The 278,063-nt window shown below is 44.1% G+C and overlaps 1 protein-coding gene across 3 annotated transcripts; it reads right to left on the bottom strand.

Moving 5' to 3' along the window:
• Positions 1-53,196: 53,196 nt before the first annotated feature.
• On the bottom strand, positions 53,197-192,655 carry LOC147452836 (Methyltransferase MT-A70 family protein). 3 transcript variants are annotated; one of them, XM_086518433.1, is made up of 10 exons: positions 192,294-192,655; positions 146,843-147,089; positions 100,519-100,658; positions 100,331-100,364; positions 96,456-96,531; positions 96,209-96,386; positions 54,246-54,356; positions 53,893-53,974; positions 53,675-53,803; positions 53,197-53,465 (listed from the first exon to the last, which is right to left on the bottom strand). In XM_086518433.1, the coding sequence occupies exons 1-10, from the start codon at positions 192,567-192,569 to the stop codon at positions 53,455-53,457; spliced, it is 1,284 nt and encodes a 427-aa protein (XP_086374559.1). In that variant the 5' UTR covers positions 192,570-192,655; the 3' UTR covers positions 53,197-53,454. The 3 variants fall into 3 exon arrangements, with proteins under 3 accessions (XP_086374559.1, XP_086374560.1, XP_086374558.1); XM_086518434.1 differs by adding an exon at positions 192,013-192,168 and having other exon boundaries at positions 53,197-53,803; positions 192,294-192,430; XM_086518432.1 differs by having other exon boundaries at positions 53,197-53,803.
• Positions 192,656-278,063: the final 85,408 nt, after the last annotated feature.

Here is a 278,063-nt window from a genome sequence, read left to right as displayed (position 1 = left end):
TGGACCCCTTTAGAGGCCAACCGATAGGCTTTAGGCACCTTATGAGGGCAACATGGAGAGGAGCTTGACATGTGTCCTTGTTGCCTCTTTAGACTAGGCTTGCCTTGAGTGAGGTTGTGTGTGTTCTCTCTCAGGCTCGTACAAGTAGGGCTCACCCCCCCATATGTAGGGATCCTTGTTGACTTTTGGAACACCTTAAGCCCCTCAAGCACTTTAGTCATCAAGCACGACAAGAACCTTAGTCAGCAAGCACGTCAAGCACCTCAATCTTGGGCCAGGTTCCCACCTCAAGTACAACCCTAGCTTGCCTAAGGTCCTAGGTCTAAGATTTTTTAACACTAACCTTTGGAGGTCTTTAATGAAGCTAACCCTAAGGTCTTTAAGCTCCATTAGCTAGCATTGCTCTTTCACATACCATCTCTCTTTTGGACCCATTGACTTTGGCCCCGTGTTGAGATAGATCCATAAGCACATGTCTATATGTTAACTCTTGTCCCGTTTATTCTTCCACATTAAATGATCAATTTAATATGAGAAAATCATTTGGGTTAGTTAGATATTAGATTTTATGACACTGCCTCTCTCTTGAAATCATAATCGATTGCTTGCTAAACCTTTCGACTATTGTCTATATTCATGTATTCCCATGGATAGAATTGGGCAATCCAAAGATAAAATCCATGGATATACTTTCCCATGGCGAGTTACGATTGGCAATGACTGGAGTAATCTAGGTTGTTTCCCTTTATCATACTTTGTCTTTTGGCGTATCACACATTTGGATATATACTCTTGTATGTCCACTTTCATGGTAGGCCAATAGAAGTATGTTTCTACTCCTCAAAGAGTAGGCTGAATCCCTTGATGCCCCGCATAGGGAGGAGCATGGGATTCATACATGACTTTCTCACGAAGGGAGTGAGTAACACATAGCTTGTTGCCATGGAGAAGATAACCATCCTGCAAGGTGAATGGTTCATCTTTCTTCCCTAAGGCAAGGGCTGACATTATGTCTTTAAAAAATCAAGGTCAATAGCGTACTCATTTATCATGGAAGACAGATCATTGTGAGTTGTTATAGACACCTCATTTACCCTCAATCGTTGTGATAGTGCATCGGCCACTTGATTATGCTTACCAGTAATGTGAACAATATGAAAATTAAATTGCGAAAGAAAATTTGCCCACCTCAGTTGTTTGTCGGAGAGCTTGGTTTGCGTCATGAAGTACTTGAGACTTTGGTGGTCCCTTTGCAAAATATAAAAAGTCCCCAATAAATAGTGCTTCCATGTGTCTAGGACATGTAGAACAACTAAAAGCTCTTTTTCATATATGCCCAAGACCCTTTCATCGGTATTGAGCCTTTGGCTTTCATATGCTATGGCATGCCCTTCTTGAAGCAAGACTGCTCCAAGGCAATCACCACAAGCATCACATTAGACTTCAAATGGCTTTGAGAGATTCGGAAGCATAAGCACTGGTTGAGAGGTAAGCTTCTCTTTGCGCTTGTCAAAAGCATTTTGCTCTTTATCAGTCCATGAGTAAACGTTCTTCTTTGTTAAGTCATACTATCCTGCTATTTGAGAGAATTTTTTATATGAAGCATCTATAGTATGCACACATACCATATAAAGCTTCATAGCTCATGTAGATTCCTTGGATTAGGCCAGGTTTTTATTACCTCCAGCTTCTTAAGCATGGAGCTTGATTTACCTCTTGTAATTTTTTGTGTTTAAAACGCACATTTGTAAGGCCTCAGTTATGAGGAGAAGCCATCGTGCGTGGAGAAAAATCACTCACCGAAAACCAAAATTTTCACGGCCATCGAAATATTCCTTTTTCATCGGAATATTATGGTCGGACAGTGGCCGAAAAGTGGTCGTAAAACCGTCAATTGGTTGGCCGGTAGTCAGTGGGCGGTGGGCAAAAGTCTTTGGTGATGGCCGAATTGAATGACCAGTGGCCAATTTCAAATCGAACTTGTCTACTCAAGGGTAGCCACACATAGGCGCATGGGAGAACTCAACTCGCACTTGTCTACACAAGGGCGGCTACACACGGCTGCCTCTTATGAGAGAGAGCAACTCTTTTGGCCTTTAAAAGGAGGCCTTTTGTACACACATTTTGGAGTGTGAAGTTGATGCAGCAAGGTGGGTGTGAGGTGGTGAGAGTGAAGCAAGGTAGGAGCTCTATTAAGGATATAATCCCTTTGTAACCTACTTCTTGTTTTGAAGTACTAAAGCCATTGAGTGGCTGCTTTTCATGGATGTAGCCCACATTGGGTGATCCACATATATTGTGTGTGCTCTCTCTCTCTCTCTCTCTCTCTCTCTCTCTCTCTCTCTCTCTCTCTCTCTCTCTACACTCTATAATCTCTCGTGTGTAAACATTTGTCTCTCTCCATTAAGTAAGCTACTCAAGCTACGTCCTACTTCCTAACACAGCTTTGATGGATCCATACGGATACCATCTCGAGAGACAATATGACCTAGGTATTGAATCTCTTAAGGAAAAATTCACTCTTTTTTTTATTAATTAAAAGTTTGTTCTCCCTCAAAGCTTGAAAAACTACCTAGAGATGTTACTTGTCCTCCTCCAAGGACTTGGAGTAGATGATGATACATCGAAGAATACTACGGTGAACTTGCGGTGGGGTCGAAGAATTTTCTTCATTAAACAGTTGAATGTGGCTAGAACATTTGTCAAACCAAAAGGCATGACTAGATATTCATAGAGACCAAATGTTGTATGAAACGCGGTCTTTACGATATCTTCGTTCACTATCCTTATTTGATGATAGCCACTTTTAAGGTCAATCCTACTGAAGTAGATAGAGCCTTGTAGCTTATCAAACAGACCTTCTACCTGTGGTACGGGAAATTTGTTTTTGATAGTGATATGATTTAGTGCTCAATAGTCCACACATATGCGGTATTTACCATCTTTCTTTTGCACTAAAAGGATTGGAGAACAAAAGGGAGAGAAATTAGGCCTCACCATCCCTTTGTCTACTAATTCTTGTACTTGTCTCATAATCTCCTCTTGTTGAGCTTGAGAAACTCTATAACGAGGTTTATTAGGCGGTGAGCTCTCGGGTAGAAGCTCTATCATATGGTCATTATCCCCTTGTCTTGGAGGTAACTCCATAGGGATGTTATCAATAAACACATCTTGGAATCTATCTAGAAAATTAGACAAGTCTAATTCTTCTTGCTACCACTTTGTTTTGTTAAAACATTAGTATCATTTAGAGACTCTTTGACAAAAATCATGTACAAGGAAACTTAGTTTTTTATTGATTTGTCAAAACATGAGTATTTACAAGGAGTATGATACGACCAAGCTCATTAGCATCTATGTACATGTTCTTTTCCCTATACTTGAAATACAACCTTCTTTCAGGGAACTTAACATTAACAGCCATACGATCAAACCATGGTGGCCCTAGGATGACATCTTCATGTTTGAGAGGAGAGATGAAGAAATATTCTTTGTCAACATAGCCTTGGACATGAAACCTCAATTTCCCAATCAAGGGAGTAACTGCGGCTTCTTGACCCTTGAAGGCTCCATCGGCTACAACAACATCTCACATATCATGAGCTTGAATGCCTAACTAGGTGGCCAACTCCATTGATATGAAATTGTGAGTAGAGCCAGGGTCAAACAGGATGAAGGCATCATGCTCCATTACCTTTCCCCAAGCATAGGAGAGAGGTGATCCTTTGCAATGAGCATCCTCTTTTGGAGCTTCGATCGTGGAAGATCTAGGAGTCTCATTGCGGGCATTTCTTTTGGGGCAAGAATGATAGCCATGTCCTTGCTCCCCACACTTAAAGCATTTGTGGTCCTTACAAAAAGCTTTTAGCTCTTTAGGAGAGAGTTTATTTTTACCTTTGTAAACTCCCTTCTCCTTGGATTGATTGTTGTTGTTGTTATTGTTGGAATTGCCTTGGGAAGAGTTTTGGGCATTGTTCTTCCCCTTTGCTCATTTCGATCTTTGTTTTCCATGGGCTTGGCGTTCCTTTTAGCCCCTTGTTGGAAATTGATGCGCGAAGCAACCATAGTGTGGTGGATTACTTTGATGATAGTAGCAGGCTGTTGCGAATTGACATACTCAGCCATTTCTTTAGGTAATCCCGCACAGAATTGTTGCTTTTGCTCGGTGAAGTCTATTTTTTGAAAGATAGTAGCCTTGAGATGTAAATTCCAAAAATTGTCAACATAATATGGATAGACTCGTTGGAGAGAAACTTCAACTGCGCCATTCGGTAAGCACTTTGTCCTTTGCATCGCTTGAAAGGAATTGCTTCATGACGGAAACTTGTAGACTTTTCCATGTCTTTGGGGCTTCACCGCTGCCACCAAGGCTAGCCCACCATTCACGAGCAAATTTCTGGAAGTGCATAGCTACATGGCGTAGCTTGGAGGACTTCGTGAAGCCCTCATCTCCAAAGGCCACATCAAATTGCTGGATGAAGGTCAATACTTTGTCAGTAGCACCAAAGGTGCCATCATAGGTGAGAAAAGATATATTCTTTCCTCCCTCTTTGAACTTCTTAAGCTTTTGGGACCTTCTCCAAGCAGGGTAGGATTTTCAATGTCCTCTCCTCTTGTATTCTCTAGGAGAATAACCACTGCTTTTGTCGGGACAGTTGAGGACCGGATTTATGTGGATCCGGTCCCCCCTCCAATAGGCATTTGTATTATGATTTCTCCCATTAAGAGAGACTTGTTACAATACAATATTTGTGTTCCTTGTGACCTAGGTGATGCAATGAAGATGGAAAGCTTCATGCATCACAAACATAACATAAACTTGAAGAAAGCTTTAACTATCCCAAGCCTCAATCCCAAGACCTCAAACACCTTTGAAGGTGGAGAGAGCTAGCAGGGAATGAGGGTAGGGAAGAGGAAGAAGAAACATTTCGTAGGAGAAAGAATTAGTTCCTCACTTATCATAACTCTTGTTGCTAGCATACATAATAGCATAGTAATGAAGAAGAAGGAGATGGCAAGCTTAAGCATTGAAGTATGGCTCTTGGTTGGATTTGCACTCCATATCCAAGAGTGTTGGTGTAGGCTCTCAACCTCTACTTGCTTGGAGAAGGAGAGGGAGCTCTTGCACTTTGCATAGCACACATTGAGAGTGTTTGTGGTGTGTGTGGGTGAGTATACCCCCTAAGAAAACCCCTAGCTTGCTTGGGTCGACCCCCCCTTGTAGCTCATGCTTGAAGCTCATTGGACCCCTCCAGGCCTAGCCAATCACAAGCAGGAGGCCTTACAAGCAGCAAGGGTAGCCTTGAGACAAGTGTCCCCCTTTCCCCTTTGAGAGAGAGGGCTAGATAAATGTCAAATCAATTAATTAAATCTCCTAAATTATTATTGGACCCCTTGGGTGGCCAACCAATAGGCTTCAGGCACCCCATGAGGGCAACATGAGGAGGAACTTGACAAGTGTCCCTTTTGCTTTCTTTGTACCATGCATGCCTTGTGTGAGTGTGTGGATGTTCTCTTTCATCCCCCCTCATGTAGGGCTCGCCCCCTCCTTGTAGGGATTGAATCTTTGACTTTTTGACACCTCAAGCCCCTCATGCATAGGCCCAGTTCCCACCACAAGCTTGGCTCATAAGCACTTTAAGCTTGGGTTGGGTTCTCACCTCAAGTGCAACCCTAGCATCTCAAGCACCTCAAGCATCTCAATAATTAAGCATCTCAATAATTAAGCACCTCAAGCATCGCAAGCACCTCAATCACCTTAGTCATCAAGCATGACAAGTAGGACAAGCACCTCGAGCTGGGTCGGGTTCCCGTGCCTCAAGCTCTTACCTAAGGTCAAAGGCCTTTTACACACATTATTGGAGGTCTTCAATGAAGCTAACCCTAAGGTCTTATGCTCCATTTGTTAGCCTTGCTCTTTGATAGAACATCTCTCATTTGGGCCCCTTTACCATTGGCCCCGTGTTGAGATAGATTTATAAGCACACGTCTATATCTTAACACTTGTTCCCGTTTATTCTCCCACATTAAGTGATCAATTTAATATGAGAAAATCATTTGGGTTGGTTAGATATTAGATATTAGATTTTATGACATCTTGTTGAACTTGCTAGTATCTCAATAATGGTTAAGCCAAAGGCATGTCCCGAGAGACTCCATTATTAAGACTATAGTTCTCAAAGGTCTACCTCAAACTAAGTCCTTTTCAACCAAGATGATAGATCCCTATCCCACTTATCCAATTGCAATGAACAGGTCCAACCTTTTGAGTGCATGTGTGCGCGGTGTAGTGCGTGCGAGGAAGGGGAGAAGCAAGAGACCTGTGGGTGGAGCAACCTCTGGAAGTAACTCGAGTGAGTGAGGTGCTCCTTAAATAGAAAGAATAAGGAAGTTTGTATACACAGCGGGCACGCGGGCGGTGGGACACCGTACGTGCGACCCCGGGCAAAGCCGTAGGGCCTTTACCCCAACAATCTCCCACTTAATGGCGATGCACCGATAAGTGAGACCTACTAGCTAAACTACTAGTATGTACAAGAAACTAGGTGAGAGACTCTCTCAACCTATGCCCACTGGCTTGCTCTAGCAATCTACAAGCAGTTGTATTGGCTCTGGTGATAGGCTATTATATGTACCCACGCTAGAGCCTGCATGTAAATCTTGCAGACAACTCTATATGGTCTGCAAAGCTTCACAAAGCATCATGCTAGTGTCAGTCACCGTACGACTGACTATCCCTGCTACAAATACTCCCACTGCAGCTGCTAGATCGGGCCTCGATACTAACAAGTCAAACATGAGACGCCCGAACGCAGATGAAATCTGCACAAACCTGACTGTACTCACCTCTCCTGTGCTATTTGCAATCATTGCATCATCAGAACTACCCATCGCGTATGGATGTGTCAACACCGACACTAGGGAAGCTACATCCCTCTCACCCATAGGCAAAACTGTGCGTCCTGGCACCAATTTTTCGGTCTTTAACATGAGCATGTCAAAAAACTCCATTTCTCTCAGCTTTGTCTGTGTCTCTAGGGAGCAGATATGCTCTACCTCTGCCTGCACAAAGTCTGACAACACCTATTGTGTCTCACTAGAGCACTACCGCTCTATCTCTCACTACAAGAGGTTCTTCATATTAGCGATGCTAACAGTGCGACGCTCAAATGTTACAATCCACAGCGTCGCTATAAGTGTCCTTATATTATTTGTTGCATAACGACTCTCATAGCGACGTCGACATGGGTAAAAAATAAACCGAGAGCGTCAAAAACTCAGATCTCATATCTGAGTTTCGACGCTCTAGCGAAACAGGTAAACCCGCGTCTCTCCCTCTCTCTCTCTCTTCCCCCTCCCCCCCCCCCCCCCCCCCGCCCCCAACACACACACACACACACACGAGGAGAGGAAGGAGAGCCAGGTATGCTCCTTCCCTCTCCTCCCTCTCATGTTCCCTTTCCCTCTTTCTCTGTCTCCCTCTCAATCTCTCTCTCTCTCTCTCTCTCTCTCTCTCTCTCTCTCTCTCTCACACACACACACACACACACACACATTGTGTCTTTGAGAGAGAGAGAGAGAGAGAGAGAGAGAGAGAGAGAGAGAGAGAAAGTAGAGAAAATATTAAATGAAATGTTATATTAAGATTTAGGATTAGGTTAGATTTAAAATTACATTTAAGATAGGTTAAATTAAGATCTAAGATTAAGTTAGATTACATTTAACTTATATTTAAATTTATGTTAAATTTAAAATTAGGTTAGACTTAAGATTATGTTAAGATTTAAATTAGACTTAAGATTATGTTAGATTACATTTAAGTTAGATTACATTTATGTTTAGGTTAGATTTAAGATTAGATTAAATTAGATTTAGATCTATGTTAGATTTAAGATTAGGGCAAGATTTAAGGTTAGCTAGGTTAGATTTAAGATTAGATTAGATTTAGATTTAGGTTAGATTTTAGGGCATGTCAATGAAGGGGGAGTTCCAACTAAGCTCAAGGCTTTGCCCAAAGAGCAAACACTAGGTACACAACAATATGTATATTCCCATTGGAATTTAACACCTATTAACTCACCCACTAACCATGTTCAATTAGCTCAGAATCACCATATGTTCAATTAGATTTAGTTTTTATAGTAAAGTCTACCTTCGAGATTACGGAAAAAAAATAGAGTGAGGCCAATGGCGATCCCTCTTGATCTCTTCCTCTCTACGGATGCGACCTTAAGTTAGAAAGCTTTCAACAGCATGATACTCAGATTGGAGGCCAACATGTAATGTGCTAAGCAATTCCTCGAACAAGGATCTGCTCGAAGAGGTGTTAAGATGCTGTGAATTGCTATACTAAAGAAGAGGCAAAGGGGTTTTGTCCACTACATGCAACGTCATGTAGACGTGGGTGTGTAGATTTCTCGTACCTACAAATATAGGCATTGACCAATAAAGACGAGATTATAACCTGGTGGTTCTGATCTCCGTGCACCTCTAGACCGAGGTGTGCGGAGATCTAACATGACTAGAGAATGTGAGGTAGTTTACGGTGTGATAAAAGAGAGAGAGAGAGAGAGAGAGAGATAAAAGATGGAGGATGCCAATAAAAGATTAAATTTATGTTCAGGTTATAAGGTTTTTACATTCATTATGAGTAGTGATGACCATGTGGGGCCGTCCAACTGAAACACCTATCTCTCAACAAGGCTCTTATGTCCTCGTAATCAATGTAAACATGTTGTGCGACGGACAAGACGCGTTTCTTTGCAGCACGTTCATGAATTTGGCAAGTTTGATCCATCTATTATAGATCGAATTGTTGCCAATTATAACTCGTTCGACTTTGACGCAACACCAACATGTAGCAATCTTGCAACCCAATAGACGTATTTGTAAGCGCTTTGGTCAAGTAGCATACGTGAGGCCACAAGATGTAGCCTCTGACACCTTGGAGGATGATCATGTAGACCACATTCCCAACGAGGCTATGTTTGAGCCCGAGATCGATGAAATGATCGAAACGATCATGGATTCAAAATGGCTTATCTATGATGATATGAAAAGTGAAGCCGATACGCCATTGTATGATGGAGCACGTGTGTCTAGATTGAAGGCGCTCCTGGTTCTTCTCAACATGCAGACAAAGTTTGGATGGAGTGACACTAGTGTCACAATGCTTTTCAGGTGATCTATTACAATGTATTTACTTCAATAAAAAACTCTAGATGTATAATGATCTGATAGGTTACTTACACAAGTGTACCCCATTTTTTTTGCTGTGTAGATTGCTCAAAGAGCACATACTGCCAGCTGATAATGTGATGCCAGATTCCAGAGAGGAAGCAAGAAAGATCTTCCAAAAGTTGGGGATGGATTACAATTGGATTCACGCTTGTCCTAACGATTGCATTCTTTTTAGAGGGGAATACATAGACATGGAGAAGTGTCCGAAATGTGATTCCGAGAGATATCGAGTAGATCTCCACGGACAAAAAATTCCACAAAAGGTTTTGCAACATTTTCCTCTGCTTTCTCGCATCAAGCATTTCTTCAAATGTAAGTCCATGGCCACCCTAACATCATGGCACGAGAAGAATAGATCTTCAAATGGTGTGCTACGGATTCCTGGAAACATATAGACGACACATGGCTGGATTTTGCCAGGGAAGCTCGAAATTTGCACATAGGACTGGCTATGGATTGCATAAATCCATTTGGTCAGAGGTCAACATCTTACAGTGTATGGCCTATTGTCATCATCAACTACAACATTCCCCTGTGGTTGACTACCAAGAAGGCACACCTGTTTCTAAGTTTGATTATGCCAGGGCGGTATAAAGTGAAGAATATCGATGTGTATCTTTGTCCACTATTGGAAGAGCTACAACAATTGTGGATTGGCATAGAAGTGGTCGATATGAGCCGACACACAAGTTGACGGAATGCTTTGATCAAAGGCATTCTAATGTGGACCATACATGACTATCTCGGACTAACAGAATGCTCAGGTGATTTATACTCAAACTCAAATACTATAAATCTTGGTTTTTCTTAAGCTTATCTATTGTCATGTGTCAAACAAGCGGATATAGAGCATGTGTCACAAGTGGACCTAGACTTAATGCACGTCGGGCCACCTCACTGAAGAAGCAAATCTACGAAGGTCATCAAGTGCATCTTCCAGAGAATCATGAGTTACACGATGGTTTTTTGGGAAGAGAGCCACCGAGGATGTCTCCACAAGCATGGTTAGAGCAGAAGGAGATGTGTGATGACGGTTTTTCCCCAGGGATGAAGAGACTCTCTCTATGGTACGAGTTACCATATTGGCCCAGACTCATGATCAATCACTTGATCGATCCAATGCACATATTCAAGAATGTGGATAATCTGCTGTGGGACCATCTAATCGGCAAGAAAGATACTTTGGGAGCTAGAGTTGACCTTAGAAATGTGGATCGTATGCAGCAATATTGGCCACAGACAGCGCCGATGGATCGATAAAACTCCCTAAAGTGCCATGGATTTTTACAGGAGCCCAAGAACGCAAAGTAAAAGAGACCATTCGATCTGTGCAGACCCCCAATGGCGTAATGCACTCGCTCCGAACGTGTTTCACTAAAGAAGGAAAGCTTACTGGTTTGAAGTCACACGACTGGCATAAAATATATCAGGTATGTTTGAAGTGGAATATATCATAGTGGGAATTGTGTAACAAATTCGTGTGTGGACTTTAATATCATTGCTAGACGTGTTTTGCAATTTATTTTATTGATGGCCATTGAGGGATGTTTGTCTCCTGACTTCCATACCACAATCTACAAACTTGCGAAGTTGGTGCAATGGATCTCACAAAAGGAGATCCATGTAGACTCCATACCTTTCACCAAACTAAACGCTGTGGAGGTTGTGTGCATGTTTAAGAAACACTTTCCTACTACCATGCTAACCATTCAAGTGCATCTTCTTGTTCACATAGTTGATGAGGTGGAAATAGCTGGCACAATACATTCCAGATGGATGTTCTTTTTAGAACGTTTCATGAAAACGCTCAAGGGATATGTGCGTCAAAAGGCACGTCCGAAGGGTAGCATGGCAGAAGGTTGGCTGGTATTAGAGTCCCTAGTTTACATTGGAGAGTGGCTAGACGGATTTGATAAAGCCCGAGACACGCTGTGGCGAACCATAGATGATGAGCGCATATCTAAGATATTGTCATGTGCAATCTCGGTGTTGAGAAGAAGATGATGGAAGATCTAGAGGCTAAAATCAATCGATTTTGCATGCTTCACAATCTAGTGATGCAAAAGTGGATTTCACAATACAAAGATGCAAAGCAAGAGCGATAAAGGGCATGAATTGAGTGGAGACGAGGAAGACGACCACCGATGCATTATCCGATGGGTCTAGAGAGCCTACCAAAATTCATGAGCTTAAGATGGTTGCACAACCAATTGAAAAGCGCACAACAGTGCGGTGAAGAAGTGACTGAGGAGGAGTGGGAGTACTCTCGAGGTTAAGCGACCAAAGTAAGTTTGCAATGTATGACTCGCGGCTTTCTAGATGTTTGAACGATTGTTGGTTGTAGTATAAGGCATACACATTAGCATGGTGTAAAGGCCGAAGGAGTCCTCAAAGGGCAGGTAGATCTTGCTCTGCTAACGAAGAAGCAGGAAGCGTGCATCGCTACTTGCTAAGGTTTAATTTGAAGCCGGCTTGAACTCCTCATCGCCACTGTTTGGCCTTAAACGGCAAGGAACTACTCAGTCCCGCTTCTGAGCTGTCGCGGTCAGATCGGCTAGCCCTTGTCACTACAATGTCGCCGACTTTGTAAGGAACTTTCTTCGTACGCGGAATTTTTGCCGCCTGAAGGCATGCAGTCCACCAAAGGCGTGCCCAATTTTACCTGCCATAGTATAGATTATAACTTGTCCATATTTTCTTCTCCATTCAATATTAATATTAAATGTTCATGTGTTTAATGCAGGTATGGATGATGATCAGTTTCTTTCTTCTTTGTCACCCCAGCAGAGGAGGTGATACAAGGAGCGTCATCACTCTAGAGCACCATCACGTCGTTCCACTCCTTCAACGTCTCCCTCTATTTCGAAGCATTCAACGCGCTCCGAGACTCTGTGTCGACAAGACAATATTCACACTCTTCTAGGCATCGATGCTCTAGTGGTGGCGATGGCGGTTGCTATGGGGATGCCGCCACTGATGCCTCGACACTGCCTCGTGTTTGATAAGGCTCCTAGTTTCCCCTTCTTTGCCCGCCCCCACACCAGCCACGACATTGCCATCTACACCAGGTTTTGCGCGACTATCGGCCGTTCCTGGCTACACACCACTAGCTACTCCTCCAGGAGTCACCCCAGTCGACACTCCTTGCTTGCTTGGCCTAGACTCCAGTGGAGACACCTCTTGTCCGTATCCATCGAGACGCCACTAGAGACACCACTCGAGACCCCTACCAAAACACCCACGTTCAGGCGTCACATGCTCGAGGACTTACCGTACTCGATCGACATCAGCGGCGGCATCATCTTGGATGACGAAGGCAATAAGGTGATCTTGCGCATGCGCGGCCTTTGCTCTCAGGTGTTTCGACACTACACACTAAACACCTAGAGTGCAATGCCAAATGAATTAAAAGACAAAGTCATCAGCATGCTGCATGACAAGTTTCCCGTGTCAAGTCGGGATGAGTGCTTCAATGAAGACCTGATGAAGGTTTGAATGCACGAATACTACAAGCACAAGCGTTCTGAAGTACAAAAAGCAATAAAGCATGGGTGGAATAGACCGGATTGGCTGGCCAAAGAAGATTGGAGGAATTCGAAGCGAGCAATGCACGAGATTCCTGACAAGTGGAAGCAACAAAAGGAGGCAGCCAAAGCGCGGGTAGAGGCAGGGAGCTCACACCACTTGGGGAGCGGTGGGTAGGCATCATTTGAGATCTATTTTGTAAGTGTTTTTGCATTTCACTTTGGGTTTGGTAGATACATCTATTTGTACTTTTAAACTCTAACATAATGTATTCTTTGTATGTTTCAAATAGTGGTCGATGAGACAGGATGTGACCCCACACCGTACGAGTGCGAGTACGCGGGCAGAAAGGGCTTAAACGCTCTGATGGACATTCTCAGTTCTCGCGGCGGCATGGTTAGTATTTCACTTTACTCTTTTACATTTGTTGTATTGTAATGATAAGCTAATAAAATAGATTGTTTTGTAATTATATGTTTATACTTACAGAAAGTCTTATTGTTTTTTTCTGCAGAATCCGACAGATACGCTGCTTGGACGCGATGAGATGTTTGATTAGACGACGTCAATCTAGCTGTAGCCAGATAGCACTAGTTTTCTTTTGTCATAGCATGTATAATGAGATGACGTGTGTACGTCTTTTTGTAACTATTGAAAAACGATGTATTTTCTCAATATGACAATTGTGTTGTAACTATTACATTTGCAAAGCTTAACAATCAAGTGATTTTGCCTATGATGTGTATAATTTTGTCATTGATTTACTTTTGTTAATTCTCTTTTGTCCAATTACTTTTGTCAATTTTGTATCTTTATTTTGCAAACAATACTATGCATGATGGAGTTAATGGTTATATTGTCTTCTGGGTGACTACTTTGGATCTATACCTTGCACTTTCTTTCAAAGGTGAATCTGTGCTTATCTTGGATTCATTTAGGTATACTTTATTCTTGAAACATTCAATATGGTTGATGGTTGAATACCCTGCCACCCAATTTTTTTTTACTATCGGGTGTCACTATAAGCGTCTCTATATACGGTTTTGCAACATCGCTAGAAGTGTTGTTAGAGAAGGACTGCAATCATCGCTATATGCATCGCTATTTAGCGAGGCATATAGCGACGCCTATAGTGACACCTATAGCGATGATTATAGCAACGTTTCTGTAGCGATGCTTTTAGCGATGGTGGTAGCGACGCCGGGGAGTAAAAAAACCCAATGTATTTCCGTTGCTAAAAGCGTCACAAGTGCACATAAACTCTTTTAGTGTCTGCCTCTACAGAATCTATTGGCATGACCTGCATAGCTAAATGCTCTGTCTCCTGAGCATGATGGAGATCATTGGAGAAAGAGACACGTCTCATCTCTCGCTCAAAGCATGCCAGCAACAAAATCGAGACTACGTCGTATTGAACCTCAGACACATGCATAGGATATACGAGACCGTTGCGGCCTCCTCTGACAATCACTAGTGAACCGCAATGCATCTGGAAAGACTGCTCTCTAAGAAATATCTGACAACCAAAGTTTGCTAACTTTCTCACTAAGATCAAGCTTTGTCTCAGCTGAGGAACATAGCACACATGCCATAGCGTATATGATGCACCATCGGGCAAAGATAAACAAACATCTCCTTCACCTGCAATGTCAAACACCGAACCATCAGCCAAGTGTAGACATCCAAAAACTCCCACTAGAGAAGGTGCTAAACTAGTCACGATACGGTGTGACATGGAAGACTGCATCCTCTAGCAACCAACGTGGAGGTGTCACTGCTCAAAGACATGTAATAAGGAAGAACGCTAAAGACAAATGTGACATCACCATCATTGGCATACAAAGCCACTGCTCTAGCATGTGTCAAAGCCGTCTCTGCATCACGCATACATCTTTGTTGCTGTCTTATACGTCTGAAACAATGACGCCTAATGTGCCTTGTGTTATCACAATGCCAACATCGTACATATCGGCAAGAATGAGACCGCCGTCTATCACTGTCACACATATCTGTTGCCATAAGTGAATGCCAAAATGGCAACAAAAGTGGGAGGTAACTCGACCACTACACACTACTCAAAAGCATGATCAATCGCATCAAAACTGACACTCACATATGCATAAAATTAACTCCACAATCTACAAAATTTGTAAGCATAAACTGGGACAAACTACGCAAACGAGCGTAAAGCGCATAACCATATATGCAAGTAGAGAAAATTAGCTCAAAACACATCCCACAAGAGAAACTGCCTGCAAAAATATGCAAAAACCCGTGAAACGTGTGACTGGAAAAGTTTGTAGCCACAGAAGCCTACGTAATCCTCACTCTTGCGAGAGTGGGTACAAGAATATCAAATCATGTCCAAACTGACAAAAACTGTCAAAATTTGTCAAAGTGAGAGTAAACACTCGTCAAAGTGGGAATATATCGATGACTATACCATCAGAGAGCAAACTACAAATACACATAAACCATGGCAAGAATCTGGGAAAAATTTCCCTGAAAATTGAGCAAAAACTCAAAAAATATCACCAAATACGCAAAAAGATAGGCACTCGGTGTCTCAGAAGCAAGATCCATAAATGGAATACATAGCAACTGCCAAAACCCTGGCAAAATAGCTCACTCCTGATCGAGTGGCTCTATGGATGTATACCTACCCAAAAACACCTGTAAACCTACGAACCTGATACTTGTGAGCTATACCAAGCTCAAACTGTATCTGCAAAATGCGTACATAACATGAAACTACACAAAATCGTGCAAAAAAAGCCCCACACAATCAAACAATGCGCATAAAACCGCGTCCGAATGTGTAAAGATCCGAAAGTCACATCTCAAAGCATCACTTCCATACACAAAACAATGTGAAGTCTCTCTCAAATAGCACCACATTGTGCCATACATAGCCAAAGATGCAAATTGCATTACTCTCTACAATAATGTAGGAATCAAACTGCGTTTGATATGTCGAGATTTTTGACAGGCTGCTGCTGCAGGAAAATTCAATGCTCAAAATTTCAAAATTCTGATATGATCAGCACGTTAGGAACATGACAAAACCCCAAGGTAGATTCCTGGATCGCATACATCCGAGTCTGAGTGTGAGAAATATGCCAAAAACATCCGTTTTCGACCCAAAAACACATCATAAACTTGATGTTGTTGTACCTACTGTAATTTTGACATAATTTCACAAAATGGACATCAGCATCGCGTCCAAAATGTGCCAAAACCCAAACCTAGACTCCTGAATTAAAATTATCCAACTCTGTGTGGCGAAGATATGCAAAGAAACAATGTTTGGGAGCCAAAAACAGAAAAAATGAGCTGCAACAGTTTTTGTTCATGCTCTTTGTTTGCAAAATTCAGCAATGGCTTGCTAGACAAGCTCTATAAAAGCTGAATATACATGCATGAGGTGAGATTTGATGTTGTCGAGCTGTATCCACCTCCGCCGAGCTCTGTCGCATCCTTCTCGTCGGAAAGCAATTGCACATGCGTCGCCAAAGCTCTGATACCACTTGTTGTGAGTGCGCATGTGCGCGGATGTGTGCGTGTGTGCACGATGCGGTGCATACGAGGAAGGGGAGAAGCAGGAGACCGTGTGGGTGGAGCAACCTCTGGGAGTAACTCAAGTGAGTGAGTTGCTCCTTATATTATGTATAGAAAGAATAAAGAAGTGTTTATACACAATGGGCGGGCGACCGACACCCGATGTCTGGCCCCGTACAAAGCCGTATAACCTTTACCCCAACAAACCTTTCATGGACAACTTAAGAACCTCTCTTCTTAAGCAAGAAAAGAGAAACCAATAGCTCTGATACCAATGTAATATAAATGGCCTATGAACATTGAGAATAGCGGAATTAAGAGAACTGTAGTGAGAATTTTTTTGAAACTACTTTGAGAAGATAGAGGTTGAACTTAATTAGCGGTAACAACATAATCATTATACTTAATTAACTTGGCATGAATGATACTTTGCAAGAGAGAGAATTAGAGAAATTTACAACAGTTGAGGACCCGATTTGTATGGAGCCGGTCCTGCCTCCAAAAGGCTTTTGTAGTATAATTTCTCCCATAAAGAGAGACTTGATACAATACAAGCTTTGTGTTCCTTAAGACCTTGATGGTGCAATGAAGATAGAGAGCTTCATGCACGACAATTATGCCCGTAAAACTTAGCTAAATGAAAGCATTAACTTGTCCCCGATCTCAGTCCCAAGACCTCAAGCACCTTCGAAGGTGGAGAGAGCTAGCAGGGAATGAGGGCAGGGAAGAGGAAGAAGAAACATTCTTACGAGAAAGAAATAGTTTCTCACTTATCATCACTCTTCTTGCTTAGCATAGCATAATAGCATAGTAATGAAGATAGAGAAGATGGCAAGCTTTAGCATTGGAGCATGGCTCTTGGTTGGATTTGCATTCCATAGCCAAGAGTGTTGGTGAAGGCTCTCAACAAGCTTGGAGAAGGAGATGAAGCTCTTACACTTGGCACTTCACACAATGAGAGTGTGTGTGTGTGTGAGAAAGAGAGAGAGTACCCCCCAAGATAACCCCCAAGTTGCATGGTCGACCCCCTCTTTTTGGCCTTGTGTGAAGCTCATTGGCTCTCTCAAGCCTAGCCAATCACAAGCCTGGGTCATAACTAGCAATTGGGGTAGTCTTTGGACAAGTGTCCTCATTTCCCCTTTGAGAGAGATGGCTTGATAAATGCTTAAACAATTAATTTAATTAGCTAAAAGCTTATTGGACCCCTTTAGAGTCCAACCAATAGGGTATAGGCACCTTATGAGGGCAACATGGAGAGGAGCTTGACATGTGTCCTTGTTGCCTCTTTAAACTAGGCTTGCCTTGGGTGAGGGTGTGTGTGTTCTCTCTCATTCTCCTATAAGTAGGGCTCGTCCCTCCATATGTAGGGATCCTTCTTGACTTTTGGAACACCTTAAGCCCCTCAAGCACCTTAGTCATCAAGCACGACAAGAACCTCAAGCACCTCAGTCAACAAGCACGACAAGCACCTCATAGACCTTGGTCAGCAAGCACGACAAGCACCTCAAGCTTGGGCCGGGTTCCCACCTCAAGTACAATTGTAGCTTGCCTAAGGTCCTAGGTCTAAGGACTTTTAACACTAACCTTTGGAGATCTTTAATGAAGCTAACCCTAAAGTTTTTAAGCTCCATTAGCTAGCATTGCTCTTTGATAGACCATCTTTCATTTGAAACCATTGACTTTGGCCCCGTGTTGAGTTAGATCCATAAGCACATGTATATATTCTAACTCGTGTTCCGGTTTATTCTCCCACATTAAATGATCAGTTTAATATGAGAAAATCATTTGGGTTAAGTAGATATTAGATTTTATGATATTGCCTCTCTCTTGAAATCATAGTTGTCCTCGACTACGAGGTAGAAGAGATAAAACCTTAGTCATTAGTCCAAAAATGAGATGGTCTACCAAAGAGAAATGAGCAGATAATGGAGCTTAAAATACCTTAAGTTTAGCTTCATCAAATATCTCCAAAGGTTAGTGGTAAAAGTCCCTAAACCTAGGACCTTTAGGTACTTTAGACCTTAGGCAAGCTAGGACTGTGCTTGAGGTGTTCAAGTGAAAGATGAGCCCTAAAGGTAGGGGCATGAAAGAGAACCCTCTCACACACACATACACTCAAGGCAAACCCAAGACTCAAGAGGCATTAAGGTCTTTCTCTTAAAAGGGAAAAAGGAGAATATTTGTCGAAATGCTTTAATTAAGTAATTAAGGTCTTTCTCTCAAAAGAGGAACGGAAAAAAATTATCCAAATGCTACACCCCTTGCTTGTTAGGACTAGAGCCATTCATTGGCTATGCCAAAAGCTTGAGCCAATAGGCTTGTAGCAAGAGTAAAGTAGAAAAATCAAATACTCTCTCTCTCATATACTCCACAAGCCACACACACACTCCCTCATTGTGTGTTGTTCACACAACTCATCTCCTTCTCCAAGCTTGAGAAGTAGAGAGCCTACACCAACACCTCTTGGCTATGGAATGCAAATCCAACCAGGAGTCATGCTTCAAAGCAATGCCGTCCATCTTCTTCGTCTTCATTACTATGCTATGCTATGCTCTATGAGTAATGATATGAGAAACTACTTTCTTGTATGCTACTTCTTCTTCTTCTTCCCTTCCCTACTCCCTGCTATCTCTCTCCACCTTTGAAGGTGTTTGAGGTCTTGGGATTGAGGGCGGGGACAAGTTAATGTTTTTGCAAGGTAGTTACGGGCATAACTTTGGTGCATGAAGTTTACCATCTTCATTGCATTAACAATGTCTCAAGGAACACAAAGAATGTATTGTACCAAGTCTCTCTTCATGGGAGAATCTATAATACAAAAGCCTTTTGGAGGGGGACCGGATCCAAGTAAATCCGGTCCTCAAAAGTTGTCAATTTCTCTAACTTTCTCTCTCTTTTACAAGTATTGTTCATGCCAAGCTAATTAGGCATAATGTTCATTTTTCTACCTTTAATCAAGTGCTCTACTTATGCTATTTAAGAATTCTCTTAAGGAAATGCTCACTATTGTTACTTTAATTTTGGTTCAATCAATGTATTAGCCATATTTCGTTACAAGTATGAATTGAGCTTGTTTGTTGAACTTGGCAACTATACTCCATATTCTCGTATTTGCATGGATAAACTTGGGCAATCCAAAGATATAATCCATGGATATGCTCTCCCATGGTGAGTTAGGATTGGCAATGGTTGGAGTAATCCATGTTGCTTCCCTTGATCATATTTTGTCTTGTGGCATATCGCACACTTTGAAATATAGTCTTGTATGCTTATTTTCATGGTAGGCTAATAGAAGTATGTTTCTACTCCTTGTAGAGTAGATTGAATCCCTCTATGCCTTGCATAAGGAGGAGCATGAGATTCATACATTACTTTCTCACGAAGTGAGTGAGTGACACATAGCCTATTGCCACAGAGAAGATAACCATCTTGCAAGGCAAATGGTTCTTCTTTCTTCCCTAACACAAGGGCAAAAATTACATCTTTAAAATCTGGATCAGTACATACTCATCTATCATAGTAGATAGATCATTGTGAGTTGCTATTGTCACAACATTTATCTTTGGCCATAGTGGAAGTGCATCGGCCACTTGGTTGTGCTTGCTTGCAATGTGACCAATTTAAAAATTGAATTGCAAAAGAAAATTTTCCCACCTCATTTGTTTATCAAAAAGCTTGGTTTGGGACATGAAGTATTTGAGGCTTTGATGATCCGTATGCAGAATAAATGGAGCTCCCACGAGATAATGTTTTCATGTTTCTAGGGCATGTAGAACAGCTAATGGTCCAAGACAATTACCACATATATCGCGTTGGACCTCAAAGGGCTTTGTAAGATTTGGTAAAATAAGCATAGGTTGAGAGAGAAGCTTTTGTTTAATCATCTCAAAAGCTTCTTGCTCCTTTCCAACTTATGCATAAAGCTTTGTAGCTCATGCAAATTCCTTGGTTTAGGCCATTCTTTAACTACTTCCACCTTTGTGAGATCTATACAGATACCAAAATGAGAAGTAGTTAAAGAATGAAAGATTATTATCTCTCAAAGCTTGGAAATTACCTGGAGGTATTTATTGTGATCCTCAAGAGATCTGGAGTAGATGATTATATCATCAAAAAATACCCCTGTAAAGTTGCTATATGGGGAGGTGAACTTCCCAATAAGACTCTATAAGGAGGCTTATTGGGAGCTAAACTTCCTGGTTGAAGCTCTATGGCATGGTCGTCATCCCCTTGTTTTGGAGGTAACTCTCTAGGGATGTCATCAATAAAAAAATCTTGGAATTGGTTTAAAAAATTAATTAACTCTAAATCTTATTTATTTCCATGATTGTTGTTTGGTAAAACAATAGTGTCATTCATAGACTCTCTAACAAAAATCATGTACACGAAAACGGAACTTTTCATTGACTAGTCAAAAGCTTGTGTAAGTACAAGGGGTATGGTGTTAGCTACCTCACTCGCATCTATATACATATCTCTTTCTCTATACTTAAAAGTAAATTTTTCTCTTAGGAAACTTCGTAGTGGCAGCCATGCGATTAAACCATGGTACCCCTAGAATTACATCTTCATGTTTGAGAGGAGAGACAAAGAAGTCTTCTTTGTCCATATAACTTTGGACATGGAGTCTCAATTTCCCAATCAAGGGAGTAACCTAGGCTCCTTGGATACTCTGTTCTTATTGATTCTCTTTGTGGACTATCCAATGAGATCAAAGGTTGTTCTAGGGAGTTTTTAATTCTTCATGTTAGCTATCCAATGGGATTCAGGCTTTCTTGTGGGTAACATAGCTAGTTACCTGATATGTGTCCTATATGCCTTAAGTGAAGGAGTCGAGTTCTAATGTTTGTGAGCATTCTCTCTCTCATCTTCGCACAAGAAGGGCTTGCCCCATGCAAGTGGGGGGTGCAACTTGGCCAGTTGGGGGTCCATAGCAACTTTAGAGAACAAACTGAATGGTCTAAAATACCTAGCTTTGGCAAAAGACTTTCTCATTAATCCTAGGCCCAATGGATTCTACCGATTGTCTCCTACAATGATCAACATATGTAGAGCAAGAGGACTCAAAATTACATGTTCAGCTGTGATAAATTCCTATGCTACAAAGAATCTAATGTCTTATGGCACTTGAATAATGATGAAAAAGCCACCAATCAAAGAGCTAGAAGAAACACTGTACACAAGTTCTAAAACACAAATTCCTACATTTTTGATGTGGCAAAAGCTGTACTCAAGTTGAGTACTAGGGAGTTAAAGGACAATTTCTACATAATCGACTTTTGTCACATCAAAGAGAGTGTGGTCCTGACAAGGAGCTGGATGGACATCTTCTTTCAACAACAACTAGAAGCATCATCATCAATAACAATAGTAGTCCCGAAGCATGCAAAAAAGAAACAACCAACCATAGTAGAAAAAGGTAAGGCTAACGCAAACACTGAAGCAGATCAACCTCGCAAGTCAACTCTACCTTCAATGAATCTCCATTAAACTCCCTACATAGCCTCTACATCAAAAGCCAAACCATCGACAATGCATTGAAAACCTAAGCAAAAAGTTTATTAATCAAAGTTTCTATCACAACAAAGCCTCCAAAAAAAGCCAAAAAGAATGAACCAAGTATTCGTATCCAAAGAGCACATCAAAGTCAAAGATCCAGTTTGGATACACCAATCACAAGTTCAACCTCAACAACCAAAGATAATAGGGTGGGTAGTATGAAATGAGTCAATCACTGCTCAAGTGGGCCAAAAAACCTAAGGTAATAGCTTAAACCTACTCACCTCAAAAGAATGTTCTACAAAGAGAAAGCTGAGCTATCCACGAAAGACAAACACCTCAATCAGGAGAAAGAACAACCACAAAAGGCAAAAGAAAAGACCTTCAAAGAAACAAGCAATGTGACAAATATGGCTATCAAAGTCTAACTTCTACCAAGCTACCCAACAAAGACATGTGAAGCAAAAGATGATTCTAGTCAAGCTACTCAAAGCACAAGGATTTTATGAAGGTAACTCTCAAATATGGTTACCAAAAGTAGTAGCTCATCAACCTGGAACAACTAACACCAGTCTTGTAGCACAAGGCTCTATCCAAAGGCAAGCAATCACAACCAAAAGCCAATCACAACCGAGGGTGATACAACCTCCAGATGCATACCTCATCTTTTACTACAAAAGCAAGGCTTTTAAAATGGTAATAGTCATATATAGATACCAAATCCTAGTGAGCAAAAGGGGCAAATTCAAAAGCTTGGCTTTTACAATGGTAATAGTCAAATATAGATACCAAAGCATAATGAGAAAAAGGGGCAAATGCAAAAGGCAGTCACACACAGACCACAAACAGGGTGGGTTCCAAAATTGCTATTGGAAACTCAATCACAGAGAACCCACAAACATCTTCAATCGATTCTCATGGGAGATAAAGCAAAGGCTCCATCAATACCTACTACAACCATAAAGCTCGCCTCAACATATGACAAACAAATCAAGAGGAGGAGAAGTATGCCAATCTACTAGACAGAATGGTAACATCCAAACAATGACAAAGGCCTAAATCTCAAGAACCTATGGAATTGGGTTTCTGGCCTTGAATAAGTACATCCAAGTCACTATTAAAAATACATGTCATGAGAGTCAGAGTCGGGCAGTTAAGCCAATAAACGAGTGAGGCGTTAGTTTGAAAGCTTTGAGTAAAATTCTTTGTGGTTTAACAGTCTTAGGTATTATAGGTGCTGCTCAAGCTGGAAGAGTTGAGCATATTTACATTGTGTCGCTCATGCTGGTATAGGTGAGCATAAAAGTCAAAGTCTATGTATTTTAATTCTGATGAAGTGAAGAAGGAAATCCAAAAGATACTTATATTTTGAGCATAGTGAGATATGAGTGGAGAAGCTTCTACATTGAAAACCCTTCTTGAAAACGTAGAAGCTATTGCAACAGCCTTTGATGTCACATGTGCTACATTTGTTCCTTGAAGCACCCATCAATTTTTCTAGGTTACAGACCAGTGGCTAGTGACCGGTTTGGCCAAGCGTCCGCCCATTTCTATTATTCTTTTATTGTAATGAGAACAAGGAGTGTGAGATCATCGTCTCACTAAGCTCCACCAAGACTGTGTCTCCTTGTCCTTCCCCCTTCTCTCCTTCCCTCTCTTGCATCCTACACTCTCCAAATCCTCATTCCACAAGTGGTATCAGAGCCACGGACATCTTGACCCCGAGCCCAGGCTACCCGCATGTGCAGCATGCCCAAGGCGAGATGAAATCTTGAGGAGCTTAGAAGCTCTAGACGAGGTCGAGCAGGTCGAGTGTGACAAGTTGCAAAGATTGGAAGCTTTTGAGCTTGAAGCTACATGGCAAAATCGGGAAATTGAGTAGGTGAAGATTTTCTGAGTTCAAGAGAAGGTTCGATAACCTTCAAGAAAGGAGATCTTTGAAACAAAGTCTTAGTGTTGAAAATTTGCAACGCTGAAAGCAATGCTAAGCATTGCGCAACGGAACTTTGTAGAGTAACGATTTCCAATTTTCTAACGATTGAGAACCTTAGCAGGTTTCGTTACAATAGCAATTCAATTTTCCAAAGCTAAGGCTCTCAATCAGATAGAGCAAAAAGGAAATTAAAATAACTCGTTGGCCTTCTTTGTACATAGCGCTACAAGATGTGGCTACACTGAGAGAGAGAGAGAGAGAGAGAGAGAGAGAGAGAGAGAGAGAGAGAGAGAGAGAGAGAGAGAGAGAGAGAGAGAGAGAGAGAGAGAGAGAGAGAGAGAGAGAGAGAGAGAGAGAGAGAGAGGTTGTGTGTGTGTGTGTGTGTGTGTGTGTGGGCATCTTCGGCATTGAGCCTACTTCCTCTCGGCTTTTCGACATCGAGTCTATTTGCTCTTGGTTTTCGACATCGACACCACTCTCGAGCATCGAGAGAGAGCAGAGATTCTAAATTTTCTTTGACATCAACTTTGGACTCTCCGATTTTGACACACACAAGGTGTGTGCACTTCTCGGCATCGGCATCATATCGAATCTCTGTTCTCAGCATTGGCATCGCTTTCAGTATCAGTTCTTCTTGACATATTTGACACCACCTTTTTTGCGGATGATCATTTCTCACGGACAACATGGATTGCACGGGTGAGAAGAGTGACACCCAACATTGGCATCGGGTGCAACGTTTATCATTCAAGGCATAGATTTGGCTTTGACTCGTTTGGAGGCTACTCAACTAGCACATTTTCGTATGGCGGTAGAAAATGGCATCAACATTCCCAGTCTACACTGACATGCATGTTACAGGGGGGGTTTCGAGTCCACATACACCATTTTCTCCACGTTTTCAGACGCTTACAAGCAATTTTGATAGTCATTTTGGCGATCGTTTCTCTGCGGATGACCATGCATTGATAGATGCATGCTTGTTTTAGCATGCATAGTGCTATTGATCTTTTTTGAGAGCAGATATCCCTGCAGGGATCCTTTTTATTGCACGCAATGGTTCTTGGTGCTTGATCACGCATGATCACTCATGTACATTGAGTTGCGGTTATTATTGGCTTTGTACGTCTTTTGTGGTGCCGTTGTCAAGAGTTTTTTGGAGCAAGGGATTACGCATATGTACATACCCATGCATGGTGCATCGAATAAAGGATTGCCCATTTTCCAAAGCCAGGTGGTTACGTGGGGCCCACATGTGTACATGTAGGACATCATGTACATAATGCATCGATTTTCACTATCACCAGTACTAGTGTGCTTTTTCTATAATAATGAGGAGTTAGTAGCGCGTAAAACTTCTCGAGGAAGCTATCCGTGGGCCGACGACATGAGGTAAGCAGGCGCGTCAGATGGCATCTAGTGGCGTCAGGAGGTTGAATGGGGTCAATACTTGCACGTGGATAAGTACGGACACGACGGGGGTGTTTTCTTGTGCTAATTATGCAAAAAGGTCATCATGAGGACCATATTTTGGGGCCACTTCACGTGGTGGAGGAATGCATTATTGAAAAAGTTGAGTGCCAGGTGTGCGGATAGATGCAACAGGGTGACAACTATGCACTGCGAGGTCAGTTTTTGGCCTGTTCGGGGTCCGTTTGAGGTCAACTAAAAGGCCAAGGGTGCCCAAGTAATAAAGCTAAGTGTGGGAACTGAAAAAAATGAGAGAAGACCAGAAAAAACGTGGAGAGAAGAGGAGGAACAACCGCAACTGTGTTTTTGCTCATTTTGGAGCCTGTTTTGGCCGTAAACTGCTCATCCGAGGTTGGATTTGAGCACTTTGACATTATAGACAGGGGTTTTGGGCCGTTCCGGACGTGATGGCGTTGTCCATTTTGCCAAATTACTCACTGTTTTTTTGCTATTTTGGCTATGTAAGTTTCTCCTATGAGCGAAGCTTCTGCTCCAGTTTGTGATTGTATCTGGCATATTTTACCCATATTGTGTGAGCTATTTGCACCATTGGTGTTGGCCCAAGCTCTATTGTATCTAAACATAAAAAATTATCCTCTTTTGAGCTGAGTTTTTGGGTGTGTGTGTGTGTGTCTCTCTCTCTCTCTCTCTCTCTCTCTGTGGAGTGGGTAAACGGATAGTCTCTCTCCTCTCGCTCCATCTCTGTGTTCCCTGTCTCCGCCAGGTGGGTTGTGTAATCCGAGTGGTGTCCAATAGTGTGTGTGTGTATCTTCCCAAGAGTGTGTGTCGGGTTGTTATAGAGGCGTTCTGTGTGTTTTCCTCCCGCTCACATTCTTTTGGTGCCCCCACTGAGGATCTTCTTCGAGTACCTTCTGCTTCGAGCTTGAAGCTTCGAGATTCGGGATTACAGGTTGCAGACTACAGGTACAGGTAGCTGGAGTACAGTGATATACTAGTAGTGGTGTCACTTGCAGTTGTTGTGGGTATGCATCATTTGGCGCCTGTTTGAGCGCATTGTCTGTTGGATTATACGTTACTTGTGGAAACTGCCATTGTACGCCTTTGTGGAGCCATACTTGGTTTTATTTGGAAGTCCCAGCCATTTCTTAGACTTGGTCTGGAAGATAGTCATTTCTGAGACTTGACTATACGAGATTTGCATAAGCCTTTGTGTGAGGGTCGATAGCGTGAGGTTTTATTGAGCTGGGGGATTCTCAAATGTGGAGATCCTTTCAGTGATACAGGTAGCTGGAGCACCCTTTTCGTGACCTCGCCATAGGCTATGTACTAGTGATTCCTATTTGATGCTCGGGTTCTATTGTTGACAGTTTATGCATACATATACAATCTATATTTTGGGTTCTCACTGCTCTACTTTTGGGGAAACTCTGTCAAAAAGTTTCCAAGTTATGATGGCTGGTCTTTTGGTCTTTTAAGCCATTTATACTGTTATGCTACTGAAATTCTGGCAAAATGAGAGGATAAGTCAGGTGTGCCTTCTTGGGAGCTACATGGTTGGCTTTAATGGATGATCAAAATGGCCCTCAATTCACTCCTTTTCATTTAACTCAGAGAATCCAGATAAATGTTCATGTGTCCAAGAAGAATTTTTTTCAGCAGCGCATAGTCTTTATGTTCGGGCCAAGAAGATTAAGAGAGATACTGGAATGTCCTTTGCCTGTTGTCATTCCGATGATCAACTATGAGAACTCATTTGATGTGCATGTGTTTGTCCTTATCTAAAACTGAGCTCCATTGAAGTTTCTAGGGATTGGGGTCAGTACAAAGTTTGGGTTCTTGCACGTGTGTTCGAAGGGGTTCTCAAAGCATCGTAACTTGGGTAGCCATGGCTTTCTCTTATCCGAAGTTTCATGGAAGAAGTGATGAAGATGTGGAAGACTTTTTGGAAAAGATGGAGGTTGCTTGCATTAACAACCAAATTCATGACCCGGCGCAGATGTTACGCCTTCTCCAAATTTTTTTGAAGAGTGATGCACGAGTTTGGTCCAAAGCATTTAAAGAGGAGCTGTGTGCGGCAGATCCACATATAAGGTTGAGTTGGGACAATCTACGGCATGGGTTGGAGAGTGGAGCTAAAGAAGCTTAGGACATATGAAGATGCACTAGAGGTAGCAAGGAACAAAGAGTGAAAGCTAAGAAAAATGAGCCAGTTAGGAGTAGAGTCTTTGTCCATGAGGTCTAAATTTTAGCCTATGGATTCTTTGCCAGGTCGTATGCCAGGGGTTCATCATGAACCAGTGGTTCCTGTTACTCCTCAGGTTATGCCAGCAGTGGTCACTACAGCAGTGCAAGATGATGGGCTAAGGCAAGACATGAGGCAAGTGGTAGATTTAATGAAGAATCTCAGCCTAAACATGCTAGGTCAAGTGGGAAATAATCGAGGTCGAGGGAGGTTTGCAAATCAGCCAGGAGGTGAAGAAAGACCTAGGAATGGTGTTGGACAAAGCAATGGTAGGTTCTGGAGGCAGACGCCCACATGTTATAATTGCGGAGAGTTGGGTCACATCAACCCGCAATGTGATAAGACATCAAGGATGGGGGGAGACATGTATCCATTGCCAAGACAGGTGCTAACTAGGTCAAATGATTATGGCATCGAAATTAAGGGAGAGGAAGGAACCAGTGGATTAACCCATGAGGAAAAGGGAAAGACAAAAGTGATAAGTGTAGTCACCTTGGAGAAGGCATCAAAGCTAGAGGATACATTAGTGATGCCTATTGGAAAGAGGACCACAGAGGACAAGGAAGGAAGAAGTGCCCCAGGTCCTAGTAAGAAGAAGGGAAAGAGCCATGAAGGCGAAGATGTCAAGGCCAAGAGGAAAAGGAGGGCTCATCGCAAGTTTCATGTTTCAGATTTTCCATTAGGGGATGGGCAATTAAGCTATGACTTGAAGGAGGATCTGACAAGTAGGAGGGCATATGTTACTTTTGGGCAGCTCATAGAGATGGTGCCTAAACTAAAGCGACAGTGGAAGAGGATGGTAATGGCGAGAGAGCCAAAGAGAGGTTCAGTAAAGGTGTTGGCAATGGACGAGTTACCAGACATTTGCCCAATAGTAGATGTGTGGCACAAAAGAAAAAATTTTGGGACAAGGTTATGTGGATGGTGGAGCCCAAATATGTGTCATAACACATTCATGTGTTGAGAAGATGGGTCTCACAGTGACTGGGGGTGTCAGGCTTTCGGATCAGATTGGCAAACCATCAGAAATGTGTTGTAAAGAGCTTAGAAGTGGAGGCGTATGATGCAAAGGCGGTGGTTGATTTTCATGTGATGCCAGCGGGGCTGGGAGCATATCCTATTATGCTGGGAAGACCATGGTTACGTGCAGTGGGAGTTGTTCAAGATTGGAGAGGTGGTACGATTAGCCTCTATGGAAAGACAGGTGCCAAGAAGCTTTATAATATGGACACAAGGAAATGATTGGAAGAGCTTTATGAAGATGAGGATGAGTCTAGTGATGAAGACTATTCCACAGTGAGATTGATGAAGACAGTGATAATACTACCAACAGTGATGAGGATGTTGGTGTTGCATTTCTTTTGATGGACAAAGAAACCCATGAGTCTGGTTTAGTTGCATTTGCAAATGATATAGAGGATGAAAGTGAAGGGCCTTATGAAGTGATTGAAGGGCTGATGCAAACCAAGGTTGAATTGTCAAAGAAGTAGGAATTGATGACACAAATGATCATTGGAGACCTCTCAGCTATGGAGAAGGAGATATATTTGCACATGCAGGTCTATGTCAAAGTAATTGATGGTTTTCTGGATGCAAAGTTGATATATGGCATCTCTACAGGTTTTCCTTGGGAACCAGGTGGAAGCTTGATTAAGCTTTTGATGCAGGGAATGCAAAGTGTTTTTGTGTGGGATCCAAGTGGAATGAATATCTCTTTTTGCTGCTGCTGCTGAGCATGAATGCTCTAGCAGGCTAGGAGATGGGCAAATTATGTCAGGAGTTTTTTGGAGCAAGGGATTGCGCATATGTACATACCCATGCATGGTGCATCGAATAAAGGATTGCCCATTTTCCAAAGCCAGGTGGTTACGTGCGGCTCACATGTGTACAGGTAGGACATCATGTACATAGTGCATCGATTTTCACTATCACCAGTACCAGTGTGCTTTTTCTATAATAATGAGGAGTTAGTAGCGCGTAAAACTTCTCGAGGAAGCTATCCGTGGGCCGACGACATGAGGTAAGCAGGCGCGTCAGATGGCATCTAGTGGCATCAGGAGGTTGAATGGGGTCAATACTTGCACGTGGATAAGTACGGACATGACGGGGGTGTTTTCTTGTGCTAATTATGCAAAAAGGTCATCATGAGGACCATCTTTTGGGGCCACTTCACGTGGTGGTGGAATGCATTATTGGAAAAAGTTGAGTGCCAGGTGTGCGGATAGATGCAACAGGGTGACAACTATGCACTACGAGGTTAGTTTTTGGCCTGTTCGGGGTCCATTTGAGGTCAACTGAAAGGTCAAAGGTGCCCAAGTAATAAAGCTAAGTGTGGGAACTGAAAAAACTGAGAGAAGACCAAAAAAAACGTGGAGAGAAGAGGAGGAACAGCCGCAACTGTGTTTTTGCTCATTTTGGAGCCTGTTTTGGCCGTAAACTACTCATCCGAGGTCGGATTTGAGCACTTTGACATTGTAGACTGGGGTTTTGGGCCGTTCCGGACGTGATGGCGTTGTCCATTTTGCCAAATTACTCACTGTTTTTTTTGCTGTTTTGGCTGTGTAAGTTTCTCCTATGAGCGAAGCTTCTGCTCCAGTTTGTGATTGTATCTGGCATATTTTACCCATATTGTGTGAGCTATTTGCCCCATTGGTGTTGGCCCAAGCTCTATTGTATCTAAACATAAAAAATTCTCCTCTTTTGAGCTGAGTTTTTGGGTGTGTGTGTGTGTCTCTCTCTCCGTGTGGAGTGGGTAAACGAATAGTCTCTCTCCTCTCGCTCCATCGGTGTGTTCCCTGACTCGGCCAGGTTGGTTGTGTAAGGCGAGTGGTGCCCCATAGTGTGTGTGTGTATCTTCCCAAGAGTGTGTGTCGGGTTGTTATAGAGGCGTTCTGTGTGTTTCCATCCCGCTCACACCGTTATGGTTTGACATTTTGGCAGTTTTTCCGGGTCGTTTTTGAGACTCGGATTGGAAGAGCCCTTTCTGAGACTGTGGCTAGTCGTTTTGAGTCCACTTTAGCCTTCGAAGGGTCATTGCATGAGGTTTTCTTTGAGCTAGGGTATTCTCGAAAGTTGAGATGCCTTTGGTGATACAGGTTGCCGGAGTTTCTCTCTTACAGTACCCTTGCCATAGGATATGTATCTGGTTGAAATTTTTTGCTTATGATGCCAAGTTGGCGATTAGACGGCAATTGGTATTAAGCAGTCTATGCCCAATGGTTGTTTTGAGCACTTTATGTGCTTACCATTGTCCTGTCGGGTTTGAGAGTTTTCTCCCCGTATAGAGGAGACTCTGCTAGATTTTTTCCTCAAGTCCATTTAATGCGTTCTTGGCACCCTTGATTGTTCTTAGACAGTGACTCTACTACATTTGATTTGAGTTTTGCCTCATGTTATAGAGGAAACTTCGCTGAAATTATCCTAGGACATTCGCCATAAGTTTTTTGGCCACATTCTCTTGAGTCATGGCTATGAATAGTGCTTCCAAAAGAGAAGAGTACTACATCAAAAAGTTTGATGGCACAAACTTTGCTATTTGGCAGCATCATATGCAAGATGTTTTGATCATTAAAGGCTTGCTAGCACCCTTGCATGAAATAAGAGAGAATGCATACACTGATGATCAATGGGAAGACTTGAATGAGTGTGCCATGGCGACCATGCGCCTGCACCTTGGTGAATCCATTTACTTTACCATAATGGATAAGACCAACGTCAAAGATTTGTTGGATGCTCTATGTGCAGCATGGGATGGCAACAATGCCTCAAACAAGGTTTTCTTGATGAAGAAACTTATATGCATGAATATGAAAGAAGGCACCAATGTTAGTCCTCACTTGAACAACATATTTTCACAGATTACTTCAAAACTCTCAATTTTGATGATGAAATAAAGGCCATTTTCTTGCTATGTTCTCTACCATCGTCATGGGATACCTTCAACACAGCTATAAGCAATTTTGCACCTAATGGCAAGCTAGTTTTCAGCGATGTTGCTAGCACGTTGCTCACTGAGGAGATTCGAAGCCTCAGAGCGGTTTGCACATTGCATAGAAATTATGGGCATAGGGTGAAGATACGGTCATGCTTTACATTTGTACATTTGTACATAATAGCCCTACATTCTTTAGCCACTTGGGCCACGTTGGCCTTCAAGTGGGAGATTGTTTGGTTACAGGCCAGTGGCCGGTTTGGCTGGGCACCCTCACATTTCTATTATTCTTTGGTTATAATGAGAATAAGGAGTGTGAGATCATCGTCTCACTAAGCTCTACCAAGACCGTGTCTCCTTCTCCTTCCCCCTTCTCTCCTACCCTCTCTTGCATCCTGCATTCTTGTGATCCTTACCCCACAAATTTCATCTTTACACTGCCTGCTTTTGTTTGAAAAATTCCTCGTATGCGTACAGAGTTGGGCACTCTTCCTTTGTTACTCCCAAGCACTCACCTTGCGTGAACATGTACTTAAAGTCCAACTGTTCAACTCCAATAAGAGAGTATACCAAAGATACTTTTTTCCATTGGGTTTTTTCCCTTTGGTCATCAAGTTTTAGAACTTAATCTAGTAATCATAACTATCCTCTTGTACATAGTCCTTTTACATCAGGTATTAGCAATAAGGGCATTGCTACCCACATCAATCGTCAAAGAATTTGAGCTACAACTACATGCTGTTTCAACTATGCTTGTCAAGACCAACTCTTATCTTCAAGGACAACAACTAAGCTCCATTACTCAAGGGCAAGTCAAAGAATGGCATACAAAAACAACTGACAAGCAATGACAAATTCAACAAGAGAGCTATAAACAACAATCATAAAGAGTTCATACAATGCTTCAAGTTGGTGCAATATTTCAGAGGACTCACATTGCAATGGAACTCAAGGGCAAGATCCATCATAAAGTCAACTATCCAAAGGGGCTCAATTCCCAAAAAGACAAGCAACACCAATAACTATCTTCATTGCCAAAAGAGGGAATGAAAAGGAGAATGCACAAAAAATGCAAAATTGCCTCAACAATAGAAACCCAACTCATGGATCAACCATAAGACAAAAAATATAAATCACTCAAGGAAGGGGGGAGCACATGGTCATTTCAAGGGTGGCACAAGCTAGGAAGGGGGGAGTGTTTGGTCAGTTCAGCATACGGGTGTCCACCTAGCCGGACACCACATTTTTAATATATTTGTACTCTATTATTTTTTCGAGCTAGTGTAGCTATACTATGTGAAAATCCGGATTCCGAAGAAGTAGATTTATTCTGTGAGTTATAACTCTTTCATGATAGTTGTAAAAGCCCATCTGAGCCTGGATACTAGCCATTTAGAAAGCCCTAGGTATGAAAGATAATAACCTTAGTATGAAAGGGAGGCTTATCTATTGGAGAACGAAGAAACTTTGTGTACATACGCTCAAGCGGCTCTAACTTGTAATCAACTTTTCTAATGATTGGGTAATCCGATTTTGATTCCAAAACTTGTATTGTGTTCCTCTTCTTTTGCTCTTTCATTCAAGTGTAAGCGTTTTAAGTTTTGTTGTGGTTTGTGACTTTGCATCAGTTTTGAGTGCTTAAACCATTGCTATTTGACACTTTGACCATAGGGGAGTGCTATTAGACCTTAGGGTGACTTGTTTGGGCTGTTCTGTTGCAGTTTCTATGATTTGATACATGATAGATTGCGATTTTGATACCTTGTTAGTTTGTGTGGCTATCCAAGTCCGTTAAGTCATCAAAATGGCTGATGATCAAGAGGGATGAGAAAGGACATAGGTAGATTTTTTGATTTGGGAGTGGTGGTTAGCTTGTTGAGTTGTATGTGTTTGCTTGTTAGGCTCACTTCTTGAGGGCTGACAACCTCAAAGAGTCTCTATGCACCATCCGAGTCACTTCCCTGAGTATTGACATGATTATTTTAGTGTCAGGAAGCTATGCTATAGACGTCCATCGCGACGACACGCTAACAACCTTCAATCAAGATAATTAAATGGCAATTATTTTTGCTCTTTTATAGACTTCTTTCCTTTGGTCTCAAGTATTTTACCGAACTAATTCTATAAGAACTTTAATCAATTTCTGTTCTCTTTTATTTACCTCATATTTTAGTGGCCAATTTAAAATGGAAAATACTATTAGAAGGTTAGAAATTAATTATTATGATAGGAAGTGGCTTGAAACCAAAACTCTTCTTGCTAGGGCCATTGCATTCCACTCCATCATTGGAGCTTTTGATGAAATAGATTGGTAATCTAGTTCCACCATTGTGTGAGCGAAATAGTAAATATATTGGTGACCTAGTTCCACTCCATCTCTGGAACTTTTGCTGAAATAGATTGGTAACCTAGTTCCATCATTCCATGAGTGAAACATTAAAGCCCATAGGGATGCCCAACAATATGAAGATCTATCTGTCCTTGATGAGTTTACATCCTTGGTCAAATCAACCTAATTTATTTTGGTTTATAACAAAGCTTGAGGCCACACAAAAATGCTATGAGACATGTCAAGAACTCTTTGATAGAGTCTGAAATACTCTGAAAAGCTCTCAAGGAGGGTGTTGGTATTGTTTGTAGGGAGAGAAGGAAGAAGGGTTTATGATTTCCAAGCATTTTGACACCTTTGATGGTGTCTTTCGAAAGAGTCGCGTATTGATTGAAGTGAGATTTAATAATGAGCCGGGTATTGATTGAAGTGAGATCTAATAATGGCAAGATGATCATTTGTTGCATATAGATTCTCTGCTTAAAAGCAGTAAGAGCATAACCCCAGACACTATAAAGAGGCGAATCCTCTTGGAGGGCCTTTTAAAAAAGGACCTGTCAAGAAGAGGATTTGGGCCCCATACCCTTAAATACACACTAATTGGGAAATAAAAGCCATAATATACCCCCTAAATTTTGTGTATAATCCGCTTGAATGTAGTGTCAAACTCCCAATGTGTTGACTCACTCACCCCCGACAATCCATGAAGTGGCCCATCATGTGCTTGGAGGGTGGTCAAAGCAACCTCCACACTATGGGTGAATTGTTGATGCAAGAACTCCATTTGTTCTAGGAACCGTGCTCTAAGAAGGATTTTACATTTTTCATTTTCACTGTAGATCTTGAGGGATGTTGGAAAAGTTTCCAATGTAGTTTATCATGGGCTAGTTCGTTCGCAATGCGAAAGCACGTATCTAAAGTGCACATGCATATCCCATGGTTATCCCGTTGGTTCTCTTGGGAGAAATCAATAGAAAGCGTGCTCACAGGTTGCTACAAGTAACTGCTACTGGGAAAAATAAGTTCTCATGCAAATTGAGCAAGTATTAAAATCACCAGGCTTGCTAGGCATAGTAGGAATTTCTTGTTGACATGCAATTTTCCAAGCTCTTTTTCATATGCTTTGTGTAATGCGATCAGCTTATATAATTTGCCATATATAACGTTAACTCAAGGGTATAAACACAAAAAATGACAAGCAATTTCAAGATTGTAGCATGTCAAATGACATGAGATTTTTTTTAAAGCACTTGTTTTGATAGGCCCTTGACAAAAAAAAAAAGGTGTCAATTTTAGGCCTTGATCTAAGTCTAGACCAGTTTAAGAGCTCTACATCTCTAAGCTTTTTTTTGAATAAAAAATGTAAGCACAAAAAATTGAATTAGAAAAGCATTCCTAAGCGTTAAAGCCCTATGCTCAAGATCCCACTTTAAAAATCCTACATCCTTAGGCTCTAGGGCCTCCTTTACAAATTTAAAACTCTAGATCTTTAAGCTGTAAATCTTACTTTAAAAGCTCTAAAGTTCTAAGCCTAAAACTCTAATGCTTCGGGGCGACGCTCCCCTTACCTGTGGGTCCATGTAACCTTTTCACTTTCTTTAATTGAAAGTTTAACCTTTAAAAACAGAACTCTAGGTTTTCATTGGAGACCTTACTTCAAAAGTTCTACATCCTTAAGTTCTAGATTTAGCTTTAAAATCTCTAAAAATAAAAATAACTAATCTCTACATATTAAAGTTTGAATTAACAAAAATAACCATCTTATAAATGACAACTTTAGTATATCACCTCAAGTTTAAAACGAGTGAAAGAACTTCTCAAAACGAAAATAAAAAATCTCTAGAGATTAAGGTTTGAACGAACGAAAATAACCATCTTAAAAATGACAACTAGTTTATCACCTCAAAATTCAAATGAGTGAAAGAACTTCTCAAAATGAAAAGGTGACTCTTGGAATTTGTGGAGCCACACATTATGCTAAGTCTTTATCATTTAACCTCTAAGGCTTTCAACGTTTCCTCCTGCTTTAAACGACAGTCCAAAATCTTTTCCTTGGTAAATAAACATTCACTTCATATTTCAAAATTCAAGAAATGTCCATCATTAGATTTACACATTCTTCATTTAAATGAGTGTGCGCTATCTTATTTCATCCAAATCAACATTTTAGCATATCAAAAAATGCTTGAAAATACAACTCGATTTTTTTTCTATTTTAGTCAACAAAAAGAAAACCTTTGTCCTTTGAGAAGGTCAAAAACTCCAAGTTGCTGGTTGAAGTTGTGAAACCACCCGTTCACATGACGGGTGTGCTCTACAGTCCTGTGCGCTAGCCGTTAGTCCAACAACGTCCTTGCGAGCTCTCATGAGTCATGGATGATGTCATGGGAAGAGAGAGATTCAGAAGGCGTGTACCCAATTGAAGGCGCCAATGCCTTCTTATTAGAGCCTTCTCGCATCATTAGCTCTTATTATTTCTATTTCTCTACAATTCCTCATCGCTATTACTCCCGCTCTTTCTTCCTCCCTCATCAACCTTGACGCGTAGACCACCCCCAAGCATCAAATGTAAAGCAGAAGAAAAGGAAAAGAAAGAAGCTCAATGCTTATGCCCTTAATCCGAAGGAGATTCTTGCCCAACGACTACACCAGGTATCTTCTTGCCCCGTGCTTAGAATGGTGGATGTCAGAGGGACTCAACTTTCGTCGTGAACTTGGAGTGATTTGTTTTGTTTTGGGTTCACGGTTCTTTACAGATTCTTCATCAACTTGCACATATGTAGATTGAGTGGTCATTGCCATTTCTCCTGCGTGAGCCAAGTTCGTCCCCTTTTTGTTCGGCTTCACTCGTAGTGCAAAAGACGGATGATTCATGGCACAATTTTAAATAAGAATACCATCAAGAACAGGTTCTCGAGGTTCTCCACACGAGGATAGATGACATTGTGGATCGGCTTGAGAGAGCGTCATTGTTTAGCAGGAGAGATTTCAAGAGTGGCTACCATCAGATATGCATTAGGCTAGAAAATGTCTGTAAAATTGCTTTCTGGACAACATTTGGTCTCTATGAGTTTCTTGTCATGCCGTTCGGTCTTACAAATGCTCTTGCCACGTTTTGTAGAATGATGGATATAATATTTAGACCACATAGAAACTTTGTGGGTACATTCTTTGATGACATGGTTGTCTTTTCAAAGTTTGAAGAGGAGCATAGGGATCATTTGACCGCAGTTTTCCATGAGCTACGCAAGAATAAGATACTCATTCATGTTCTTGGGTATTTCAAAGGATGGGGTACGCATGGATCATGCTAAAGTGGAGGGAATCACGTCATGGCTGGATTTGAAGTCCTGCTCTATGTACATACGCCTAGGTTTTTACTACAAGAGCTTCATTCACAACTTTGCTGAGATTGTTTTACCACTTCATGTCTTTCAAAGAAAGGGAGTTACTTTCAAGTGGATAGTTAAAGAAATTGTAGCTTTCAAGGGCTTGAAAGAACTGATGAGTATGGAAGTGTATGTGCACCTAAATGGAATGTGGGCCATGTGGCACTGACAACTTTATAAGAGTTAGGAAATTGGAACAAATGGGGAAAATGCTTGCCTAGTCAACATTTGCAAGCAGGGGGCGAGCTGAGGGGGCACCCCGCCCAAAAGAGAGAGGGCACTGATTTTGTCATTGTGTGAGTGGATTTTCAAGTTTGAAGCTTTAATTTCAAAACTGGGCTTTAATTCCAGTTTGGGCACTCATATATATGGGGCCAGGGGGGCACACATTTCATAGATCAGAGACATTGTATTTGTTGGGGTTAAGGCCTATGTGCCTTGACTGGTCACCCAGGTCATGGGCACCCGCCCACTGTTACCCTATACTTATAGTGAGTATACTGTATAGGGAGAGCTGCCACTCTTTGAGTCTCCCCACCCATATCTGTGTGTCGTGTGTCTCCTTCTCTCTCTCACTCTCCATCTGTGGTGCTCCCCGATCCCCTTCAATTGGTATCAGAGCGACAGGTGTGAGAGCGTAGATGGACGGCTTCGCGATGAACTCGTCGGCTATGGCGGCGAGGTCACAGATGTGAGCAAAGAATAGAGGAGACTTGTGGACAGCCATACAGAGGCTTCCAGGAGAGCTCTCAGGAGCTTCTTAGTGCTCACAAATCAGTCCATAGGTCCTCTACAGATCAGCCCACTGTGTACAACATCTTCCCTCTTCTCGGCAAGCTTTGCAACTGCTACATCGACAGGTTGGAGCTTGGAGCTTCCATAGACATGGAAGCATTGTGAGATTGATGCATTCAGCTCACGTATCGAGGTGGGAAGTGAGTTTGAGCCTTTCTATGAGCTCAAAGAAGCACAAAAGAAAGTCGTTCAGTTTTTGGCAGTTTGACAGCAGTCTACTGTTTTGCTCATAACTTGAGCTAAAAAGCTCCAATTCCAAAACTTTTTGGTTCAAAACGGAGCTGGCTTCAAGCTCTACGACTTTGTAGAAGGAACTATTTTCTCATTCGGAGTGCAGGTGGGTCTGAAATTACAAACATAGAGACTTATTTTCAGGACATTTTTGGGCTCTGTTGTTTTCTTTGCTGCAGACAGCTTACCCATGCACACTGCAGGTAGTAGGCATATATGAGGTGTTACAAGATCGGGTTTGACTCCCAAGTATAGGTTGAGTCAAGTACTCCCACAGGTGTTGCCAGTTGCAGTTGAGTGGTTCTTCTGCATTGTTGTGGCTTGCATACATGGTCTTTGAGCGAATAATGCTCTATGTATGCTTATGTGGTGAGCAGTAGGTCTTGTGAGCAAGTGCGGAGGTTGGTTGTGGATGATATGTATGGTCATCTGTGGTACTCTTTGTGAGCATTTGTTGGACACAGGTTTGCAGAGCTTATGCATGTATGTTGAGTGTAGTTTGATGCGCATTGATTGCTCATTGTATTGAGCTTGCTGGACAATGGTTATTTTGTGTTGATAGCCATTGTGCGTCGAAACTCTGATGAAATTTTCCTAGGAGTTTTATGCGCATCATTTATGTGATCTAGGTAGAGATTGCGGGTTGCACTCAGCATTTGCGTGCGATGTTCTCTGCAGGTGGGAGATTTGTGCGTGTGTATGCATCGATACCGCACAGTGTGGGCTTGGTGATTAGCTCACAGATTGCAGTGTGATACTAGAGCATGCGAGGCTTGTATTGACATTGAGGGAGCTCTATTTTGGAGTGTGTCTCACAGGTTTTACATTGTGTTTCTGGCCATATTTGTAGACAGTTTCCAGGTGTTGTTGGTGAGGTGTTTTTGATTTCTAGTTTGCTACATTGTGCTCAAGGCAGAGACAGGTGATCGCTCAGATTATGATCTCTCCGAAATGTGCATGTTTGATGGGTCAGACTTTGCAGCATGGAGAGAGTGTATGCTTGATGCATTGACACAGCGAGGGTTGCATCGACCATTGAGTGGTGATGCAGGTAGACCTTCAAACATGTCTGACGATCAGTGGCAGGAGCTAGAGAAGATGGCACTATCTTCACTCTCTTTGCACCTTGCGGAATCTGTATATGCTCTTGTTATGTATGAGACTACTTCGAGAGCACTTTGGTGCAGATTACATGATATGTATGATAGATCTGAGTCATCACGGACTCGTGTGAGACATGTACATTCACGAGCACGCCGATAGGTGACATGTTGGTATTGTGGTCATTTTGTACACGTTAGACGGCGCTTTTTTTGTCGTATGTGACATCGTAGGAGACATGGCAGTCTCAGAGATGTATGTAGTGATGCCATGGACTCAGTTGCTTTGACAGTTGAGGCAGATGTAGTGTCGGAGTATATTAGTGACAAGGATGTCACTTTTACCTCGAGCTATGCACGAGATGCTATACATGTGGATAGTGCACTCCCTTCGCAGTGGTTGCTAGACGCAGATGCTATGTTTCATGTCACGTCGCATCGTGAATGGTTTTGTAGCTATTCTAGCGGGATGCTTGGTAGTGTACGTTTGATCGATGGATCGGTACATGCGATAGCAGGTGTAGGAGATGTGAGACTGTCATTACCAAGTGGTGCATCTTACTTGTTACGACATGTGCGCTATGTACCAGATTTGACAGCGAGTTTGATCTTGATTGGTCAGCTTAGAGATTGTGGATGTCAGATTTCGCTTCGAGAGCGAGATTTTGTGATGCATTTGGGTTCACTAGTGATTGCGAGAGGCGCCAGGAGTGGTACAGGTTACCCATTGCATGTGGATCACGGGAGAGACGGTGTTGTCTCTGTGATCATGCAGCCAGGTAGAGAGCGAGAGAGCAGGCGAGTCTCTTTTGCTTGTGGGTTGCAGGATGCCTTGCATGGAGTGCAGAGCAATGACCTTGTTGTGCAGGTTGCGTCTACGGATGCATAGGTAGAGCGGGACAGCTCTAGTGAGTCACAACAAGATGAGTCATCAGAGGTGATGACAGAGATGACTCACATGGATGCTGAGATGTCGGCTATTGTGGAGTAATTTCTTGATATGCTTATGCCAGAGCTTGATGCAGATTCAGGACAGATGGATACTCTTGGTACACATGTGATATGTGGTGGGCACCAGGAGTCACTCCAGAGCTCGGAGTCAAAGTGCCATGGTCTCTATGATAGGGGACAGGATTGCCATGAGTTGAGTTCTGAGTTGGAGGTGGTAGAGGTTTCCAGGGTTGCATCAACATTCGGTGTCCTCATGTACGAGATGCTAATCTCGAGGCTCGACATAGCAGCTGCAGTGGGAGCATTTGCAGCAGGGTTGATTAGTTGTTCGATGACTGATCTCGGCATAGAGCATAGGGGAGGTTTGCAGGTATTGGACCGATACTTGCAGGAGTGCATGAGATCTTGTAGACTCTTTGCAGAGCTTGGAGCTAGCTCTGTGTGGCTTCCGCAGAGGGATGTTTGTCTATCAGTAGAGCTGGATGCACTAGCTCATCGAGCGTCAGTGGGCATAGGTTGAGAGAATATCTCACCTTCTATTAGTTGTACACTAGTAGATCTTGCTTAAAGGTACATTGGCATTTAAGTGGGAGGTCTTTGGGGTTAAGGCCTATGTGCCTTGACCAGTCACCCAGGTCATGGGCGCCCGCCCACTGTTACCCTATACTTATAGTGAGTATACTGTATAGGGGGAGCTGCCACTCTTTGAGTCTCCCCACCCATATCTGTGTGTCGTGTGTCTCCTTCTCTCTCACTCTCTCCGTCTGTGGTGCTCCCCGATCCCCTTCAGTATTGAGGGTCTCTTGCTCTGGTAGTCATGGGAGACAAAGAGATGGGAAAAATTGTGTATGAACATTTTATGCTGTAAGTTTGGTGTGTCATTAGAGTTACTTTCTGCCAGGGGACCGGGATTTAAAGGTAAAATGTTTGAGTTTTTGTGTAAGAAGCTCAATATAGAGCACAAATATAGCACCCCTTATTATCCGCAGTGTAATGGCCTCAATGAAAGATCTAATGGAGAAATGGTGAAAATCTTGAGTGATGAAGATGAATCAAACTCATGGAACGACTTGGGATTCAAAATTGCCTTGCGCCTTATAAGCTTATAGAACTGTTATTAAAACAAGCACGGGATTCTCTACATATCACTTGGTTTATGGCAAGGAGACTTTGTTGCCCATTGAGGTGGAGAATCTCGGACTTAAATGGTTGTCACTTGAAGATAAGGAGCAATGAGAAACTTGACAACAAACACTATTGAGTCTACAATGTTTGTAGTTAGATAGAGTTTTGGCCTTAGATTATTATAAAGAGATGTCTAAGAAAGCTCAAATAAACATTGATGAATGCATGAAGGATAAGGGAATTGAGAAAGGCGATCTTGTTCTGCGATATAACAGTAAGCTGGACAATACCTTTCAGAAAAAGTTTCAAATCAAATTGGGAGGGTCCCTTTAGTGTGGTGAACAAGTATGACAATGGAACTTATCAGTTGGATGATTTGGATGGTACAGAGCATAAGTATCGTATTGATGGCTACACGCTAAAGAAGTATTTGGCACGTTTGATGACAATCGTTACTGATGAGATGCTTTCAATGGAAGAAGAGATGTGGAAATATCTAAGAATGTGAGTGAGATTTGTGGGGATGAGCTACAACAAATCGTTTATCCCAAAAATCCTTGCTTGTCATGAATGATCAAGCAGACTAGGGGGGGTTGGAAAGCTATGTCTGGCATTTTTTTGGATGGGCATAAAGTCAATAAATGGTGCTGGAAAGCTTGCCAATTGGCCTCTTGTACATACGTTTGCATAGTGCTTTGGATTTTGGAAGTGACTTTGTGAAAACTAATGTACAAAGGGTTGATTTTTTTGGGCTTGTTTTCTGGAGTTTTTGAGTGGATAAACCTCTAAAAGATGGTTTCTTATGAGTGTTTTCAGTCATGCTTTGTAGCTCATTCATCGGGTTTATGCATCATAAGTTATGTGCGTTTTAGGTTGGTGGTCTTTATTGGAAGGTGGTTGCAGATGCATGTGGTCACTGATGATTGGGCCAACGTGATGGACATTACTTGTAAATAATGAGGTTGAAGGGTTTTCGAAGTAGCCGAGGTTGCGGGCTTCGATCTTTGCTTTATGGCGTCGCATTTGGTGGCCGGAGTGGTAAGATACGCCTTTGGGAAGTTGCACTTGACTAGAAACTTGAGCAGGAAACTAGGTTTTGTATGAGGGAGTTGGGGAGAATGTTGGAGGATGGTGCCATGTGGCAGCTTGTATTATCCCATAGATGGGGGTGTGGAGAAGAGGAGCAGGATATAAGAGGCAAAGAGGAGATCCTTTGTGTTTGATTCAAGGGATAGAGAGGCTCTCAACCTCATGGCTCATGGGCTCCTTGGAGGGGGGTGCATTTTCCTGTTCACACCTACATGGCCACATGCGTGGGTGGTTGGATTTGAGCCTAGACAGTTCATTTTTGAAGGTTTACTTGGCCTCAAAGGCACCGACCACCTCCAACCCCTTTCCCAAATAAAATTCCCAAGTGTACCAATCATATGTGAAGCCCCAAAAGGCTCTTGATGGCTGAGGAGAGAGAAAGGGATAAACTACCAATTAAAAAAATAATTCGATGATTTTACCCCACCATTATGTCCAAAACACCTGAAATCCTAAAAACGACTATCTATATGCCTCATTCTGACACTCGGAGAGGGAGAAAAAAGTTGTTTTCGACTCCGAAAACTGCTTGAACCAGTCCATGGTCATGAATTACTCTGAAGTTTTTCGTTCATGTAACTGGGATCACTTTGATTATTTCTACAATGAAAGAATCTATAGTGACTCAGGAGAGTCTGGTAATTTGCAAGGGCGTGGACTGGTTCGGGCTGGTTTTGGGATCAAAAACAACTTTTTTCTCCCTGTTCGCGTACCAAAACCCAAAACCCCCCAAAAAACAATCCATGTTGGCTCCGCAAACTGGTTTGGAGGGCTTTTTACAAGGAGGTTTGACTATGACATAGCTAACATCTAGGTTATCCTCTTGGCATCACAAAAACCAAGAGTGGATATGCAATTTGTAGCTCAAGTGCTAGCCAACTCTTTCTACAAAGTAATTTTCTAAGTGTTTGCATTGACATTGTTTTATGTTTTCATATTTCTGATTTGTGACAGACAAGATCCTTGAGGAAAGTGTAAATTGGTGGTCAAATCAGTTTTGTCACATAGACAAGACCCTTGAGAAAAGGTGATCAAACTAGCGCTATCACATAGACAAGACATGTAAGCAATTTGCAAGGAGAGATCTCTTCATCCTGTCTACATCACCAAAGTGCGATTTAGATAGAAAACAGGTGCAAAAAGCATCGAATTTAGGTACCATTGGCTATAGAAAGGCAGATTTCTATTTACCTTTGATTTGACCAGGTTTTGTTGACCCAAAAGTGACCAAATTTAATTAGGAGCTATATCATAGCCCTAGGAAACAAGGTATGTCTGTGCAGTGGGCCTATCAATTAGGGAAAGGATTATCAAATAGGGAAAGGATGAAGTCTAGGAGGGCCACTAATCTTGACACCTAAAGGAATCCAGAATTTGTACTTAAGATGTTAGTGTGATCCTTCCCGACATGTATATTGTTCAATTCAAAACTCAAATGACATCAAATGTAAAAATATAAAACCATATCATGAGATATATCTATGGAAAAGTCTTGATGTGTAGATCCTACATCTATCTTCTCCTTCAAATTTTGAGCATGCATGTAGAAATTATGGTCGTCCAAAAAATGAAAAAGTTAAACCTCATCTTTTTTGCAAGAAAAGTACACCAAGTATCTCCTCTTACACATTCAACATTTTTGTACACATGGCACATAGCTATTTGCCACTCCCTTGAGCACCCTCACTAGACCTTGCCAAGAGAAGTGGCCCCCCTACACCCCATCCTTCCCCTATCCTTTAGGTATAACCTTACCCATGTGCTCGCCTAGACCCTCGGAGGTTGTCTACCAAAAAGAAAACCATGATTTAACTTCTTGAATAGGGTAAAAATGATACAAGACCATAATTAAGCATAGAAGAAAATTCTCACAATTGTTGTAGATGATTTAGATCAATTTGGTTGTGAAATGAGTGCAAGGATAGTTACATTAGCTGAATTCCATTATAGGCTAATTGTCTGTGAATTTTGGTTCAACTTGGATTTTGCTTGCCAATTCATTTGACTTGTAGAAGGTGGTCATAATCTGAGCAACTATATTGGTTGTACATATAGTGTATATAGCCATACTACAACCTACTTGGTCAACAAGAGCAATCTTGAGCAGGTTCCACACGATGCAAGGTATTGGATTTGGGCTATAAGTCCAATTTTTATCGTTCATGTGTTTCTCTCATGCTCATAAATTTTGATATTAAGTTAGAAGCATTTATTTGGTTAGGAAGAGTGCCACCGAATCAATTTAGTAGAGTGTCGTCTACACAGAGTGTAAATTAGGTAGACCTAGTCTTTAGCCCCTACTCTAGAGGATGATTCCTCATAAACACTCATACATCTGTTCTTTCTTCATGACCTCCAAGAAGCAAACATTGCAGAACATCGAGTGAAAACAATTTTGCAGGATCATCCACCAAGGGCCCAAGGTAGGTTATGTACAACCAACTGATTGGATTAAGGGCCCAAGCTAGGTTATGTACAACATACTGATTGGATTTGTACGATTATCTGTACAGTATATATTGAACCTTCAATATAGAATCATTTTTTTGACCAGCATGTTTTTCTTAGTAAGCCCCAGCCTTTTATTCTGCCTTGTAACTGCTATACTATTTTTTCTCTTTATCTTGTAAACCTTACACATCTGCATTTTCAAATGTCTAGATTTAGTCTTAAATCACATTTTCTCCTCAAAGTTATTTAACTTGTGAGTGCCACGATATGGCAAATTGCTAATGTAAATTATGAATGATGTTAGATGATTGAGTTAGATGTGTTGGTCCTGAGCATCTTCAAAGTTCTACAGGATATGGTAATTCTCACATGTGTGCATCGAGTGGTAGTGAGTAGACTACTAGATACCGCCAATAACTAGTCTCTAAGTTTGAAAGTCTCCAAATGATTATATGAGTAGATACGTCACTCCGGACAAGTGTGGTAAACACACTTTGATGTTTCTATAATATTTGTTCTAAAAGTCCTAAGATGTTCTCTATAACTTACACTTACATATTTTTATGTAACGTAAGACTCTTATCATACCAAACAATACATACGGATTGGTATTGTACACATCATATGGTTCCACCTTGCAAGGGTCCCAAAGTAAACCTTCAATACAAACTCATTCTCTTCACTAGAAGTGAAGAAATCACCATGACTCAGTTGCTAGAAAGAAGCAACCACGTGAAAGAGCAAAGTGTGAACATGTTCAAGTATCTCACCTTTTGTAGGAAAGAAACTAGTTGGTTTAGTAGTAGGCCACATTCCATTTCCCACCTATATACTATAATCTAGTTAATCCTTCATGGACCTTACCCAAGTGAAATAAATGAGAAGTATAAATGCAAAAATCAAGATGAGTACCTTTATGGATTTGCAAAAGAAAGGTTGAAAGACATAGGTTACAAAACATTAAAAGGTCACAAGTGCATTTGTGAAGGAAAAAGTCAACATCCTATAAGCAAAACATCCACATGGTGTTATGAAATCAATCTTGCATTGATCCCCTTCTTTAATTTTTATCTAAAATACCATGAGTAGCCATCACATATTATGTTGCACTCATACCTACCACCTCATATAGAATTTCCTCTTTGAAAGGGAGGAGAAAGTGGTCCCTTTAAGTGGCTACTTTGAGAGGCATGTAGTCTATATAAACTCATCACTTATCATTCTTGTTGGGCGTTACTACTACTCCTTCATTTCACTTGCATTGCATGTACCTTGTCCACTTTGGCCTTACCTTTGTCCTTAACCTTCTCCTTGTACATTCTCCTATCTTAGGATTACCTTTGTTATCCAAGTTGATGACCCGTATTGCTTGGTGTTTAGCAAGCTCTACTGAAAAAGGAGGGATACAAACTTGAGGTGTTAATCTCAAATTTGTAGTGGCACTGCTTCCTAAGCTGGTGTAGGCAATGGTGGTCTCAAATGTGTAGTGGTGTGCTTCCTAAGATGGTGTAGGCAATGGTGGTCTCAAATTTGTAGTGGTGGTGTTTCCTTAGCTAGTGTAAGCAATGGTGATGGGAGCCTTGCCCTTGGTGGCAACAACTAGTTTTGCCTAGGTCCTGTGTTAAATCCTTGCCTCCTTGGTAGTGGAAGAAACTAAATACCATGACCATATTCTCCATAGCTGTAGCAAAAGTATGATCAATCTTGTTTCCTCTAGGCTCTTCTTGGTGCGGTTGATGCAAAATTTTGTTGGATGGTGTACTAAGGGATGATCAAATTGGCTAGTGATTTGATTAAGCAATTCTTGCTAATTTTTTGATGTCTATTATGGTTGATTCTTTGGCTTGTAAGTGCAAATTCTTATCTTTAATAAAGGAGGTTACTTCAATTGCCACCATGTATAACCTTCCCTTCTTCCTAAGGCATGGCCATAAACCACAACCACAACTTGATCTCTTCTAAAAATATGGTAATCCTTTTTGTCTCTGAATGAGGCAACCCATTGCCCCCATAAATCCTCAAACTTCAACTTATACAACGAGTACTCCAACAAGCTACCCTACTTCAGCTCCATCAACATGTGCAAAAGCTTCTTTGATGTGGTGCTCTCTCCAAAACGCCTCTCAAATCATGCTCTCAAATGGTCCCACCTATCCTTGGTTTCTTGTGGCAAAGCATCATACCATGAGCTTGGTTCTACCTTCATCAAAAGTGGGAAAATCGTCTTTATGGTACATATTGCTCGTGTGCGAATGGATAATTTCTAGCCATCTTCATACTTGAGTGCTACATCTTGTCCTTCATAGGTTGCTTGGTGGCATGATGCATGCACCCCTTCCCACTCTTCACAATTAGGAAAAAAACAACATAGGAGTGGTCTTCCATTCTACATGCGACTCTAGTCGGTCCTTTGAGCCCACTTGAGTTTCTCAAAGCAATGGTGATATAAGGTTATGTGGATTTGGCCTATGTTTTATGCTTCTTGGTGTGCATTCCAACTTGTTTGCATGGAGCCTAGTTGATAGGAATTCATGTGACTATCATGTGTAGTCCTAGGTGTATATGAGGATGGATGAGTCACATTTGGATCCTATTTCAACTCCCACTCTTCTAGACTCAACCCACAATTCTTGGGGCTGATATGGGTGTGCGTTTGGACTCACATGCACTTGTGCTACACCTTCATACAAATTGCACTAGCCCCATTTAAAGGTGCAACCATGCGTGCACACGTGTGTGTGTGTGTGTGTAGCTTTGCTTAGAAAAGCCTAAAATCTCCCTTTTAAGACTCCTTCGCAACAAAAAGCTACACGTGCGCATGTAGCTTTTCTTAGAAAAGCCTAAAATCTTCTTTTTTAGATTCCTTCACAACACAAAGCCATGAGGGCATCTTAGGCAGACCTTGCATTCTTTTCTTGCATGCATATCGTTGTTGGAAATAGGCTTGTAGAGAAACACACTAGCTTGGAGCAGACGAAGGAAGCTCAAGGCACACAACAGAGAGTATATTACTTAGTGTACAATGGAAAGATAAGATAGCACTAGAGTGATGGGTGTATATACAATGCATGGGAAAAAAACCTCCTAGTGAGGGGAAAAATTCCTCGGCGGTCCTAAGTGTGTTCACACACATCACTACCACATGTATATGGTAACAAATCCCCCCTTGGAGTGATGCGGTGAACGAGACCTGGCACATAGAGTATAGGGAAGTGCCATGCCTTGTGAGGACATGATTAGTCCACAAAGGGGAGTAAGCCCAAAGCTTTGCAAAAAGCTTCGACTTTCTCACGAGACAATGCCTTTGTGAAAAGATCTGCAAGGCTGTCCTATGTTGGCACTTAAGCAAAGCTAATCTCTCCTACTGAGAGCCTCTCTCTGGCATAGTGGTAATTCACCTCAATATGCTTTGTGCGATCATGGAAAACTGGGTTCCTCGCAATTGCCAATGCGTTCTTACTATCAGTGTAGATAGTGTTGGCAGTGTCCTGTCCAACACCCAAATCAGCCGTAAGGCGTCTCAACCATACACACTCAACCGTAGCTATGAAGACTGCCCTGTACTCGCCTCACAACTAGAAGTGGCCACAATAGGTTGCTTCTTTCTCAACCATGATATGCATGAAGTGTCGAGCATGAAACAAAAACCACTCGTGGACACGAGTATCAAAACAACCAGCCTAATCTGAGTTCAAAAAATCATGTAAATCTAGCGGCAAGGATCCTTCCTTGGGATAAAGATGTAAAGTGTCACTCAAGTAGCAAAACATCCGCTTGACTACTTGCCAATGCTTAGACCTTGGGCTATGCATAAATCTGATGACCTGCGAGACTGCCAACTGAACATTCAACCTCGTGTTGCATACATAAATGAGTCACCCAACAACAGTTTGGTAAAGAGTGACATCGGTAGGATCACCTGCATCATGAAGACTCAATTTTGAACCTGTTTCTATGGGAGTGGTAATAGGTTTGCTATCCTCAAGTCCAAACTTACATAACAATGTTTGTATGTAACTTGTCTGACACAAGGCAATACCACCATTACACTGCTTAAACTGTATACCCAAGTAATGATGCAACAACCCCAAATCTTTCATCTTGAAAGTAGCACTCAAATCAGCCTTAAATTCAGCAATATGTCTCTCATTTGGTCCAGTGATCAACAAATCATCTACATAGAGAACGAAAATGAGAAGTACATCACCCTCACACTTTACATACAATGTGCTTTCTGTTGGACTCTTACAAAAGCCTTGTTTGACCAAATGAGTATCAGATTTCTCATACTAAGCACGGGGAGATTGCTTCAATCCATACAGATCTTTCTTACATTTGTACACTTTATCCTCTTGTACTTTCTTGATAAACCGCAAGGCTGCGTTACATAAACTTCCTCAAATATGTCACCATTAAAGAAAGCAACAACAATGTCTGATTGATGTACATGCCAACCAAATGAGCTGGCAATGCACATAGAAAACGCACAGTAGTCATACAACAAGTGGGAGCAAAAGTTTCTTTATAATCTATGTCTTTTTGTTGTGCATAATCCTTTGCAACAAGTCAAGCCTTATAGAGATCAATCTTCCTCATGTATAATCTTCGACTCCAATTCTTTACGCAGCAATGCAATTTTTGCCTCATTGCGACTTGCATAAATACTAGCAAGAATATTCCAAGCCTGTTTTGCAGATTCTGTTGAATGAATGTGAGAAGTAATAGTGCGCTTCACAGACAATGCAATCAATGCACGAGTCTGCGCATCTCTTACATCCCAATGAGCTTGCTTAGCCGTAGGCAAAACAACTCTAACAACAACAATCCTCCCACCAAAACTTGTAGCATCCTCAACATCGCATGTATCCACAGAACCAGGACGTACATCAATGCCCTTTGACACAAGGACATGTTCATCATGTAAGCCTACATAGGGTAATTGTCCCCATCCAATCTGTCCTTAGCAGCAAACATCTTAAACACATCTGTGTTGTTATTAGCCATGGCGAATGCCTGCACCTGTTGTTATTAGCCATGGTGAATGCCTGCACACCTGGCGAATGCCTCCATAGAAGACTGTAGGGACATGTTATGTGGAAAATGACACTGATAAAAATTTTGCACAAAATGACGAAATTGCTTGTGTAGCACGGCCTGTAGTGGAAATGGAGCTGAAATGAGCTCGAATAAAAAATTTGAGCAGACTAAGCTCTTTGAGCGATCCCGAAGTATCTCGACCTATTGACACTCACCAAAGCTCACTGAAATCAGAGAAAGTGCCCTGGCGTGTGCTGGCGATGAAGCCCGGGAGGACGTAACCTGCTCTGATACCAATTGTTGGAAATAGGGTTGTAAGGAAACACACACAACTTGGAGAGACGAAGGAAGCTCAAGGCACACAATAGAGTATATATTACTTAGTGTGCAATGGAAAGATAAGATAGCCCTAGAATGATGGACGTATATACAATGAGAGGGGAAAAAACCTCCTAGTGAGGAAAAAAATGCCCCGACGGTCCTAAGTGTGTTCACACACATCACTACCACATGTATATGGTAACAATGGTTATGGCCTCAAGCCCTACCTCTCATTTTGGTGGATCCAGGTGAACCTAACTTTCTTGATCAATTTGAGCTTATTGACAAAGTTGGGTCCATTGGGACTAGCTCACATTGCGAAAGGTGTCAACGTATTTTTTTGACCGGTTGGTCACAACAACAAGTGAGATTTTGCTAGTTCTTGTGGTGGATCTACATAGACTATGTCCCGCAAAGGCCAAAATTGGCCTTGGTGCTATGATTTCCTTGTGCAAGGGGAGGTCCCCACAACTGTTGTGGTGTCATCCACCTTAAGAGGTTCATTCTGGTTGTGAGCACTAGTGCTATATTCACTAAGGGGAATGTAGAGGGGGGGGGGGGGGGGGGGGGGGGGGGGGGGGGGGGGGGGAGAGAGAGAGAGAGAGTGGTGAGAGAAGGAGGGTTGTGTGGTGAGCGTGAGTGAGACAGAGTGTGGGAAGGAGGGGGTGGGTGTGTACTGTATGTGTGTCCCACAACCCCTACTACTTACCTAGGGATATTTTTATGATACTCCACAATTTTTTTCTTCATAGGTTAACCTCTCATTTTTGCCTACGAGTGTGTGGAACCCGTGACGATTGAATTTCTCAATGTCCTTCTCCCTGATAATTCTTATTGTAGTGGTGTTAACAACCTATGGATTTTGATTTTCCAATAGGTGCCAATATCTAGACTCCTTACACTTGGATTACGATCAAGTTATCTCCGTAGAGATTGACCACATACACATTCATGAGTGAAACTAGTTCTTTTCTTTGTTGTTGCACAAATTGAGAGAGAGAGAGAGAGAGAGAGAGATGATTTTTTCCTTTTTTATTTTTGCTTGAAACCTTTTTGGTTGTGGTTGAAATCTTTGGAGCTTTGAATGACTTTGGAAATATTCTTTGGTGCCCTTGCGTGGAAGCTTGTGGATGTTGTACTTCACTACCTCAAATTGTGAGTGCCCTTAGCCCAAGAAATGATCTATCTCTGCCATGTGAGAAAAATCCCATAAGGAGCCCTGGAGTTGGCTCTAAAAAGTGACGATGGGAAACTCCCCTAAGATAAAATAAGCTCTCGGACACCCTGCTTGCCGAAACAACCTGCCCAATCAGACCCGAAAACCAAATCAACTCTTATGAAATTTAAGGTCACGTTCGATCTCCTTGCCAAAAACCACCCGTGAGTGAGCAACCCCCATGGACACAAAGCTGGATAGAGTTGAAAGCTCAAATTGAGCCTGCCCATGAGCCCTCAAAATAAGAAGGGGCTACCAACAAGCCATATTTAGGGTCAAACTTCCCTAGCTGAGAGGCCGACGAACTTTGTGTTAAAAAGTAAAGACTTGATGGATTCTATCGAAGGTGCTATAGTGATCCAAAAATAAGTGTTTAAGGGCTTGATCAAGATGGCTTGATAAGCTCTTTCCACACACATGAATTATGCAAGACTATGGTGAACTTGAAGGGGTTAGTCAACACAGAAAAAATAGGGAAAGGTTGCTTAAGTACCACAAGTTGAAGTGCTTAATTGCCAAACCACTAATCCTCACTTCCAATACCACTTCTTGAGCTTTGGAAAAACTTATCAAGACATCAATTAGAGCATGTGTAATGGAGTAATGTGGGACTTTATTATGCAAATGGAAATGCTTATACGCACAAAGTAGGCAACCTAGTCTTCTCTAATCAAGGCTACACTAATGTGCTTGGTCTGGTCATGCGTTTGGAAGTCAGGAGCTTGCACTTCCTGGTGGCAACAACGACAACTTGAGCATGCCCCCCCCCCCCCCCCCCCCCCCCCCCCCCCCCCCCCCCCCCCCCCCCCCCCCCCCCCGTCTTAACCTTTGGCTTTGATGGGGTTGCTGATTTGGGTCCTCGGTATTATCTCACTTCGATGCTGGTTGGCAAATTTGTGGTGGGGTGCTCGACATTCTCTGATGGTTCAATAGTTCTAGGTATTTGTTTCACTTTGTATCATGTGCATTATGGAGCAAGGCGGCAATTTGCCCATGGTGGTATCTCACATGGTGCACCCTTATATGTATGGAATGTTATTAATCACTTTATATTGTGGGCTTCCTTGTAAAAAGGTCACACGTATGGACTGCTATGTGTGTAGCTATCTTTTCTATGTTGTTTGATGGACACATGGCTCGTTATGATTATGGGGTTGATGTATCTTTTATTTATGATATAATATAATTTCACTCTCTTTTTGGGTGAGTATGGCCTTTTAACATCATACTTTAAAGTTTCAATTCATGTCTATGTAAGAATGTAAAAGAATTTTTGTACTAATCTTTGATTAGGTTGTTAATGTCATTAGACTCAAAAACCAACTTCTTTTGGTTGACAATTGTCTCTTGACTATAACATCTCTCTTGCACCTTGGAGCCCCCTTGCAACGTGACATAAAGAGAGGGATTGGAGGGAGGAGTGGAGGCCAAGAAAAAGAAAGAGAGAGATCTTGGAAGATCCCTTTGTACTGTTAGTATTTGGGTCCAAAAGGCATGCTTAAAGGCGAAAAGGAAAAGTTTAAACTTGGTTTGATTGTGGGAAAGTGAGTATTTCATTAGTTAAGAGTTTGTTGGATTGGAAAAGTGAATACTTTAAAAGTGAGGACTTTCTTTGCGATAGGCCTTGGATACATGGACTCGGAGCACTCCTATACTTGGGGAGGCCATTTAAAATATATGTACCTAAAATATATACCTCCTATACTTGGGGAGGCCACCTAAAATATATGTACCTATCCGATGAATTCAACAGAAAATCCATTTTAATGCCAAAAAATGTCACGCTCTTATTTACAGAAGGTATCATTTCAAAACTTCAAAAAAATTTACAGATTGAAGAGGAAAAGGGTGTATTATATTTCTGGAGAATTTACAGACGAGAGATTTTCCTAATACCCCCTTAAGATTTACATATAGTGCGCGCCGCACGGCTGAGCAGCACAACTATCTGAAAGACTGAAGATTTTATGTTTGCCTTGAGTTGGAACCTTTACCATCAACACATTCAGCAATAGGCATCTAGATTTGTACGTCCATGATTACTTTTGGGCTGGTTGATAGCTATTCCTTTTCTGTTGGTCATACACAAACTAAGAATAAATGTTTAACATTGTCAGCCTGCACATAGATAGATGTACATGTGCACATCAAAAGCCATGAACATTTCTTCCGTAAATAACAAGAATTCCATGATGGGGAGATAATCTGCCCAATCTGTTTGATTTCATTATGATATCAACCTGCATTGAATATGTGTTTTACCATCATCTTTTCTTCTTACCAAAGTAATGCATCTGTTGAAATCGTAGGGGCTCGTTGCCCCAGGACGTCCAACCAGGATGAATATCTCTGGCGAAAAGCTCTAGGCCTCGGACAGAGTCCTGCCCAGGCACATATGCCGACAGTAGCGCTACAGATCACAGAGCAAAAGGTTAGCCTGAACAGATGCAAATGCACAAGCTAATGAAAGAGACCAAATAAAGAGAGAGCAGTTATTACAATCTAATGGTGGCTTTCTTGAATGATCACCAGGAATGCTGATAAGAACTTGCTTATCCGGAGGAAATTTCAAAACAGGAATCTGCCCAATCAGTGAAGGATCAGAAAGACATAAGGCCTACCATGTAGACATTAGCGCAAAAAAGCCAGTATAAAGACTAATAAAACTAAAAAGTACATAGTACATAAGACTTAAGAGTGGATGGTCTCAAGAGAAGCTATTTGCAGCTACATACAAATACACGACAAAATGACACTTTGAGGTTCACTCCGACAATTCTACAAAAAGCAAGTTTCTGAAAAAACTAATTCTGAACAAAAATTCAAAGCACTTATATCTGAAGCACTAGTACCTGTGAGTCAGACTTGTTGCCTTGAGGACGCATGTATCCAAGGAGGAGGCATTCGTAAGGTTTATGATGTGGAGTATCTAATTCCCCAATCATACATCCATCAGCATTGATCTGAACATAGCAAGTTAATCTCCATATTAATGCAAAAGCTTAAGATCGTGGTGTGACTAAGAAAACAAGAATGCACTCTTTGTCGCATCTGAAAACAAGCAAAACCTGAGATTTTGTGCACGCATCTTTACAATATGCGTGTGTGTGAGAGAGAGAGAGGAAGTGCACTGCAGCTTCTGCGTGCTGCCCACCTCTGCGCACCCTCTCTGCCCTGGTTCAGTTTTCGCCTCCATCCTGTGTGTGTGTGTGTGCAAGCAACAGGGTTTGTGTACAGCCAGCCTCTATGTGTGTGTGTGTGTGTGCGTGTGTGAGCTTCACATGGATTCAACTGAGCAGTGTATATACAAGCGCCGGAAAGCCATGGAAAGTTCGGATATGGATGCTTTAAGCCTTATCAAAGAATGTTTACATGAGGACTTCGAGGATGCACGTCAAGCCTAGGAAGGATCCGCTCCCGTCATGGAAGTGCGCATTCCTACATAGGAGCTTATGGATCCTGTTGCTCAATATGCACTTAACGCGGTGATTCTTTTTCCCCCGGGTAGAATGCCTACGGCTCAGGATGTAGGCCTATGGGTTGATTTCCTACTCGAACGGCAAGCAATCCGAGGGGTTTACTTTGGCACGCGAGGCTTCTATGAAGTCTTGTTGGCCGACATGGATGCTCGGGATGCTTTGCTTGAAATGTCTCCTCTTTTCTTCAATACGTAGATGACTCATGTACTGCCCTGGGCTGTCACCAAGGACTATCAGAGCCTCATTTGTCACAAGTGTCCCGTCTGGGTTGAGGTGGTCGACTTTCCTCGCACTTGGCGCCACTTTCTTCCCTTGTTGGCTCCCCAGTTGGGCAAAGTCATTTGCCCTCCTAAGCTGGATGCAAACACAAATCGTTTTTGTATTCTGTGGGACACGGATATCCCCACACCCGCAGGTATTTCGATCGATTATGGGGATGCAGTGGTTGGAAAGCGTCCATTTAAACTTAAATGGGGCAGATTTGCAAATTCTTGCTTCCGTTGTGGCAAATTTGGTTAGGGTGCAGTCCGAATGTCCGGAACCAAACCTCCTTCATCTACCCTACCCCTCAACCTCACTCACCTCCGAAATCTTCTACTGAGGTTCAAACCAAAGGTGCTTCAACCACCTCCTCGATAGTTGGGGTGAATGAAGGCAAAGGGAAACAATTATAATTGTCTGCACTTTCTGCTTCTCCAAATATTAAAGACAAAGGAAAAGAACACGTTTCAACTTCTCAAACTTGGATAGTGCCCAAGAAGCCCGCTAAAGCCCGTATTCTGGCATCTTCCGTATTTATGTGTCCCCTTTGAAGAACGTTGCTCAGAAAAAACTCCCTTGTAATGACAACACTTCTTTGGCTGAAGCTTGGGACAAGGTTGTTCGCTCTTACAAGGAAGTTGTTACAGGAGAAGCCTCTTCATCGCCAGGTGCCTTTATTTTCAATCATCCTGGTCCAAGTCTTGACCCACCTCCTTAGGTACTACAGCTCGGGAGGATGTGTCGATGGGCACTGGCACTTGAGTTTTCCCCCTTTTCCTCTTTCCTCACCCATTGTATATACCATATAGAATGCATAGTTCTTTGAATTGCATCTCCTATAGTGTGCGTGGGTTATGCAATCACGACAAGTGCCGGCTTACCTGGCACTATGTACATACATGTAAAGTGGACATTGTGGTTCTTCAAGAGCATAACCAACATCAATTTGCAGGACAGACTTCTTACTTTGCGGGCTACTGGATAGCTTATGCAAGATCAACTAGCTATTTTGGAGTGCTTATACTTGTTCGACATGAACTCTTCCCGACCTTGGTCTTCAATAACCCGACTGGGAGATGGATGGTCATCCAATGTATTGTTAATGGGGAAGTTTTCGAATTTGGAGGATTATATGTATACACATCTTCTGTAGATAGGGCACCGTTGCAGAGTGCTATCTCCTCTTATTGTTGGCGTTCCAATGCATTTCTCTGTGGGGATTTTAATAATGCACCAAACCTTATAGATAATACTACTGGGCATTCTCACATGCTTCATATGGAATGGCAATCATGGGATCAGTTTATGTTGACATGTAATGGGCTTGATTTGTGGCCCTTTTTGCATGCGGCTGATCCAGGATTCACTTTTCAACATAATGCTCAATCTATGTATCGCGCTTGGTTGGATGACTGGTATCTTTTTCACATGCAACAGTATGATGACTTTGTATGTGAGATGAGGATTGATTATGCTATGTGTCTCTCGGATCATTTTCCTGCATGATTGAAACTTCATTTTGGCTCTTTTGATGTCAACGACAGCCTACCCACGAAGAGACTTTTGCATGTCAATAATGCTTATCTCAAGCATGAGCTTTTTCACGCTATGATTGTGGATATCATCCCGCCTTTGATCTCTCACATATATGTAGATATGGACATAGCCTGGTTTCGCTCTGTTATGCGTGTTCAATGTGTTATCTAGGATTATGGCAAGGATTATTTGTCACAATTAAGGGAACAGGTTAATTAGGCAAAGGATACTTGTAGCAGATTAATGCACTTGGCTAATCATTCTTCTCTTACTGACACTCAAATGACTGAGTTGCTTTTTGCTCGCACTATGATACGGCACAATGATGAGCGGAAACTGGCCAAATGGCAGACTCGAGCTCGTCAACAGGCTTTTGCAGATAAAGGATGTGCTTCTAAACAATTCTTCCTGCATTTGCATCACTCTAGGCAGTCTCAAGCTATACAGAGAGTTAAATTACCATCAAGGGAGTGGACCTCCACTTTACGGGAGCTAGCACTAGCCCTACACTCTCATTATGGCAAGATTTTTGAGGCCCCTTCTCCTCCCACGAGAGAAGCTCGCCCTCCCATTCTTTCGATGTAGCAGGCTCAAGACTTGGAAGTTGTTTTCACTGAGTCGGAATTGTATGCCGGCTTGCTTGATTTGGGCCGGTGGAGAGCTCCTCGTTGGGATGATCTCTCTATGGATTTTTTCTTGTCTTTCTGGGATTATTTGAAGTTGCTTCTGTTGTTCATGATGAATACAGCTTGGGAACAACAAGAATTGCCCTCCTCTTGCAAAGAAGGTTTGCTCAAGTTGATACCTAAGCATGCATTGTGTGAAGAATTCTCTCATTGGCAGCATATTACACTCATGCCTGTGGTATATAAATTAATGGCAAAAATGCTTGTTAACCGACTCAAGTGCTTTCTGCATACAGGCATGCATCAATCTCAATACAACTTTATTCCACGACGTCAAATTACTGATAACCTTGCGAATGTCATCATTGGTGTGGAATATGAAAAATATACTCGACAGGATGTCTTGGTTATGCAGGTTGACATTAAAAGGGCATTTGATACTGTTCTTTGGGATTACATTGCGAATACCATGCAACACTTGGGATTTGGGCCTAGGCTATTCTGTGTCGTGCTTTTCTTGTATGCACACAACACTTCTGCAGGCTTGTTGGATGGATCCCTCACAGAATCTTGGCCTTTTGGGCCGGTCGGTAAGGCAGGGATGCCCTCTTAGTGCTTTGCTTTATGTGATCGCTCTGCTTTATTTGGCAAGAAATTCAAAGGATGCTTGCTGATCACTCACCCATTCCTCCTTTGGATGTGGACTCCTGCTTCTCCGATTGGAATCTAGCTACTATCAGATTGGATTGCGTTTCAGTTGGCAATGTCTATGCCATCCTTCAGTCTAATGCCATCCTTGTGGTGGCAACACACATCGTCTCGCATTTGGTAGAGTCATCTACCTTTGAAGGAACCTATTCTCTTGTGGCGCTGCTTGATGGGAGCGGGAGCTCTACCTGTTGGCAGTGTGTTACATACATGCATGGCATATTGCGCCTTCCCGCTGCCTAAGATATCTTGAAGCTGAGGAGATCGTGCAACGCTTATTGTGGAGTTGTCGCCACTCCAGAGCCTTCATTCGGTAAGTGTCGACTGCTCTTTGGCTGCATTTTCCTTTCGGCACTTTTCACGGATGCTTTTGGCTTTTTGGGGTGCTCCAGTCATTGCAATCTCAATTTGCGGTGTTCTTTACCTGGGTCAAATTTTGGACTTTGTGGGCCATCTGGCACCATAGGAATTCCTTAAAGTTCCAAGGCACTTATGTTGACCCCTTTCCCTATTTCAAATTATCTCTTGGTCTAGCGCTGCATTTCGCTCATGATGCTAAAGACATCACTCTTGATACCTACAAGATTTACTTTGACTTTTTCTAGCCTTCGGAGCCTCATAGTGCTCCGCTTTTTGTATCCCTTTCTTTCTGTGGGTTTTCCTTGCTTTGAGGTTTCCCACCTGTAAATTCTATCAAACTAGATTTACAAAAAAAAAAGTGGTTGTGTGTGTGTGTGTGTGTGTGTGTGTGTGAGAGAGAGAGAGAGAGAGAGAGAGAGAGAGAGAGAGAGAGAGAGAGAGAGAGAGAGAGAGAGAGAGAGTCTTTGTTGTTTCTAGGTTTGTCCTTTTGCATAGCCAGTGTGGATGGCAGTTTGTTGTTTGCTGATTCGAGTAAGCAATTGCATGGCTTTTGCAATGTCTGGGGTCACACACCTTTTTCTAGGGCTTGCCCATAGATCCGGTCTTCCTACTTACTCACTTGGGTTAAATGTAATCAAAAGTCAATCACATTGATTAGCAACAAGCACCACTCAAAACACTAATTACATTCCTTTTAACAAAAACAATCAAGCTTTATGGTAAGGCTTCTAAGTGTGAATTTTTTAAGAAAGAGCTTTTGTATTTGGGTCATATCATTACTCGCGATGGAATTCGAGTTGACCCTGAAAAGTCGGATAAAGTGTGAAATTGGCCCATTCTGAAGAATGTGCGCCAAGTAAAGTTCTTTCTAGTCTTTACAGGATTCTTTCGCAAATTTATCAAGGATTACTCCAAAGTTGCTGTCCCGCTTACGCAACTTTTAAAAGGAGGGGCGAAAGGACCGAAGACGTTGGGTCCTCCCCGTAAAGGTAATCCCCCTATTGTCTGGAATGAGCGTGTCGACGAGAGCTTTTGGACACTAAAGCACTTGGTGACTACTATGCCAATATTGCATATTGTGGATCCCAGCAAGCCAATTGTAGTTGAAACGGATGCAAGTGATTATGCAATTGATGTAGTGTTGTATCAGGATGGATGTCCTGTTGTGTTTGAAAGTAAGAAACTTTCTGATGGAGAGATGCCTTATCCAACGTATGAAAAAGAGCTTTACGCTGTAGTCCACGCTTTAAGGAAGAGGCGGCACTATTTGTATGGCTCTACCTTTGTTGCATGGACAGACCATCACTCTTTGTGCTATGTCTGTGATCAGAGTAATCTTAGAGGCCGAAAGGCCAAATGGGTTGAGCTTATGCAAGAGTTTGACTTTGAGATCCGTTACAGGAAAGGATCCAGCAATCGAGTTATTGACACACTCAGCTAGATTCCTGAAGTTAATGCCTTGTCAACGGCTCAAATCTCCACGGATTTCTATCTCTCTCCAAGAACTATGTCGTTTTGATAGCTATTTTGGCAAGATATGGAGCAAGGTCAAAGCGGGGCATGACTCATATACAGGCTTGGGTGGTCCAAAGATCCAAGTGAGTTGTGCTGAAGAGACGAGACAACGACAATATTCCATTAGAGGTGGACTATTGTTTAGAAATAGAAAGGTCTTTGTTCGAATGCCACGATGTTCCTAGCGCTAGGCACCCAAGCATCAAGAGAACTTTGGCATTGGTCAAGCGATACTTCTATTGGCCAAGGATGCGCTCTTACATAGAAAGCTATATGAAGAGATGCACTTAGTGTCAGGTCAATAAGGCAGAGCGCCTTAGGAAAGCTGGCCTGATACATCCTTTAGAAACTCCAGATGCCAAGTGGCAGAGTATTTCTATGGATTTTGTTGTTGATTTTCCAGATACTAGTCGTGGAAATTGATTGCCATTTGGGTTGTGGTCGAAAGACTCACAAAAATGGCGAAATTTATACCAACGAAGTCGACAATAAAAAGCTATGAGTTGGCGGTTTTATTTGTCGATCAGGAACAAAGCTGAGCATGTCGTCCTCCGATCATCCCGAGTCCGATGGACAAACTGAGAGGATGAATCAAACATTAGAGGACATGTTGAGAGCCTATTTCTCTCACATATAGTCTGATTGGGAAAGGTATCTTCCACAATTAGAGTTTGCCTACAATAGTAGCAAGCATTCTGCTACTAGATTTAGCCCATTCATGCTGATGTATGGATTTGAGCCTAAATCCCCTATTGCTATTGGCTTAGAGAAAGTCAAAGACCGCTAGGCTCGAGATTTTTTGTATGATATGCAAGAGATGCTTGAATTGGCTAAGGATAGTATAAGGACGGCTCGTGACCGAGTTACTACTTATGCTAATCAAAAGAGATCTCCAAGGACTCTAGAGGTGGGACAATGGGTTTATCTCTAGATACCCAAAGATTCCAAAACTATGTGAACTGGAAAGCATTATAAGCTTTCAACTAGATTTTGTGGTCCATTCTTGATCACAAAGAAAATTCGCCAAGTTGCCTAAAAACTTGCTCTTCCTTCGGATGTTAGTGTAGATCCAGTGTTTCATGTCAACTGCCTTAAAGAAAAGCTAGGGAAAGCTGGCGTTGTTGTGCCTATCGAGGAAAATGTATGGCAAGATATGCAAACTGAGTATATTTCTCGAGAACCAAAGTCTATTCTAGATCATTGTACCATCATTCCCGCCAACAAGCTTATGATCAGTACTTGATTAAATGTAAGGGTCAATCTCAAAAGTTTGCTTCTTGGGAATCGGTCAGAGCTTTGAAAGCTCCGTATCCCCACTTCATTGATGAGGACATCAATGGTTCTTAAGGGGGGAGTATGTTATGTCCCACTCATAGGAGAGGGGATCTGGTCTAAGACACCATCGAGATGGGCGTCCAGAGTCCACGAGGACGTAGTGTGGACCCGGCCAATGTGGCCGGCTACTATTATAAAGGGAGGCCAAGGTCTCATTTATAGTTATCGACTCCCACTCGCAGAGTGCCAGTGGTGTGCCCGTGAGGTTAGGAGTGCGCGAGGTCACCTCGAGGAGGTGAGAACGGGTGGTATGGGACACTCGGTCTTACAGGTGCACGCCTACGTCCTCAGACACTGCCCCCAACACGAGGTGCTACCGGATGGTGACTATGGTCAGGTAAATTCATCCAATGCATGTCTATAGGCAGTCCATATAGCCTAGAGATCCTCTCTGAGTGTTCGTTTCACAGTCCAATGATATAGTATTCACATTGGTCCTCTAAGAGTATTACTTGAAAAGAGACACCTAAAGGTAGATGTCGAGGAGCTTCCAGTTGTATTCTTCCATATTTTGCATGGCAAGTGTCATCAAATATCTAATATCTAACCAACCCAAATGATTTTCTCATATTAACCTGATCATTTAATATGGGATTATAAACGGGAACAAGGGTTAGAATATAGACATGTGCTTACGGATCTATCTCAACACGGGGCCAATGGTAAAGGGGCCCAAATGAGAGATGGTCTGCCAAAGAGCAAGGTTAACTAATGAAGCTTAAAAGACCTTAGGGTTAGCTTCATTAAAGACCTCCAATGGTTAGTGTTAAAAGTCATTTTGACCTTAAGCAAGCTAGGGTTGTGCTTGAGGTGAGAACCTTAGGCAAGCTAGGGCTGTGCTTGAGGTGGGAACCCGATCTAAACTTAGGCAAGCTAGGGCTGTGCTTGAGGTGGGAACCCGACCTAAACTTAGGCAAGCTAGGGCTGTGCTTGAGGTGGGAACTCCACCTAAGGTGCTTGTCATGCTTGATGACTAAGGTACTTGAGGTACTTGTCACATTTAATGAGGAAGTTGCTTGAGAAGCTTCCTATGCATGGGGGGTAAGATGCTTGAGTCAAAAAGAGAACCTACTCACTTAATGAGGAAGTTGCTTGAGAAACTTCCTATGCATAAAAATCTCAAAGTTAGGGGAATTCTAAAAGAGCACATGGGACACATGTCAGACTCTCACTAAGCTTAACCACATGGGTGCTTGAATGCTATTGGTTGGGCTAAAGAGGGGTCCAATGAGCTTTTACTTCCACCTAACAAATATCTAGATATTTTCAAGCTCTCTCTCTCTAAGGGGTAAGGAGGACACTTGTCAAAAGACTACCCATATGTTTGACTGCATGCTGGATGTGATTGGCTAAGGGGAGAGGGATCCAATGAGCTTGTAGCAAGTAGAATTTTCGCTCAAAGCAAGAAAGGGGGGTGCTAGGGGGATATACACCATCACACACACTCATTGGGGACACCATTCTCACTTGGTGAAAGTTGAGGAACACCACCTCCTTCTCCAAGCTTGTGAGAGTGAAAGCCTACACCAACACTCTTGGCTATGGAATGCAAATCCAACCAAGAGTCATGCTTCAATGCTTAAGCTTGCCATCTTCTCCATCTCCATTACTATGCTATTATGTATGCTAGCAAGAAGATTAATGATAAGTGAGAAACTTCTTCTTTCTCCTATGGAATGTTTCTTCTTCCTCTTCCCTATCCTCATTCCCCGTTAGCTCTCTCCACCTTCGAAGGTGTTTGAGGCCTTGGGACTGAGGCTTGGGATAGTTAATGCTTTCTTCAAGTTTATGTTATGTTATGTTTGTGATGCATGAAGCTTTCCATCTTCATTGCATCACAAAGGTCACAAGGAACACAAAGATTGTATTGTACCAAGTCTCTCTTGATGGGAGAAACTATAATACAAATGCCTATTGGAGGGGAGACCGGCTCCATATGAATCCGGTCCTCAACTATTGTCATGTTCTCTCTCTTGCAAAAGTATTGTTCATGCCAAGTTAACTAAGTACCATGTTTATGTTGCTACCATCAATTAAGTTCACCCGCTATGCTCACAAAGTAATCTCTTAAAAGTGCTTCACCTACTTTCCTAATTCCGCTACTCTCAAAGTTCATAGGCCGTTTCCATTACAACAAGCATTTTCACGTTACCCCACTTTGCTAGAAGCTGCACTTAAAAGAAGGATGCCGTGTAACTTTGGGCAAAAATTGGAGTGTGCCGCTTGGTAGCTATAGAACTCCACCACTGCATAGCACTCTCTTTGAGAAAAGAGGTGGCTCAAGAGATCTTTGATTCTTTAGTGTAGTTCCCCAAGACATAGATATTATCAAACTGTTGCAAGAATTGTAAAGCCTTCTTTCCATCTTGTTCTCCTGCAAAAGGGAAATTTTTTTCTGTAGAATCTGGAGAAGCGCCATGTTGCTCTGTTTGCTCTTGAATGGACCCGTATGCTTTCAGAAAAGCAGATGCATGAAGCTCTGATGCCACTGAAACGGGAGGGCACCACGTGCCAATTGAAAGAACACACTGGAATAGACTTTAAGCACTTCAAACAACTGAACAAAAAGAGAGAGAATCAAGACGAGACACGGAGTGGCGGAGATCCATTGTCAAATGGCATTGGCTCCAAACCCTGGCGCCCCTATTAGTATTTCTTACTTCAACAAGGTACAAGCTTTGGGAACTCTGCCCTACCTCTCCACACGATAGAATACCAGAGAGAGGGCCCACACAACATATTTAAAGGCCCTTGGCCTATCTGAAAGAAACTACTATGAAAAGCAACACAACAAAATGCATCTCGTCCATAATCTAGCACCCAAAGGGCTATCTGTACAATGCTCCCACATCAGCATGAAATTACGTGATTGGCGAGCAGGTCCGTACTATGCTGCCACCTCATCCTCCTCTACGAAAATTGGCTTGCTGGGGTTCGATTTTTAATCCTAACTCTCTTTGGGTTTAAGGCCCCTCGGCCATCTTCAATAAGTTGGGTAAGTCTTCTCAAGGTTGCATTCCAAACTCGTATTTATCATTCTTCCCATACCGTACGATAAATATATTAGTACTTAACGTACGCGTTGCTTCTTATACGCACTCATCAATACACATGCATGTATGCATGCATATTTACATGTATGCACATGCCTAAGTAGATATGGTCAATTTTTCACGCATTTTTCGTATTGGCATTGATTACCTATACTGTACAACATTTTTTATTGTTTTTTCGTACCGTATTTATCGTACCTATCCACCTTGAGTCTTCTTCTTCTTCTTCTTCTTCTTCTTTTTCTGTTAGGGTTGAGGCTCTTTGGCTAGGTTCTGCAGATTGGCCAGCGTTAGGATCAAGGGGTCCTAACCTCCTTCATCTTTAGTGGTTAACAAGTCAGCGATTTGTGACACTCTACGATGCTCTATAGCTTCGAAGTAGACCTTGTCTACAATGTGAAATCCTTGTATCCTCGAGCGTCGTGAGGCCAAGCTGGATGGCTCGATAAAGAAGGATGCCGAAATGTGGGTATGACTGGGTAACCTATGGTGTGTGTGTGTGTGTGGTGGGGGGGGGGGGGAGAGAGTGTCACAAAGTGATGACGTGGCTACCGAGAGCAAAAACCCTAATTTCTGCCAGAAACCCTAAAACCTGCAAACCCTAATTTATGCCAAAACCCCTAATCTGCAGAAACCCTAAATGTGGCTGAAACCCTAAATTTGGCGGCAGAAATGCCACGTGGCAATAGTACGGATTACCAGGTTTTGCGGCGAATATTGTGCTGATTTTTCAGCTTTTAGCGACGGCAGTTTGCTGCTTTTTTCTCTATGCATTGAGCATGAGAGAGAGAAAGAGAGAGAGAGAAATTCCATTGCTTTATTTTAATGAAAGCCCTAAAGAGGGTTTGAGAGAGAGAAACAGAGTCTGCGTTATTTTTGAAGCTTTTGGGGCTCTGCTTTTGGGCATCCCTTGTGAATTTTAAATAAGCGGTGAGGGCTCACTTTGCAGAGCATCTGGACGCAGAGTCTGAGAGTGAAACCCTTACCGCTCTCTTGTACTTTGACATTGATTAATACATAAAGAAATACCGAAAGGGGCGCCAGTCTTTGGGGCCAATATCTCTAGGCAAAGAACTCCGCCGGACCAGTGCAAATCTATTGTGATTTGTGAATTGTTTTGAAGTGGTTATTTGGTGTTGTCATGATTGATTCTTGACTTGGAGTGTCCAAGTCTGTTACAGTGGTATCAAAGCACGGCCGATTTCTCTTCTACGGGAAATCCGATCCCCAATTTTTTTCCCGTAGCACCTATTGAAACCGGCCTGTTCAATCCAAAAAGGGCGGTAGACTTTACTTTAAACCTTGATTTAGCTTTCACCCATTATTAGTCGTCTATTTTACCTGTACTTTCAAGACACAACAAAGGGGAGAGGGATACAGGCTGCTAGATTGCACCTGTATGAGTAGACAGACACCAGATTGGCCCCTAACTTAGGCGCCCCTTTCGGTATTTCTTTATTGTTCAAAAGAGGGAATAAACGCTGTGGTTCCTACAAGCTGCCCCGCACAAACTCGGCTGAATTTCCACTGTTCCAGCCCGATTTCGGCAACATAACTGTACTAGAACCCTTCACGGTCAGTATTCCCACGCATTGACTGACTTTCCCGACGCATACGGGCGCTTTGCAAAACCTGGCGAGAATCTGCAGCACGCTGAATTCTCTGTTTTCAGCCCTGAAAATGCGCCAGATCGCCTGTACAGCGGTCCCCTTGCGTCCCCGAACCTCCTGGGAGTATTAGGGTCCGTTTAGGGCCAAAACCCTAAACCTGCAAAAATACACAGCAGGCTGTAATTCGCTGTTTCGGACTCCGTTTCGTGTGCCGGTCGCATCCCTAGCAAGTCCTCGAGCTCCCGCACCTGTAGGGCTACTTGCCCTTTGAATCGGACGAGATTTCTGGCGTGAAACCTCTCCGGATTCACCTGTACCTGCGAGAGGGATTAGCCGCTAGCTAATCGAGTACCTGTGCAAGAGGCTCTTGCCTCGGCAATCGCGCATGAACCCACACAACTGTACATTGGTCAAATGAAGAGCCCACTAGAGGGGCATAACATACTGCCAAAGGGGAGAGAGAGGGCAGTGCGTAGCGTGCAGGGCATCACTCCTGGCACCGCACTGTGCATAAGAGGGAAAGCAAGCACTCCATAGCTCTTAACCTGTGACAAAAGCTGCAAATGAGCCTCTCCCAGCTTAAAATTCAGCGCCACTTCTTGTTGCATGAGGCAAGTGCACCAGAAGGTGCCACTTGGCACATTTATAAGCATTTTCCCGTTTCGGGGTTGCCGCCTAAAAATATCCCAACCGGTTGCCCAGTTGACTTCACGGCAGAGTAAGAAAATGTTCCCTTTGTCATTCCGGAGGTAATGACGCCAACACATTTTCAGGTCCCAAAATAGCAGTTCCCTAAATTTTAGGAGATGCTGCCATTGTATCTTTCTAGGTCATCCGACCCTCTTTGTACACTGCGGCCACATCCAGAACTGAAATGTAGCCTCTGTAGCAAAGGATTCCACTTTGGCTAGTCAATGACCCCACTTGGCTAACCATAGTCCTTGTCCAACCTTAGTGCTCTCTTGCCCTCAGGCCTGGACTCCCTCTGGCCAGTTCCACACTAGCTATGCAATGCAGGGCAGTTAGATTTCCCGAGGGGTGTTTCCAAAAAGTGAAAGTAAATAGATAATAAGAAAGAAATCAACAAAAAGGATAGATAGTAGTCACACGCTGGTGACATACCCCCCTCTTGAAATCTCAAACGTCCTCGTTTGCATCTATGTCGTACAAGCTCCTAGTCAACATTGATGTATTCAACACCTGTCGACACATGTACGACACATACATGCTCATTGTCAACCCTGGTGTATTCAACACCTCGTCGACTCATGTATTGCCTGCGTGTGAACCCTGTCCCAATGACATAGTGGTAGCTTCGCACTCTGCCATTGCTTTGAGTCACTAACTTTCCAATGACAAAATGGTAGCTGCACATTTTGCCACTGTCTTATAGTACACGTTGGATCCTGTAACACTCTCGAGCATACCCAAACCGACAGTTTAAGAATGCAGTTACACATGTACTCTTCAATAGAAGCAATCACTGTATCCTTGACAAACTGACAAGAAATACTCACTTCTATAGCACTAACCAAACTTTTGGACATTCCATAAGAGCAATTGCCAAACTGACAATCTGTACAGCTCTAACATTCATGTAACAGGTATTTGATTTGAGCTCACTTTAAATACCATGTACATCATTTGTTTCAGAAGCCATTGTCACACTGACAATCCATGAAGCTTTGAAACTCAAGGGGTCAAGGTAGGTTGCAAATCGAAGGCTTCCAGGTAAAGTGATAACACAGTTGGTGACTCTGCAAGTTCACCTTCTTCCATCCACTTAGCATCCATTGGTGGATAGTTTCTGAACTTTACCAAGTAACGCCTAGCAACCTTGCCTTTCACTTTCCTTTCTTTGTGTGCCAAAATCTGTTCAGGGACCAAGATCTCGTCAAGTTCCTCGACTTCCGGCTGATCTTCAGCTGGCATATCTTCTGGCACATCACCCACATAGGGTCTCAGAAGACTCACATGAAACGCATTGTGAATCTTCCAACTGTCAGGCAATTTCAGCCTATATGCAACATCACTGATTATGTCGCATACTTGAAAAGGCCCATAGTAACGCATGCTGAGCTTTGGAAACAGTCTTTCCTTGCCCTTCATCTTCTTTAACCTTGCCTTTTCAAAGCGTAAAAGCACCCAATCACCAAGTGAATATACTACTTCACGACGGTGACGATCAGCTGCTTTCTTTTGCTTTGCCTGAGTCCTTTCTAAGGCCACTTTGACCTTCTTGTACATTTCATCCATGTCCTGAACATACTTATCTGCTTCAAATATCTTGTCCTTTGTATGCAGTATGGGAGGAACTTTCTTGCCACCTTCAACTATCTCGAAAGGTGCCTTGCCAGTTGATGAATGCACTGTATTATTGTATGCATACTCCACCAATGGCAAATACTGCTCCCACTTTCCTTTATGCTCTGACACATAGCACTTCAGCAGATCTAGGATAGTAGAATTTGCCTCTTCTGACTGCCCATCTGTTTGAGGATGAAATGACGAAGAGAATTTGAGCGTGGTGCCCATATTCTCAAACAAACCTCTCCAGAACAAACTTGTCATGCGTGGATCACGGTCGCTAACAATCGACTGTGGCATGCCATGATACTTGAAAATATTGTTCATAAACAAGCGTGCCATCTGATCTGGCTTTATCTTCTTCCTGATAGGAATAAAATGAGCCTGTTTGCTGAATCTGCAAATAATGGTCCAAATACCATCATTTCCTGTCTGCGTTCTCGGAAGATCAAAGATAAAATCCATAGCAATACTTTCCCATGGTTTATCTGGAATAGGTAGTGGTTGCAATAACCCTGGTGCCTTTTGCCTGTCAAACTTGACCTTTTGGCATATTAGGCATTCTCGCACAAAGGCATCCACATCTCTTCTCAATGTAGGCCAATAGAAGAATGTCTCAACCGCTTTAACTGTAGCATCGATACCACGATGCCCTGCATACGGTGGGACATGACTCTCTTCCATAACTTTGCGTCGCAATGGCTTTGTGACACACAATCTTCCATGCATCATCATGAACCCATCTTTGAGAAGATAGTGTTCATGACGTTGTCCATCCATTAGTTGCTCGAAGACCCTTGCAAAATCTTCATCATTTGCATACTGTTCTCTCATATCATCAAGTTCATGATGATAAGGAATTGACACAACTGAAATTTGTGGCTTCCTTGACAAGGCATCAGCCACAACGTTCTTCTTGCCTTCCACATGCACAATCTGAAAATGGAACATGGACAAGATATTTGCCCATCGCATATGCTTCTCAGATAACTTTGTCTGTGTCAAGAAGTATCGCAAGGTCTGATGATCCGTTTGGACAACGAAATCTGCACCTAGCAGGTAGTGTTTCCAACTTAAGAGCGCATGAATCACAGCCAGTAATTCTTTCTCATAGACCTGCATGGTCATCTCTGGCCCTTGCAAAATTCTGCTCTCATAGGCTACTACCCTGCCATCTTGCATTAGCACAGCACCAATGCTACTACCGCAGGCGTCGCACTGGATCACAAATGACTTCCTAAGATCTGGCAACACAATGACTGGATCTGAAGTCATCTTTTCCTTTAAGAGATTAAAAGCTGAAATCTCTTTTTGTGTCCATCTAAAGGTGACTGCCTTCTTTTGAAGAGCATGTAAAGGTGAAGCAATCTGAGCAAAATTTCGGATAAACCTTCTGTAATAGGAGCATAGTCCCAAAAAGCTTCGGACATCATGCACCGTCTTCAAATTTGGCCATGACTTGATCGCTTCGACTTTTGCAGGATCCATTCTGACACCATCCTTTGAGACAATGTGTCCCAGAAAATGAATCTCTTCCAGAAAAAACTCACTTTTCTTTGCATTGATGAGCAACCTATGACTGCGTAGCTCTTTGAACACAATGGCCAAGTGATGCCTATGCTCCTCTTCATTCTTTGAATAGACTATCATGTCATCAAAGAACGTACCAACAAACTGCTGGTGTGGACGGAAAATTCTGTCCATCATCCTATTGAACGTAGCAGGAGCATTTGTGAGACCAAAGGGCATCACTAAAAATTCGTAAAGGCCAAACGTTGTTCTAAAAGCAGTCTTGTACACATCCTCTGATCTAATGCGGATCTGATGGTACCCACTCTTTAGATCTATCCTGCTAAACATAGCTGCTCCTTCTAATTTGTCCATAATATCATCAATTCTAGGTATAGGGAACCTATTCTTGATGGTATTCTTGTTCAGTGCACGGTAGTCGATGCACATACGCCATGAGCCATCTTTTTTTTGCACCAACAACACTGGAGAACAAAATGGAGATGAACTGGGCTGAATCAGCCCCTTTTCTAACAACTCCTGTACTTGGCCCATTATCTCTTTCTGCTGAGCCGCACTAACCCTGTACGGAGGCTTATTTGGTGGGCTACTGCCTGGCACCAAATCTATCGCATGGTCCTCGGGTCTCTCTGGCGGTAATTGAGATGGTAATGAATCGGAGAAACAGTCACTATACTGTTGTAAAAACATTGACCTTTCTTTATCTAGCACAAATAAATTTGATTCATCACAATCTGACACTTCACGTGCAAAAACCAAGTACGCAGAAAGATGCTTTTTCATTACAGAAGTAATAGCAGAAGCTGATACAGTAGGAATAGACTCCCCTTTAAGCTTTACATCCAGAATGTGAGTCTTTCCCCTGCTCTGTACAGTGATCTTTTTGTTGTAGGCATCCATGATTCCCTGTACACGAAACAACCAAGGAATACCTAACAACACATCACATCCGTCCAGTGGCATGATGTAAAATTCTTCAGCATCTACATAGGACTGGATATGTAGACGCAACTTTCCGATGATGGGTGTCACAGCCTCTGTATGGCCAGGACATGCCAAACCTGCCTCTGCTGTATACCCCATCTCTTCAGGTCTGATTCCCAACTTTGAAGCCAATTCTGGGGAAATGAAGTTGGCTTTGGCACCTGGATCAAAGAAGATAAGCACTGTTTGATCCCTAACCTTTCCCCATGCTCTGCAAAGCTCACTTGCATCTGAATTTGGCTTGTCGCCCACCATATCTGGCACTAGACCAGCCATGGGCTTCTTTCCCTTCCTGTCCTCCTTGTCTTCAGAATCAGCTGGCCTTTTCTTTGTAGGACAGTTGTAAGCAATGTGGCCAGGCTGCTCACATATAAAGCATTTGTTCTCTGTCCTCAGGACCTTCTTTTGCTCTTCTGACTTGCGAGGAAAACGTCTTTTCCATTTCTTTGCTGGTCCTTTTTCTGATTCAGCCGTAGCTTTGTCTTTCCCTGCGTTGGCTGACTCCTGAGTCCCTTTAGGAGCCTCATTGGGAACGTGCTTCTTGGCTGAATTTTTCTTGCCTGATCTTGCCTTGACGCCAGTGTTAAATTCACAATCTTCTCCCTTGAGCAAACCATTGCCAGTGTTTGCTACCTCGATGAGCTGCGTCAAAGTAGTGACTTTTGTCTTCGTACAGTACTTTCTCAATCCTTTAGGTAGGCCACAACAGTATTTTTCAATCTGTTCTGTCAATGGCACAAACCTATAGGAAGTTACTGGAAGTAGAGCTTTCCGAAACTTCCGATTGTAATCATCCAGATTTCTGCAAGTGGCAGCATTAAGCTGGTGCCATTCTGTCATGACATCTGCTTCGAAATCATCAGATAACCATGCTGCTGCAAAAATCTGCTTGAAGTAAATCCATGTGGACGGAGCTTGCCCTTGAAGCAATAAAGTTGTCCACCATTGTCCCGCATTCCCTGTCAAGAAAGTGGCTGCCTTGCGGACCTTTGAAGCCTCTGTAAAGTTTCCCCCTGCATAGGCCTTGTCAAACTGCTGGAGGAATGAAAGAGCCTTCTTCCTGTCATCAAACCCTGTAAAGGTCGTGAATGACACTCCTTTGCCACCTTCTTTGTACGGAGTTGGCCTCTCCAGCGGCGTTAAATTGTCATATGGAAGTGACTGAAACATGGGAACACTAATAGGGTTCATCTGTGTTCCTTGGCCGCTATTAACTTGACCTGGAAATGCCATATTTGGCTGCTGATTTGTAATTCCAGCCATACCAAAATTTGCTTGTGGCATCCCAAATTGTCCCTGTGTGCTCTGAAACCCTGGTTGCATACCCATGACACTGTACATGGGGTTAGGCATCATCGTTTGAGCACCCCCAAACACTGTTCCTGGCGTATAAAACTGATTTCCAGGTGCATGATCAGCCATGCTCTGGAATACCGATCCACCTCCAAAATAGCCAGGGTGTACTGAAGGTGGTGGGAAGACCTGTTGCATAGCCTGTAAGTTGCTTCCCTGCCCATTAGAACCAGCTATAGGCTGTTGAAAGGTGGCGGGCTGAATTGGTACAGCTTGAAAAACTGACATCTCAGCCACCTGTTCTTGCACTTTAGGCATACGTTGTGGAGACTGCATGTTCTCCGTCAAGTGTACAGGTGTTTCCATTGACTGTGCGGTATGAATCACCTGTGTTCGAGCCCTAACAGGCTTTTGAATATGATCCAGTGACCCAACTTGCTGAGACGGAACAGGAGGTTGCAGAAAGGCTAAAAACCTTGGGTTCTACATTACTTGTGTGAACATAGCCACAGTAGTAGCCAACTGGGTCCTGAATATATCGTCATCTGTCTGTGGTGGTCTTGACGACTCACCCACTTCATGTGTCTGTTGACCCTGTGAAGAGGAAACCTCTTCAGTCACATCATCTGGTCTGTCAGCCATAATTGCAATTCCCTGTGTCTTCAAGCCCAAAACTGACCAAGGCTCACTTCTATGGGAAAAAGTGATTTAATCCCGTCGATGGAACCATGAAACCGGCCTGTTCGATCCAAAAAGGGCGGTAGACTTTACTTTAAACCTTGATTTAGCTTTCACCCATTATTAGTCGTCTATTTTACCTGTACTTTCAAGACACAACAAAGGGGAGAGGGATACAGGCTGCTAGATTGCACCTGTATGAGTAGACAGACACCAGATTGGCCCCTAACTTAGGCGCCCCTTTCGGTATTTCTTTATTGTTCAAAAGAGGGAATAAACGCTGTGGTTCCTACAAGCTGCCCCGCACAAACTCGGCTGAATTTCCACTGTTCCAGCCCGATTTCGGCAGCATAACTGTACTAGAACCCTTCACGGTCAGTATTCCCACGCATTGACTGACTTTCCCGACGCATACGGGCGCTTTGCAAAACCTGGCGAGAATCTGCAGCACGCTGAATTCTCTGTTTTCAGCCCTGAAAATGCGCCAGATCGCCTGTACAGCGGTCCCCTTGCGTCCCCGAACCTCCTGGGGGTATTAGGGTCCGTTTAGGGCCAAAACCCTAAACCTGCAAAAATACACAGCAGGCTGTAATTTACTGTTTCGGGCTCCGTTTCGCGTGCCGGTCGCATCCGTAGCAAGTCCTCGAGCTCCCGCACCTGTAGGGCTACTTGCCCTTTGAATCGGACGAGATTTCTGGCGTGAAACCTCTCCGAATTCACCTGTACCTGCGGGGGGATTAGCCGCTAGCTAATCCAGTACCTGTGCAAGAGGCTCTTGCCTCGGCAATCGCGCATGAACCCACACAACTGTACATTGGTCAAATGAAGAGCCCACTAGAGGGGCATAACATACTGCCAAAGGGGAGAGAGAGGGCAGTGCGTAGCGTGCAGGGCATCACTCCTGGCACCGCACTGTGCATAAGAGGGAAAGCAAGCACTCCATAGCTCTTAACCTGTGACAAAAGCTGCAAATGAGCCTCTCCCAGCTTAAAATTCAACGCCACTTCTTGTTGCATGAGGCAAGTGCACCAGAAGGTGCCACTTGGCACATTTATAAGCATTTTCCCGTTTCGGGGTTGCCGCCTAAAAATATCCCAACCGGTTGCCCAGTTGACTTCACGGCAGAGTAAGAAAATGTTCCCTTTGTCATTCCGGAGGTAATGACGCCAACACATTTTCAGGTCCCAAAATAGCAGTTCCCTAAATTTTAGGAGATGCTGCCATTGTATCTTTCTAGGTCATCCGACCCTCTTTGTACACTGCGGCCACATCCAGAACTGAAATGTAGCCTCTGTAGCAAAGGATTCCACTTTGGCTAGTCAATGACCCCACTTGGCTAACCATAGTCCTTGTCCAACCTTAGTGCTCTCTTGCCCTCAGGCCTGGACTCCCTCTGGACAGTTCCACACTAGCTATGCAATGCAGGGCAGTTAGATTTCCCGAGGGGTGTTTCCAAAAAGTGAAAGTAAATAGATAATAAGAAAGAAATCAACAAAAAGGATAGATAGTAGTCACACGCTGGTGACACCTATGGTTTCACGCAAGGATCAGTCGACTCCCTCTGCATCTAGAGATGCGGGTAGGGATCACAACGAAGATTCTGGCAGAGAGTATAGCCCGCCTCGGCCTATTTAGGTGGAGCAACGAGAGATGAAGCGTCATCAATTGATCGGTGATGCAACAAAGATGATGCTCAGTTTTGCGAAGGATCCGAAATTGGCAAAATTTATGAGCGAGACTTCTTTTCAGGAAGTGCATGCGCAGGCAGAAAACCACTACACCACCCCCGAAACCCGCTCTCAAGAAACCTTCTGATCACAAGCAATATTCAGAGAAGGAACTAGAAGAGGTGGTTGATGCACGGATTGCACAGCTTTTTGACGTGCAAAAGAAAGCCAAAAAGCATGGCAAAAAGCAGAAGAAAGGCACCGACTTCCCGGGTTATTTGGGTTGTCAGTCGACATTTGACAAAGCAAAGAAACAGAAGAAGCGTGTTCACTTTGAAGGAGTACCCAGTTCTTCTTCTTCTTCTTCTTCCGACAGTTCTTCTAGCTCTTAGATTCGAGCGAAGAAGATAGTAAAGGCAAAAAGCGAAGCAAGAAACAACGCTTCGGAAAGGGCAAGAAAAAGGCAAAGAAGCCTAAATCTCGCCCAGTGACTAACAGTTCTACAGAGGACTCGTCTATAGACAGTTCAGACTCCGATGACGGAAACTTTTATGCGAACAAGAAGAATTTTTATAAAGCCAACCAGTATGACTTTCTGGAAGATAAAAGCAAGAAAGTCCGAGAGTTTTAAAGAAAGTGGACAGTTGCTCAAATTTGACACTTTTTCAGGATACTCAAATGCTTCGAAGGCTTTGTCTTTTATACAACAGTTTGACATCGCTTTCACGGGAGGATGCTACTCAAAGCACTCCAAGATTCGAAGAGCTGCCTCTTACTTTAAGGGGAATGCTTGAAGTTGGTGGTCCACGCTTCTTTTAAACAAGACTGCGCCAGTTAAATGGCTGAAATTTAAGAAGCTTTTTATTTCTTCTTGGTTGACGCAAGAGTATGAATGCAATATACGAGCTGCTTGGAACCACCATCTTCTGATGACCAAGAGAGATACAATAAATGCTTGACATATCTCCGTGAAGTGCCCTAAAAAGGCACAGAAAGAACAGAATGATAAGGACGACGACAGGCCCGAGAGTTCGAGAGCAGTTGAGGAACGTGGATGAAAAGGCAAGATGAAAACAGGACTGGTTCCAGATTGTGTGGGTACCGATCCCAATACCATGGACGAGAGTACAGAACTTTGCTGAGCTTGGGGCAAAGTGAAAGATCAAGGGGCCCTGATCTTCTTTGATGAGGGAGCCAAGGCCAACTTCATTTCACCAGAATTGGCGGCGCGGCTCGAGATCACTCCTGGTCGGATGGGACCACTTGCAGAGGCAGTTCTAGCGGCACCCGACAGGGACGTAGCCATTACACCTGTCATTGGCAAACTTCGGTTGCATTGTCAGGGGTATTTGGGGCATGAGGACTTTTTCATAATGCCTTTGGAGTGTTGTGATGTTCTCTTAGGGATTCCCTGGTACCACAAGAACAACGCTGTGGTCGATTATCGGGCGAGGAAAGCAACATTGACTACAGAGAAGGGCAGAACAATTGTACTTGATATTAAACTGAAGGGCGAGTCTGTCCCTATTGTATCGGCTTCGGCCTGAAATCCAATCTGTTTGTTTAATCGATCTTTATGAAAGAATTGAGCGATAATGATAGGACAAATATGTCTAAACTTGATCAAGAACGCCAAGATTTTCTCCACTCTCACGCAGATTGCTCCTCAGAGGGCCTACCAGGCGAGTTACCACCTGCTCATCCTGAAGATCATACCATTGATCTGATACCTGGAAGCACGCCACTGAACCGGCCACCGAACCGGCCACCTTACCCTGTGAGCCGAGCACAAAATGAAGACATTATGAACCAAGTGAAAGACCTCTTGGAAAAGGGTCTTGTCTAGCCTAGTACTTCACCGTATTGCTCTCCAGTGTTGATGGTTTTGAAGAAAGACGGATCTTGGAGAATATGCATCGATTATAGAGCTCTCAACAAAATCACCATCAAGAACAGATTTCCGATTCCTAGGATCGATAATATACTCGAGAGGTTACATGGATCCTCGTGCTTTAGCAGGATTGACTTGAAAAGTGGATATCATCAGATCAGGATCGCGCCGGGAGACGTCTACAAGACAGCTTTTCGGACGACTTTTAGGTTATTTAAGTTTTTGGTGATGCCTTTTGGCTTAACCAATGCTCCTGCGACATTTAACCGGATGATGGACATGATTTTTCGAGAGTACAGGCTATTTGTTGGCACTTTCTTTGACGACATCATTGTTTTCTCCAAGAATGAGGCAGAACACAGAGATCATCAGCTTCAGGTCTTTTAGGCATTACGAGATTACAAGTTAGTGATTAATGCAAAGAAAAGTGAATTTTTCCTACCAGAGATACACATTTTGGGACACATTGTCTCAGCAGCAAGAGTGCAAATGGATCCGGCCAAGATAGAGACTATCAGTGATTGGCCCGATTTGAAGAATGTCCATGAAGTTAGAAGCCTCTCGGGACTGTGTTCGTACTACAGGTGGTTCATTCGAAAGTTTGCAGAGGTTGCTTCCCCTTTGCATATCTTGACATAGAAAGGAGTCCCTTTCTCGTGGGGATCCACAGAGGTGACTGCCTTTCAGACATTGAAAGAAAAATTGACTACGGGACCAGTCTTGACTTTGCCGATAAATCATGGTCTAAGATCTGAATGAATGTTGAATGTCATCTGATGTCCTGTGATGTCGTGTGATGTGACTGTCGATTGGTACATGTGCTAGATGTGTGTTCCTAGTACGTCAGTGTCTGCTAAGACGGTTTATGGCCTCTGTCTGTTTTGCAGGCATAATCGAGGGCGATTACAATGCTTTCAAGAGGGGGGTATGTCACAAAGTGATGACGTGGCTACCGAGAGCAGAAACCCTAAAACCTGCAAACCCTAATTTATGACAAAAACCCTAACTTGCAAAAACCCTAATTTCTGGAAACCCTAACCCTAACTGCTGGCTGAAACCCTAAATGTGGCTCAAACCCTAAATTTGGCGGCAGAAATGCCATGTGGCAACAGTACGGATTTTCGGGTTTTGCGGTGGATATTGCGCTTTTTCTCTACTCGTTGAGCATGAGAGAGAGAGAAATTCCATTGCTTTATATGAAAGCCCCTAAAGAGGGTTTGAGAGAGAGAAACAGAGTCTGCTTTATTTTTGAAGCTTTTGGGGCTCTGCTTTTGGGCATCCCTTGTAAATTTTAAATAAGCGGTGAGGGCTCACTCTGCAGAGCATCTGGACGCAAAGTCTGAGAGTGAAACCCTAACCGCTCTCTTGTACTTTGACATTGATTAATACACAAAGAAATACCGGAAGGGGCGCCAGTCTTTGGGGCCAATATCTCTAGGCACGGAACTCCGCCGGGCCAGTGCAAATCTATTGTGATCTGTGAATTGTTTTCAAGTGGTTATTTGGTGCTGTCATGATTGATTCTTGACTTGGAGTGTCCAAGTCTATTACACACACACACACACACACACACACACACAGATGAAATGAAATGATATATTAACGTCTACAAAAGGCCAAAATGACCTATGAGACCAAACTGATTACAATGGTGAGTCTAGTACCAAGTCTGGGTACAAACAAAGAAAGCTACAAACTAGAAATTGAGATAGGAGTGCTACCGACTCCTATGGGTGGCTGGTAAGCTGAGCAATGGTATAATGCCACAAAGGTACAAAATGGGGATAAGTGTCACCATGATACAATATAGCAGTAGCATGAAGTCTATCCTGATCGTCACTCTGGTGTCGTGCTAGAATCTTGTGGATCCTCTGCCGCAATCTCCGTCAGTGCTACGTGGCTCCCCTCCGCAGTCGTGGTCGTCTCGATCTCCCCAACTCTATAGCTTGGTCAATGAGAGTACCACTGGTGTGTGTATGGGTGGGAACCGAGCTCTGTGGTGGTGGTGGCCCCTCTGCCTTTGTGGTACTCGGATTGAAGAAATCTGAGATGCGTCTCTGGGACTGTCTCTGTCTATGCCCTCTCAATAGAGAGTCTCTATGTCTCTGTATCTCAAGTAGAAATAACCGAGACATCTCTGATCCTAATATCTCATGACTCTATCTAACGAGTCAAAACCATCTCCGAATAAACAGTGAAAGTCCCGTATCTCGTAGTAGACTGTGCAGTGACATATGTAGTGAAACTCTGTCTCTAGCTCTGCATGGCATAACTAACATATCCTATTGTCTGCTGGTATGCCTCTGAATCTACCTGTCTCAATCCCAAGCTGGCACATCGTAACCCATGAGACAGATGTGTGTCCATGTAGCTGGGCCGTGTGACAAATCCGTTTGTCGTGAGTTGGAGAAGATGCTCTCTATAGAAATCCCTCTTCGTACCCAACTCCCGTGATAGCTCTATCCATGTCCTCCTGGTATCAAGCTGGATAAGATCCTGCCGAATGAGTCTAGTAATCTCCATCCGTGTAAGAGCCAAAGATGTTGCATCAAGAGAATACTGGAAAGGGGCAGCCTATCCATGCTGAAACCATGCCTTTGAAACCATGAGCTCATCTGTGCATACCAACATGATGTATCTCCCTGTAATGCGAGCTGCGTGGACGACTCAAGAGCAAGCCTAGCATATCTATCCCCGGTGGTGTCCCATAAGCTGTGTACAAATGATACTGATCTGGTAAGTGCCTCAATCTCCGCTTGTATGATGTCATGTGGAACTGAGGCCTTGGCTCTAACAGCCTAGAAATCATAGATACCAAGGGCCTCTCCATATTACTCCATCCAGCACTGTCAACAGATGGTCCCCAAACTTGAACCCCGTAGTGCATAACTGAAGCGACCAAAGTGTCGAAGAGCCAGAGCTTTGTTCGAGGTTCCTGAAACTGAATCTGCGAACAAATCCTCTCTAAACCGCCTAGGGCTGCATAGGCATGAGTCAATCTAGTGTCTGCTGCCACTCTTAAGTGTGAATCTCAGTCCACTAAAGACCACCCCAAGATATGTGTATGCATCAGTGTACTCCATACTGTCCAGACCATATGTGAATGTAGGTGCTGATCTCCTGACCCACTGTGACGTGGTATTAAATACCATGATCTTGGTTTTACCAAGGTTGACAGACAATCCACTATCCCTTGCAAACTATGCAATGCGTCCAAATGTCTCTGCATACCCTCTGGTGAGTCTGATATCAACACTATATCGTCAGCATACAATAAAAGAGGGATCCATGTCCTTGCAAGCTGAGCACCTCTATCTCCTCCTTTGTCAATATAATCAGAGACCTCATCAATATATATATCTATATATATATATATATATATATATATATATATATAGAGAGAGAGAGAGAGAGAGAGAGAGAGAGAGATGAAATGAAATGAAATGATATTAACGTCTTCGAAAGGCCAAAGTGGCCCATGAGACCAAACATGACAACCCTATCAGATGCGATACAATCATCTGAGAAAAGTATAAAAGGAAACATCCTAGATCCTAAAACAATCCCAACACGAAAGGTAATGAGGCTGGTAGGCAAGTAGGATACAATGTCAATGAGGAGAACACACTCATAAAGGGGGGGGAGAGGGGGGGGGGGATGATTAGTCATTCCATGAACTATCGCATAGGCCGCTACATCATAGCATCAATCTCCCCCATGGTGAAAAGTCCGGGAGGTTTCACCCGATCTCAAGCAATGATAACCTGTATCCTCATGTGTGCATTGCCTATGCATAAATCTCCAAGGCCTCGGACCTCTCAAACAACGAAGTTGGACTGCTCCATCAAGCCATATACATTGTTGAGGGGGTATATGGTACTGCCGCTCAACACAATCCTGAGTGGTGCCGATGAAGAAATCCCTAAGCTCTCTTTCGGCTGGCGCTTTGTGTGTTGACTTTCTGATCATCAAGAGTCTCTCTCTAAGTTGGCGTATCTATAAGAAGAGCCCCAAGCATCTTTGGTTAGTGTAATCCATGATCCAAGAAAGTGGTCCAAACCCCTCTTTAAAGAGAGGGTAAAATCATCCTCGGATATCAGTGCAATAACATATGCAATGCTCCTCTGTCCACGCTCTTACTAACGTAATTAACATATCCACTTCTCTTTAAGTGTACCTCTGTATCTTCCATCTGAATCTTTAGCTGATGTGATGAGGTGCGTAGCTCCCCAATGGTACTTGCTCAACCATGTGAGAGATGGGTATCCATGTATCTCGTTCGCACGATGAATCCATCCTCCGTAGTATGCAGAAAGTGGTCTCGACAGAAAGTTGGTCTTTGTCCCCAACTCCTTCAAAGGTGAAAGCCATGCCATCTTTGTATCCAATCGAGTAAGATCTTGCCACTTGGTAATCTCTAAGTGGCTCAAAGTGAGAGATGGTGCGTCTAGAGAGTATGAAAGGGGGATAGCTTGTCCATACTCGGTGCAGCCCCTAGTTCAGCCCTAATGATCCCATGTGACACTGATGCCTTGCACTTGATCATCCTAGGGCCTCGTTGTAGATGTAACCTGGGTGTCAAACAACCACAAATTAGTGTGAAATTGTACCTGGGAAGACATCCTCTAAAGACCTCCCAATGCTGCATAGCCTCTTTTGCGTCTTGCATTGGCTGCTCGTTTCATGGAGAGGATGGGTCCACTAAAAACCACTCCTAAATAAGTATAAGAGCAGATACTCTATCTCCTCATGCCCATATAGAAGCATTGAGCTGATGCTTCCACCCATTGAGTTGTAATATTGAACACCATGACCTTGGTTTTACCAACTATCATGTGCATATTCATGTAGTACATCAAGATGTCTTTGAAGCCCTTCAGGTGAGTTTGCAAAAAGCACAATATCATCTGCATACAATAGAAAGGGTATCCAAGTGCATGAGAGAGGTGCTTTGCAATGGTGGCTGCTCCTGTATCTGTCCAGTGTCTGTTGTGAAGAAATCAGTAATCTGTCTCTGGGATTGTCTCTCTCCAGATCTCCTCAGTAAACTATCTCTGCGTCTATGTAACTCAAGTAGATACAGTCCAAGACATCTCTGGTCCTGATAGCTCATCACTCTAGCGAAGGGTCTGAAGCCTTCTCTGAATAGCCAGTGGAAGCGGCCCGTACCTCGTAATACACTACACATTGACAAAAATAATGCCTCTCCGTCTCTGGCTCTGTATGGCATAGGTGGCATATCATGTTAGTTGCTGGTATCCCTCTGAATCTACCAGTTTCAATCTCAAGCTGGTGTGAAGATGTCTGTATCTGGCCAATGGCACACCGTAACCCATGAGATAGATGTGTATCCACATAGCTGGGTCGAATCACAAACCCATCCCTTGTGAGTTGGAGAAGATGCTCTCTATAGAAATCCATCTACGTGCCCAATTCCTGTGTCGGCTCTATCCATGTCCTCCTGGTGTCCAACTCGGTCAGGTCCTGGCAAATGAGTCTAGTAATCTCCGCCTGTGTAAGAGAGAACGATAGTGCATCAAGGGACTGGAAGGGAGGCAAGCTGTCCATGCTGAAGCCATGTATCTGAAACCATGATTACATTTGTGCATACCAGCATGATGTGTCCCTTTGTCAAGCTAATTGTATGGAGGACTCAAGGGCCAATCTGGCATATCTGTCTCTGGTAGTATCCCATAGGCTGTGTATAAACAAGATTGATCTGGTAAGTGCCTCTATCTCCATAGGGGGGCTGCTAACTCCGCTCTAATGATCTCGTGTGGCATGGAGACCTTGGCTCTAATCATTCGAGAGATCATAGATATCAAGGACTCTCCATACCTCTCCACCCATCATGACCCACAGAGGGTCCCCAAACCTGAACCTCATAGAGCATAGCTGAAGCTACCAAGGTATCAAAGAGCTAGAGCTTTGTTCGGGGTTCCTGGAACTGAACCTGCAAACACATCCTCTCCAATCCTCCCCAGGCAGCATATGCTCTGGTCAATCTAGTCTTTGCTGCTTTGTTCAAAGAAAACTTTGCCCCGCTGAAGACTACCCCAAGATAAGTGTATGCATCTGCGTACTCCACAATCTCCTGACCATAAGTGAATGTAGGTGCTAATCTCCTAATCCACTACGGTGTGGTGTTAAACACCACAACCTTGGTTTTACCAAGGTTTACAGACAATCCACTATCCTCCGCAAAGCTATGTATGCATCCAATTGTCGCTGCATACCATCCGGTGAGTCAAAGATCATCACAATATCATCAGCATATAACAACAATGAAATCCATGTCCCTGCTAGCTGGGCACCTCTGTCACCCTCTCTATCAATGTCATCAGAAACCTCATCTATATACATACCAAATAGAGTAGGAGATAGTGAACAACCTAATAGTGGAGTGAACTAAATCAGATATCCCCTCTGGAGTGCATACATGTCCCACCACTGATCTGTATAGAACCAGGATCCCCCAAATAAGCTCAATGGGCACTCCCATCTCCTATAGTCTGCGCATCAATGTGGCTCTGGGCACCATGTCAAATGCTTTGCGGAAATCCACAAAGCTACAATAAATCCGTCTCCCATGTGCCCTACCCTCCTCAATGAGCGTCAGAATATGGTCAAGAGTGAAGAAGCCTCTCCTAAAACCGGCCTGTCCCACTGCCCGTATGCCCTCACTCTCGGCCCATTTGCTCATTGCTGCTCAAGGATAAAAGAATACAACCGTGCCAATGTTGTCCAATCATAATAGTACGGTCGTTTCCTGGCTCCGTAGGATCACTTGCCTTGAAGATAGGCACAATAGTAGACAGTCTCCAAGTCTCAGGTAGACCCTCACTGTCACGAGGACGTGGCAATTGCTAACCTTAGTTGTTGGTTTCTTCCAATGATTTTTGTTTTATTTTTGAGACCCTCTTTTTTAAGTTGCAAATGGTCGGACATTGTATGGCCAATGTGAACGGTAGTTTCACCCGCAGACGGGAAGTTGGTCGGCACTGGAATTCGTACAGTAAGAGGATGTCTAGGCTCAGAGCAAGATCATACAGGTCCCCCCCGTCGCACTTAGCAAGTTGGTGGATACTAGGAAGTGAACTCAATAAAGGCATAAAGTCAAGGTGGGATCACCAACAGAAAGTATCCGACAGTTGGGCCATATTGCACTTTTGGATGCGGTCCCAATGAGTATAGATGGTCAGAAGACCAGCGGGAGCCCGACGGAAGCATCTCCTAAAAATTAGGGAACTGCTATTTTGGGCCGTGAAATGTGTTCGCGTCATTACCTTCGGTATGACCAAGGGAACATTTTAGTACTCTGGTGCAAAGTCAACTGATGCACAAGTTAAGAGATTTTTAAGCAGGAAGCCCAATGCGGGGAAATTGTATGTATGAGTGCCAAGTGGCACTTTGTGGTCAATTTACCAAGTCTGGGAGAACAGAACCCGTAACTGACTTTTGAGAGCAGTTTTGGAGGCTGTTAACTTGGATTTTCAGCCATTTCTCTCCATTTTTGAGCTTCCCATGACTTTGCTTAGGTCCAAGGAGCTCATTTTCAGCATTGGAAGGCATCAGATGCGTGTTTACAGAGCTGTTTTGCTGCGTTTTCAGTGATACGCAGGTTTTGGCAGCCATGGAAATCTTCCCCTTTTTGCATCTATTTGTTCATAGATGCATTACAGGTCAAGGGCAGCAGAGGGGGCGCTCGATTTATGCTGGGAGGATGCTTCATTGAGAACCTGTCACAGGTTAAGAGCTATGGAGTGCTTTCTTTCCCTCTCATGTACAGTGTGGTGCTAGGAGTGATGCCCTGCACACTACACACTGCTCTCTCTCTCCCCTACGTGCAGTCATGTGATGCCCCACAAGAGGGCTACTCATTTGACTGATGTAGAGTTGTGTGGGTTCATGCTTTTGTGCTGAGGCAAGAGCCTCCTTGAGCAGGAACACGGGTAGCTAACTGCTGCTCCAAAGCAGGCACTGGTGAGGGTCATAACCTCACCGTACAGGTGCAAAATCAGCGCTGTGTATGCGTTGTAAATTCACTGTTTTTCAGCCATACGGACGCCAGGATCATTGGGAATCGTGCCCCACTGGCAAAGGACAGTTAGGGGACTGTTTGGGACTGAAAACAGGGCAAAAACCAGTAAATACAGCATGCTGAATTTACTGTTTTTGGACAGGAATCAGAGGGTATACGACAGTGCAAGCGAGTTCCAGCAGGGGAATTGGTTTCGCGCAAGTTTTGGGGCTGTTATGCTGCCGAAATTTGGCCAAATCAAATGGTATCTAGCTGGATACACGTGAAGGATTCCCAGGACCTTACCTTGTAATTTACCCTCCTAAAGAATAAAGAAATACCGAAAGGGGCGCCAATTTTGGGGCCTACAGGTTGTCGGCGTCTGCTCGGAGCATTCTAGCTTCCGAGCCGTGTGTGTGATTAAGTGTTAATTCCCATTACAGGTTCTCTTTGCAAAGTGCTCTGTGTGTGTGTATAAAGTAAAGAATTTCGGGTGAAAGCCAACGCCTACCGCCCTACGGGCCGGTTTCATGGTTCCATTGCCGGGATATCAATCACTTTTTCCTCAAAGAGTGAGCCTGGATTGTTCAGGGTAAAGACACAGTGCAGGAATACGGGATTACACTATGGCCGACAAAGGGAATGGAATTATGGAAGAGGGTTCCTCTTTACAAGACAGACAAGAAATTCCGCATGTTCGCCCTGCCAAAAAGTGGTCAAATTAGGGCTGATTTTCTGCTGCGTTTTAAGGTTTGCAAGTATGAGCCAAGATGAGATAGGGAGAGGTCTCACGGTGGTAGATTGGCCACTAGATCTCCTGCGGGAGTGATGTGGGTCTGCCAGGTGACATGCTGCTTGCCAATTCTCTGAGGCGATTGCTTGGATTATTTGACGCATTGGTAAATCATCTTGAAATTTGAGCTTGCTTGGTCGTGGGTGGTACGTCAGGTTGTGGAATTATGTTCGTTTGTAGAGGCAAGAGCCTTTTGCAACACGTAAAAGTTAAGGGACAGGTTGCAAGATGCTATGGTGAAGTTCAAGAACTATCCACCTGTGGATGCAAAGTGGATGAAAGAGCATGAACTGTCAGTCACCAAATGTATTGTAGCTTTACCTTGAGGCCTTTGGGTTATAGCCTACGTATGCCCCAACCCAATGTCTTCAAAGGAGGGGTAATGATAGAGCTAGCACATCAAATGTACTCATGGATTCAGTGCAACAGCAGTGTACAGTTTGACAAAAGTATGAAGGTCTCATTAAGTCATTTGTACATATGTTTTGACAGTCTTTCTTGCGGATACATGCGATGATAAAAGAGTGCTAACAACACAAGATCATCAGTGGCATGTATTTATGGTATGCAATCGAGGACGTTTGCGATTTCAAGAGGGGGGTATGTCACGAGGACGTGGCAATTGCTAACCTTAGTTGTTGGTTTCTTCCAATGATTTTTGTTTTATTTTTGAGACCCTCTTTTTTAAGTTGCAAATGGTCGGACATCGTATGGCCAATGTGAACGGTAGTTTCACCCGCAGACGGGAAGTTGGTCGGCACTGGAATTCGTACAGTAAGAGGATGTCTAGGCTCAGAGCAAGATCATACAGGTCCCCCCCGTCGCACTTAGCAAGTTGGTGGATACTAGGAAGTGAACTCAATAAAGGCATAAAGTCAAGGTGGGATCACCAACAGAAAGTATCCGACAGTTGGGCCATATTGCACTTTTGGATGCGGTCCCAATGAGGATAGATGGTCAGAAGACCAGCGAGAGCCCGACGGAAGCATCTCCTAAAAATTAGGGAACTGCTATTTTGGGCCGTGAAATGTGTTCGCGTCATTACCTTCGGTATGACCAAGGGAACATTTTAGTACTCTGGTGCAAAGTCAACTGATGCACAAGTTAAGAGATTTTTAAGCAGGAAGCCCAATGCGGGGAAATTGTATGTATGAGTGCCAAGTGGCACTTTGTGGTCAATTTACCAAGTCTGGGAGAAGAGAACCCGTAACTGACTTTTGAGAGCAGTTTTGGAGGCTGTTAACTTGGATTTTCAGCCATTTCTCTCCATTTTTGAGCTTCCCATGCCTTTGCTTAGGTCCAAGGAGCTCATTTTCAGCATTGGAAGGCATCAGATGCGTGTTTACAGAGCTGTTTTGCTGCGTTTTCAGCGATACGCAGGTTTTGGCAGCCATGGAAATCTTCCCCTTTTTGCATCTATTTGTTCATAGATGCATTACAGGTCAAGGGCAGCAGAGGGGGCGCTCGATTTATGCTGGGAGGATGCTTCATTGAGAACCTGTCACAGGTTAAGAGCTATGGAGTGCTTTCTTTCCCTCTCATGTACAGTGTGGTGCTAGGAGTGATGCCCTGCACACTACACACTGCTCTCTCTCTCCCCTACGTGCAGTTATGTGATGCCCCACAAGAGGGCTACTCATTTGACTGATGTACAGTTGTGTGGGTTCATGCTTTTGTGCTGAGGCAAGAGCCTCCTTGAGCAGGAACAGGGGTAGCTAACTGCTGCTCCAAAGCAGGCACTGGTGAGGGTCATAACCTCACCGTACAGGTGCAAAATCAGCGCTGTGTATGCGCTGTAAATTCACTGTTTTTCAGCCATACGGACGCTAGGATCATTGGGAATCGTGCCCCACTGGCAAAGGACAATTAGGGGACTGTTTGGGGCTGAAAACAGGGCAAAAACCAGTAAATACAGCGTGCTGAATTTACTGTTTTTGGACAAGTCAGAGGGTATACGACAGTGCAAGCGAGTTCCAGCAAGGGAATTGGTTTCGCGCAAGTTTTGGGGCTGTTATGCTGCCGAAATTTGGCCAAATCAAATGGTATCTAGCTGGATACACGTGAAGGATTCCCAGGACCTTACCTTGTAATTTACCCTCCTAAAGAATAAAGAAATACCGAAAGGGGCGCCAATTTTGGGGCCTACAGGTTGTCGGCGTCTGGTCGGAGCATTCTAGCTTCCGAGCCGTGTGTGTGATTAAGTGTTAATTCCCATTACAGGTTCTCTTTGCAAAGTGCTCTGTGTGTGTGTATAAAGTAAAGAATTTCGGGTGAAAGCCAACGCCTACCGCCCTACGGGCCGGTTTCATGGTTCCATTGCCGGGATATCAATCACTTTTTCCTCAAAGAGTGAGCCTGGATTGTTCAGGGTAAAGACACAGTGCAGGAATACGGGATTACACTATGGCCGACAAAGGGAATGGAATTATGGAAGAGGGTTCCTCTTTACAAGACAGACAAGAAATTCCGCATGTTCGCCCTGCCAAAAAGTGGTCAAATTAGGGCTGATTTTCTGCTGCGTTTTAGGGTTTGCAAGTATGAACCAAGATGAGATAGGGAGAGGTCTCACGGTGGTAGATTGGCCACTAGATCTCCTGCGGGAGTGATGTGGGTCTGCCAGGTGACATGCTGCTTGCCAATTCTCTGAGGCGATTGCTTGGATTATTTGACGCATTGGTAAATCATCTTGAAATTTGAGCTTGCTTGGTCGTGGGTGGTACGTCAGGTTGTGGAATTATGTTCGTTTGTAGAGGCAAGAGCCTTTTGCAACACGTAAAAGTTAAGGGACAGGTTGCAAGATGCTATGGTGAAGTTCAAGAACTATCCACCTGTGGATGCAAAGTGGATGAAAGAGCATGAACTGTCAGTCACCAAATGTATTGCAGCTTTACCTTGAGGCCTTTGGGTTATAGCCTACGTATGCCCCAACCCAATGTCTTCAAAGGAGGGATAATGATAGAGCTAGCACATCAAATGTACTCATGGATTCAGTGCAACAGCAGTGTACAGTTTGACAAAAGTATGAAGGTCTCATTAAGTCATTTGTACATATGTTTTGACAGTCTTTCTTGCGGATACATGCGATGATAAAAGAGTGCTAACAACACAAGATCATCAGTGGCATGTATTTATGGTATGCAATCGAGGACGTTTGCGATTTCAAGAGGGGGGTATGTCACGAGGACGTGGCAATTGCTAACCTTAGTTGTTGGTTTCTTCCAATGATTTTTGTTTTATTTTTGAGACCCTCTTTTTTAAGTTGCAAATGGTCGGACATCGTATGGCCAATGTGAACGGTAGTTTCACCCGCAGACGGGAAGTTGGTCGGCACTGGAATTCGTACAGTAAGAGGATGTCTAGGCTCAGAGCAAGATCATACAGGTCCCCCCCGTCGCACTTAGCAAGTTGGTGGATACTAGGAAGTGAACTCAATAAAGGCATAAAGTCAAGGTGGGATCACCAACAGAAAGTATCCGACAGTTGGGCCATATTGCACTTTTGGATGCGGTCCCAATGAGGATAGATGGTCAGAAGACCAGCGAGAGCCCGACGGAAGCATCTCCTAAAAATTAGGGAACTGCTATTTTGGGCCGTGAAATGTGTTCGCGTCATTACCTTCGGTATGACCAAGGGAACATTTTAGTACTCTGGTGCAAAGTCAACTGATGCACAAGTTAAGAGATTTTTAAGCAGGAAGCCCAATGCGGGGAAATTGTATGTATGAGTGCCAAGTGGCACTTTGTGGTCAATTTACCAAGTCTGGGAGAAGAGAACCCGTAACTGACTTTTGAGAGCAGTTTTGGAGGCTGTTAACTTGGATTTTCAGCCATTTCTCTCCATTTTTGAGCTTCCCATGCCTTTGCTTAGGTCCAAGGAGCTCATTTTCAGCATTGGAAGGCATCAGATGCGTGTTTACAGAGCTGTTTTGCTGCGTTTTCAGCGATACGCAGGTTTTGGCAGCCATGGAAATCTTCCCCTTTTTGCATCTATTTGTTCATAGATGCATTACAGGTCAAGGGCAGCAGAGGGGGCGCTCGATTTATGCTGGGAGGATGCTTCATTGAGAACCTGTCACAGGTTAAGAGCTATGGAGTGCTTTCTTTCCCTCTCATGTACAGTGTGGTGCTAGGAGTGATGCCCTGCACACTACACACTGCTCTCTCTCTCCCCTACGTGCAGTTATGTGATGCCCCACAAGAGGGCTACTCATTTGACTGATGTACAATTGTGTGGGTTCATGCTTTTGTGCTGAGGCAAGAGCCTCCTTGAGCAGGAACACGGGTAGCTAACTGCTGCTCCAAAGCAGGCACTGGTGAGGGTCATAACCTCACCGTACAGGTGCAAAATCAGCGCTGTGTATGCGCTGTAAATTCACTGTTTTTCAGCCATACGGACGCCAGGATCATTGGGAATCGTGCCCCACTGGCAAAGGACAGTTAGGGGACTGTTTGGGGCCGAAAACAGGGCAAAAACCAGTAAATACAGCGTGCTGAATTTACTGTTTTTGGACAGGAATCAGAGGGTATACGACAGTGCAAGCGAGTTCCAGCAAGGGAATTGGTTTCGCGCAAGTTTTGGGGCTGTTATGCTGCCGAAATTTGGCCAAATCAAATGGTATCTAGCTGGATACACGTGAAGGATTCCCAGGACCTTACCTTGTAATTTACCCTCCTAAAGAATAAAGAAATACCGAAAGGGGCGCCAATTTTGGGGCCTACAGGTTGTCGGCGTCTGCTCGGAGCATTCTAGCTTCCGAGCCGTGTGTGTGATTAAGTGTTAATTCCCATTACAGGTTCTCTTTGCAAAGTGCTCTGTGTGTGTGTATAAAGTAAAGAATTTCGGGTGAAAGCCAACGCCTACCGCCCTATGGGCCGGTTTCATGGTTCCATTGCCGGGATATCAATCACTTTTTCCTCAAAGAGTGAGCCTGGATTGTTCAGGGTAAAGACACAGTGCAGGAATACGGGATTACACTATGGCCGACAAAGGGAATGGAATTATGGAAGAGGGTTCCTCTTTACAATACAGACAAGAAATTCCGCATGTTCGCCCTGCCAAAAAGTGGTCAAATTAGGGCTGATTTTCTGCTGCGTTTTAAGGTTTGCAAGTATGAACCAAGATGAGATAGGGAGAGGTCTCACGGTGGTAGATTGGCCACTAGATCTCCTGCGGGAGTGATGTGGGTCTGCCAGGTGACATGCTGCTTGCCAATTCTCTGAGGCGATTGCTTGGATTCTATGACGCATTGGTAAATCATCTTGAAATTTGAGCTTGCTTGGTCGTGGGTGGTATGTCAGGTTGTGGAATTATGTTCGTTTGCAGAGGCAAGAGCCTTTTGCAACACGTAAAAGTTAAGGGACAGGTTGCAAGATGCTATGGTGAAGTTCAAGAACTATCCACCTGTGGATGCAAAGTGGATGAAAGAGCATGAACTGTCAGTCACCAAATGTATTGCAGCTTTACCTTGAGGCCTTTGGGTTATAGCCTACGTATGCCCCAACCCAATGTCTTTAAAGGAGGGGTAATGATAGAGCTAGCACATCAAATGTACTCATGGATTCAGTGCAACAGCAGTGTACAGTTTGACAAAAGTATGAAGGTCTCATTAAGTCATTTGTACATATGTTTTGACAGTCTTTCTTGCGGATACATGCGATGATAAAAGAGTGCTAACAACACAAGATCATCAGTGGCATGTATTTATGGTATGCAATCGAGGACGTTTGCGATTTCAAGAGGGGGGTATGTCACGAGGACGTGGCAATTGCTAACCTTAGTTGTTGGTTTCTTCCAATGATTTTTGTTTTATTTTTGAGACCCTCTTTTTTAAGTTGCAAATGGTCGGACATTGTATGGCCAATGTGAACGGTAGTTTCACCCGCAGACGGGAAGTTGGTCGGCACTGGAATTCGTACAGAAAGAGGATGTCTAGGCTCAGAGCAAGATCATACAGGTCCCCCCCGTCGCACTTAGCAAGTTGGTGGATACTAGGAAGTGAACTCAATAAAGGCATAAAGTCAAGGTGGGATCACCAACAGAAAGTATCCGACAGTTGGGCCATATTGCACTTTTGGATGCGGTCCCAATGAGGATAGATGATCAGAAGACCAGCGGGAGCCCGACGGAAGCATCTCCTAAAAATTAGGGAACTGCTATTTTGGGCCGTGAAATGTGTTCGCGTCATTACCTTCGGTATGACCAAGGGAACATTTTAGTACTCTGGTGCAAAGTCAACTGATGCACAAGTTAAGAGATTTTTAAGCAGGAAGCCCAATGCGGGCAAATTGTATGTATGAGTGCCAAGTGGCACTTTGTGGTCAATTTACCAAGTCTGGGAGAACAGAACCCGTAACTGACTTTTGAGAGCAGTTTTGGAGGCTGTTAACTTGGATTTTCAGCCATTTCTCTCCATTTTTGAGCTTCCCATGACTTTGCCTAGGTCCAAGGAGCTCATTTTCAGCATTGGAAGGCATCAGATGCGTGTTTGCAGGGCTGTTTTGCTGCGTTTTCAGCGATACGCAGGTTTTGGCAGCCATGGAAATCTTCCCCTTTTTGCATCTATTTGTTCATAGATGCATTACAGGTCAAGGGCAGCAGAGGGGGCGCTCGATTTATGCTGGGAGGATGCTTCATTGAGAACCTGTCACAGGTTAAGAGCTATGGAGTGCTTTCTTTCCCTCTCATGTACAGTGTGGTGCTAGGAGTGATGCCCTGCACACTACACACTGCTCTCTCTCTCCCCTACGTGCAGTTATGTGATGCCCCACAAGAGGGCTACTCATTTGACTGATGTACAGTTGTGTGGGTTCATGCTTTTGTGCTGAGGCAAGAGCCTCCTTGAGCAGGAACAGGGGTAGCTAACTGCTGCTCCAAAGCAGGCACTGGTGAGGGTCAACCTCACCGTACAGGTGCAAAATCAGCGCTGTGTATGCGCTGTAAATTCACTGTTTTTCAGCCATACGGACGCCAGGATCATTGGGAATCGTGCCCCACTGGCAAAGGACAGTTAGGGGACTGTTTGGGGCTGAAAACAGGGCAAAAACCAGTAAATACAGCGTGCTGAATTTACTGTTTTTGGACAGGAATCAGAGGGTATACGATAGTGCAAGCGAGTTCCAGCAGGGGAATTGGTTTCGCGCAAGTTTTGGGGCTGTTATGCTGCCGAAATTTGGCCAAATCAAATGGTATCTAGCTGGATACACGTGAAGGATTCCCAGGACCTTACCTTGTAATTTACCCTCCTAAAGAATAAAGAAATACCGAAAGGGGCGCCAATTTTGGGGCCTACAGGTTGTCGGCGTCTGCTCGGAGCATTCTAGCTTCCGAGCCGTGTGTGTGATTAAGTGTTAATTCCCATTACAGGTTCTCTTTGCAAAGTGCTCTGTGTGTGTGTATAAAGTAAAGAATTTCGGGTGAAAGCCAACGCCTACCGCCCTACGGGCCGGTTTCACTCACACATGACACGATTGAATAGAACTGCAAGAACCTCTGCCAACATATCTCTAGCATGTATAAAGTGCTTTGCTACTAGACCATCATGATCATATGCCCTCCTGGTTCTCATCCTGTGAATGGCTATCTTTACCATGTTAGTGGTAAAGAAGGTACTCGTAGATAGGCATGGCTCAAGAGGATCTGGAAGGGGTGTCTGGCCAAGGACTATATATAAGGGACCGTATATAAGGATGTTGCATATTGACCCCACACATCAGGAGAAGTAATCATTGGGGGAGGGAGTGCTCATGAAAAAAACGACATGCCTCTCTTGAGTCTACTCAAGGACAACCGGTATAAATCTCATTCCATTTCAGCAAGGAATGCTCACTTCTTCCGTTGCACAAGGCGCCTAAAGGCTATCCGGGATTGTAGTTGATTGATGACCCCTGGGAGAAGATCCCTCTAAAGCTGTCTCTCGTCTCTCTACACTCCTCGTCATACCAACTATTTTGAGGCATGGTCCCAAAACGGCGTCTCTGATTAGGCTGAGTGTGTGGGTAAGCCTCTGATGCTGCACCATGCAATGTCTCCTCCACTGAAAGTCGTGGCCTGGCAGCTGTACATAGACGACTATAGATCTCCTCTGTATAAACACAGTCAGTCTCTAGTGTAAATGTATAGCGGGTAGGTGTCCTGCCTCCTTGACACCTGGGTTGTATTGTACTGAAAGGACATGGAAAGTGTCGAGAGAGCATGATCCACTGCTACACCCATTGGTCTTGGTCCTACTGTGAAATCTTGAATGCAGGGGATGAAGCTCAGATGCGCCATAACATAGTCCACTGTGCTGGCTCCATGCCTGTGTGGAAAGCATGTGAAACCCGCCGCTCTAGGAAAACGTTGTAGGCCATCAAGTATCGCAAGACGATATGTAGTCCCCATCTCCGTGAGATGTCTCCCATACTCTGTTTGCTCTCTATCTTGCGAATGTCTATCAAGCCCCATTCAAGAACTCCTCCTCCTTAAAGGAGGAGGAGGAGGGGAAACGTAGTATGAGTGCTCTATGCTTTGAGGACTCTCCCGGGCCTTCACTCCTCTTGCTCATCCTCCATGCCTTTGTGTGTAAAGGCTTCTCCATTCCCATCATGGACATGAGGCTTGAGACCTCTTTTTTAACATTGTTGACATCCTTGAGGCCGGTGACCCTGACATGTAAGGCACATAGCCGCCTTCTTTGCTCTTCTTCGAGGGTCATGTTAATGATGGAAGGTGTAGAAGAAGCCTCTTTACCTTTCCCTCTCTTGGAGACCTCGATTCATTTCTCGGCCGCCTCCACTTTCTTTTGTGTCTTGGTGATGACCTTGACCCAAGATGATTTCTTTTCCTCCTCCTCCTTGATGACCCGCACTTGTTCTTTGATTGTGTTCAGCTCCTCCATCATGGAAGGCTCAAATTCCCCTTCTTCAAGTCCCCCACTTTTGGCTTCAAGAAGCTCACCTTGTAGAATTGGGATGATGGAATCTTGGATGACCACTTTCTCCTCGAGCGAAGCAATCCTCCTACACATGCTCCTCTCCTTCCTCCACTCGTCCACTTGTTTCTCCATTCTCTCATTTCCTTCTCTATTGCCGACATCCTCTTCCTTGTCCGCATGATAAAAGAGGCTTTGTGGGTGGCCGGCGAGGGATGCATCTTCTTACACGTGGGGGAAGTCGTTGGCACTTCTCCGATGCTTCCCATGAGAGAGAGAGAGAGAGAGAGAGAGAGAGAGAGAGAGAGAGAGAGAGAGAGAGAGAGAGAGAGAGAGAGAGAGAGAGAGATGAAATGTTATATTAACGTCTTCAAAAGGCCAAAATGACCTATGAGACCAGAAAGTTACAATGCGGTGCATATGATACAAGGTCAGATTAACAAAATAAATTAAACTAGGATAACAAAATATAAATATAAATACTGCGGGATCCTAAACTAAGCAGTACAATGTGAAGACAATATGGGAGGGGAGTAGAGATCCATCTTCATCTGCACTCTGGACGACGAAAGAGTATGGCTTGAATCTTTTTCCATAGCCTCCTTCGAAATTGTGTAGCTCCTCTCCTCCCTCGGGGTCGTCTAGATCTCCCTAGCTCCAAAGCTCGGTCTATGAGAATGCCAATATTGCGGGTAGACCTCTCCATCGTCGCTGGTTGCTCCTCTGTCTGTTCTTCTGGGTGTATAGTATCTAGTGTAAATAAATCTGTGATCTCTCTCTGGGGATGTCTCTCTTCACCTCTCCTCAGTAAATTTTCTCTATGCTTGTGTAACTCAAGTAGATAAAGCTCAAGACATCTTTGATCCTCATAACTCATGACCCTAGATAGAGGCCCAAAACCTTCTCTGAATAGACAGTGAAAACGACCTCGTATCTCATAGTACACTGTGCAATGACATATGTAATGTACTTCTGTCTCTTGCTCTAGATGGCATAAGCGGCATATTCTCTTATTTGCTGGTGTCCCTCTGAATCTGCCAGTCTCAATCTCGAGCTGATGTGAGGACGTGCGTATCTGGCCAATGGCACAACGCAAACCATGCGAAAGATGCGTGTCCATATAGCTAGGTCGAATTACAAACCCATCCCCCGTGAGGTGGAGAAGATGCTCTCTATAGAAAGCCATCTTTGTGCCCAACTCTCTATAGAGAGAGAGAGAGAGAGAGAGAGAGAGAGAGAGAGAGAGAGAGAGAGAGAGAGAGAGAGAGAGAGAGAGAGAGAGAGAGAGAGAGAGAGAGAAATGAAATGTTATATTGACGTCTTCAAAAGGCCAAAGTGACCTATGAGACCAGAAAGTTACAATGTGGTGGATCTGATACAAAGTCAGAGTAACAAGATCACAAAATGACAGAATGACAGAGAGAGAGAGAGAGAAGGGGGGAAACAAGTATGGGTTCCCAAACAAGCGGGGGCTTTACATTTTGTGATACAAGCTGTAATCTATTCTCTTGCTTTTTCCAGCCAAACAGCCCCTAAGCAAGCAGTCCCTTAGCTCAAATCTTTACCCTACGTAATGCAAAACAATAGATTCAGCTTGCGTAATATTTTGAGAGTCTCGTGTGACCGGTTCCTTGCTGCGCCAACTACATGAAGGTCTAATGACTTGCTGCACGCACCCTAAGTGATGCACTGTCTCATCGTGAACCCCTCTGCGACCTGATGTCTGCCCAATCATGCAGCCCAATGCGTATACGCGGCCCACTGTATGGGGGTGAGGGAGCGCGAGGGGAGTGGCTGCACATATACACCAGCAGAAAATGAGGGGGACTGCCTATATATTGCCAAGATGCAAGTCGGCCAGCCATCATGAAAGCCCCACAACCTCAAAATATAAATGCAAGAAAATATCATAATAAAAGGGCACCCAAGAAACTTGGACACTGGACTAAGACAAGTCCGGCCAGCCAATGTGACCCGGCCAAGACCAGATGCAACCTAGGTGCCATGCAAGTGGGTGGCCAGCTTGGGTGCACACTAGCCATACAAGTATGCCCTAACCCTAGATGAAGCAAGAGTGGTGTAATAAGTTGTCCTAGTATTAAAAAAAATTCATGACCAGTCTTCTTCACGTGATATAGTTGTTTTGACATCATATTTGAATACACCTTCTAAATGTATTAAGAAATTCTGATTGTATACCATTCATGGTCCATTAATCATTTCTATCACGGTGATTTTCAAAAATCTTCAGCACTGCTTACTTTCAACCAAAACCAAGTTGCTTGTATGTCGACATCCCATGCTGGGAAAAGTACATCCTCCACAAAAGCACGCAATTTCTCACGATTTGTCACCCACAACCCTATGAGCGCTCCTTGAGGATGAGCTAACTCCTTCAAAGGAAGAAAGAGAAGGTGTTTGTTTGGAACAGTGGAATATCTGATACAATTTAAAATTAGCAAAACAATTGTAATTCACAACAGAAAGAGCAAAGGTAAGAATATTTACACAGCATGTCTATGTGCACTCCTGTTCTCCCAAGGAGGATCAATTATGATAAGATTGTATCCATTTCCAGTGTAACCTGTAGTCATACATCAGGAATTAGCATAGATGAAATTTGACAAACACTACCTTTCCATGGGTTTGTCCAGCTCATCACAAATATTGCAATAGATATAAGGGTCTAGAGGATTCAGATAGGTGGAGGTAAAATTTGGCCCATGCTCAAGAGATGGAATGGCCTTTCATGACATAAGCCTGAATAGTTCAGAGAAGGTTTCACTTTTCATTTTGATTTTATGTGGAAATAATGCATGCAAGGAAACCCACACGTTGATGCGCTCAGACTCGTTGAGAGTATTATATTGCCATCAAGGCGTCTATGCAACCTTGATGTGAAAGAACCTTCTCTTAGTGGGAAGGACCTAAACTGAACGATGTATTGGCAGAGGCCTTCTATAGCATAAGTTCTCCGTGGTCTTTTCACTTTTCACTTCAATCTTATGCGGAAATAGTACTTGTTGGTAGCCCACACACGATAAGAGATTAGACATGTTGAGAGCTTTAAACTGCCATCAAGGCGTCAAGGCAAAACTTAACCTTTTCTGCTTCAGAGGGACCTTGTGATAAAGGCAAAGTCTAGACTAGTCGTTATTTCTTCCAAATGGCAGCAATTGATAAAGATGTCTCAACCAGTTTGCCTAGTCCAAGCCACCTTCAATATGCAACAATACATGATTTTCTTCAGGTCTCATGGTCAATGTTGGACAACCTTAGTGGGCTATGTAAGGAAACATACAGATGAAAGCATGCTTCCAGAGTATAAAAAGGCTTTTCTTTGCAGAAACTTTAAAGATCTACGCATAAAGTTATCCACTGATCCAGACAAATTCTTAAAATACGTTGCACGATTGGCAGATTACATTACATGAATACCAAGTGACTATCTGCAGTGTCACAAGAAACATCCAGCGCCACCAAAACAATGCTGGCCACAGCTACCTCTTCACCATATCAATGGGGGAACGTGCCATACAACGCGTACGCCACGGACGATCGGTGGACCCCACAGGCTGCAGAGTGAGCATCTTTATTTATGCAACCGAATTCTAGCCCCCTTGATTGCACATCTGTTTAACAGGGCACTAGCAGCGGGCCTTTAAGAGGAGTGGACTGCTCACCATAGTATCGATCCATATGCAGCTGATACACTAGCCCCCTTGACTGCACATTTATGTGTAGCATAATAGGCAATTGGCCCATAATAGGACTATACTTCCACACCATTGTGTCAACCCTTCAGATGCAGAGAACTACACCGCCATCACGATGGTCATACACTCGCCAACCATATGGGGCAGTACTCAACACTGACCTCAGTACAAATGCAGAGAGCGAGGGCCTATGCACCCGGTAAGGCTTGTCTTGAGTAAACTTTACATTACGTTGCTTGATTGAAGAGGTGAAGGTGCGGAAGAAGAGTATAAACCGCTTTTCTGTGGATTTCTGCAAAGTTTGAATAGGCGAAGGTGCACAAGAGTAAACTAAACTACTGCTTTAAGGAATAGTACCACGAGTGAGTCTTCCAGCAACTTCAATCTGGCATCTATGCCCTTTCCGAGGAGATGATTGGGTTACCACGCCCCGTTGCAAAATTGTCAAACCCAATTGCTAGCACCATAGGTGTCAACTCCCCCAACATTTTTTTGATGAGGGTGCAAAGTGCGTCCTACATAGTGGTAGAGAGGCAGTGGATCTATGCTGTCCATTTGTTATAATATGGCTAAGGACCTTATTTTTAAATAAGGACACTGGACATTTTTATAAGAAGTAAGTACGAAACCCGAGTTTCATTAAAACTCACTTATAGAGACTGCAAAAACTCTCAGATACTCATTTTTTGAGTTCCCTGCTTCTCTCCCAAGCCTCCTCTCTCCTGTTTGTTCGTGCTCACATGCTCCCGCCGTCACCTTCTACCTCCGGACACTCATGCCGACACGTAAGCCTTCTCAAAGTTCAACTTTTCGTGAAGGGAAAGTGCAAAAAAGGCCTGTTTTTGCGTGGAAATTTCAGTTTTCCACCAAGTTTCGTCATGGATTCCTCCAGCTCAAGTGCGCAAAGTGAAGGCGCGCTTGTTAACACTCAGATTCCGTTCACACATGCTCTATATACATGGATTACAAGTACTTTCCACATCCTCGATCAATACATATCCGCTTTGGAAAATGTAAATGTTTAGACGAACATTCGTTTGTGCACTCTCCAAGGAGCCGTGCAAGGATTTAATGCCCGTGTGGCTGCTCTCAAAAAGACCGCTCAATCGACTACTGTGCGTGTTTCTGAGAATGACACCCATCTTCAGCAATTGCGAACGCAGATTGCTGCTCTTGGGCATTCATAAGGCGGTCCCACTACGACAATTCCGTACCTCGCCTGTCTTGTTTCCCGTACATCCTCTCTCTACCCATCTACTCAACTGTTGCTCAAGGATGGACGCGTACAATCGTGCCAATGTGTGTCTAATCAGGATAGTGCGGTAGTTCCCAGGCTCCATAGGGTCCCCCAACTTGAAGATAGGTACGATAGTAGACAAATTCCAAGTATCAGGTGGGCCCTCGCACATGGCACAATTGAACATCACTGCTCTGCTACAGCTGACCAAAACGTCTCATAGCGACCACGCAAAATCTGACCACACCGTCTAATGCAGCTCTCACACAGATGCTCCTATAGCATAAGAATATCAATCTCACAGACGGTTGCTCTCAAAGAGAAGGCAAAACAAAATATCGCTGCTGTCGTACGCTCCCACCCTCACCATTGCTAGCGCTGCCCCCTCTCCTCCTTGCATCCCCTCTGCCCACGCGCGTTGCTGCTGCTGCTGACTGCTCTGCGCACAGCTGCCCTCGGCGTGCAGCCTGCCCGCCTCAGCCCCGCGTCCCCCCTCAGCCTCAGCCCGTGCCTGTCCGCCTCAGCCTTGCGGTCCCTCTCTCCCCCAACGAGACAAGACACTCACAGCAGGCTGAAATACAGTCTACCTGCGAGCTGAGAACGTGACGCGAAGGGAGGATAAGGCTGGGAAAAAGGGGCGGGGGAGAGAGGGAGCACAAGGCTGAGGTGGGCGGGTGCGGGGCTGAGGCTAAGGCGGGCGGGCTGCGCACAGAGCAGGCAGCAGCAACAGCAGCGCACGCGTGGGCAGAGGGGATGCGAGGAGGAGAGGGGGCAGCGATAGCGATGGCAAGGGTGGGAGCGTACGGCAGCAGCGAGCTCTGCTCTTAACTGGACGAGCTCCCAGTTAGTCATTATGAGCTCTCATTGATGATCTGCTATGCGAAACTTGTTGTGTTACTGATTGCGCTGATTGCTTGTTGCATGGCCACCAAGCTGTGCATGACAATTCCACTTGTAGGCTCTAATTATGAACTTCTGATGTGCAAATCCTCTTGATTTTTTTGCAGTTCTTACATACAGGCATGAGCTAGAGAGAGAGAGAGAGAGAGAGAGAGAGAGAGAGAGAGAGAGAGAAATAAAATGAAATGAAATGTTTTATTAACGTCTTCAAAAGGCCAAAATGACCTACAAGACCAATCTGTTACAAAATGGTGAATCTAATATCATGTCTGGGTACAAAAGAACTAGAACAAAGATACTACTACTAGAATCCATCCTCATCTACACTCTGGATGTCAAGAGAGTGAGAGAGAGGAAAAGGCCATACTTGAGAATGTCTGTCAAATATCTGCCAGATCAGACTGCCCATGAAATTCCACAACTATATTAACAAACCTTGTGCAAATTCACCCTTCAGAATGAGCGAGAGAGAGAGAGAGAGAGAGAGAGAGAGAGAGAGAGAGAGAGAGAGAGAGAGAGAGAGGCCATACTTGAGAGTGTTTGTCGAATATCCGCCAGATCAGACTGCCCATGAAATTCCACAACTATATTAATAAATCTTGTGCAAATTCAGCCTTCAGAACACAAATTGTATAGAAAGGCCTTTTTCACGAAATAAAATATGTTCCATTTCAAGGAATGGTATGAGCAACCATCATGCACAACAAGGAACTCTCACCATCAGGAAACGGCTTTTCTTAGGTAAAATGGTCGTGATACCAGCACACGATCCAAGTAGTTCTTTGTCCGTATTGTTTTCGATCATATGCCTGAATAAAGGAAACTTTATAAGTGGTTCAGCGCTTTCTTGTGTTGAACCTGCAACAGACACATATGCCTAGATGAATTGAGGAAACAGATACAAAGGAAAGTGCAAGTTATAAATTCATAGGCATCCACAATTAGTGTACTGACTGCATATTACGACATCCTCACTGGAGTTGTCTGTGCCAAAAAGTGGGTTTCAAACTAGGTATCACTCTGTGCTCTCTTGATAGGAGGCTAGCTATGGTGGATGAAGCCGGGGGGGGGGGGGGTTCATGGCAAGTATGGCGAGCAGAAAGTGCAGAACGAGATGGAGAGAGGAAGAAAGACTCGACACAGCAAAAGCACAAAGAACACGCTATTTTTTTATTGATATTGTGTAAAAACAAACCTTACAATATAAAGCAGAACTTGCCATGCAAACTAAAAAGTTGCATTTGCATGCTATAAGCGGGGTTCCCGCGGGCTAGACACCTAACATTAGATATTCCCACAATTGGGCTTGTATACCCAACAACCCCCCCCTCAAGTCCAAACTACTAACTATGGACTTGATACAGACCATGGCAAAGTCCAATCACCTGAAACCATGAGCAGAAGACCCCCCCTTGACAATAACATAGGTGTGTGTGTGCACTTTCCTCAAACAACTATCAGTGTGAGACATACCGGAACTCGACCAAACAACAAAAGGGTGGTCTTACCACTTGTATTTGTGGCAATGCCTATAATCCTGTACAAAATTTTGACTACATGAGAATAACTAACAACAGATAATGTATAAGGAGGCTTTTTGATTGGAAAGTATATGACAAAACAAGACTATAACACGGAACTAGTAAAATAAGTTGTGAAAACTTGTACTGCAATCTCGAAGCAGATCTGGATGTTCAGCATTTGTTGATGTGCCTCTTGGTTCTTGAAGCAAATCTTCTTTGAAAAGAGTCGGCAATTGCCGTAGTGATAGAGCTTGTTGTGCATGCATTTGAATCTTGTCCATGCCGGATCGGTTGAACTTGTCGACTTTTGATGCCATACACATTGTGGATTTTAAACTTTGAGCAAAGAATTACCGATATGCTGCAAATTTGGAATTCACAGTTTCCTGTAAGCTTTTGTAACGCTCCCCTTGTGCTATTACTGATTATCGAGCACCATGTATTGAAACGAGGGTGTAAGGCTCTTGAAACGGTGTGACAGTGTGAATGGGCTCTAAATTAAAGCCAAGGGCTCAAATGAGGTGGACAATTGATTTTAATCAATGTGAAAATGAAATAACACCTCTGTAGCGAAATCGAGCAGAGTACAATGAACAGGGCTGATGGCGCTTTGCTTCACAGCGGGCTGTAGAGGCCGAACAAGAAGCCGATGTAGTGTCGAAATATAGTCAGCATGCCAGGGCGAATCTTTTGTTGCTGGTTACGGTCGCAACCATGCAGGTTGATGAGCCGGCTTCCCCCTCCGCAGGTAGCGCTTCCCGCGCGCTAGGTTGAGCCGAGGCCAGATGCCAAGCTTTGATACCAATTGATAGGAGGCTAGCTATGGTGGATAAAGCCAGTGGGGGTTCATGGCGAGTATGGTGAGCAAAAAGTGCAGAACGAGATGGAGAGAGGGAGAAAGACTCGAATCTTTTGTTGCTGGTTACGGTCGCAACCATGCAGGTCGATGAGCCGGCTTCCCCCTCTACAGGCAGCGGTTCCCACGCGCTAGGTTGAGCCGAGGCCAGATGCCAAGCTCTGATACCAGTCAATAGGAGATGGGCTATGGGGGTGAAGCCTTTGGAGTGCCATGGCTAGGAGAATTGGTGCAGAACGAGATGGAGAGAGGGAGAAAGACTCGACACAGCAGAAGCACAAAGAACACGCTATTCTTCTCGATTGATATTGTGTAAAAACAAACCTTACAATATAAAGCAATACTTGCCATGCAAACTAAAAAGATAACTGAAGTTGCATTTGCATGCTATAAGCGGGGTTCCCGTGGGCTAGACACCGGACATTAGATATTCCCACAATTGGGCTTGTATATCCAACATCTCTCACACATGCAACCAGCCCCCCACCCCAGACACATGCAGGCATGCACATGCGTTGCAAGTGGTGCTTATAGATCCAAGTGCATGGAGCAACCATCATTTCTGCTCCCACATATAACCCACTCCCCCTCCCACGTGTTGTGTGCAAGTCCAAGTATCAATATATGCTCTCTAACACCAAATAGAGATTGTACAGCTAGATATAAATATACACTCCACACATACAATACTCTCCCTCCACACACACAAATACACGTGCGCGCGAGTTCGCATGGAAATAGACTTCAGTAAGTTAAAATTCTTTGGAAAAAAATGGAAATTGATCCTTTTTATATTAATCTTTGAGCAAAGTACAACTCCCTTGGGGTCCTCTGCTCTTAGGCTCTGCGTCCAGATGGCCTGAAGAGTGAGCCCTCTTGGGTTCATTATAAAGGTTACAAGGGATGCCCAAAAGCAGAGCCCCAAAATCTCAAACTCAAAATCAATTTTCCCAAAAGCAATTCTCTTAAAAATCTTTTATCCAAAAGCTGCCAGCTAAATCAGCGAACACAATTTACGGAATTCCGTACGGACTGCCACGTCAGCAACGTGATTTGCAGCACAAATTCTGGGGGTCCGTACATTCTGCTACGTCAACCTGTTGGCGTGTTTTACAAAGCCTACTGCCACGTCAACAATGTGTTTGACGGGGGCCTGTTGCCTCGTCACCAGTTTGTGACACTTGGTGAGGGTTAAGTGAAAGCGTTCGGATCGTTTATTTGCCAGGAGAGCCTCGGGAAAGCATTGGGTGCTTGTACAGGACAATTTAGAGAGATTTCCCACGAGGAATCTCGTCTAATTTAAGGGGCAAGTGACTCTACAGGTGCGAGAGCTCGAGCGCTATTTGCAGAAGTGATCGGCACGCGAATCGGAGCGCAAAACAGAGAATTCAGCGTGCTGTAATTTCTCGACAGGTTTTGTAAAGTGCGTGGAAAGTCACCGTGTACTTGGGATTTTGTCCGTGGAGACTTCTACTGTGGTTATGTTGCCGAAATCGGGTTAGAGTAGGGCAATTTAAGCCCGATAAAAGTGGCACAGCTTGTAGGAGTTTACAAGTTTTTCTCAAGTTTAATAAGAATAAAGAAATACCGAAAGGAGCGCCATCTTTGGGGCCAGCAGGCTGTCGTTGTCTGCTTGGAAGCTCTCTAGCTGCCAAGCTATGTTTTCGTTTGAAGTGTTAAGTTCCAGTCACAAGCTTATTCGTGAAGTTCCTTTGTGGCATAAAGTTTTAAGTAAAAATCGAGTGAAAGCTAAAGTCTACCGCCCTACAGCACTTGCTATGCTTTGCATACAATTTTTCTCGCCTCAAAACACGCAAGACGAGACGAAGGTGTTACACATGCACCTCGAGTGTTTTGCTGTAAATTTAAATATCGATGAGGAACACCACAACCCGCTTCCCCAAATACCAATGAAAGAGATCATTCATCTAGTGTTGGAAAGTGGCAGGAGCGTTGCTTAACCCAAAGGGTAAAACCAAAACCTGGTAATGTCCATACCGTGTACGAAACGCGGTTTTCAGGACATCATGCGGATGTATCCGTATCTGATGGTGCCCTGAACGTAGATCGATCTTGGTGAAGTAACGAGCACCCGAGAGTCGATCCATAAGGTCATCCATGCGAGGTACCAGATATTTATTCTTGATGGTGACCTTATTGAGACCTTTGTAATCTACATAGAAGCCCATTCCTCCGTCCTTTTTAGCTAGAAGAACCGGAGCGCCCCACCGAGACTTACTAGGTTCAATAAAACCTTTGGCAAGATAGGCTTGAAGCTACCTAGGTATCTCGCCTTCGTCTTTCGGGCTGAGCTTATAAGGTTGTAGAGAGACGTGATGGCTACCGAGCAAAAGCTCAATCTTATGATCGAGATCACGCCCACGAGATAGTGGAAGCCCATCAAGTAAATCCGGCAGAAATACATCCGCAAATTCAACCAAAACAGAATCCAAATAACGCTTAAAAGTTACATCATGATCAGACAAAGACTCAAGAACTTCCAATGCAGTAACATCACTTTTAAAAAAAAGAGAATAACATTGAGACGGGAAATTAACAATAGAATCTTTAACCCAACAAACTGCACGTTGCACACTGGAATCATGAGACAACGCATTGAATTCATTAGCTGAAAGCAGACTTACATCATAATCGACGGTCAGGGAAGAAGAGATCCCTCGACCACATGGTACACACCATCAAGTTCAAAGAAAATTGTATGGATGCATAGTCTAGACAAAGATGATGTCTTATCGTAAAACCATGGCATGCCTAAAATAACATCTACATGCTCAAGGCCCATGGTGCAGAAGTCCAAGACTTTGTGGTAACGTTGGATTCGGAGGTCGAGTTGCGGCACAACCTCAGTCCATTGATCCCTCTGACATTTCACATAATGGACCACATACGGATGGTCTGCGGGCAACGTATTGAGGTTAAGTGCTTGTACCACACGAGAAGAAATAAAATTATGAGTGGAGCCGTTGTCAAATAAGACCGTCACCGCATGGCCATTGATCTCTCCTTTAACGCGGAGAAGATCGTGCGGTCCAAATACAGCCTTATTAACGTGACAATCCGGGCAGCTATGTGCATTAACGTGAAAAATCTCTAAATCCGTAAAAGACAAAGTACTTGGATTATCAACGACGTTTACCAAAGGAGTCACTGGTGCGGAGGTAGACGGCTTCCTCTTTTGCTTTGGACACGCCTTGTCGCCGCTTCCGCGGCGACAAGGCGTCACTGGTGCGGAGGTAGACGGCTTCCTCTTTTTCTTTGGACACGCCTTGTCGCCGCGGAAGTGGCCGGTCTGGTGGTAGTCGAAACAACAGTTCTTCTTTTGATCCTCCATCCGAGCTGCCTTGGATTTGCCATCATGCTTCTTCTGCGGAAGGTCCGACGACTCACTCGCAGCTGCAGAAGCATTTCAACGCTTGTTCTTTGACGTGGAGGGACCACGGCGAGGAGTCTCCCCATACGTCGAGCCCCCTCCAGAAGCCGCCAAGGTATTGTCATGTTTCTTGGCAAACTTGTAGATGTCCTCTAGCGAAGTGATAGGATTCCGCAATACCTCGTTCTGGTAAGCCGACGGTAATCCAAACAAATAAAGCATCAACAGTATAACCTGCGGATTCTCCAAGGCTTTCGTTTTGTGGACAAAATTGTTGAATTTTTGTGAGTAAGCGTCCATGGTTTTCTTACCCATTTCCAACTTGAACAGCTTCTTGAAGCACTCGACCTTATCAACTTGCACAAAGCGAGCACGAAAGACCGTCTAGAAGTCTGCCCAAGTCGTTGACTTAGGTCATAACCCACCACGCATATGCCTTGCCCTAGAGCATGATTTGTATTTGACTAATGCATTGGGCATCAGTGAAATGATACAAATCAAAGTAGGCCGTCCATTTCGCCAATCATGAGTTGATGGTGGTCTCCTCACATTCCTTCTTTTCCCCTTTGAAGGGGTCAAGATAGAACTAAAGACGCAAAGTGCTCATGGCCATGGGTGAAAACGGGACCGGCATGGCACGTAACTCCCCAAGTTGCCTTTGCATCTCCGCTAGCTGTTGCTGTAGTATAGCGACGAGAGATGCCTTGGAGGCAGAAGACGGGGGAGAAGGACCCTTAGGACGAAGCCTGTACATGTGTGTGGAATCGGGAGGAGAAAGAAGCACCTCCTCCATGGGTTGATGCGTGCTAGCAGCGCCATTCTCATGCAGAGAAGCGTCGTGTGACGCCATGACGCTTGGATGTGCGAGTAAATGCGGGAATATGTAGCAGGAGTTTGCTTAGGAAAGACGTCCCAATAATTTAGTATAAGTGATAGTAGATAAAAGAGATAGATAAGAAGAGCGAGAGAAAGAGATTGCTTTCACGCACGAGATGGGGTGGCGACAGTGGTGGTGATGGAAGTGGCCTGCCTGCACGCACTGGCGTGGTTTATATAGAGGGAGAGAGTGGGTTAGCTGTCCTAGGGTTTAACCCGGAGTGTTTAGATTTGACCTGGCCAACCTTTCTTTTTGTTTCTAAAAGAAATATGGGTGGCTCGTTACTAATAATGTTGGGCGCTTGTTCCCCAACATCAAATAGGCACCTGCAATTATGTCCAGCCAGTGTGAACATGGCCTTTTGGTTATGAGATCCTATAAATAGGACTTGAGTCTCATTTAAGAGACATCTTGTGGTGTCTCTCAAATGAGACTCAAGTCCTATTTACAGGACTTCATAACCAAAGGACATATTCACACTTGGCAGACATAATTGCAGGCACCCATCCTGATGTCTGGGGACGTAACACCTCTTGCCTCTTTCTTGTTTCTCTTCTCTATTGAGGTGATTTTCGACTTCACAGGAGGTTGATTTGTGAATTGCAGTTGCCTATTAGAGGAGAGCTCTTGGATGCTGAGTTTGCAAACGACTCGAGCATGTATTTGAAGGGCCGGGAGGCCAACTTGCACAAATGTGAGCAGGCTCTTGAGGTGTTCTGTTGTATGGGAGCTTTGGTCAACTGGAGAAAGACTATGTCTATTTGGGTTGGGAGTGCTCCCACGCTTGTTTGGTCACCTAGTGAGAGTTTTAGGTGGATCCCCCCAGGGACACCCATACGATATTTTGGGTTGTCAGATTGGTTTGGACTTGACTTGAGAGCAGCAGATAACTCCTCTCCATTAGGAGGAAGCTGCTTCATTGGAGCTCAGCACAGCTCTCTCTTGCTGGGCAGGGTTGTAGAGGCCAACCAGGTGCTCTTGGCTACTATGTGGTACATTATGTCTTGATGGATTTTTTCGAGCTCTTGCATTAGCTAGCTGGAGAGGTTGATCAAGAACTTTTTGTGGCAGGGCGTGATACACAATCGGCTCCGGCCAAAGTCTCCTGGGGGGTCATTACTTTACTTTGCACTCAGGGCAGGTTGGGGTTCATCAAGCCCTGGAAGGAGTTGTTGCTACATCGAATTAGTATCTGAGTCCCTCACACGGGCGGCCCATGGAGCCCTTCCATTAGGTGAATTTCACAGAGATGCGCAGAGTAGGCCTGAGCAGGATTTGGGAGGACCGATTTGCAGCGAGGCTACTTAGCGCCTCGGAGTAGCTGCGGAGTGGCATTGAGCAGCATCAGCCCACATGCACTGGAGAGCGCTTGAGACAGCAACTTGTTTTGGAACCATACAGTCTGCACCCAGCGAGACCACATGGTTGGTAGTAGATCTCATGTTTCTTGGGGTCCCATGGCAAAGGGGCCAGCCTGCTCTCTTTAGGATTGGCTACAATTAAAAGACTTTCTGAGGAGATCCAGAGCATCCAGCTTCGGGGCATGAGGGGGGCACAGAGCATGTGTCAAGATATTGCAAAGGCTATACCAGCGGAATGGCTCACCAGCCGACAGCTCCCCGTTGGATGGGGGCCTTCACACGCCTAGAGGTCCTCATTGCAACTAAGGCCTACTCAGACACACGCTCTTGCAAGTTCTTTGAGATTCAGGGAGAGGGTCGTCTTCACAACGTCGTTGTTGAGGCACCACAGGTGACTGAGTACTGCTTTCAGAGGATTCGAGTGGTGGGCATCAGCGAGAGGACTTGTGTCATAGACCCCAACCCGACCGACCTGGAGTCAAGACACTTGCGGCTATGGGCTTGGGAGAGCCACCCTTTGCTACGGCTGCAGTGGGACCCAGGGGAGTGGTTTTGGCAAGACCCCTTTGCTTCCGCCGATCCCTCGAGGACCCCCTTTTTCCAATACATAGCTCATGTGGGCCGACAAATAGTGACAGCACAAAGAGAGGCTCGTCCTACGGCAGCGACTCACTGGCAGGAGGAGGGGCATTTCTCTTTCAATGTCTGAAAGGCAGTCACCTCTGTGGGTCCCCACGAGAAAGGGACTCCTTTCTGTGTCAAGTATGCAAAGGGGAAGCAACCTCTGCAAACTTTCAAATGAACCGCCTCTAGTACGAACACAATCCCAAGAAGCTTCTAACTTCATAGACATTCTTCAAATCGGGCCAATCACGGATAGTCTCTATCTTGGCCGGATCCATCTGCACTCCTGCTGCTGACACAATGTGTCCCAAAAAGTGCATCTCTGGTAGGAAAAATTCACTTTTTTTCGCATTAATCACTAACTTGTGATCTCGTAATGCCTGAAAGACTTGAAGCAGATGATCTTTATGTACCCCCTCATACTTGGAGAAAACAATGATATCGTCAAAGAAAGTGCCAACAAATAGCCTATACTCTCGAAAAATCCTGTCCATCATCCGGTTAAATGTCGCAGGAGCATTGGTTAGGCCAAAAGGCATCACCAAAAACTCAAATAACCTCGTCCGAAAGGCTGTCTTGTAGACATCTTCCGGCACGATTTGGATATGATGATATCCACTTTTCAAGTCGATCCTGCTAAAGCACGAGGATCCCTAAAGTTGGTCAAGTATATCATCGATTCTAGGAATCAGAAGAGGAAAAAGGCACACTGGCTCGCTGCTGCTGTTTCTCCCTGCTCGCCATCGCCTGAGGCCCCCATCCCCCCCCTTCTTGCGCACGCTGCTCTCTCCCCGCCAGCTCGACACTGCCTCCCCTCCCTCGCGCCATCACTCTCTCCCCCCCTACTACTGGTTCGCACGCTACTTGGCCTGCCCTGCCCGCTGTCTGTTGTCAACAGAAGCGCGCAGGTCTTGTCCAGCCCGCCTCGCCCCTGCCCATCAGCCTTGCCTCAACCCGCCAGTCCCACCTCGCTCAACCCGCCAGCCCCGCCTCGCAAACCCGCGCCACCGCCCGACATCCCCGCCACGCAATCCCGCTCTATCCGCGTCGCCTCTATCCCCTCCTCCCCTGTTTTCTGCTTGGTTGAGGTCGTCATTTCCTTTGACGCACTCGCGCGCAGAAGACCACCGTTCGTCAACATTTCTTCGCCCTCTCTTCACAACAGCAGACATAGATGGAGGCTCAAGCTCCACCGAGTTGCGTGATCTTCTCCAGGCTTGCCTTCGTGCAGAGGAAAGCAGGGTGATCTTCTCCAGGCTTGCCTTATCCCAGATCGAGTTCGAGACCCCCGAGATGGCGTCCAAGGTCATCGCCATGAGTCCATTGACCATCCGAGCAGCTCGAGCCCACTTTCGACAGTGGAGACATGGTTTTGACCCTGCTTGAGATGTTCTGGTAGAGGAGGCAGACATCCTCATCTCTGCCTGCTTTCCTAGTTTGCGGAGGGAGTACCTACCACTTTTATCCAGGATAGGCTAGGCGATTGAGACTGTCCTGGAGACACCTCGCACGGCAGCCTCAGTAGCTGCCAAGGCGGTCGGCATTTCCTCAGTTCGCGTTTTGGTTAGGGACACTCACACTCTCCTGAAGGTCATCCTCCTGCCTCGGGTGAGTGGGGGTTGGTTTAGACAGAGCGTGGAATATTCGGGCCTCCTGATCAGTGCTTCAATTGTCGACAGATGGGCCATCTTACGAAGGCCTGTCCACGGAGGAGGCCTCGACCTACACCACAGACTCAGCCCCAACCTGCAAGGGCTGGCCAGCAGCCCACAGGCAGAGACACAGAGCACACATGCAAAGCCACCCTCCGAGCCTGGGGCTCCAGCGGAGGAGGGATGGCAGCAGGTTCGTGGTCGACGATGGTAGGGGCCACAACGAGAGACTAGTGCTCAGAGTGGTCCTCAAGCGCCTGCCCAGCAGCAGTAGGATCCCAAGGGGAACCGTTTCGGTCCTCTTGAGCAGGATGAGGTCCCTGCTCCATCCCCCACCTCAGCTTCATCCTCGATAGCCCCTCCTCCCCCCGAGATCCCCCCTCCCCATCATCCTCCCCCCCCCTCTCCCCCTCGCCCTATACCTTTGCTGCTCCCCCCCCCCCCCCCCCCCCGCCCCTCTGCTCCCCCTGCTCCTCCACACCCCCCCCCCCCCCCCCCCCCCCCCCCCCCTCCCTCCCGCTCTAGTTCCAGAGTCGACCCAGGGGGCAAGGCCATCCTCGGCTGCTAGGAGATCTCTTGGCAGCGCCTTTGCCACGAGTCGCTTGGCGAGAGAGGGACAGCCTTTCTTGCGACCCCCTTTACAGGTACAGACGTCTCCCTTTGCAGCAGTCCCTCGTGGTCTGACGAGCTTCGACATTCGACACCGATGGGACTTCTTTGACTACGACTTTACACGGTTTCTCGGCGACTCCTCAGCAAACCATGAGGCAGCCTGCTTCAGGGTTCATGTTCTGTTCCTTGCAGCTAGGGGGATAGAGGCCTTGGACTCGGCGGTTGGCTACTCTTTTCCCCTTTGCGGCAGGGACCAGACTGAGTGGACTCTCGACTCAGTGTTGAAGTGGTTGCATACACAGGTCCTAGAGTTCTCTCACCACATGGGAGACCTAAGAGTTACAGACATGCTTCAGACTTTGTGGCCATTGGCCAAGTTTGCAGTGACCCCTCCAGATAAAGCAGGATGTAGACACATTGTGGTTCACTTCTTTGCTGATACGCAGTGCTTGCCATGCTATGTACACATTCATGAGGACTCCTGGACAGAGGAGGTTGCTTTACGTACAGCTCGATTTACTTGGGCTTGGGCCAAGCACTCGATGCAGTCACGTCTATCTAGAGGACGCTGGGATGCGGATTACTCCCCATCCAAGCCAGCCTCGAAGATAGCACATTTAGCTGTTGCGGCAGCATCTGTTCTCTCTCGCTCCCCATGAGGATCGTCTCATGGAACGTGCAGGGACTTGGTGGGCCCCAGTTTCAGCGTCAGAGGGGCTGGCTGCGTCAAGAGCTTTAGCGTTTCCCTGTGGGAGGAGAGATTGATCTCCTTATGCTACAGGGGCATCATCTGTGTGAGAGCCGCATTAGACGTTGTGGTCAGCTCTTGCGTGGACGATATGATACTTTTTGGTCACCTGCTTTTGGACATGGAGGCAATGTCTGACTATTGCGGATTCTTTGCAGCAGGCCATTGTGGACAGAGGGATTATTGTGCCAGGGCAGGGCTCAGTGGATCACTATGCAGGTTCAAGGTTGCCTTGTGGGCTTCCTGAACATATATGCGTCCAATGTGGCGAGTGCACCAGCAGAGTTTTGGTCACAGATTGTTGAGTCTCTGACGCAGGGAGAGCAATGGGGCATAGGGGGTGACTTCAACATGTTGGAGGATGTCACCAGTGTGTGACTACTATCTATCCTTTTTGTTGATTTCTTTCTTATTATCTATTTACTTTCACTTTTTGGAAACACCCCTCGGGAAATCTAACTGCCCTACATTGAGAAGGGATGTGGATGCCTTTGTGCGAGAATGCCTAATATGCCAAAAGGTCAAGTTTGACAGGCAAAAGGCACCAGGGTTATTGCAACCACTACCTATTCCAGATAAACCATGGGAAAGTATTGCTATGGATTTTATCTTTGATCTTCCGAGAACGCAGACAGGAAATGATGGTATTTGGACCATTATTTGCAGATTTAGCAAACAGGCTCATTTTATTCCTGTCAGGAAGAAGATAAAGCCAGATCAGATGGCACGCTTGTTTATGAGCAATATTTTCAAGTATCATGGCATGCCACAGTCGATTATTAGCGACCGTGATCCACGCATGACTAGTTTGTTCTGGAGAGGCTTGTTTGAGAATATGGGCACCACGCTCAAATTCTCTTCTTCATTTCATCCTCAAACAGATGGGCAGTCAGAAGAGGCAAATTCTACTGTCCTAGATCTGCTGAAGTGCTATGTGTCAGAGCATAAAGGAAAGTGGGAGCAGTATTTGCCATTGGTGGAGTATGCATACAATAATACAGTGCATTCATCAACTGGCAAGGCACCTTTTGAGATAGTTGAAGGTGGCAAGAAAGTTCCTCCCATACTGCATACAAAGGACAAGATATTTGAAGCAGATAAGTATGTTCAGGACATGGATGAAATGTACAAGAAGGTCAAAGTGGCCTTAGAAAGGACTCAGGCAAAGCAAAAGAAAGCAGCTGATCGTCACCGTCGTGAAGTGGTATATTCACTTGGTGATTGGGTGCTTTTACGCTTTGAAAAGGCAAGGTTAAAGAAGATGAAGGGCAAGGAAAGACTGTTTCCAAAGCTCAGCATGCGTTACTATGGGCCTTTTCAAGTGTGCGACATAATCAGTGATGTTGCATATAGGCTGAAATTGCCTGACAGTTGGAAGATTCACAATGCGTTTCATGTGAGTCTTCTCAGACCCTATGTGGGTGATGTGCCAGAAGATATGCCAGCTGAAGATCAACTGGAAGTCGAGGAACTTGACGAGATCTTGGTCCCTGAACAGATTTTGGCACACAAAGAAAGAAAAGTGAAAGGCAAGGTTGCTAGGCGTTACTTGGTAAAGTTCAGAAACTATCCACCAATGGATGCTAAGTGGATGGAAGAAGGTGAACTTGCAGAGTCACCAACTGTGTTATCACTTTACCTGGAAGCTTTCGATTTGCAACCTACCTTGACCCCTTGAGTTTCAAAGCTACATGGATTGTCAGTGTGACAATGGCTTCTGAGACAAATGATGTACATGGTATTTAAAGTGAGCTCAAATCAAATACCTGTTACATGAATGTTAGAGCTGTACAGATTGTTAGTTTGGCAATTGCTCTTATGGAATGTCCAAAAGTTTGGTTAGTGCTATAGAAGTGAGTATTTCTTGTCAGTTTGTCAAGGATACAGTGATTGCTTCTATTGAAGAGTACATGTGTAACTGCATTCTTAAACTGTCGGTTTGGGTATGCTCGAAAGTGTTACGGGATCCAACGTGTACTATAAGACAGTGGCAAAATGTGCAGCTACCATTTTGTCATTGGCAAGTTAGTGACTCAAAGCAATGGCAGAGTGTGAAGCTACCACTATGTCATTGGGACAGGGTTCACACGCAGGCAATACATGAGTCGACGAGGTGTTGAATACACCAGGGTTGACAATGAGCATGTATGTGTCGTACATGTGTCGACAGGTGTTGAATACATCAATGTTGACTAGGAGCTTGTACGACATAGATGCAAACGAGGACGTTTGAGCTTTCAAGAGGGGGGTATGTCACCAGTGTGTGACTACTATCTATCCTTTTTGTTGATTTCTTTCTTATTATCTATTTACTTTCACTTTTTGGAAACACCCCTCGGGAAATCTAACTGCCCTGCATTGCATAGCTAGTGTGGAACTGTCCAGAGGGAGTCCGGGCCTAAGGGCAAGAGAGCACTAAGGTTGGACAAGGACTATGGTTAGCCAAGTGGGGTCATTGACTAGCCAAAGTGGAATCCTTTGCTACAGAGGCTACATTTCAGTTCTGGATGTGGCCGCAGTGTACAAAGAGGGTCGGATGACCTAGAAAGATACAATGGCAGCATCTCCTAAAATTTAGGGAACTGCTATTTTGGGACCTGAAAATGTCTTCGCGTCATTACGTGCAGTTTGACATGGGGATCATTTTGTTACTCTGTGGCCAAGTCAACAGAGGCTGCAGGTGAGATATTTTTAGACCCGAGGGTCTAAAGCGGGAAAATGCACAAATGAGTGACACTTGGCACTTTGAGGCCAGTTTACTACTTATAGAGAAGGCAAAAACGTGATTTATAGTTGGGAAGCTCATTTTGCAAGTCTCTGTCACAGGTTAAGAGCTATGGAGTGCTTGCTTTCCCTCTTATGCACAGTGCGGTGCCAGGAGTGATGCCCTGCACGCTACGCACTGCCCTCTCTCTCCCCTTTGGCAGTATGTTATGCCCCTCTAGTGGGCTCTTCATTTGACCAATGTACAGTTGTGTGGGTTCATGCGCGACTGCCGAGGCAAGAGCCTCTTGCACAGGTACTGGATTAGCTAGCGGCTAATCCCCCCGCAGGTACAGGTGAATTCGGAGAGGTTTCACGCCAGAAATCTCGTCCGATTCAAAGGGCAAGTAGCCCTACAGGTGCGGGAGCTCGAGGACTTGCTAGGGATGCGACCGGCACGCGAAACGGAGCCCGAAACAGTGAATTACAGCCTGCTGTTTATTTTTGCAGGTTTAGGGTTTTGGCCCTAAACGGACCCTAATACCCCCAGGAGGTTCGGGGACGCAAGGGGACCGCTGTACAGGCGATCTGGCGCATTTTCAGGGCTGAAAACAGAGAATTCAGCGTGCTGCAGATTCTCGTCAGGTTTTGCAAAGTGCCCGTATGCGTCGGGAAAGTCAGTCAATGCGTGGGAATACTGACCGTGAAGGGTTCTAGTACAGTTATGCTGCCGAAATCGGGCTGGAACAGTGGAAATTCAGCCGAGTTTGTGCGGGGCAGCTTGTAGGAACCACAGCGTTTATTCCCTCTTTTGAACAATAAAGAAATACCGAAAGGGGCGCCTAAGTTAGGGGCCAATCTGGTGTCTGTCTACTCATACAGGTGCAATCTAGCAGCCTGTATCCCTCTCCCCTTTGTTGTGTCTTGAAAGTACAGGTAAAATAGACGACTAATAATGGGTGAAAGCTAAATCAAGGTTTAAAGTAAAGTCTACCGCCCTTTTTGGATTGAACAGGCCGGTTTCAGAGGACCCTTCTGACAGGATTGGTGGTAGCCATGCTATTGTGCATAGAGTTGAGCTGGCAACTTGGGAGAGGTTTTGTATGACTCTGAGGGTCTCGGATGTGTGGCACCACTCTAGTTTTGTGAGGCCCCCAGACAGCCTGGCCTTCTCTCGTTCGGAAAGCAAAGTGGGAGGAGTGAATCTATCGTGGATAGATCACTTCTACACTAGTGACCATTTCAGTGACGGGTGGGACAGTTGCCATTCTGGCAAGGACTTCCTTCTCGGACCATGCACCAGTGATCCTTACAGTGGCAGACAGGCAGAGAAGGGGGAGCACGATGCTTCGCATCCCTGAGAGGGTCTTGCTGGACTCTGCACTCAGAGAGCGAGTAGAGGCTCTTTGGACGGAGAGCTTGGACATGCAGGATTCTCCTGCTGACAGAGTGGCCTCAGGACTAGATCAGATTAGTCGTTTCTTTCTCCAGGAGTCTTTGGCTCGCCTGGCTACAGCGAGAGAGGAGGAGCAGCGTCTCAGACGGGGCATTGCTTCCTTGCAAAGGGATGCAAGAGCAGCATCCAGACAGTCCTTGGTTGGAGGAGCAATTACAGCAGGCTCGCCAGGAGCTTGTTAGCACAGAGGAGCGGCGTCATGAGTTTTCTTTCCATCGACAGGCATCTCAGTGGACACAGGTGGGTGACAGAGTGACTGGTGCTTTCTTCGAGGCAGTGAGACCTCGGCATACGCATGCCAAGGTCAGTTAGTTGAGGAGGCCCGGCGGGTCAGTTGCTTCTGAGCCAAAGGACATGCGTGCAGTTGCTACTGACTTTTACCGCGAGTTACTAACTGCAGAACCCCAGTCAGAGCGTCAAGGAGCAGGTGTGGGCACAGATGCCTTGCCTTGTGATTGAGGAGATGCATCAGAGGCTTGAGCTGCCACTTCAGCTTGAGGAGTTGCACACGGCTCTTAGTGCACTCAGCCGCGGTAGCTGTCCAGGTGAGGATGCCTTGACTCTCAGTTTTTTCTTGGAGTACTACGACTTTCTTGGCCCAGATCTTTGTAGTGCTTTCCAGTACATCTTGCACACAGAGATGCCTAACAGCACAAGTGAGGGTCTGATCTACTTCATTCCCAAGGAGGGTGGCTCCTTGGATGAGATTCGACAGTGGCACCCCATCACCATCCTCAACTTAGCCTACAAAATTCTTGACACGGCTCTGAGTTTGAGGATCCAGCCACTTCTAGAGAGCCTTATACATGGGACTCAGACAGGGAGCGTAGTATCCTTGACAACATCTTTACTTTTTGGGAGGCTTCTGTCCTAGCGCGGCTCTGTGGTAAGGATCTGGTGATTCTTCTTCTCGATTTTGAGAAGGCCGACGAAAGAGTTGACTGGGACTTTCTGGAGGGCACTCTACGCAGGATGGGCTTTTCAGATGCTTGGATCAGAGGGGTGTTAGCTTTGTACAAACGGGCACACAGTCAAGTACTTGTGTCAGGAGGTAGAGATGATCGTTTCTTGCTCACACGTTCGGTCAGACAGGGCTGCCCTCTTGCCCGCTTCCTCTTTCTGTTCTATGCTAAGGCGATGAGCAGGTTTTTGGTGTCGCAGCAGGTTGGCCTAGCACTCCCTATTCGGGGAGATGAGCTACTGGACGCTGAGTTTGCTGACGACTCAACCTTGTACTTGGATGGCCAGGAGACCAACCTTCACAGGTGTGAATAGGCTCTTGAGACCTTCTGTTGTGCATCTGGCGCACTGATCAACTAGAGAAAGACACTGGCTTTCTCGGTTGGTAGTGCTCCTGTGCCGGATTGGATGCCAGGTGAGGGTTTCAGGTGGATTCCCCCAGGGACTGCAGTTCGGTACTTGGGCTGTCAGGTTGGTTTGGACTTGTCTTTCGAGCAGCAGATTGCTTCCCTCCTCCTGTCTATCAGGAAGAACTTGTTACATTGGAGCTCCGCACGACTTTCTTTGGCTGGCAAAGTTGTAGTGGCCAACCAGGTGCTGTTGGCTACTATGTGGTACATCACTTCTTGCTGGATCTTCTCGAGTTCTTGTATCATCCAGGTAGAGCGGCTGATCAGGAATTTCCTTTGGTCAGGGCGCGACACTCTAACAACCCGGGCCAAAGTGGCTTGGCAGGTCATCACTCTTCCTTATTCACAGGGAGGGCTTGGGATCATAGACCCAGCACAGCAGAGCAGAGCCCTTCTTGGGAAGTTCATCGTCCGAGGTCTTCCTTCCAAGTGATGAGCCCTAGAAGGAGTTCTTGTTACAGCGGCTTCGTGCTAGAGTGCCTCAGGAAGGAGGCCCCTGGCAACCTTCAACCAGATGGATCTTCACAGAGATGCGTAGAGTTGGTCTGAGCAGGAGACTGGAGGATCGTTTCGCTCTGGGGTTGCTTCGATCTTGGGAGCGCTTGCGGCGAGGCCTGAAGCAGTGTCAGCCTACTTGCACGGAGGAGCGCCTACGACAGCCCCTTGTTTGGAACCCCATGGTTAGCACTCAGAGAGGTCACTTGGTTGGTAGTCGGCCTTATGCTTCCTAGGGTTCCTTGGCAGCGGGTCCAGAAGGCTCTTTAGGTGACTGGTTACAGTTTTCAGGCTTGTCAAAGGAGCTACGGGGCCTTCAGCTACAGGGCATGAGAGGGGTGCAGAGCATGTGCCAGGACATCTCAGAGGCAGTACCAGCTGAGTGGCTCACGCCTCTCGAGTCAACAGCGCCCAGATGGATGGGAGCCTTCACACGACTGGAGATTCTCATCTCTATTCGGGCTTGCTCAGAGACTGTTCCCTCCCTGTTTTTTGAGCTACAGGGTGAGGGACGCTTACAACGAGTTGCAATAGAGGCCCCGCAGGTGGCAGAGTGTTGTTTTCAAAGGATCCGAGTGGTGGGCATCTATGGGAGGACTTGTTGTGTTATCGATCTTGACCCAGCTGCTCTTGAGACTGGACATTGGAGACTATGGGCTTCGGAGTGCTGTCCACTGGCACGAGTACAGTGGGACACTGAAGAGTGTCTTTGGAGGGACCCCTTCTCTTCTGCACACCACCCAGGTGTCCCTTTCTTCAGTACATTGTTCGACTGGGACATCACATACTGGCAGCACAGAGGCTCGCCCTGCTGCAACACATCATTGGCAGGAGGAGGGTCTCACAACTGAGTTCCTGGCAGCTTTTTGGGAGAGGTTGTGGGACTCCAGACTGCCGAGGCGAGTCACTTTGTTTCAGTGGTTGGTCGCACACAGAGCTACAGCAGTTGCGAGCTTGCTTGTGCATAGTGGTCTCTCGCCCGCATGCACAACTTGTGGCCATCTTGTGGAGAGTCAGCGTCACTGTCTTTGGGACTGTCCCTTGGCACAACAGGTGTGGCTTCGTGTCCTTTGGCTGATGCCTGCTCTTTCCACGGCTCGGCAATACACTTGGGGGGCAGCTGCTTGGTCCACTCTCACGGGCCCGGCACTCCAGTCTGAGCTATCACCCACCAACAGGATGATAGTGATGCAGGGGGGGCGACCTACACTCCAGCCTGCCCACAGAGCTTACTTCACAGGAGTGGTGCAGTGAGAGAGAGGTGTGTTGGGAGCTCATCAATGGCCTGACACTCTGGTTCATCTGGTGGGCCCGTTGCTTCCGCATCTTTGAGGCTCGCCCTATACCACCAACAGAGATTGTTCGGGACCTTTGGCTTGAGCTGGTCCATACTCTCAGAGGACAGTTCGAGAGACTCCAGGGCAGTTCCGACCGCATGCGGGAGCGCAGAGAGGCTGTGCAGAGAGGCTTTCCTTCGACTTTGGCGTCCTGGGCCATTTTTCACCATGGTCCAGGGTGTGCTCAGATGGCACTACCGTCCACCTGTGTGGCTCTTTCCTCCTCCCATCCCCTGATCTAGCCTCATTGTACATATGTTGTTTTTTCATTGGGAGAGTCTCCCCATCATGATTGTTGTAGTCCTCTGTTGTAGAGGAGGTTGTAGCCCTATGGGCAATCTCATTAACTAATAGAAGGATCTTTTTCTCGGAAAAAAAAAAGGCACACTAGTGGATTGTACTACCATTTCGGCACACCATGAACCATGGTGAAGGAGGTCCGCGTGCCAAAGTCGCAAGAAGGCCTCGCGGCGCTCCGTCATGCGGTCGGAGCTGTCCTGAAGTCTCTCAAACTCGCCGGAAGAGTCTCCCCACATGCTGATGTAGCCCTCTCTAGTAGGAGCAGATTGTAGCCCTTTGGGCAATTTTTTAACTAATGGAAGGATCTGTTCTTGGGGGGGGGGGGGGGGGGGCTCATAGCATAGACTAGTTGTTGTTGATGAACATATGGAGCCACTAATGGTGCAAACAATTGAGATGAGGCTGAGGCCTGAGATGTGGAATCTCACTATAGAAAGCCCTTTGAGCCTGTAGCCTGTGAAGCACTACCTTGACGACGCCAGCCTCCGAGCCAACACCCGGAATCCCTGCTGCCACAATGTCCACTAGGAGTGGCATAGAAGCAAATGTCCACGTACTAGCAATAACTAATATACTTCCGAGAATAGCTTCATAGAAGACTTGCTTCGCACTTTCAACTAGCTCTATTGAATTAACACTGGTAACGGCAACAGAGGAGGGTAACTGAAGCGCTACAATATCCTTGAGTTTCTCCCTAAGTGCCCTATTCTCAATTTTTAGATCTGTTAGTTGGCTCCTCAATCTACAATAGTGTCAAACTGCCTAACTAGCTGGATTTCCTTGTTGTGGATTCGTTGATGAGACTCAATCAAGTCCCTCTACATCCCATCATAAGTGGCGTGATGCATTTGCTGAGAGCCCTCCATAGTAGTCAATGCTTTTGCAATAGTGGAGATGTCACAAACTGATGACATGGTAGTTCAGGCAATTGATGGCGTGGCAGTACAAACAGGCCCGGAAAATCTGCTGACGTGGACAACCGTACAGGAATTCCGTGAAATGCGCTGGCTGTGCCATGTACGGATTCTCAACGAGCTCTACGCATTGATACGAACAGATCTTATATAAAACAACTGGGAAATTAGGGGTTTTTTCTAGGAAATTCAGTATGTGTGGAATTAATGTTTTTGGAAGCTCTTGTTATTTATGTGTAGATAACTAATAGGAGCGAGGAACATGCATATAAAAGCGTTTGGAAGCATGGAGCTAGACCTCGACTCTTTTGCAACGAGGTGAACCATTTGCTTGAAATTTTGTCTATTTTGCATAACAAATTGAGGATGACATGGCAAGGAATTTGCATCTAAAAGAAATTGGGAGCGACGACAACTCAGGAATGACTCCGTCGATTCAAGATAAGAATCATGAAGTTTGTTTGAAATTTGAATGAATGATGATGTTGAATGATTCTAGTACATCTAGATTCTCATATGAATGAGATGATTGGATACTGTGGTGAGCGCATCAAGAGTTCCTGTGAGATAAGTTGACAACACAGTGATAAGGTGACCAGACTGAATGATTGAAACACTCTGTTCAATATGAACCTAGGAATTCCCAAAAATGATTGCTCACACATGTGATTGTGTTTGAGTGTAGGATTGAAAGATGAAATAATTGACGAAATGACTGCAGCATTTCGGTCTTGAGAAATCTATGGACATGATCGCAATAAGGAATAGTTAATTCAACATTAGTGAGGTCCGTGTGGATCTAGATGTGATTGCTAAATACGTTGCCAGGAATCATGGTCCTAGATCAAAATAAATTCTATATGATATGATCTGAATGTGATGTGACTGTTGTCTTTGTACAAGTGCTGGATTTGTGTCATCTAGTGCGTCGATACTTAGAGTCAGTATCTACTGAACTGGTTTATGGCTTATGTCTGATTTTGCAGGCGTAATCGAGGGCGATCACAATTCTTTCAAGAGGGGGGTCTGTCACAAACTGATGATGTGGCAGTATGGATTGCTGATGGCGTGGCAGTACAAACAGGCCCGAAAAACCCGCTAACATGTGACATGGACAACTGTACAGAAATTCCGTGAAATGCACTGGTTGTGCCACGTGGCACGCTGTACGGATTTCTGCGATTTGCGCTGAATGCTTTTTACGATAGTTTTTGGACCATATGCTTCTAAGATTGATTGCTTTTGAACTAATTGCTTTTGGGGCTCTTCTTTTGGGGCATCCCTTGTAAGAATAAGTAGAACCCTTGAGGCCTTTACTTTGCAGAGCATCTGGACGCAGAGTCTAAGAGCAGAGGTCCCGCGGGAGTTGTAACTCTGCTCAAGCATTAATATAAAAAGAAATACCGAAGCGGGTGCCACATTTTGGGGCCAGCACCTTTGGGCACGGAACTACGTCAGGCCGTGTTAACTCTCTATTTAACTGTGACTAAGTTTGTGAAGTATTTTAAGTGATTCTTTGCTTTGTCGTGCCAGATTAACGACTTGGGGTGTCCAAGTCCGTAACAGGCGAGCGCAAATTTCAATATTGAGTACATGTTGAGACCACGTAATGTAATCATAGGGTTCCCCTCTCCTGAGTTCCTGGACTACGGAGGACTGTGCATGTGCAAATGGAGTGGTGAAGTATGTTGAAGTGTCAGAGCGTGGATTTGTGGGAAGAAATGCAAGGAAAGTGGGTGAGATGGATGGTGTGGAGGAAGAGGTCAGTGACAAAGTCAGATGGAGTGGTGAAGTATGTTAAAGTGTCAGAGCTGGGATTTGTGGGGAAGAAATGCAATGGAAAGTGGGTGAGATGGATGGTGTGGAGGAAAAGGTCAGTATTTTAAGTGATTCTCTTCTTTGTTGTGCCAGATTAACGACTTGGGGTGTCCAAGTCCGTAATAGGAGAGCGCAAATTTCAATATTGAGGACATGTTGAGACCATGTAATGTAATCATAGGGTTCCCCTCTCTTGAGTTCCTGGACTGCGGAGGATTGTGCATGTGCACATGGAATGGTGAAGTATGTGTCAGAGCTGGGATTTGCGGGGAAGAAATGCAATGGAAAGTGGGTGAGATGGATGGTGTGGAGGAAGAGGTTAGTGACAAAGGTCACTGACCTCTTTCTCCACACCAATCTACGTTTAGTGTCAAACTGTCTAACTAACTAAATTTCCTTGTCATAGATTCACTGATGACACTGAATCAAGTCCCCCTCTACATCCCATCATAAGTGGCGCCATGCATTTGTTGACAAACCTCCATAGTAGTCAATGCTTTTGCAATAGTGGAGAGCAGAATATGAGTGGATGCAATGGAAAGTGGATGGGATGGATGGTGAAACGAACACGCTGAGTGGATCTCCCACCTACACGGACCGCCTACAAACACGCGTCGGACAAACCACCCGACCATAGCCATCATCCAATAGCTCCCCCGTGTTGGGCTAGCGTTCGAGAACGTAGGCATGCACCTCTAAGACCGAGCATCCCACACCACCTGGCCTCACCTCCTCGAGGTGACCTCGTGCACTCCTGTCCTCACGGGCTAACCACTGGCACTCTGCCAGTGGGGGTCGATAACTACAAATGAGGCCTTGGCCTCCCTTTATAATAATGGTCGGGTTCACATTACATCCGCTAGACACTGGATGCCCATCTCGACGGCGTATAGGCTAGATCTCCTCCTGTAAGTGGGACATAACAGATGGTGTGGAGGAAGAGGTCAATGACAAAGGTGGGAGTGCAAGTGCTCAAAGTCGCTTTGGAAGTGGCGGAAGTTCGAGGTGAAGTGATGTGGACACGACTCTCAAAGAAGGGTAAAGTAGCCAAGTCTGCTAGGTTGTCTTTTAGTACTTGGGTTGTCTTACTCGCCTCTATGCGTTTAGTATGGGAGCTTGGACCAATTGTCCCCTAGAACTGTATTGAGGCATTATCATCCTTTCAAGCATTCCCTTGTGATTGCAATATGTCCACAATCCACTGCAAGATGGGCACTACAAAGCAATTAAATGTTCCAGCTTTAGCTTTCCGTTGTGTACGAAACTGCTTTGCTCAATCTTGATTAGACTTATATAAAAGCTGGTGAAAAGGGTGGGATATGCAATAACACCTGTAGAAAAACGCATCATAGATGGTTGGTGCAGTAGGGATGATTGTCACAAATTGCTGACGTGGCACTAACTGAAGATCAACCAACTTATAGAGACGGTCGAGGGGCCTAGAACATTAAACTGAAGACTAATTGGGTTAGAATTAAAATCCTCGCCTTGACCAACTCGTAGGACCTGGCCGAGGGGCCTAAACTTTAAAATGAGCAGGACAAAGAAGACATAAAAATTGTGTAAATTATGACATCTTTGTCCTAAAAATTGCATTATATGATGATGTGGTAGCTCAAAACTCAGACTAGCCCAAAGGGAGCCAAATTTTGGACTCCGTGCTTTTGGAAGTTGTAGCTTTTCACAATAGTTTCTTTGAAAGGCCAAGGGCCTTTAAATATGTAAAGAGGATACTCTCTCTAGCATTCCACCTTGCAGGAAACAAAGATGTCCCAGAGCGGCAAATATCCCCGTAGGAACGTCCGAAAGTTTCACGCGAGCTCGCCGCTGCTCACGCCCCCCCCCCCCCCCCCCCCCCCCCCCCCCCCCCCCCCCCCCCCCCCCCCCCCCCCCCCCCCCCCCCCCCCCCCCCCCCCCCCCCCCCCCCCCCCCCCCCCCCCCCCCCCCCCCCCCCCCCCCCCCCCCCCCCCCCCCCCCCTCCTGCACGCGCCTCCTCACATTGCTCCTCTCCTTCGCGCTGCCCGCTGCCTGCCGCCATTGTCCAGCCCTCCAGCGCGCTGCTGTGCTGGTACAGCCAGCCCCCGCCCCCCATTTGCCGCCGATACAACCACGCCCTGGCCTCACCCTCTAATTCCCCCCCCCCCCCCCCCCCCCCCCCCCCCCCCCCCCCCAACCCCTTTTTCCATCCCTTTTTCGCCTTCTACGTGCCTGTAGGCTGTTTTTTCAGCTTGCTGGCATTCGCCTCGACACCAACGACCCTATCCTTTCAGCAGCAGACACAGAATGGCGGCCTTTGCTCCACCTTAGAGGGACTCCACAGAAACCCCCTCGCCCGACACCCCGAAGCCGACCCTTCGACTTGCTCTTTTGCTAGAAGAGCAAGCAAGCTTGATGGCCGAAGTGGAGCGCTTGCAAGCCACTTCGGTTATCTGTAAAATCATTGGCACTCGGCCCAGTCGGGGTGAAGTTCGGGATTTACTGCTGCACACCCGTCTTCTCTCCAATGTGGGCAAGATCACAGATGTCCAGATCCTCGGGAGAGGGTACTACCAGGTCGAGTTCGAGTCTGCAGATATGGCGACCAAAGTGATTTCGATGAGCCCACTCGGCATCAGAGCAGCTTGAGCTTACTTCCGACGTTGGCATCACAGTTTCGACCCTACTACAGATGTGCTCGAGGAGGAGACAGACTTGCCAATTTCGGTTTCCTTTCCATCCCCTCCTACCCAGGATTGGTTCCATGTTCGGACAGTTTTGGAGTCTCCACGCACGGCAGCTTCAGTTGTGGCCAAGGCCGCAGGTCTACCTATTGTGCGGGTTCTTGTTCGTGACACTCTCTCCCTCCCCAAGGTGGTACTGTTGCCTAGGGTGAGTGGGGGATGGATTAGACAAAGTGTGGAGTATTTGGGTCTCCCGAACCAGTGTTTCATTTGCAGACAGATGGGCCATATGGCAAAGGCCTGTTCTCGCAAGAGGTCTGCCTGTTCTCGCAAGAGACCTCGGCCCACAGCGCATGCGCAGCCGCCCAAGGCTGAGCATGCCGAGCAGCCGGGTTCACAGGATACACAGGCTGGTACTTCGACAGAGACCAGTGACCAGCCAGTTGATGGTTGGCAGCAGGTGCCTAGCCGCCGCCGTCAGGGGAGAGCTCACCCCACTGCTCTTCCTGGTGGCCGACCTGTTGCAGCTCAGCAGCACTGGGTTCCACTGGGAACCATTTCGACCCTTCCGCAGGACCTGCCTGAGTAGGCCCCGTCCACTTTTGTTCCTCCACCACCACCGCTCCTCCTCCCTCAGCCGCCGCTGCCGCCATGCCTCCCCCACCTCCACCTTCGCCCCCCGCCCCTCCCCTCTCCTCGATGGGGCCCACAGCCTCGTCTCCGGACCCCTCCGCCACTCCTCAGACATAGGGTACTGGCCACGCTTCTGCCGCAAGGCGTTCTCTTGGTAGTGCTTTCGCTACGGGCCGTGTGGCTCGTGAGGGACAGCCCCACTTGAGGCCGTCTTTTTTGGTGCTCACTTCTCCCTTTGCAGCGATCCCCAGAAGTCTGACCAACTTCGACATTCGCAGACGTTGGGATTTCTTCGATTACAACTTTACTCGGTTTCTGGGTGATTCCTCTTCCGACTTGGAGGAGGCCAGCTTTTGAGTCCACGTCCTCTTTCTTGCAGCTAGAGGCAGTAAGGCCCTGGACACAACGGTGGGTTTCTCCTTTCCGTTGTGTGATAGGGATACCACGGAGTGGACCTAGCACACAGTCCTTGACTGGCTCCAGACACAAGCTATTGAGTTCTCACATCACACAAGGGACTTAACAGTGACAGATCTGGTGCAGACACTTTGGCCTCTTGCCAACTTCAGCGTGACACCTCTAGATGCAGCGGGTTGCAGGCACATTGTGGTGCACTTGTTTGCTGACACTCAGTGCCCTCCGTGTTATGTTTTTGTGCATGAGGATTCTTGGACAGAGGATGTAGCCCTTCCGGCTGCACGCTCGGCTTGGGCCTCTGCGGGACAGTCACTTCTTGCGCGCTTGTCTAGAGGTCGTTCGGATGCGAATTACTCTCCATCCAAACCGGCCTCAAAGATAGCGAGGTTGGCTGCTGTTGCAGCATCTGTTTTCTCCCACTGACTCCATGAGGATCATCTCATGGAATGTGCAAGGATTAGGAGGGCCCCAATTTCAGCGACAGAGGGGTCGGCTGCGTCAAGAGCTGCAGAGATGCCTTGTGGGTGGTGAGATTGACATTCTTATGCTGCAGGAGCATCATCTTTGTGAGAGCCGCATTTGGCGTTGTGGTCAGATTTTGCGTGGTCGCTATGAGACTTTTTGGTCAGCTGCTTTTAGACCTGGAGGCATCCAGGGTGGGGTATGTATGACTATTGCGAAGTCTCTTCAGCAGGCCATTGTGGGCAGAGGGATTATTGTACCAGGCAGGGCTCAGTGGATCACTATGCAGGTTCAGGGTTGCCTTGTGGGCTTCCTGAACATATATGCGCCCAATGTGGCGAGTTGTAAGGTGCAACGGAATGAATGTTTGCGCTTTGCTCAAGATGAGTGCTCCGAACTGTGCTTTTGTTCTTATGGAAGGTAGAGCCTTCCGTTCTTAATGAGAGAATGCTATGATCACAAACAAAGTGAATGGACACTGTGCGTGCAAGTGTATGAGACTAAGAGATAGAGAGACAAGAGAGATACCGACACCGGAGACGTTGTAAAACCCTCCTCCGAAGGCCCCACTCTCATTGGCGAGAGTGGTCTACTTATGATTGCACAAACTGGTACAAACTGAGTGCATGTGCTGATGCAAGTCTAGGCTATGTCGGTGATGACAACGGGGACGACGAGACCGACCTAAGGGCTGAAATCTGCAATCTTTTGTCTGCTGTCCAAAATCGCTATGGGCTGAAATCTGCTACAATCCAAAAACGTTGTTTTTGGGGGCTGTTTCTGTGGGTCTTTGTCGCTGAAAATCTGCAAGTTTAGGGCTGAAAACTGAGGTTTCTTAAGGCTGAAAACTGATGGTCTTTCCGACTGAATTTGCTACTCTTTGAGGGGCTGAATAGCTATGGGCTGAAATCTGTTACAATCGCTATGGGCTGAAATCTGCTACAATCCAAAAACGCTGTTTTTGGGGGCTGTTTCTGTGGGTCTTTGTCGCTGAAAATCTGCAAGTTTAGGGCTGAAAACTGATGGTCTTTCCGACTGAATCTGCTACTCTTTGAGGGGCTGAATAGGCAAATGCTTCATTGCTGAAAACGCTGCCTAAATCTGTCAAAGGCTGAAATCTGCAAACGCTAGGAATGTCCAAAACGCTAGGGCTGCAGACTTCAGAAAACGCTAGGATCTGGGCTTCTTCAAAAACGCTAGGGGATGGAGTCTGTGGCGATGATGTCCTGATGCAAAAACGCCAGACTGATGCAATGGATGGTGAAGGTGCTTGATGAAGAAAACGCTAGAGGGATGAGACTTGCTTGGAGGGAAAGTCCACCAAGTTCTGGTTGAGAAGTTGCCTGCTAAGCTTGGCTCATGTTGCCTCTTCTGCCAATTAGTGCTAGTCTAGGTTTGCTTATATACAAACTTACTCAATTTGCCTTACCTACTTTCCAACAAAAGTCACTTAAAAATGATAAGTCAAAAATGTCAAAAATAGGTAAAATTGGCTAAATGCACTGCAAAATTCCCCTGAAGGATTCTGATGGGAATGCTTATGGTCATGCTGTGTGCAACCAAAGGATATGCATCTACACTAAGTGACTGGGCATGCACGGTCTACGAATAGACTCACAAAAGTGCCAGATCACTTCTAATCTAGACTGACTGGACTGACTGAACCCTTGTCGTGCTGTAGCTTGTCCACGGACACATAGGGTTGGATGTGTCACGTGACACGAGTACGCGAGCAGAGTTTTGGTCACAGATTGTTGAGTCTCTATTGCAAGCAAAGCAGTGGTGCATTGGGGGTGACTTCAACATGTTGGAGGACCCTTCTGCCAGGATTGGTGGTAGCCACGCTACTGTGTAGGGAGTTAAGCTGGCAGTTTGGGAGAGGTTTTGTATGACTCTGAGGGTTTCGGATGTGTGGCAACACTCTAGCTTTGTGAGGCCCCCAGACAGCCTGGCCTTCTCTCGTTCGGACCGCAGAGTGGGAGAAGTGAATCTATCGCAGACAGATCGCTTCTACACTAGTGACTTTTTCAGTGACTCCCATGGGACAGTTGGCATCCTGGCAGGAACTTCCTTCTCGGACCATGCACCGGTTATCCTCGCAGTGACAGATAGGTAGAGGCGGGGGAGCACGATGCTACGCATCCCTAAGAGGGTCTTGCTGGACTCTGCATTCAAAGAGCGAGTAGAGGCTCTTTGGATAGAGAGCTTGGACATGCACGATTCTCCTGCTGACAGAGTGGCCTCAGGACTAGCTCAGCTTAGTCGTTTCTTTCTCCAGGAGTTCTTGACTCGCCTGACTGCAGCGAGAGAGGAGGAGCAGCGTCTCATACGGGGCGTTGTGTCACCAGCGTGTGACTACTATCTATCCTTTTTGTTGATTTCTTTCTTATTATCTATTTACTTTCACTTTTTGGAAACACCCCTCGGGAAATCTAACTGCCCTGCATTGCATAGCTAGTGTGGAACTGTCCAGAGGGAGTCCAGGCCTGAGGGCAAGAGAGCACTAAGGTTGGACAAGGACTATGGTTAGCCAAGTGGGGTCATTGACTAGCCAAAGTGGAATCCTTTGCTACAGAGGCTACATTTCAGTTCTGGATGTGGCCGCAGTGTACAAAGAGGGTCGGATGACCTAGAAAGATACAATGGCAGCATCTCCTAAAATTTAGGGAACTGCTATTTTGGGACCTGAAAATGTGTTGGCGTCATTACCTCCGGAATGACAAAGGGAACATTTTCTTACTCTGCCGTGAAGTCAACTGGGCAACCGGTTGGGATATTTTTAGGCGGCAACCCCGAAACGGGAAAATGCTTGTAAATGTGCCAAGTGGCACATTCTGGTGCACTTGCCTCATGCAACAAGAAGTGGCGCTGAATTTGAAGAGGGAAGAGCCTCATTTTCAGTTTTGTCACAGGTTAAGAGCTATGGAGTGCTTGCTTTCCCCTCCTATGTACAGTGCGGTGCCAGGAGTGATGCCCTGCACGCTACGCACTGCCCTCTCTCTCCCCTTTGGCAGTATGTTATGCCCCTCTAGTGGGCTCTTCATTTGACCAATGTACAGTTGTGTGCGTTCATGCGCGATTACCGAGGCAAGAGCCTCTTGCACAGGTACTCGATTAGCTAGCGGCTAATCCCCCCGCAGGTACAGGTGAATTCGGAGAGGTTTCACGCCAGAAATCTCGTCCGATTCAAAGGGCAAGTAGCCCTACAGGTGCGGGAGCTCGAGGACTTGCTACGGATGCGACCGGCACGCGAAACGGAGCCCGAAACAGTAAATTACAGCCTGCTGTGTATTTTTGCAGGTTTAGGGTTTTGGCCCTAAACGGACCCTAATACCCCCAGGAGGTTCGGGGACGCAAGGGGACCGCTGTACAGGTGATCTGGCGCATTTTCAGGGCTGAAAACAGAGAATTCAGCGTGCTGCAGATTCTCGCCAGGTTTTGCAAAGTGCCCGTATGCGTCGGGAAAGTCATTCAATGCGTGGGAATACTGACTGTGAAGGGTTCTAGTACAGTTATGCTGCCGAAATCGGGCTGGAACAGTGGAAATTCAGCCGAGTTTGTGCGGGGCAGCTTGTAGGGAACCACAGCGTTTATTCCCTCTTTTGAACAATAAAGAAATACCGAAAGGGGCGCCTAAGTTAGGGGCCAATCTGTCTACTCATACAAGTGCAATCTAGTAGCCTGTATCCCTCTCCCCTTTGTTGTGTCTTGAAAGTACAGGTATAATAGACGACTAATAATGGGTGAAAGCTAAATCAAGGTTTAAAGTAAAGTCTACCGCCCTTTTTGGATTGAACAGGCCGGTTTCATGGTTCCATCGACGGGATTAAATCACTTTTTCCCATAGAAGTGAGCCTTGGTCAGATTGGGCTTGAAGACACAGGGGATTATAGACCAGACACAGGGAATTGTAATTATGGCTGACAGACCAGATGATGTGACTGAAGAGGTTTCCTCTTCACAGGGGCAACAGACACATGAAGTGGGTGAGTCCTCAAGACCACCACAGACAGATGACGATATATTCAGGACCCAGTTGGCTACTGCTGTGGCTATGTTTACACAAGTAATGCAGAACCCAAGGTTTTTAGCCTTTCTGCAACCTCCTGTTCCGTCTCAGCAAGTTGGGTCACTGGATCATATTCAAAAGCCTGTTAAGGCTCGAGCACAGGTGATTCATACCGCACAGTCAATGGAAACACCTGTATACTTGACGGAGAACATGCAGTCTCCACAACCTATGCCTAAGGTGCAAGAACAGGTGGCTGAGATGCCAATATTTCAAGCTGTACCAGTTCAGCCCGCCACCTTTCAGCAGCCTATAGCTGGTTCTAATGTACAGGGAAGCAACCTACAGGCTATGCAACAGGTCTTCCCACCACCTTCAGTGCACCCTGGCTATTTTGGAGGTGGATCGGTATTCCAGAGCATGGCTGGTCATGCACCTGGAAATCAGTTTTACACGTAAGGAACAGTGTTCGGGGGTGCTCAAACAATGATGCCTAACCCCATGTATGGTGTCACAGGCATGCTACCAGGGTTTCAAAACACTCAGGGCCAATTTGGGATGCCACATGCAAATTTTGGTATGGCTGGAATTACAAATCAACAGCCAAATATGGTATTTCCAGGTCAAGTTAATAGCGGCCAAGGAACACAGATGAACCCTAATAGTGTTCCCATGTTTCAGTCACTTCCATATGACAATTTAACGCCGCTGGAGAGGCCAACTCCGTACAAAGAAGGTGGCAAAGTTGTGTCTTTCACGACCTTTACAGGGTTTGATGATAGGAAGAAGGCTCTCTCATTCCTCCAGCAGTTTGACAAGGCCTATGCAGGGGGAAACTTTACAAAGGCTTCAAAGGTCCGCAAGGCAGCCACTTTCTTGACAGGGAATGCGGGACAATGGTGGACAACTTTATTGCTTCAAGGGCAAGCTCCGTCCACATGGATTTACTTCAAGCAGATTTTTGCAGCAGCATGGTTATCTGATGACTTTGAAGCAGATGTCATGACAGAATGGCACCAGCTAAATGCTGCCACTTGCAGAAATCTGGATGATTATAATCGGAAGTTTTGGAAAGCTCTACTTCCAGCAACTTCCTATAGGTTTGTGCCATTGACAGAACAGATTGAAAAATACTATTGTGGCCTACCCAAAGGATTGAGAAAATACTGCACGAAGACAAAAGTCACTACTTTGACGCAGCTCATCGAGGTAGCAAACATTGGCAATGGTTTGCTCAAGGGAGAAGATTGTGAATTTAACATTGGCGTCAAGGCAGGATCAGGCAAGAAAAATTCAGCCAAGAAGCACGTTCCCAATGAGGCTCCTAAAGGGACTCAGGAGTCAGCCAACGCAGGGAAAGACAAAGCTACGGCTGAATCAGAAAAAGGACCAGCAAAGAAATGGAAAAGACGTTTTCCTCGCAAGTCAGAAGAGCAAAAGAAGGTCCTCAGGACAGAGAACAAATGCTTTATATGTGAGCAGCCTGGCCACATTGCTTACAACTGTCCTACAAAGAAAAGGCCAGCTGATTTTGAAGACAAGGAGGACAGGAAGGGAAAGAAGCCCATGGCTGGTCTAGTGCCAGATATGGTGGGCGACAAGCCAAATTCAGATGCAAGTGAGCTTTGCAGAGCATGGGGAAAGGTCAGGGATCAAACAGTGCTTATCTTCTTTGATCCAGGTGCCAAAGCCAACTTCATTTCCCCAGAATTGGCTTCAAAGTTGGGAATCAGACCTGAAGAGATGGGGTATACAGCAGACGCAGGTTTGGCATGTCCTGGCCATACAGAGGCTGTGACACCCATCATCGGAAAGTTGCGTCTACATATCCAGTCCTATGTAGATGCTGAAGAATTTTACATCATGCCACTGGACGGATGTGATGTGTTGTTAGGTATTCCTTGGTTGTTTCGTGTACAGGGAATCATGGATGCCTACAACAAAAAGATCACTGTACAGAGCAGGGGAAAGACTCACATTCTGGATGTAAAGCTTAAAGGGGAGTCTATTCCTACTGTATCAGCTTCTGCTATTACTTCTGTAATGAAAAAGCATCTTTCTGCGTACTTGGTTTTTGCACGTGAAGTGTCAGATTGTGATGAATCAAATTTATCTGTGCTAGATAAAGAAAGGTCAATGTTTTTACAACAGTATAGTGACTGTTTTTCCGATTCATTATCGTCTCAATTACCACCAGAGAGACCCGAGGACCATGCGATAGATTTGGTGCCAGGCAGTAGCCCACCAAATAAGCCTCCGTACAGGGTTAGTGCGGCTCAGCAGAAAGAGATAATGGGCCAAGTACAGGAGCTGTTAGAAAAGGGGCTGATTCAGCCCAGTTCATCTCCATTCTGTTCTCCAGTGTTGTTGGTGCAGAAAAAGGATGGCTCATGGCGTATGTGCATCGACTACCGTGCACTGAACAAGAATACCATCAAGAATAGGTTCCCTATACCTAGAATTGATGATATTATGGACAAATTAGAAGGAGCAGCTATGTTTAGCACGATAGATCTAAAGAGTGGGTACCATCATATCCGCATTAGATCAGAGGATGTGCACAAGACTGCTTTTAGAACGATGTTTGGCCTTTACGAATTTTTAGTGATGCCCTTTGGTCTCACAAATGCTCCTGCTACGTTCAATAGGATGATGGACAGAATTTTCCGTCCACACCAGCAGTTTGTTGGTACATTCTTTGATGACATGATAGTCTACTCAAAGAATGAAGAGGAGCATAGGCATCACTTGGCCATTGTGTTCAAAGAGCTACGCAGTCATAGGTTGCTCATCAATGCAAAGAAAAGTGAGTTTTTTTTGGAAGAGATTCACTTTCTGGGACACATTGTCTCAAAGGATGGTGTCAGAATGGATCCTGCGAAAGTTGAAGCGATCAAGTCATGGCCAAATTTGAAGACGGTGCATGATGTCCGAAGCTTCTTGGGACTATGCTCCTATTATAGAAGGTTTATCCGAAATTTCGCTGAGATTGCTTCACCTTTACACGCTCTTCAAAAGAAGGCAGTCACCTTTAGATGGACACAGAAAGAGATTTCAGCTTTTAATCTCTTAAAGGAAAAGATGACTTCAGATCCAGTCATTGTGTTGCCAGATCTTAGGAAGTCATTTGTGGTCCAGTGTGATGCCTGCGGTAGTAGCATTGGTGCAGTGCTAATGCAAGATGGCAGGGTAGTAGCCTATGAGAGCAGAATTTTGCAAGGGCCAGAGATGACCATGCAGGTCTATGAGAAAGAGTTACTGGCTGTGATTCATGCGCTCTTAAGTTGGAAACACTACCTGCTAGGTGCAGACTTTGTTGTCCAAACGGACCATCAGACCTTGCGATACTTCTTGACACAGACAAAGTTATCTGAGAAGCATATGCGATGGGCAAATATCTTGTCCATGTTCCATTTTCAGATTGTGCATGTGGAAGGCAAGAAGAACGTTGTGGCTGATGCCTTGTCAAGGAAGCCACAAATTTCAGCTGTGTCAATTCCTTATCATCATGAACTTGATGATATGAGAGAACAGTATGCAAATGATGAAGATTTTGCAAGGGTCTTCGAGCAACTAATGGATGGACAACGTCATGAACACTATCTTCTTAAAGACGGGTTCATGATGATGCATGGCAGATTGTGTGTCACAAAGCCATTGCGACGCAAAGTTATGGAAGAGAGTCATGTCCCACCGTATGCAGGGCATCGTGGTATTGATGCTACAGTTAAAGCGGTTGAGACATTCTTCTATTGGCCTACATGGAGAAGGGATGTGGACGCCTTTGTGCTAGAATGCCTAATATGCCAAAAGGTCAAGTTTGCCAGGCAAAAGGCACCAGGCCTATTGCAACCACTACCTATTCCAGATAAACCATGGGAAAGTATTGCTATGGATTTTATCTTTGATCTTCCGAGAACGCAGACAGGAAACGATGGTATTTGGACCATTATTTGCAGATTCAACAAACAGGCTCATTTTATTCCTGTCAGGAAGAAGATAAAGCCAGATCAGATGGCACGCTTGTTCATGAGCAATATTTTCAAGTATCATGGCATGCCACAGTCGATTGTTAGCGACCGTGATCCACGCATGACAAGTTTGTTCTGGAGAGGCTTGTTTGAGAATATGGGCACCACGCTCAAATTCTCTTCGTCATTTCATCCTCAAACAGATGGGCAGTCAGAAGAGGCAAATTCTACTGTCCTAGATCTGCTGAAGTGCTATGTGTCAGAGCATAAAGGAAAGTGGGAGCAGTATTTGCCATTGGTGGAGTATGCATACAATAATACAGTGCATTCATCAACTGGCAAGGCACCCTTTGAGATAGTTGAAGGTGGCAAGAAAGTTCCTCCCATACTGCATACAAAGGACAAGATATTTGAAGCAGATAAGTATGTTCAGGACATGGATGAAATGTACAAGAAGGTCAAAGTGGCCTTAGAAAGGACTCAGGCAAAGCAAAAGAAAGCAGTTGATCGTCACCGTCGTGAAGTGGTATATTCACTTGGTGATTGGGTGCTTTTACGCTTTGAAAAGGCAAGGTTAAAGAAGATGAAGGGCAAGGAAAGACTGTTTCCAAAGCTCAGCATGCGTTACTATGGGCCTTTTCAAGTGTGCGACATAATCAGTGATGTTGCATATAGGCTGAAATTGCCTGACAGTTGGAAGATTCACAATGCGTTTCATGTGAGTCTTCTCAGACCCTATGTGGGTGATGTGCCAGAAGATATGCCAGCTGAAGATCAGCTGGAAGTCGAGGAACTTGACGAGATCTTGGTCCCTGAACAGATTTTGGCACACAAAGAAAGAAAAGTGAAAGGCAAGGTTGCTAGGCGTTACTTGGTAAAGTTCAGAAACTATCCACCAATGGATGCTAAGTGGATGGAAGAAGGTGAACTTGCAGAGTCACCAACTGTGTTATCACTTTACCTGGAAGCTTTCGATTTGCAACCTACCTTGACCCCTTGAGTTTCAAAGCTACATGGATTGTCAGTGTGACAATGGCTTCTGAGACAAATGATGTACATGGTATTTAAAGTGAGCTCAAATCAAATACCTGTTACATGAATGTTAGAGCTGTACAGATTGTTAGTTTGGCAATTGCTCTTATGGAATGTCCAAAAGTTTGGTTAGTGCTATAGAAGTGAGTATTTCTTGTCAGTTTGTCAAGGATACAGTGATTGCTTCTATTGAAGAGTACATGTGTAACTGCATTCTTAAACTGTCGGTTTGGGTATGCTCGAGAGTGTTACAGGATCCAACGTGTACTATAAGACAGTGGCAAAATGTGCAGCTACCATTTTGTCATTGGAAAGTTAGTGACTCAAAGCAATGGCAGAGTGCGCAGCTACCACTATGTCATTGGGACAAGGTTCACACGCAGCCAATACATGAGTCGACGAGGTGTTGAATACACCAAGGTTGACAATGAGCATGTATGTGTCGTATATGTGTCGACAAGTGTTGAATACATCAGTGTTGACAATAAGCATGTACGACATAGATGCAAACGAGGACGTTTGAGATTTCAAGAGGGGGGTATGTCACCAGCGTGTGACTACTATCTATCCTTTTTGTTGATTTCTTTCTTATTATCTATTTACTTTCACTTTTTGGAAACACCCCTCGGGAAATCTAACTACCCTGCATTGCATAGCTAGTGTGGAACTGTCCAGAGGGAGGCCAGGCCTGAGGGCAAGAGAGCACTAAGGTTGGACAAGGACTATGGTTAGCCAAGTGGGGTCATTGACTAGCCAAAGTGGAATCCTTTGCTACAGAGGCTACATTTCAGTTCTGGATGTGGCCGCAGTGTACAAAGAGGGTCGGATGACCTAGAAAGATACAATGGCAGCATCTCCTAAAATTTAGGGAACTGCTATTTTGGGACCTGAAAATGTGTTGGCGTCATTACCTCCGGAATGACAAAGGGAACATTTTCTTACTCTGCCGTGAAGTCAACTGGGCAACCGGTTGGGATATTTTTAGGCGGCAACCCCGAAACGGAAAAATGCTTGTAAATGTGCCAAGTGGCACATTCTGGTGCACTTGCCTCATGCAACAAGAAGTGGCGCTGAATTTGAAGAGGGAAGAGCCTCATTTTCAGTTTTGTCACAGGTTAAGAGCTATGGAGTGCTTGCTTTCCCTCCTATGTACAGTGCGGTGCCAGGAGTGATGCCCTGCACGCTACGCACTGCCCTCTCTCTCCCCTTTGGCAGTATGTTATGCCCCTCTAGTGGGCTCTTCATTTGACCAATGTACAGTTGTGTGGGTTCATGCGCGATTGCCGAGGCAAGAGCCTCTTGCACAGGTACTCGATTAGCTAGCGGCTAATCCCCCCGCAGGTACAGGTGAATTCGGAGAGGTTTCACGCCAGAAATCTCGTCCGATTCAAAGGGCAAGTAGCCCTACAGGTGCGGGAGCTCGAGGACTTGCTACGGATGCGACCGGCACGCGAAACGGAGCCCAAAACAGTAAATTACAGCCTGCTGTGTATTTTTGCAGGTTTAGGGTTTTGGCCCTAAACGGACCCTAATACCCCCAGGAGGTTTGGGGACGCAAGGGGACCGCTGTACAGGTGATCTGGCGCATTTTCAGGGCTGAAAACAGAGAATTCAGCGTGCTGCAGATTCTCGCCAGGTTTTGCAAAGTGCCCGTATGCGTCGGGAAAGTCATTCAATGCGTGGGAATACTGACTGTGAAGGGTTCTAGTACAATTATGCTGCCGAAATCGGGCTGGAACAGTGGAAATTCAGCCGAGTTTGTGCGGGGCAGCTTGTAGGGAACCACAGCGTTTATTCCCTCTTTTGAACAATAAAGAAATACCGAAAGGGGCGCCTAAGTTAGGGGCCAATCTGTCTACTCATACAGGTGCAATCTAGCAGCCTGTATCCCTCTCCCCTTTGTTGTGTCTTGAAAGTACAGGTATAATAGACGACTAATAATGGGTGAAAGCTAAATCAAGGTTTAAAGTAAAGTCTACCGCCCTTTTTGGATTGAACAGGCCGGTTTCACGTTGCTTCCTTACAGAGGATGCAGGAGCAACATCCAGACAGTCCTTGGTTGGAGGAGCAGTTACAGCAAGCTCGCTAGGAGCTTGTTAGCACAGAGGAGCGGCGCCATGACTTTGCTTTTCACCGACAGGCATCTCAGTGGACGTAGGTGGGTGACAGAGTGACTGGTGCTTTCTTCGAGGCAGTGGGACCTCGGCATACGCATGCGAAGGTCAGTCAGTTGAGGAGGCCCAACGGATCAGTTGCTTTTGAGCTAGAGGACATGCGTGCAATTGCTATTGACTTTTACCGTGAGTTACTATCTGCAGAGCCTCAGTCAAAGAGTCAGGATGCATGCAAGGAGCAGGTGTGGACACAGATGCCTTGCCTTGTGACTAAGCAGATGCGCCAAAGACTTGAGCTTCCACTTCAGCTTGAGGAGTTGCACACGGCTCTTAGTGCACTCCCCCGTGGTAGCTGTCCAGGTGAGGATGGCTTGACTCCGAGCTTTTTCTTGGAGTACTAGGCCTTGCTTGGCCCTGATCTCTGTAGTGCTTTCCAGTACATCTTAAGATTCGACAGTGGCGCCCCATCACCATCCTCAACTCAGCCTACAAAATTCTTGCCAAGGCTCTGAGTTTGAGGATCCAGCCACTTCTAAAGAGCCTTATACATGGGACCAAGACTGGTTTTGTCAAGGAGCGTAGTATCCTTGACAACATCTTTACTTTTTGGGAGGCTTCTGTCCTAGCGAGGCTCCGTGGTGAGGATCTGGTGATTCTTCTTCTCGATTTTGAGAAGGCCTACGACAGAGTTGACTGGGACTTTTTGGAGGGCACTCTACACGGGATGGGCTTCTTAGATGCTTGGATCAGAGGGGTGTTAGCTTTGTACAGACAAGCACACAATCAGGTACTTTTGTCAGGAGGTAGAGGCGATCGTTTCATGCTCACAGGTACGATCAGACAGGGCTGCCCTCTTTCCCCCTTCCTCTTTCTGTTCTATGCTCAAGCGATGAGAAGGTTTTTGGTGTCGCAGCAGGTTGGTTTGCGGGGCTTAGCACTTCCTATTCGGGGAGATGTGTTACTGGACGCTGAGTTTGCTGACGACTCAGCCTTGTACTTGGATGGCCAGGAGGCCAACCTTCACAGGTGTGAGCAGGCTCTTGAGACCTTCTGTTGTGCATCTGGCTCACTGATCAACTGGAGAAAGACACTAGCTTTCTCGGTTGGTAATGCTCCTGTGCCCGATTGGATGCCAGGTGAGAGTTTCAGGTGGATTCCCCTAGGGACTGCAATTCGGTACTTGGGCTATCAGGTTGGTTTGGACTTCTCTCCTAAGCAGCAGATTGCTCCCCTCCTCCTGTCTATCAGGAGGAAGTTGTTACACTGGAGCTCAACACGACTTTCTTTGGCTGGTAGAGTAGGAGTGGCCAACCTGGTGTTGTTGGCGACTATGTGGTACATCACTTCTTGCTGGATCTTCTCGAGTTCTTGTATCAGCCAGGTAGAGAGGCTGATCAAGAACTTCCTTTGGTCAGGACGTGACACTCAAATAGCCCGAGCCAAAGTGACTTGGCAGGTCATCACTCTTCCTTGTTCACAAGGAGGGCTTGGGATCATTGACCCAGCACAGCAGAGCAAAGCCCTTCTTGGGAAGTTCATAGTCAGAGGACTTCTTCCAGGTGAGGAGCCCTAGAAGAAGTTCTTGCTACAACGGCTTCGTGCTAGAGTGCCTCAGGCTGGAGGCCCCTGACGACCTTCGACCAGATGGATCTTCACAGAGATGCGCAGAGTTGGTTTGAGCAGGAGATTGGAGGACCGCTTCGCTGTGAGTTTGCTTCGATCTTGGGAGCACTTGCGGCGAGGCCTAGAGCAGCGACAGCCTACTTGCACGGAGGAGCACCTATGACAGCCCCTTGTTTGGAACCCCATGGTTAGCACTCAGAGAGGCCACTTGGTTTGTAGTCGGCCTCATGTTTCCTAGGATCCCATGGCAACGGGTCCAGCACGCTCTTTATGTGACTGGTTTTCAGGCTTGTCAGAGGAGTTGAAGGGTTTCCAGCTACAGGGCATGAGAGGGGTGCAGAGCATGTGCCAAGACATCTCAAAGGCAGTTCCAACTGAGTGGCTCACACCTCTCGAGCCAGTAGCACCCAGGCGGATGGGAGCCTTCACACAAATAGAGGTTCTCATCTCAATTCGGGCCTGCTCAGAGACTGTTCCCTCCCTTTTTTTCGAGTTATAGGGTGAGGGACGCTTACAGAGAGTTGCAGTAGAGGCCCTGCAGGTGGCAGAGTGCTGTTTTCAGAGGATCCGAGTGGTGGGCATCTGTGGGAGGACTTGTGTCATTGATCCTGACCCAGCAGCTCTTGAGACTGGACACTGGAGACTGTGGGCTTGGGAGTGCTGTCCACTGGCACGAGTACAGTGGAATCCTGGAGAGTGGCTGTGGAGGGACTCTTTAGGTGTCCCGTTCTTTCAGTACACTGTTCGACTGGGACGTCACATAGTAGCAGCACAGAGAGAGGGCTCGCCCCGCTGCAGCACCTCATTGGCAGGAGAAGGGTCTCACAGTTGAGTTCTTGGCAGCCTTTTGGGAGAGGTTGTGGGACTCCAGATAGCCGAGGCGAGTCACCTTGTTCCAGTGGTTAGTCGCACACAGAGCTACAGCAATTGGGAGCTGGCTAGTGCATAGTGGTCTCTCGGCCGCATGTGCAGTTTGTGACCATCTTATGGAGAGTCAACGTCACTGTCTTTGGGACTGTCCTTTGGCACAGCAGGTGTGGCTTCGTTTCTTTAGCTGATGCCTGCTCTTTCCACAGCTCAACAGTACACTTGGGGAGCAGCTGCTTGGTCCACCCTCACGGGCCCGGCACTTCAGTTTGAGCTATCTTCCACCAACAGGATGATAGTGATGCAGGGGGGGCGACCTACAATCTAGCCTGCCACAGAGCTTACTCCACAGGAGTGGTGCAGTGAGAGAGAGGAGTGTTGGGAGCTCATCAGTGGCCTGACACTCTGGTTCATCTAGCGGGTCCGTTGCTTCCGCATCTTTGAGGCTCGCCTTGTGCCACCAACAAAGACTGTTCGCAATCTTTGCCTAGAGCTGATCCACACTCTCAGAGGACAGCTCGAGAGACTACAGGGCAGCTCCGACCGCATGCGGGAGCGCAAAGAGGCTTTCCTTCGACTCTGGCGTCCTGGGCCTTTCTACACCATGGTCCAGGGTGTACTCAGATGGCACTACCGACCACCTGTGTGGCTTTTCCCTCCTCCCATCTCTTGATTTAGCCTCTTTGTACAGTTGATGTTTTTTCATTGGGAGAGTCTCCCCATCATGCTTGTTTTAGCCCTCTCTCGCAGAGGTGGTTGTAGCACTATGGGCAGTTTCATTAACTAATAGAAGGATCTTTTTCTCGGAAAAAAAAAAAAAGATGTCCCAGAGCTTGTAACTTCTTGGAGCAATATAAAGAAACACCGGAAGGGTTGTCAAGGTTTGGGGCCATCGTAGTCTAGGAGTGGAACTCCGCCACTCCGTGTCTCTTGTGTGGATTCTCTTTCTGTCTCTCTTTCTGTTCAATTGCTTTCAAGTGCTAAAAGTTTGTTCCAATCTGTTCTTTTCAGTTGGCACGTGGTGCCTTCTCGTTACTATGACCATGTGCGTTATTGCAGCCTTCAATAAAAAGTAATACTGCATAACAAAGTCAACTTTTGTATGGTGATGAAAAGTCGGATGGGATGGTGCCAACAACTCTTAGCAAGCACTCATTGTAACATTTGGCGTAAATTTGAAAAAGTTTACTGCCTGCAAGAGGTGTCGGAAAACTTTGCATTCCCATCACTTAGCGGGAAGTGAGCATGAGAGCACCCATTTTCGACCAAGACTTGCTTAAAGAGACCCGCTTGTGCCACATTGTGCAACCCTAGAATTTCTAACAGCTACGATGTGGTGAACACATCTTTCAGAGGTGGTTTGGGCAACTCTAAATGAAAGATCACTCTAATGTGAAAGTTTCTGTCTGTGTTGTTTTCTCCCCCGATTGTGTGGGCTCCTCCTATGAAAAGGAGTGAGCAACTTCCGAATAAATGGTAGAACTTGGGGCATATTTTGAGGGAATGGTGTCTTCACCACTATGAGAATGCTCATGGGAGTCCTCTGTGTTCGCAAAGAGCTCGAGCTCTCCTTGCTTAGTGTTTTGCATAAGAACCATGATCGAGTCTCTGTCTCAAATGACTTTCACAAGACTATGAAAGGCAAACCAAAATTCTGTGAGAACTCACACCATGGAATTGTAGTCTATGTTAGAGAAATTATGCCGCATACGCATACATATCAGATGACTTGCAAATACACACATCCATGATCAACCTCAACACACCTCGAAATTGCTAGAGCAATTAGGCCGCATACACAAACATATCAAATGACCTGCAAATGCATAAATACATAGTCAAAACAGCACTCAATGTAAGTCATCATGCATGTTTTACTATGTGTCTGTGTGCGCGCGCGCGTGCCTAAGGTAGATTCCATCCGTTCCATACACTTGTATCCATCTATATCTCTCTTTCCAAGAAGGTCAGAGGATATACTCCTTCATGCTTTTCAAGCATGTCAATAGCCATTCATACTTCCCCACTTAGGGATAGAAGTATGTCAAATCAATCATGATTCCGTAAACACAAGAACATGTCTAGTTATGTAATCTTTCAATCGGAAAGACAACATATGTAATCTCTTTGATTCATATACAAAAACTTATGACAAAGACATTGATCTAGCAAGAGCCTCCCCTACAATCAGTGGTGCACTCATCTCAGCTTTGATAATCTCATGTGACACTGAGGCTTTCACCCAGATCAACCTGGAGATCATGGATTAAAGTGCTCTCCATGGATCTCCATCCATCATATGTGCACCCTAATCTACTATAATGATCCAGGCTAGGTCCCCATATCTGCTCTCCATAAACATGGTAGAGGTGACCAAAGTGTCAAATAGCCACTAATGCTCTATATCCCCTCGTCAATCTCGCCTCTGCATCACCTCTCATAGAGAAAGTAGGTCCATTAAATACAGCACCAAGATATGTATAAGAGTTCACATACTCCACTATCTCCTGTCAATATGTAAAAATAGGTGTTGATCTCCTGACCTATTGCGTTGTAGTATTGAATACCATCACCTTGATTTTTCCAAGGTTGATGGAGAGCCCACTATCATGTGCATAAGCATTTAACGCATCTAGATGTCTCTACATACCGTTTGGAAAGTTTGAAATAAGCATAATATTATCGGCATAAAGCAATAGAGGTATCTATGTACCTGACAATTGTGCCCCTCTATCCCCTACAATCTCAATATAGTCAGAAATCTCATCAATATACAATCCAAACAAAGTCGGAGAAAGTGGGCATCCCTACTTCACCCCAATCTATTGTCCGTACTCTCCCTATAATTGTCTCATACAGTGCCATGATACCCTATACAAGCTCTTGTGGGACTCCCAAGTCATGATGTCTCTGTATCAACCTAGCTCTCAGAACTCTGTTAAAGGTTTTGCGGAAATCCACAAAGCTACAATAAATCCTCCTCCCATGTGCTCTGCCCTCCTCAACGATCGCCCTAAGCGTGAAGATATGATCAAGTGTAGAGAATCCCTTCCTGAATCCAGCCTGCCTTGAAGCTCATACACCCTCTCTCTCTCTCTGCCCATCTGCTCAACTCATGCTCAGGTATAGATACATATAGCTTGGCCAATGAGTGGCAAATCATGATAGTGCGTGATCTCAAGACTTGAGTAGAGGTACAATTGTAGATGTACTCCAAGTCTCAAGAAACCCCTCACACATGGCCCTGTTGAGCATGAAGGCCAACAAAACTCAGAAAGAGAGAGAGAAATGAAATGAATATTAACGTCTTCAAAAGGCCAAAGTGACCTATGAACCAGAAAGTTACAATGTGGTGGATCTGATACAAAGTCAGAGTCAGAGTAACAAGATGACAACAATGACAAAAATGAAATGACAAATGTCACAATAAAATACTATGGAATCCTAAACTACTAGGTGTGAGCTAAGCAGCTAGCTGGTATAGCTAGATCACAAGAGATCCAACATCGGTCGCTGGCGGATCTCATCAATCTCCTCCATGGTCAGTAGTCTGACCGGGCGTCGTGCATGTCGAGCCAAAGTGATCTGAATCCTCTAATGCAGCCTCCGCCGATACAGTGTAGTCCTCCGCAGTCGTGGGCGTCTGGATCTTCCCAGCTCAGTCACTCGGTCGATCAGTGTGCCTCTGGTGTGAGACGACGAGCTCTGCTGTGGTAGTAACTCCTCCGAGTGTCCAGTGGCAGCTCTAAAGAAATATGTGATCTGTCTCTGGGACTGGCTAGCCTCTCCTCTCATCAGGTGTCTGCGTAGCTCGAGCAAAAACAAACCCAAGCATCTCTGATCCTCGTACTGCATGACTCTAGAGAATGGTCCAAAGCCCTCTCTGAACAAGCAATGGAAGCGGTCTCGTATCTCGTAGTAGACGGGGCAGTGGCATGTGTAGTGCAACTCTGTCTCAAGCTCGATGTCACACAGGGGGCATGTCCTAGCCTCTACTGGTACTCCGGTGTATCTCCCAGTCTCGATCCGCAGCTGGTGTGAAGATGTACGTATCTAGCCGCGATAGCACATCGTATCCCATGAGACAAGTGGGTGTCCATGTATCTGGGCCTCGTCACAAAACCATCAACCGTAAGCTGGAGGAGATGCTCTATGTAGAAAGCCCCAGCTCCTGTGCTGGTTGTATCCATGTCCTCTCGGTGTCTAGCTGAGTCAAGTCCTGGCGAATGAGCCCAGTAGTGGGGGGGCAGCTAGCTCTGCTCGAACAATAGCACGTGGTACTGAGGCCTTGGCTCTAATGAGCCGCGAGATCATAGAGACCAGAGGCTTCTCCCATCCATCACTGCGGCCTGTCCTCCCATGATGATCTAATGAAGGTCCCCAAATCTCAGCTCCATAAAGCAATGCACAAGCCACCAGAGTGTCAAAGAGCCAGAGCCAGAGAGAGAGAGAGAGAGAGAGAGAGAGAGAGAGAGAGAGAGAGAGAGAGAGAGAGAGAGAGAGAGAGAGCTTTTTAACGCCTATCTGAGGCCGAAGCCGGCCTATGAGACAAATCAAGTATACATGTGTGTATGTCCTCCATCTATCAGAAAAGACAAAATAGTTCAAACTCGTACAGAATAAAAGACAAGGACTTCTGGTGGACGATGGAATCTATGGGGATGGGTGGAGAGAGAGAGAGAGAGAGAGAGAGAGAGAGAGAGAGAGAGAGAGAGAGAGAGAGAGAGAGGACGCACCAATAAGGTCCCAACCAACCCTCTCAAGCCCTCCCCCCCCCCCCCCCCCAAAGCCCCCCCAAAACACCGTTACCAAGGTGGTATTTGCTTTAGATTGGCTAAAGGAAATGTACACAGATGCAATACCTTAATGCAAGACTCTACTCGACTTGATGGGTTGAAAATGAGGCCGCTACTGGAGCCGTTGATGGGCAGAACACTGCGAGGGTATTGGATGGAGCAAGAGGAGAGTATGTGATAGCTGTAGAATCTCTCCAAGCAATAAGCTATCTAGCCGTCCAGTCAAAGTTGGGATTGGGGGTGGAACATGAATTGCGATCCACCTTCCCCCACCTCAAAATCCCTAGCCAGTGATGCATTTGACTGGCAATTGGACCAACACATTCCTCTAGTAAACTCTATAAGCTGGTCTTGCTAGATGCCCAACTAAGTGTAATAACATATGTCAAAATATGAGCACAAACCATTTATGCAAAGAGGGTTCCAAAACTTGAAAACCTTAATCTAATGGACTCGACCAAACATGTAGTTCCTGCAAAACGGCTGACCATTTAGGCTCTAGACACTGCAATGTACAAGGTTGGCCTTGGGAGTGCAGCATGTCCACATGGCACACAAAGCCATGTGCACATGACACATCATTAATAGTACACATACAATCGGTTGTCCAAGCCACTTTGCAGACATCCGGTTGCATTTGCGTGTAGCTTACACTACAATCTATTTCGATGGGCAAGAGGCAACTCCCATAGCAGCAAATTGCTTCCCTCCTCCTCTGCCCCCCCCCTCTTGTGGAGTATTCAAAGCTTGTACATTCGAGCTCAACTCGCCCTCGCTTGTACCTAGCGAGGCATATTATGGTTGCCGAAGATGTGTTCTTCCATAGACCAGATCTAGTGGACCATCAAGAACATCATATCATCCGATAGAGATGGACAATCCAAACACGCCAAAGATTCCGGGTCGATCATCACTGCACATGGAGGTCTTGAGCTCATTGTTCGTGGACTCCTCCCAAGTGCTGAGTTGTGGAAAGAGCTGCTTCTCGGCAGGATTTAGGCTAGAGTTCCCCTAACAGGCGGCCCATCACACCCAAAGAGTCGCTAGATCTTCATAAAGCTGCATTGAGTCAGTTTGAGTCAAAATGGAAGGCCAGATTTGCAATGAATTTGCTCACTGCCTGGAAGATATTGTGCTCATGCCTAAGTTAGAATCAACTTGCTTGCATGGAGAAGCATCTACAACAGTATCTTATATGGAATCCCTTGCTAGGCATAGATCATGGATATATGATGACAAGTAGCTTCGGGTCCCATGGCAACTGGCCGAGCTCAAATCTTTGGAGAATGGGTGCAATTTGGCAGCATGCCTAAAGAAGATGCAAACAAACAGATTGAGCTTCAAATAGGTGAGACGACGTCAGCAGTGCCCGGTGCCTGATTTCCCGCTAGCAGCTTGGACATAGGAGAGAGACCCCAAATGGGAGCTGATCAGTAGCCTCAGCCTGTGATTTGTATGGCAGGCTGGTTGCTACACAGTTTTTGAGGGCACACTAGAGCCTCCAAGGGTTATAGTGTGCGCCTTCTAGTAAGATTTGATACATAAGACAAATAACACAGTCTTATACAGTTGTGGCAACCAGAACCTTTCTTTATGGTGGGTCAAGGTATTCAGTGCCATTAGCGGCTACCTATGTAGTTCTTCCCCCATCCATTATGTGATTTGGCTGTTGTGGATTTATTTTCAGTCTCCATTTTCCTCTTGTATAATCCTCTTGCCAAAGGAGGTGTGGCCCATTAGGCAGTTTCAAAAAACTAATAGAAGGTTCTTTTTCACGAAAAACAAGAGGCACTTACACACCCATTACAAAGGATACTGGTGGGTCCAGTACTTTCTTGTGGCACCATCTTGATTGGTTATAAGACAAGGTGGGGGTGGGGTGGAGAGGGTAGATATTGGTACCGCCACCTGTGTCTGTAGCTGCCTTGCATGAATTTCACATGCTTTGCCATGTCATCGGAGATTCCGAACATAACAAAATGGTGTATCGATGTATGTCTGGATACAGATTTGTATGGATACAGATTCGTTCTCGTGTGTGTGTGTGTGTGTGTGTGTGTGTGTGTGTGTGTGTGTGTTTTAACACATCGATGTGTATTGATGTGGGCATGATTGTGCAGGTAGACACACACGCACAGGTGCATGCATATATATACGTGTATTTCAACAACACACACACACACAGAAAGTTTTTTATTTTTATTATCTATCTATTTTGATATACGAGTGCTTAATAAAGGATTCCTAGCTGCTACAAATATGGATGGAAACCAGTAGCTTAACATAAATGGACACAGTCTAGCAACTAATCTTGCATGAAAACATTTTGTAAAAATACAAGTCTCGTCAATATTTGATAAAAGTATAATTAGTCTTTCAAATACCCAGTGCCTACTATGAAAATTAATAAAAAAGACTCACCATTACAGTCTTCATTAGTTGCATTCACCATTGAGAGTGTCATGCTGTACAAAGAAGCTTGCCATACAGTGCCCAATTCGACAAAATCTATCATTTCACTGACAGTATCCTGCTTGCATTCTGAGTAAGAGAAATGTTGATTTTCTTTACACTCATAAAGATGTTTTTCAAGGCTCTTTAAAAAAGAGGAAACTTCAGGCAAAGCCATAAATGCTGTATGAGCATCCAATATGAATTTTCGTACATCCTGTCAAAGCAAATATTAAGTAAGTTCATTAACAAAACCAACATGAAATTCAACATGTATTCTACAAAAGAACATGCTTTGAAGACATAAGAAAATTAATCAACTACAAAATTGAAAATTATATCATCTTAGTTTCATGCATTATGTGATTTTAGTCATCATGAAACTGATGGAGCAAGCAAGCTAAAGATCAACATTATCAAGTAGTCTAGACTCAAGAAACCATAGGAAGAGCTTACATACGTGTGTTTTAATAATTCAAGGCTCCTTATACTAGATTGCTACCAGATAAAGATCCTGCTCAAAAAGGAGTTGGATTTGTTTTTAAAAGAGGGGATAAGACCGATTTTTTAATGTTGCATACAAAAGGTGTCAATCACTTGGTAAGGTAGCGCAAACAAATTTAAAACATTACGCCGCTTTTAACACGCAACGATGAACTTGTGGGAATGTCTTTGAACAATCTATTGCAGCTGGAGAGCTAGCCATACAATACAATGTGAATGGCTCTCCTTTGTACTAACATTAGAATACCTTTTCTAGCGCTGAAACCTCAGAAAAGTGTCCCCCCAACAATGTCACGTGCACATTGGCTTTGAGTGCCATGTGGACATTTTCTAAACGTATTTCCAAAACCAAATTGTGTCGGGGTTTTGTATGAACACTTTTGTGAGCATGTTCTCCTTAAGGACCCTCCATGTCCAGACAAGTCCATTGAATTAATCTTAGTCAATAGGTAACCCTCCTTGCATGAAAGCTTTGTGTGTTCGTGCCAAGGAGAAAGGACACCATCTTTGAACTGCTCCCATCATCCCAAAAGTTACAACTTGTTGTCGGGTCAGGAATACCCATCATCGTCCTTGTTAGAGTTTAACAACTTTTTGAATGCGATTGGCTGGTCCCAGTATCCTCCATGAACAGGTAGGTGCCTGGAGGTAGGAAGCATTGTTTTGTGATTGAGCCCAACCGGAGTGAGGTAGATATTTCTCATTGTTGTGTCACGTGAAACCTTGTTTAGCCCAAGGAGTGGCACTGTGTGTCTATCTAGCCCGCTTGAGGCTCATATATTTTTCCTAGTCTTGAAGTATGTCCTCCCGTGCCTGCAGAGGAGGGGGGGGGGGGGGGGGGGGGGGGGGGGGGGGGGGGGGGGGGGCGGTTGCACAGCTCCTTGCTTGGCAGTTGGAGAGGGGGTAGCCTCATCAACATTTTTGTGCAATCCATAGCTGCATTTTCCAGGTAGCGCATTGAGGTCAGGTGGGCGACCCTATCATTCATGCACATCCTATACAGCGACATTTCATCCCATACCTCCTTCAGGGCAGCCTTGACACAGGCAGCACCATCAGTGAGAGTTACCCGCTGGTGTGAGCTTCTCGCATGGTGTGCAATCTATACCAGATGGAGTACATTAGGCCTCTCAAGGGTAGCTATGCCTTGTGGTTGATACCATTCTATTTCAGAATCTGCCTTGACGTGAGGAGGAGGTGCAGTTCCATGATATTCCCACTGCATATCAGCTGGTTGCCCATGGTGTGCGGCTTGTGCCCTTGTTAGAGGTCATGTCAATAGTATGCAGGAGGCAATTGTTGTTGTATTCTATCGAGGGACCAGTCTTCGTACTGGGCACGTGCACGTTTACCTATGTTGGGAGGCCCTATAATAGGACTTGTATATGAGTCTTTTTTATTAGCATGATCATGCCTTTCCCAGCTCTCTCTCACAGACTACAGGACATGGGTGTGCCTACAGAGCTGATATGGGGTATTCTGGCTCTATACAGGACAGTGACGGGCTGGGTACGCACCATTGAGGGAATGTCTGACATGGTCCACTCCACTATTGGAGTAAAGCAGGGATGCCCCTATCCCCGACTCTTTTTGGGATGTATGTGGATGAGTTTTCAGACTATGTAGAGAGGCAGGGGGACAGGGGGGCTCAACTAGCAGGGACATGGATTCCGCTGTTACTATATGCTAATGATATTGTGCTGATTTCAGACTCCTCAGAGGGGATGCAGCGTCATTTGGATGCTCTGCATACATTTGCTCGTGATAGTGGATTGTCGGTCAATCTGGGGAAAACCAAGGTTATGGTGTTCAACACCACACCACAGTGGGTCAGGAGGTCGGCACCCACATTTATGTATGGCCAGGAGACTGTGGAGTACACAGATGCATATACCTATCTTGGGGTAGTATTCAGTGGACCGGTGTTTTCACTAAGGAGAGCATCAAAGACTAGACTGACGAGAGCATATGCAGCTCTGGGAGGACTGGAGAGGATGTGTTTGCAGGTTCAGTTTCAGGAACCGAGAACAAAGCTTTGGCTTTTTGACACTCTAGTGACTCCAGCTATGCTCTATGGAGTTCAGGTATGGACCCTCAGTAGACCACCATGGGAGATCTGGCAACACAGATGGATGGAGATGTGTGGAGAGGCCTCTGGTCTCCATGATCGCTCGGATGATTCGGGCTAAGGCCTCAGTACCACATGAGATTATCCGAGCCGAGCTAGCCGCCCCCCCCCCCCCCCCCCCCCCCTCGTGGTGGAGGCACTGACGAGATCAGCTTCCTTTATGCACGGTCTATGGGATCTCCCCAGAGACAGATACGCTTGGCTTGCCCTGGAGTCATCTCGACAACTAGCTCTACAAGGCGATACAACATGTTGGTATGGACAGATGACATCATGGTTTCAGTCGCATGGTCTCAACATGGATAGATTACCTCTGCTTCAATACTCCTTGGATGCACCGTCCTTGTCTCTCACACGGACAAAGATAACCAGGCTCATACGTCAGGATCTGATTCAGCTAAATACCAGGAGCACATGGATACAGCCGACACAGGAGTTGGGCACGAAGATGGCCTTCTACAGAGCACCTTCTCCAGCACGGAGGACGGCTTTGTGACTAGGCCAGCATACATGGAGACACACTTATCCCATGGGATAAGATCCGCTATTGGACAGATATGCACATCCTCACATCAGCTCCAGATCGAGACTGGCCGATTTCGAGGAGTGCCGGCAAGAGCCAGGATATGTCACCTATGTAACTTAGAGCCAGAGACAGAGCTGCACTACACATGTCACTGCCCGGCATACTATGAGATACGCGGCCGCTTTCACTGCCTGTTCAGAGAAGGGTTCGAACCTTTTTCTAGAGTCATGAGATACAAGGATCAAAAATGTCTCGCGCAGACTTAGGGAGAGCTTGCTGAGGACATCAAGGGAAAGACAATCCCAGAGACGAATCACAGAGTTCTTTACACCAGACAGAGGAGAGCCAACGGAGCAGTGATTACAGCAGATCTCAGAGCCTACTCATACTAGAGGTACACTGCTTGACAGAGCCACTGAACTTGGCAGATCCATACGTCCACGACCTCGGGGGGTCTCCCACTACCAATGAAGGTTGCAACAGAAGATACAGATCACTCTAGCTCGACATGCAAGATGCCCAACCAGAGTTCTAACCATGGAGGAGGTCGATGAGATCCAACAGCGACCGATGAGAGATTTCATCTGAACCCACAAACCCCCCCTTATTTCCTTTCTCCTTAGTGTTTTATTGTTAGTGGTAGTGTTAGCTCTTTGTAACTTGGTAACTTTGTAATTTCCGTACTCAGACATGGTATCAGATTCACCAATTGTAACTTTTTGGTCTCATAGGTCATTTTGGCCTTTTGAAGACCAAAATGCAAGACGCCCAACCAGAGTTCTGACCATGGCGGAGGTCGATGAGATCCGACAGCGACCGATGAGTGATTTCATCTGAACCCACAACCCCCCCCCCCCCCCCCCCCCCCCCCCCCCCTTATTTCCTTTCTCCTTAGTGTTTTAGTGTTAGTGGTAGTGTTAGCTCTTTGTAACTTGGTAACTTTGTAACTTTGGCCATTTTAGCATCTCTCTCTCTCTCTATGAAACCGGCCCGTGGGGCAATAGGCTTTGGCTTTCACCCGAAATTCTTTACTTTAGACACACACAGAGTACTTTGCAAAGGTAACCTGTAACGGAGATTAACACCTAAGTACACACACGGCTCGGGAGCTAGAATGCCCAAGTAGACGCCGACAACCTATAGGCCCTGAAATTTGCGCCCCTTTCGGTATTTCTTTATTCTTTAACAGAGGGAATAAAACCTGTGATCTCCTACAAGCTGCCCCACACAATCTAGGCTAAGAAACACCTGTTCTGGCCCGATTTCGGCAGCATAACTGTGCTAGGACGCTTCACAGTCAGTATCCCCATGCAATAAGGGACTTTCTCGACGCATACGGACACTTTGCAAAACCTGGCGAGAATCTGCAGCACGCTGAATTCTCTGTTTTCTGCCCCGAAAATGCGCCAGTTCACCTCTACAGTGGTTCCCTCACGTCCCCGAACCTCCTGGGGGTATTAGGGTCCGTTTAGGGCCGAAACCCTAAACCTGCAAAAATACACAGCAGGCTGTAATTCCCTGTTTTGGGCTCCGTTTCGCGTGCCGGTCGCATCTGTAACAAGACCTTCAGCTCCCGCACCTATAGGGCTACTTGCCCTTTGAATCGGACGAGATTTCTAACATGAAACCTCTCCGAATTCACCTGTACCTGCGGGGGATTAGCCGCTAGCTAGTCCAGTACCTGTGCAAGAGGCTCTTGCCTCGGCAATCGCGCATGAACCGACATAACTGTACATTGGTCAAATGAAAAGCCCACTAGTGGGGCATAACATACTGCTCGTAGGGGAGAGAGAGAGAGAGCAGTGCGTAGCGTGCAGGGCATCACTCCTGGCACCGCACTCTACTTAAGGGGGAAAGGAAGCACTCCATAGCTCTTAACCTGTGGATAGAGAGCAAATGAGGCCTCCTCCGAGCTTAAATTTCAGCGCCCTTTTTTCTGCATGAGGCAAGTCCATAAATTTTGCCACTTGGCGCATTTACAAGCATTTCCCCATTTCGGGTCTGCCGCTTAAAAATCTCCCGACTGGTTGCTCAATTGACTTCGCGCCAGAGTTGTAAACTGTTCCCCTAGTCATACAGGAGGTAATCACGCGAACACATTTCACGGCCCAAAATAGCAGTTCCCTAAATTTTAGGAAATGATTCCATTGGGCTCTCACTGGTCATCTGACCATCTATCCTCATTGGGACCGCATCCAAAAGTGCAATGTGGCCCAACTGCCTGATACTTTCTGTTGGTAGTCACACCTTGACTTTAGGCCCTTATTGAGTTCACTTCCTAGTATCCACCAACTTGCTAAGTGCGACGGGGGGACCTATATGATCTTGCTCTGAGCCTAGACATCCTCTTACCTACGAATTCCAATGCCGACCACTACCCGGCTGCGGGTGAAACTACCGTTCACATTGGTCATACAATGTCCGACCGTTTGCTACTTCAAGAAGAGGGTCTCAAAAATAAAACAAAACCCCTTGGAAAGAAACCAACAACTAAAGTTAGCACTTGTCACGTCCTCGTGACATAGTTAACAGTTGCCACGTCCCCGTGACATACCCCCCTCTTGAAATCACAAACGTCCTCGATTGCATACCATAAATACACGCCACTGATGATCTTGTGCTATTAACACTCTTTTATCATCGCATGTATCAGCAAGAAAGGTCGTAACACATAGATACAAATGACTTAATGAGGCCTTCATACTTTGTCATTTCCATCTATTACACTGAATTCATATGTACATTTGATGTACTAGCTCTATCATTACCCCTCCTTTGCACACGTTGGGTGGGGCATAAGTAGGTTGTAACCCAAAGGCTTCAAGGTAAAGCTGCAATACATTTGGTGACTCTAACAGTTCATGCTCTTCCATCCACTTTGCATCCATAGGCGGATAGTTCTTGAACTTCACCAAATAGCGTCTTGCAACTTGTCCTTTAACTTTTATGTCCTTATGTGCCAAAACTTGTTCAGGTACCAGGATCTCATCAAGTTCCTCAACTTCTGGCTGATCCTCATCTGGCATATCTTTTGGCACATCACCCACGAAGGATCTTAGAAGACTCACGTGAAACGCATTATGAATCTTCCACGCATCAAGCAATTTCAGCCTGTAAGCCACATCATTGATCTTGTCAAGCACTTGAAAAGGCCCATAGTAACGCATGCTGAGCTTAGGAAACAACCGTTCCTTGCCCTTCATCTTCTTTAACCTTGCCTTTTCGAACCTTAACAGAACCCAATCACTAGGTGATAACAGCAATTTACGACGGTGACGATCATAAGCCTTTTTCTGCTTTGTCTGGGTCTTCTTATACATCTCATCCATGTTCTCAACATATCGATCTGCCTCAAAGATCTTGTCTTTTGTATGCAGTATGGGAGGAACCTTTTTGCCGCCTTCAACAATCTCAAAAGATGCTTTGCTAGTAGACGAATGCACCGTATTATTGTACGCATACTCAAGCATAGGCAAATATTGTTCCCTCTTGCCCTTATTATCTGATACATAGCATTTCAGCAGATCTAAGACAATAAATATTGTTCCCTCTTGCCCTTATTATCTGATACATAGCATTTCAGCAGATCTAAGACAATAGAATTAGCCTCTTCTGACTGTCCATTAGTTTGTGGATGAAATGAAGACGAGAACTTGAGCGTAGTGTCCATGTTCTCAAACAATCCTCTCCAGAACAAACTGGTCATGCAAGGATCACGATCACTAATAATCGATTGTGACATACCATGGTACTTAAACACATTGTACATGAACAAGCGTGCCATCTGATCAGATTTTATCTTCTTCTTGACAGGGATAAAATGGGTCTCCTTGCTGAACCTGCAGATAATGGTCCATATACCATCATTCCCTATTGGAGTCCTTGGAAGATCAAAGATAAAGTCGATAGCAATGCTTTCCCATGGCTTATCCGGAATCGGCAGTGGTTGTAACAACCCTAGTGCCTTTTGTTTGTCAAACTTGACCTTTTGGCAAACTATGCATGCTCGCACAAAGACATCCACATCTCTCGTCAAGGTAGGCCAATAGAAGAATGTCTCTACCGCTTTAACTATTACATCAATGCCACGATGCCCTGCGTACGGCGGGACATGACTCTCTTCCATGACCTTATGTCGCAGTGGCCTAGTGACACAAAGTCTGCATGCATCATCATAAAACCATCTTTGAGGAGGTAGTGCTCGTGATGTTGCCCCTCTTGTAACTGTTCAAAGATCCTTGCAAAATCTTCATCAGCAGTATACTGTTCCTTCATGTCATCTAGCTCATGATGATAAGGAATTGACACAGCTGAAATTTGTGGCTTTCTTGATAACGCATCAGCCACAACATTCTTCTTGCCTTCCACATGCATAATCTGGAAGTGGAACATGGAAAGAATGTTTGCCCATCGCATATGCTTTTCGGATAACTTTGACTGTGTCAAGAAGTATCGCAAGGTCTGATGATCTGTTTGGACAACAAAATCAGCACCTAAGAGGTAGTGCTTTCAGCTAGAAAGCGCATGAATCACGGCCAAGAGCTCTTTCTCATAGACTTGCATAGTATTGGGTTAAAGGCCTAAATAACCCCTTTTTGTACATTTTTATACTTTGTCCAGGTTCATATTGAACCTGGACACATTTTTTAAAGGTCACTTATAATAAAAGTGGAAAAACCCAAAACTCACTTATTGAGTTTTCCCCAAAAACGTGAGCTCTCTCTCTCTTCGTTCTGCTAGCGCTTCCCTTCTGCAGCACAGTGCCTCCACTTCAAGCCTCAAGGCCTGCACATCTTCGCGTGCTCTATCACTTGCACACACCGCCACGCGCTCATCAACTGGTATCACAACCCAATTAGGGTTTGCTCCCAAACCTGCAAGCGCTGATTTTCAGCCAAGGAGGTCAACTTTCAAGCAAGATTTTGCAATTTCATCGCCAAAGGACTCGTCCCCGGACACTAGAGAGCTCCCGGCAAGTCAAATTGACCTAAAACAGGCTGAAATTAGGTCAAAACCAGCAGATTACACGTTATGACAGCAAAATACAGGTTTTGCAAATGATGTATTAAGGTGTGGGAACACTTTTGCTAAGTCCCCGCTACCCGAAAACACTGAAATTGCCGAAAAACAGGTGCTAAAACAGGTGTTTTCAACAAATTTCAGATTTACGTAGGTTTTTGCAAGTGTTTTTATGATGCGACTACATTGGGGGAAGTGCAAATTGAAGCAATCTACGCACATTTGACAAAGTTTGGCTATTTATGACCATTTGTGGCTCAATTTCATACAATTTGATGCTACAAATTGGGGCTTTTGCTCTTACATGCTTCTAAAGGCTGTGCATTAGCCTTATGTATGTTCTGTGAGGTTAAAAACAACTAAAATTGTTGTTTTTTTGCACAAATTCTCTCGCTGAAATTTCCTGCGCATAAATTTCAGAAATTGTTTTTTGTGCCCAAATCGACCTATTTTGCCCAGATTGCTCTTGTGACCATTTAGAGCCGCAGTGCACACCTCTGTGAGGCTATACTCCAGTTTTCGTGCATTTTGCCCAAAAATTCAACGTATTAGCCCTCTTATTCGTGCAACTATGGCCTCATCTTCTTCGGATGTGAAGAATCTCTTCGAGATTAGGAGGTTTGATGGAACAGGCTTCGACCTTTGGAAAGACAGGATTCAAGGAATCCTATTTCTTAAGGATTGTGAAGGGGCACTTGAACAGGTAAAGCCACAGAATATGACGAACGAAGCATGGGTTAGCCTGAACAGGAAGGCTGTTACATACATTAAAATGGCCATGACTGATGAGACAGTCATTGATGTGAAAGGTCTCACAAGTGCTTTTGATGTGTGGGAGAAGTTGAAGGGAATGTATGAGAATACAACGCCTGTCAATCAAGTGCATTTGATGCGAAAACTTGTTGGCATGCAATTAGATGAGTCCAAGAGCGTTGCAGAGCACTTGTCGTTGTTCGCAGGTACTTTGTCGCAGTTACAGGATTCAGGCTTGCCCCCTTTTGATGATAAGCTAAAAGCTATCTTCTTGCTTATGACCTTACCTGAGTCATGGAAAACATTGGTGGTTTCATTGTCCAATAACCCCAATTTGACCTTTGATGGTGTTAGGGGTTCTATCTTGAATGAGGAAATCACGAGGAAAGCAAGTGGAGAGGGAGGCAGCTCTGCCAGCAAGGTTAGAGACAGGACAGAAAAGAAGAATGCCTATGCACAAAGAAGTAAGAGTAAGAGTAAGAGTAAGGAAAGGGGAAATGGCAGCAAAGGCAAGGGTGATGTGACCTGCTATCAGTGTGGCAAGAAAGGTCACAAGAAACCCGATTGCAGGTACTACAAACCCGAGTTAGAACGGAAAAAGAATGACGGAGACAAAAAGAAAGAGAAGAAGGAAGTCAAGACAAATGCACAGGATAGCTCAAAGGACAAAGAGAAGGCCAATGTGGCTTCTAGTGTTGTGATTAAGGAACTGTCAGATGTACAAGACATCTTGTGTGCCACTTTGTCACATGATGATGCTTATGACATTGATGCCTCTCTTAATGTTCATTCACAGGACATGCAGATCACCAAGAGTGATCTTATTGATGCTTTGTTGACTGTCAATGATGTATTATCCCAGACTTGGATTGTTGATTCCGGTGCATCATTTCATGTGACTCCTATCAAGGAGTGTTTCTCTACTTTTGATGCAGGCAAGCGTGGCCATGTATACCTTGGAAACAATCATGCATGTTTCATTAAGGGTATTGGCACTGTGCATCTCTCCATAGATGGCACAAATGAGCTTGTCTTGCATGATGTTAGATATGTGCCGGGAATCAAGAAGAGTCTACTTTCTGTTGGTCAGATGGATATGCATGGTTACAGCATCTTGTTTGAGAGAGGATCATGGAAAATGACTAAAGGCTCAAGGCTGATTGTAAAGGGCACAAAGAAAGGGACACTTTACTGCATACATGGAAAGGCCGTGTTGGGCAAGTTTATTGCATTGGCTGAAATTAACTCTCACATGGAGTTGTGGCACAAGAGGCTTGGCCATATGAGCCAAAAGGGCCTTTCTAAACTTTGTACTTTGAACAAGCTTGATGCTAAAGGCACAAAGCTTGACTTTTGTAATGAATGTCAATGTCAAGATGGCAAGCAAGTAAAGCGTTCTTATTACTCTGGTGTCTCTCGTAAATCTTTTGTGCTTGATCTTGTACATTCTGATGTATGTAGCATGCCTACTAAGTCTATGGGAGGTGCATGCTATTTTGTCTCCTTTGTTGATGATCATTCTAGGAAAATTTGGGTTTATTTGCTTAAATCTAAGGATGAAGCCTTTGTTGCATTTAAGAAATTTCATGCATTTGTGACCACCCAAACAAGTAGAAAGTTGAAATGCTTGCGTACGTACAATGGGGGGGAGTTCACAAGTGCTGAATTTAACAAATTTTGCGAAAATTTGGGCATTAAGAGGGAGCTTATTGTGCCATACAGCCCCTCTTCTAATGGTGTGGCTAAAAGATTCAATAGGACACTTTGTAAGAGGGTGAGATGCATGCTGTCCACAGCTAATCTCTCTCATGGATTTTGGAGAGACGCTTTGAAAACTGCAGTGCATATATGCAATCGATCCCCTCACATGTCTTTGAAAGGTGACATCCCTGAAGAGGTTTGGTCTGGCAAGCCTGCTTGATATGATCACTTACGCATTTTTGGTTGCGAGGTTTTTGTGCATGTCAGACCCGAGTTGAGGAGTAAACTAGATGCCAAATCCATTAAAGGCCTTTTCATGGGATATGGTGAAGAAAGCGAAATGGGTTACAGGATTTGGTTACCTCAGCTCAAAAGGGTTGTACGCAGCCGGGATGTTGTTTTTAATGAGGCAAGGCTGCTTCAAAACAATTGTGCCTCAAAGCATGACCATAAAAGAGTCAAATTTCAGCATGACCAGCCACCTGTTAGGCCTATTTTTGACCCTCAGGATGCACCACATATGGCTGAAAATGTAGATGATCCAGTAGTGTTTGAGCCAAATGAAGTTGAGGAGTAAACTAGATGCCAAATCCATTAAAGGCCTTTTCATGGGATATGGTGAAGAAGGCGAAATGGGTTACAGGATTTGGTTACCTCAGCTCAAAAGGGTTGTACGCAGCCGGGATGTTGTTTTTAATGAGGCAAGGCTGCTTCAAAACAATTGTGCCTCAAAGCATGACCATAAAAGGGTCAAATTTCAGCATGACCAGCCACCTGTTAGGCCTATTTTTGACCCTCAGGATGCACCACATATGGCTGAAAATGTAGATGATCCAGTAGTGTTTGAGCCAGATGAAGTTGGACAGCAAATTGAGGCTCCTGAAGGGCGTTTCCAGCCACGAAACAATGCTGAAAATGGTGCTGAAAATGATGTACAGTAACCCATTGTTGATGATTTTATCATGTCACTGATGTAGTCCCATTACCGGATAATGTGGATCATTGGGTGAGGCGGTCTACTCGTCCAAGACGGATTGTGAGTAGATATGATCCCTCTTTGCATTACATTATGTTGACACATGAGGGAGAGCCTCTTACGTATAAAGAGGCAAAGACATGTGAGTCAAGCAGTAAGTGGGAGCTTGCAATGCAAGAGGAAATGAAATCCTTGTATGCAAATGACACTTGGGATCTTGTACCATTTCCTAAAGGGAGAAAGGCTCTTTCTAACAAATGGGTATTAAGATTGTGGATGAAAAACCCAAGTACAAGGCAAGATTGGTTACAAAAGGATATGCACAGAAAGAAGGAGTTGATTTTCGAGAAATCTTTTCTCCCGTTGTAAAGCTTACAACATTACGTGTCCTTTTTGCTCTCGTTGCGGTGCTTGATTTGGAATTGAATCAAATGGATATAAAGACAGCGTTTTTGCATGGTGAAATTGAAGAGGACATATACATGAAACAACCTGAAGGTTTTGTAGTTCCTACACGTGAGGAACTTGTATGCAAACTGAAAAGGGCTCTGTATGGTTTGAGACAATCATCACAGCAATGGTATAAGAAGTTTGACACTTTTATGCTGTCTCAAGGCTTTAAACGCAGCCATGCAGATCATTGTTTGTATACGAAAAGGGATGAAGATGGTAGTCCCATCATACTTGTTCTCTATGTTGATGACATGCTGCTTGCCGGGAAACATAAGACTAGTCCTGATGCTCTCAAACGTAAGCTAAATTCAACATTTGCTATTAAGGATTTGGGTGATGCAGAGCATATTTGGGCATGCGTATTAAAAGAGATAGAAAGCTGAAATTGTTGTTTTTATCTCAAGAAAGGTACATTGCAAAAGTACTTGACAGGTTTAATATGGCTGATGCTAAGCCTCTTGGAGTACCTTTACCTCCATACACTAAGCTTAGCAAAGCAGATTGCCCAAAGGACGAGGTGGCATTGAAAGCAGTGAAGGGAATCCCTTATGTATCAGCTTGTGGTTCTCTTATGTATGCTATGGTTGCCACTCGTCCCGACATTGCTTATGCAATGGGAGTTGTTAGTCGATACATTTCGAATCCTGGCAAAGCGCATTGGGAAGCTGTCAAATGCATTCTGAGATATTTGAAAGGTACACAATCAAAGTGTATCTGTTATGGCAAAAGTGACTTAAAGTTGCAGGGATATTGTGATGCAGACATGGCAGGTGACATGGATACCAAGAAATCTACCAGTGGATATGTATTTGCCATTGTTGGTGGTGCAGTCTCTTGGTGTTCTAGGTTACAGAAAATTGTGGCATTGAGTACTACTGAGGCTGAATATATTTCAGCCACAAAGGCTTCAAAAGAGGCCATTTGGTTGGGCAGACTTGCAAAAGAACTGGGCATTTCCGTTGTGAATTGCCACAGTTGATTGTTTTAGATCAGAAGAGAAAGATTCGATCTTATTGTTTGCATGTGTGTGGTGAACGGTTTGGCACTCCGTCTCTTTGTTCATCTACATTGCATGCACAGTCTTTGAGGAAGACAAGTTGTTTTCCACTCACTTCACATGGAATAGGTATGTTCATGTTTTTGTGTTGGAAGTGGTTTCAAGAATTTTCAGCCATGGAGAAAGAAAGAAGCATGACTCTCGACGAAGTTGAACCATTGAAGGAGCCACAGAAGACTTTGTCGCTTTCGGCGCAGCCCAAAGAAGCAAGCGTTGCAGACCTTTATGAAGTTCAAGTACCGCACGACCCACACATCAGAGTGGGCCGGCGAAGAGTCCCTTCCAGGATTCCGGATGCTATTGGCGATCTCCCTCGACGCCATACAGTTCGGTACCAGTACCTGTAACAGACTTGGACACTCCAAGTCAAGAATCAACCGCGACAGCACCAAATAACCACTTCAAAACAATTCACAGATCACAATAGATTTGCACTGGCCCAGCAGAGTTCCATGCCTAGAGATATTGGCCCCAAAGACTGGCGCCCCTTTCGGTATTTCTTTTTATATTAATCAGATCAAAGTACAAGAGAGTGGCTAGGGTTTCACTCTCAGACTCTGCGTCCAGATGCTCTGAGAAGTGAGGCCCTCACCACTAATTTAAAGGTTACAAGGGATGCCCAAAAGCAGAGCCCCAAAAGCTTTTAAAATCAAAAGCAGTAGTCCTCTCTCTCTCTTTAGAGAGTCTTTTCTTTTTTTATATACAAAAAAACAAAATTCGCGTCGCTCATCATTTCAAAAAAGATATATATATATATATATATATATATATATATATATATATATATATATATATATATATATATATAAAATATATTTATTTATTTATTTATTTATTTATTTATTTATTTATTTATTTATTTATTTATTATATATTTATTTATTTATTTATTATATATATTTATTTATTTATTTATTATATTTATTTATTTATTTATTTATTTATTTATTTATTTATTTTATATATATATATATATTATATATTTATTTATTTATTTATTTATTATATATATATTATATATTTATTTATTTATTATATATATTTATTTATTTATTTATTTTATATATATATATATATATATATATATATATATATATATAGCCTCCGCGATTTCCGAAAATTAGGGTTTCTGGCAGAAATTAGGGTTTGCATGAATTTTAGGGTTTCTATTGACCGCCACGTCATCACTTTGTGACAGTACCTCACTCTGAAAAGGAGGGGATGTCACGTGACACATCCAACCCTATGTGTCCGTGGACAAGCTACAACACGATCAGGGTTCACTCAATCCAAGGACAAGCTACAGCGCGATCAGGGTTCAGTCAATCCAGTGAGTCTAGATTAAACAGTGATCTGGCACTTGGTATAGATGCATATCCTCTGGTTGCACACAGCACGATCATCAGTATTCCCATCAGAATCCATTAGAATCAGTTAGGGAATTTTCCGATGTATTTAGCCTATTTTACCTATTTTTGACATTTTTCGCTTATTATATTTAAGTGACTTGCCAACAAAAGTAGGTAGGGCAATTTTGCTAAGAAAATATATAAGCAAACCCAAGTTAGCACTCAATGGCAGAAGAGGCAATAGGAGCCAAGCTCAGCAGGCAACTTCTCACAAGAACCTTGGTGGACTTTCCCCTCCAAGTAGCAGATTCCCTCACCTAGCGTTTTTGTACAGCATCCCCAGCCTGGCGTTTTTGCATCAGATCTGCATCACCAACAGTACCTAGCACCTAGCATTTTTGCAAGGATCAACCACTACTAGAGTTTTTGGTCATCAACTCCATTAGCGTTTTTTATCATCAGATTCATTGGCGTTTTTGGATTTCGATAGCAGATAAAGACAGGCAATATTCACCTGAAGTGTAGCAAATTTAGCCCGGTAAAGACCTAAGTTTTCAGCCTTAAGCAACCTCAGTTTTCAGCCCTAAACCTGCAGATTTTCAGCGTCAAAGACCCACAGAAAACAGCCCCCAAATCAGCGTTTTTGGACTAGTCGCAGATTTCAACCCATAACGTTTTTGGACAGTAGTAGAAAGATTGCAGATTTCAGCCCTTAGGTCGGTCTCGTCATCACCGTCGTCATCGCCGACATAGCCTAGACTTGCATCAGTCTCATGCATACCGTTTGTACCAGATTGTGCAATCATAAGTAGACCACTCGCCGACGAGAGTGGGGCCTTCGGAGGAGGGTTTTACAACGTCTCTGGTGTCGTATCTCTCTTCTCTCTCCATCTCTCAGTCTCATACACTTGCACGCACAGTGTCCATTCACTTTGTTTGTGATCATAGCATTCTCTCATTAAGAACGAAAGGCTCTACCTTCCATAAGAACAAAAGGATCCTTGAGCACAGTTCGGAGCACTCATCTTGAGCAAAGCGCAAACAATCATTCCGCTGCACCTTACATTGGTATCAGAGCTTTGGCAGTGTTCTGTATCACTCAAGAAAAGAACCACATTTTATTTTATTTTGCTTGTTGAGGTCGCACGAACCCAAGTTCGCTTGGGCGTGTCGATTCCTAATTGTGTTTTTGAAGAGTGACAAGAATCCCAGGAAAGAAGGGCTTGTCCAGCCTTTGAGGTCGCACGAACCCAAGTTCGCTTGGGCGTGTCGATTCCTAATTGTGTTTTTGAAGAGTGACAAGAATCCCAGGAAAGAAGGGCTTGTCCAGCCTCCCCTTGTGTCTCTTTTCACTCATTGAGAGTGGACCGTGCACTTAGCGGCCGGCCAATCGACGTGAGGTGGTAAAAAGAAACCTTGGTGTGAGCGCAAGGCCGCCAAGGGGTGCACCCACGGAAAGGAGTACAACTCGGGTGAAGAGAATATCCTTTTTAAACACGGTTTGCAAGCGAAAGAAAACCTCAAGACCCCCAAGAACCCAAGTTTCTCGTGAACTTAAGAACCCAAGGCCCCCAAGAACCCAAGTTCCTCGTGAACTTAAGAACCCACGACCCCAAGAACCACAAGAACCAACAACTTCAGTGAATGGTCATCACTCAAGCGGAATGGATACTTCGCTTGGAGGTGATGAGCATGAGAGAGGCGAAGAAGAATTTTCCCCACCAGGAGGTTTTTCCGACCCTCCCCCTTCCCCATCTACGACAAGGATTGCACTAACTCCTATGGAGGCCTTAGACCAGAAGTTTCTAGAAAGGAAGTTAGAACGCGAAGAAAGAGAAGCAGAAAGAAAGGCCTACGAAGAAGAAATGGAAGCCATAGATCGTGACTACGAAGAAGAAATGGCAACCATAGAGCGTCAGTACGACTTGGAAGAAAAAGAAAGGAGACTATCTCAGTCTCTTCTTCTCCAAAGCATGACACACAGGAATTGAATGACAATGATATGCATGATGATTTGGATGACAAAGATAAGCATGATGATTTGAATGATATTGCTAAGCATGATGATTTAGATGCCAATGACAAGCATGATGATTTACATGATCAAGATGTGATTTTTCATAAGCATGATGATTTGCATGATCAAGATGTCATTTCTCACAAGCATGATGAGTTGCATGAAGATGATGTGATTGTTCACAAGGATGATGTGTTAGTGAATGCTTTTTCTAGCGAAGCTAACCTCGTTGTAGATTCGATCTATCATGAAGAACCGATCTTGGCTTTCGAGTCGAGGTCCAAAGAACCCTCACAGGAAGTATTATGTGTTCGCATTATTGATACGCACGCATTGTACGAGTGTTTCATTCGTGATCGTTTCCTGTATTTTAGTCAGCGTCTTTACGTGATCCCTTTTCTTAAGCATGACTTATTGTACGTCGAGCACGTTTCACTCATGAATGAGCACGGATTTTTCATGAAAAGCGGAAGAGTATGTATGTAAGGAAGTCACATTCCATGTCTCTTCCTTGGCATGACACATTTGTAGAAAGAGCACATGAAAGTATGAGCATCAAGCATGGGCATTTCCGTTGTGAATTGCCACAGTTGATTGTTTTAGATCAAAAGAGAAAGATTCGATCTCATTGTTTGCGTGAGTATGGTGAACGGTTTGGCACTCCGTCTCTTTGTTCATCTACATTGCATGCACAGTCTTTGAGGAAGACAATATTTTTTCCACTCACTTTACATGGAATAGATATGTTCATGTTTTTGTGTTGGAAGTGGTTTCAGGAATTTTCAGCCATGGAGATTCTTGAAGAAGAAAGAAGCATGACTCTCGACAAAGTTGAAGCATTGAAGGAGCCACAGAAGACTGTCGCTTTCGGCGTGGCCCAAAGAAGCAAGCGTTGCAGACCTTTATGAAGTTCAAGTACCGCACGACCCACACATCAGAGTGGACCGGCGAAGAGTCCCTTCCAGGATTCCAGATGCTATTGGCGATCTCCCTCGACGCCATACAATTCGGTACCAGTACCTCACTTTGAAAAGGAGGGGATGTCACGTGACACATCCAACCCTATGTGTCCGTGGACAAGCTACAGCACGATCAGGGTTCAGTCAGTCCAGTCAGTCTAGATTTAGCAGTGATCTGCCACTTTTGGGAGTCTATTCGTAGACCGTGCATGCCCAGTCACTTGGTATAGATGCATATCCTCTGGTTGCACACAGCATGATCATCAGTATTCCCATCAGATCCATTAGAATCAGTTAGGGAATTTTCCAGTGCATTTAGCCTATTTTACCTATTTTTGACATTTTTCACTTATTATATTTAAGTGACTTCCCAACAAAAGTAGGTAGGGCAATTTTCCTAAGAAAATATATAAGCAAACCCAAGTTAGCACTCAATGGCAGAAGAGGCAACAGGAGCCAAGCTCAGCAAGCAACTTCTCACAAGAACCTTGGTGGACTTTCCCCTCCAAGCAGCAGATTCCTTTACCTAGCGTTTTTGTACAGCATCCCCAGCCTGGCGTTTTTGCATCAGATCTGCATCGCCAACAGTATCCAGCACCTAGCGTTTTTGCAAGGATCAACCACTGCTAGAGTTTTTGGTCATCAGCTCCATTAGCGTTTTTTATCATCAGATTCATTGACGTTTTTGGATTTCAGCAACAGATAAAGACTGGCAATATTCACCTAAAGTGTGGCAGATTTAGCTCGGTAAAGACCTCAGTTTTCAGCCTTAAGCAACCTCAGTTTTCAGGCCTAAACCTGCAGATTTTCAGCATCAAAGACCCACAAAAAACAGCCCCCAAATCAGCGTTTTTGGACTAGTCACAGATTTCAGCCCATAACGTTTTTGGACATTAGTAGAAAGATTGCAGATTTCAGCCCTTAGGTCGGTCTCGTCATCACTGTCGACATCGCCAACATAGCCTAGTCTCATGCATACCGTTTGTACCAGATTGTGCAATCATAAGTAGACGACTCTCGCCGACGAGAGTGGGGCCTTCGGAGGAGGGTTTTACAACGTCTCTGGTGTCATATCTCTCTTCTCTCTCCATCTCTCAGTCTCATACACTTGCACGCACAGTGTCCATTCACTTTGTTTGTGATCATAGCATTCTCTCATTAAGAACGGAAGGCTCTACCTTCCATAAGAACAAAAGGAACCTTGAGCACAATTCAGAGCACTCATCTTGAGCAAAGCGCAAACAATCATTCCGCTGCACCTAACATGACTTCCTGAGATCTGGCAAAACAATAACTGGATCTGAAGTCAACTTTTCCTTTAAGAGACTAAAAGCTGAAATCTCTTTTTGGGTCCATCTGAAAGTGACCTCTTTCTTTTGCAAAGCATGAAGAGGCAATGCTATCTTTGCAAAATTTCTGATAAACCTTCTATAGTAGGAACACAATCCCAAGAAGCTTCTGACATCGTACACAATCTTTAAGTCTGGCCATGTCTTGATAGCTTCGACCTTTGCGGGATCCATTCTAACACCATCCTTTGAGACTATGTGGCCAAGAAAGTGGATCTCTTCGAGGAAGAATTCACTTTTCCTAGGATTGACAAGTAACCTGTGATTGCGCAGCTCTTCGAACTCAATGGCCAAGTGAACTTATGCTCCTCTTCATTCTTTGAACACACTATCATGTCATCGAAGAACGTTCCAACAAACTATTGATGCGAGCGGAAAATCCGGTCCATCATTCTGTTGAACATGGCAGGAGCATTTGTTAGCCCAAACGGCATCACTAGAAACTCGTAAAGACCAAATGTCGTTCTAAACGCTGTCTTGTGCACATCCTCTGGCCTTATACGAATCTAATGGTACCCACTCTTAAGGTCTATCCTATTGAAAATTGCAGCACCCTCTAAACGATCGAGAATATCATCAATTCGAGGAATAGGAAACCTATTCTTGATGGTGTTCTTATTCAATGCACGGTAGTCAATACACATGCGCCATGAGCCATCCTTCTTCTGCACTAGGAGCACTGGGGAGCAAAAGGGTGAAGAACTAGGCTGAATCAGCCCCTTCTCTAATAACTCCTCAACATGGCCCATAATCTCTTTCTGCTGCGCCGCACTAACCCTGTAGGGAGGTCTATTTGGTGGGCTACACCCTGGTACCAAATCTATCCGATGGTCCTCAGGTCTCTCTGGCGGCAATTGCGACGGTAATGAATCAGAAAAACAGTCACTAAACTTTTGCAAAAATGCTGACCTTTCTTTATCTAACACAGATAAATTTGACTAATCACTATCTGAGACATACGTGCAAAAATCAAGTACACAGAAAGATGATTCTTTATTACAGAAGTGATAGCAGAAGCAGATACAATAGGGACTGACTCTCCTTTAAGCTTTACATCCAAGATGTGAGTTTTGCCCCTATGCTGTACAATGATCTTTTTGTTGTAGGCATCCAAGACTCCATGCACTCCGAACATCCATGGGATCCCCAACAAGGCGTCACAACCTACCAGCGGCATGATGTAGAGCTCTTATGTGTCCACATACGACTGAATATGCAGACATAGTTTTCCAATGATGGAAGTAACACACTCTGAGTGGCCAAGACATGCCAACCTTGCCTCTGCTGTGTACCCCATCTCTTCAGCTCTGATGCCCAGCTTCATAGCCAACTCTCGTGAGATAAAGTTGGTTTTGGCACCTGGATCAAAGAAGATGAGTGTCGTTTGATCCCTAACTTTACTCCATGCCCTGCATAACTCATTGGCATCTGTGTTGGGCCTGTCACCCACCATGTCTGGCACTAACCCTGCCGTGGGTTTAGGCTTCTTGCCTTTCTGGTCTTCTTTATCCTCTGAGTCAGCTGGTCTTTTCCTTTGTGAACAATTGATAGAAAAGTGACCAGGCTGCTCGCATATAAAGCATTTGTTCTCAGCCATTAGGACCTTCTTTTCCTCGAGCGACTTGCGCACAAAAGGCTTCCTTTTCTGTTTCTTTGCCTGCGCTCTAGAAGTCCCGGCTGAATCCTTGTCTTTGGTGGCCTTTTCTGACCCCTGTGACGCATCAGGAGCCGTTTTCACAAAGGGCTTCTTCGCTGAATTTTTATTTTGCTGCCCTCCTTTGTCGCTGCTCGGAAATCCACTGTCCTCTCCTTTCAACAAGGCAAGACCAGTGTTCGCAATTTCCATAAGCTGAGTGAGGGTAGCCACTCTGTTCTTTGTACAGTAATCGCGAAGCCCTTTAGGCAACCCACAACAATACTTCTCTATCTGCTCTGTCAATGGCACAAATCTGTAGGAGGTCACTGAGAGGAGCGCTTTACAAAACCTCCTATTGTACTCCAGCAAGCTCTTGCACGAAGTTGAAGTAAGCTGGTACCAATCCGTCATGACATCTGCTTCAAATTCATTTGATAGCGAAGCAGATGCAAACATTTGCTTGAAGTAAACCCAAGTGGCGGGTGCCTGTCCTTGCATTAACAATGCCGTCCACCATGTAAGCGCATTGTCCTTTAAGAAAGTGGCAGCTTTCCTGACCTTCAAGGCCTCCGTAAAATTCCCTCCCGCATAAGCTGTATCAAACTGCTGGAGGAAAGTGAGGGCCTTTGTCTTATCCTCGAAACCACTGAAGGTACTGAACTTTACAGCTGCACCATCTTCTTTGTAAGCTTTCGACTTCTCTAGTGCCCCCAATTTGTCATATGGAATGGTCTGCAACATGGGCACTGTAGTAGGCATGATCAACACATCTTGGCCATTCACATTTTGCGTCAGAGGTGCGATATCTGGCTGCTGTCCAGAAAAACCAGCCATGCCAAAATGACCCTGTGGCACCCCAAACTAGCCCTGGTTGCAGTGGAAACCTTGCTGCATGCCGATACTACCATACATGGGGTTTGGCATGATGCCTTGCATACCCCCGAACACTGTTCCTGGCATGTACGGCTGACTTCTAGGCGCATAACCAGCCATACTTTGGAACACTGATCCACCCCCGAAATACCCAGGATGTATCGTGGGTGGTGGAAAAACTGAGTGCATAGCCTGGTATCCAGTTCCCTGTCCATTCAAGACAGCATGCTGGCTCTGAAAGGTGGCGGGCTGAATTGGCATAACCTGTGGAATAGGCGCTCTAGCCACCTATTCAAGCACAGGAGGAACTTGCTTTGGAGCCCCTGACTCCGCAACATGCGAGTGTTCCCTTTCCTCCGGAGCCGCATGAAGTATCTGGGCTTGAGCATCAACAAGCTCCGTACGCGGCGTAGGTTGCCTATTTTGTTGTTGCACTGGTGGCGCTCGCAAGAACTCCATAAACCTTGGATTCTGCACCAGCTGCGAAAAGACGTTCACCGCGGCAACTAACTGAGTATTGAACGCATCATCCTCGAGTTGCCCAGTCATAAAGCCATGTACTACTGGAGGGATATTCACGTTGACAGTAGGTACAGACTGACGTGGCCGTGAGCTCTCACAAACCATAGGGATCTCCTGCCTGTCCTTTGAAGAGGAACCCTCTTCCATAATGCCCTTCCCCTTGTCGGCCATAGTGTAATCCCCGCGTTCCTGCACTCTGCGTCTTTACCCAAAACAACAGAGGCTCACTCTCTGAGGAAAAAGTGATTAATGTCCCGGCGACGGAAGCATGAAACCGGCCCATGGGGCAGTAGGCTTTGGCTTTCACCCGAAATTCTTTACTTTAGACACACACAGAGTACTTTGCAAAGGTAACCTGTAACGGAGATTAACACCTAAGTACATACACGGCTCGGGAGCTAGAATGCCCGAGCAGACACCGACAACCTGTAGGCCCCAAAATTGGTGCCCCTTTCGATATTTCTTTATTCTTTAACAGAGGAAATAAAACCTGTGATCTCCTACAAGCTGCCCCACACAATCTAGGCTAAGAAACACCTGTTCTTGCCCGATTTCGGCAACATAACTGTACTAGGACGCTTCACAATCAGTATCCCCATGCAATAAGGGACTTTCTCGACGCATACGGACACTTTGCAAAACCTGGCGAGAATCTGCAGCACGCTGAATTCTCTGTTTTCTGCCCCAAAAATGCATCAGTTCACCTGTACGGCGGTCCCCTCGCGTCCCCGAACCTCCTGGGGGTATTAGGGTCCGTTTAGGGCCGAAACCCTAAACCTGCAAAAATACACAGCAGGCTGTAATTCCCTGTTTTGGGCTCCGTTTCGCTTGCCGGTCACATCTGTAACAAGACCTCGAGCTCCCGCACTTGTAGGGCTACTTGCCCTTTGAATCGGACGAGATTTCTAATGTGAAACCTCTCCGAATTCACCTATACCTGCGGGGGATTAGCCGCTAGCTAGTCCAGTACCTGTGCAAGAGGCTCTTGCCTCGGCAATCGCGCATGAACCGACATAACTGTACATTGGTCAAATGAAAAGCCCACTAATGGGGCATAACATACTGCTCGTAGGGGAGAGAGAGAGCAGTGCGTAGCGTGCAAGGCATCACTCCTGGCACCGCACTGTACATAAGGGGGAAAGGAAGCACTCCATAGCTCTTAACCTGAACAGAGAGCAAATGAGGCCTCCTCCCAGCTTAAATTTCAGCGCCCATTTTTTTACATGAGGCAAGTCCATGAAAGTTTGCCACTTGGCGCATTTACAAGCATTTTCCCGTGTCGGGTCTGCCGCTTAAAAATCTCCCGACTGGTCGCTCAGTTGACTTCGCGCCAGAGTTGTAAACTGTTCCCCTAGTCATACCGGAGGTAATGACGCGAACACATTTCACGGCCCAAAATAGCAATTCCCTAAATTTTAGGAAATGATTCCGTTGGGCTCCCACTGGTCATCTGGCCATCTATCCTCATTGGGACCGCATCCAAAAGTGCAATGTGGCCCCACTGTCGGATACTTTCTGTTGGTAGTCACACCTGAACTTTAGGCCCTTATTGAGTTCACTTCCTAGTATCCACCAACTTGCTAAGTGCGACGGGGGGACCTATATGATCTTGCTCTGAGCCTAGACATCCTCTTACCATACGAATTCCAGTGCCGACCACTACCCATCTGCGGGTGAAACTACCGTTCACATTGGTCATACAATGTCCGACCGTTTGCTACTTCAAGAAGAGGGTCTCAAAAATAAAACAAAACCCCTTGGAAAGAAACCAACAACTAAAGAAGCAGTTGTCACGTCCTCGTGACATAGTTAACAGTTGCCACGTCCCCGTGACTCTCTCTCTCTCTCTCTCTCTCTCTCTCTCTCTCTCTCTCTCACACACACACACACACACACACAAATTGTTGACGTGTCAAGCCACTGAGGAATGGAGTCAACCTGTAAATCCCGGCCGAGGGGCCTAAACCCTAAGAAGCAGATGCAGCAAAAGAAGAAGAAGCAGAAGAAGTTCCCACCAACTTATGGGACCCCGTCCGATGGGGCCCAAGTGATCTAAAAAGAAACACACATAGAGGCTCTTTTGCGTAGCATTGATGACTTGGCAACAGTACAAACGCTCAGAATTTTGTGCTGACTGCTCACGTGGCAGCCTGTACGGATTTTCGCATTTTGCGCCGATTGTGCTGACGTGGCAGCCTGTATCGATTTCCATGATTTATGCAAATGTAACGGCCAAGGGCCTTAAAATATGACCCATGGGCTCTCACTCTGGGAGTTTGCCCACGGAAGATGCAGAGCAGAGCAATGGGAGTTGTGTTGAATTCAAGCAATATAAAGAAATACCGAAAGGGGCGCCAACGTTTGGGGCCAATGCTCTCTTGGGGTGGAACTGCGTCACTTCCTGTCTCGTGTATTGTGCATCTCTTTCAGTTCAGTTGTTATTTGAAGTGCTTAAAGTTGTGTGAAGTATCTCGTCCAAAAAGGAATATTAAGTGGTGGGCGCATCACAATGCAGCACAAATGCTCACATATGCATGTTGCAAGACACAACGAACAGCGTTGCTGAGCACTCCCTCGAGATAGACGGTCTACGGTATGAAGCTACTCAATGACTACCTCGTCACTCCCCCCGCAAATAGCCTAAAAAGGTCCGGGCCATGAGTTCAGAGGATTGGTATAACCAAACGCTTCCCAGACCGCAGCCTGTGTCGCTTGGATGTTCAAGCATACACCAAACACTCCCAGACATCCCGTCTGGGTCATTCGAAGGTTTTTCGACATACAACAAAATGCTCCCCAGACATCCCGTTTGCGTCGTTCGGAGGTTTTCCAACATACAACAAAATGCTCCCCAGACATCCCGTCTGCATTGTTCCGAAGTTCAGACAATACCAAAGCAGTATTTCTCACTACTCCACCCTGGAGAAAATTACCAATCAATGAAACCAGTACTTTAAACCAGAGTGGTTAAAAATATCATCTGTTTCAAAAAAAATTCAAACAATACTTTTTCATACTCTGAACAGAGTTTGAAAGTATCGAGCTACAAAACGACTCGAAAATTCATTCAAGTTTTTGTTCAGACAGCCAAACTTTGAGGACAACTGGCTTGTCCTTCTGCATCAGAGTAATGGTGCGGTTCTAGATGTGGAGAATCACACCATTCTTGTCGTGCCAAGGCATGTCGAATAGAACATCGAAATTTTCCAACTTCATAATGTGGAAATCGGCTTTTCCATGATAATCTTGGATAGTCACTGGAAGAGCACCAATGAGCAGTACCACTTTTTGAGTTTGCCTCGTGGCTAGCTCGGCTTCTACTTCTTCACCCTCTGCATCATAATCAAAGTGCATCTGCTTCAAGAATTCTAGATGGATAAAGTTCTCTGTAGCTCCGGGGTCAAAGAAAATAAGGGCTTTCAAGGCATTGACTTTGCCATATGCTCGACATAATTTATTTGTACTTTCAAGGTGTATATAGATATCAGAGACTAGTCCATAGCGGGTCTAGCTCTATTAGCTAGAGGTGGCCCTGAGGATCGTTCTGTTGTGGGAGGAGAAGGTTGCTCTAAAGATGTCGAGGCTCACTCAGGACATATAGTGAATGTATATGCCCTGTTTGAAAACATTCGAAACAGGTAAAAGGATCGGGCTTTTCTCGTTGACGCTGTGTCAAACGAGACCTTTGAGGTTGGGTTTCACGAGACTCCCAATAATTTCTTCGTTGTTGCCGAGAGGTTAGGTTGGTGGCCAGAGTTGGTTCTGTGGAAAACTTTCTCTTCATCAGCCGACCGCTCCATGGTCCATAAGTTCTTGCATCATTGAGACTTGCTTGGATAGACAATATTCCTGCAGCGGTGATGGTAGTCCAATGGTGTATCGCTCGCATTGGTCCTCCAAGGGAATGAACTTAAAGGACACCGGGAGGTAAACGTCAAGAAACCTTTCGTTATAGTTGTCCATGGTCTCTGTGGCAAGCATTTTCAAGTTGCCTCATTCTGCCAAGATCCGGACTTCAAACTTTCAAAGACAGAAGTCATATAGCAGCGTGCAAATATTGTCTTGAAAGCTTGCCAGGTCCTTGGAGCATGCGATTGCGTCACAATGGAACTCCACCACTGCATGGAATTACCGTTAAGAAATCCCGCTGCTAGAGAAATCTTGGATTCTTCTGTATAGTTCCCCAAAGCATAGATGTTGTCGAATTGTTGTAGGAACTGCAATGCTTTTTTCCAATCTTTCATCTAGAAAAAGTTGGAAAATTTGACTGTAGGACAGCCATTCTTGGTTGGTTATACATGTATCCTAGGTACGGATAATAAGGGTATCCATATGGGCTCCAACCATTGTAGCCCGGTGGCGATGGTGGTGGGGCAACGGCGGTGGCAAAGGCGGTTGCACAGGATCAGGGTCAAACGGCTGCACCATATTCCAAAAGACTGCCCCGATGTGAACAGACGGCTCGAAAGGTTGTCGGTTGAAAGCTCTCGTACTTTTTGGTGCCATAGGAGGAGGTACCACATGGGGCATCAAAGGGGGTAACATGTAATTCAAAAACTTTTAAAAACTTTGCAGCATCGGAAGATTCTGTTGAGGATGCCGCAAAAGAATGTCGTGAAGCTCGTCAAGGAGAAACTGTAAGTATTCTACTGAATCCATGAACGCCATGTCTTGGGTTCTTTATGGCTTATGCCCTGTAAGACAAAGCGGTGAAGACGGGAGCGCGCTCAACGCGTGATGAAGTAAGGATGGGAGTGGCTCATAAGTCACGGGTCGGGAAATGGAGATTCTTCGAATGGAATTCCAGTACACTTTGGAAGTGCCGGTTTGCTCTGTCTTCTCTTTGGTGGGACCGGTATGCTTTCAGAAAAGCACACGCCTGAAGCTCCATAAAACCCACAAGATTGTACATGGTCATCTCAGAAGCCAAGCTAGTGGGGCATTACCATAGTGTAAGGGGGGGAGAGATGCACGAGAGGGGAATCATCGCGCTACATGAGACGAGGAAGAAGCCGAGTTTTTCATTAAAGCTTCAAACTTGAAAATCCACTCACACAATGACAAAATCAGTGCCCTCTCTCTTTTGGCCGGGGTGCCCCCTCAACTCGCCCCCTGCTTGCAAATGCTGACTAGGCAAGCAATTTCCCCATTTGGTCCAATTTCCTAACTCTTATAAAGTTGCCAGTGCCACGTGGCCCATTGATGTGCACATACACTTCTACTCATCAGTTCTTTCAAGCGCTTGAAAGCTACAATTTCTTTAACTATCCACTTGAAAGTAACTCCCTTTCTTTGAAAGTCATGAAGTGGTGAAACAATCTCAGAAAAGTTCTGAATGAAGCTCTTGTAGTAAAAACATAGGCCTGTGTACGGACTTCAAATCCAGCCATGACTTCATTGCCTCCACTTTAGCAAGATCCATGCGTACCCCATCCTTTGAAATACCCAAGAACATGAATGAGTAGCTTGTTCTTGCGTAACTCATGAAAAACTGTGGTCAAATAATCCCTATGCTCCTCTTCAAACTTTGAAAAGACAACCATGTCATCAAAGAATGTACCCACAAAGTTTCTATGTGATCTAAATATTCTATCCAACACTCTACAAAATGTGGCAAGAGCATTTGTAAGACCGAACGGCATGACAAGAAACTCATAGAGACCAAATGTTGTCCTGAAAGCGGTCTTACGGACATTTTCTAGCCTAATGCATATCTGATGGTAGCCACTCTTGAAGTCTCTCCTGCTAAACAATGACACTCCCTCAAGCCGATCAACAATGTCATCTATCCTCGTGCGGAGAACCTCAAGAACCTGTTCTTGGTGGTATTCTTATTTAAAGTTGTGCCATGAACCTTCCATCTTTTGCACTACAAGTGCAGGCGAACAAAAAGGGGATGAACTTGGCTCAGCCAGGAGAAATGGCAATGACCACTCAATCTACATCTATGCAGGTTGATGAAGAATCTGTAAAGAGCCGTGAACCAAAAACAAAACAAATCACTCCCAAGTTCACGACGAAAGTTGAGTCCCTCTGACGTCCACCATTCTAAGCACGGGGCAAGAAGATACTTGGTGTCGTCGTTGGGCAAGAGGATATGCATCTATTCTAAGTGTCTGGACATGCACGGTCTGTGAACAGACTCACAAAGGTGTCAGGTAACTTCCTAAGCTAGGCTAACTGAACTGAATTGAACCCATATCATGAAGTAGCTTGTCCACGTACACATAGGGTTAGATGTGCACGTGACAAATATATAGACAGCATCACAAAACGCCCTTCAGCAGAGCACCGTGTCAGCAGATTCCGACAGCATATCAAAACGCCGATTTTAGCAGCATGTGCACGTGGACAAGTTGTACCTATCTCTAGGGTTTAAGTAGCCTAGGAAGTGTTCTGGCATCCTTGTGAGCCTGTACGTAGGCCTTGCATGTCCAGGCACTTAGAGTAGCTGCATACCCTCTGATTGCACAACCCAGGATCATCAGCATCATTACCCATTACCAAGCATGAGCATGTTCCACCTCATGGACCCAGTTTTGCACTTGCATGTGAACACCTCTTATAAAGTCATTTTATTATAAGTGCCTTTATTATTTTACCAATCTCTGGGGGCTATAAAGGGAGGCATAGCGCTTTCATTTCTAGCAAATGAGGGAGCAGATGAGACCTCTCTCAGCAAAACAAGCAAGCTAGCGTTTTGCTCCAACAAGACCAGCGTTTGCGGACCAGAAGACCAGAGTTTTCAAGATCATCCCTTAGCCTTGCGAGAACCCGCAGCATCTGTTGCAGATCCTCACCGTCACGACCCCAGCACCCAGATCAATCTAGCATTTCCAGTTTTCAGCACAAATCAGCCAACGTTTTGTAGATTCAACCCAGATCAGCAAGCGTTTTCTGTTTTCAGCCTTAAGCAGTCAACTTTTTTGCAGTCCTCGGCCTTGCAGGCCTTGGCGGTAGCAGATCAGCCCTCAAGGACAACACAAGAGGGGGCGATCAGCCCCCCATGACTACCAGAGCAAGAGACCCTCAATACAATGTCTGTGATCTATGAAATGTGTGCCCCCCTGGCCCCATATATATGAGTGCCCAAGGTGGTGCCCAAGGTGGACGCCCAACTCAAGTGGGAAGCTGGTCTCAAACTCGGGCGGCCGGACAAGGTACAACCTATGCTATGGGTGGCCAGCCCGGAGACACTAGCCGAACAAGGAAATGCCCTAGACCTGTGTGAAGCAGCAAAGTGGTGTAAATCTAACACCCCCTCTCAGCACCTCATGTTGACCAAACCTCATGAAGCCGAAGATGTGAGGCAAATGATGAAGATGTCTACTGCGATGTCCATTGAAGGTGTTAGGTGCAGCGGAATGAATGTTTTACTTTCTCAAGATGAGTGATCCATATTTGCTCAAGGTTCCTTTTAGTTCTTATGGAAGGGAGACTTCCGTTCTTAATGGAGAGTGCTATGATCACGAACAAAGTGAGTGGACACTGTGCGTGCAAGTGTATGAGACTGAGAGATAGAGAGAAGAGAGATACGACACCAGAGACATTATAAAACCCTCCTCCGAAGGCCCCGCTCTCGTCGGCGAGAGTGGTCTACTATTGATTGAACAAGGTGGTACAATGATGATGCATGGAAATTGATGCAACTCGAGGATATACATCTACACTAGGTGACTGGGCATGCACGGTCTACGAATAGACTCACAAAAGTGCCAGATCACTTCTAATCTAAACTGACTGGACTGACTGAACCCTGATCTTGTTGTAGCTTGTCCACGGACACATAGGGTTGGATGTGTCACGTGACATCCCCTCCTTTTCAAAGTGAGGTACTGGTACCGAACTGTATGGCGTCGAGGGAGATCGCCAATAGCATCCGAAATCCTGGAAGGGACTCTTTGCCGGCCCACTCTTACTTGAACTTCATAAAGGTCTGCAACGCTTGCTTCTTTGGGCCGCAGCGAAAGCGACACAAAGTCTTTTGTGGCTCCTTCAATGCTTCAACTTCGTTGAGAGTCGTGCTTCTTTCTTCTTCAAGAATCTCCATGGCTGAAAATTCCTGAAACCACTTCCAACACAAAACCATGAACATACCTGTTCCATGTAAAGTGAGTGGAAAAAATCTTGTCTTCCTGAAAGTCTGTGCATGCAATGTAGATGAACCAATAGACGGAATGCCAAACCGTTCACCACACGCACGCAAACAATGAGATCGAATCTTTCTCTTCTGATCTAGAGCAATCAATTGTGGCAATTCCCAATGGAAATGCCCATGCTTGGTGCTCATACTTTCATGTGCTCTTTCTACAAATGTGTCATGCCAAGGAAGAGACATGGAATGTGACTTCCTTACATACATACTTTTCAACTTTTCATGAACAATCCGCATACATTCGTGCTCATTCATGAGTGAAACGTGCTCAACCTACAATATGTCATACCTAGGAAAAGGGATCAAATAAAGACGCTGACTAAAATATAGGAAACGATCACGAATGAAACACTCGTACAATGAGTGCGTATCAATCATGCGAACACATAATACTTCCTCTAAGGGTTCTTTGAACCTAAGCTCGAGAGCCAAGTTCGGTTCTTCGAGATCTATCGAATCTTCTTGTGAGGGATCTGTGGACCTTGACTCGAAAGCCAAGATCGATTCTTCGTGATTGATCGAATCTGTAACGATGTTAGCTTCACTAGCAAAAGCATCAACTAACACATCTTCCTTGTGAACAATCACATCATCTTCATGCAACTCATCATGCTTGTAAGAAATCACATCTTGATCATGCAAATCATCATGCTTGTGAGAAATCACATCTTGATCATGCAAATCATCATGCTTATCATTGTCATTCAAATCATCATGCAAATCATTGTCAAGCAAATCATCATCATGCTTCACACAATCATGCAAATCCTGTGTATCATGCTTTGAAGAAGTAAAGACTGAGAGAGTCTCTGTCTCCTGAATCTCTTGCATCTATGCCGGCACTTTAGAAAAGAGTCGCAAGAACTCTTGCATGTGTCGCTCGCGCTGTTCTTGTCTTGCCTTTTCTTCTCCTTCTCTTTCTGCTTTGTCTTCCACGTGACTGCGATCCATTTCTGCTTTTATTTCTGCGTGTCTGCGATTCATTTCTGCTATTCTTTCTGCATTTCTTGTTTCACGTTCTAAATTCCTTTTCATAAACATCAGCTCCAACTCCTCCATAGGAGTTAGCGCAATCCTTGACGTAGATGGGGAACGGGGAGGATTGGAAAAACCTCCTGGTGGGGAAAATTCTTCTTCGCCTCTCTCATGCTCATCACTTCCAAGCGAAGTATCCATTCCGCTTCGAGTGATGACCATCCTGAAGTCATTGGTTCTTGTGGTCTTGGGTTCTTGGGGGTCTTGGCTCTTAAGTCCACGAGGAACTTGGGTTCTTTGGTTCTTGGGGGTCGTGGGTCTTGCTTGAGGTTTTCTTTCGCTTGCAAACCGCGTTTGAGAAAGATCTTCTCTTCACCCGAGTTCTACTCCTTTCTGCGGGCGCACGCCTTGGAGGCCTTGCGCTCACACCAAGGTTGCTTTTTCCAACCTCACGTCGATTGGCCGGCCGCTAAGTGCACGGTCCGCTCTCAATAAGTGAAAAGAGACACAAGGGGAGGCTGGACAAGCCCTTCTTTCCTGGGATTCCTGTCACTCTTCAAAAACACGATTAGGAAAAGCGAACTTGGGTTCGTGCGACCGCAACAAGCAAAAAAAATTCTTGTGGTTCTTGTGGTTCTTTCCTTGAGTGATACAGAACACTGCCAAAGCTCTGATACCAATGTTAGGTGCAACGGAATGAATGTTGTACTTTCTCAAGATAAGTGATCCATATTTGCTCAAGGTTCCTTTTAGTTCTTATGGAAGGGAGAGCCTTCCGTTCTTAATGGAGAGTGCTATGATCACGAACAAAGTGAGTGGACACTCTGCGTGCAAGTGTATGAGACTGAGAGATAGAGAGAAGAGATACGACACCAGAGACGACGTAAAACCCTCCTCCGAAGGCCCCACTCTCGTCGGCGAGAGTGGTCTACTATTGATTGCACAAGGTGGTACAATGATGATGCATGGAAACTGATGCAACTCGAGGATATGCATCTACACTAAGTGACTGGGCATGCACGGTCTATGAATAGACTCACAAAAGTGCCATATCACTTCTAATCTAGACTGACTGGACTGACTGAACCCTGATCTTGTTGTAGCTTGTCCACGGACACATAGGGTTGGATGTGTCACGTGATAGAAGGACAATGATCCGGCGAACTCCGCGAGTGTAGCAGCAGTCTTAAACCTCCGAGAATGTCCATGGTAAATGTCGTCACAAGCTGTGTAACAAACTGTTGTACTCCGCCGATACAATGTGAAGATACTACGTGAAGGCCCCGAACTGAGTGTAAAAAAAGTCCTTGTCGTAAACCAATAAGCCTGCAAGTGTCTTGCCCAATAGGATCTATGGTGTTTGTAGTCAAACCGTCTGGAGAAAATGGGGAAGCCCAGAAACCGTCGTGAATATGACAGAAAGCCTGTCAATGCATGAACGTGCAACCAAGTGTGGCTAGGTGGCTAAGCTGTGTAAAACTCCAGGAAGGCTAGATGTAGCAATCTGTGCCGTAAACTCCTCCGAATCAAGGAAAGCCAGACTAAGCAGTCTGCACTGTAGAAGCTACCTTAAGCTGCAGCAGTTACCGGGAGACCGCACGAACCACCACCAAATGGTGTCCTGTCAGTAGGTAGGGTAATCCAAGATGAGGGGAAAGCCAAACTCAACAGTCTGCGCTGTGAAGGGCCTCTGAGAAGAGGTGTGGTCAAACCAAGTTGTCTGCACCATAATCATCTCATCCTGTATAAAGATGAGAAGCCAGACTGAGAAGTGTGCGCTGTGAAGAACCTCTGAGAAGAGGAAAGGCCAGACCAATCTGTCTGCGTCTTCTTGCTTGTATCTCCTGTCTCCAATCCTCCGTTGTCAACCAAAACAAATCCACGCCAACAACACCACCAAACCGCATCTTGGTGCGGCTCTCAATGTGAATGAGCTGGAAGTGGCCTACTGCCCAAGTCGAGGGATAAGTCTGTTGTAAGGTTACGAGGGTGAATGTTAATAAATATGAAGGTAGCAATCCAAATGATCAGGAGTATATAAGAGCAACTACACTACCATCCAAGCCAAGCTTCGGGTGACTCCCGATGTAGGTGCGTAATGATGCCTGATCTCCCGCATCTTTTGGGTAAACTCTCCAAGAGAGTCCAAAGCACCGAAGTCCCACTCCGATCTGTAGATCCAAGCAATGAACTTGTCCAAGAAGAGATCCAAGATACTCTCCCTAAGTCCATGTAGATGCTCCTGTGTAAGCGTGATCTGAAGTGTCGAGGTCAAGTGGTAAGTGTCTGTCCACCCAAGATGGTGGTGTCCTCTCAGGGAATGTCAAAATCCCATATGCCATGAGAATGGCCATATCTCGTGTGAACTCCTCTGATGAGTGCATAGGTGTGTCCATAGCAAACCACAAGTAACCACCGAATGATGGTTGGAATGAATGAAAATCCCAAGTATCGTACGCCCGTAGATTATCAAGCCAATGTAAAAGCTACCATGTACTGCAGCAATTATTGAGAGACCGCATGGACCACCATCGGATGGTGTCCTGGCAGGAGGTGTAAGGTGCAGCAGAAGTGAGTGTTGAACTTTGCTCAAGATGAGTGCTCCAAACTGTGCTCAAGGGTTCCTTTTACTTACGGAAGGGAGAACCTTCCGTTCCTTTAGTGAGAGAGTGAAATGGACACAAACAAAGTGGATGAACACTGTGAATGAAGGTGCTGAGACTGAGAGAGAGAGAGAGAGAGAGAGAGAGAGAGAGAGAAGAGAACACGATACCAGAGACGTTGTAAAACCCTCCTTCAAGGACCTCACACTCTCGATGGCAAGAGTGGTCTAATATTGATTGCACAAATCTCTACAATGCTTGGATTTGCCGACGATGAAGACGACGACGAGACGGCTGAAATCTAAAACTACTAATGGCTGAAATCTGCAATATTCTATCTGTTGAATTCTGACTCTTTGTCGATGACGATGTCGATGGCGACGGTACGACGACGACGCGCTGAAAATGCAGATGCTGAAATCTGCGTTTTCCGGGCTGAATCTGCAAACTTCGCGGAATCTGACCGTGCGGCGAGGATCTGTTGCAGGAAGGTGAGATTTGCGAGGTTCGTGACTTGTTCTGCGATGTCTAAGTGCTGAAAACTGAAAACGCTGGTGCTTGTGTTGGTTCCGTTGCGGTAGGTCTACAAAACGCTGAAATGCCTGGCAGATGCAAAAACGCTAGGGCTGAGAATGGTCTGGTTGTGGGTAATCTGCTAATGCTGGGACTCTTCTGCTTCTTGTTGTCGCCAAGCTGTTGCCAATGCAAAAACGCTGGCTCATCTGGTACAAAAACGCTAGCCTTCAGCTATGATGCAAAAACGCTAGGCCTCTTGGGGGGTTCTGCTGAGAAGTTGCCTGTTGAGAGTGTGCTCTTGCTGCCTCTTCTGCTTGAAAGTGCTAGCGCTAGGTTTTCTTATATAGAAACTTAGCAAAATTGCCCTACCTACTTTCCAACAAATGTCACTTAAAATTAATAAGTGAAAAATGTCAAAAATAGGGAAAATAGGTCTATGAACTGTAAAAATCCTACTAATGGAATCTAATGGGTTTTGATGTTCATGCTATGTGCAACCACAGAATATGCATCTAATCTAAGTGTTTGGACATGCACGGTCTGCGAATAGACTCACAAAAGTGCCAGCTCACTTCCTATTCTAGACTAACTTGACTAAACTGAACCCTTGTCATGTTGTAGCTTGTCCACGGACACATAGGGTTGGATGTGTCACGTGACATCCCCTCCGTTTCAAAGTGAGGTACTGGTACCGAACTTTATGGCGTCGAGGGAGATCGCCAACAATATCCAGAATCCTAGAAAGGACTCTTCGTCGGCCCACTCTAATCTGTGGGTCATGCGATACTTGAACTTCATAAAGGTCTGCAATACCTTCTTCTTTGGGCCGCGCCAAAAGCGACACAAAGTCATCTTCAATGCTTCCACTTTGTCTGCAGTCATGCATCTACCTTCTTCAAGAATCTCCGAAGCTGAAAATTCCTGAAACCACTTCCTGTTACCATATACATGTGGTAGTGATGTGTGTGAACACACTAGGACCGCCGAGGCATTTTTTCCCTCTTTAGGAGGTTTTTTCCCCCGCACACTAAGTAACACACTCTCTATTGTGTGCTTTGAGCTTCCTTCGTCCTCTCCAAGCTGTGTGTGTTTCTCTGCAACCCTAATTCCAACAATTGGTATCAGAGCAAGTCACGTCCTCCCGGGCTTAGTCGCCAGCTGCTCCAGCACACGCCTGCTCACTTTCTCCAATTTCAGTGAGCTTTGGCGAGCGTTCGCAGGTCGACAAAAATTTTGGGTGAACTCGATGAGCTTGGTCTGCTCAAAATTTTGATTTGGGCTCATTTCTGCCTCCGTTTCCACTACAGGCAGTACTGCACAGGCTATTTCGTCATTTTGTGCAGAATTTCTGTCAGTGCCATTTTCTTCATAACAGGTATCTTATAGTCTTCTACGGTTTGTGCTATATAGCACAGGTTGTTCCCGCTCCATTTCTCCTATTTTCGGGCAGTTTTTACATCAGGTGCAACATTTACCATGGCTGACAACAACAACACAGATGTGTTCAAGATGTTTGCCGCTGAGGACAGGTTGGATGGGGACAACTACCCTATGTGGGCTTATATGATGTAACATGTTCTTGTGTCAAAGGGTGTCTGGAACATTGTGCAGGGCATTGATGTACGTCCTTGTTCTGAGGATGTAGGCGATGTTGAGGATGTTGCAGGTCTTGCTGCAAGGATTGCAGCTGTTAGAGTTGTTTTGCCTACGGCAGAACAAGCTCGTTGGGATGTTAAGGATGTGCAGGCTCATGCATTGATTGCGTTGTCTGTGAAGCGCACCATTGTTCCTCACATCCGTTCAGCAAAATCTGCAAAACAGGCTTGGGATATTTTAGCAGGTCTTTATGCAAGCCGCAATGAGGCTAAAATTGCTTTGCTGCGTAAAGAGATGGAGTCGAAGATTATGCATGAGGAAGATGATATGGACACTTTCCTTGCTAGTGTCAAGGATATCAATGAGCAGCTTATTTCTACAGGTGAAGTCATTTCAGATAGTTCCCTTGTGCAGACTGTTCTTGATGCCTTACCAGATTCCTACCAAACTTTTGCTAGTACTTGGAGACTTATGACCCAAGGAAATCTTGAAGTTGTCAAGTTTGATGCATTATGCACATTGCTGTTGCAAGAGTCACTTTCTAGAAAAAACAAGACTAGGCAGCGTGCAGTTGAACAGGCTTTTATTGCTTCTCAAAGAAAGGGTGGTAACAATAATGCAGCCACTTCTTATGGTTCTGCTGCGAGTGGCAAAAATTCTGTTCCTAATGCTTTTGCTGGCAGTACTTCGTCTGGCAATTCTGGTGATAAGGGCAAAAAGAAGATGCGTTGCCATTATTGTAAAGCCAATGATCACTTGATCAAGTCGTGTCCTAAGTTGAAGGCCAAAGAGGCTAAGAAGAAAGAGGGTGGTTCCACTGCAAATTCTGGTTCCACTACAAATGCAGCCATTGTTGAGTCTTCTGTGAAAGGAGACTGTAATGCTGATGTTGATGCAGAATGGGCTTTTAGCGCAGAGTGCACTTACAATCCTGTTGTCCATGATGCATGCTTGTCAGTTGCTGCAGATTCACATGTGTGGTATTTTGACAGTGGTGCTACAAAGCACATTACCTCACATCGTGAATTGTTTACCTCTCTTGAGTTTGTCCCTCATGGGAATTCAGTCACTTGTGCCAACAACGCCTCTTATCCAGTTCAGGGAGTTGGAAAGATTGTGCTCACTGCTGCTAATGGTAGTTCCTTCACACTTGTTGATGCACTTTATGTACCTGGGATCAAGAAGAATCTCTTGTCTATATCCGCACTTGCTAGACTTGGACTTGTAGTCAAATTTGTGGATGACAGATGTACAGTTCATGATCTCAGTTTTGGTGATGAAATTGTTGCATCTGGCCTTTTGTGCCGTGGGCAGTATAAGCTCACTTTGTATGACAAGTGTGGACAAAATTTTGCAAATGCTGTTGCAGATTCAAGGGCTATTCCAGATGCAAAACTTTGGCATGCACGTTTTGGTCATCTGAATTTTGCCAGTTTGTTGCGTTTGCAGAAATCTGATATGGTTGCTTCTTTGCCACCTCTTGAAGCACCTGTCAAACATGTTTGTGAAGGCTGTATTTTGGGTAAGATGCAGCGTTCTAAGTTTCCAAAGGATGGTTCAGTTCGGGCTACATGCAGGTTGCAGCTTGTGCATAGTGATGTTTGTGGGCCCATGCAAACTCCGTCCTTGGGCAATTACCTGTACTTCGTGACTTTCATTGATGATTACATGGGTATTTTCGCTTAAAGCGAAGTCCGAAGTTTTTATGTGCTTCAAACAATTTCTAGCTATGGCTGAAAATGTCTCGAAATGTACTATGGACACCCTCCGTTCTGATCGAGGGGGGGAGTATATGTCTCATGAATTTAATGCATTTCTGGCTAGTCGTGGGATAAAACACCAATGTACATTGCCTTATACACCTTAGCAAAATGGTGTTGCTGAGAGGAAAAACAGATCACTGACGGAAATGGCACGATGTATGGTCAAAAGTCAAGCTTTGCCGCATTCTTTTTGGCTTGAGGCCATTATGTGTGCCACTTATGTACTTAACAGGTGTCCTACGAAAGCTTTGCAGTCTATTACTCCATATGAAGCATGGCATGATAGAAAACCTTCTATTGAGCACATGCGTGTTTTTGGTTGTTTGGCATATGCTTTGGTGCCACAAGTGCAGCGCAGAAAATTGGATGATAAGGCTGTCAAATGTATTTTTGTTAATTATAGTGTTGAAAGCAAAGGTTACAGGTTGTATCATCCGCAAACAAAACGTATTCTGGTTTCACGGGATGTAGTGTTTGTGGAAGATTCTGTTCAGCCCTTGCTGTCATGTACTAGAGACAGTAATGTAAGCTCACAGGACATTTATGACACTTTGTTGCCTCTTTTCAGTGGTGGAAATACGAATGTAAGTTCCAATGAAGCAAATGTACAGCCTATGGGGGTTTCTGAAAATGTTTTAGATCAGCCTACTGATGCAGATGTACATGATGTACTTGATGAGGAAAGGGCTGAAAATGAGCAGGCTAGAGGTATGCCAAAATGGCTGGTGCACACTTTGCGTGACAGTAAATTGGATGCACCTTTGTCTAGTCGTACTCGTTCAGGCTCTCGCCATGCATCTTATGCATCAGATTGTTATGCTTTGGCTGTGTCTAGCTTACATGATGTTGAGGAGCCTCTGACTTTTGATGAAGCACAAAATTCAAAAAATTGGATGGCTGCCATGCATTCAGAATATGATGCACTTATAGAAAATGACACATGGACTTTATGTGATTTGCCTCCTGGCAAAAAGGCCATTGGTACGAAGTGGGTTTACAAGTAGAAACGCAAGCCGGATGGTGAGATCGATCGCCATAAGGCTCGACTTGTTGCAAAGGGTTATGCACAACAAAAAGGCATAGATTTTGACGAGACTTTTGCTCCCACTTGTCGTATGACTACTGTGCGTTTTCTATGTGCATTGGCAGCTCATTTTGGTTGGGATGTACATCAATCAGACATCGTTACTGCTTTCTTGAATGGTGACATATTTGAGGAAGTTTATGTAACGCAGCCTCGCGGTTTTGTCATAAAAGGACAAGAGGACAAAGTGTGAAAATGTAACAAGTCTTTGTATGGGTTGAAGCAATCTCCTCGTGCTTGGTATGAGAAAGCTGATACTCATTTGGTCAAACAAGGCTTTCGTAACAGTCCAACCGAAAGCACATTGTATGTAAAACGTGAGGGTGATGTATTTCTCATCGTGGTTCTTTATGTTGATGATTTGCTGATCACTGGACCAAATGAGAGACATATTGCTGAATTTAAGGCTGATTTGAATGCTACTTTCAAGATGAAAGATTTGGGGCTGTTGCATCATTATTTGGGTATACATTTTAAGCAGTGTGATGGTGGTATTGCCTTGTGTCAGAAAAGTTACATAGAGACATTCCTATGTAAGTTTGGACTTGAGGATTGCAAACCTATTGCCACTCCCATGGAAACAGGTTTGAAGTTGAGTCTACATGATGCTGGTGATCCTGCTGATGTCACTCTTTACCAAACTGCTGTTGGCTGCCTCATTTATGTATACAACACGAGGCCGGATATTCAGTTTGCAGTCTCACAGGTCAGCAGATTTATGCATAGCCCAAGGTCTAAGCATTGGCAGGCTGTCAAGAGGATTTTCCGCTACCTTAGTGGCACTTTACATCTTGGCTTGTTTTATCCCAAGGGGGATCATTGCCGCCAGACTTACATGCTTTTTCGGACTCAGATTGGGCTGGTTGTTTTGACACGCGAGTGTCCACAAGTGGTTTTTGTTTCATGCTTGGCAGTTCATGTATATCATGGTTGAGCAAGAAGCAACCTACTGTGGCCACTTCGAGTTGTGAGGCTGAGTACCGGGCAGTCTTCACAGCTACGGTTGAGTGTGTGTGGCTCAGACGCCTTATGGCTGATTTGGGTGTTGGACATGACATTGCCAACACTATCTACATTGACAGTCAGAGCGCATTGGCAGTTGCGAGGAACCCAGTTTTTCATGCTCGCACAAAGCACATTGAGGTGCATTACCCACTATGTCAAGGAGAGGCTCTCAGCAGGAGAGATCAGCTTGGCTTATGTGCCAACACAAGACAACCTTGCAGATCTTTTCACAAAGGCATTGTCTCGTGAGAAGCTTGAAGCTTTCCACAAAGCTTTGGGCTTACTCCCTTTTGTGGACTGATCCTGTCCTCAGGGCATGGCACTTCCCTTTACTCATGTGCCAGCTCTCGTTCACCGCATCACTCCAGGGGAGATTTGTTACCATATACATGTGGTAGTGATGTGTGTGAACACACTAGGACCGCCGGGGCATTTTTTCCCTCTTTAGGAGGTTTTTTCCCCCGTGCATTGTATATACGCCCATCACTCTAGGGCTATCTATCTTTCCATCGCACACTAAGTAACACACTCTCTATTGTCTGCCTTGAGCTTCCTTCGTCTTCTCCAAGCTGTGTGTGTTTCTCTGCAACCCTAATTCCAACAATTCCAACGCAAAAACATGAACATACCCATTCCATGTAAAGTGATTGGAAAAATACTATTCCTCCGAAAAAACTGTGCATGCAATGTAGATGAACATAGAGACGGAATGCCAAACCGTTCATCAAACACATGCAAACAATGAGATCGAATCTTTTCTTTCGGATCTAAATCAATCAACTGTGGCAAATCATAATGGAAATGCCAATGCTTGATGCTCAATCCTTCTTGTGCTCTTTCTACGACTGTGTCATGCCAAGGAAGAGACATGGAATGTGACTTTCTTGAATGCATACTTTTCAGCTTTTCATGAGGAATCTGCATACATCCGTGCTCATTCATGAGTAAATCGTGCTCAACGTACAATATGGCATGCCTATGAAAAGGGATCACATAAAGACGCTGACAAAATACAGGAAACGATCACGAATGAAACACTCCTACAATGCGTACTGACTAATCATTCGAACACATAATACTTCCTGTGGGGGTTATGTGGACCTAGGCTCGAGAGCCAAGATCGGTTCTTCTTGATTGATCGAATCTTCATGTGGGGGTTCTTTGGACCCAGGCTCGAGAGCCAAGATCGATGCTTCGTGATTGATCGTCTCTGCAATGAGATTAGCTTCACTAGAGAAAGTATCAACTAACACATCATCCTTGTGAGCAATCACGTCTTGATCATCATGCTTGTAAGAAAACACATCTTGATCGTGCAAATCTTCATGTGTGTCATGCTTTGGAGAAGAAGAGACTGAAAGAGTCTCCTTCTCCTGTTCCTTTTCAAACTGCGCCTGCACATTAGAAAGAAGTCACAACAACTCTTGCATGTGTTGGGCTCTCTGTTCGGCCACCAAGCGCACTTGCTCGTACTCGCGATCCAATTCGGCTCTTCTTGCTGTGTGTTCACACTTTATGGCTGCCCTTCTTTCTTTGTGTTCACATGCTATAGGTGCCATTCTTTCTTTGTGTTCTTCCTTTCTTTTTGCTTTCCTTGCTTCTCGTTCTAACTTCCTATCCATAAACAATTGCGGCAACTCCTTCATAGGAGTTAGTGCAATCCTTGGTGTAGATGCGGAAGGGGGGAGAGTCAGAAAAACCTCCTGGTGGGGAAAATCCTTCTTCACCTCTCTCATGCTCATCACCTCCAAGCGAAGCATCCATACCGCTTCGGCCAACCGCTAACTGCACGGTCCGCTCTCAATGAGTGAAAAGAGGCACAAGGGGAGACTGGACAAGCCCTTCTTTCTTGGGTTTCCTGTCTCTTCAAAAACACGATTAGGAATCGACACGCCCAAGTGAACTTGGGTTCGTGTGACCTCAACAAGCAAAAAAAATTATGTGGTTCTTGTGGTTCTTTCCTTGAGTGATACAGAACACTGCCAAAGCTCTGATACCAATGTAAGGTGCAGCGGAAGTGAGTGTTGAACCTTGCTTAAGATGAGTGCTCTCAACTGTGCTCAAGGGTTCCTTTTACTTACGGAAGGGAGAACCTTCCGTTCCTTTAATGAGAGAGTGCAGTGGACACAAACAAAGTGGATGAACACTGCGAATGAAGGTGTTGAGACTGAGAGAGAGAGAGAGAGAGAAGAGAATACGACACCAGAGACGTTGTAAAACCCTCCTTCAAGGACCCCACTCTCGATGGCAAGAGTGGTCTAATATTGATTGCACAAATCTCTACGATGCTTGGATTTGCCGACAATGTCGACGACGATGAGGACGACGACGAGACGGGCTGAAATCTAAAACTGCTAATGGCTGAAATCTGCAATCTTCTATCTGCTGAATTCTGACTCTTTGTCGATGACGATGTTGATGGAGACGGTACGACGACGACGCACTGAAAACGCAGATGCTGAAATCTGCGTTTTCCGGGCTGAATCTGCAAACTTCGCGGGATCTGACCGTGCGGCGAGGATCTGTTGCGGGAAGGTGAGATCTGCGAGGTTCGGGACTTGTTCTGCGATGTCTAAGTGCTGAAAACTGAAAACGCTGGTGCTTGTGTTGGTTCCGTCGCGGTAGGTCTACAAAACGCTGAAATGCTTGGCAGATGCAAAAACGCTAGGGCTGAAAATGGTCTGGCTGTGGGTAATCTGCTAACGCTGGGAGTCTTCTGCTTCTTGCTGTCGCCAAGCTGTTGCCAATGCAAAAACGCTGGCTAATCTGGTCCAAAAACGCCAGCCTTCTACTGTGATGCAAAAAGCTAGGCCTCCTGGGGGGTTCTGCTGAGAAGTTGTCTATTGAGCGTGTGCTCCTGCTGCCTCTTCTGCTTGAAAGTGCTAGCGCTAGGTTTTCTTATATACAAACTTAGCAAAATTGCCCTACCTACTTTCCAACAAAAGTCGCTTAAAAATAATAAGTGAAAAATGTCAAAAATAGGGAAAATAGGTCTATGCACTGTAAAAATGATACTAATGGAATCTAATGGGTTCTGATGTTCATGCTGTGTGCAACCACAGGATATGCATCTAATCTAAGTGTCTAGACATGCATGGTCTGCTAACAAACTCACAAAAGTGCTAGATAACTTCCTATTCTAGACTAACTTGACTAAATTGAACCCTTGTCATGCTATAGCTTGTCCACAGACACATAGGGTTGGATGTGTCAAGTGACAGGAGGTCACTTCATCCTCTGTGAAAAACACAAGCCAAGAGGCTACTGTCCACCCAAAAAACGCAACTGCAAGGTAACGAAAACGTTGTTGTCCAACGATTTTCAGAGTGCTCGTACCCTCCCGACAGGGTCCAGAGCGGTGTAGAGGGTGTAGGGAGGGTTTATCTCTATATACACAGCTGTCAGAGGGTTGAAAACAAAGAAAAAACAGCCACGGATATATGGCTGAAATCTGAAGGATTGAAGAGGATTGTCGCCAGCAAAGCACCGGATGCCAAAATCTGTAGAGGGTCAAGGCTAGCGCTGCCCCCTCTACTGAAAACGCTGCCATTTGCCCGAAACGCAAATCTGGCTGAAAACGCAAGTTGTAGGGAGGGGTTTTCTGGCGACGAAAATGCCCAAAAAGGCCAACGCTGGCTGCCAAAAGGGGATCGCCAAGTGTGGGAGCAACAACGCAGGAGGAGGTGGGGTCCTCCATGACAGAAAAACGCCAAATTCCATCGCGTGTCTGGTTTCTGCAAAACGTTGGCAGGTCTACAGAAAACGTTGGCTGATCTGATCTTCTTCTTGGAAGAAGGGACCTCATGTGGAAAGATGCCCCCAGACCATGGAGGGCCTAAGCTCTGAAACCATGTGAGAGTGCACGTGTGCCGAAGCGTGAGAGAGAGAGAGAGAGAGAGAGAGAGAGAGAGAGAGAGAGAGAGAGGGTAGACAACACAAAACGCTATGTGTGGAAGAGCAACCCCCCATGACTACCAAAGCAAGAGACCCTCAATACAATGTCTATGATCTATGAAATGTGTGCCCCCCTAGCCCCATATATATGAGTGCCCAAAGTGGACGCCCAAGTCAAGTGGACGGCCAGCCCGAAACTCGGGCGGCCGGACAAGGTACAACCTATGCTATGGGTGGCCAACCCAGAGACACTAGCTGTACAAGGAAGTGCCCTAGACCTATGTGAAGCAGCAGAGTGGTGTAAATCTAACATCATCGTCGTCATGGTCTCTTCGTCAAGTACTACAACATCTAGAAGCATTATACCAGACTTTGTGCAATCTAAAGCAAATATCTCTCTAGCAATAGAGAGGGGGGCCCAATGCAGCAAGCTTCTGTTCTGAATTGTTTTGAGGGGAGCAAACATGTTATGAGTGTCCCAAGAGCTCCGGCACACAATGGGACACTTCCCTTTTGATTTGGACGAGTTTGCACACAAGAAACTCTCGTGTTTCATAATCTGTCACAATAAAATTGTGTGTACCTGTGGGGGATTAGCAATTAGCCGATCCGGTTCCTGTTCAAATGGCCCTTGCCTGGGCAAATGCGCATAAAATCCACAAGATTGTATATGGTCATCTCAGAAGCCTAGCTAGTGGGGCATTACCATACGTGTAAGGGAGAGAGAGATGCACGAGAGCGGAATCATCACGCTACATGAGACGAGGGAGAAGCCCAGTTTTTCAATAAAGCTTCAAACTTGAAAATCCACACACACAATGACAAAATCAGCGCCCTCTCTCTTTTGGGCGGAGTGCCCCCTCAGCTCGCCCCCTTGCAGGATCCATGCGTACCCCATCCTTTGAAATATCCAAGAACATGAATGAGTAGCTTGTTCTTGCGTAACTCATGGAAAACTGCCGTCAAATGATCCCTATGCTCCTCTTCAAACTTTGAAAAGACAACCATGTCATCAAAGAATGTACCCACAAAATTTCTATGTGGTCTAAATATTCTATCCATCATTCTACAGAACGTGGCAAGAGAATTTGTAAGACCGAACGGCATGACAAGAAACTCGTAGAGACCAAATGTTGTCTTGAAAGCAGTCTTACGGACATTTTCTAGCCTAATGCATATCTGATGGTAGCCACTCTTGAAGTCTCTCCTGCTAAACAATGAGAGAACCTCGAGAACCTGTTCTTGATGGTATTCTTATTTAAAGTTGTGCCATGAACCATCCGTCTTTTGCACTACGAGTGGAGGCGAACAAAAAGGGGATGAACTTGAGTCGAGGTCAAGTCGTGAGGGGTGCAAAGAGGAAGGCTTAGGGTTTCACGCGCGCTCATTGTTCGATGGCATAAGGATTCTCTTCTATCACATCATCTATATAGCATCGAGGCCACGAAGCACACGTGGCACGCGCTCGTAGGGTGCTTAGTGCACATCACTCGTTCAGAGAGCTGGGGGGTGGAGTCCATATTAGGGGCTAGATGGTCATGCGGGATTTCAAGTTACACCCAGCATACCTCAGGCATTAGGCACAGTTGGTCGGTGTTCGGCCAAGTGTAAATGGCCAGGCCTGAATTATTTAAGTGTGGGACTCCTGTGCTTGGGAGGACAGTTTTATGCAGTCCGGCCAACATACTCATCTTGCTAAGCAAATGCACAATCAGATCACAAAATACCTCATCTTTTCTTTTTACTTGAAACATCGTGTATGTGCACCTTTCCAAATTAAGGAGCATGAAACAAGGTCGCCAGCTTGAGGACCGTCATTCAACAAGCACCTAGTCTCACCACATGATCAACTCTATCTACATCTATGCAGGTTGATGAAGAATCTGTAAAGAACCGTGAACCAAAAACAAAACAAATCACTACCGTGAACCAAAAATAAAACAAATGTTCACGACGAAAGTTCAGTCCCTCTGACGTCCACCATTCTAAGCACGGGGCAAGAAGATACCTGGTGTCGTCGTTGGGCAAGAAGCTCCTTCGGATTAAGGGCATAAGCACTGAGCTTCTTTCTTTTCCTTTTCTTCTGCTGTACGTTCGACGCTTGAAGGTGGTCTGCGCGTTGAGGTTGATGAGGGAGGAAGAAAGAGCGGGAGTAATAGCGATGAGGAATTGCAGAGAAATAGAAATAATTAGAGCTAATGATGCGAGAAGGCTCCAGAAAGAAGGCGTTGGCGCCTTCAATTGGGTACACGCCTTCTGGAGCTCTCTCTTCCCACGACATCATCCACGACTCACGAGAGACGCTGTTGGACTAACGGCTAGCGCACAGGGCACACCCGTCGTGTGAACGGCTGGTTTCGAATATGTGCACAACCAGCAACTTGGAGTTTTTGACATTCTCAAAGGACAAAGGTTTTCTTTTTGCTGACTAAATTTTTAAAAAATCGAGTTATATTTCCAAGCATTTTTTGATATGCTAAAAATGTTGATTTGGATGAAATAAGATAGTGCACATTCATTTGAATGAAGAATGTGTAAATCTAATGATGGACATTTCTTGAATTTTGAAATATGAAGTGAATGTTTATTTACCAAGGAAAAGATTTTGGACTGTCGTTTAAGCAGGAGGAAACGTTGAAAGCCTTAGAGGTTCAATGATAAAGAGTAGCCTTTTCATTTTGAGAAATTCTTTCATTCTTTTGAAACTTGAGGTGATAGATTAAAGTTGTCATTTATAAGATGGTTATTTTTGTTAGTTCAAACTTTAATATCTAGAGATTATTTATTTTTATTTTTGGAGATTTTAAAGCTAAATTTAGAACTTAAGGATGTAGAACTTTTAAAGTAAGGTCTCCAATAGAACCTAAAGTTTTTTTTTAAGGTAAAACTTTGAATTAAAGAAAGTGAAAAGGTTACATGGACCCACAAGTAGGGGAAGGGTCACCGCGAGGCGTTAGAGTTTTAAGCTTAGAACTTTAAAGCTTTTAAAGTAAGATTTATAGCTTAAAGATCTAGAGTTTTAAATTTGTAACGGAGGCTCTAAAGTTAAGGATGTAGAATTTTTTAAGTGGGATCTTGAGCATAGGGCTTTAATGCTTAGGAATGCTTTTCTAATTCAATTCTTTGTGCTTACATTTTTTAGTAAAAAAAACTTAGAGATGTAAAGCTCTTAAACTGGTCTAGACTTAGATCAAGGCCTAAAATTGACACCTATTTTTTTTTATCAAGGGCCTATTAAAACAAGTGCTTTAAAAAAAACTCATATCATTTGACATGCTAGAATCTCGAAAGTCATTTTTTGTGTTTATACCCTTGAGTTAACGTTATATATGGCAAATTATATAAGTTGATCGCATTACACAAAGCATATGAAAGGGAGCTTGGAAAATTGCATGTCAAAAAGAAATTTCTACTATGCCTAGCAAGCCTGGTGATTTTAATACTTGTTCAATTTGCATGAGAACTTATTTTTCCCAGTAGCAGTTACTTGTAGCAACCTGTGAGCACGCTTTCTATTGATTTCTCCCAAGAGAACCAATGGGATAACCATGGGATATGCATGTGCACTTTAGCAGAGATATGTGCTTTCGTATTGCGCACGAACTGGCCCATGATAAACTACATTGGAAACTTTTTCGACATCCCTCAAGATCTACAGTGGATATGTAAAATGTAAAATCCTTCTTAGAGCAGGGTTCCTAGAACAAATGGAGTTCTTGCATCAACAATTCACCCATAGTGTGGAGGTTGCTTTGACCACCCTCCAAGCACACAATGCTTTCATGGATTGTTGGGGGTGAGTGAGTCAACACATTGGGAGTTTGACACTACATTCAAGAGGATTGTACACAAAACTTAGGGAGTCTATTATGGCTTTTATGTCGCAATTAGTGTGTATTTAAGGGTATGGGGCCCAAATCCTCTTCTTGACGGGTCCTCCTTGTTTGAAAGGCCCTCCAAGAGGATTCGCCTCTTTATAGTGTATGGGGTTATGCTCTTACTGCGCTTAAGCAGGGAATCTATATGCAACAAATGATCATGTTGCCATTATTATATCTCACTTCAATCAATACCCGGCTCTTCCAAAAGACACCATCAAAGGTGTCAGAATGCCTGGGAATCATAAACCCTTCTTCCTTCTCTCCCTACAAACAGTACCAGCACTCTCCTTGAGAGCTTTTTAAAGTATTTCAGACTCTATCAAAGCGTTCTTGACATGTCTCATAGCATTTTTGTGTGGCCTCAAGCTTTGTTATAAACCAAAATAAAATATGTTAATTTGACCAAGGATGTAAACTCATCAAGGACAGATAGATCTTCATATTGTTGGGCATCCCTATGGGCTTTAATGTTTCACTCATGGAATGATGAACTAGGTTACCAATCTATTTAAGCAAAAGTTTCAAAGATGGATTGGAACTAGGTCACCAATATATCTACTATTTCGCTCACACAATGGTGGAACTAGATTACCAATCTATTTCGTCAAAAGCTCCAATGATGGAGTGGAATGCAATGGCCCTAGCAAGAAGAGTTTTGGTTTCAAGCCACTTCCTATCATAATAATTAATTTCTAACCTTCTAATAGTATTTCCATCTTAAGTTGACCACTTAATATGAGGTAAATAAAAGAGAACAAGTGAAATTGATTAAAGTGCTTATAGACTTAGTTCGGTAAAATGCTTGAGACCACAGGAAAGAAGTTTATAAAAGAGCAAGAATAATTGCCATTTAATTATCTTGATTGAAGGTTGTTAGCGTGTCGTCGCAATGGATGTCTATAGCATAGATTCCTCGCACTAAAATAACCATGTCAATACTCAGGTAAGTGACTCGGATGGTGCGCAGAGACTCTTTGAGGTTGTCAGCCCTCAAGAAGTGAACCTAACAAGCAAACACATCAACTCAACAAGCTAACCACCACTCCCAAATCAAAAAATCTGCCTATGTCCTTTCTCATCGCTCTTGATCATCAGCCATTTTGATGACTTAACGGGCTTGGATAGCCACGCAAACTAACAAGGTACCAAAATCGCAATCCTTCATGTATCAAATCATAAAAACTACAACAGGACAGCCCAAACAAGTCACGCTAAGGTCTAATAGCACTCCCCTATGGTCAAAATGTCAAAAAACAATGATTTAAGCACTCAAAACTGATGCAAAGTTACAAACCACAACAAAACTTAAAATGGTTACATTTGAATGAAAGAGCAAGAGAAGAGGAACACAATACAAGTTTTGGAATCAAAATCGGATTACCCAATCGTTAGAAAAGTTGATTACAAGTTAAAGCCGCTTGGACGCTTGAGCATACATACACAAAGTTTCTTCGTTCTCCAATAGATAAGCCTCCCTTTCATACTAAGGTTATTATCTTTTATACCTAGGGCTTTCTAAATGGCTAGTAGCTAGGCTCAGATGGGCTTTTACAATTATCATGAAAGAATTACAACTCACATAATAAATCTACTACTTTGGAATCCGGATTTACACATAGTATAGCTACACTAGCTCGAAAAAATAATAGAGTACAAATATGTAAAAAATGTGGTGTCTGGCTAGGTGGACACCTGTATGTTGAAATGACCAAACACTCCCCCCTTCCTAGCTCATGTCATCCCTTGACATGACCATGTGTGATCTGGTTGTTAGGTATAGTCTTTAGCATTGAAGTTGATTTGTAGTTGATAATGCTCCCCCCTTCTTTGAGTGATTATATTTGTTGTCTTATGGTTGATCCTTGAGTTGGGCTTCTATTGTTGAGGCAATTTTGCATTTTTTGTGCATTCTCCTTTTCGTTGTCTCTTTTGGCAATGAAGATAGTTATTGGTGTTGCCCGTCTTTTTGGGAATTGAGCCTCTTTGGATAGTTGACTTTATGATGGATCTTGCCCTCGAGTTCCATTGCAATGTGAGTCCTCTGAAATATTGCACCAACTTGAAGCATTGTATGAACTCTTTATGATTGTTGTTGATAGCTCTCTTGTTGAATTTATCATTGCTTGTCAGTTGTTTTTGTATGCCATTCTTTAACTTGCCCTTGTGTAATGGAGCTTAGTTGTTGTCCTTGAAGATAAGAGTTGGTCTTGACAAGCATAGTTGAGATTACCTATAGTTGTAGCTCGAATTCTTTGATGATTGATGTGGGTAGCAATGTCCTTAGTGCTAGTACCTGATGTAAAAGGACTATGTACAAGAGGATAGTTATAATTACTAGATTAAGTTCTAAAACTTGATGAACAAAGGGAAAAAACCCAATGGAAAAAAAGTATTGAGGTCACCAACCCAATCTTCTGAGGCGCATAGAACTTGATATATTGATTTAGACTTGGGTGCATCAAATTGTCTTCCACCTGGCCATTTCCGAGCTTTCCAGTCCACTGATGAGGAGCAGGGGGGGATGTTCAGGTTTGAGACTCTATCCAATAGCCTTCCAACTAGGACTACCTCCTGAAAAGAGAGATTGTTGCACACCTGTAGTTGTTCCAAGGTTTTCCACTTCCCATTTTGAGAGTCCGAGCAGGCCTCCAAGGTGCCGAGTCCCTTGTTATTGAGAATTTGGGCTACTTCTATCCAGTGGTTGTTTAGACCCAAGCCTTCCACTATGGGGCCCCAAGGAGACCAGTGCCTTGCCGTTCCTTTCCAGTACCTGATCTCCTCCTTCCACATTAGCGTGGCGGCGTTTTTGCAACACTTATCAACGAACTTCCCAGTAAACCCTCCTAATTGGACTTTGATCCCAAAGGGGGGTAGAAGTCTATTATGAATGCTGAGGTTGAGCAATGAACCGCCTCTAGACTTCATACGGGCCTCCATAATCATATCCCTTGCCATACATGCCCAACTCTCTTCTGAAAAGGCTAGCGTGCAAAACAATTTTGCACATACTGCTACGTCATGTGGTCGGGTCTAGAATGCCTAAGCCACCTTGTGCTTTAGGTTTAGCAATTGCTAACCACTTACCCCATTGCCACAGTCTCCCTATTGTCAATTTGTTCCTCCACAAGAACTCTTTTATTGGCTTTAGGAAGGTATTCCAGATTTTTTTAAACATTTGCAGGAAGGGTGATGCAAAGGAGATGTATGGGATGAAGAAGGTGTTAATTAACAAAGCCCTGCAATGAAAAGGAGTAAGTACAAACTCCCACCGCTTCATTTTCTTGGAGATTCTCTCAAGAGTCCAGTCGAAGGCTTGCTTGTGAGTAATTCCTTCCCCTACAAGCACCCCCAAGCGTCAGAAGATGTTGCCTCTCCTAAAAATTTCTCCTATCCAACCTGAAGAGTCGAAGTTGTCAACCTCCAATAAGGAGATAAGTCTTGATTTGTCGATGTTACATTGGGACCTAAAGGCTATGGAGAATTCTTGTACTATCTCCAAGGCCTTTCTGATGTTAGTTCCGTCTGCTTGGAGAAACAATAGACCATCATTTGCAAACATCTTAATGAGCAATTGTTTGCCATTAAGAAACTGTAGCCCTTTTATCTCTCTTTTTATTGCCGCTTGTTCCAACCTAGCTATCAAGGGGTGGGTGCAAGCAGAAAACCATAGTGGTGTTAAAGGGCAACCTTGTTGAATGGATCTCTTGACATCGAAACAACCAACTATTCTTGAATTGAAGAGCAGCTCTGGCGAACTTCCTTCACCAAGAGTAGATAATGCTTGACAGATTCGTGGCCTGAAGCCTAAGTGTTGCAGTGTTTCTTGCACAAATGACCAGGTTATTCTATCATACACCTTATCTAGGTCCACTTGTAGCAAGATGCACTCTTGATCCCTGAACTTGGTATACTCCATGCCTATTATGGCCGCTAGGATGTTATCATAAATTGAATGTCCTTTTATGAATGCATGCCGATGGGGAGAGATGACATCAGCCAACACAGGGCCATTCTTTCACCTATCAGTTTTGCTAATACCTTATAAATCACCATCATCATAGTGATTGACCTCCAATGTTTGAGCTGAGAGCAAGCTATTTGCTTGGGAATGAGCTTTATCAACCCTTTCTTCACATCCCCATCAAGTGAACCTTTGGAAAGGCTCTGTTGACCATAAGCAAGAAAGACGGGCCTAGACTCTCCCAAAACTCTTGGCAGAACTCCACCGTGATCCCATCCCATCCTGGAGATTTTTCCTTCCCAAGTTTTTTTAGCATCAATCAACATTCCTCCAAAGTAAAAGGCCTCTCTAGGTATTCTGCATGTCTAGAGTCCACCAGGGAAGGGGTGGCTACAAATAACCTTTCCCTGGCCTCCTTGATCATGGGACAGAGAGAGTCCTCTTTTCCAATATTTTGGCTGAGATGGTCCAACATGACTTTGCCCATGAGATCAGGGTTGTTGATATGTTCTCCTTGATTGTTAATCAGGGAAGAGATGGTAGCTTGTCTTTTACATACCTTGATTGTTCTGATCAGTGTGTTCTTGTTGATCTCCTCGCTCCTTATGCTCCTCTCTTGGGCTTGTAGCCTTAAGAGATCAGTCTCCTCCAAATCTTTTTCTTGCAGGGTTTTCTTAAGCTTCAAGCATTCCTTGTGCTCTTGATTAGAGGCCTTTCCTTGCATTTTATTTTGGCCAATCTCCTCATACTTTGATTTGCAAGCAATATTTGATGTTGAATTGCCTTTTTGAGTGTTGGCCTAGCTCTTTTGATAGCGGTTTGGATTTCTTCACTGTGAGGTCCCCAATCCAAAACATTGAGGCGACTTTATAGATAGACTTTCTTTCACTCTCGAATATCGTTCATGACACCTCATCTCTATATAGAGAGTAAGGATACGAGCAACAAACGAGAAAAAAATTCCTATCCTATTTGGCATGGTCTACTAGGCCATACTCCACAAGTCCAATCGATAACTTGAAAGTTATGATGGAGTTAGAGAATTGAGATTATCCTAACAAGTACTTTCCTTTCTTATAGATTGACGCCTTTTTCCTCACGTGTAAGTGGCACGGCCATCTTCTATAGTGAATGACCAGTCTTGATTCTATTCTCTATCCTAGCTATCATTTATGCATCTTATAATTGTGAAAAGTTACTCGACTAATCGGGCCCACCCGTCCATAGGAATGGTGTCGTCAGGACCTCCATCCTCCCACTTTCTACACACCACTCATCCATCAAATTGTTATTTAATTACTACCACGTTGTTTCACATACATAAATAATATTCCTTAATTAATTTAAGGCACGATGTTCGTTAGAACAGCCCTTCAAACATCACCCATACAATTGACAATTAGTTTCTAATATAATCAATGACTTCAATTCAAGACTCTTGCCACTAACCATGGACTTACTCCTATTGCCTAACCAACAGAGCCTTTGCCAAGGTTTTTCTTTCGCTAACCACAAAGTGCACAACTTCTCGCTACCCATGAGGCATCTCGCTAACCACGAGGCATATCGCTAACCACGAGGCATCCCGCTACCCGTGAGACATCTCGCTACCCACGAGGCATCCCGCTAACCACGAGGCATCTCGCTACACGCGAGGTTCCTCCAACATACAATGAACAACTTCCTTCATACAATTTGTTAACAACATCAAGCAATCCTTATAGCTAAATCAAACATTATTCATCAAAAAATTCCTTCCTTTTTCTACAAAAGCACATGCTTGTTTCGTGTCATAAAATCACCTTTCACGGATAATTTAAATGTGCTTGTTTCATGTGATAAAATCACCTTTCACGGATAATTTAAGGTAGTCTTAGGCTTACACCCTAAGTCAATATGCATAGCGATGCATAATTATAAAAATAGTTACTCGATTTATCATAGGTTCAACCGTAACTCTCGAAGGAAGATGGTCGATCACAGCTTCTCCTAGTGTTGACACCTCTGGTTGTATGTTGGCTTGTGCAAGCGATGCTTCCTTCTGCATCTTCTTCGGCGTTGGGGTGATGAGAGTTCCATTCGAACTTCGTGTCACTCTCTTTGGGGCCATCGTAGATTGATTGTGTGTAGATGAAAGGATCAAGATTAGTAATCTTCGCGATGAACCTTCTTAATCACCGCTTCATTTATGAGAGCTTGAAGAGAGGAGCTATGGAGAGGTTATGAGCGAGAAGTAGGGAAAGAGCGCTTCTTCCAAGAAAAGAGAAGAGTTCTTCTTCTTCTTATGTTAAGAGAGTGTAGCAAGAGAGTAAGAGAATTCAATAACTGAGGTACAAGCATGAAGAAGGTGATGAAGATGGAGATGGAGAGCTTGCGAAAGAGAAGGGACTTCTTCGGCAGAGTTTCAATGTCTCTGAAGAGAGCTTTGGCTCTGTGTGTCTGAGAGTGAGGGTGAGGGGGTCTTTATATAGGTTTCTGGGGTGGAGAGAGAGCTCTAAGAATAGCCAAAAGCTAAGTTACGAGTTTGCGTCTTTTGACATTTATTTTTATTTTGCACGCGCACGACACGAATTCCTCTTTTGGGAAAAGTTCCATGTTGTTTTTGACGGAAAGAGATGAGGGATCTCTATTCTTGACCTTCTCTCTTTTACTTTCCTAAAATTCCTCTCTCTTTCCATAAATTAAGCCTAAAGCCTCTCTAGCTTTTCCCAAAGTCATCCCTTATCCTTAACCATAGTCTAGAGCCTTAAGATATCCTTTAACCTTAAGAAACTAATTGACTCACATTAAACTATTGAACCCGAACATATAAAACACCGTAACTAATGATTCTGGAGTCCAATTGTCGAGTTGAAAAATCCTAGCATGTGTCTTTCGATCTATTTGAGTCCATAGAATATTTCACTAAGTCAATTAACCTTCCTATCATAGCGCACAAAGCTGCATCGTAATTTCAGGACCTCTTTTAATTTATCGTTCAATTTGTCATAAAACTCACAAACAATGTCTGATTTTTGATCCGATTGTTTCGATAAAATCTTCTAAGTCTTAACCAAAAAGTGAACTTCAAAAACACTTTTGAAAAAAAAAACAACGATTTTATTCATAAAGGTCAGGCACGTTACATTTACTAAATCTTTTCCATGAGTTTGCTCTTTTCGTACTGAGATCCAGATTGAGCTCCTTTGCAGCACGAGACACCAAGGCTTTGAAATGGGCATCTTTAAAAGATTTGGCGTGGTGACAAGAAGTTTCTTGGACCCTTGCGGCTGGTGAATCTCTTCTCTCGTAAATTCCAAGGTTCTAAGAATAGGAAAATGATATGAGAGGTTTTCATCCACAAGGACTTGCATTTGAAGTGAGGGAGGCACCCAATCCCCATTGTGCGAGAAGTAGATGGTGGATTGAAGACTATGATAAGTGAAGCATGCGTCATTCCTCCAAGGGCCAGCCTGCCAAGCATCAGTTAAGGCCCATTTATCTTCTAGGGAAATCCATTTTTGACGTTCCCCCCAGCTAGAAGGCTTGATGGGCTGAGCCTATCTTGCCTGGAGCACACCATGTTGAAGTCTCCCACCACGTAGAATTCACCCTCTAGTTGTAACTGAGAGAGGTCGTTCCAAAGTAATTTCCTACCTATGGAGTCATTAGGGGCATAGATGTTGATGATAGTATGTTATTATGAATTTTAACACACACACCGAGAGCCCTCCAGGATGGGTGGCAAAAGACCACTTTAGGCTCCAGATCCCTATGTATGCAAGTCATAACCTCGTTAAAACCATCTATTGTAGATTCGTAAAAGAAGAGCAGTTCCCCAAGTGTTTGTTTTCTTGGGACCGTGGCATCTAGATGGTGTTCTTGCAGACACCAACAATTAATGTTTTTTCTCCTCTTTATGCATTGCCATAATTTTGTTTGCTTCTCTCTCATTCTTATATCCTTCACATTCTAGGACAACATCTGAATTGTACTCATTGGGAGAGAGGGACAAATTCCTCAATGTTTGAAGCCTGCCCAGCCTCTGCATCTTTGATCATTGGAGATGCGGGGGCCTCTTCAGCGTCATGGGATTCCTTCTCCTGTAAGGCTTGAAAGGGGTTGTGTAGAGGGATGCCGGTAGTTGGGACCTAGGACAGGTCTGGTGATTTTGTCTTTAGAGGTGAAGGTTACCTCCATTGACCTAGCTTCTCTTGTCACTTCCTTCGCTTGTTTGGTCCTCTTTAGACTGGGGACGTGTACCACCGTTGTGGTTGATATTGTAAGAAGTTTTGGTGGAAATGACTGAAAGATAAAAGCTTTTGCCTTTGGGCTTTCAGAGGTTTGCGGAGGGACTTGCTATGGCAAAGAACGATTCACCTGCTCGTCGTTGTTTTCATTGTCGCACATCATATAGTCCGAACCCTCCCCTTTTCTTGGCTCTTTATTGCCCGCCATGTGTTTCTCAGTGCCGACACGCACTGCTTCTCCAACACGGGCATGATTGACATCCTTACAAGAAGAGTTTTGAGCTTTAGAATTGTCAGCATTTTGAGTTCTCGTGGGACAGTCTCTGGCAAAGTGCCCAAACTTATTGCACCTGAAGCAGGCTCCAAAGTAGGTCCCGAAGGTGAGCGGAACAGACATGAGCCCAGCCCCCCTGACATTAATCACCATACTCTTCGAAGGGGTCTTAGACATATTCCAACCTATGCACACCTTGTTGGAGGCCTTGCCTAGACCCCTCTTGTCGGGCACAAACAATGGGGTACACAGTTGGCTCGCCAACATCTTAATGTTGTCCCAAAGCCAGCTCGGGAGACCCACAGAACAGGGGGCATTTTTCAAGGATCTTTGAAACATCAGACTCGTCTTTAAGTCTGATTGAGCAAAAAACCTTGGCAATGTAAGAAGTATTCTCGATTGCTCCTCTATGCCCAAGAATTTAGGGGTTGTGAATCCATTGAGCCAACTCGTACCTATTGAGAACTCGGCCACTGAATCCAGCACAAGTGTGAATTTAGCTTGCATGGCTAGCTGTTTCCTAATCAAAGCCGGTGGAATGGCAACAATGACAGCTTGAGCTACCTCCACCTGCTGAGGGAGTGTTTTCTTTAATGCATTAAAGGCTCGGTCCGCCAGTCCTTCTTCTGGTTTCCAAGAACTTTCTACTTGAGAGCAGGGGCGTTTGATTCCGTTTGATCCATTCTCTAGTTTTTTAGAGATCTCTTTCAGTTCCTGTTCAAGTCTTTCTTTTTTTCCTTTCATTTGGTCCAAATTAGCATCCCTAACTGTCTCATTACCAGAGCCTTTTGTTGCTTCCTTGGCCTTGCCTTGCAAAATGCTAGCAAAAGAAATGCCCAGTCTCAGTGCGGAGGGTCCATCGTGATCTTTGTTTCCACCAAGGTAGATTGATCCCTGAGGCAGATCTGCATTAAGCTTCTTCACCTCAAAGCTTATGGTGGCATCGAAGTTTATGCTATCAATCGATGTTGACTTAGTTTGTATGTCAACCTTTCCTTTTCCTTTGCCAGAGCACACCTTTGACTTTGAGACTAAATTGACTTCCATCGGGGACTGGGATGATTTTTTTTTGTCTCTACACCATTAGACACTATTCTAGAGTGTGATGAGGTAGGGCGACCGTAAGCATACCGCCTCTCTCTTCGACTCCGAGAGTTCCACATCCATAGTGACACCACTTGACTCGCACAAGGGCTTGAAATTTGTCGGAGAATAAAAGGCTTTGTATTATAGATAAACCTTATCCGGTAAAATACTAAATCGTGAGAACACGGACTTGGATAAATGCTAGGCTTGGAGTTTAGAAGATAAACTTAGGAAGAGAAGAGACGCTCTATTCAAAAGTCAAAAGGGGAATGCGTGTTGCTAATTTTGAAGCTTGAAGCTTTTATTATAAGAGTATGTGGTAACGATCTTGAAAAAAGTTGAATTAACTTGAATCTGGTGAGATTCTACATGGCAGCTCTCATTCTCTCAAGCTACATGGCAACTCTCTCTCTCTCTCTCTCTCTCTCTCTCTCTCTCTCTCTCTCTCTCGCTCTCGCAGTGCCTATTCTGCTCCCACTGGCGCGCATGTGGGTGATTCCCTATCGAAAGAAAACACAAATAACAGGGCATGCAGATTTTTATATGTTAATCAAGTGCGTGGACAACACTTGGGATGCAGTCGTTGACACCAGCAGTTAGGGACGCAGTCGTCGACATCAGCAAGGCGGAGGGAGGGGAAGCGCGAGAGGTGTTTTGGGGAGGAGCTGGTCACCATTAGTGCATTGGGGGTTGGATATGTTTTTTGTTAAATGAGGAGGCTGCAATGGTGCAACGTGGTCATGTGTTGGTCTGGCTTAGACCAGCGATCAGTTGACTGAACTTCAAGATCTGCTAAATGTTCGAATCTAGGCTATTCAGTTTTGATGGGCTGTAACCATGAAGGGAAAGCTTCCACCAAATGGCATTTGGGCAGATTCCAGCTGATAAATTAGAGAACCTACCAGTATATTAAATCTATTAGAGAATGCGAGCCAGCTATTTCAAAAGCTTTTGTAAAATCTACTAAAATCCACTAAGGCCATATACACCAACCTCGAGCTATCCACTAATACTATCCACTCACAATTGTGAGTTTTGCAAAAAAATAATTTAAAAAAAATCCACTAAGGCCAAGGCTTATGGCTTGAAGAAGATCGCACGGTCATCCCATATCCATTCAAGACTATCGCCAATGTTCAAGAAAATGCCGTAGCCATTTATGAAAGAAAAGATCTCACTCAACTAGCTAGTAGTAAGGCCGGTGGGCTTTGCCCGCCTCTCTCTCTCTCTCTCTCTCTCTCTCTCTCTCTCTCTCTCTCTCTCTCTCTCTCTCTTTGCGTCGCTGTGCTCCCAGAGTTGCAGGCCACACCCGCCGCTTGAAGGAGCTTCTGACACGTGGCAGTGGGAGGGAACCGGAATTCCCTCCCCCATTATCCTTAGTATAGATAATAATGGTTCCTACTTTTACAAAACGTAATCAAATTCTGTTTTAAAAAAAGTGTTAACTTCGTAAACTTTCTTTGTTATTCAACACGCCGGGCCACCCGGACCTTCCTTATTGCCTTAGATACCCCCAAGAGCATTAGTGGGACTTGAACCCATCACCATGGTGATGCAAGTCCAACCTTCTAACCAACTAAGCAAGTCCCCTTGGGTAAAACGTAATAATATTCTCTTTCTTCCCTTGCTCTTGATAAGCATTTTTGTATCTAGAATTATAAGCTAATTTAAGTTGATCCAAATTTATATGCATTTAGTGCCTAGAAAGTCCATGCTTTTGGGGGTGTGTGTGTGTGTGCGGGGACACACACACACACACACACACACACACTTATCTAGCTGACAATTCTTTGGCTAACCCCTTGACTGACTGCTTCCCACTTTGGTGCTTTAGGCAGATGTCAGTCTTGGACATGGGTTCATGCCTACATTTCTTAGAATGGCCTCTGTTATACACATAACCTTCAACGTTTAGAGAATGGGTATGGTTTTGGACAAAGAGCCTCACCTTTCGAACTTATACCTGCACACACATTTACTCAGAAGCTAATCTTAGATGTCATATAAGAAAGCTAATATATAGCCACTCATAATTATTCAACTACACACCTGCTTCAACACACACAGTTGTGTTTGATAAAAGGAAACTAAGTTAAATATGATCAGACAATCACCGTGATCGGGGATACGGTATATCACGAGAAGCTATTATTTCTTTGCAAATCTGCACCTACCTGGTAAATAGTGTTGAAAATGTCCAGTCCAATAAATTAAATGGTATATTATTACATCCCTAAATTATGGTTCCGTACCCGGTTTGTAGCATTACTTGAAAGAACTGTGTCTATTCAGTTGTCCTACCTTTGTGGAAATCTCACAAACTTTCAATGCTACATCAATCTTAGAAATTTTCTCACTCACTGTATTGACCTCCCGTGTCCAAAATTGGTGGAAAATTGGTGGTCTATACTGCTCCCATGATTATTGCCTTCACACCAAAAATCGATCTAGTGCATTATATCTCGCCCCCTCTTTTGTGGCCTGATCTGGCTCTTTCGCTTTTACACAACCGCATACACATAAGCGTGATCTCTGCACACACAAAGTTTTTTTCTGCTGCCCACTTGCACAATGAGCATCCTCCGTGCTTGCAAAACCCTAGAACCTCTAAATAGAATACACTTAGAAGTTTGCTTAACTGGAGATGGGGCAGGTAGTAGACTTGAATTATAAATCTTCGAGTCAATGCACATCATGTGGATGCTCATAATGAAGTCTACAAAGGCGTACATGTGCGCTTTAAGACGACTCCTCTATTTTTGGAATCGGGGTTCTTTTATAAGAACGCGCTGTATTTCTTTGCGTACCCACTAGCCCTTCCAGATCTTGTTCTTTCTTGCAAGCAAAATTGGGCGCGCCCACGCGTGCACGCGCACGCACTCACACACACTTATCAGAGGATCGGGTGTTTGAGCAAGATGACCTCGCCCTAAGATTTGCAATACTGATCTCCTCCATCTTGTCACCTGCCGCTCGAGTAAATATGGAGAGCTTTTGTTCTCAGGTTCTCTCTCTCTCTCTCTCTCTCTCTCTCTCTCACACACACACACACACACACACACACACACACACACACACAAGGGAATTGTTGCATGTAGACTCCCTTGGCTCACCTACCATATAGTTGTTCCTGGTTGCATAGGATGAATACACTGTGCAGGATCTGGCTCCTAAGGTACTATACCAATTCTCTTTCTCTCTCTCTATCTTGTATGCGGGAGTACACACACGCACAAATAATGTTTTACATTTCTTGGAATGTATGGTTTAATGGCTATCATGGGGACACAAATTTTCGCAACTTTCTGTTGGATGACAATAGGTGTGGGCTCCATCAACTCCCTGGCTATTGAAAGATGGCATCACTTGTACATGTAGAATTGAAGAATACATCCATCGTCACGGTGTTGCTCTGGTTACAGACATATGCTTTATTTGGCGATCTCGCAGACTTGAGATCTTGGGTTCTTCTGACCTTCATCACCAACTCTATGTATGTTGCATCGGAGAGTTACGCAATCGAGGTAGGTGCAGTTGCACCTACTCAGTACACTTTTTTGATATTGTAATGGCTTAGTCTTTTGATTGTTTTCGAGGTTTTTGACATACTCTAAACTTTGTACATAAGCCTAAACATTTTCTAGAGGATTTTTTGGTTGCAGCTTTGCTTGAGTACATGCCTTGAATAAACTCAATGGTATAAACATGTTTAGACATATATACAGGTTATTAAGTGCCGTATACTCAGTACATGTGTATTTGAATGAGCATCCCTCAAAAATGTGTATTCTACAGGTAGGTGCCACGCACCTACTCAGTATTTGGGGTTTTGCATACTTTGTCTCAACACTTTGCTGATGCTGTTTGAAGCAAATTAGTAGTTATGGTTATGGTTGTGTCATTTGAACATCTTGGTGTCTAATTGTTGGCTGCAATACTGAGGTAGAGTACGTGCTAATCTACTGAGGTAGATTACCCACTCAGTACACAATTTTCAATTCTCTAAAAATTTGTCATACTTTGAGAAACATAGATGATCTGGCACCTACTCGGTACACACGCACACGCGCGCACACACACACACACAGATACATGATACAAATACTGGTTGTTTTTTATACAATATTTCTTATGGTCAATGGTTAAGTTTGTCATGTTGAAGTACTTTTTTCCAGGGTTGGTACGTGATGGTTGAGTATCAGCGTTTGGTTGGTATGGCACATGAAGTGCAGGCTTTTCGAACATTAATAAAACCTGTTTTTTAGTATCAACTTTTGGGTGATATGGCACATAAAAATGCGATTCATAAGCACACATAGACACGCGATAAGGCCCAGGTGTGCAGGGAGATTTGGTTTTTATTTAACCCTAGCTAAAGACATTTGATGCATGATGTTGAGCCTTAAACCTCATGTGAGGGTCTCGATAGAGATGGCAGTGAGTGGAATTTTTGAAAAATCATCCGTTATACAAAGGAGATGCTACCCAAAATTTCACCTTTTAGAGAGCTTTAATGCAAGAAGCGGTAGTGATGCAACATGCCTGCTACCTTCTTTGATTGTTAAAAATATTTTCTGATTAGGAGTTGAAACTCTAATGATATGTAGATACATGGAGTTTACAATCCCTTTTGATAGATACTTTACATTAAATAATGTAGATGAATGTCTAATACAATGGACATGTTAAACTTCAATAAAGGTAAGTATATATTGGTGAGCTCGTAATAACCAGAAGCTGTTTTTTTTATACTTTCCTCTTTTAGAAACTATGTGGAGGTCTCGATCGAGCTGACATTTGCCATTAAATATCTAATATCTAACCAACCCAAATGATTTTCTCATATTAAACTGATCATTTAATATGGGATAATAATCGGGAACAAGGGTTAGAATATAGACATGTGCTTACGAATCTATCTCAACACGGGGCCAATGGTAAAGGGGCTCAAATGAGAGATGGTCTGTCAAAGAGAAGGGTTAACTAATGAAGCTTAAAAGACCTTAGGGTTAGCTTCATTAAAGACCTCCAATTGCTAGTGTTAAAAGTCCTTTTGACCTTAAGCAAGCTAGGGTTGTGTTTGAGGTGGGAACCTTAAGCAACAAGCTAGGGTTGTGCTTGAGGTGGGAACCCGACCTAAACTTAGGCAAGCTAGGGTTGTGCTTGAGGTGGGATCCTTAAGCAAGCTAGGGCTGTGCTTGAGGTGGGAACCCGACTAAACTTAGGTAAGCTAGGGCTGTGCTTGAGGTGGGAACTCCACCTAAGGTGCTTGTCATGCTTGATGGCTAAGGTACTTGAGGTACTTGTCACATTTAATGAGGAAGTTGCTTGAAAAGCTTCCTATGCATGGGGGGTAAGATGCTTGAGTAAAAAAGAGAACCTACTTACTTAATGAGGAAGTTGCTTGAGAAACTTCCTATGCATAAAAATCTCAAAGTTAGGGGAATTCTAAAAGAGCACATGGGACACATGTCAGACTCTCACTAAGCTTAACCACATGGTGTGCTTGAATGCTATTGGTTGGGCTAAAGAGGGGTCCAATGAGCTTCTACTTCCATCTAACAAATATCTAGATATTTTCAAGCTCTCTCTCTCTCTCTAAGGGGTAAGGAGGACACTCGTCAAAAGTCTACCCATGTACTTGACTGCATGCTACATGTGATTGGACAAGAGGAGAGGGGTCCAATGAGCCTGTAGCATGTGGAAAAGTCTCCATTCGCCCAAAGCAAGGAGCGGGGGTGCTAGGGGGATATACACCATCACACACACTCATTTGAGACACCATTCTCTCTTGGTGAAAGTTGAGGAACACCACCTCCTTCTCCAAGCTTGTGAGAGTGAAAGCCTACACTAACACTCTTGGCTATGGAATGCAAATCCAACTAAGAGCCATGCTTCAATGCTTAAGCTTGCCATCTTCTCCATCTCCATTACTATGCTATTATGTATGCTAGCAAGAAGAGTAATGATACGTGAGGAGCTAATTCTTTCTCCTATGGAATGTTTCTTCTTCCTCTTCCCTATCCTCATTCCCCGCTAGCTCTCTCCACCTTCGAAGGTGTTTGAGGCCTTGGGACTGAGGCTTGGGATAGTTAATGCTTTCTTCAAGTTCATGTTATGTTTGTGATGCATGAGGCTTTCCATCTTCATTGCATCACCTAGGTCACAAGGAACACAAAGATTGTATTATACCAAGTCTCTCTTGATGGGAGAAATTATAATACAAATGCCTATTGGAGGGGGGGACCGCCGGCTCCATATGAATCCGGTCGTCAACTATTGTCATGTTCTCTAAACTCTCTCTCTCTCTCTTGCAAAAGTATTGTTCATGCCAAGTTAACTAAGTACCATGTTTATGTTGCTACCATCAACTAAGTTCACCCGCTATGCTCACAAAGTAATCTCTTAAAAGTGCTTCACCTAATTTCCTAATTCCGCTACTTCCAAAGTTCATAGGCAATTTCCATTACAACTGAATCAGAGCATTTGGTTTCTCTTTTCTTGCTTAATAAGAGAGGTCCTTAAGTAGCCTATTAATGGTTGATTTTGTTAATTATATTAGGGTAAGTGGGACTGGGATCTCTTATTGATTTTGTTGAGCCCACTATGTGGGATATGGTGCACACCTCGGGAGCTTTGGAGTTAATAATGGAGTCTTTTTAGACTTGCCTACGGCTTTACCATTATTGAGCCATAAGAAGTCCGAAAGGAGCTATCCCTCGACAACTTCGCTATGTTAGACTCACTCCAATACTCTCTATAATTAACCAATTCAAGCTGTGGGTGTAGATACTTAAGTGCCTATTTCCAAAGGCTAAGAGGAGTAGCAACTAAGGGTTTGAATTGCCAAAGCATACACTAAGTAAACACATAAGTTTAATTAGCATGGCTGACAATAATCAAGACAGGAGAATGAACATTGATAACTTTGATTTTGCACATGAAGGTGCCAATGATGATGCTCCCATGGTTTGTTAATTATCTTGTCACTAGGTTGCAACAAGCTATGGGCAACCCCACTTTGCAAGCCGAAGTTACTCAACAACTTTGTGCTTATGGGATTTCCTTTCCTCTTCAAGAGGAGAGAGAGCTTATGAGGCCTCTTGAAGAGACCCCCAAAAGAAAACTCTCTCCCATACAAGAGGAGGAATCCAAAGATCAAGAAAGCAATGAATCCCTAAATTCCTCCAAAGATGTGGCTCCACGAAGTAGGAGGACTAAACGATCTCCAACTCCTCCCAAGAGGAGACGGTTAACCCATAGTCCTTCTCCTCGCCACTCCAAAAGGGAAGAGAGGAAACCAAGGAAGAAAAGGGCAAGAAAGAGGTCACCCTCTTCTTCTTCTTCTTCACCTTCCTCCTCCATCGATGAAATCTATGGCTATTCTCCTAGAGAATATAAGAGGGGCGGACATCGCAAATCTTACCCTACATGGCGAAGGTCACAAAATCTCAAGAAGTTCAAAGAGGGAGGAAAGAGTATCTCTTTTCTCACCTATGATGGCACCTTTGGTGCTATTGACAAAGTATTGGCCTTCATCCAACAATTTGATGCGGCCTTTGGAGACGAGGGCTTCACTGAGTCCTCCAAGATACGCCATGTAGCTATGCACTTCCAAAAATCGGCTCGTCAATGGTGGGCTAGCCTTCAAGGCAATGGTGAAGCCCCAAAGACATGGAAAACTCTACGAGTTTCCATCATGAAGCAATTCCTTGCAAGCGATGCAAAGGACAAAGTGCTCACTGAATGGCGGAGTCTAAGGCTTTTCTCTCATGATTCTATCCACTAATATGTGGACAAGTTTTGGGATTTACATCTCAAGGCTACTGTCTTTCAAAAGATAGACTTTGTTGAACAAAAACAACAATTTTGTACGGGATTACCTGAAGAGATGGCCGAGTATGTCAACTCTCAACGGCCTGAATCTATCAACGAAGTAATCCACCATACCATGGTTGCTTCACGCATCAATTTCCAACAAGGGGTTAGATGGAATGTGAAACCCATGGAAAATAAAGACAAAAGTGATGCAAAGGGAAAAATTAATGCCCAAATTTTTTCCCACGGCCATTCGACCAACAACAACAACAATCGGTCCAAGGAGAAAGGAGTTTACAAAGGTAAAAATAAACTCTCTCCTGAAGAGCTTGAAACTTTTTGCAAGGATCACAAATGTTTTAAGTGTGGGGAGCAAGGACATGGCTATCGTTCTTGCCCCAAAAGAAATGCTCGCAATGAGACTCCTAGAGCTTCCACTATCGAAGCTCCAAAAGAGGATACTCATTGCAAAGGATCACCTCTCTCCTATGCTTGGGGAAATGTAAGGGAGCATGATGCTTTCATCTTGTTTGACCCTGGTTCTGCTCTCAACTTCATATCAATGGAGTTGGCCACCAAGTTGGGCATTCAAGATTTTGAGATGGAAGATGCTGTAGGGGCCGATGCCGCTTTCAAGGGACAGCAAGCCTCCGTTACTCCCTTGATTGGGAAGTTGAGGCTTCATGTCCAAAGCTATGTCGACAAAGAAGACTTCTTCATCTCTCCTCTCCAACATGAGGATGTTATCCTAGGGATACCATGGTTCAACCGCATGGCTGCCAACATGAAGTTCCCTGAAAGGAGAATCTACTTCACCTACAGGGGAAAGAATATGTATATAGATGCTAAAGAGTTTGGTCGTACTATACCACTTGTAAATCCTCTCGCCCTTGATAAATCAATGAAAAGCTCAATTTTTGCGTACATGATTTTTGTCAAAAGAATCCCAAAAAGGTCCTAATGTTTCATCAAAGGTGAATGGTAGGAATCAAGAAGAGTTAGACTTGTCTAACTTTCTAAAAGGATTCCAAGATGTGTTCATTGATGATATCCCTATGGACTTACTTCCAAAACGAGGGGAGGATGACCATTGAATTGAGCTCCTATCAGGAAGCTCACTGCCTAACAAACCTCCCTATCGAGTTTCACAAGCTCAACAAGAGGAGATCATGAGGCAAGTACAAGAATTGGTAGACAAAGGAATGGTGAGGCCTAGCTCCTCTCCCTTTTTCTCTCCAGTCCTTTTAGTGCAAAAGAAAGATGGTACATACCGCATGTGTGTGGACTATCGTGCACTAAACCAAATCACTATCAAAAACAAATTTTCCGTACCCCGGGTAGAAGATCTGTTTGATAAGCTACAAGGCTCTACCTACTTCAGTAGGATTGACCTTAAAAGTGGCTACCATCAAATAAGGATAGTGAATGAAGATATCCTAAAGACTGCGTTTCGTACAACGTTTGGCCTTTATGAATGTCTAGTCATGCCTTTTGGCTTGACTAATGCACCAGCTACATTCAATCGATTAATGGAGAATATTTTTAGACCCTACCGCAAATTCACTGGAGTGTTCTTTGATGATATCATCATCTACTCCAATTCTTTGGAGGAACACAAGCAACATCTCCAAGTGATTTTTCAAGCATTAAGGGAGAATAAGCTTTTTCCTCAATCAAAAGAAAAGAAAATTTTTCCTTCAAGAGATTCAACACTTATGTTCACATTATCTCTTGAGATGGTATCCGTATGGATCCATCAAAGTTGGAGGTAATAAAAGCATGGCCTAATCCAAAGAATCTACATGAGCTAAGAAGCTTTATTGGTATGTGTGTATACTATAGACGCTTCATAGCAAAATTCTCTCAAATAGCAGGACCATTACATGACTTAACAAAGAAAAATGTTAAGTATTCATGGACTGCTAAGGAGAAAAGTGCTTTTGACAAGCTCAAGGAGAAGCTTATTTCCCAACCAGTCCTTATGCTTCCGGATCTCTCAAAGCCATTTGAGGTCCAATGTGATGCTTGTGGTGATTGCCTTGGAGCAGTCTTGCTTCAAGAAGGGCATGCCATAGCATATGAGAGCCAAAGGCTCAACACGGATGAACGGGTCTTAGGCATTTATGAGAAAGAGCTGTTAGCTATTCTACATGCCCTAAACACATGGAAGCACTATCTATTGGGGACTCCATTCATCTTACGAACAGACCATCAAAGTCTCAAGTACTTCATGACGCAAAAAAAGCTTTTTGACAAACAAATGAGGTGGGCAAATTTTCTTTCACAACCTAATTTCCACATTGCTCACATTGCTAGTAAGCACAATCAAGTGGCTGATGCACTTTCGCGACGACCAAAAGTTAATGTTGTGTCAATAGCAACTAGCAATGATCTATCTTCTATGATAGATGAGTATGCCACTGACCCTAACTTTAAAGATATAATGCCAGCCCTTGCTTTGGGGAAGAAAGAGGAACCATTCACCTTGCAGGATGGTTATCTTGTCCATGGCAATAGGCTATGTGTTACCCACTCCCTTCGTGAGAAAGTCATGTATGAATCCCATGCCCCTCCCTATGCGGGGCATAGAGGCATTCAACCTACTCTTCGAGGAGTAGAGACGTACTTTTATTGGCCTACCATGAAAATGGACATACAAGAGTATGTTTCAAAATGTGTAGTATGCCAAAAGACCAAGTATGATAGAGGGAAGCAACATGGATTACTCCAGCCATTGCCAATCCCTAATTCACCATGGGAGAGTATATCCATGGATTTTATCTTTGGATTACCAAAATCTATCCATGGGAATACGGGAATATGGACAATAATCGACAGGTTTAGCAAGCAATCACACTTTATTCCTGTCAAGAAGACTATTAAGGCACACCAAATGGCAACTCTCTTCATATCACAGATTTTCAAACACCATGGATTGCCAACATCCATCGTGTCAGATAGAGATCCTGGAATGACCAGTAATTTTTGGAAAGGTCTCTTCGAAAATCTAGGTACAAGATTGAATTTCTCTTCAACCTATCACCCACAAACGGATGGCCAAAGTGAGATAGCCAATCTTACGATTCTTGATCTACTAAAGACTTATGTTACAAAAGTAGATCAACGCTCACAATGGGAAAACTACTTACCTCTTGTAGAGTATGCGTATAATAATACTATCCATACTTCTACGGGAAAAGCACCTTTTGAAATCATAGAAGGAAGACCTAAAAGTCCCTTGCTACTTAAAGTACATGGGAAGATCTTCGTTGCCGATGAGTATAGCCGTGGCTTGCAAACATCTTTTCAAAAGAATAAGGAGGCTATATCTATCTCCCAACTAAGGCAAAAAGCTGCTGCTGATAAGCACAGAAGGGACTTAACGTTCAAAGAAAATGATTGGGTCTTGCTTAAGTTTCCTAAGGTTCGATTGAGGCAAACGACGGGCAAAAATTTTACGGGCCATCAAAAGTATTATGCTGAACTAGCAAAAGGATACTATGGTCCTTTTCAAATTTTGAAGCTAATCAATGAGGTAGCTTATCAACTCAAGTTACCTAACCATTGGCTCATACACAATGATTTTCATGTGAGCCTACTCAAGCCCTACAAAGGAGAGCCTCCAAATGAACCAATTATTGAAGACCCTCCCAAAATTGAAGATAAAAAAGAGGTACTACAACCCGAAGCTATCCTTCGGCATGAAGACAAGGTATTGCGACATGGTAAGATTATCGAACGGTATCTTATTAAGTTAAAAAATTATCCTTTTGAAGATGCTAGATGGATGCAAGGAATCCGGCTTAAGGATAGTATGAACCTTGTCAACGCTTACAATGCTACGTTAGAGTAACCAAATGTACATGTTTCTTTTAAATGATTAATGTTTTTGTCTTATAAGACTAATTATCTCTTTATTGTGCACAAATTTAAGTAGTATGCATACTAAGAACCATGTTTGGGATGACGACGTCTCTCAAACACCATGTAGAATTTGTCACTCTACTTGGGAGCATGAAATGGACTAAAGAGCAGACATGCTTGCGGCAGCTATGTCTCCCAAGTACCAAATGGATTAGTCATCCATCTTGGAATGATGTTGTAGGGTAAAAAGGGATCCTCTACCCGCTAAGACAAATTGACTAATGACTATGACTTTATCTCTTTTACCTCATAGTCGAGGACGACTATGATTTCAAGAGAGAGGTAATGGAATTAAATATCTAATATCTAACCAATCCAAATGATTTTCTCATATTAAATTGATCATTTAATATGGGATAATAATCGGGAACAAGGGTTAGAATATAGACATGTGCTTACGGATCTATCTCAACACGGGCCAATGGTAAAGGGGCCCAAATGAGAGATGGTCTATCAAAGGGCAAGGTTAAATAATGAAGCTTAAAAGACCTTAGGGTTAGCTTCATTAAACACCTCCAATGGTTAGTGTTAAAAGCCTTTTTGACCTTAAGCAAGCTAGGGTTGTGTTTGAGGTGGGAACCTTAAGCAAGCTAGGGTTGTGCTTGAGGTGGGATCCTTAAGCAAGCTAGGGCTGTGCTTGAGGTGGGAACCCGACTAAACTTAGGCAAGCTAGGGTTGTGCTTGAGGTGGGAACTCCACCTAAGGTGCTTGTCATGCTTGATGACTAAGGTACTTGAGGTACTTGTCACAGTTAATGAGGAAGTTGCTTGAGAAGCCTCCTATGCATGGGGGGTAAGATGCTTGAGTAAAAAAGAGAACCTACTCACTTAATGAGGAAGTTGCTTGAGAAACTTCCTATGCATAAAAATCTCAAAGTTAGGGGCATTCTAAAAGAGCACATGGGACACATGTCAGACTCTCACTAAGCTTAACCACATGGTGTGCTTGAATGTTATTGGTTGGGCTAAAGAGGGGTCCAATGAGCTTCTACTTCCATCTAACAAATATCTAGACATTTTCAAGCTCTCTCTCTCTAAGGGGTAAGGAGGACACTCGTCAAAAGTCTACCCATGTACTTGACTGCATGCTACATGTGATTGGCCAGGGGGAGAGGGGTCCAATGAGCCTGTAGCATGTGGAAAAGTCTCCATTCGCCCAAAGCAAGGAGCGGGGGTGCTAGGGGGATATACACCATCACACACACTCATTTGAGACACCATTCTCTCTTGGTGAAAGTTGAGGAACACCACCTCCTTCTCCAAGCTTGTGAGAGTGAAAGCCTACACTAACACTCTTGGCTGTGGAATGCAAATCCAACTAAGAGCCATGCTTCAATGCTTAAGCTTGCCATCTTCTCCATCTCCATTACTATGCTATTATGTATGCTAGCAAGAAGAGTAATGATAAGTGAGGAACTACTTCTTTCTCCTATGGAATGTTTCTTCTTCCTCTTCCCTATCCTCATTCCCCGCTAGCTCTCTCCACCTTCGAAGGTGTTTGAGGCCTTGGGACTGAGGCTTGGGATAGTTAATGCTTTCTTCAAGTTCATGTTATGTTTGTGATGCATGAGGCTTTCCATCTTCATTGCATCACCTAGGTCACAAGGAACACAAAGATTGTATTATACCAAGTCTCTCTTGATGGGAGAAATTATAATACAAATGCCTATTGGAGGGGGGGACTGGCTCCATATGAATCCGGTCCTCAACTATTGCCATGTTCTCTAAACTCTCTCCCTCTCTCTTGCAAAAGTATTGTTCATGCCAAGTTAACTAAGTACCATGTTTATGTTGCTACCATCAACTAAGTTCACCAGCTATGCTCACAAAGTAATCTCTTAAAAGTGCTTCACGTAATTTCCTAATTCCACTACTTCCAAAGTTCATAGGCAATTTCCGTTACACCATTGGATTTTTTTTCTTTGAAAAAAAATTTAATGGCTTTCTTGTGGGATGAAACAACATCGACCTATGTGGCTCTGGTGACCTAGGGCTACACAATATTTGGCAGCTTGATGCTGATTTTCGGAGAACACCAATAGTTCTAGTTTTGATACATTGAATGACAATTTTAAAATTTTCTTACATGGTTTGGGACTGCACTTTTCTTAGTACTATTTGCTCCATACAGAGTAAACATAGGATTGAGTAATTGGTGGTGACAATGCTTAGTTGATGGGATGTTGGCCTTTTTCTATGACTCTTAACTGTGTCTCCATGGGAATGACACCATTGTTGATGATAAAGGAAACATAAAATAATTTTTATTGAAAACACCCCAATGGTTTAAACAAAAGGGCCTTAATCCTCATGTGAGGGTGTTGGATGAGATGACATTTTGATTGGATTTTTAAAAAATTGATTCAAATTACAAAGCAGATGTTGTCCGATTTTTTCTGGAATTAAATGACGTTTACAATACTGTAAATATATAGCTCATTCTTTAAACTTAATATTTGATCTATGGTATGTTGATAGTTTTTGTTGTAATTTTCGACACCAATAACAAGGGGAGGGAGTCGTTGACACCTGTCTTCCCCTCCTCTACCCTTTTGTCTCTTGTTTGGCTGTCCATGGGACAGGCGGGTGCCCTCGTCTCTCTCTCTCTCTCTCTCTCTATCTCTCAAACAGAAACTAACACTATTACATTAAGTTACACCAGCTACAATTGAGTGCACAATGCCATTGTTGATCGTATGCAGATTTTACATCCAACAGACAATCACGAGTGTTGCCACACACACAAGTCATGATGGCAATAAAAAACACAGCTGTCGCAAGCAAGAACTAGACATAATGAACAAAATGCACAATGTCTCTACACGATCACTAGGTTAGAAACTTTGACTCATCGACATCTACAACCTGTCCTACTGTTGTCTCGCCTCTCGAATCTCAATTGCTGCTTCTATGGTTGGCCTCCTTTGCTGTATCTTTTAGTGAGGCACTCCTGAGCCTTCTAAACTCTTGCCTCCAGTGCCACTTGAAACCAGCATCTTCCCTGCGCAAGCCCACTAGACAAGATCTTCACGAGATACCATTCTCTCATAGGGTAGTGCATGTAATACTGATTTTCTAGTAGAAATCTATGTGACACTACCTAGTAGTCGTACTTGGCCAGTAGGGGACCTGTGTGTGTGTGTGTGTGTGTGTGTGTGTGTGTGTGTTGAGGCACAGGCAGCTCCTTGGACGTCCCTTTGTCTAGGCTGCTCTGCAGTTGAGCATAGTTCTAGCAGAAACGTAGTAGACAGAGTAGCTTGGGGTCAAGACGGGACCCCAAGGGATGGGGGGGAGAGAGAGAGAGAGAGAGAGAGAGAGAGAGAGAGAGAGAGAGAGAGAGAGAGAGAGAGAGAGAGAGAGAGAGAGAGAGAGAGAGAGAGAGAGAGAGAGAGCCCTATGTATGAGGCTTGTAGCTTCAGAATATTGAGCAACTATTGCAATAATGTAGAGAAGGGCAGGCAAGAGGCAAAACATTAGCCAGACACAAAGGGGGGGGGGGGGGGAGAGAGAGAGAGAGAGAGAGAGAGAGAGAGAGAGAGAGAGAGAGAGAGAGAGAGAGAGAGAGAGAGAGAGAGAGAGAGAGAGAGAGAGAGAGTGAAAATTTTGTGTATGTGTGTGTGTCACCTAAGAGCTAAGCTCGATTGCAATCATTATAGTGCTTTGGGGGCCGGGTGCATTTCGATTGTGTATATATGGGGTGCAAGAGGCTCATGTAACCTAGTTGCAAGAAAGGCACAAGCTAAGAAGATGAAGGGCTGTAGCTTGGAGCATGCTCATGGCCTTTCTATAATCAATGATGCAATGGGCAACCAGCTTAGCACTGGTGAATTTAATCAGGTCCCAACTCCCTACACATCTATTAAACCTTGCATCATCCAATGCTCCTGCCATCATTTCGCGATGTTGAGCACCAGGAGGATGGCTAGGTCCTCTACTAGCTTCATCATTGTTGTTTTAAAAACCTATAGCTGAAGTCATGATGCCAACTCCGTAGGACTGTAGCTACACATGCCATAGGAGTTACAACTCTCTCTCATCATTAAAAACCTACTCATAACAAGGAAATCTATTTAATATAAAAATATAAAAAGCTATTTTTAATTAGGAACAAGGGGGGTCACTACTAAGACCTTATCCCTTTGGGGCATGCCAAAAACATCAATGGTTTCAACAAGATATTTGATCATGTGCACATAATTAGCTACATAAAAGTCCAAGTTCAACTCATCATGGAGGATGCCAAAGATCTCACTCACCATCAGTAGATAGTGGGCACTAGGCAATCCCATACGGCATAATAATCATCGCTTCTCTCTCTCTAAAAAGGAATTTTGGGAGGATTTTGCAAATCTTCTAGGATTTTTTAAATGTCAGAATTGCATTAGATTCCTTGTGAAAAGATGAATTAGATAATATGAAGATCAATATATTTTCTCCTTTTCTTAATGTTCAATTTGAAGAAATTCAATCCTTGAGGTTTTTTAGAAATTAGAGACACTCAAGCCCGAGTAAGAGTACAAAGTAATAATACAGGTTTTTAGCAAATCAGAGAGGCCACATAAGCAATATTTTAAGTATAATCCAATTTTTTGTCTCTAAATTAGGAGGTGGATTCATCTCCCTTTTGGGGACCGTCTCCTTATTGCCCCTTTATCCTACTCAGGGGTCATCCACCTCTTCATCTCCTTCTATAATCTTGACCTTTCTACACACAAACCCGATTTCAAAACCTCTTAACACAATCATCCACCTGTTTACATGCATGGAAAAGTATACCTTGTGGCACCATCCTTGAGGATGCAGAATGTCTACAACATTTCTCCCTTTACATAATCACAAAGAGAGAGAGAGAGAGAGAGAGAGAGAGAGAGAGAGAGAGAGAGAGAGAGAGAGAGAGAGAGAGAACAAGTTGTCCACATTGTTGGATATGGTAGCTTTGACATGTGGCCATTGCTATAGGCTTTGATGTGTAGCTATTCCTCAAGGTGGGCACTACCCTTGGTGTCGCCTACTGTGATATATAGCTGGCGCTTGTGCAAGATGCTAAGGTTGGAATTTTTCTACCAATGATGTTTATGATACAGAAGCTCACAATAAGTTTTGGACAGATTCTCACAATAATTCCCACATTGTGACTTACCACAACATCATGAGCTTCTATGAGGAAAGACTCCATGCCTAGCTAGATGCAATTGGGTGTAGGGGATGGCCGACCTGATGGTCTTCTACCCCCAATTGCACCTAGCTAGGTATGTTGCACCTCCGGATTGAAAGCTAATGATGTTACGGATTGTATGAAAAATAGTGAGAAAGACTCCATTTTGCTACATGTGAAAATGTCTAAAGTTTATTGTGAAGGGGCCAAAGTGAGGAGATTTAAGTCAAGGATATTTCCCCTCACAACTTTGTTGACAACACTCTTGCACTGCAATAGGGAAGAGTGTTAAGGTGGGTGATGCCCTTTCTATACCCAATGATGCATCAACTTCCATTGCAAAAGGAGAAGACACTCACGAGTTCTTGTTGCCCCTCTTGAAAATAAAATCAAGAGCTCTAATACCAATATTAGGCTATGATCACTCCATAGTTTGTAGTTGAGGCTGCAATGTATTCAATTGTGTTTGGATGTTTCTGAAATTGGCCTAGCGAGCATTCATTAAATATAAAAGCTAAAGACAATCAACTCCGTGTTCTGGTTGGAACACCTAATTTTTGTCGTGCCACGAATAGCGGATGTCGCTTATCCTGGGTTGCCATGACCCTTGTTTGTACAAGAAACGACTACTCTGTCAAGGTTATAGTTTTGCGTTTAGACGCATGAGGAGCAAGGGTGGTGGGAGTGATCACTATGCTAGGCACTTGCATAGTTTGGACGGTGGTTGTCATCTTAGTGGACTCTTGTCTACATGGACTACAATAGTTGGACAATAAAGTGAGGAAGGTCCCAAGCCACATTTCATTAACTTTGTCATGTACTAACAATGGCTACTACTTCATACCAAAATTTGATCAAGGCATCTAGATCAATAGGAGAATAGGTCCCAAGCATTTGATCATAAAATGGCCTAGGTCCAAACTTCACCATGTTAAGAATCATGATTCTACCCAAGGGGGTTTGCTTAGTTGGTTAGAGGGTTGGACTTGCATCACTGGTGGTATCTAAGGCAAAAGGATGGTCCGGGTTCCCTGCTTGATGCATGGTGTTGGTGGAATGAACAAGTTGACTTGTCAGCACTTTATATATGTATATAAAAATTCATGATTCTAGAAAGCATTGGATTGCAAAATTTACTTTATGACCGTGTCAACCATAGTACCCAGACAAAATGTATGTATATAGATCTCAGAACACCACTCTTATTATACCCAAACCATCACTTTTTGTGAAAAGGCTTCCAAAGTGTTATTTTACAACAAGTGAACGAATGTTTGGCCAAAATAAATAAAAAATCATACACGGCTTACAATGACCTAGTCGATCCACTCGAATCAACACACTTTTTCCAAAGAATTCTGCATAAGACCCACTGTTAAGTTTAGCAACACCTTACTACGGTGTTGAGAGCACTTTGGCATTCTAGAAACGTGCTCTTAAAAGAATGAGCCCCTAGATTCTAGAGAGATATTAGATACGTGTTGCTGACAAATCCTTAGTAGAAGGAAGTAGTACCTATGCAAAGGATATGATAGGGCTAGATTGTAATTCTTGTTAATTAATCAACTCAAGCTCCTCATAGCATTTAAAAACGAATTAAAATTTGCAACACCTTGCACAATGTATAAAGGCAGTACCTTTGTATTATTTTGTGATGGTTTTGTGAATTTTGCTTTCAGTTCATCATGGACAAATGGCGCGTTCATGTGATAAGAGGCTACACATCAAGATTCTATGCACAAGGCCGATTTCATGTAGAGTGTATAGCGGCTTGTACATCTGGGTGACAATTGTGTATGAAAAACATGCATTTCATTTTTTATTTTTTTTGGGTTTAGGTTTGGGTACATTTCATGCATTTAAGCATTCAATCAAAAAGATAGGACAAGATAGGTCCATGTGATTCATAGGAGGAGGCATTAGCTCTAGGTGAGCCACATTAGTCCTTTCAAATTTCTTGGTAAATGCTCATATTGCATTTTATAGCCCTTGAATTTTTTTCTAATTTAAAAGGGTATGTTTACAATGCATATTGCTATCTCCAGACATTTGTCACTCCTCCTATGCTTTAATGACATAATACAAACTTTATAAATTCCCATAACAACTTGCTTAGATTTTGCTTTGCTTCTAATGCATCACTATTCGCTAGGGAGAACTTGCAGCTATGCCATTCCAATCTGAGATCTATGATGTGGAGGACATAAAGATGGCATGAATTCCAATAGCAGTAAAAAGAGTGTTAGAAAATGGGCTCCTCCATTGATTTGTAGGAGATGCAAGGCCTAGGTCTAAACAGTCACACTGGATAGAAATAGCCCAAAATCTCAACAACAAGGGTCTTGACACCTTTGAGGCTTGCTAGCATTCGTAAAATAGTTAGTGGAAAACCCTGGAGCAACTACAAATAGACATCACTCTCTCTCTCTCTCTCTCTCTCTCTCCAAGAGTTTGTCCTAGTTGAAAGGCTATTGGATATATTCTTGAACCTGACCATTCCCCCCTGCTCCTCTTCTATTGACTGAAAAGCTTTGAAATGGCCGAGTGGAAGGCTGATTGGGGTACCCAAGTCTAAAACAATCTATCAAGAACTATACGCCTTAAATGATTGGGTTGATGACCTCAATAGGATGTAGTCCAAACAGTGGACAGCTAGCAAATGGAGTCAAATGGTCAAAAATATCTCGAAGGCCAGATGTGGTGAGAGAGAAATTTTTTTTCTTTGGGGAATGCTCTTTGGTTTCTTGCCAACCGAGGATAAGGTAAAAGCGAGAGATTTGGGAGACGGCACCTGTGTCAGATGCAAGCACCCGAATAAGACACTCTCGCACCTGATTTGGAGTTGCTCAGCCATCAGAGATTTCATAGGGAAAATCAGCAAGTGGGTCTACACACATCTGGGCACCCTTCTTTCAAAGGGACCTTGCCTTGGGATCTAGATGGCTTGAAAGTGAGGACCTACTTGCGGATATCTATATTGTAAGAGCTACGATGTTAAGAACACTATGGCAATCCAAAAATATGCTTCTTTTTCTGAAAAAGAATGAGCCCCTAGATGCTAGGGGCCCCAAGGAGACTATTGTCTCACCGTTCCTTTCCAGTATCTAGTCTCCTCCTTCCAAATTAGAGTGGCAGCGACTTTATAGCACTTATCGACAAACTTCCTCGTAAAGCCTCCTAGTTGAATCTTAACCCTAAAGGGGGAAGAAGCCTATTATCAATGCCAAGGTTGAGCCAAGAACCACCGCTAGACTTCATACGGGCCTCCATAATCATATCCCTTGCCATACATGCCCAACTCTCTTCTGAATACGCCAGGGTGCAAAACAGTTTTGCACATACAACCACACCATGAGCGGTCAGGTCCAGGATGCCTAAGCCTCCCTGCTGTTGGGTTTATGCTGGCCATGTCCGGCCGCCCATCTAACTGCTACCTACCCAAGTGTATAGTACACTTTAGCCACTCTTCAATATATGTGTACATTAAAATTGGGGGCCTTAATCTTTGGCTCACCCCCTTCCATACGTGTGTCTGTGTGCTCTTTCTCCCTGCCCACAGCTTCTCCTTCACAGATCCTGCTTCATCAATTGGTATCAGAGCGACAGGTGGGAGCAGAGAGTTCAGCCATAGCTTGAGCTCGGAGCTTGAGCGGAGTTGAAGCTCAAGCTTAGAGGAGGAGAAGAGCGAGGGTTGCACATCAGATCTGAGACATTGCAAGAGAGTAATGTGCTTGCAGATGGTTGTGTGCTGGAGTGTGCGTGTGCTGCAATTTTCAGCCCGTTTTAGTGTTCATTAAGAGAATTTCTGACAGAAGCCGTTTTTCGAAATTCTGTCTGTCTAGGCTACTGAAAACAGCGTTTCGCAACTTTTTGCCACTCACGCGTATTTGCTAATTCCTCACTGTTTGGAAGATACGTTTGATCAGGAGATTGTATGCAGACAACAACATGTTTCTTGCAGGTCTACATTCTACAGGTGTTTTGCCTCTTGTGTGAGGGCTTCCATAGCTCTTTCATTTCAGCTCCTAGATCCCTACTCTACACAGGTTTCCGGAATCGGATTGCATTTCGACAATGGCATCGACACAGAGTACAGGTTGCAACATTTATGTCAGTTTTGGTTCCAGTGGGAGCAATTTATATGCGTACATGCATATTTTGACACTTTTTACAGTGTTTGAGCTCTTTTGAGAGCAATTTGCCTCCTTGTAGGGATACTTTTTGGCATGCATATGCTTTTGGCGCCTATTTGTGCGCAGTGACAGCCTTGTACGTCTTTGTGGATACTGCCAGTGTACGTCTTTTGTGGAGCCATCTTTTGGCTAGTACGGCAATCCCGACCATTTCCGAGACTTGGTCCGGAAGATAGCCATTTCTGAGACTTGGCTATACGTTTTTTGCTGCATAACCTAAGTTGTTGAGGGTCGATAGCGTGAGGTTTTCATTGAGCTGGGGTATTCTCAAATGTGGAGATACCTTCGGTGATACAGGTAGCTAGAGCATCCCTTACGAGGCCTCGCCATAGGATATGTATAGAGTGGTATAGGTGCTTTTGACGCCGAGTTGGCGGTCTATGGTCAGTTTGACTGTTTATGCGCCTCAGTTGGTCTCTATACAATGTGCTTTTGAGAGGCATTGCTCTCTTCTATGCTTTGTGAGTGACATACTTGGTCATTTTGTCTCGTATTTTGGTTGACATAGTCCCAAATACAAAGGAGACTCTACCGAAATTTTCCCAGAATCTTTTGGTAGTTTTGTCACCATGTCTACTAGCAAAGACCGTGACATTTATGACATAAAGAAGTTTGATGGCACTAATTTTCAGCTTTGGAAGAATCAGATGCAAGATGTGCTTGTCCAAAGAAACAGAAATTGCCTATTATTTATGCGACACGGACTGAAGAGATGAATTTGACTCAGTTTCAGTGGGAGAAGCTTGATGAGCTATGCAGATCTACTATTAGATTGCACCTCGCTGAGTCAGCGTACTTTTCAGTGCTAGAATGTGAATCTGCCTATGCTTTATGGAAAAAGTTATGCAACACTTATGAAAAGGATACGGCAAGTAATAAGGTTTTCATGATGCGAAAACTATTTAACCTTCGCATGAAGGAGTCAGACAATGTTGCCAGTCATATTAATGACTTTGATTCTCTATTTGCCCAGATTCGTGCACAACGGATCAATATTGATGACGAGATGAAAGCAATCTTCCTACTTTGTTCGTTGCCACCCTCATGGGATATCTTTTGCACAGCTGTCAGTAACTCTGCTCCTAATGGTACGCTAGTGTACATTGACGTCACTAGTTCTCTTTTGTCAGAGGAAATGCACCGCAAGGCTATGGATAGCTCGCATCATGGCGAAGCTCATTATGTGCAAAAGGATGGAAAACAACGTAAAGGTCGTTCTTCGAATCGTGAATCCAAGAAAGAGGGCAATAGAGATGCTTCAAAGGGTAGATCAAAGTCTCCTGGTCGTCGCAATGTTCAATGCCATTATTGTGATAAGTTTGGTCACATAAAGAAGGATTGTTATGCTTGGAAGCATGACAAAGATAAAGGCAAAGGCAAAGACAATGATGATAAAGAGGAGAAACCAAAGAGTTCGGTTAAGATTGAAGAACTAAATATAGTGCAAGATGATCGTGATGCACAAGACATCAATATGTTGACTGAAAATAATGATGTATTTTATGATGCACAAGAAACTCTATCTTTGCAGAGTTCTATGCCAGCAGAGCTACTTGTTAGTGGTGAAGTGTCCCATACATGGATTCTTGATTCGGGCGCTTCGTTGCATGTCACACCTCATAGGAATTGGTTTACTACATATGAGGAAACCATTGGCACTGTTACGCTAGGTGACAGCTACTCTTGTGACATTGTGGGCATAGGTGATATTACTATGGTTATGGAAAATGGGGTGAGGTTTACCATACATAATGTGCGTCATGTTCCAGCTTTGACACGAAATTTGATTTCGGTTGGACGTCTTGATGACTTGGGTTACAAAGTCACTTTTCATCAGCAGTCTTGGCGTATTGCAAAAGGTCATCTTATTTTAGCCCATGGTTCTAAAGTTGGTACACTTTATCCTCTTTATGTATCTGACAAGAATAGTGTTCTTTCTGTAACCGAGCTGCTAACTGTTGCTTTGTGGCATAGCCGGTTAGGTCATATGTCAAAGAAGGGAATGGAAACTCTTTCTCGTTTGGGCTACTTACCGTCTTTATCATTTTCTGATTTTCCCTTTTGTGAACACTGTCAATACGGTAAGCAAACACGAGCACATCGTACACAGTCTTTTGACAAAGAAAGAAAGCCCTTAGAGCTTGTGCATAGTGATTTATGTGGGCCTATGCCTTCTAAATCCCATGGTGGTGCGTCTTATTATGTTACATTCATTGACGATGCAACATGACATTTTTGGGTTTATGCCATGAAGTCTAAAGATGAGACTTTTTCTTGTTTCAAAAAGTTCTTATCTAGTGTGGAAACTCAGTCTGAACATAAGTTGAAAGGTTTACGCTCAGACAGTGGTGGAGAATATGTTTCCTTCTGTTCAAGTAGGGGAATTAAGCGCGAGTTTATAGCTCCTTATACCCCTGCACAAAATGGTGTTGCCAAACGAATGAATAGGACCATCCAAGAGAGGATTATGTCTATGCTATCACATGCTAATTTACCGCAAGCATTTTGGGCTGAATCATTATACACTACTGTGTATTTGATCAATAGATCACCACATGCTTCATTACAGTTTCGTGTACCTTTGGAGTTATGGTCAGGACATAAGTTGTCTTATGAAAAACTCCGTACATTTGGCTGCGAAGCTTATGCACATGTACCCAAGGAGTTGCGTGCTAAGCTTGACCCTAAGTCCAGGAAATGCATTTTTATTGGCTATGGTGTAGATGGTCAATTTGGCTATTGTTTATGGGATCCGGAAAGTCGATTAGTAATCCGTAGCAGTGCTGTTGTCTTCAATGAGACCAAGATGCATAGGTAGCCAACGAAAGAGGTTGAATTTCGAAAAGTGACGTTTTTCGATATATCACCTCCTGTACAAATAGCTCCAGAGCCAATTACTACACAGGCTAGTACAAGCTCTGATTAGCCGAGGAGATCTCAAAGAGTCTCACATCCGCCAGAACGGTTTGTTCCAGGCGTGGACTTTGTGTTGCTGATAGATAGTGGTGAGACTTCTTGTTACAAAGAGGCTATGCTAGCCAATGATAAGGTTCAGTGGGAACATGCTATGAAGAGGGAGCTATCCAGTATTGCAAAGAACAAAACATGGAAACTTGTTCCATTGCCAAAAGGTAGGAAAGCTTTGCCTTGTAAATGGGTTTACAAGAAGAATATTGCATCCACTGTTGAGAATTACAAAGCTCGTTTAGTGGCCAAAGGTTTCAAGCAAGAATATGGTGTAGATTTCCAGGAAATCTTTTCTCCAGTGGTCAAGATGACGACACTAAGAATGTTGCTTGCTTTGGTTGCCACTGAAGATATGGAGCTTGATCAAATGGATGTCATTACAGCTTTCTTACATGGTGATCTTGAGGAAGAGATTTATATGCAGCAACCTGAAGGGTTTGTGCTAAAGGGCAAGGAACATTTGGTCTGTAAGATTTTGAAAAGTCTCTATGGCTTGAAGCAATCATCTAGTCAATGGTATCAAAAGTTTGATGCATTTATGCGTTCCCTAGGCTATAAGCGCAGTAATGAGGATCCATGTCTTTACGTGAAAAGACAATCAAATGGATAGCTTATTATGCTTATCCTTTATGTAGATGACATGCTTATTGTTGGTCATTCTAAGAAGGACATTGCTGACTTGAAAACCAAGCTGAAAAGTCAATTCAACATGAAAGATTTGGGTGAAGCCAATCACATTTTGGGTATGCGCATTACTCGTGATCGTAAGAAGAGGTTGTTGTACCTTTCTCAAAAAGAGTATGTGCACAAGATTCTTGATCGTTTCAACATGCAGAAGGGGAAGGCTTTGAGTACTCCATTGCCTGCATACTTGAAACTTAGCAAGAAAGACTGTCCCAAATCTGCTGAGGAAAAAGCTGCGATGGCTAAGGTTCCTTATGCTTCAGCTTGTGGTAGTCTTATGTATGCCATGGTGGCTACAAGACCTGACATTGCACATGTAGTGGGAGTTGTCAGCAGATTTATGTCTAACCCTGGTAAAAAGCATTGGGATGTTGTCAAGTCGATTCTCAGATACTTGAGTGGCACTGCAGATAGACAATTATGCTATGGTCATGGAGAGTTATCCATTAAGGGATATGTAGACAGTGATTATGCAGGTTGTGTTGACAGTCGTAAATCAACTACAGGTTGGATTTACACATTTGCTGGTTCTGCCATTTCTTGGAGATCAGTTCTTCAAGATTGTACATCCATTTCCACTACAGAGGCAGAGTATGTTGCATTGAGTGAAGCATGCAAAGAAGCTATTTGGCTTGCTCGCCTAGTGCAGGGTCTTGGATTGAAGCAGTGCTTACCAGTTCTTCACTGTGATAGTCAAAGTGCTATTGCCTTGGCTAAAAATTTAGTGTTTCATTCCAGAACGAAACACATTGATGTGCGTTATCACTTCAGTCGTGAATGCCTGGCAAACAAAAGCCTTGAATTAGTGAAAATTCCTACGTCAGAAAACATAGCGGATGCACTCACCAAGAGTCTCTCCAACCATCAGTTTCAACATTGTCGTGAGTTGATGGGCATTGGGTAAGATAGAGACTTACTCATTCATTCTCTCTTTTGGCCTCTCACATTGGCCATCAAGTGGGAGATTGTTGGGTTTATGCTGACCATGTCCGGCCGCCCATCTAACTACTACTAACCCAAGTGTATAGTACACTTGAGCCACTCTTCAATATATGTGTACATTATAATTGGGGGCCTTAATCTTTGGCTCACCCCCTTCCATACGTGTGTCTGTGTGCTCTTTCTCCCTGCCCACAGCTTCTCCTTCACAGATCCTGCTTCATCACCTGCTCCTTAGGTTTAGCAACTGTAGACCACTTACCCCATTGCCATGGTCTCCCTGTTGTAATTTTATTCCTCCACAAGAATTCCTTTATAGGCTTCAAGAAGGTACTCTAGTTTTTTTAAATAGCTGCAAGAATGGTGATGCATAGGAAATGTATGCAATACAGAAGGAATTGATAATCATCTCCCTGCTATGAAAAGGAGTGAGAACAAACTCCCACTGTTTCATTTTCTTTTTTATTCTTTCAAGAGTTCAATTGAAGGCTTGCTTGTGAGTAGTTCCTTCCCCGATAGGCACCCCCAAGTGCCGCAAGATGTTGCCTCTTTTAATAATTTCACCTGTCCATCCCGAAGAGTCAAAGCTGTCAGCTTTCGATAAGGAGATAAGTCTTGATTTGTCGATGCTACATTGCGATCTAGATGCTATTCCTACACTATCTCCAAGGCCTTTCTGAAGTTATCTCCTTCTGCTTGTAGAAAGAGCAAAGAATCATCTCCAAACATCTTGATGAGAAGTTATTTGCCATTTTGTAGTTGCAGCCCTTTAATCTCTCCTCTTTACTCCACTTGTTCAAGCCTAGCTATTAAAGGGTGTGTACAAGCATCAAACCAAAGCGGCACTAGAGGCAGCCTTGCCAAATGGACCTCCTGACATCAAAACAACCAACTAATCTTGCATTTAAGAACATCTCTAAGCAGCTCCCTTCACCAAGAGTAAATACTGCTTGACACATACGTGGCCCAAGTGCTGCAGTGTTTCTTGTACAAAAGACTAGGTTATTATGTCATACGCCTTATCTAGGTCCAATTGTAGCAAGATACATTCTTGATCCCTGAACTTGGCATCCTCCATACCTATCATGGCTGCTTGGATGTTATCATAAATTGAACATCCTTTAATGAATCCATGCCGATGGGGAGAGATGACATCAGCCCCAACAACCTTGGCATTGTGGCCTTGCAAAATGCTAGCAAAAGAAATGCCTGGTCGGAGTGCAAAGGGTCTGGCGTGGTGAGTTGTTTCCACCAAGATAGATTGAACCCTGTGGGTAGATTAGCATTAAGCGTCTTCACCTCGAACCCAATGCCTGCCACCGCTGTCTTTGTTTGGCCATTTACTTTTTCTGCTCTCGAGCATATCTTCTCAGTCACAAAGGTTGTATCCACATCCATAGGAGAGTGGGAGAGGTCTCTTGATCCAGCACCATACGGCTTTGAGCTCTCGAGTGAAGGTTGTTTCTTTTCACTTAACCATGGAGAGGAGGGACCACCCTTTGCAGTCTTCATTTCATGCAACCCCGAGAGTTCGGCTTTCATAAAAGAGCAAAGACAAGAGACAGAATTCTAAAGAGCTAGGGTGGCTCGCGGGAACATGGGCTAACCCTAGGGAGGAAGCACACCAACTAAAGAAATCTAGGATGAAAAAACCCAAAACTTAAAGGTTAAGGCTAGGGGGGCTAACTTCTAAGGCTAAAAAGTAGAATCACTTCTTCTTCTTTTTTAATGCTCTGATGAGCTTGATTTGTATTGCTTTGACCGCTTGCTTGGATTAGCAAAACAGTGGAAACCCTAGAGCAAAAGTCGAATCACTTCATTGACTTTACAAGGCTAAGGCTAAAGACTTCAAGATGACAGCACAATCACACCAAAGCACATTGAAGACAATCGTATGAAGGGTATTTCCGGGTAGGTGGTGAGTCGAGATGACCACGGTGAACATGCAGAAGACCGCGATGAGCTTCTTGGCCACAAGCATTAGGAAAATTTTGAACTCATTTTTGGGCCTTTTAAGAGTGCCACATCATCAAAGTTGTACAAAAGAAAGCAACCCGGTAGACCCCTCTAAATATTGCTTAGAACCCCATGATATGACCTATCATTGGAAAGTTCTTGAAAAATAGATTCTAAAGAGCCAAGGTCCGAAAAGTTTGGATGACTTCTATGAAGTTATGCCATTTTTTTAAATCAGCTAGGTTTTGTTACCGTTATGGTAATCTAAAATCACCTTTTTCTAGATCTACATGAAGGCAATGTCCGATACATGCATGCTATATATCAATAGATAGCATTTGAAGAGTAGATTCTAAATATCCAACCTCCGACAAGTTTGGATCTTATTTGCAAAAAAATTTACCGATCCCCACTTTTTGAAAGCTATGCCACATCAACAATTCTTACAAAGCCCATTTTTGAGTCCAAACTTTTCCTAATGTGAGCTTTGGGCGAATCTAGTTCCCACAAGGTTGCATCCTTGTGCTGGAAGGCCATGGAAGACCCTGAGCAAGTCCGGAGCCCATGAGAGGAGGTTGGGCCTTGCTCGCTACCTGCACGCACAATTGCTTGTGTGGATAGCAAATGAACCTGCTCATTCCTTACTCAGTCTCTTGCTCAGCAATCCTAATTTGCTTCAACAATCATTACACTCCTGCTTGCAGCCATATCCTTGCTCAGTCTCTTGCTCGCTCGCTTGCTTGCGTGCTTCACAAGAAGCTTTCATCTAGATGTTTATTGAAGTTTGGGGCACAACATCCATTTGTTATAAAATGGCATCAAGCTTGGTTGGATCTTTTCACAACGATGGGGCACAATAAGTTTTTCTTTTTTATGGTGGTGAAGAGAAGGGTTGGGACATGCTTGAAGCAAAATTTTTAGCACTAGTTTGGCACCAAAGCAAGACCCTCTTTAGAAAATGCATCTTGGAAAACCCTCTTTAGAAGTTTGAATAAGTGAGCTGACGTGTCATTGAAAAATGTAACTAATGCAATCTTGATGCTAACATCATAGAGAATCGCACTCACAACAAGCATGGAAACTAGGCCTTGATGGGTGATGTTTTGTTTGGTGATGGTGATATCCATTAATTCACATTTACAAACATTGAAAACACACTTCTTTAAGGAGTTATTAGTATTTCATGATATTTTGAAGAAAATAGCCTCAATTTGGATAAAAAATTCAACTAGGAACTTTTCTTGGATCTTAGAAGCGAATTACAGGATACCCCACAGGGTGGCACGAACGCAGTAGATTCAACAAAGAAGCCTAATGAAAATATTGGCAAGGCAAAGAGTGGTCAGAATAAAGTCAATTCGGATAAAGATGGGGAGAAACAAGATCATGGTAACCGGGGTAAGGGCAAGACCACCCAAAGCTACCGCTTCTCATCCATCGCTCAACAAAGAACGGCCACCCCAGTAATGCAGAAGATCGTGATGTCTCCAACTCTTCAGTGAAAAGATGAGGGTTGACAACAAATATCTCATATTTCATGTAAACGATGCAGGCTAGGGCCTTGGGGCAAATCAAAGGTATCCCGCTGGATTGCCCAAAGCCTCCTTTCATATATGACAACTTATTTGAAGTTTTGGGAAAGACGAATTAAGAAGACCTTTTCACTTCCGAGTTGGATACCATGCAGGTTCCAGCAGAAAAGGAGCCAATGGAAGAGGACAACCTGAATGGGAACTTTGTTGAAGAGTTCCCGGAGGGCAGAAGAATTGTCCCCCTTTCCCAATGATGGATACTCTCTCTATTCAATCTTGGAACGTGAAGGGATTAAAAACCCGGAAGAAGGGCACTCTCTTCTGGGAAGAAGTGAAGAAGGAGAAGGTAGTCAATTGCTGGGCTATCCAAGAGCACCATCTGGATGCTCGTAGCAAGAGAAAACAGACTGTAGGAAAAAAACTTATCTTTTATGGGGAAGGAAGTGATGGTTATAGTAGTGTCTTGTTCATTGCTGACAGAGATTTGGAGCCAAATATGGTTCTAAACCACCCCTGCAAAAAAGTCCTTGGTGTTAGAATTAGATGGGATGATCAACCTATCACCATAGTAAATGTTTACGGCCCTTGCAACGCAAAGGATAGATCTAAACTGTGGATGTAGCTCAGGGATACTCCGATCGAAGGGGAGTGGCTGATGGCTGGAGATTTCAATATGGTCGAGAAAAGAAAGGATAGAACAGGCTCTGACAGTATACTCGTTGGCTCAAAAAAGTCTAAATGGCTAAGCTTATGTGAGAAGTGGGCTCTGTTTGACTTGTGGGAGGTGGGCCCATGGAACATCATGCCTGGATTCACCTACACAAGCCTTGAGTATGCCTACACTGCCTGCCGCGGCAGGACATATGCTAATGCTCTCATCAAGCTGACTGTATTTCAACGATGTTGAGATGAAGCTAATCTAAAAAAAAAAGCCTCTCCGATCACATGCCATTGCACTTACAACTCAAGAAAGATAAAGGGGGGGGGGGGGGGGGGGGGGGGGGGGGGGCAATCCCCGAGAGGGAAGAAAAAGCTTCTGGTTATAGGGACACACCTGTTCAAAGACCTCTCTTCAGAAGCATCACCAAGAAAGCGTTGGGAAAGCTCAAGAAGGATGTGGGGATGAATAAACCTAGTGCTTGGAACCTATTTGTTCGGAGTGTACAAAAAGCTACCAAAACTTTGGGTCCTTGAGTTAAAAAAGCCAATGAGGCACATATCAAACATCTCACAGAGGAGGCGACGCCATTAGCCTCTAGGAAGGCTGCCGGACTGGCTACCGCCCGAGGATGAGCACAAGCGATGGCTTGAAGATAAATCTCACCTGGCCAACGGACAAATGGAGGAAATCAGGAAGGCGAGATTGCTCTCTAGGGGAACTTTCCTTCAACCAGAGCCTTCTAACCAAACACATTTTTGTAGGGCTCTGAAAGTGAGGAAGAGTGGAGGCCGTGTGCAAGTGCTCGATGATGAGAAAGGGAATACAATCCAAAACCAAGATGAGATGGTTGGACTTATGCTCAATTATCTTAGCCAGATTATTGGCCAGCCAGAGATCCAATCTCAGGAAGTGGAAGAAGCCTGAGCGTCTTTACTTGGGAGTGTTGAAAAGAAGGTTCCCCAGGAGGAAGCCAACCGCATGGAAAAGGCCTTCTCTGAGGAGGAATGCTCAGCGGCACTAAAAGCTCTTGGCAATGAAAAGTCCCCAAATGGGATGGACTGACGGCTGAATTCTTTAGGGGATGATCTCAAGGGTCCACTCACACGGATGGCCAATCAAGCTGTTGTCGAAGAGTCATTGGATGCAAGTGTTAAAAGAGGGCTTATCAAGCCCATCCCTAAACAGATCTGCTGCTCTCAACTTAAACATTGGCGTCCCATTACAATGGTGTCAGTAGCATACAAAATTATTTCCAAGGTGATAGCTCTTAGACTTGCCCCCCTCCTGAGTTGGATCATTTCTCCCCATCAACACGTGTTCATTAAAGGGAGATCTATATATGACAATATCTTGGCAGCAATGGTAGGGATAGAGTATGCATACTTCTCCAAGCAAGAGTGCATCTTGCTGTAGCTGGACCTCGACAAAGTCTATGATAGAATAAAATGGTCCTATATAGAAGAAGCCATGGGAGCTTTGGGCTTTGGGCCTCGCCTCATACACACATGTTAGCAGTAAGCTAACATGGATACCATTTTTCGGAGTTCTCTTTGTAAAACACTTATTATTTTGATAAATCGGAATATTGTAACTCCTATTTTCTTGGATAAGCTCTGTAATTAATGAGCCGGGGCTACAAGCTTCTAGATTCTATCAACCTGTCATTACCCAGCTTTGGTAGAACTCCAGATTATTAGTTTTGACCACCCAAAAACCTTGGCCAAGGTATAAAAGCCAATTTTTGTAAGCTTTTTATAAGTTTTGGATAATGAAATACACAGTGTGAGCTAATGGTGTTCACTCCTCTCCTTCTCGCGCTTCCTACACTCTCCCCGGTTGTCACATTGCAGTTGTGTTTGTTGCATTACAACCGCAGGTAAGAGCTCTATGCATTGACGTAAGCAGTTCACAGTATTTCGTAGCTTTTGGCGTCACCGACCCGCGGCCTAATTTCATTATAACTAGGAATTTACACTTTCAAATAAAAAACTAAGCATAGGTGGGGTATTGGGGCATCATTGCTAAGCATTTAGATGCATTCTGAGTCGAAAACGACTAGGTGAAAAATCCACTGCTGTTAATACTCGCGATTTTGGAACTTGACCTAAAGTGGAATTTGAGACCATAACATGTCCTAGAAGTTTCATTACGTTTGAATGTCATTTGATGCTGTAACGGATGTGATTTGTTTGCCGATGAGCGATTGGCTTTTGGTGATTTCAGTCACTTGAGTGTAGCTTGAGTTAGATGCGAGTTGTTAGTTTTTTTCAGAGAGATTGATACCATCTTGTAGCTTCTATGCACTAGTCGAGTCAGTTTCATCTCATGGATTGACAAATTAATCGTGGTTCTTGCTAATATTGCAATAAGATGGGATGTTGAGGTTAGACATGCGTCCCATGTTCCGAGGATCGAAGAGACCTAAACTAGGGAAAAACACGAGCGTCTTGTGAAGTTATCCTTAACTTCCTCTAGGTTCACCTAGAGTTCAAAAATTTCTTTTAGAAACCGGATAGCTTAAGATTGTCATCTTTTGCTGTGTAAAGGTAGTTTGGAAGTAATCGTACTTGCTGAGTGCCTTTAGGATTGTAGGATTGTAGAAATAGATTATGATTTTGAGAATGCTTGGTAGACAAGACAAGTTTTAAGATCAATGCCGAGAAAACCATAAAAGACAAGAAAACGAGTGTTTGTGGACACTTTCTACAACCCCATTGCATGAGAATCTAGGACTAGGGTAAGTAGGATCCGAGGTGGATTTCAGATCAGTGCTCTCTCTGAAAGAATCAAGTGTGAGTTGTTATTGGAAGTTGCAGAATTTCAGGTCTACGACTAAAAATAGCACGAAAAGACTCAAAACCCCTCAATCGACTGGAGAGTAAGCTTAAAAGTTGTCTGAACCAGTTGGTAAGCTCAAAGACACTTTGATGTAGAAATTTCAAGAGTTGGCCAAAACTCAGATTATTTACTTTTCCTTGATATTTTAGGCCAAATTAAGTTTTTACTTGATTCATAAGCTTAAAATAGCTCATGTAAAGATTGTCTTTGAAAAAAATGCAAAAAAGTATTCATTTCAAGTCTGAAGTTAATAATCACGATTATTAACTTTCTGCTCCAAATTGACCAAGGTTCATACCATTGACTCATTGCATGTGTACAAACAACTTTTGTAAAGGCCCAAAAGATTTGGATCACCAAACTGACAAAAAACTGGGTAAAAACTAAAGTTTGTACTTGACTTTCTGAGTCTTGAGTGTAAATTGGGGAAAAATTTGTCCAAACTTGTTGAAAATTGATTCATAGTCTTATATATTAGGCTTATATTGATGTGATAAACATGTGTACATGCTCATTTGACCAAAAAGATGCAAAAAATTGCCAGTAGTAAATAATCGCGATTATTTACATCTATCCCATTTTTCAACTTTTTTGACCAAGTCAGCATACCACTAGTTTTACCATGTAGTAATAAGCCCACAAACCAAATTTGGTAAGATTTGGATCACTGGATTGAAAATTGTGACCAAATTTGCAAAGTTAGTATGTGGATAGATAACTGATGACCATTTGACAAAAAATTGTCCAAACTTGATGAAACTTTGCTAGTGACCTTAACTTGAGGTGCTTAACAGATCTGTGTCAAGTTGGGACAAAAAGCTGTAAAAATATAGCTGGAGTAAATAATCGTGATTATTTACATCTGCTTCAAAACTTGAGAATTTTGCACATTTGAGTATACCACAAGGTCAAGCATATCAAGTAGACCCCACAAATCAATTTTGGTGAAATTTGGATCACAAAAGTGAGACTTAAGCCAGATTCTTGAAATCAGAGTCTGCGGACACAAAACAAGTGATAAACTTGATCAGATTTTGTTCAAACTTGTTGAAACTTGTCTGGGGACTTTAACAAGTTGTATACTTGCCAAACCAATCCAAAAAGTGCAAAAATTTAGCAAAAGTAAATAATCGTGATTATTTTCTACTCCTACCCATAGACATCAGTTTTGACTTTTGAACTTATACAGTGTTAGACCAACATAATATAAAGCCACCAGGCAATTTTGGGTTCAATCGGATCAAAACTGGTTCATGTTCACTCAGTTTCCAGGTTGCATATTAAACCTTTGATTTTCTGCTAAAGTCGAATTTGAAAGTCAAATTTTGACTCCCATAGCTCGATTTGAAGTGATACACATAGACCAATCATGAGAGTTAGCAAAAACTCTACCGTCTTTATAGAAGAATAGCTAACTTGATCAAATTTGTACAAGAATCAGGTTGTAGACGAGGAATCAGTGGCTTGACAGAAAGTTGCAATCGAATCAAGTGGAAATTGATGACAAGTCAATCCAAAGGTGAGTACTCTATCCAGGGCTTCATAAGTCTATATGAACCTTAGATCTGGTCGTGTACTAAACTAACCGCCATGGAGCCCAGGTTTACTTGGACCCTAACAAGGAGTATGCTATTCGCATTGATGACCATGGTATTGAGTTGGAAGAAGAGATTAGGGCAAACAAACAAGGAAAAATGTACATGGACAAAAACAAAACTCAGTATGTACAAGTTGAAAACCCTGATGTGGTAGACAAATGGGGGTTGGAAGTAAACACCATAATCCCGGATATGTCAGCAAAAGAAGGACCACCAACTTTAGAATTCGAGGGATATGATCAAGTAGATTTGAAGGGTTTGAAACGGCTTAGTACGGATAATCCTAGGATAAGAGTCTATTGTTAAGAAGATAGAAACATAAAAGATCTTCTGTGGACATCGCATGCCAAACCAGGACAACTAACGGCCATGAAGATCATCTATATCTTCAAGATCAAAGATAAGGGATCAACAGACCTACCAACTAACCTGTTTAGGGATTGTTATAACAACAACTTTGTTATGATGACTCCTGAGGAGACACAACAAAACAAATACCAAGGGTATTCCATACGGGTTTGGATATTGGGATAAGGACCAGAAACAACTCCAAGAGGTGACCACTTTGAGAGATCATCTGAGAGTAATGTAAAAAAACCAGAAACCACCTCATCACATAGAAAACCGGGTGACACTAAGGCCAGTCCAGGACTACATGAGTCACTATTGACTGGTTTGAAGGACTTAGAACATGACCAACTGCCAGGAGACTGGGAGTTGAACCAAATAGACATGTCAGACCAACTGATTTTCAGAAATGGGTCAGAAAATACAGTGGATCAGGGGGTTCATACGACCACTTAGCAAGCTTTAAGCAAGTGCTAAGAGCAGAATGTTTATTTGATTTTCATACTCAATTCGAGGGGTTTGGAATGACATTATAAGGAAAGGCATTGACATGGTTCCAAAACATTCTACCAAGGTCAATCATGGACTTGAACACATTAGCTCAAGGATTTGTAGTTGCTTGTTCCAAAACGGGGATCAAACATAATACGGTAGCTCAAATCTACAGTTTTAAACAGAAACAGGGTGAGTCTGTTAGGGATTGTGCAACTCGAATGAAACAATACATTGCCAGATGCCCAGGGCTAGAGATACCTGCAAAAGAAGGACTTGTATCCTTGTTTCTAGAGGAACTGCTAAACAAAGAACTTCATGCTATACTCTATAGTAAAAAGCATACAACCCTAGAAGTGTGTGTGTCAGATGCTATTGACTTAGGAGACAATTGTGATATTTTTAACGAAGAAGATGTCCCTAAGGATAACCAAGGCAAGAAAACAGCGTGTACTAAACCAACACAAGTAGGAACGGCTGCTGCAGCACCACTTTCAGCCATAGAAGACATGTTCAAAAGGATGAACGACATGATGAACAACATTTAGAAAGCACCTATGAGGGGACCAGGACAAGGGATACCTCAGCAGGGACAACCAATTAGGCCACAAAAATGGTGTGCAAGTGAGGGTAAGTGGACCAACCATGAGACCCAGGAGTGCTACTTCAGACCAATATATGATGGAAATGTTCAGTGCGTGCCCATGAGGCCACAAGGACAACCCATGTACAGATATCGGCCTAATATGGCCCAAGCTCAAAGACCACCAATGGGTATGGAAAGACCTCAACCTGTGTTGGGACAACAACCTCCGTATGCAGGACATAATGCAGTGCCTGTAAAGTACATGCACTCTGAAGGAGTCATAGATGAACAAGCATACGCCCTATGCTGAGCCTAGTCCATCTACAGTAATGGTAGAGGGAGATTGGTATAATTCGCATCCACCACCAACGGAAGAAACCGTGACTTATGCTCCACCAAAGCTCGCACCAATGTATTATGTAGCTAATCAAGGTGTCAGACTTCCCATGGTAAGACCCATGATTAAGCCAAGAACATGAAACTGTCATAACTGTGGTGCAGATGATCACTGGAAAAATGAATGTCCAGAGCCTGACAAAAACCTCAAACCAGTTGAAGCCAATGCATTGCATACAATGTTGCAAAAAGGAAGGACACTTTTTGGAAGATTGTCCAAAAAATCCTTTGAACAAGGGTAAAACCGTAGTCCAAACCGTAGTCCAAGTGATACCAAATAGCTCATCAAAGAGTGAACCGATTGTTCCAATCAAGGTAATCACTAGAGCACAGGCCAAGAAAAAGAAACGTAACTCCTCTGATGATTTGGAAAATACAAAAGTTTCCTCTCAAAGAATCAAAAGGAGCACAAGCAAAAGATATGAGATGTGAAAACAAAAACAACCGGTTGAAATCAAGGAGAAAGAAAAAAAGCTATTCCAAGAAAAGCTGAAAGAAATTGGAAGTGAAATCAAGGAAACAACCGTGAAATTTGGAGGATACATTCTGGTTGATAAAATTCTTGAGCCTATTAATGCAGCCTTGGAAGCCTACCAAGCAGGAATGCAAGAAATGTTGGAAAAACAAAAACCCAAGCTTGAAAGTATCGCAAAACCTGAGGAGCTTGTGGGAAGAGACACTAAAGAAAAATTTGATGTGGTGGCAGAACCCCACCTTGAAACAAAAGAACCAGAAATTATAGTGTCGGATAGTAAAGATGCCTTAGACAGAATTCCATTCGTAGTGGAAAACTGGCCAAGATGGGAGCCTAATTCTAAAGTCAGCTCCTATAGAGGAAGTTTGGTTGGATAACCTACATTCTGATGTGAACATGTATGTACAATCCTTGTACGGGAATTGTGGATCTGAAGCTTCAGTAATGTCAAAACCATTGACCTGGAAAACATTACCTTCTTACTTGGGAGATAATGAAGATGAATCCATAGTGTGTAAGACACTCAAGTAAAAAGAGTTGAACAGATCCTAGAAGTAGACAACATTCAATCATGTCTACACCCATCCAATGCACTCTTACCTTGGGAGAATTGTTAAAACTTAGACCACACCTATAGAGATGTCTTGAAAACACCCTTACAAGAGTTTGATTCAGTCTCTTCGACTCAAACTAAGCTTCCATCCTAGTTAAACAAGGACACTCCTATTTGGATGTGTGGAGCTTCAAAAAATGGAAGCTTAAGACGAGAAGAATGTATCGTAGAAAGGGACTGTACAGATGAAGGCTATGTACCTGAACCCTTTCCAGAGCATTTTTTTGAGCCATTCGAATAGACTCAAATTTTAGCGACCATGGATGTATGTGTGAATACATCTATGCCTACTTAATTTTGCAATGAGAATGGCTACGACATAATTCCCATCCAAATGATTTCAATCCTCAACATTGAAGACAAAAACGAGGAATCCAAGGACTTAATGAAAGCTCAACAAGTCTTTTTAGACCTCTATTACGATGCAACTGATGAGTTAGATGAACACTCAGCTACCTCAGAATGTTCGAGGTCAGAAAAAGAACATGTGAGAGCTAAGCTACTTTTAAAAGGAGGGGAGGAAAAGTTTTTTGACTTTCCCAACCAGAAATCGAGAAGACAAAAATGATATAGACGAAAGAGAGACACTAGAAACGTGAAAACACGACCTATGCCATCAATCTCCAGTAGAACACAATTCCTGATGTAGACGGATGCAAATGATTGTGTCAAAAACAAAATCAGTGGCAGATATCCTTCAAACAAAACTTCAAAAATGTCTCAAACATCGAGAAAAACAAGGAAGGATACTCAAGCAAACCCACAAGATAAGAAACCACTCATGACCCGAGTCGAGCGGAAAAAGAAATATCAAGAGTTGAAAAGCTCTAAAGGAGATATATACGATTGAAATGGAAACCACGGGAAGAGGATGGTAAGGATGTAATGAGTGTTCCATCCCATTACAAAAAGTATACTCTCCAAAATCAAAAAATCATTAGCGAACAACCTGTTAGGGAACTATGGAAACATGGCGAATCTTACGAAGGACCTGAAAACGCTAAAAAGATAGACTTGGCTGAACCAGGAGAAGAGCCTAGACCTGCTTACATTGCGAATGACCTAACAGAAGAAGAAGAAGAGATTTTGCTCAGCTTGTTAAAGGAATACGGAGATATCTTCGCTTGGTCTTACAAGGATCTCAAGGGTGTTGATCCAGAAATCTGTCAACATACCATACCCATGAGAGATGATGCGAAACCAAGTAGACAAAGGCCATACACGTATAATGAAACATTTTCCAAGAAGATAAAATAAGAGATTGAAAAACTAAAGGAAGCCGAATTCATTTACGAAATTGAACACACAGATTGGGTGTCTCCAATTGTGGTAGTACCCAAGAAGAATGGAAAATTATGAGTGGGTGTTAATTTTTAAAAAAGTGAATGCAGCTACCATTAGAGACAACTTTCCTCTTCCAATAACTGAGCATGTTTTGGAATGTTACAGGAAAAGAAGCTGACAACTTCTTAGATGGCTTTTCGGGATACAATCAACTTTTGGTTGACCCAAAAGATCAGCATGAAACTGCTTTTGCAACAGAATGGGGTATATTTGCCTATCGGGTAATGCCGTTTGGGTTAACTAATGCTCCAGCCACGTTTCAAAGGTTGATGAGCCATGCTTTTAAAGAATATCTTAGGAAATTTTTAGAAGTATATATGAATGATCTATGTGTACATTCATCAATCCGAGCTGATAATTTTGAACACCTCAAAAAGGTATTCGAAAAATGTAGACTTTATAGGATCTGCTTAAATCCTGAAAAGTGTACATTTATGGGTAGACAAGGAAAAATTATGGGACATATAGTGTCTAAAAATGGCATAGCTACTGATATTGAGAAGATTATGTCATTGCTGATTTGCCGAGAGCAACAACAGTCAAGGGGGTACAAGCCTTCATGGGGCATTGTGGATATTACCGACGGTTCATCTACATATACGCTATAATTGCAAAACCCATGTATAGCTTGATTACACATTTTGAATGGATCAAGGCATGTGAAGAATCCTTCATGAAGCTTAAGCAAGATCTCACCTCAGCTCCAATATTGAAAGCACCAGATTGGAATAAGGTATTCCACATACATGTAGATGGTTCCAATTTTGCTATCGGTTGTATACTAGCTCAACCAGGGGGGAAAATTGACTTTCCTATTTCTTATGCTAGCCGACAATTGAACATGGCGAAAAATAATTACACCACCATCGAAAGGGAAGGATTAGGAATGATCTATGCCGTTAAAAAGTATAGACATTATCTATTAGCCAACAAGTTTGTGTTCTTTGTGGACCACCAAGCTTTGTTGTATTTGGTCAACAAGCCATGCAGCATAGGAAGAATAGATGGTTCATCATTCTTCTCAAATTTGATTTCATTGTGGTTGTAAAAAAGGGCACTACACATCACGAGCAAATCATTTGTCAAGGATTGTTTCAGGAGAATCACCTAAAGGGGTAGACAATGATCTACTAGATGCCTATTTGTTCTTCGTGGAAATGATACCTAGATGGTCGGAAAACATTGTGTCATTGATGACAATAGCTCAAGTGGATTCACAAATACCACTTCCTATCATGATCAGTTAATCGAGCAATCAACTATGTATCAATTACTAGCTCGAAGGCTATACAAAAGAAAACACGACGGGATATTGCTCTTATGCATTAATCTTGAAGAGAAAGAACAGTACCTAAGTCAAGCAAATGTTACCATAGTAGGACTTCACTTTGCGGAAGACCAAACTATGCAACGTATCTTGAGACTTGGAGTATTTTGGCCGACTATGAGGAGCGATGTTTGATCTTTTGTAAAGGATTGTCCTCAATGTCAAAAACAAACATCCATACCTCATGTAACACTGTTTCAAATGTCACCTGCTCCTAAGTGGAGTAACTATCTGTTTACTTACTTATCAAGCCGAACATTTCTTAAGGATATGAGTAATCGCCGTCAAAGAGCAATTGAAACTGAAGCAAGAGACTATGCTCTTATTGGAAACCAATTGCATCGGAGAGGTAAGGATCAACATTTGTGTCTTTGTGCAAATGAAGACGAGTATATTCCGATTCTAGAACAAGCACATGCTGGATTAGCTGGAGGTCACTTTTCTAGTGAGACCACCGCAAGAGCAATCTTGATGGCAGGCATGTGGTGGCCAACACTTTTTGCAGATGCCAAAGAATACGAAGGTGTGATGCTTGTCAATGAGCAAAAATGCCAACACGCATAGATAGCATATCCTTAAGACCAATGATGGAGGCTAGAGCTTTCGCAAAATGGGGTATAGATTTTGTTGGGTCAATACATCCACCTGCTTATAGAACCCAAGCTCAATATATCATTGTAGCTACGGACTATTTGACCAAGTGGGCCAAGGCTAAAGCAACTCAAAAGAATGATGCCAGAACCACTGCTGCATTCTTATATGAGTATGTATTCACTAGATATGGATTGTTAATAGAAATTGTTAGTGATCAGGGAACTCATTTCCTCAATGAGGTAATTGAGTATTTGCTTAATGAGTTTATGGTCATCTATAACAAATCAGCTCCCTATCACCCACAAGCAAACGAACAAGCTGAGCATACGAACAAAATTCTTAGCTCGGTGTTGACTAAAGTGGCTAGTTTAGGAAGGACAGATTGGGAAATGAATTTCCATGCTGCTGTATGGCTTATCGAGTTGCATTCAAAACAGCTTTAAATGCTACACCCTTTAACCTTGTTTATGGTCTTGATGCCATATTGCCAATAGAATTTCTATTGCCGACATTAAGGGTAGCAAGAAATCTTACGTGGACTGGACATGAATTATCAAAAAGACTTGAAGATTTGGAAAAGCTAGATGAGCAAAGGCTAACTGATGCTGTAGCTCACATCTATGCACAAAAGCGGAAACAAAAACAATTTTTGATTCCCACTTAATCACAAAAATCTTCAAGAAAGGGGACCTAGTTTTAGTCTATTCCCTTAAGCAACACATTCCCAAGTTTAAGAAAAAGGGAAATGGACCGTTTATCATTAAAGATGTATCTCCAAGTGGAGTCGTAAAATTGTCTACCCTAGATGGTGAACCAATGGCTAATTAGATTAGTGGATGTCGTTTAAAGAAAAACAATTTGGCGCTAACCAATGAATTGCTAGAAAGAATGCATGCAGCCAAGAAAATAAAGATTAAACGACAGCAGGTTATTGATGAAGCCCAAGAGAAAGCTCGGCTTTGGGTACAAAGCTGCTCTCAAGAATCAACAGATACCGATTCCCATCAACACTCTGAAAATAGATGACCGACAATGGGAATTACCTAAAGATGCAATTTCAACAGATGATGACTGGTTAGACGGAATGGACCTGCGCATCAAAGTATAGCTCAACAATCATAGCACTAATGATTTGGTCGACACAGGAGCTAGAGTAAATGCAGTTAGTTATTCCACGTACAAGAAGGCAACAAGTCAAGCATTGACAGAGCAGGAATAACGACAATGAAAGGATGCAACAAGAACCCAACCCCAACATTGGGAGTAGTCAACTTGAACGTGATAGTACATGGATTTTCATGTCCTCATCAGTTTGTATGATTACTAGATGAACACATGAATGAGACGATGATTTTTGGAATTCCCTGGATGCAAACATACAAAGTAGTATCAAATTGGGATACAAATCAGCTAAAGCTATCACCTAAAAGCGGGCAACTCATTGTTCCAATTGCACCAAGCAAGGAGGAATGGAAAAGAAGCAATCGACAAACCAAACCATACTTCTCCATCCCCTCGACAAGCAAATGCTACAAGTAGCATGCAAGGAGTCATGCAAATTTGGGTACCAAAAGCACAGCTTAAGGATAAGCCAATTCAAATCTGGGAAAAGAACGTTCCAAGGGTAAAAACACAGGGATGAGCATCTGCGAGCAAGGAACCTAACATGAAATTGGTTTGGAAGAAAAAAGAGCACTTTTCTTCTCCACACACTGTAAAACCAATCAAGCAATGGCGAGTTAAGTCTCAAAAGACTCCACCACACCATACAACACCAAGCAGACCAAGCTACCAATGGCGAGAAAAAGCTCGACAACAAACAAAAATGCTACCAACAGCTTAAGAAATCAGTGTGTTGAAGCATCTTGATGGTACAAACAAACAGAGAGCACACAAGCTACAAGATTTGCTCTTTGGAAGACATTAGCAGCAAACCTCGACATCAGAAACCCTTGAGTTAATTACTCAAGACCCAGCTCTTGCACAATATAGTTGTTAACCCTCACGGCTCACGGACACCCTATCACCTACAACGGACGTTGTATTATTTACTTGGTAGAGTCAGGTACCGGGCTTGTCGGTCCAATAGGAAAAGGGTAAGAGTGATCGCCGATGAGAGGCGCACTCTAACTGGAACATTCAAGGGATTAGTTGGCTAAGCATGGGCGCCCAAATGTGAATGGGGTGAGCTCATACAGAAGTCAACTAAACCTAAAATTCACTCATTCTCTCATTTGTGCAATAGAAGAGTGCTCTTGCTCCATCTCCATCTTCTTCTTCTTCATCTCCTTGTGTGTGTGTGTGTATGCGTGAGAGAGAGAGAGAGAGAGAGAGAGAGAGAGAGAGAGAGAGAGAGAGAGAGAGAGAGAGAGAGAGAGAGAGAGAGAGAGAGAGCATTGCGATGACGAAACGGCGGTGGCGAAGTGGTTGAGCACGGTGAAGCGGCGGCTCCTTCTTCTTCGCGGCGAGGAATCCTCCACGAAGCAAGTGTAGAGCGGTGAGTGACACACCATTGCCTTCTTTGAGCTTACTAGTTTAGGCTTTTTGTGTGCTTAGAGCCATTTGTGGCTTGCACACGGTGTATCGACATGTTTCTTGCATTGACACGTGTGACATACGGGCACATTTTTGGCGCCGCTGCCGGGGATTGCCACACACTAAGCTTGAATGGCACTCTGTGCTTCTTTTGTGGTGTAATTTCAATTGTAGGAAAGGTAAGGAAGGAGGGTGTGTGTGTTGAGAAGAGGGATTTGGTGTTATACTGTGTGTTTTTTTTGTTAATGGAGTTTTCAAAGGTACCGTGTTTATTCTCTGTGTATTAAGGTTGTTAGTTTTCTTTGTTAAAGGAGTTTTCAAAGGTACTGTGTTTATTCTCTGTGTACTAAGGTTGTTAGTTTTCTGTGTACAGTAAGTAGGAAGTAGATCTGTGAGAGTTAATAGAGTGTGTTAGTGTGTAACAATAGGTGTATTAGTTAACAGTAGGTAGATAGAGTGTGTGTGTGCTCTCGCGCAGGCCGCGGTGACCTTATATTTTAAAAAATAAAAAAAAATAAATAAAATTTTTTTTTAAAAAAAATAAAAATAAATTTAAAGGTAGGATCGGGATCGGGAATATCTCCCAGACCCAAACCCAGACCCAAGCCCAGGCCTAGGCTTCAGTTGCCTTTTAAAAAAACAAATTTTAGCTTCACACGTAGCTAAAAATCGATTTTTTGAGGACCAACGGAACTTCAGATGCCCGAAAATTGTGCTGTAAAGCACACATCGACCCTCTAAGTGATACGCTCGTTTCGAGCTATCACACACTTTAATCAAAAAAATCAAACATTAAAAAACATTTAAAAAACATTAAAGACGTAAAAAACGGATGCTTAAAAAAGTAAGCGGTTAACCTTCGAGGTCATTGGCCGACGCTTGTAGGGTGCCAAAGGCACATGCATCTGCTCTCTAATCGTGTGCTAGAGACAGATCAACTAGAGAGAATTTCGACTTATGCGAGTTCTCAATATCCACCTACTTTAGGTTCCGGGCGCTCGACGGGGACCCAAGGCAGTACAAACCAAGACCGGAACATAGCGGCTAGTGACTCTTCCTCTGACTACGACGTCATGGAGGGTTTCCTAATGCCTAATCCCGATAGCTCAAGCCAAGACATGCATGCCATGGACCCGCGGTCCGGGCCGAGCGTGCTTAGCCGCCTGAAGGAAACCTTTAGTGGAGCCACTCGCTCCGAACATGGAGCTAATGATGTAAATGAGGGGGGTGGGGAAGTAAATTCTCCATTCGTGACCAACATAGACCCTATAACCTTAGAGAATGTGCACGTGAATACTTCATTCACTGCACCTCCTGACTCTTCAGAGTTATTTCCCTCCGAGGTCATATTACCCGATGGTAGAAGCCTTGCCGAAGTGCAAGAGGTTGAGCGATATATCCTTGCATCGAGGGAAAAGGAAGTCGAGATCTTATGTAAGGCGGAGCAAAGAAGAGAGTTAAAAGCGAAAGCTCCTATGTCAATATCCTTGCTAAGAGAGCAATTGAGTGCTCCTGACTTATAAACCGCTAAGGGCCAACCCCTAGAAAGCAACATTGCATCTAGCTCAAGGGACACCCCTAACACCTCAATCCTAGACGGAGTGTTCTTAAATGAGAACTGGGAGTACGAACTACAAACGAAAACTCTGACCGACCTATACACAGAGTCACACCTATCACGTGGGTTGGTTAGATGTCCTACAATCCACAATGGGTGCTACTAGTGTGGAGGATCAACAACAAAGAGTTTGTGAGGTCATCCATAGGGTTATCCAGTTAGAGAGACAGAACAAGGGGATCAACATGCCTTCAACAGGTCTCATGAGATTCTTGGATACAGGGAAGGCTAAACAACCGACCTTATCGCAAATGGAGACTCCCTCGGTAAGTCCGATGGATCCCCCATATGTTGTTTCTCTAGGGGTCTTAGTGCAATCTGAGCCCACAAGTGATAGCTTCACCTTTCCAAGTCTAGCTCATCTTTCCCTTGATGACACCACAGCTACCATGCCTACCCCAATGATGGGCATGCCGAGAAACACGCCATGGACCTCATTTGTTAGTAAAGCAACACTACATGGTAGCTCAATGCCTGTAACAGTACCTACAAGTGTGTACCAATCGTATGCACCTATGGGTCATCACACTCATGTAGTCCCTACCCCTCCCATTGTTTCAACTACTTATGCTCCACAACCACAATACACAAGTTCTTATTTCCATGGGACTATACCGGCTAGCATTAGCATGTCACATATGACGTTTGCTATGCCTAGGGCCACCCATATGAACTATGGACCACCACATGGCACAACATTATACCCAACGTGGAGCCCAAGGGCTTCCTATGCGCCAAGCCCAATGCCAATACCTACTCCACATGTAGTCTCTGGAGCACCTTCACCCACGCTGCCTGCTCACTTAGGTGACTTGGCAACATTTTCTCAAGCTATTGGTCGATCTATTGCTGAGAATATGCGTAACATGCCTGATAGAGAGCCTAGAAGTAAGGCAGTACAAATAGCCAAGCTCACACAAAAATTTAGTGGAGACGGGGATGTGAGAAAGCATATCGAAGTGTTTGAACAAATATGCGATTCTCTAGGAGAACACAATGACCTACATAAGAGCAATGCTTTAAGCCTAACCTTAAGTGGAAAGGCTAGGGATTGGTAGAGAACCCTAAGGGTGGAAGAAAAAACGATTTACCCTACTCTTAGGAGACTGTTCTTAAAAGAATACATACGACAGGGAGTAATTTGGCGTGTAGCCTCTCAGATCCAGAAAGCCCAACGAGAGGAAGGAGAGCCGGTGAGAGACTTTATAAGTCGCTTGAAGCATTTGAATTCTCATTGTAATCCAAATGAGCGCTTCAACAATAACCAATTGCTTGATAGATTCATTAGGGGATTGCGACATGAGGATATCTACAATGGCCTAGTCATTAGAGCTATCACCACTTGAGAAGCAGTCACCACCAATGCGATCCAATTGGAGGATAATTTAATGATTCAAGGAGAAAGAGTGTCTGTTGAGTCTAAATCTATTAGCTCACAAGCATTGGGGCATTAGTCAATGACCCTAAAGCCTATTGCTAAAGAGCCAAAGATATCTAAGATGACTTTAGCAGATCTCACCAAGGCTATTCAAGAGAGTCTTAGAGACAATCGTGCTCCGCAGAACAATCATATGTATCCAAGAAGGGAGCAACAATGGTGCTCAGTATGCTATGGACCACATAGTACTAGTGAATACCCTACTTTTAGAGTAAAATTCAATGGGAGCTGCAATGCCTGTGGGAGGTATGGTCATCGGATTACATAGTATTTAAGCGTGCGATGGCCAATAGACCAACCTTAGCATGGACAGACACACCTCCAGTGCTTGCATTGATGCCGGCCCCACCTCTGAACAAACAGCACAACACATGGTCCCTAGGGCCCAAAATGTTATTCAAACAACACCCTTACCACCTCCAGTGCTAGGACCGCAACCACCACATCCGAGAATCACTTATGTGAATCAAGTGGGTTGTGAGTCGTCTATTGCTTGTTTGGAAGGCTGTGAGGAAGATATAGATCCTAATATTGCCTATGGGATGGATGTGCTTGAAGAAAGTCCACAATACTACATGGAGGACTATTGGGGACAAGTCAAACGTGTATATCAAGTAGCTGCTCTTGCGGCAAGAGGCCAAAATATCAATTACACTGCTAAGAGACCACCTCTTCAATGCTATGAGTGTGGAGGTCCACATCGTGTAGCTAAGTGTCCTATTAGGCTACAAAAGAACTCCACACTAATGCAAACCAATCAAGCGAGCACGTTTACAATGCCGATACTCATGTGTAATCGATGTGGCATAGATCATTTGATTGCCCAATGTCCAAATAATCCAAATGCACCGAAGATCACGCCATTAAATTTGATTGAAGTTACCGAGGAGCCATCACCAAGTACACCCGTGGTACCAGTAAACGTACTCACACGATCGATGCTCCAAAAACAAAATTATATTGTTGAGGAAAGAGACACGGCATCAATTGCCCAATCTCAGAAAAAGAAGAAAACACGGAGAAAGAGATCGCAAAAAGCAGCGAAGTCAAACCCCAATTCAAAGACCAACATAGGGACTGGTGAAGACCCCGTATATATGAACGACGCTGAAGAAGATTCTGATTCAGGTGAAAGCATGGAGACCAAAACGACCACTAACATAGAAACCAACAAGGAAGATCTTCATGAGCCACAATGGCCAGGATCCAAAAAGAAGATAGAAACTTACCCAAACCCTACAGAGGAGATTGAGCGAGTCAAGCAATTAAGGAGTTTGGTAGAAGATACCCAAAGGGATCTAGAACCAGCACCTAGGAAGATCCAGATTACAGACACCGTGTTTCCTACGCAACAACAACGTCACCAAGTCCATAGACCCTTAGACATACCTAGTGTCATCCAAGAAGAAAGTGACTTAAAGTCATGGGAAAGTGGGCGTACTCACTTCTTGATGGAAAGAATGTTTACAGAGGGACTACCTGATCCTATCGAAGAAATGGAGATCCCATCTTCCCCACGTCAAGGGACTCAAGGCCAAAAGGTGCCGTTAAACATTGCCAAATTGATGGATTTCATGTCTTCAGAAGTTAGAACCACCATCATGTCCAAACTATATAAAGACCTTGAGCTAGTCTCAGCTCTTCGAGCCTTCCTCAATGGAGAATTAAAGTTTGGGCTACCACATTTGCACAGATGGATGGAGCTGGGGAGATGCCAATAGAGGAGGAACACTTAGATCCACAACCCAACCTAGATGAGAATCTTGTTATAGAAATACCTGTTAACAAGTTGGGACAATACTTTGAGGGTGATGAATCCAATGAGACCATACCAATCACTACTAAGGGATTAACTGTGAAGGGAATCCTTGATGGTGGCGTTGGGGTTAGTATTGTGACTAAAAATTGATGGGAAACTATGGTAAGACCTCACCTCGCGACCACAACCATAGTAGTGAAGATGGCCAATGGGTCTATTGTTAAACCTATTGGGATGCTAGAAGATTTCAAGATCAAGGTCTTTGGACATAAAATAAGGATTACCTTTATTGTTATGGATTTCTCCAAACACACTATGGCATCGGAGATGATCTTAGGACGTCCTTTCATGAGGGAAGTAAAAATGGTGCATGACTGGTCCAAAAACCATGTCTACGTACATTTCCAAGATTCTGTCATTCGAGTGGATCTTGTGACGGGTCGAGCACATCCTCTAGGAAATAGGTTTATAATTGATCATAGATCTGACACCGCAGCTCACTCGTCCCCATTGCAATATTGTTATACGTGTAAAGAGGACACTGATGTTGGGGAAGATTCTCCTTATATGGATGTACTACCTGGGATGACTGAGTCAGACAATGTGGATTGGGTCCACCTAGCAGCAACCATAGACACTTGGAGAAACAAGGGGACAACCTGGGTGACACCTGAGGGGGATGAAATGCCAGTACCCTTAAATATGCTACAAGCAATGCATATAGCTTCTGACAAGACTCATCCTAATATAACGAAGAAAACATACAAGTGGGTCCCTAAAGCTTCTTTAGCGACCATGGTTAGTACTAAAAAATGAAAGCCTTGTAAGAAACGTACCACTTGCTCCAAGAAAAGTAAGAAAATGTGGCGTTGGATTCCTAAACAACTCTTGAAAGCCCAAGGCTACTATGAAGGAAATGATCACATCTGGGTGTCAAAACGTAGATTGTGTTCTTACTTGTTGCTTGACCCATGTGCGCCCAATCCAGTAGCTCCAAAACGAATCAACGATCGCGGAAAGAAAAAAATTAGAGAATGCTATACATCTGCTCCATAGCTAGTTTGGGTACCGAAGAAAGAACGCTTTGTTCCATCTAGCTCAGGAAGGGGGGAGTCCCATGAAGCTTCCAGCTCCTCATGTAATGCATCCATAGAGGTAAAGCTTCTCCACAACCTCCACCTACAATAGTGGACCTCCATGAAGCTACAAAGGAATCCACACCTCCCAGTGTTCAAGAATCACCTGATGAACCACTTCAAGTTCGATCCTGGGAGAGTACCTTACCACCCTTGCAACTCGATGAGGCACCTAAGGTAATAGAAAACTACTGGCAAAAATCCTCACCTATTACCAACTGGAACAATTGGTTTCAAAGGGTGACCACATTTCAAACACTATGACCTACCCAAGGAAGGGGGGAAGTCTTCATTCACATCAGCCTATTGAATTATTTCCCTCTCAACCTTCCTCCCTGACCTCTTAATCTCCCAATCTTAGGGAATGTATATATAAAGACTTATACTCACAAAAAACAAAAATAATAAAGAGCAAGAGCAATTAGCAAACGAGTATGCACAATAAAAGTCAAAACATTGATCCAAACCTACACATTTGCATCCGGTACACTAAAACGGAAACCTATGTCATCAAACACCTTTGATCCTCATCACTCGAGTGATGGAGGGTAGGTAGAATTGGTACGGTAGAAGTGTTACTGTTTTAGAGTTGAGTGATTAGCAAAGTTCCTTTTTCCCACTGATGTGCCTCTTAGAGGTATTCTTTGTGTTTCTTAGTGTGTACAGGAACGTGTTGTTGTGGTTAGGATTTGGACCTTCATGGAATATTTCTCTCGTTCACACTTCAAATCAAGCGCGACCATCAACACAAACAAGTGTTTCTTATCCATTAGCATTGCCCCTTATCTTTTTTGCATCTATGATTGTCTGCTTTGATTGTGATTGGTAGTATAATATCCAGCACATTTGCTTAGTATCAAACATTTAATTCAATTTCATTTTTTGTCATAATCACTTGTCTAGGTTTAAACATCAGGCAAGTCCGACTAAGCTAGTTTGACCAAGCTAGGTGTTAGTGATCTTCTCTTAATACCATGGGGAATGTCTTCCTAATAATTAATGGTTACTTAGGTTCTTAATCCGATTTAGGTAGCATTGTGTGAAATGTACTAGGGCTTTCTAGTGGGCTTGACCCTATTGACCTTTAGCTTAAGTATTATAAAGGGAGTTTACTTGTGTGATGAGCCTGGGAATGTGTATCAGTGTTATATGACCCCCCAAAGTTACAAAATTAAAATGCTGAAAATGAATAAACAAAAAATCAAAGTGCCACAATGTAAGAATCAGCTTGATTGGGTACTTCACTCACATGTATCGCCTATGGTACTAGAGCCCTAGAGGTTCCCGGTGTGGGCGCTTTTTCTTGAAAAGCAAAAAACCAAACGCATACAAAATAAGCACACACATCAAAATTGAATCACTGTGAAAAGAATTTGGGGGGTCAAAGAAAAGGTAATCAGTTAGGCGAGGATTTCATGAGAAATTCCTTTTATTGTAGCTTAACTACAAGATCTTTTAGGTATAGCCTCTAGTCAGCCCTCGAACATGAAATGCTTGGCTCTCGCGATTAAACAACTTAATTGACCAGAGAAAATTAAGAAGCTTACCCATGGTATTAATAGTTGATCTCTAGTGCCTTTCGACCGTTAAATTAACGACCCCAGACTTGTTTAATTTTTTACCTTTACATCTGTTTATGAATTTGATTATATTGCAATTTAATGTTTATTGCTGACAAATGGTTTAAAATTTTGTTACCAATCACATTGTTTGCCTACAACTGCATATGCTTTTTAATTCTATATGAGAATGCAATTACTGTGCCAATGTTGTTTGATTTTGCAGTGAACTGAAGAAGGCTAAGGACATTCATCTCAAATGCTCTTCCACCTCGACGAATGAGCTTCAACTCAATAGCTTCCGAGGACGGAATCTACATCAGGAAGGGGAGCATGTTAACCCTCACGCCTCACGGACACCCTATCACCTACAACGGACGTTGTATTATTTACTTGGTAGAGTCAGGTACCGGGCTTGTCGGTCCAATAGGAAAAGGGTAAGAGTGATCGCCGATGAGAGGCGCACTCTAACTGGAACATTCAAGGGATTTGTTGGCTAAGCATGGGCGTCCAAGTGTGAATGGGGTGAGCTCATATAAAAGTCAACTAAACCTAAAATTCACTCATTCTCTCATTTGTGCAATAGAAGAGTGCTCTTGCTCCATCTCCATCTTCTTCTTCTTCATCTCCTTGTGTGTGTGTGTGTATGCGAGAGAGAGAGAGAGAGAGAGAGAGAGAGAGAGAGAGAGAGAGAGAGAGAGAGAGCAATCGAGGATTGCGACGACGGCACGGCGGTGGCGAAGCGGTTGAGCGCGACGAAGCGGCGGCTCCTTCTTCTTCGCGGCGAGGAATCCTCCACGAAGCAAGCGTAGAGCGGTGAGTGACACACCATCGCCTTCTTTGAGCTTACTAGTTTAGGCTTGTTGTGTGCTTGGAGCCATTTGTGGTTCGCACACGGTGTACCGGCAAGTTCCTTGCAGTGACACGTGCGACATACGCGCACAATAGTGGTTTGAATTGTATTGATCTTAAAATCATGGTAGAGCCAACCACGGCTATGCATAGACACGATTGTTCAACCCATGCACACAGTCGTCGCGAAGTACGCCATCTATGAGGGGTGGAAGGGCACTAAGTACTAAGTAATTAAGGGCAATGGTTGAAGAGGGAGGAAAATGTTCGATGCTAACGTGTGATTTTCTACAAAATTACCTAATAATTCTCTCATAATTCATCATCAAGGAAAAATTCACTGATAATATCTTCCGGATGAGTGTAAATGGTATATATACTATCAAAAAATCATCAAAAATAGTTCTTTTTGGGTAATTTTCATCATTTTTATTGATAATGAGACTTAAAAATAGAAAAATCCAACAAAAAAAAAGCTGTGTTTTCCAATGGATTTTCTTAATTATTGGATTTTCACCTTATTTTTTAAGAGCATTTTGCTATTTTCTTATATTTTTTCAAATAAACAGGTCAAAAATTAATATAAATAGCAAGGAAGCTCAGATGGAAAAATAGAAGACACGATGGTCATAAAAAAGACAATGCGGACAAACACAAAAATTTTCAGTGAAATCAGAAGATTGGAAGCGAGAAGCCTAAATTAGGCGGCCATGCCTACTTTTGCAAAATTCTTGCAAAATGAGCTACAGGAATTCGATCAGGGAAATTTTTGAGTCTAACATAGATTTCATGGCCTAGTAGAACTAACGGGGGAATCTGGGAAAAATTGGTTCGGAAAGTCTGGGTATAGATATCCAAGGTAGGTTAAAACCAGCTCATTTCCACTTGCAGCCTTTGCAGAGAGAGCTTTCGATCTCTTTCGCGCGTCTTTTCCGGAGTCCACAGTTGACCGTTCTCAGTGCCGTCTCACATGAGATATGAGGGGTAAGTTCTTTACTCGTCAATGATCCATTTTGTACGGCCGGTAGCTCGTTTAAACTCCTAGAAAAAACCCTAGAAACCGAGCAATGCATGAAGACCTGCGATCAAAAACTGACCATAGCGGCCTGTCAGCTCGACCAAATCAGATGGTATTTGAAATGCAACATGCCCTAACATAATAGAACCTTTCTATACCATCAGTTGACCATTCGGCAGGGGTCGAGGAGGTTCCCAATAAAAAAAGCTAGGTTTTTGACAGATGCCAAAATTTTGATCTGACTCCACAGATAGCTTGCCTACGGGGTCCATAAACAATGTATATGATTGGTTTAGTGAAATCAATGAAGCAAAGCCCTCGAAAAGCAAAAAATGGCTCAAAGGCTACAAAGCGTCAAATTCGACATATAGGACCAAACTCACTCCAAATGAGCCAAAATTGGATGAGTTGCTTCAAAACTATGTTGCGGACAAGTCCAAAAGCTTCAAAGTGACTAACCAACCCAACAGGCAGTGTAGTCACAAAAAACGATGATTTCAGAGTCGACAAAGTACAAAGTGATGCCGGTGATGAGATTCAAGAGGAAACCACTCAGACCACTACACCTACTCTCCTTGAAAGCTCAAAAATGCACACTGACCGGCTCCTTAAGAAGAAACCCCTCCAGCACAAAGAGCGCTCTCTCTAGAGAACACATAAATGAGACACTCTCTCTCTCTCTCTCTCTCTCTCTCTCTCTCTCTTCCAACACCTAGGCACACACTCACTTTCGACTACAATTGAATTTAGATAATGTTGTTTGACTAGAAAACAAGACCACATGAGGAGACACAACAACATCCATTGGCCCTTCTCTTAGAGGCTCATTGTTTGATTGTCTTGACGACAATATGGTGCCAGCCTCACGATTCCCTTCACATGCCTCGCATGGCCGGCCCGTTGCCCTTCAAGTCCAGCTCTGTTGACCTCTTTCGTTTAATGCTACCCGAGCCTCCTCGTTCATTGAGCAGGGCCAGCCTGTATGCTAATGCACCTTTCTGTGCTCTCAACTGCTTCTTCTCAACCCGTGTGAGCTATGGCCCTCCTAGTACTGTACCGCCGATTTGAGAACAATGTCGTTCCCCACTCAGGGCCTCTCGATGCCTGCCGTTTTAGGTCTCTTTCACTGTACTTGGTTGCCGAACCTCAGCCGTCCCCATCGCTTGCCCTTTCGATGCAATCCTCTTGCGCTCCTTGGGCTCCTGATCTTGGTTATTACCAAGAATTCATTTGATTCTCTTTGGCTGCCTTCAATCAGACGCCCAGCTTTCTCTCTATACTGAAGGTGCCGCCATGTACCCCATGATTTCATCTACCCAATTATATACCCAAAGCTTTTTTTCCCTGCGTTGGCTACTCCTCCCCAGCCCTCTTAACCGGATGATGACTAGGCCCGTGATGAGCTCCCCGTTGTGTTCCATCTACCCCCTTGGAATTTGGCGGCCTTGTGCCTCGTCAGGCTCTCTTGTGAGCTCCCACTGTCCGGATCTCCCTTGTGAGCTGTGGTCTGCTCTCTTTCAGAGCTCTCCGTCTTGGCTTCTACAGCCGCGCCTCAAATGAGCACTCCGCGCACTTGAATGGCTTGTGAACCGCCTCGGGTCTGCAGCCCTCCCGGCATTCCCTACTGGCGGCCCTTCCAACCTGCAGCACCTCCTCGCCCACTTTATGACTCAACCTAGCAGCTTCGAGAGCCTTCCAGCATGGCTGCCCTTGCTAGCCTTTCCCCTTCTTGTGCTCTCCTGGCCTATCTCCCCTCCATGGCGGCCCATCACGTGGTGGCCATGCTCCCAATGATTGCAGTCGACTTCAGAAATAGTTTCCATTTTATTTTTACCCAAGGATTGATTCCGACCAATAACATCCAACTGCTTTTAGTTAAACTCCAGCTCGTTTTATTGCTTGCACCCGAAGCACCGCCAATGCCCATCATCCGAAAAAATTGCAATGTAACGAGGCATTAGACTGGTCCTCGTCACACTTGACATACTTTCTGCAAACCATATGGTCGCCATCATGTCTTTAATAACGGGAATCGAATTCGAGCTTCAAAATATGTTGGTTACTACAACAGGCCGACCTTGATGAGCTCAACTTTTGAAGCCTCCACTTGGATCCTTCTCGAACCCGTTGGAGTACTTGCATTGACATTATGGAAGTGGCCGAGTGACAGGGTTGCCCGACTGTCAGATGCACCTACTTAGAACATTTTGGAATTCATCACCGGCATGACCAAACTACTGCTGCCACATGAATCTAAATCACCTGCCGTTGGTACTTACCTTGACATTAGGACTTAGATGTTCTCTTTTCTTGCTCTTTTGGTATGGGATGGATTTGTTTTGTGCCATTGGCTCTGTTGTTGCTGCCTCCGTTGAGTATTAATCATAAATTCAATGTGTATGTGATGTTGTAGATATAGTTATGGCAGTAACTGGGATTTCTTTGCAATGCGAGGCCCTTAAAGCTCTGCACTTATGCTGCGTTGGGTTCAATCCAGGTTACACATGTTTTTTCATATCTGACACAATTGCTACGTTGGGTTTAGTACTAGTTACACATGTTTTTCCATGTCTGACACAAGTGCTACATTGGGTCTAGTACTGGTTACACATGTTTTTTTATATCTGACACTTTTGCGTGTTTCTTGGACGTGTGGCAGTGGTTTCTCCTTCTTGATTTCTTAACCATCTCGGCCAATAATTTTGTGGTGCTTCGCAACATATTTCTTGGTGCTTTTACTCCAGGTAGATTCAGAGAACCTTCCTAGATCTTGATTCATTGCTGTTTTGGATCTGGATGTAATGATATCCTTTTTTCTCGTGTCTGTGATGCAAACTCATGAATATTGTGATTCCATGATCCATTGATTAAAGGTATTTCTTGCTAGTTTCTGGGCAAAGCTTTGTAATAGAAGTGGCTTTAAATTTTTAGTGCTTCTGAGTGGACTCATCCGGCCATGAAGATGGCCATAGGAGGTTTATGTAAGAGGACACACACTAATTACTTCATGAGGAAACTGATCTTTGACTCTCTTGAGGTTAGAAATATGACCTGACTTTATGCTTTTTTGAATCTACATCAGAGAGTTACTGAATTTATGTTTGAATGTCAGAGCCTCATGCCTATGATAAAGTGCAAAATTCTCTGGTTTTCAACATTCCACAAACCGATCTAATTGGTGATCAATTAGAGATTCCAATGTTCACAAGTGAGGACTATGTGAGTTTTGAGCACCCAGAAAGGGCATGCATAGATGACTTTAGTAGCAGCACATCATGCCAATTTTGACACTAAGTGATTTGGCAATTAAGGATAATAGTCCTTCCAAAGAGTATCAGAAAGATCCATCCCGAGGTGTCGCACATTTGATCGACTCTGTTTTTAGAGGCAGGGACAGAGACTCTCTAGAAAAAGGGTCAGAGTATTTCTCTTGTTGGGTTGCTGCTCCACCTTTGTCTGAAAGTAGAGCAGTGGCTTTTACAGCCGAACACACATTTGCGCACAATCATGTGTTTCCATACACAAAGAGTCCGCCTTTTGACTTTGGGCTAAATGATGTGACTGGTTGTTTCGACGGAGAAGTTGGCATCTCAGAATTTGTGGCTTTTGGCTTTCATTGTGGACAAAAGCCCATTGCTTTGGCACATGATGCACGACTTGATTTCTCCTTATTTGAGATTTATGGAGATGCTCAATAGATTCTACTCCCTTGCACCATCTCAAAGGAATGCAAGAAAAAGTACTACTTGGCAGCTTTTTCCTATCCATGTACCAACACCTTTCTTGTGAGAGCCCGATCGGAATTGTTGGAGGGAAAAGCCAACCATGGCATCAAGGATCTCAACACGGATCTCAATTTTGAGAACTCAATGCTAAATGAGAATCTATTGAAGGTCTTCAGTCCTTTTCCTGATGGTATATTGGTATGCTCACTGGGAGATATCCAACAGGTTGAAGAAAATACCTGCTGCTATCGATGCTCTACGCTGGGAGGGTCAAGTGGAGCACCCATTATTCTATCCCATCTGCCAAGATTTGTTGTAGGTATTCATGGTGGAGGATTAATAGCAAGAGACCACAACTTTGCCACGACAACGAATGCTAGAGCTTTTGTAGCTTGCTACAAGCGACAAGTGCTCCCACGCCTTCCACAAAGAAGTAGCAGCTATTGGATGGATGGAACCTGGGCGCATTCAATTGCTGGCTAGTGAAACATGGATTGAAGTGGTAATTTAAGGACATGAGGTCTCTTTTAGCTAACAAAGTTTAAGTGTGGAACTCAATCTTCGGCACTTGTATCTGGACAATGGATTGCTGATGTTTAGTACATCCTCATGCGGCTTTGGCCTATCCAATGGCTTCTTATTAATCCTATTGATTGGAGCAACCGTGCCGTCTTATGCACATCTGAAGTGAAATTTCATTTTGACAATATATTGTATAGTTCACAATGAAGAGTAACAACGACAATGTCTTGTCGAACTGTACATTGCATTGAATTATAGCTAGTTATAGTCGTCTCTTCTACATTCCAAATGAAATCTGGGCCTAAACTACATTTTGAATGTACGAGCAACTTGTGATATCTTATGCACATTTGAAGTGAAATTCCATTTTAAATGTATATTGTTTGATTCACAGCCAAGGGTAAGAGCTACAATGTCATGACTAAATGTACATTGTATTAAATTATGCCAACTACAACTGTCTTTTTTGGAAACCACCTGAACCCACCAAGTGTTTTCCACATATAGTTAAGACAACTTTAACCAGCTGTAATTCAATACAACATACAATCAAATATAGTTTAGGCCCAGATGTCATTTAGAATGCGAAAAAGAAAACTGGGCATAATTCAATACAATGTATAGTTAATCATGACATTGTATCTCTTACCCTTGGCTGTGTATCAAACAATATGCATTTAAAATGGAATTTCACTTCAAATGTGCATAAGAAATCACAAGTTGCTCGTACATTCAAAATGTAGTTTAGGCCTAGATTTCATTTAAAATGTAGAAGAGACAACTGTAACTAGCTGTAATTCAATGCAATGTACAGTTAGACAAGACATTGTCGTTCTTACTCTTCACTGTGAACTATACAATATATTGTCAAAATGGAATTTCACTTCATATGTGCATAAGACGGCACAGTTGCTCCAATCAGTAGGATTAATAAGAAGCCATTGGACAGGCCAAAGCTGCATGACGATGTACTAAACATCAGCAATCAATTGTCCATATTCAAGTGCTGAGTTCCACACTTGAACTTTGTTAGTTGAAAGAGACCTCTTGCCCTTAAATTACCACTTCAATCCATGTTTCACTAGCCAATGATTGAATGGGCCCAGGTTCTATCCATCCCAATAGCTGCTACTTCTTTATGGAAGGCGTGGGAGCACTTGTCGCTTGTAACAAGCTACAAAAGCTCTAGCATCCATTGTCGTGGAAAAGTTGTAGTCTCTTGCTATTAATCCTCCACCATGAATACCTACAACAAATCTTGGTAGGTGGGATAGAATAATGGGTGCTCCACTTGACCCTCCCAGCATAGAGCACCAATAGTAGCAGGATTTTCTTCAACCTGTTGGATATCTCCCGATGAGCATACCAACGTACCATCAGGAAAAGGACTGAAGACCTTCAATAGCTTCTCATACAGCATTGAGTTCTCAAAATTGAGATGCGAGTAGAGATCCTTGATGCCATGGTTGGCTTTTCCCTCCACCAATTCCGATCGGGCTCTCACAAGAAAGGTGTTGGTACATGGATAGGAAAAAGCTGCCAAGTAGTGCTTATTCTTGCATTCCTCTGAGATGCTGCAAGGGAGTAGAATCTGTTGAGCATCTTCATAAATCTCAAATAAGGAGAAATCAAGTTCTACATCATGTGCCAAAGTAATGGGCTTTTGTCCACAATGAAAGCCAAATGCTGCAAATTCTGAGATGCCAACTTCTCCGTCGAAACAACCAGTCACATCATTCAGCCCAAAGTCAAAAGGCGGAAACACATGAATGTGCGCAAATGTGTGTCTGGCTATAAAAGCCACTACTCTACTTTCAGACGAAGCTGGAGCAGCAACCCAATAAGAGAAATACTCTAACCCTTTTTCTAAAGAGTCTCTGCCCCTGCCTCTAAAAACAGAGCCGATCAAATGTGTGACACCTCGGGATGGATCTTTCTGATACTCTTTGGAAGGACTATTATCCTTAATTGCCAAATCACTTGGTATCAAAATTGACCTTGATCTGTTTGATACTTTAAACAGGCGGCAAAATTGGCGTGATGTGTTGCTACTAAAGTCATCTATGCGTGCCCTTTTTGGATAATTAAAACTCACATACTCCTCACTTGTGAACATTGGAATCTCTAATTGATCACCAATTAGATCTGTTTGCGAATGTTGAAAACTAGAGAATTTCGCACTTTATCATAGGCATGAGACTGTGACATTCAAACATAAGTTCAGTAACTCTCTAACGTAGATTCAAAAAATCATAAAGTTAGGTCATATTTATGACCTCAAGAGAGTCGAAGATCAGTTTCCTCATGAAGTAATTAGTGTGTGTCCTCTTACATAAACCTCCTATGGCCGTCTTCATGGTCGGATGAGTCCACTCAGAAGCACTAAAAATCTAAAGCCACTTCTAGTACAAAGCTTTGTCCAAAAACCAACAAGAAATACCTTTAATCAATAGACCATGGAATCACAATATTCACGAGTTTTATCATAGACACGAGCAAAAAGGATATTGTTACATCCAGATCCAAAATAGCAATGAATCAAAATCAAAACCTAGGAAGGTTCCCTGAATCTACCTGGAGTAAAACCACAAAGAAATATGCTGAGAAGCACCACAAAATTATTGGCCGAGATGGTTAAGTTATTAAGAAGGAGAAACCACTACCACACCTCCCAGAAACATGCAAAAGTGTCAGATATAAAAAACATGTGTAACCAATACTAGACCCAATGCAGCACTTGTGTCAGACATGGAAAAACACGTGTAACCAATACTAAATCCAACACAACATTTGTGTCAGATATGAAAACATGTGTAACCTGGACTGAACCCAACGCAGCATGAGTGCAGAGCTTTAAGGGCCTCACAGAGCAAAGAAATCACAGTTACTACCATAGCTATATCTACAACATCAGATACCCATTAAATTTATATGATTAATACTCAATAGAGGCAGCAACAGAGCCAATGGCAGAAAAAAAATCCATCCCATACGAAAAGAGCAAGAAAAGAGAACATCTAAGTCCTAATGTCAAGGTAAGTACCAACGGCCCAGGTGATTTAGATTCCTGTGGTAGAAGTAGTAAGGTGCATTTCACTTATGCCCCCGTAGTAGCGAGAGAGAGAGAGAGAGAGAGAGAGAGAGAGAGAGAGAGAGAGAGAGAGAGAGAGAGAGAGAGAGAGAGAGAGAGAGAGAGAGAGAGAGAGAGAGAGAGAGAGAGAGAGAGAGAGAGAGAGAGAGAGAGAGAGAGAGAGAGAGAGAGAGAGAGAGAGGAGAGAGAGAGAGAGAGGGGGGGGGGGGGGGGGGGGGGGGGGGGGGGGGGGGGGGGGGGGGAGGGGGGAGGGGGGAGGGGTTGTGCAAAAGAACAACAAATGTGCCAAAACGCGATAAGAATTTGAGCCCCATGTCACACTTAGACTGCAAAAAATCTTGTCCGAAGCTTGTTTGTGTCACACATGACCGGAGGACACGCTTAAAGCTTTAATAACAAGTCATAAAATCACGAGGCCTTCCATAAAACAATGTGCATTTTTTTTAGCACAAGTATTCACCAAAATTATTTGGAAGTGGATGTTACCAATAACGAACAAAATCTTGAATAAATTGCAAACTGAACAAAGCATGGTACATATCGTAATGAAGGTAGGTGGTTAAAAACACTATAGTATTACCCAGGAGGCTTGCTTAGTTGGCTAGAAGGTTGGACTTGCATCCCCATGGGATGAGTTCAACACCCACTAACACCCTTGGTGTAAGAAACTAGGCAACTAGGTCATCCCGGATCCTCCTCCCAACCTCCCTTTATAGGTGGGCTCCTAGCCCCTTGCCCTAGACGGATCCCTTGTCCACACTGCGTAGCCCGGCCCTTGGCCGTAGTCCTTGCCTAGCCTAGTTCTTAGGGAACAGGACCCGTGTCCTGACATTACTTCCCCCTTAAGGAAGAGTTTTCGTCCTCGAAAACACAAGAGTAACATCTTCTTAAGAATATTGGTGTTCTCTTTATTGACGTCCCATAAGTGAGCCAGTTGTCTGTATGACCGATAATTGGTGCAGTGAGGAGGTTCAATGAAACCAAGATGAATATCTTGATTTTCAACATTGTTGTCCGTTTGCAACCACTTGGGTCTGAATGGTAACTTCATTTATAACTCGCTTGAGTGTTGTAAAGGAGTAACCACAACTAAGAGTCACTTGGGTTTAAATGGTAACTCCATTTATAACTTACTTGAGTACTGTAAAGGAGGAACCACAACTAAGAGTTGTCCAAAGGCATAACTAGTTTTCAGATCTTTTGAAGGCACTGGAATAATGCAAGGAAACCTTGGCGTAACTTTCCATGCAGTTGTTGTGAGCCAAATTTCCTACTCGCCTGAGTATCTTGAACAGTCCGTTACATGTTCATCCCTAATGAAGGTTACTTGCCAACATGCTCTGTCAGCACACCTGGTAAGTCCTTGACGTATGAAAGTATTGACACAATCTCCAACCCCACCACAAGAGGTGTTCAAAGTTAAAAATCGTACTTAAGCTATTTCTAGAATAGGGAGAAAATCATCTATTTAGAAATGCGTTGTGTTAACATATGCTCTTAGCAGATCCTTTAGCACAAGATTACTCTTGTAATCTTTGTAATCTACCTATTCCCTTCGATAACTGACAGTACTGAGGTGTGTTGTCCTCACAGTTTACAGACAGTCGTCCCAGATGACTAGTAAACGGGAAATCACAGTAGAATTTAACATTGGTGAAGAATCAACAATGTCCGAAATAACCATCGTGGATTTCAAAGTAATGTCAGGACATGGGTCCTGTACCCTAAGAACTAGGCTAGGCAAGGACTACGGCCAAGGGCCGGGCTAGGCAGTGTGGACACGGGATCCGTCTAGGGCAAGGGGCTAGGAGCCCACCTATAAAGGGAGGTTGGGAGGAGGATCCAGTATGACCTGGTTGCCTAGTTTCTTACACTGGTATCAGAGCTAGGGGAGAAGAAGCCATGGAGGAGGGGGGAAGGGAAGAGGCAGGCTTTGCAGGGCTTGCATGATCTCTCTCTCTCTCTCTCTCTCTCTCTCTCTCTCTCTCTCTCTCTCTCTCTCTCTCTCTCTCTCTCTCTCTCTCTCTCTCTCTCTCTCTCTCTCTCTCTCAAGCTCTCGTGATCGGAGTTCCACACCACCATGGCCGCATGAATCGGCTCTGTGTAGATACAGCTTGTCGAGAAGCGCAGGGCGGGAAGGGCCGCTTGCAGGAGGGGGAGAGGAAGATGGACCTGCGCCGTTTTGGGCGGGCCTGGCACCAAAAGGGTGCGCCCCGGCAAGATAAACAAGGTTCGTCACAGCACGGAGCCCTGTAGGGGCGTGGTTGGAGCAGCGCGAGCGCCTTTCGTGGACAGCCCTGCGTTTTTCGCCATCGCTGCAGCAAGAGTTTTTTTTTTGTTTTTTGTTTTTTTCCTTTACATACCAATGGGCGCCCCAACTTGGGCACCCTCCCCACACAAGAGGTTGAGTCCATAGTTGAACTGCATACAAACGAGCCGGATAGTCCAGAGCTCTCTTGGTTATAGTTAGAGGACGTCTGGGAGGCCTCGCAGGCTCTGGGAGTGGGGCCGTGAGGCGTCGTAGGCTCTTCGAGCGGCCTGTTTGCATTGAGGGACGATCTCACATGCAGAGACGTCGCATGCAAAGATGGAACGTCAAGGATATGGCCATGCATAGATGCATGCATGGGGCAATGGTAGTATCCAAAGGTGGCATATGTCTGGTTAGGCTTGGGTCAGCTCATATGCACACGCTCCGACATGCTTGCTTGCTGGAGGAAACCCGAAGCTGAGGGACTGGAAACCAAGGTAACTTTTTAACATTATGTTTTATTCTTTCCCGATATGGTATGCTTGATATGGTATGCTTACAGTGGAACATTTGGTTGAGTCATAGTAGATGGCTGTGTGTGTCAAATTACTTCGGAATACACTGCATGTGTGTCACGGCTTCTACCCTACATGTACGACATGGACATGGCTCTCGAGAAGGGGGCATAACCATGTGTGCTTGATAGGGTATGGCTTTGGTAGCATGATGCAGGGATGTCCTTAGTAGTTGCATATACTCTAGTCTACTTGATCAATGCATGTGTCATATCGGTAGAGCATGTTGTTGACTTGCTTAAGACAAGTTGTAACTCTTATGCCTGGGACGCGCTAGGGTAAGCCTAAGAGGTACCCTTAAGCCTACCCGGTGATAGGGCCATCCTCGCGGTAACCCCTATGTCTCGGAGGCAGAAAAAGTGTGCCTAGCAGGCACCATGTTTGCCTAAGCGGCAGTAAGCATGTCTAGGAGATCATGAAGGTGTGCAGGGCATACACACATGTCTCAAAGGCAGTTATCAAGCAGAGCTTGAGGTATGCAAGGCATCAAAGCATGCATCACATGCATGGCATGGTGATGGCATGTACGATGCAAGGACACTAGATTGTGCTACCTACTTGTGCAGGGCATGAGTAAGGTTAGACACATAAGGCTTGTCCAATGTGAGACTAGGCTCGGCGCTATGTCTCTTACTCCTTATGCTGGAGAGTTGGTTCATGTGTGAAGCTTGGGTATGTGGCGACTTCGCGCGTTTGGCATATGCTATGAGCATACAAAGTTGCGAAGACATAGGCAATGTGTTTGCAGGTTATTTCATTATGTACCAGGCGGGTGTATAGGATATACGACGGTGTTTGTGCAGATACGGCTATAAGCCCTTTTGGAATGAGTTTTTCCTTCCAAATTTCATGACAACTGGTTGCAGCAACAACGACCAGGTTAGCCAAGTTTAAGTTTTTTTGTTCTTTCTTGTTTTTACTTTACTTGGTAATTACTGTCATTGTGCAAAGCAAAGTGCTTTGGCACTTTTATAGGAAGCCTGGCTTCACGGAACTGGCAAAATAGGGGGACTCAGCTCCTAGAATCCCTACCAGTTTAAATTGTACAAGGTACTTACGGTTTTGGTTCTCACGGTTGAGGCCATCACTCTGCGGAAGGGCTTACCATTCTTTATGCAAGGAATGCTAGTGACGTGACTTCAATTCTGTGGTTCATGCATTACGCTTCCGCTACCACACTCGCAAACTCTGTCAAGGACAGAGTACGGATGGATTGTTGGTTGCTATCAACACTCAACAATACTAAAAAGAACCTACAATTTCGTATAGATTCACTGCCGTCAAGGTGCCCCTTTTCAAGTCACCCCCATACAGTCACCACCCAACACGGTAGATGGTCAAGATTCAACTTGTGTTTTCTGTTGCCTCTCTCGATGAGAGCGTCATAAAAACAGATTGTGGAATGCTTCTAGGATAACCTGAAATTCAGGCATAGGATGTCTAAGAGTACACATTCTGGGCACACACTCTACAAATTTAAGGAAAGTTCCTTAGCCCAGCATGCTCTTCTTTTCTCTCTTTTTCTTATTTCTTTCAAGAATAACGAAACTCTTCTAAGAAGCTTTTGATACATATTCTGCTGGTAAGTCTGCATGAGCCAAGGTGCTCTAACTCACAGCTAGCACGTGGCTAAGATGCGACTCAAATTAGTCTTCATAGGTTCGTCGATTGAACACTATTTTTCATAAGGGCTATGAGCCATACACACTGGCTAAGAGTTGATAATTTGGGCTACAACACCACATTTGGAAATGGTTCGTGGATAGTACGCAAAGGTAATCTTATTGTACTCAAAGGTCAGAAGCATGGTACCTTGTATTCCATGCATGTGTCACATGTTGGTCATGATTACATATCTATAGCCGAGCTGCCGTCTACTGAGTTGTGGCATTGCTGACTAGGTCATATTATGTCAGATCTTGGGTAAGACCCAACTGTTGGTATTCCTTGGGAGATTGTTCTCCAGCTCAAACAGATCTACCCAGGAGAGTACACATCGACGTTGATGGACAAGCAAGAGTCTCTGTCAAAACATACAAAGAATCCATTATGTTAGAATTTAAAAACCCATAAACCCTAAACTATCAAACATAGAGAGCAATGCGAAAAACTTACAAAATCGACCTCAAATGATGCCCACCCGCCGCTCCCCAAGTGGTGCGAGCTCCCTGCCTCTACTCGCGCTCTGGCTACCTCCTTTTGTTGATTCCACTGGTCGGGATTCTCGCACGCTGCTTTCTTCGCATTCTTCCAATCTTCTTTGGCTAGCCAATCTGGTCTGTTCCACCCATGCTTGATTGCTTTTTGCACTTCGGAACGCTTGTGCTTGCAGTATTCGTGCATTCGAACCTTCATCACGTCTTCATTGAAGCGGTCATCCCGTGTTGGAACGGGAAACTCGTGGCGTCATTTTTGCACTACATGTTTTCAGTGCGACACTCAAGTTGAGTTTTTGATAATCTTCACCTCACAACAGCTGATCTCTACAAGGAAGTATAGATGCAGCAATTAGTTACGACAGCATGGCTATCCACTAGAGCTAAGCAGTTCACTTGGTGGATTTCCTACTCTCTCCATGGCACTACGGAGTGTCTATGGACATATTGTTTTGGGGTAAAACCCGGCGGGTGATTGCTACATCACCCCATAGGCATCGCGGATCACAATTGATCTGCATTGAGAATCACAGTTTGATCTCTCCCAGTTAGACTTTCAAGGAAAGAATTCTACAATCTACCACGCGGTAGCGGATAAATTCAACTTTTCAAGTTGACTTTAATCATTATGTACACGGTTAACTATGTTAGTTATCGTTACCTGCTAGTTGAGCAGTTTCTACACAAGGTCTTACCAAAGTGTTTGCCTATGTAGATTTTAACCAAAGGGGTGGGATTGCGAAGGCAACACCCACGGTTCCCAGTGCAATGTTGTTTGTTTTTTAAGGTAGGAGACGTGCTCCTCTCCGTTTGAATACGAGTAAGTGAACATTACGTTCAAACCTCCAGGTACGCATCTATTGATTTGGAGTTATTCCATTTTTAGTATTCTTTGCTTGGTTTTTCAAGACGAATAAGTACGCTTGAATGTTACAGAGCCATGCCAAGGGCATGTCGGCACAAAGTATGTTGGACCTAGTGTCCAATCTATCTTTCTGCCTTATACTGTTAGGAACCTACTTGTAGGGTTCAATTTGGCACATGTTGTCACATGGGATACAACATGGTCTAGGAACTCAAGGCGTTCGGTTCAACCAGTGTGGAGCAATGAATGAGGGTCCCTCTCACTCTTGTCGTAAAGTGTTTAGAGCTACCTCCACACACAAGTACATCTTGTACTTGTAGGATGTTCTTTTTCAGACATCCTTAGTTGAGACATATTCCACATGTGGCGAATATGAGTCTCTGGGACTGACACTCGCGTCCCCTATTTCAAATATGTGTCACGACAAAGTCCCTAAGTGCTGGTCACATCTGTTTTCTCGACCATTTTTAGCACGACATATTAGGAGCAATTTCGTGGCCAGAAATTATCGGACACTTAGAATGACTTGTTACCGTACAAGTATTGCTAAACAACATTACAGATGGTTGTTTATACATATAGCAAGGCTATAAGCTGTTAATGAAAAAGTTTCATTGTTTCTATCTAGAAGTGATCACTGTTTCACCTTCTATTATGTTTCAGACGTTTAAGCAAAGCTTGCAAAAGATTGCAAATGAAAGTATTTAGTTTCTTTTCAGAACTATTTACATTCCTCTTAATGCGTGCTAGGCGCATCACAATTGCCATAAGTATTGGCAAAGATCATTATGGATATACAGGTTCGGGTTCGTTTTTGTTAAATGCATGCACACTAGGTGTCATGGGCCCTAGTGTTTAGCAAAGGTTGCTTTGGAACGGCATGCATATTCCTAAGATTGCTGCTTATGAAACATTTTGCACTCTATGTGTACTATCTCTATGAGATTACTTTTAAATCCACTAATCACCAAAAGAGGTCATGGCTCGGTTTGGGCGTTTCTGGATTTTTTCAAGTTAACCACGATGGTTATTCCGGACATTGTTGATTCTTCACCAATGTTAAACACTACTGTGATTTCCCGTTTACCAGTCATCTGGGACGACTATCTGTAAACCGTGAGGAAACACACCTCAGTACTGTCAGTTATCCAAGGGGATAGGCATATTACAAAGATTACAAAGAGTAATCTTGTGCTAAAGGATCTGCTAAGAGCATACGTTAACACAACGCATTTCTAAATAGATAATTTTCTCCCTATTCTAGACTTTGCTTAAGTACGATTTTCGACTTTGAACACCTCTTGTGGTGGGGTTGGAGATTGTGTCAATACTTTCATACGTCAAGGACTTACCACGTGTGCTGACAGAGCATGTTGGCAAGTAACCTTCATTAGGGATGAACATGTAACGGACTATTCAAGATACTCAGGCGCGTAGGAAATCTGGCTCACAATTGCATGGAAAGTTACGCCAAGGTTTCCTGGCATTATTCCAGCACCTTCAGAAGATCTGAAACCTGGTTATGCCTTTGGACAACTCTTAGTTGTGGTTCCTCCTTTACAGTAATCAAGTGAGTTATAAATGGAGTTACCATTTAAACCCAAGTGTCTCTTAGTTGTGGTTACTCTTTTACAACACTCTTAGTTGTGGTTACTCTTTTACAGCGCTCAAGTGAGTTATTAATGGAGTTACCATTTAGACCCAATTGGTTGCAAACGGACAACAATGTTGAAAATCAAGATATTCATCTTGGTTTCATTGAACCTCCTCACTACACCAATTATCGATCATACACACAACTGGCTCACTTATGGGACGTCAATAAAGAGAACACCAGTATTCTTAAGAAGATGTTACTACTTGTGTTTTTGAGGACGAAAACTCTTCCTTAAGGGGGAAGTAATGTCAGGACACGGGTCCTGTACCCTACAACATAAGGAGTAAGAGACATAGCGCCGATCCTAGTCTCACATTGGACAAGCCTTATGTGTCTAACCTTACTCATGCCCTGCACAAGTAGGTAGCACAATCTAGTGTCCTTGCATCGTACATGCCATCACCATGCCATGCATGTGATGCATGCTTTGATGCCTTGCATACCTCAAGCTCTGCTTGATAACTACCTTTGAGACAGGTGTGTATGCCCTGCACACCTTCATGATCTCCTAGACATGCTTACTACCGCTTAGGCAAACATGGTGCCTGCTAGGCACACTTTTTCTGCCTCTGAGACATAGGGGTTACCTCGAGGATGGCCCTATTACCGGTTAGGCTTAAGGGTACCTCTAGGCTTACCCTAGCGCGTCCCAGGCATAAGAGTTACAACTTGTCTTAAGCAAGTCAACAACATGCTCTACCGATATGACACATGCATTGATCGAGTAGACTAGAGTATATGCAACTACTAAGGATATCCTTGCATCATGCTACCAAAGCCATACCCTATCAAGCACACATGGTTATGCCCCTTCTCGAGAGCCATGTCCATGTCGTACATGTAGGGTAGAAGCCGTGACACACATGCAGTGTATTCCGAAGTAATTTGACACACACAGCCATCTACTATGACTCAACCAAATGTTCCACTGTAAGCATACCATATCGGGAAAGAACAAAACATAACGTTAAAAAGTTACCTTGGTTTCCAGTCCCTCAGCTTCGGGTTTCCTCTAGCAAGCAAGCATGTTGGAGCGTGTGCATATGAGTTGACCCAAGCCTAACCAGACATGTGCCACCTTTGGATACTACCATTGCCCCATGCATGCATCTATGCATGACCATATCCTTGACGTTCCATCTTTGCATGCGACATCTCTACATGTGAGTTCGTCCCTCAATGCAAACAGGCCGCTCGAAGAGCCTACGACGCCTCACGGCCCCGCTCCTAGAGCCTGCGAGGCCTCCCAGACGTCCTCTAACTATAACCAAGAGAGCTCTGGACTATCCGGCTCGTTTGTATGCAGTCCGATTGTGGAATGAACCTCTTGTGTGGGGAGGGTGCCCAAGTTGGGGAGCCCATTGGTATGTAAAGGAAAAAAAACAAAAAACAAAAAAAAACTCCTGCTGGAGCGATGGTGGAAAACGTAGGGCTGTCCACGAAAGGCGCTCGCGTTGCTTCAACCACGCCCCTACAGGGCTCCGTGCTATGACGAACCTTGTTTATCTTGTCGGGGCGCACCCTTTTGGTGCCAGGCCCGCCCAAAACGGCGCAGGTCCATCTTCCTCTCCCCCTCTCGCAAGCGGCCCTTCCCGCCCTGCGCTTCTCGACAAGCCGTATCTACATAGAGCCGATTCGTGCGGCCATGGTGGTGTCGAACTCCGATCACGAGAGCTTGAGAGAGAGAGAGAGAGAGAGAGAGAGAGAGAGAGAGAGAGAGAGAGAGAGAGAGAGAGAGAGAGAGAGAGAGAGAGAGAGAGAGAGAGAGAGAGAGAGAGAGAGAGAGAGAGAGAGAGAGAGAGATCATGCAAGCCCTGCAAAGCCTGCCTCTTCCCTTCCCCCCTCCTCCATGGCTTCTTCTCCCCTAGCTCTGATACCAGTGTAAGAAACTAGGCAGCTAGGTCATCCGGGATCCTCCTCCCAACCTCCCTTTATAGGTGGGCTCCTCGCCCCTTGCCCTATACGGATCCCCTGTCCACACTGCCTAGCCCGACCCTTGGCCGTAGTCCTTGCCTAGCCTAGTTCTTAGGGTACAGGACCCGTATCCTGACACTTGGAGGTATCTAAGGCAAAAAGGAAGGTCCAGGTCAAATCCGGCATGTGTTGGTTGAGTAACAGCAAAGCTGACAAAGTCAGCACTTTAAAAAAAAAACACTATAGTATGCATCAAATTATTCAAATTAGAAGGGATAAACATAAAATTTAAACATGTAAATGCATGGTCCAACCCATAATAATAGTACCATTATCATTATCATTGAAATAGAAAAATGCTATGTATAATTTTGGCTGATATCAAAGTAGTGTACAAGCATGATTCTCAACAGCATATCCTAGATGAGATGAGCCTCTAATAGGGTGGCATGCAGCCATTCGTCGGATAGAACATCTCCCTTTTCACATTGCCATGCAGCTTGCAGGTGTCTACCAAGTTATCTCCACATGTCCATGCTCAATTTGATGAGACACATGATTTGTCCCCAGTCTTGGATGTCCCTGAAGGACACTTGCTTGCCCAACTTTCAGGGCACGTTCACTACCATGTCATGCCCCACGATCCGCGCCCCCAACAGCTCTCGGCTACCACCATAGAGGATGGGGTTTGCGGTCGGCATACTTTGGCTCCAATATCACATTGGCTATAGACAGCCTTGCTGATTCTCAGCATGCTTGTCGGTGCCCCCTCTGCCTGCAGTTGCTCGGTTGATGTGTTCATAATTATCGTACACTATACTAGGTAGTAGGTGGAGCCTCCATCTATATGTGAGACTGATGTGTGTAGCAGTATGGCACTCAACCACCTAGCACTAGACTTACCTGCTATATTAACTATGGCCATGTCCTAGAGTTCTCTGTCACAAGCCTGTGGCAACTTTATTTTTTGGTTTTCTTTTTGGGAGAATTTTATTGGGTTTGTTTTTAGAAGTACCCCCTCTGGAAATTTAAACGCCCGTGAGTTGCATGGCCAGTGTGAAGTGGATGGGAATGTCCAGTGAGAGTCAAGGCCGGACAATCAGGGTCCCGTTAGGCCAGTTGGCATTGTAGATGGACAAGTTTGCTAAAGGCTAGCTAGTGTGGGGTCATCACTAGAAAAGCACTTGATACACGGGCTACATTACATTTATGGGTGTAGTTACAATTGACTTAGATGGTAAGAAGACCAGCTGGAAAGCACTTGATACATGGGCTACATTACATTTATGCGTGTCGTTACAGGTTACTAAGATGGTGAGAAGACCAATGGGAATGCAATGGAAGCATCTCCTAAAAATTTAGAGAGTTGCTATTTTTGGACATTGAAATGTGTTCGCGTCATTGTGTCCAGAAGGACAAGGGGAACACTTTATTACTCTGTACTGAATTCATCTAAAGACTCAATTGAGATATTTTTAGACCTGAAGGTCAAATGCGAGAAAATTATGCATGAGTGCCACTTGGCACAATTTTATGCAAATTCCAAGTACACACACACACACACACACACACACACACACACACAGAACTCGTAAATCAGCTTGGGAGTGTATTTGGGGCTTTTTGTGGTGGATTGCAACAAGTATGAGAGCTATTGCATGCTTCCTTGCCCTGCCTACTATGTACTGGAGGTAGAGTGTGCTCCCTCTAGGTCTCTCTCTCCTTTATGAGAAATGGTAATACCCCTCTAGTGGGCTGATCATGTGAATTATGTATAGCTGTGTGGGTGTTATGCTAAAGTGTTGAGGCAAGAGCCTCTTTGCACAAGTACAGGAGTAGCTAACTGCTACTTCAAAGCAGGCACTGGTGAGGATAATAACCTTACCATATAGGTGCACAATCAGACCTATTTAGGTGTTTCTTTTGGATTATTTGTGTCTTTAATTTCAAGTAAAGTGGGTGACTATTAATTGGGTGAAAGCGTAATAAAGTTTATTGGATCACCGCCCTTTCTAATGAACATGCAAATTTCACGGTTCTGTTGCCGAGACAAGCATCACTCTTTCCCTAAAGAGTGAGCCAAGGTCTATTTGGGTGTAGACACAGAGACTTGTGCATTATGACTGATAGAAAGGAAGACACCAGAGAGGAAGCGTATCACAAGAGAGAAAAGAGGTACCTGTTGTTCATGAGGTGGGTGAGTCTTCTAGACCACCACAATTTGTTCCTCCTCTTGGTATAGCTATGCCTCAAATGTCAACGGCAAATTTCCCCGGGGGATTCACTCTATACACAAAATGGGACGCCACCTGCGAGCGGTTAACTTTAATAAAACCCCTATATACGAATCATATTAGGGAATATGACCTCCGTTTCTACGCTGAAACAATAATCAATGAAGAAAACTATCATACCCCTATCTTACATATAAAATTTAGGCCTCACATGATCTAACTGAGTAAAACTAGTCAAAGAGTGTGTAGCATAATGACTGGCAACATACTAAGGAACCACTTCTATTGATAACTAGATGTACCCTCAATGTATCTTAGTTTGACTTTCATACTATGTGCCCGATCAGCTTGTACATTGGCTGCTCATCCAATTTTCACCTATCTAAATTACTCAAAAAACATGGTTATAAAGTTGTGTTAGGTTCTTCATATAAATTTGCATCTAGACAAACTCTTTGTAGCTTTCATCCCTCAGCAAATGAACTATAATCACAAAACTCGATTTTGATACAAAGCAGTGTTAGTTCTTGCATGTATCTTTGTAGCTATTGACTCACAAGTTTAAGGGCAGACCCTTTTGGGAAGCCATGATTTTGAAAACAAAAACTTCCTCTCATTTTTCTCTTTTCTCACTCCCCCCCTACCACATATGATAACCCCCTCCCTTATTTTCAAGCTTGGGAGGTAAATTATTGGGGGCTTGCCCCTAACTAATACGCTTATGTAACTGTTAAAAAAAAAACCCTCCCTTGCACTTACGTGGTGTGATAATTTTTCCATGGTGAATCCCTCGGGCAGATTTCCCCCAGATTTCACACAGTTGAATGACGATACTTTCAGGACCCAACTAGTTGATGCTATGGCTATGTTTTCACAGGTGGTGCAGAATCCAAGGTTTAAGGCATTTCTGCAACCCTCTCTTCCTACATAGCAAGTTGGGCCACAAGTTTTGATGCAGGAGCCTATTGAGGCTCAGACACGGGTCACGCATGCTGCTGATTTAGTGGAAATTCCAAGGTAGCTTGCGGAGTCAATGGAGACTCCAAGACCACTTCTCATTGTTCAGGAACAGGTGGTTAAAATGCCAGTTTCATAGAATTGCTAGTTCAGCCCGCCACCTTACAATAACCAAATGTTGGCTCAAATGGACAGGGAAGTAGTTTCCAGGTGACCTCTGTACATCCTGGGTACTTTGGAGGTGGATCTGTATTTCAGAGCATGGTTGGTTATGCGCCTAGAAACCAATTTTATACACCAGAAACAGTGTTTGGGGATGCACAAAGTTGGATGCCAAACCCCATGTATGGCAATGTAGGCATGCAACCCAGTTTTCAGGGAGTTCAGGGCAATTCTGGCATGCCACATGGCACTTTTGGTATGGCTGGTTTTCAAAATCAGCAAGCAAGTATTGCGCCTACAAGCCTTGTAGTCAATGGTCCGACAGCTGCCATGCCGTCGGTTAGTGCTCCTATGTTACAAGCAGATCCTATGGACCCTTTGACGGCTTATGAGAAGCAGTACAGTTTGACACCTTTCATGGATTTGAAGATCGCACGAAGGCTCTCTCCTTCTTACAAGAGTTTGATGCTGCATTTGTTAGAGAGAACTTTATAGAGCCTTCTAAGGTTTGCAAAGCTGCCACCTTTTTGAAAGACAATGCAAGTCAGTGGTGGAGTACATTGTTGATGCAGGGACAGGCTCCTTCCACTTGGATTCACTTCAAGCAAGTGTTTGCTTTTGCTTGGTTGACCAATGAGTTTGAGGTTGATGTTATGCCATCTTGGCACAATCTTGATGCATCTAAATGCAAGGATTTGGAAGATTATAACAAGAACTTTTGGAAGGCTTTGCTTCTAGTCACTTTGTATAGGATTGTGTCATTGATCAAGCAGATAGAAAAATACTGTTACGGGCCGCCCAAAGAGCAATTACTGTACAACGACTAAGGTCACCACTTTGACTCAGTTGATTGAAAATGCCAATACAGGGAATGCATTGTTGCTGGGTCAGTCAAGTGGTTTCAGGGGCAGCATTAAAGAGGACAAATCTGAGAAATTTTCAACAAAGAAGCCATTTGGTAAACAAATTTCTCAGACTCCTCAGGGCACAGGTAAAGCATGGTTGTTTAAGCAAAAGACAGCCAGGTTCTTTGGACATCAGTCAAGAAGCCTTTTGTGTGGAAGTCTCTTGAAGAAAGAAAGGATTTGATGGCTGAGGGGAAGTGTTGTGAGTGTGAGAAAACTGGTCACATTGTGTCCAACTTTTTGGACAAAAAGAAGAGACCAACTGATTCAAAAACCAAAGAGGATAGCAAAGGAAAGAAGCCCAAACCTTTAGCGGGTCTAGTGCCAGATATGCTAGGAGACAAATCAATCGTAGATGCTAGTGAGCTATGCAAAGCTTAGGGTAAAGTTCGGGATCAGCATGTGCTTATTTTCTTTGATCTTGGTGCAAAGGCAAACTTTATCTCACCAGAGTTTGCTTCTGCTTTGGGCATTAAAGTAGATGAGATGGGACACACAACAGAGGCAGGGTTGGCATGTCCTGGCCACTCAGAGTCTATGACACCCATTCTTGGAAAGCTGTGTCTGCATATATAATCTTATGTGGATGCAAAAGACTTTTATATCATGCACTTGAAGGCTGTGATGTCTTGTTGGGTATGCCATGGATGTTCAGAGTACATGGTGTGTTGGATGCCTTCAACAAGATTGTTACCTTGGAACATAGGGGAAAGACTCATGTCCTTGATGTAAAGCTTAAAGGAGAGTCTATACCTCTTGTATCGGCTTTTGCAATTACTCTGTAATAAAGAATCATCTTTCTGCGTACTTGATTTTTGCACGTGATGTTAAAGAAAGTGATGAGTCAAATTTATTTGTGTTAGTAGATAAAGACAGGTCAGAGTTATTATCTCAGTACTGTTTTTTTTTACTCTTTACTGTCAATATTATCGCCGTAGAGTCTGAGGATCATGTGATAGATTTGGTGCCAAGCAGTAGC

This window comes from Adiantum capillus-veneris, chromosome 8, assembly GCF_014529385.1.
Source record: "Adiantum capillus-veneris isolate H3 chromosome 8, ASM1452938v2, whole genome shotgun sequence".
NCBI lineage: Eukaryota > Viridiplantae > Streptophyta > Polypodiopsida > Polypodiales > Pteridaceae > Adiantum > Adiantum capillus-veneris.
The sequence above is the reverse complement of the archived record's forward strand: the minus strand, read 5'-3'. Positions and strand labels throughout refer to the sequence as shown.

What these genes read in the sequence shown, in the direction of transcription:
- LOC147452836 (XM_086518432.1), bottom strand. Translation starts at nt 192,569, where the DNA reads ATGATGTCGTGGGAAGAGAGAGCTCCAGAAGGCGTGTACCCAATTGAA. An exon ending in TTGCCCAACGACGACACCAG is followed by an intron (nt 147,090 to 192,293) that starts GTATCTTCTTGC and finishes TTGCTTTGACAG; the next exon opens with GATGTACGAAAATTCATATT. An exon ending in GCAACAAGTCTGACTCACAG is followed by an intron (nt 53,975 to 54,245) that starts GTACTAGTGCTT and finishes CTGATTGGGCAG; the next exon opens with ATTCCTGTTTTGAAATTTCC.